Raw genomic sequence first — 246,899 nt, forward strand, 5'->3', positions numbered from 1 at the left:
ACAAGACTATCACCACAGGTTCAGGAACTCCATGAAACAAAAATTGTTAGATGCTAGGAAAATGCCCTTTAAAAAGCACAATATATTTACAAGCTTCTCAATACTCTTCCTTGATATCTGGATTCTAGATTAGATGAAACTATTGTTTGAAATGGTAGCGCTGTTCTTGGGGTTTACATTCCCAAAAGAGTATTGCCTTACTTTGCATTCAGGTACTTTATAACAGAGAATTTGAATCTTGGGCAGTTTGCTCTGAACTCAGTTCTTGCCAATAAATGTATGATGAAAATTGGCTAAATCAGGGTTTACTCAGGCTTTACTGCTAGCCAGTGCCAGCTGTAGCCATAGTATCAAGATACTTCATGCTGGCAGTGATGGAACATGTGGAATAGCCTGAACTGAGCAAGAAAGTTTTCCTTCAGGAATCTAATCAGAAAGATCCCAGAGGAGCTGGAATATATAACTTTCCCAGATTATCAAGAAGGTTCCTCAATGGAGGGATTATGTGCATGTTAGGTAATGATGTGATTGATATCAAGAAGAAAAATACTCTCTATCAGCTTGTGATTAGTTAATTGCCTTCTGGTGGAAAAGGAGTAGCTGGCTCCTCCAAGGACAGAGGCTGGAGCTGAGGACAGGAGGCAGGAAGAATTAGGGGACAGATTAGAATGGCTGGCAGAGAACAGGAACAAGCAAATGAATGAAGATGGACAGGTTCATGTAAACAATCCTGCTGAGCAGGAGACTTGTGTACTGAGATCCTGAGGTAAACAGTAACGAGCAGTACAGCTCCAGCATTTGGCCTGCTCTGAAAAGAGATGGAATTCTGAAAAAGAAAGAGCTTGATGGGGCCTTGACTCAACAAGAGATGGAAAGTGGATCATAATAAATGATCAACCTAGAGTAAATTCCCCCTCCAAGACTACAAAGATTTTAAGTAGGAAAAAACAGGCACTGTCAGAACACAGGTTAGAATAATTATCCTTTCCAAAAAAAGGGAAATATTAAAATATTTAGGTAAAACAGAGTAAAATTAAAAGCATCTCTAAAATGTCCTCCTGCCCACAAATGAGTCCTTTCTTCCAGGACTGGTCTCAGACCAGCAACATGGTGGTTTTCTGAGATGCAGCAAATGATACACAGTCCCTCCTAACTCCCCTGGAATGTTTATTTCCATCATCTCTCAGGCTTGGCTGTGTGTCTGTTCCCTCCTTCTCTCTGCAATGTGCTATTTTCACCTCTTGCTGAGCTCTCCCACTCCATGCGCCCCACTCCACATACTGAAAACTTCTCTGCCTAAGCACATTCAGCTACTCCTTGGGGAGAAGTCATCTTCCTGCCTTTCTCCAAAGGTTCCTGACCCCATCAATCTCTTTTTAAAGAAACATGACGTATAAACTCAAACAAATAAAGCGAATGTGACCCATTGCATGGGGTTTACAAGGCAAAAAGATTTAGGAAATGGAAAGTTGCATGTGCCCTGAGGGTAAGATCAACAGATGAGATGCCAAGAGAGCAACTCTCAGGAACTCTGAAAAAATTACCAAAAACCTGGCCATAAAATCTGAAAAACCTATTCTCCTGACTTGATTTATCCTGGTAAATTTTGTTATGTCTGTATTCAGTAGATGTCCTAAAGGATGAGTTTATTCTATCTCTACCACAAAATGGAGTTTACAGTACATTAAAAGAAATAACACTGCTTTTCTAGACAGGGTAGATATGGGGAGAATTTTTGGAACCATCTCAGCAAAGTATAGTTTGTTCCAAGGGACTGTAAGGAAATCATAAGCAGCACTCATCTCTATCACTGTTGTTGGTTGCAGCAGTCTATGCTAGATTCAGCGCTATATATATATATCATTGCCTGTTTGGAAGTTACCATAAATTTGACTATTAACTGGCTTGTGCATTGCTGTAGACAGACTGTTTCAGAATTCTCAGCTCCTGAGATAAAATCCAAATTTTAATTTTCAGCATTGACTATTGTTCTTATTCCACAGTTCTTGGGACTCTTTTGTAGACCCAATCTTGTACTCTGGTTTAGTACCTATTTGAATTGAAGGCACTGGGAGGTACACAGGGCCAGGCCAGGAAGAAACACCACTTTACAGTTCAGTGGGTTCCTGACTTATAAAATAAGCACAAGGTGAGGTCCACACTACTGACCTAGGGTCAGCTGGAACTTCTATCTGAGGACACAACAAATGCATATTCCTGAGACTACCACTAAAATCCCCGTGAAACCAATTTGCCCACCCACACACAACCTACCTTCCTCACGCACTGAAAAATCCTGTTTGAGCTGTAACAGGGTTCATAGCCAAGTGCATCAGAGATGTTGATTGACTTGTCCTTATAGCCATCCTGGAGATCCATCAGTGCTTCCAGCAGTGATTTTCAGGCAGTCTTTTCCATACCTCTTTTTCGATTCTACCTTAAGATCACATATTCTCAAGGTATCCAAAAGTAGACTAGAATAAACTTACTGTTTTCGCTTGTGAAGGAGCCTGTAGTGTATTGTCTTCCATCATGAGAGCTCTATTGTCAGAGGATGCAGCTCAAGCTGAAGTCTCCATTAGCAGCTGTAGACTGGTACCTCCTTCAAAAGCAACGAAGAGATGCCTCATTACTTTGGGGCAGTGCACTAGGCCATAACACCATGCTACAGGACACCAATACAAGACTGCCCCAATTAATGCTGATCCCCATACAAAATTTCCAGTAGCTCTGAAATACCTTTCTTCCATACCTATTGACTTGAGGGAGAATTCTATAACCATTCTTTAGGAAAGATGAGTTGAAACAAACTCATACAAAGTTTGCATATACATTTCTACTTTTTAAAGCTTTTTAAAGGCACCTGCAGTAAGTTTTCTTCTTTTTGTGATATTTAGTACAATGGAATCCCAGCTCCTAAGTAGTTTAGTAATGTAAACCCCATATAATAGGATGTTCCTGGCATTTTTTTTTACTGTCAATTCCTAAGACTATTTATTATTCTTTCTGTAACTCTTTATTATAAAGTGCCAGCAAAATTCCATCATGTTCTCTCTGGAGTACCTGTGACTTCAACTAAGCACTGACCTTAAAAAACATTTTAAAATTTAATGTAACTGCTTTGCTTTCACCATGTTGAGTGGAAGCTGCAGATGGAAATAAAAAACATTGGAAATAAACATCACTAAGAAAATTATAAAAGCAAAGTAAATGTACAATATTTTAGAAGTTACAGTGTATATAGGGGACACATATAACAAGTTTCTTAAAATTATTTTTACTTCTTCAAAAAAATCTGGAAAAACCCAGTATCTTAGAGTTGAAGCAGCTCTTTGTTCCACTGCAAGGTAAAAATACCAGCCAACATACATGACATCAAACGAACAAAAAAACCAAACCAAAGCAAAATGGATTTGTACTTGAAATTTGACTCCCAGAAGCAGTGGGAAGATTTTGAAAATAATAGTTCATTTGGGTAGTGGTTTTTTCTGACTCTTTAGAACCACTTGAAAACATGTTCATACTCACACATTACCAACTACAAATTCATCTTAGGGAAAATGGTGTAAGAAATCCAAGCAGGTCTGGAATTAATGAAGCCAGGTTTCCTATGGCTCTGTGCCTTACAATGGAACTGCAATATTCTGTGGCTGATGTCACTGCCAGAATTTGGGTTTTTTTGATAATGGGGTGGTCTACATGGTAAGTATGGCATTGGATGGGATTCATCTTTCTCAAAGGGGGAAGAGGGTCTTTGCTTGTGAGCTAGCGGGGATGATTGACAGAACTTTAAACTAGACTTGAAGGAGGAAGGGGATAATATTGGCCTCACCTGTGACAAGCCATGGGATGACACACCAAGGTTTGAGGGACAGGGTGCTAGCAAGGGCCCTCAGTCTGTTGCTCTGAGGCATGCTGGGTACGCTAGAACACACCTGAAATCTTACAGAGATGAGCCAGCTTGTCCTGAGGTAATAGGAGCCAACAAGGAAACACCAGTGAAATATCTCAAAGGAATTAAGGTGACACCTCTAAAAATCAAGAAATGGATAGAATGTAAAGAGTTGTCTCTGAAGAATAGCCATGAGCAGGTTGAAAGCCTATGGGTAAGAATTAGAGACTAAGACAACAAAGGGAACCTTGTGGTTGGTATCTACTACAGGCTGCCGGATTAAGGGCAGCCTATTGATGAAGCCTTCTTACTCCAGCTACAGGAGGCATTGTGCTTACAGGCTCTCATCTTGCTGGGGGACTTCAACCACCCCAACACCTGCTGGAAAAAATCTAGGAGACTTTTGGAATTAATTGAGAATAACTTCTTAAACCAGGTAATAGACAGTCCTAATAGAGGGAATGCATTAGTTGACCTGTTGGCCACCAATGCAAGTGAGCTAATCAGAGACATCAAGATAGGAGGCAGCCTGGGCTGCAGTGATCATGCACTGGTGGAGTTTGCAGTCCTGAGGGACATGGTCAAGCAAAGAGTAAAGTCAGGACCCTGAATTCTAGGAAAGCAAAATTCTAGCTGTTCAAGGAGTTAGTCAATAGGACTCTCTGGGAAACTGCCATCAGGGACAAGGGAGCAGAACAGAGCTGGCAGATCTCTAAGGACACTTTCCATAGAGCGCAAGAGCTCTCAATCCCCATGTGTAAGAAATCGGGAGGGGAAGGCAAGAGACTGGCATGGATAAGCCAAGACCTGCTGGTCAAACTACAGAGCAAGAAGAAAATGGACAGGCAGTGGAAGCAGGGACAGGTATCCTGGAAAGAGTACAGGGATGTTGCCCAGTTGTGTAGGGATGGGGTCAGGAAGAGCAAGGTGCAGCTGGAACTGAACTTGGCAAGGGATGCAAAATAAAATAAGAAGGGCTTCTACAAGTATGTTAGCTAGAAAAGGAAGGTCAAAGAAACTGTACCTCCCTGATGAACACAACTGGCAAACTGGTAACAACAGACAAGGAGAAGGCTAGGTACTCAACAACTTTTTTGCCTCAGTCTTCACTGACAGCCTCTCTTCCCCCACCTCTCGAGTAGATGGACAGCAAGACAGGGACTGGGGGAGAAAAGTCCCTCCCACTATAAGAGAAGATCAGGTTTGTGACCACCTGAGGAACCTAAACATATGTAAGTCTGAGGGACAAGATGCATCCCGGAGTCCTGAGGGAATTGGCTGATGTAGATGCCAAGACACTCTCCATGATATTTGAAAAGTCATCACAGTCAGGTGAAGTCCCCAATGATTGGAAAAAGGAAAACATTACACCCATTTTTAATGAGGGTAGAAAGGAGGACCCTGGGAACTATCAACCTGTCAGCCTTACCTCTGGGTGCCTGGGAAGATCATGGAGCAGATCCTCCTAGAAGCTATGCTAAGGCATGTGAAGGAGAGGGACATGATTTGAGACATCCAGCATGGCTTCACCAAAGGAAAGTCTTGCCTGACCAACCAAGTGGCCTTCTATGATGGAGAGACAACATCAGTGGACAAGCTATGGATTGTCATCTATCTGGACTTCTGTAAAGCCTCTGACATGGTCCCCCACAACATACTTCCCTCAAAATTGGAGAGATATGGATTTGATGGATGGATTCGGTGGATGAGGAATTGGTTGGATGATCGCATCCAGGGGGTAGTGGTCAATGGCTCGATGTCCAGATGGAGATCAGTGACAAGTGGTGCCCCTCAGGGGTCCATATCGGGACCGGTACTGTTTAATAACTTCATGAATTACATGGACAGTGGGATCGAGTGCACCCTCAGCAAATTTGCAGACAACACCAAGCTGTGTGGTGCAGTTGACACACCTGAGGGACAGGATGCCATTCAGAGGGACGTGGACAAGCTCCAGAAGTGGGCCCATGTGAACATCATGAAGCTCAACAAGGCCAAGTGCAAGGTCCTGCACATGGGTCAAGGCAATCCCATGTACAAATAGAGGCTGGGTGATGAATGGATTGAGAGCAGCCCTGTGGAGAAGGACTTGATATTAGTGGACGGAAAACTGAATGTGAGTCAGCAGTGTACACCTGCACCACGGAAAGCCAACTGCAACCTGGGCTGCATCAAAAGAAGCGTGGCCAGCAGGTTGAGGGAGCTAATTCTGTTCCTCTGCTCTGCTCTGGTGAGACCTAACCTGGAGTACTGTGTCCAGCTCTGATGCTCTCAGCACAGGAAAGATATGGACCTGTTGGAGCAAGTCCAGAGGAGGCCATGAAAATGATCAGAGGTCTGGAGCACCTCTCCTGTGAGGACAGGCTGAGAGAGATGGGGTTGTTCAGCCTGGAGAAGACTCTGGGGAGACCTTATAGCAGCCTTCCAGTACCTAAAGGGGGCTACAGGAAAGATGGGGAGGGACTTTTTAGTAGGGCCTGTAACAATAGGATGAGGGGTAATGGTTTTAAACTGAAAGAGGATACATTCAGACTAGATATAAGGAAGAAATTTTTTACAATAAGGGCAGTAAAACACTGTAACATGTTGCCCAGAGGGATGGTAGATGCCTCATCCCTGGAAACATTCAAGGTCAGGCTGGACGGGGCTCTGAGAAACCTGATCTAGCTGAAGATGTCCCTGCTCATTGCAGGGGAGGGTTGGACTATCACAGAATCACACAGAATCATCTAGGTTGGAAAAGACCTTGAAGATCATCTAGGCCAACCATTAACCTAACACTGACCATTCTCAACTACACCATATCCCTCAGCGCTATGTCAACCCTCTTAAACACCTCCAGGGATGGTGACTCCACCACCTCCCTGGGCAGCCCATTCCTAATGGGCTTCCTAATATCCAATCTAAACCTTCCCTGGCACAACTTGAGGCCATTACCTCTTGTCCTATCACTTGTTACTTGGTTGAAGAGACTCATCCCCAGCTCTCTGCAACCTCCCTTCAGGTAGTTGTAGAGGGCGATGAGATCTCCCCTCAGCCTCCTCTTCTCCAGACTAAACAACCCCAGTTCCCTCAGCCGCTCCTCGTACGACATGTGCTCCAGACCCTTCACCAGCTTCGTTGCCCTTCTCTGGACACGCTCAAGTAATTCAATGTCCTTTTTGTAGTGAGGGGCCCAAAACTGAACACAGTAATCGAGGTGCGGCCTCACCAGTGCCGAGTACAGGGATAAGATCACTTCCCTGTCCCTGCTGGCCACGCTATTTCTGACACAAGCCAGGATGCCATTGGCCTTCTTGGCCACCTGGGCACACTGCTGACTCATGTTCAGCCGGCTGTCAATCAACACCCCCAGGTCCCTCTCTGACTGGCAGCTCTCCAGCCACTCCTCCCCCAGCCTGTAGCGCTGCTGGGGGTTGTTGTGGCCAAAGTGCAGCACCCGGCATTTGGCCTTATTGAAACTCCTACAGTTGGCCTTGGCCCATTGCTCCAGCCTGTCCAGGTCTCTCTGCAGAGCCTCCCCGTCTCGAGCAGATCAACACTCCCACCCAACTTGGTGTCATCTGCAAACTTACTGAGGGTGCACTTGATCCCCTCGTCTAGATCATCAATAAAGATGTTAAACAGGAGTGGCCCCAAAACCGAGCCCTGGGGGACACCACTTGTGACCAGCCTCCAACCGGATTTAACTCCGCTCACCACAACTCTTTGGGCCTGGCCATCCAGCCAGTTTTTTACCCAGCAAAGCCTGTGCCCATCCAAGGCACGAGCAGCCAGTTTCACCAGGAGAATGTTGAGGGAAATGGTGTCAAAGGCCTTACTAAAGTCAAGGTAAACAACATCCACAGCCTTTCCCTCATCCAATAAGCGGGTCACCCTGTCGTAGAAGGAGATCAGTTCTGTCAGGCAGGACCTGCCTTTCATAAACCCATGCCGACTAGGCCTGATCCTCTGGTTATCCATTATATGACTTGTAATGGCACCTGAGATGACCTGCTCCATGACCTTCCCTGGCACCAAGGTCAGACTGACAGGTCTATAGTTTCCTGGATCATCCTTTCTGCCTTTCTTGTAGATGGGTGTCACATTTGCCACCCTCCAGTCCAATGGGACCTCCCCAGTTAGCCATGATTTCAGGTAAGTCATGGAAAGCGGCTTGGCGAGCACATCTGCCAACTCTTTCAGCACCCTTGGGTGTAACCCATCCGGTCCCACAGACTTGTGTGCATCCAAGTGGTGTAGCAGGTCTCTGACCACCTCCTCTTCAACTGTGCTGACCTCAACCTGCTTCCCCTCCCCATCTCCCAGCTCAAGAGACTGGGTGTCTAGGGAACAGCCAGTTCCACTGCTAAAGACTGAGGCAAAGTAGGCATTGAGCACCTCAGCCTTTTCCTCATCCTTAGTTACCATGTTTCCCTCTGCATCCAGTAAAGGAGGGAGATTTTCCCTAATCCTCCTTTTGCTGTTAACAAATTTATAGAAACATTTTTTATTATCCTTAACAGCTGTAGCCAAGTTGAGCTCTAGCTGCGCTTTGGCTCTCCTAATGCTCTCCCTGCATAACTTCACTACATCTTTACAGTCTTCATGAGAGACCTGGCCCCTCTTCCAAAGGCAATAGATTCTCCTTTTGTTCTTGAGATCCAGCCAAAGGTCCCTGTTTAGCCAGGCCGGTCTCCTTCCCCGCCTGCTTGTTTTTTGACATGCGGGAACAGCCTGCTCCTGTGCCTTTACGACTTCTCTCTTGAAGTATGTCCAGCCTTCCTGGACTCCCATATCCTTCAAGGCAGCCTCACAAGGGATTTTGTTAATCAGTCTTTTGAACAGGTCAAAGTTTGCCCTCCAGAAGTCTAAGGTGGCAGTTTTACTAACCCCTCTCTTTGTTTCTCCAAGGATCGAAAACTCAATCATCTCATGATCACTGCACCCTAGACAGTCTCCAACCTTTACTTCCCCCACAAGCTCTTCCCTGTTCACCAGAAGCAGGTCCAGGAGGGCACCTTCCCTGGTCAGCTCACTCACCAGCTGTGTGAGGAAGTTATCCTCCACACATTCCAGGAAACTCCTGGATTGTTCCCTCTCTGCTGTGCTGTGATCCCAGCAGATACCCGGGAGGTTAAATTCCCCACAAGAACAATGGCAAGTGACCGTGAGATTTCTCCCAACTGTTTATAGAAAGCTTCATACTGCGTGCATTGGTATAGATGCACTTGAGATGAGCTAATGAATCCAACACCTTTTTGTGAGTGTGGGCCCTATTTCCTACCAGACCCTTCTCAGGTGCTTCCACGGTTCCTGAACATCTTTCCCTTCCCTCAAATGAAGTGGCAGAGGGAGAACCCTCACCAGTCCACCATCCTTCAAGCTTTGGCATGCTTCCCTCGAGCTTGTTCCTAACAGGCCCAGTTATCACTCCCTCCCCCCTCATATCTAGTTTAAAGCCCTGTCAATAAGCCCTGCTAACTCCTGCCCCAGAATCCTTTCCCCCCTCTGGGACAGCTGCATCCCACCTGTCTCATTTGTCACCAGCAGACCAGGTGCCTTATAAACCTTGCTGTGATCAAAGAACCCAAAATTCTGACAGTGGCACATGTTAATCAGATATGTTTTCCACCCTCTTTCAGTGGTTTTCCCTTCCACTTGAGGGATTGATGAAAACACAACCTGAGCTCCTGAGCCTTCAAGTAGCCACCCCAGTGCCTTGAAGTCCTTTTTGAATGACTTAAGACTTCTCTCTACCACCTCATCGTTACCTGCCTGGATAACTACCAAGGGGTAGTAATCAGAGGGCCGCACCAGAGCAGTGACCTTCCTTTTAATATCTCTAACCCAAGCCCCAGGGAGGCAGGAGACCTCTCTATGGTATGGGTCTGGTCAACATGTGGGCCTCTCCGTACCCCTCAGAACAGAGTCACCCACTACAATTACTCTCCTTCTTACTTGAAGAAGTCGCAAGTCGTGGGGCTGAGGGACAAGCTCACCAGATGGGTCCTCATTTCCACCTTCGTTTGGCTGACTGTCTAGTTCCAAAGCCTCATACCAATTGTATAATGACAACTGGGAAGGTGAGGGGGGCCAAGAAGGTTTTCGCTTGCCTTTCCAAGGAAGGACCTGACTCCATTACCCCCTGTCCCCCACATGCCCTCCTTCTGCCTGGTGAGAGGAGGGGAGGGAGTCATGTATTTCTTGTGTGGCCTCTATCTGCTGCCTTTGTCTCTGAGTGTGGCTCCACCAGTCAATCTCGTTTTCACACTGATTGTTCTCAACCTTTCTACCTCCTCCCTCAGTTCAACCACCTGCCTGAGCAGATCGTTTACTTGATAATCCCGCACACAAACGGTGTCTCTGACTCCCTCTGGTTCCAGTGCCAGGCTCAGGCACTCTCGGCAGGCAGAGACCTGCACGGCCGCCTGTTTGTGTGGGACCTCTCTCTAGGTTCCCACATGCCTCACCACTCTGCCTCTCAGCCATGTTGTGACCATGCTCTTCTCTCTGGCCAGAGGGGAACCAATCCCTGTGTGCTGTTTCCCGCACGCTGTGCTCTCACGTCCCTGCAGTGCTGTTCCTTCCCTCCCCTCTCTCCAGCACTTGGGCTTGAAGGGACCGAACGTACCTTGTGCCGTGGCAGAGGCTCAGCCCTGCCCTTCAAACTGCCTCGGGGCACCCACAGCCCAGTACTACCCGACCACCCTGAGCTCTGTGAGCAGTCGCTGCCCTCCCACAGGGTTCTTATCACCTGACCAAGGGTGGGTGGTGCTGGTTCCGCCCACGCTATCCCGGCAGAGCCCACCCCGCTCGTTACCGAGGGCGGGTGTGAGCTGGGCTCCTCGGCAGTGACCGCCGGTGTGGTGACAGCTCGTTCAGAACTGGCGCCACCGGCCCTTCGCTCCACCCTCCGCCCCGCCGCCTCAGCTGCCCCCACCGGCCTGCCAGCCTCCTTAGAGCCGGCTGGCTGCCTTCTTGGCTCCAAAAGATTCAAAAGCCCCCCAGAAAAGCTCCTTGCCGGTCCCATTTGCCGCGATTCCCCCCCAGTGCGGGCTTACCTACACTGGAGCTGACTGGATGACCTTTAAAGGTCCCTTCCAACCCAAACTCTTTTATGATTCCATGAATACCCTCAAGCTCCTTCTCCACATTGTTATCTCTGTTAAGACCATATAATTTATACATAAGCAATGTTATTTAAAAATGTGGACCAAAAGATACAATTATAGATTTTGAGATTGTGTATATTATATTGTTATATTAAAATTATAGATTTACAAGCACATCAAGAGCCCTGTGCTTCAGAAATCAGTTCTGAGAGACACAGGAAAGTTACATTCCTATGTCAGGTGTATAGACTGTAGGACAGCTGTAAATTCATATCGCTCAGGTTCCCTGCTGCATTTCCCTGCCCTGATCACTTTTGGACTAATTTATCCTTCCTCCCACAGAGAACAGTTGTGCAAAAAATGCAACACTGATATGAAGAAAAAATTCCATATTCCAGTGAAATGACAGAGGGTAGAAAAAGTGTATGTAACAAATTAAATTGGAATTTGGCCAGAACTTCCAGGTTAAATCATGGAAGCTGGCAAAAACTTCTGAGAAGTTATCAAGAAAAGTGATGGCCAAAACCCTTATGCTTTTTTTTTTTTTTTTTTTAAATAATCCCTGCTGAGAGCTATTACTTACTAAAACTTAATATATTTTAGACCACCCTTAAAAGCCCAGAAAATGGGAATACCAGTGGGCTAGCAGTAGCTGGAGCCAAAGATCACTTTTTTATATCCAATGAAAAGATATAATTAGTTAATGTCAGTTACTAAATGTTCCTTTCAAATGTCTTTAATGCAAGAACATATTCAAAATATATTTCTGTAAAATATCTGCTCCAATAAAATATAAAACATTCACAGTAAAATTTGTCCCCGATGCTGTGGGATCAGTGACTACTCATATTCACGTACTGCTTGTGCGTATGAAAATTTCTAAGTTCATGATTTCTGTTGACATAGCTACAGGATACTGTCAGGTATCAGCTGTTTTTTCAACCTTACTGACCTTAGTTTTACAGTTAAAATTAGAACCAACATACTGATGTGCATTGGGTTTGCATGGCAAGGTTTTGGTAGCGAGGGTGCCACAGGGGTGGCTCCTGTAAGAAACTGCTAGAAGCTTCCCCCACATCCCATAGAGCCAATGTGAGCTGGCTCCAAGATGGACCCACTGCTGGCCAAGGCTGAGCCCATCAGCGATGGTGGTAGTGTCTCTGGGATAACATATTTAAGAAAGGGAAAAAACTGCTGAGCAACAGCAGCTGGAAGAGAGGAGTGAGAATATGTGAGAGAAACAACTCTGCAGACACTAAGGTCAGGGAAAAAGTGGTCTGAGAAGGGAAAAAGATGCTTGCCATAAAACAACTGCAGATCACAAAACTATGTAAGAGATGTGCAAAACTTCTTAATGCCAAAAGGCAAGGGAATACATAATTGAGGAGAACTGAATTAGTAGAATTATTACATTATTATTTCTCAGAATAGAAAGAAACTGTAGTTTGGCCATCTCGTCGTGAGAAACCAGAAGAAAACTTCTTTATATGGAGCAATGCAATGCATATTATTTTATTTTTTTATCACTTTGTATTTTAAAAAATAGTGCAAGGCTTTTCTTTTCCATGAAATGCTTCCACAGAAGTTTAGCTCTGTTGAACTTTCCAGCAACAATGATTTTTGTTCCATTAAATACTGTGATGGCTCAATCTCTTTGCATGTTTAACTGCATCCTGTTCCACAGACTCCAGTGGTGTCTTTTATTTAAGGTCATAAAGAACTTACCCTGGAATCCAGATGATGCAGACATGGACAGACCCCACCCTGCGGGTGGACATGGTGAACTCCACCTGAGTTGTGCCTATAATGCTGGCATATGCATCTAAGGTAGCTGTCTGGTTTCCCATTTTAGTCAGTGGAGATCTAGTCAATATAGTTAGAGTGGTTTGCTGTAATTCATTTGATGAAACTCTGGGTGTTTGCTTTGGGGTGAGATGAATAATGCCACAGATCCCAGGTACTCTGTTGACTACAGAGGAAGGTTCATTTAGATGGAGGCATGTGTTCTGTCCAAACCCAAGTTCAGACAAATGAATCTCGTTCACACCCTATAAAAGGCTATAGGCACAACAGCCTTATCCCATTGAAGGACACCTCTGGAAACACTCAGTGATGTATAGCCAATGTAAAGACCCACCCCTATATTTTAACACTACAGTACCTTGCCAGATTTAAACACACATTTTCAAAGATAATTACTGATTCTCACCACAAAACTATCGTCTTAATTTTTAAAGAAACTTTATAGTAGAAGAAAGAAAACAAAGAAAAAATCTGAGATCATATTGTTGTTCTTAGAGGCAAGTTACAAGCAAAATTGGACAACATAAATCCACATCACACATCTATATTTCACACAAAACAAAAAGATCAATTACATAAAACAGGTCTTTACAAAAGTTTGGCAGTGTTAGACAAATGAATACAGATGCTATTCACTGCTTGGAAAAATAATTTATTTTGTTAGCTTACAAAAATGACAACGTTTCAAGTTACACTTTAAATTATGAGTACAGCTAGCAACTTTGATCCTGCAAAGCTACTGTCTCCTGAGATGTGATAAACACTTGAGACCTTGCTTTCAGGAATAGCTTGGAGTAAGTCCCAAGCCAGCAAAAAATAATGAAGTTTGATATTTTGGTACTGCCTCATTGGCTAACATTTTATGTTCTGATTACAGAAAGTTGGTACAAATGTTGACATTAAATTAACATACGAACTTTCCAGGTAGACCCTTAACCAGACTTAAACATACCTGCTGATTCTGTGTGAAGCTATCAGTTTGCAGCAACATACTCATAGCACAACAGACAGCTTTCATACACTTTGGCACGATCTCAGTACTTCATATTCTGATTGGTACTTATGCTTAATACATGAGATTTGATTCTGGCTTCATACTGGTATAAATCAGGCATAGGCATTCTGAAGTCAATGCAGCCATACAACAATAAAACTGGTGTGCTGGTGTGACGCATGAGTGAGACCTTATGTGTGTAAGTGAGTTCCACAGACTTCACAGGTTGATGAGGATCTGTGCTTTGGAATAACATGGTAACAAGCTGTTTCTGTTATACTTCTACAATGCTTTGTTCCTAAACCTGCAAGAGGTGTTCTGAAAATGCAAACTGGAGACTTAGTTTTATGTGCATCCATGCAATTCACAGTAAGTAATAAGTCAAGCAGTAGTTTGGTTGAACTTGATGATCTTAAGGGTCTTTTCCAACCTAAATGATTTTATGATTCTGTATTTTTTTTAATTCATTATGTAATTCTCAAGATGGCTAAGTTGGGTTTTTCCCCCCCACAGATAACGGAAAAACTGGAAAGCAAACACCTTGGGAAGCTATCTTGGAACAAAAAATATCATAGGACAAAAATAAGGATTTATCAGAGAATGGCTAACATATAGTCAAAACTGGTTTTATTTTGTGAGGTTTTTGGGTTTTTTAAAAAAAATTATTAATAGTGATGGTATTTAGATGTAAGGTATAATTAGCTTCTGCCTACACATAAGAAAATTCCCATTTTATGTACTTAATGACTTGCTAGATTTTGCTGAAAAACTGATGTGAAACAAAACATTTAGTGGTGAGTGTGAAACACAATTGATACACTTTAACAGATGAAGTATCTCTCCTTTGAGAAGGTTTAATTATTTTGAAAAAGCCATAATAGCCCACATTAGAGTGGAACAAAGAGCTGTAATATTTCCAAATTTTGCAAATTTCCTAAGCTTGTATTGATGGCATTTAGAAGTACAGTGGTTTTCATTATATAACTAAATTTATTTTAGTCTTTTTGAAAAATAAAAGTACTTATACAAGAGTCCAAATGAACTCAAAATCCTGAAATAGAAAAATGCCATAGTCCCAAATTATTCCAAATGTTTACAGTTTGCTATGAAATTATTTTTATAAGATCATGGATTTTTCAGTATTACTTGCTTACCAGACCAGCACATATTGTAGACTTGCAGACCTCCAAAATGCAATGAAAAAGTAGGTTGAGAAAATACTTCTCTCTCCTTTTCTCAAATTCATCATGAAATTGTAACTCCACCAATATCAGAGACAAGGCTTCTGTTAGCTTTAGCATAGTCAGAATTTCCAAGCACAAAGGATTAATTTTCTTTTTGACCAGTGAAGTTTTACAGTGGACGAACATGTTTATGCACATCTATGTCTACAAGAAAGATATGTAATTATGTGAACAGGACTATACATGACATCTACATATCTATTAAAAGTCTGAACACACCTTTACATTTCAGAAATCAAGTTTGAAGGAAATTTCAATAGTTTTGGTTACTACAGCAATGTCAGCTTCAACACGCTGCCTTCCCTGGTGCATTTTACAGGAATGAAAAGTAACAGCATGTCTATACCTAGACACAGAATCAAACTCGTGAGAAAGGATAAATAAGATGAAAATGTAACAAAGAAAAGACACACATTTTTTCACACAGATGTCCCTAATAACCTGCTGAGAGTTGAGCTTATATGGGAATGTGGTCAGGCAGCCTTTTATATTAAATCAGGAGCTGGACTCCTTCTTAACTACTGGCAAAGGTCTTTCAAGGACTTTATGTCAGGAAATAATTGCACATTGAGGAATTTCATTCCAGTATGGCTATTTCCATTACATTAACAGGTACAACAAGGTTTACAGGTATTAAACCGACATTTCAGACTTCACACCAGTGCAGAGACATCCTGCATCTGTGTAATTCATTGAAATTCTGCAGATTCTTTAAGGTCACTTTACAATGTACTGCAGTGGCAATAGTTGACCAGGAAATGTTATGTAATATGTTCAGTGTCACACAGATAAGACACCTGGGCAATCTTAGTTTTAGAATTTCCCAACCTAAATGCTAGATCTCAAGACTGACTTTGTTCCAGTTTTAGAATACTAAATGTAAAAACCACTGTATTTTATTCAAATTACATGAAAACAAAAGTTCTGGAGGCAAATGACTTATTCATCAACTAACTAAATTAGGAGTGCTTGTAATGAGTTATCAGAATTAGCTGCTTTTTTAGTTATCCCCGAATTAAATAGAAACTGGCAGCATAAATGACAAAACATGTGCCAGAACTCAAGTGTGACTAACATATTTTTTCTCACACTCTCCAGGGAAAGAAAAATTTTTAAAAAAATCAGCATTTGCTGATAATTGCATATAGAAATTTCAGCTTCAGAAGTGATTCACCTGCAAAATCACAGTAATACACTGAATGGACACTCTTACCTACAGTCTAAATACTTATCTACTTGTCACTTTCTTCTAATAATGTGATAGCAAGGGTGAAATTTGAACATCTGATCTATTTGTTAAAATACATTGTACCAGCCAGCACTCCATACGTAGCACATCAGCTATCACCAGTGGAAGTATTACAAGTCTGAGATTCAGTGCACATAACAGAATTTCCCAAAGTATGGGACACAGTTAAGTCAAATCAAAGCAAGCAAGTCTCTCACAATAAGAGATGACATGAAGTGGGATTGATGTCTGTTGATTAATATATTCAGGGCCTTCAAAAACAGTCTATAAGAGGCTGTCACTCTAGTGAAGTTTAAGAAATTACTTGTATTCTGGAAAAATGAAGTTTTTCATTACTCTGATACTTAATTTTTCCATTTTCACAGAGATTTTTTGTCTACCAAATAAGATTAATTTGTCCCACTTTTTAAAAACTTTGTTGATTAGTCTTTTGTTAACTTACAGACCTCTAATCAATCAATGGACAACAGGCTAACATTCACATTGTGTGGCTAGTGAGCCTCACTGCTGATATAACTCACTGACTAAGGTTTCTGCATTCTCTAGCTTTTTGACTGCACTGGAGACCTCTCTAGTGAAAACAAAACAAAAACCTCCATGGTTTCTGATGGACTTACTGACATTCTATGTAACAAAAATTCTGCCAGCTACATGATGTCTTCATGGTTGCAGCTGTTTGGATGAGATTGTGTTGTCAGTGGTGCACCCAGCAGTGAAAGCCTCATTAGAAACGGTGCACTCATTGAGCTCCATACACAAAATAGCTTATGCCACAGATGCAAACTGTTCTCTTAGCCAGCAGTAAAACACAGCTCATCTTCATCGTTTTCCACACTAAGTACAAAACTGGGTCACTGGTGGTTTCTGTGAAGAGCCTAATGCCAGAACGTAAATTGGGCTGACTTCCCAGTTCAATGCTTCTTTAATAATGAGTGACACAGAAATCCGCATTTGCAGAATGATACTGTGTGATTGGTTGGACTTGATGATCTTAAAGTTCTTTTCCAAACTAAATGATTCTATGATTCCATGATTTTCTTTAGCAAATTTCAATATCGCTTCCCAGAAATATTTTAGATGTCAGCAACTGTTTCTACTGAGGGCAACTGGATATTGACATACTGAAGAAATATACTTTGCAATACGAGGTGTTTTAGGTTCTAGACTAAGCACTTACTTATATCTCCTAAATTAGTTGTAGTCTCTTTTTCTGTCTGGAATCAATAATATTTCAGGGTTATTACAGCAAAGTCTATCCTTTACTATTTTCCTCTACAAACTGATAGTAGAATGAATGGTAGCATTTAGAAAATCTAGACAAATGTAGTAAGACACATTTACTTTTGCCTGTGGGATAACCTTTAAAATTAGGCAGCATGTGTTCTGATATTAGTCAGTTTACCAAGTAGGTTTTATTTTAGTAAGCAAATAAGAGTGGCAGAATTTATATGAAAAGAGATTATGTTACAAGAAAGAACTGCCTTCAAAATTAATGTCATTCCCTAGGCATATCAACTACCAAAATTATTAACATTGCTAAGTGAAGAAATGATGGTATGGCTTCTGACATACTACAGCACTGTAGATGCCAGATGAGAAAAGCAGTCTAAGAGCAAAACAACTCTGGTCTGAAGACAGATGAAAATAACAGACAACTCAGCAACAATTGCTGTACTTATTCAAGCAAAACACCTATTAAGGAGCCATGTCCCTAAATAATGATAGCAGAATTATCCTAAAAGAGATCTTTATGCAGCTCTTGTATTTAAATGTAATACTTTAATGAAAACATGTTAACAATCAGGTTCCAAAAATATTTAGTTCCAAATAGCACCAAGTAGGTACCTAATTAAAATTACTAGAAATTTTAAAAATACCATCACTGCATATTTTCTTAAGGCTCATGATATTGCAGATTTTGCCACTATCAAGGCAAGAGAAAACAAAATCTCATCCTTATAGCCTGAGAAATGGCAGATGTGCAACTTTAGCTTTAGCAACATGAGAGCTATTGTTGTTAGCACAAATGATAAACGTTGGATGCTGCTGTATTTTAACCACCGCAATCTCATTTTTGTTGTCAACATTGTTGTCAACAGAGGCATTGGTTTACAGATTTCTGAAAGACTGAGGTTATCAGATCTGCTCTGCTGTACTTCTGTATACAGCACTAAAATGTTCTTCAGATCTAAAATCTAATTTAGTTCTTTACATAGAAAAACAAAACCGTTCATACAACAGCCTAGGCATGCTTACAGCAAAGAGTTGAGATGAGTTGTGCTAGAGTAGAAAGTATGTTAACATGTGAAAAAAAAAATTATCCAAGATGGAATCTTATTTAGGGATCACTTTTATTAGATGTAAATACTAGCTCTAAAGCAGTTTTTAAATTAAGACACCAAGAATAAAAGTGGTTTGGAATTTTAATTTAAGCATGAGCAGATTTCCATTCCTTCTAGTTTTTCTCTACATCTGCTTCTAAACTCTACAACTAGATCAAAAATACAGGATTTTGTGTGATGTCCTCCTGCACATCCATTTTTGACAAGGCTGCATCCCCAGATATTGGCGTGCAGCTCACATTAACTTCAGTATCAATTACTTCTGTGAGGTGAAGACAGGGTTTAGAGAGTGATAAATATATTACTAACACTTTGAACAAGAAGAGTTTAACAGAGCCATGGTAAAATTCGACTGTAACAAGCAGTGAGTGCCACATAAACTCATTAATAAATTTTTCTGCATGTTGTAGATATGAGAATGTATTCAGGTTTCATACTACTAATTTTTAGCCATAAAAACGGTATCAGTGTTACAAAAATACCTACTTGTTTACTTTCGGGGTAATATTGGCACTTTCATTCATGAAAAATCCATTCAGTGCACAGAATATGCCTTGTAAGCCAGAGATGAACCGATATGCAGATTCCTTAGCTCAAAGGTGGATTTTTAAATAGTATTTTCTTTGTTCTAAGGAATTTTAATATATCTTCTTTATTTATTTTGGTGGGATAGCTAGTAAAAATGTGGCTGAGGTTTGAATATCCAAGAAGTACTTTCACCATCACTGAAAACTGGCTTCCATCAAAAATTAGAGAAGTAAATGTAAGAAAATTGCTTTGTTTTACACTGTAAAATTTATTTTTTTATCCTGGACTAAGTTTTATTTTTATTTTGACGTTTCTTCTTAGGTTGACATAATTACATAATAAAAATAAATTATTTTGAATATTTAGTAAATACCATCTCAAAAGTCATTAAAAATAAGTACTCTTAAGTCTGCTGTAAAACATTAAGGAACTGAAGGGCAATATAATTTAAAGGTTATTCAAGTGACAATTATTCGATGCTGAAATAAAGGGCCAGTGCATTTCTGAAAACACAATATTGAATGACTATTTCAGGACAGCATTAAAAAAACATGGACACCTGATATTAGCTTGTTAAATGTGTACGCACTTAGTACATACATACAAAGTTGCCTGATTTACCAAATGCTGAACAGAACAAAGAAACAAACCACCATTTTCAGGTGTGATACCACATTTTTTGGTTATTGAAAACTACTGCTTTGGGCAAGAATTGAAGAACAGGTCATTAAAGAGTTAAAGTATTAAAAAAATCTGATTGCCAGAAGGGACAGCAATTTTTAAGATCTGAAATATACAAAATGTTTTATTAAAAAATTATCTGTTTTTCTACTTTAAAAACTGAAACTGGTCAGAGGAATATTATTTCAGGCCAATATGGAAAAAATATTATTTCTTTAACCACAAAGGGACAGTTTCACATAATGTCATGAACGGAACTTTAGCCCTCAGTAAAAACGAAATAAAATTCACTTTGTAATATGAACCTCTATCAAAGGTGGAAGACAGACAAATATTACATGCTATCTGGACTGCCATGCCAAGAGGGTAAATTTAAGAAAGAATTTCCTGGCTTTGGAGTCTGTAAGCCTACTCATTAAAAATTCCTCTCTTTTTTTGTGGTTTGACTTCTTCCCTTCTGTTCTTCCAGCCTTTTTAGAAAATTTTTAAAAAGGATATAAAACTCTGCTGAAACCTCAGTCACATGGCCAAAGGCAAATATACTAAGCACTGAGCATATTTAAAGACTTAAAGCCAAAATTATTCATCTAGTAGACGTTTCTGTCCTGCATTGTACAAAAATGGATTCAATACTTGATGTAATAATGAGGGAGTTCAGACTGCTTATCCTTAGCTTTCTAACACTATAAAGCAGTAGGGATGCTGTTTTAAGGAAACATACCAGATTTCTGATTTTTACAAATTCCTTACGAAAAAGAGAGGATATTATTTTTCTGTGTATTACTTCTCAGCTGAGATTCTTAAAGCTCCATTCATTTACCAACAGGCACTTTATCTCAAAAATGGTTTTAACTTCAGTAAAGTGGGTTGGGCATATATTTATCCATCAGCAATCCATGCATCAGACCTCATTACAACATGAGGTGTTTTGGGAGCATGATTTACCGATTTGTAATATATTTTAAAATGACATTTCCATACTTTTAGCCATAATTTGTAGGTACCATAAAGTCTGCAAGCTGTTGACATTTTATTTTCCAATTTTTTAATGTTTCACCAGGCAAACTAGCTAAAATATTTTAAACACCATATTTCCAGCTGTGCTCTGATCTAATTAAAAAAATAAATTACAAATGTTGGATACACTTAAAGTAAGTTTAGTTTATAATAACTGTGGCTTGAGCTAAACACTGCTTCATGACATCCACACTCTTTGTAGACCATGAAACAAACAGGTTTCTATTTGTCCTGCCTTCTCCAGAGTAGAAGTTAATTTGTTTTTGTCTTGGCCCTGTCACTGCTGTTGAGATCACGAGATGGATGTGCCTGTTTTGCTTTCTTGACCTTCTGAATGAGTAGATGTGCCAGAAGTCTGCAAAAAGCCAATGCCAGTACTACAATGCATAGCATTATACATATACAAAAGGTAAAGAAAACTTTTTAAACCAAATTAGAAATTTTTACAATTTTAAGTAATATAAGTGTATAGAAAATGAAAGAAAAATGAATTCAAAATTTTTCTCATTTCCTTGTCTGATTTTGATGTTCTCAGAAAGAAGTATTGTTTGAAACAGGATGAATACAAGGGCATTGTCAAGTAGGTCCAGAGAACCTACTGGGACTGCAGAACACTTCAGAAAATTTAAAAAATGAAGAAAAAAATTAAAAAGAAAAGGTCCCATTTTCAGGTGGCACATAGTGACTTGCAAATTATGCCTGAGACACCTAGAGTGATAAAAAAGGACTGTTTCGGAGAAGTAGGCTTCCTAAATATGAAAGGAGCCTACAAAACAAAATGGTTTCAATGGTGTTCATGTTGCTACAGTACTCTGATAGATTTGGCAGGTTTTTTTAAGGCACGTTACTAGTGATTCAACCAGAAGCACTAGAGAGGAGAACAAAACAAGAACCAGAAACACTTGTATTTCTTTTGACAGCAGAAAATTCTGCTGTGATGTGCTGTTTGAGACCACAGTAACACAGAATTGTATCCAATTTGTTTAGAATACAGATACCTGAACAAATATACCTGTGCAATATTGTATTTCCATAACATTTTAAAATCAATATGACACATCTCTTCTAATAGAGAACAAAACAGAATAAATAAATGATCATGAAACTCTGCTATTAAACTTTTCACAGCCACATAGCAGTGCCCTTCAACATGCTTAATAGAGATGGGTGAGATTCAGGTGCCATTAAGGGCCTTACCAGAGGTCATCTGATAAAACTTTCTGGCCAGAAGAATAATTCTGAACAGCTTATAACAGATATATACTGAACCTGAAATCATTATATGAATTTCCACTAATTTTGAGGAAATTTGGTTTTGTTTAATATTTATCACTTTTTTCTTAAAAGATTGTTGCAAACTGAAGAACCTAAAATCACAAATGTGCCTGCACAACACTGTATAATGACTCTCATAATAAATATTAATACAAAGGTAATTTCTGAATACTTTTTCATTATTAATAATGTTACTAAATGTTATAAAAACCCAAATGTTAGAACAATTCCTGTACACGGGTAAATATACTCATAGCAAAGATTAATGTCATTGGTTTTTCATTTCGTAATATTTCAGGAATACCATAAAATTAGTTTAGGAGGACTGCAGAAACCAATACAAGAGAACGGCATAATGCCAGAAAACCTTTGGTGTACTGATTACAGAAATTATCACAAGAGTTCATTAGACTCACTCTTGGTGCTCTTTCATTTACGTGTTTGGCAATAGCTGAATCACTAAGGTTGCATCACTCCTATAGTAGATGGAATTACTACTGTTCAAACCCGAAAAGGAGGGGAATGGAATTTACCACAGAGAAAACTGGTGTGTTTTTGTAAAATGTTACTGCTTCCCACTTTCTGCTTGCAGCTTCATTTCACTAATGGAATCTTCCTTGATGGCACTTGTATCAAAAGGAACCATTCTTTTCGTAAGTGCTAGAAATAAGTCAGACAAAAAAAGTAATTAAACACCTTCAGAGAAACACATACATTTTGCTGACTGACCATCAATGTTTATGAACAATGTTTATCAATGAAACATAATTTACACAGGAAGCAATATGATATTAACAAATATTCAATATTCATAACGCTATGAATTGAAAAACTGACTTATTTTTCTAAAGAAACAAATTTTAATACTATATAATACAGGCATAGTCAAGACCTTTCTTATACAGAAGAAATGCAAACTGCATTTTAAAAAATTTGATAATTCCACTAACATTTATTTTCCATTTTTTTCCATAGTTTCCCAGTATTTTTGTTTAAGTAAGACAAAACAAACCACTCAGAAAATTCCCCAAGGAATATCTTTACCAATAGCATGGACTAAAGTCAACAAGTGACACTGAACAGGTGTTCATAGGATGCCATACTGTGTATATATCTTCACAGCAGGGTGCATACATAACACTAATTTCTAAATGCATTATATTGCATCAAAATCTAGACAATATGAATTGACAGAACATCTTATGACAAAGTGCTGGAGGAAAAAAATCTAAATATCCAAACATCTAGCAATTAATCAACAAAAGGCAGAAATTAAGGGGAAGAAAGTGGATATCGGCTTATACAACACACCCTTCTTCTAATGGTCTTCCTTATATATTATGTGTGTAAGAAAAGTGGTCCTTCCTGATTGTTTGTAATAAATACCCAGAGTGCAATTTTTTAATAGTCTACTAAAATTGTGGCAGTATACAATCAAAAGTTATTTAATAGGAAGCAAGTCTTCACAGTCTGATTAGGAGAAGTGAGATGTTTTCACTTTCAGAAGGAGAATGAAATCACTGCGTTTGGGACATTAGTAAAACAGTGAGTTATCATTTTTTCAGCATAAAGTTTGGTCCAAAACTATGCCATTGTATGCTATTTCAGTAGTACCTCCTGTGGTCAGTATTCAAAGTAAAGTGAAAAATCATAAAGAAAATTCATTGCTAAACTAAATCAATTTGCATTTTTCAAAGTGATGATGTCAAGTTTCCAATCATTCCATGGTCCTATCCCTGAGCAGCCTTAGAAGGTTTTGTTCTAGAATGGTGTCCCACAGCATCATGATGTTACAATGTCTTTTTACTTTTAATTATTTATAAATGTCAATACAAACAGTCTTAGAACTTATGAAAAACTATACATAGAGGGATAAAGACAGACATCAGCATACATTGCAGGAGTTAATTGTTATGACAATAAAATCAACATTCAGGACAACTTGTTTTTATTTAACTGTTATATCATTCCTACTGTATACCATGTTGACACAAGAGTGTTGTGTATCACCAGAGACAAACAGCCGGGGAAGACTGTGATCCTAGCTACAGAAGTTGCAAAAAATGGTGGCTATTTTCTTCTCCGTAAAGTCACAGTTTATGAAGCCCTGGAACATAAATTCCCAACAACAATAGAAAGCCTGAAAGCCATATGGCTTCTGGGACCCCATCCACGTTAAATCCTTGAAGTGATGAACTGTACAAAGAGAAAGGCAAGACCCGATTCACAAAGCTAATGCAAAGCATGTGTAACTCTAGGGACCTTTGTAATACAGAATTAAAGAAAAATACAGTCACCATGAAAAACAATTTCTGAGGATTATTCTTTAGATAACAACCAGTAGTGACTTTTTAGACCAACTGTTTTGGTCTGATAATAATACAGACTGGAAACCATGTCTAATGAATGCTTTCTCATATATATTTTCTCACTTAAACTTCTTCTTTCTAAGAAAATGGGTACCGAAATAAAAGCTAATTCCTACAGCATCTTTAAAATAGTTTGCTATGGAAAAGCTAATTGTAGAAATTATATCAGAAGCATGAAGACCAGACATAAAAGAATAATGTTAATATTAATTACCTTTCCTTTTAACTGACCGCTGCAATTGGCAACTTTTTACTAAAAATATATATATTGAAACAGACTGTTGTTCCCTTATTTATTTTTTTCATAATTTTTTCTCCTCTTTCTTCAACTAATTTTAAACTTGAATCCCAGGATCCCCCTTGCAGATAAATTAAATTATTTGATAAAATTTGTGATATAATAACATGTCTGCTCTCCACCCTGGTGCTCTCTACAAGTCTAAGATCCCCATATTGGGAAGAGACCTTCTAGTACTACTTATTGACTCTATAATCTATAAAGTTTTGGGAATTTAAGAGTGATGGAATGGGGAAACATTAAATCACAAAGGCTTGCAAATTGCTCAAAAGATAAATGAAAAAGAAAGTCCATTCTTCTGTTTTTGAAGAAGTAATGAGATAAATTAATCACACAAAATAGGTGATGACATTTATAGGTAGATTTATTAAAAGCTACAGGAGATTTGGGAGCAAAAGACCTCAAATCATACCTTGCTGTCAAAGTCTCAAATTATAACTAATTGATATCACTACTGAAATTAAAAGTTCATGGCATTTATGTGACTAACATGACTGAAGTCGCTGATCTGCCACTCACTGGCAATTACAAGAAAAACTCCTTACTGTTAATACCGCTGCAGAATTTTTACTGTCCTCGAGAACTATAGCAACAACTTCAAAATACACATTTGACCGGTGGAGATTAAGTTCAACATAAGAGTAAAACATTCAGTCACTAACCAAGGTCTATGGAGTAATTCACACGCCTTAGTGCCATAAGCTACCACAGACATCTGCAAAGGGCTGTGAAAGATGTGATAGGACCAATGGGAGACCTGTGCCTTCCTGGAATGACAGCTAGAAGCATATTCTAGGCCATCTAAAATGACATCAGGCATCTTCAACAGGCACCTGACTTGCTCTCGTACTTGCTTACTAAGCATAAAGAACATATAATAGCACTAACTCTTAGGGGAAAAGAAACAGCAAAGTGAGAAATTAAGAACACCACCTTCATTCTATCAGAGTCAAATCAAAGCAAGGATTGGAAAAATATTCTTTGCCTACTTCTCTGTTTTAGCCTCAGAAAACTTAACTAATGGATTTTCATAGAATACAAGTAAGAAACTAAAACTCTAAAGACTTTTGTATCCAGTTCCTTTCCCTTAAAAACAAATAGGAAAAAGTGAAAAAAATTCACTGTTTTCTTATTTTTTTGCCTTTTTAAAAAAAATATTTTTAAAAATAGCTCTTTACCATCTGGGCAAAAGAACAAAACTAAAAAAACCCTCAGAACCATTCTGGGATTTGGAAAATATGAAGATCAGCTTAATTTATGATGTGGAAAATACCTTTCTAAAAGTTTTAAGCAAGAAAAACAAAAGAAGCCCGTCAGCCATGCCTGAACATGATTTCAAAAGGAGCCTTCCTCAAATGCTGAAAACTTTGCAAATATTTCATAATTATCAACAGTGAATCAACATCTTTCATTCATCACTTATTTTTTTTACCTCCAGAAAGCTTAGTGCTGGTAAAAACCGGTTGAATCAGAGAATAAATACCCAGAACTAGTTCATCAGATTGGTATTCAGATTACATGGATCCTATTTCTCTGACAACTGCCTAAAATTGATTAAAAAGTACTAAAGTAACAAAGTCCTAGCAAGTTCCATTCAGGCTAAGCAATATAAATATATTGTAATATTTTAGGAACATTTATGCTGCATCTTTAAATTTCAGCAAGTTTTTGCAGTGGAATCACAGAGTTGTTGAGGTTGGAAGGGACCACTGGAGGTCATGTAGTCCAACATGCCTCCAAGGTATAGGTTATTTCTTTTCTATACCCCAACAGGCTGAGCCGTACTTTGACTTGAAAGACACTGACAGGGATGAGGTTAGGGAAAATGGAAAAACAACTCTGAGTCAGGGGAAACTGTTCCTGAAGTACAGATGAGATGGGGGCATTTGCTCTTATGCTTTATTCCCACTATTGTTATTCAGTATGCTCTGCAAAAAGATGTTAATCACAACCCACAGATTCTGAAGGAAAAAGAAACCAATTATCTTTAACCTCATCAGATCAGCTCAGGACTTACCGGTGAGCAGTAATGTACTGCAGCACTCATTCTAAGATGCAAAGGTTTGAAAGTGCAATGAAGCCTGAAATAGGACTTTCCATTACACAGAATGCAACTTACTGAATATGTTCCTAGTACACAAACTGGCTATTGAAAAGAAATGGAAGGTGATATTCTTCTGAAGAAAAGTATTCTGATACCCACCTGCTGATATGCTAAAAAAAAACCCTTAAAAAACTTCGTTAGTTTTGACACTCATGCAAAGGTGTGACTGTACCAGATAAAGATCTAATATGTCCTATCCTTTACTGAGCAGTTCCTAGCTGTATCAGAAATCCTGTGACTTTGCATGACCACAAGTTATATATGCACTAAGGGATAGAAAGAATAATTAAAAACAACTATTGAAGTAAAAGCAGAATTAGTGAATTCAACTTCCACTGTTGAACTGCTACACAAGCATGAGACTAATTGGTACAAATAAAAGATCTGGGAAAGAATCCTTGACTGAGGACGTCTCTCTGGTCCCTGGAAAGATACACAGCTTTTACACAGCTCAGATTCTTCATGCAGAGACTCAGAATCCAAGTGCAGCACTTTCTTTTTGGCGTAAGTTTGGATGACAAACAGAATATATTTTATGTCCCAGTTAAAAAAACCCAAACAACTATCAGTGGGATGTAATGAAGTACTTCCTAGACAAAGGCATCCATCCAGTATCTAAAACTAAAACACAGGAGGACTCTTAAGATGGTTCTAGCATTGTTTTTGTCAAAAAGTAGTGTCTTGCTCTCCCAAGTAAAACAGCTTTGAAAGAGGAAAATACATTACTGGTAGATTTTTTCTGTGAAACAATACTTACAACCTGAATCTGAGAGCAGTGAGCTGGACAGAAAGCTGTTCTGAGTTCGCCAACTAGAAGAGGGAACAGTCAATTCTATATCAGAAATTTCAGTATCCATTTTCACATCCTATGGCAGACAAATAAAAATAATGTGTATCTGTTAATATCAAGCAGCTGTAAACTTTAACACAAAACATACAGTAGCACACATACAGGTATATGCTGTCATTTCACACATGCTGAAAAATACTGATTTGAGTTCTCAGAATTCTCACTGTTGCAGTTAGATTCAAATTAATTTACTTATGAATTTCATGCCCATTTCATCATTACAAAATCTCTGCAAAATCTGCTTTTCCTTCAGAAAAGCACTGGGAGATTTGCAAGTTTCTGTCACTACAATAAGTTGTAAAAATGCTCCCTTTCTTGTTTCCATCACATCCATAGTTCAGGATAAAGCATAGTGGCAGGGCAGATATCAGTGAATGATGAATTCCTCATCAATGAATGGTCCACATTAATTCACTGAATCTCCACAAGTAAGTAGTAATAAAAAAAATCCACTTTCCCTGCCACTGAGGAAACTCAAACTTCATTGATTCACATATCAAAATACCTGAAGTTGCTTTTCCATTTTTTTTTGTTAAACCATTAAATAAAGTCTGAAGTACAATGTTACTATTTATGGCTAGACCCATACAGTGTAGCTTTTGGGTGAGTAAAGTCATTTGGTCTATAAGTTAAAAAAGGATAATAATTTTAAAAAGGCTTGATGAAAAAGGCCATTTAAAAATCTCGATAAATTTTTATTAGCACTGCAGCAAGTAGTCCCCAGTTGCAATACCTTCTAAAATAAGATTAAAAGCTTGGCTTGGTATCCAAATTACTCAGTTTCTTGAAATGATAAGACATAATAATGCACAAATGCATCAGTTCATAAAACACTAAATTTTGCTCCTGAATTCTTATCATAAACATCCCCAGTGAATTTTGTTAAAACATTGTGCAATTTATCATTCATGCTGATACTAAGATTTGGAAACTAAACAGAAAACAAAAATTCAACATTCATTTTGAGATACAATGAGCTTTTGTCCCATCAATGAAGAGGGATTTACTTCTATTAAGACTAATGGGAATTATACATATCAATCCCTTTATGTGATGATGAGAGACTTAATATAGAAAGTGTACATAGCACAATAACAACTTCTAAAGAATAAAAAAAGTTTTAGCCTTTTCAGTCTGCTTTCAGAAATGCGCCCTTAGAACAGAGCTTTTAAACAAGCAAGGTGCTTCTACAAGCATCTGCAATACAAAATTATTTTCACTTTACAGGAATTTTAACTTTTCTCATGTGCATCATTTACAATCACATCTGTATGCTGTGTTTGATTAGATGGTCCGTTGTTTGTGGCAGGGAAACTGTCCTAAAATATTTGTATCTATCCGTCATAATATTTATCATTAATTTTCCTCTAGCTTTCTCTCTTGGTTTTGCTTTGGTTGGTATTTATCTGTTATTTATTTTACTTTTATACATTATATTTACCTTCTTTTCCCCAATTTCTTCTTTATCTACTATGCCTCACCCCTTTCTTAGTTGAAAAATTGCAATTGTTGTACTTGATGGTATTCTGCCAGCCTCTGGCCTCCTTCATTACCGGAAATCTTACATTTTAGCACATACAAATAGCAAGTATGATTTTCCAGGACTTCTAAGCAACAGGTATTTTACAGTCATCTTGCAAGACTACAGAGGAGTAGGAAGATTCAGTGGGGACAAATGAAATCATAAGAAAGGAAGAAAATTAACTGTTTCTAGGGGAACATTCAACTGTTATTTCAGTTTTGCTCCTTAAAATGAAAAGAGGCTAGGACACAGGATTAGATAATGCCTGTCTGAGATTAATGTTGGCAAGCAAACTGAAAAAAAGTCTATTACAAGAAAGGCTAGAAAGAAGAGCATAACAGAGGAGAAAGACTAATTCCAAAAGTAATTTTATCTAAAATGATCTTTGTAAAAAATTTACCAGAACTCCCTTTTTTAAAACATGCATTTGCTTATCACCTACCAAATATCTGTCTACTTTGTATAGAAGAAGCACTATGTTGTGTACAGAGCAAGAATCAAAACTATCATAAAGAATGGACTTTGATGTCCTCAAGCCTACGCTCTTCCAGCCATCAATTTAGAGATTCCCAATTGACAAATAGTAAAATAAAAAAAAATTAAACAACAATGCATTTGAGTTAGTTCCAAGGGAGGGTAAGAAAGGCAAGCATTAGAAAAGTTTTTTTTAGACTAAGCTAGCCTGATCACTGAAATCAGATTAGCACCCGTCTGTTACTTGTTTTCGAACATTCTGTTCTATTTGTAACAGCTGTGACAGAAAAAAGTACTGTATGTCATGCAAAAACCCAATTAGGCCTGACTAAATGGAAGCCATTAAATGCTCTCTGTTGTCTAAAGAAAGAGGAAATATTGTTTTGGAATCAGCTTTATACTGGATTCTGAATATAGAGTTCAAATCATGCGAGCTCTGTAAGTTCAGTCAGCTTAGTGCAATATTATATTCTACTGTCAGCTGATTGCATTCCACTTAGCTTTTCAATGTTTTCCAAATTTCTATGGCTACTGAATTAGTAACTCTTGTATGAAGGCCAGAGAAATTCAAAAAACTGAAGACTATCGTTAGCAACAGACTGAAAGTGAACCTGCCCTGTTTCTTCCTTTCAATTCTTTCTTACAGAAGAGCAAGATAGCTTTTTAAGTAGTTTAATGCTGCCTACTTACAACAGCAACTTACTAAGCTAAAATACTCTATTTATTTTACTTTTTCCACTTTTTAAAAGACCTACTGGTAAGCATGTCCTCATTTTACAGGAGGAATACCTCTGTGGAGGAGGTGGGGAACACAAACAGCTTAAAGTATTTTGATACATGGTATACGATCCTAGATTTTGAGCTCAACTGCTTAGAGACACTGGTAAGATTCAGTGCCAAAGAATCTTGATTTGATTGTGATAAGTAGCAGAATTTTTCAGTTCTGATCATTTATTTCACTTACTTCAACCACATCCATAAGAAATTGTAGTTCTGCCAAAATAAGCTGCTATCACAATGACATGTGCAGTGAGAAGTGAAATGACAATGAACAAGTTAATATGAAGAGAAAGTAAGTGTGTTAACAATTGGAAAAGTGAACTCATTACAGGCAATGTTTCTAAACAAGAGCATTGTATTTGTATTGCAGGGAGTTAGGAAATTATGCTTAGCACTGCTATCAGTCTGCTGAGTGACCTTTAGCAAATCACTTCCCCTCTGTTTGCTTGGATTTCGTTTATGTATGAAATAGACATCATACAGTATCTTTTGTAAAGAATGCAAAGATCAACTACTGAAAAATCACTATATACCATCTACAAATTAATCATCCTTTTAACAGAAGAAACAGGTTTCTATATTTATCTTTTACATGAAAGGACAAGGGAAAATTGAGCAAAGCAATCAAAAAAATGCTGTAGACAGCAATTTGACAAAACTGGTAAACACTTCAGAGTAGTAAGACATGGTTAGACACTTTTCTGTGAAATTTTAAAGATTTTTGGAAAGTATCCATGGCAGTTTATAATGAAGACAATACTTCTGTCATCAAATTTTACATCAGCCATGGCAGCTACATAAAACAGAACCATTCATGTGTGATTTTAGTCTGTGGTTGTACTAAGAGTTAATACATCAAACAAGCTCATGTTGCTGACTGAAAGTAATCAGGAAACAAAAGTGCAGTACACACACATACCTTGAATTGTTGGACTCTTTGTTTTGAATCTTCCAGCTGTTGCTGTAGAGAACTCACTATTTCTTTATACTTTGTATACCTTTCCTCAATCATCTCCCTTCGGCAATGGGACTCCTAGAAATGCATTGAAAGATCTAAACGATTTCGTAATGTGAAAATCAGTTAATAAATGTTGGCTGGCTATTGTAAACACAGCTATCATCACATCAAGGATTTTCAGTACAGCAAGAATGAATAATCACTAACTTTCAGAGGTTGAAATACAAGGGCCATATGAAAGTAGAATATTCTGTACAGAAAAGTAATGTTAAAATGACAATAGGTTAAAATGTGAATGGTCTCATCCTTAACTGATGAACGATTTCTTCTAACTCTTTCCAAAATTCAGTGATATCATACCTTCTAACAAAGAAACTCTGTAATGATGAAAAATTAATTACAATACTGTAGAAACAAGCACTTGGAAAAAAAAGTGTTCTAAGGATATGGACTAAACAATATTTTCAAATAAGAAAATGTAACACTTCTCACTGAACTAGCTAATGATTCACTTGAATGAATACAACTATGAGACAACTTGTGAGGCATTATCAAAGATTTACTTTCTCTTTCCTTCTCCCTTCCTATGAAAACATTGAGGATAGAACTTGCTAGCAGTGGAAAGCAATGAAAGGCTTTGAAATACTTCATTCATGCATACCACTTGAGAGTAAATTATGCTGGAGTACAAAAAATTCCAATGTATTATTTTCAAATAGAAGAATTAATGAAACTCCAAACTGACATCATTCTCACAACTAAGGTATAAAGCTCAGCTGTCTTGAATAATAAATTATTTACTGAACAACACACAGTTGTTGGTAGGGACTCATCTTAAGAAAACAGTCTTTAAAAAACAAAGCATCAGGGAGAAGGACACAGCTCAAATTAAACCAAAAAATTTGGGTTCCAATCTCACAAATGCTGGCTAAGTGATAACTACAGCAAAGCAGAAAATGGCAATGTCATTTCATAGCAATATTAAGGGAGAGACTGCAAGTGTAAAGGTGATTATAGAAACCCCACATTCAAGCTTCTGCTTTCCCTAGCTGAGAGCAGAATTTTTCCTTTAGCAGTGCAGAATCATCAGAAACAGAAGGCAAATGTCAACCATTGTCAGAGCAAAAAGCTCTTCTGGGGATACTTCGAATGTGAAATTAAAACTATACATCTCAACAACATTTTTCTTTAAAAAACCGAAACATTTCAATCAGCGTTTGTGTGCCTAACTCTGTTGATGATGACAGCAATAAAACAGTATACAATTATTAACACATGATGTCATGCAAGAACACTTAAGAATAAATAATGTCCCAAACAAGTATGCTTTGAAATGTTTATGATTACCTCAGGATGAGAAATCCTATATAGCAAATAAAATGCAAATCATTACGCATATGTTGAGCTGTGATTTAATACTGATTTAAAATTTATATTGTGCAATGAGGTTCAAAATTCTTTTTTAGTAAATCACCAACTTCACGTATGGAAAGTAATAACAACATAGTGGTTTAGCTACTTATCCACTGAAGATTTTGATAAGATAATTTGAGGTTTATCACTCTTGACAGTACTCCACCACTACTGTCAATATGTCACTCTAAGTCCAAACAAACACACCTTGATTTCATAGTGATACTGGGAAAATAAGTGACAATTATTGGCATTCTGTCAAAACAACAACAAAAAGCTGTAAAGCACACTTATTTTCACTCATTACTTTAAATATTAAAATAACTGGCCTAATTTATTTCATTACAAAAATTTCATTTTTTAACAAGTAATATCAGAATACACCACTCAATACAAATATACCGAACCAGTAATTAGGACTTGACCTATTATGCCCAGTTATCAATGTTTGTTTACATTATGGAGGACCTCAGCAGTGTTACTAATTAGGACTAAATTTATAACCTTAAAAAAAAAACTGTATAAACATGAAATCAAACTTCTGTATGTTTTTGTCTGTATAATATGTACACGTGTAATTTTAAATATCTCATTAACGAATTTATCTATACATATGGAGAGGACAGTAGTTAACCAAAATATTTTAGAACTACTGAAAGAGTCAAATGAAATCTTTCTCACTCCAGTATCTTTGAAATCTTCTAAAAGGCCCAGTTTCTCAGGAACAGACTCCAGATGGTCTAAAGCTACTCGAGTACTCTAAAGAACAGAACACAAGATAAAACATAATCAATTCTTTCAGCCCCCTCAAACATTAAAAACCTATTACATCTATGGAAACAGGTTTAGAGGTATGTATGTGTTTGTAAATTAAACAGGTCAACAGTAAACAGGCTGTTCAGGAAAAAGGAGGATAAAATAAAACACACAGCACAGTTTCCTTAATTTGAATCTCCATGAATAGTTACCAATCTATTGAGCAGAACAGTACTTATTTACAATTTTAGAGTTTATGTAGCCTTCAGAATGAAATTTTCCTTTATTGCACTTCAGAGAGTAAAGTGCATTTAACAAAAACATAAATCTGTACTCAATGTTTATATCTTTGTAGTTAAACACATAACAGAAACATCCTTTTTTTTTTTTTTAAATACAAATATGTGCAGTTAGTACTTAGTTAAATATAGAGCAATCAAATTTCATATTTTTGGCTTAGACATATGGTATGTACTGCTGAAAAAATGAATTACCACTCTAGGGAGAGTTAGGGTTGGAGTCAACAACAAGATTTCAGATCCACACCCATGACACAAAAAATGTAGTCTATAGCAAGATGCAAAGAACAGAAGAAAATAGGTATCATGCTTGGGGTTTTGTGCACAGGTGAAGTTGGTTGGTTATGCACAAAGAGTAGTCACGCCCCATAAGCCAGATGCCTCTGTAGCTTCTCAAATGCTGCCCTTCTATTATTTGCTGAAGAGCAAGCAGAAACAGTACTGTTTGTACTTTCTGAACAGTTGGTATTCCTTCCACAATTCTATAAATCACACTTCCTTGGATAAGATGCTGTTAGCCTAATTATGCAATCTACCAATGATGGCTTCATTAACCATATTACTGCCCTGGCACTTTAAAGAAAAAATCTATACAACAAATAAAATTAATCAATCCTGAAGTCAAATATTGTTATGCTGTAAAATCTGTGCAAACTGAGTTAACTTGCCCTTAACGAGAAAAGCTCTGTTTCTAGTCTTGGAAAGTCTCGATCTGACCAACATGAAAAACATCCCATTTAGATCCCAGACTTAAGACCTGAGGAGACTAAAACTCAATCACTCCAGGATAAGAAAAAATCAGTGGGAACCTCTCAGCACAAGGGCAGTCTACTCCGAAAAGCTGTGTTTTGTATCACATAAAACTCCCTGACAATCTTCAAAAGCAACCCAATGAGTCAAGACTATAATGGTATACTATGCTGGGTATAATAAACCATGAAACATCATTAGTATTCACAAACTACAAAAATACTTTACCAATGATTAGCACTGAAGGAACTGTCTACAGGCTTCATTGTTATAAAACAAGCGTATATCCATGTAAGCTCATTCTTTAGAGAAAAATGCGATTCTTTAACAGTGTAGCTCATAAGTATACTTCTTTAGTTAAAAATCAATCACATAAAAATTTATTAAAAAATTAAATGGGAGAGACAGCAATGAAATAAACACTCATGTGAGCAGGCAGCTTAGATAATATCAATATTGTTATATTAATATTTTTAAATAATATTGATCACATTACAAATAGAATGGATATTATATATTGTATATCAATGCACTAGGTACATTAACTTAGAAATATATTAAACAGCATTATAGGAAATATATATTGTACATAAAGATTACATATTTATATATTATCATACATTAACAGCAGTATTATTAAAATTACTGTTTATATGGCTACAACTATCTAGTGACCACAGATCTTTTTTCCTACATGCTGCTATTAATTATATAGACAAGCAGTTACCTGCCCAATGAACTAAACAAGCCATTGCTCCTATAATTTATAAGCAATATTGCAAATTACAATAATATATGAAAAGATTACAGTAACATAATATATGAAAAGCTGTGAACGAACCACTTCCTAACTTAATTACATGCTCTCTCATTGTTTTACTATAAGAGAGAGTGTACAACCAATCTCTATTCATCTTCTCTCTGCAACTTCTCATTTTACAGACCTCTTGCAATCTTTCCCATTCAGATCTTTTTCAGGATGAAGAGTCTTAGTGTATTTAGTTGTTCCTCACATGGAAGAACTTTCATGCTTTTGATCATTCTCATGTCTTGTGTAGCCTCTCTAGTTCTGTGTTTCTTAAAATGGAGAAGTGAGGAGTGGAGAACCAGAACTGAACAGAGTAGCTTAAGTGCAGACACACCACTAATTTAGAAGTAATGATGTCTGTTCTTGTTGTCTGCTTCTTTCCTAGCAGTTCCAAACATTCAGTTTTTAAGACTGTAACAAATATGCTTTCCCTAACAAATGAAGGTCAAGTTTCATAAATAATGGGATTCATTTGCATCTCACAGGACTGAACTTGTAACCAATATTCAGTCCCAATAAAATAAATTAGGTAGTGGATGTGAGACTGTTTTTTCTGTTTCTGTAATGATATGTATACAAAAATATTATGTATGTAAAAGTATTTCTCTAATCAGGAAAAATTTGTACTGACAGTTAATATGCTGATGATATCAGGACCTATTTCTATAAAACAACCACCTGGTTAAATCAGTTTTCCAGATATTTGCGTTCTTTTTCCTTCTGAGACTAATGAGGTTCAAACAATATCTCCCACCCTCTAGGAATAAACTTTTACCCTTAGAGTACATGCTTAGCTAAAAAAGGGCATGCTCATCCCACTGTTACATTCTGTAGTAGGAATGCAAGATGCAGTAGGGGAAAAATATTCTGGAATTCCTAATCTGACCCTTTTTTCCAGGATAATTTCTACTCTTCACACAGCAGAGAACATCACAGTCAAAGGTGCTAGAACAGTAACAACTCCATCATCACAGGTAGGGGGAAAGAATTTTATGGGAGGGTTGGATGAATTGTTGCTTCAAGAACAACAAAAAGAGTAAGAAGACTATAAAATGGGGTAAAAGGATTGACCAGCAAGGAAGGATATTTTAGATTTCAAGAAGTACAGGAAGAACTGTCAAAAGCGAAATAGAGTAAAACAAAGAATTTTGTTTGGATTTCTTAAAATGTACAGGAATTATACAAGACTAAATATATGAAGTTATGTCTGAAAGACAGGTAAATCATTTCCTGAAATGGGCAGCACTGAGGACACCCAGTATAAAAAAGTCCTTAACTGCGATGTTGACAACTGACCACAGCAAATGCTGGAAAAAGCCTGGAAGGGCAGAAAGGTGCATACTTGTGCTGTCTTCCAGTGAATAAAGTAGGGCAAATCAGATTTGCAAACCTCAAAATAAGAATTAACAGAGGTTATTTCTTCTAACAAGAATACAGTACTTCTTTATTTCTCACCTGTTGCATGAGAAAGGAATTTAAGTAGGCTTCACACTTAGCTAGCTGTGTTTGAACCAAAACTAAAATTTATTGTATTATCTTCATAAGAAGTCTCGTATTTTAATGTATAACTTAATTGCAAGCAGGTTTTTTTACTTTCAAAATTCACCTAAAAAGATTTTATAAGGAGAAAAAAAAATTATTCTTCCTAACATATCTGGTTCTTTACCAGAAAAGAATTCTAGAACCTGCAGTCATATATTAATAATGAACGTGTAAAATGGATTCTTCTTCATACTTTCAGGATTCAATCAGGCAGGAAACCTACATATTGCGTTTAAAGCTTTTTTCACAGATCATAATATAGAAATGTTTTTATAGCTATAAAATACCTTCTTTTTCTTTTTCAAATGGTACTATACATCTCCACTGGAAAGTAAAATTGCCTAGAGGTATCTATCAATCTCTAATATTTTCCTCTTGTAAGAATCAACCATTTCACTTTTACCACAATAAAGCAGTATTCATTCATATTTCAGGCTTCATTTACAATGGCCTTATGTTCATCAAAGCATTGATTTTCCACTCCATTAATTTATGATGCGATGCAGTGTTTCCTGCTTCTTCCCAGAGTAGCCCTTGGTACTAGCCTGCATGTGCATTTCTAAGGCTGGGAAATATATTCTAAGGCTGGGAAATGAGACAAGAGACCCTAAGCAATCCAAATTTGACTATATGTGAAATAAAATACTAAATCCTAATGTTGAGCAGTCATCCTAATATCACACAGATCTGATGGACATGTCCACGAAGTTTTTTACTTTGAACACCAACAACTCCCCTACTCCTTCAGAAATAAAATCCTTCCTCACAGGAAATAACCCCAAAATTGTAACAGCCCTCAATCTCTCTTCTTGGTCCACCACCAAATTAAACCATAAATATTTTAAGCTTATATTATATATTACCTAACAAATTTTGCTAAGGTATTCTACTTATGAACTGCAGAAAAATGTACATTTGAGATGTCACACAGAGTTGAAATAAAGTTGCCTGGGTTACAGGACACATTTAATGTAGTGGTTCTTCAGCATGCTGTAAAGTATATTTAACTTAACAGCATTTTTTTTTTCCAACTACAAAGATTTCTGCTTTTCTTTTCCTCATTTTAATAAAGACTACCTGTGATCTGTTCTCAGTATAAAAGGAACTCAGGCCCTAAGTGTAAGCCCATGCTTTAAGCCATTCCATTTTTCAATTCTTTCTCTAAATTTCAGTGCCAAGACCTTATGTCATCACTGTCTGTAAATGGTGTAAAGGAAGATGCTCATCATCTGTTCTCCTCAAGGGTCAGGTTATACACATACTCAGCCTTTGGCTTTTTGGTTTCACTGAGAATCATGTGGATAAAGGATGATATAGGCTACTTGGATTTCTGAAATTTAAACCTAACTTCACACACAAAATGATGGGCTCTAAGCTAACCATTACTGCTCAGGAAGTAGACCATAGGGTAATGATACATATTTCCAAGAACTTGCTAACTCAGTGCTCAATATCAATCAGAAAAGCAAAATCAAGGCTGGATATAATCAGCAAAGGAAAAAAAAAGCCAGAGAACATAATTATTCCCAAGTATGAATTCACAGCATGCTTGCATCTTGACTACTGAGTGCAGCTGTGGACCTCTTTCAGAACAGAAACAGGGAAAGGTCAGAGAAGAGCAAGAAGAATGATTTAAGTCATGGAGCGCTGTTTCCACGTGAGAAATTATTAAATACAGTGACTCGAAAAAAACAGGACTCTTCAGCTAGGAAGACAGATGCCTGAGGGAAGAAATGACCAGTTTACACAAAATCAGAAGTCACAAAGACAGAAAATTTTATATGGGTTTAAGCAGGAAACTGTGCAAGTTTATGAATGAGAAAGACCATGGAAGGGTTCCAAATTTGTAGAAACTACATCTAAGTCTGGAAGTTTCAGAGATTTGAATAGCTGGAATCAGAATGAATGAGTGGGAAACAAAATATACGTCAGTCCCGTTCATACACTCTTCCCAAAGCATTTTATTTTGGCCATTGTTGTGATGTCTATAGCCAGGCTAGATTGACCTTTGGTCTTAACCAGAACGGTTCCTTTTATATTCTAAAATTCTCACAGCCTTCTGAGCAGTCTGTGAGGTCATTTGAATAGGATAACTCACACGCTAACATTTTCAGGGACAGAAATGTATGCCTTTTTCATAAAACCAATGAAAAGAATGGTAGTGATGTGCAAATAAAAACAGGAAAAGAAAAAAGCCAAGTTTGTTAGGGGAAATTCCATAAAGAAGGCAGCAACAAAAGAATAGGTTGAAGAATGGGAGGGAAAGGTGATGGCCCACAGAATTGGTCTGGTAATTTAATGAAATGTACAGCAACTTCCTCAGTGTTGATCAAATGTTATACTTGTATCATTAATGACTACACTCTATTCTATTAAAAGAGATGGATTTAGCTGCACAGATAAAACGTGAAAAAGGATGATAGAAGCACCTGACATAGAGGGCAATTAAGTACTGTTAACTTTTTTCCCAGAAATCAGAAAGCTGTATGCCATAATGCATACAAATAATCCTAAAAAGAGCAATCACATCTGTCTGCTCATTGTTTAACAGGGAACAGAAGGTACTGATACAGTGCACTGATGGTACTGATAAGGAGAAGCACCATTAACACTGCTTCAGTCAGTACAACTGGTATTTTACTTAACAGCAGTCTCTTCCATAGAGTGAGTGCTATTAATCTTTCTGTTTTTAAAATAAAGATTATTTACTTTGAAAAGGGGTGTTCTATGTTTTCACAAAGAATGATAAAACAAATTACTCATTTTCCATGACTTCATACAAACACTTTGATGTTTAAACTGCATGTGAACAGTTAATCTTCCTATATTGATCTATTCTTGGTGATAGGCAGTTTCACACTTATCTCAAGGGACAGATCCAAATCAAAATCAGATACACATTTTATTTTTAGTCTAAAAGCTGCAATGCTAAATGCAAATAAATCAAAGCAGGTTTGTATATAGTCCTCCTAACATTTGCCTTTATAGTTGATATACTGAAAACACATAAACATAAACCAGAAACCAAACTTAATTGACTTTCAAGTACAGTGCTCCTTTCTTTTCTGAGGTAGGTAAAAACAAATGGCTACCTATATTGCACAGATATTTTTGAAAATTAGAGCTGACTTAAGTAACAGTTAGCTAATCCCCAAAGAATACCCATAAAAAGATTAAATGCAACTGTAGTTTTAACTCACTGCAATGCATGTCAGCAGGCAGTTACTCACAATTCAGATGAAAGATGTAATGATAAAGGTGACCTATGATGACTTATTTTTAAATGGCCTTAGCATGTTGAATACTTAAATAGCAAGAATAGGATGCACCCAGCATATATAAAGGTATCCTTTGCTTTCCCTGTTAACATCGGTAAAACTATGCATTGTCCACTTCTACCACCAGCACTAGATTAACACATCATATGCTCTTCTTTTACACAGGGTGTGGTTCTACTTAAGAGGCCTGAGGTTCTTTGTTGACTTTCATCTGCCAGGCAAATTCCATGATAGCCAGGACATTCTGTGACCTAGAACGTTGTATGTATAGAGGGAACTTTAAGAGAAAACAAAGAATGTATTTTGTATCTTTGTATTCCATGTATACCATTACTACAACTACACCATTGTTTGATTTCAGCACATCAAAAATCAATTTACCTTTACAAAGATAGGCGACACATATAAATTTATCAAGCTACACAACATGCAAGTTCAATTGCCTTTTTTTCTATACTACATTGTTTCAACAAAGTTTTAACTAGTAAGACAGTTTTTTGAGCACAAACTACACTTATACTAACAAAAAACAAAAGACCTTTGTTAATAAAACATTGCAAATATCAAAATAATTGAACTTTTAATTTAGACTCCAGACATTTTTGCATGGGGTGGACCACATTTTACTTGAGAGCTTCATTGATGCTTCCTTTCCTGTTTGCAATGACATGGACCATCTCTTCTCTCATTCATGAACACGTAACATCCCTGTGGTAACTACGGTAACTGACACGGAAAAATATTAGGAAAGTATTTAATGAATGTTTAGTTGTTTGATTCATACTAGCAGCTGGAAATGTGGAGGAGACAGTGCGGTCTTTTGACAAGCCAGCTCTCTGTGAATCATCAGCTAGTGGCCCGAGTACTATTGGGGGTCCACGGGACTAGTTTTTGAGAGTCTATATTGCTCACTAAGATTTTGATCAAAAACATCCAGACATAATTACTGAAAAATAAAAAAAAATAAGAGGCAGAGTGTGTACAGTACAGCAATGTCAGTGGGCACACATTCTTAAAAGGTATAAAGACTTCCTTGTCATTCATTCATGAATGCTATCTACAACTTTCTGGAGCTTTGCTGGCTAAAAGTCTTGACATGTAATTTATGTTAATGTTTTGTATGCTAACAGTATTTCATCAAGACTTCCAGAAAGCATTACGAAAATTCAATTAACCCAGCCTTCACATGGGAAAGAAAAAATATTATTCAGTTTTACAGCTGAGAAAAATTTAAATACAAAGAGATGTGATTTAACCAAGGATTCACAGCAAATCAGTGTCGGAGTAGGAAAAAAATTAGGAACTTGGCCTACAGATTTCCCCATTTTAATCAAAAGATGCACAACTATGAGAGGAAAGGAAGTAATCTATGGTAGCATCAATAGGTGTAACTGATGTCTGTGTTCCTAAGGTTATAATCTGATCAAATATAAAATATTTAAATATAATGAAGGTCCTAGCAGCACAGTAGAAACATTTTAGTCAATAGTCTGCCGTCAAACATAATTTTAACTTGTTTTGTGATATATAAAGCAAACAAGAAAAGCGTGCTATACCACATGTATCTATGTCTTACTTATCAAGTTATAAGCATCATCTGTTCTGTGGAAGAACTCATAAATACACATTCCACAGATGAAAGGCCAACATTTCTAACGAGAATCTTGTGGCTGGAACACATAGGATCTCTCTTTAAAATCATATTTACATACATATACATACTATGTTCAAAAAAATGAAAGTGAAGACCACTGTATATTACTACTTCTAGTTAAACTAAGAGCAATAACTTAAGATATCTAAAGAGTTACAGTGTTTTGTAATAAAGATTTATCCTGAGATTTTTACTTTCTCTAATGGAAAACTGAGAGGATTTTGGTTTATTAAAATCTGGCAAAAATGTTCAATATTTGCAACATGTGGAACACATCTTCACAATATTGAAAGGAGCTTTCTACTTAGCTAATGTAAGGGTTGCATTAGAAGGAGTGTTGCCAGCAGGTCAAGGGAGGTGATCCTTCTCCCCTAGTCAGCCCTGGTGAGACACATCTGGAGTCCTGGGTCCAGTTCTGGGTTCCCCAGCACAAGAGACACATATGGGATACAGTCCAGCAAAGGGCAACTAACATTCTTTAAAGGACTGGAGCATCTGTCCCGTGAGGAAAGACTGAGAGAGCTGGGATTGTTTAGCCTGAAGGCAAGAAGGCTCAAGGAGATCTCATCAATGTGTAAAAATACCTGAAGAGCGTAAAGAAGAGGGAGCCAGGCTCTTTCCAGTGGTGCTCAGTGCCAGGACAAGTGGCAATGCACCGACTGAAACACTGGAGGTTCCATCTGAACATAGGAAACACTTTTTCACTGTGAGGGTGACTAGGCACTGGCACAGGTTGCCCAAGGAGGTTGTGGAATTCTGGTCCTTTGAAATATCCAAAAGCCCTCTGGACACAGTCCTGGGCAACTGGCTCTAGGTGACCCTGCTTGAGCCAGGGGGGTTGGACCAGATGACCTGTAGAGGTCCCTTCCAACCTCAACCATTTTGTCATTCTGTAATGTATCATATTACTGATATCACTGTTGGAGAAACTATGAGGTTATTAGACCAAGTCATTAGACATGGATCATGATTCTTTGTCAAAAAATAAATATAAACTGCCATCCTGACCGCCAAACAAAGAGCAGGTTAATAAAGTTTACAGAGTTACCTACATTTTGTAACCTGTCATTTACAGGCAATAAATTCTCAGGCCAATATTTTAAATATGCTTTAACAAATACACAATAAGATATTCTTGATCACGCTTATCTGCAAATTTAGTATTCGAAGTCTCAACGCAAGTATAAATTTTCTTGTAACAATATGTTATTTTATTTCTTACATTAATTTAGTAACTCATTTTTACAAAATAGTGAAGAACATTTTTAATAGAGAGTAATTTAAAAATAATGTTATATAACAGTTTTTATGGGAAGGGGGATTAAAGAGGTGACATTAGAAATATACATGTATGTTTAGTTTGTGGACTTTGTGCAAGTACAAAGCCTTAAATGAAATCCATAAATTAGAAAAGTTGTGTAGAATCTTATAAATCTGTTTATTTCAGAATTTTTGGTTCCCACTCTAAACCCCACAATTAGCCAGGAAGTGAGAAATAAGCATGAATGGGAGAGAAAGGCAATTGTTTAAAAAAAAAAAATCATTCTCTTAACAGAGAAAAACATCAAAATGTTGGTGGAAGAAAACTAGAAGTGGCTGTAGTAACAAAAAACTAAAAGTAGTAGTAAAGCACCAAATAGTAGGGGGCAGAGGATGTATAAGTAGCAGGGTATTCAACAAGAGCAATATATATGTAGAGGCAGAAGACAACATCAAGGAAGAAGTGAAGAGGAGGTGAGCTTCATGAGAAAACAAAACAGCTGGCTGCAAGCACCGTCAGGTGGCAGAAGTTACTTGGTGGGATTGAGCAGAGAAAGGACTTGGAGAACCTTGGGAAAGTTCTCCACCCCCAGTGAAGGGAAGTGACACACTGGCTCACGGATGAAAGGAAAGGAAAGGGCGAGGCAGGCAGGACAGAGGATCTCAGACTGCTGCTCCTCTCCCGGTCATTTTTAGAAGATCAAAGAATGGCTGTGTTCTGGGAGGACCAGAAGGCCTTTGATGTAATGGTAGTTTTGGCAAGATACTACAGAAGCAAACCAAGGGTAGAAGAAAGCATTAACCCTTAGATTCAGGATTTCCTAAACATTCAAACATACAAAGTATGACAATCATTAAATAATCTCAAAAGCTAACAGCAAAATTTACTTATTGATAGAAAGCACATTGGGAGACACAGACAGCGAGCGCACCCTAAAATGGATGCACATAATCTTTCTCTGAAATGCATGGGGCATTGTCACCCTTCCAATTCTTCCTTTAAAATGGGTGACAAATCATAAAATTTATGCAAATTTGAGCCTGCTACTACAGTAGAAGAATCTAACAGCTTTTACATTGTTGACTGTGTGCAGACAGGTATTTGTTTTACTGGTATTCAGAACCTTACTTTCATTAACATAAAATATGAGTTACAAGAAAATACTTAAGTGTTCATAGTGGAAAGGAAATTCATATTAAATAACAATTTTGCAGAATACTTACAGCATTACTGGAGTTAACCTAGATTTATGACATTGTAACAAAAAGTTGAATCATGTCCAGAAAAGTCTGATCCAAGTATTCTAAACAAGTGCTAACCTCAATTCTGGGTTCTCTACTGAAAGCAGCAAGCTGTCTTATTGATCAAAGGATAGAGAATGCATATGTTCACTAGAACAGCTTCAGGACGTGGCTGATTTCAAATTAAAATTCCCAGCCTTTTATGTCAATCTAGTACTACTAAAGCAGAGGAATCTGACTTGCGGTTTATGCTCACAAAGAATGTGATGTAGTTTATAGAAGCCCACTAAAGTCACAAGCACGGCATCATAGCAGTGTACGCTTATAAATGCACCCTGACATCTTCATGAGAATTGGGTACACTTCCCCCTGTAGCTATATCTGAGAATGATAGACTTTTTCCCAAGAAAATCATACACCTTTCTCTAAATAATATAAAGTCAAATCCTGTATGTAAGAACTAAGCTACACTCAAGTATAAACTAACTCACCTTATTTATAGATAAATTGTATTCATTCTGGCAAAACTTCAGACTACATAATTGATTAATAAAGTAATCGGGAAAACTACTTGTTAATAGCTATATAATAATTAAATTCACTTTATTAAACAGTATTAAACCAAAAACAGAGCCAAACAAAACACATAATCTCTAGGCACTCAAAACCTTAGTTTTGCCTGTACTTGTTACTCCCCTGGCACTTCCCACGAGTTGAAGGATTATTCCAGAATACACCTTGGTTCTTCAGCTCCTTTTAAGGAGAAGGAGCTAATAGGGCTCAAAGATGATGCAAGAGACCTCCCTAGTTTGCTGAAACTCACAAATCACTGAGCTAGATTAAGCTAGGCCTGGAAAGTTTATTTACTCAGAGCTCTGAAAAGAATATGCTAGGTTCCTGTAACATTTCTTTCCCAATTTTTTTTTTTTTTTGCCTAAGTTCCCAAGTTCATCACATGGCTACTACAATTTTACTGGCAAGTGCAGGAGGCAGAAGTTAGTAGATTATAGAGAAAGGGAGGAGAGTGGGCTACCAAATATATCTCTCAAATATATACATGTACACATTTTTCAGGTCATTGCATAAAATGGTTTGTTTAGGTCGAAATCTTAATCTAAAAATTTTAAAAATGCATTTACTGTTAGATGTACATGTCTTTTCTGTTGCTTAAAAAGGTATGTGCAGGGTAGAAACAATTTAAAAAGTGGCTGCAAGAGGCTTCACACCTGTGTTAAATCTCAGACAGTTCTGCACTAAACTTCACCTATTCCTGTGCAGAGCAATTTCTTCCTAGTATTAAGCAGAATAAGAATGCTGTGGAAGAAAATGCAGATGAGATTCCTAACCCAGCCATCCCATGGTCTCACAGTTTAAAAACAGCTCTGGAGACTTGATGCTTTCCTATGTATTTTGTATAGCTTGTATATGTTTGTGTTCTGGCTTTTCCTTCTCTTGCCCCTTTCTGTATCTTGCCCTTTGCAAATCTCATGAAATGACACCTTTCTTCCAATATTCTCCTAAGAAAATGATTTTTCTACACAACTGACATTTTTTTTTCTCTAAGGATTCTGTTTGAATTTGAATTTAATACCTTATGTCTCTATTCCATTTCCATTCTCTATAACCTGACACAAATCACAAACTGGTTGTACTTTCCTGATGTTGCACTCTGAGCACTCAAATAACAGATGATGAATGTACAAATATATGAGTACCATAACTATTATGTCCTCATTGTTACAAAAGCTGCATAGATATACAGCTATCTAGACATACACTCTATAAATATAAGGATTCTTAAGGATCCCTTAAACAGCAAGCCTTATTCATTCTTTTCCTCAAGGGCTTTTCTATCATCCTGACATATTCACACCGTGTATTACTCTGTGCGTATTTTCTTTTTAAGAAGAGGAGGAGGAGAAAGAACACTACCATCCTCAGAACTGGAGCAGAGATATAAAGGTCAAAACTATTCACTATCAGCTACCTAACATCGGACTTTTGACTATACTTAGCAATATATATAGCTGGAGCTTCCACTGAATTTAGCTATTACTAAAACTTTGCATTTCTGAAAATCAGGCCTCAAAAGTCACAAATTCAGATACCCAGAAAGTGAGGAACGCAAAGTTACTAACAGTATGTGAAAAAATTAGTTTAAGTGATTTGCCTGACATTGTAGAGGAACTTTATGGCAAAAGTAAAATGAGCACCTTGGGAGCATTTGACAGCCTTAGTGATGACTATACTTTTCTCGCCTGCAACCTCAGGGCTTAACATTACACATATTCCAATGTCAGCAATAACAAAAGCAGTGATTGATTTCAAGCTCTAGGATTTGGCATCACAAATTTGCTTTCAGGTGTTACCTCCCAACTTGCATTAAGAAAGAAAATTGTATTTTATTGATGATAATAATCATCTTCCTCTTCTACCTGAACAACTTGCAAATCTTCCTTCTTAAAGTAGAAAAGATTAAAAATATAAAGGCTCCAGAAAAGCTGGACACAAACATTGTCCCAAAATATGGATTGAATTTGCATGACGTGCTATTTGCAAGCAATTACCCTCTGCCTGTGTCAAATGGCTCTGGGAGCATAAAGGACAAGGCATTTGCAGGCAGTTTAACACATGGTTTGTGAGAAACCGATGGCAGTGGATACATGCCTGACTGGTTGTCATGCAAGCAAACCATGAATAAGAGATGCTCCTGAACAGAACTAATGTTCTGGCAACATTTTACACTCACACAGCACTATGGGAAGTGCCAGGACACTGAATTTGAGCATTAGCTCCCTACTCCCACAAGGCAGGAGTTCCAACACTGCACTCTGATCTATAAAGGGCCTTTTATATGTGAATGCAAGCTTTTTAAAACATATTGAATATATTTTAAATATATTTTTTGAAAGCGGAAGCTGTTTTCAGAGATGCACAGACAATCAGGAAGGATAAAATAATAATTTGCACAAGCAAATTTAAAAAAAATTTATTTGAGGCCTTGATATTGTCTCAGTATTGGTTTCTTTAGGTGAAATTTTCTGGATTTCCAGTGAATAGAAACCATGGGCCTGATACATACTATTGTGTGATGTGCTACTGGACATTCTTACATAAAAGGAAAGAAGCGTGGTTCAGAAATGCTAGGGCAAGTTGAGACCCATCCCAGCCATTCCACCTGATACATCTACTAGCTTGGGACATCTGGATAATCCAGCTGCATTCATGGCATGTACATGCATGAAGGCTTTCATCCTTCCAACTTCGTATCTTATTAAATGATGTATAATTAATCATTAAAATGGTATTCCTTCATGCTTTTAGTTGCAGTGTTGATGTAGGCAGATGAACTGATTCTGTCTGCACCTCCCTGTGTAAGCATGTAAAAAGCACATGTAACAGTCACTGAAATGATTAGATCTAGCATGTGGAACTCGACCATTAGAAGTGTTAGCAGTAGAAAAATAACATCCTTTGTATGGCTCAAATTTACAACATTTCTCTTCCCAGGGATAGGATGAGGATTGAACTGTCCAGAAAAACTCCAACATCACACTGTATTTCATATAACTGGTGATCAAATACTGTAGCAAAAAACTACACAGAAAGTGCAGTGTAAAATTATCACATCTTCTCTTAAAAGTAAAACGACAGTTAAAAATCCAGAACTACAACCTTTTTTATAAAAACACATAAAAATAATATTTTTCATAATTTAGAAAAATTATCAGCAGTGTCATTGTGATTCGTTTGGAAAATAATTTAAGAAACTTACCACTTCTAAGGCCATAATACGTTCCTAAAAATAAGATACAAGATGCCATTAGAAAGTAAAGAATATAAATGCAGCGTAAGTTGAACAATGATGAAAAGGATTAATTTTGGCTTTTTTTGGTCGTACGTATGGTATTTTGTAAAAATCTCACTGAATAAGAACTGCTGTACTTAATTGGACCTCTGACCCATTTATCATACTGTCTCACTTAGAAATTTGTTCCAAAGAAAAGAAACTTCCCAGTAACAAGGTAAGAAAGGATTTGAAAAAATTTACTCCCTGATTTTTTTTCAAATAATACCATTAGATTTCAATATTGTTGATTTTACCTCTATGTATCCCAAAGTTCTTTGGTTTTTGTTTTGATCATCTGTGCCTGTAAATTTAGCAAGTTTTGGAGTTCGTGTCACATTAGCATCTGGTTTAGTTTTCTTTTAGGTATTAGACAACTAAAAAGTAAATTCCATATCATTCTTCTGTTATCCAGAAATAGCTCTGAAGAATGTTTTATTAATAACAAGATGACATCAAAGTCTAATGTCAGACAAAAATAAAATGCAAATAAAATTAGCCTGTATCAGTTTTAATCCAGTACAAAATAGAGAACCCAGAATTTATAAACTTAGTGTATATATTTTAACATTCCATTTCCATTTAAAAGTATCTTTAAGAAAAATATTAAGCTAGTAAAATAAAGATCATGTACACTCTGGCACTATGTCTTGACTAGGTATGATAATTTTAAGTAATCTGAGAAAACACACATTTAAGTGTTTAGGTGAGCCCACATTTAGAGTACCTGACCATTAAGACACTACAGGAACTTTTACCTTGCTCAGATACTATGTTTTTAAAAGTATGGGAGAGAGGTGGTATGTTTGTTGTTGATTGTTTGGGGTTTTTTTTCCCTAAGAATCCTTATACTTTTCCAGTTCTATCCCCTCCAACAGGTAAAAATGATTGTAATAATCTGGATTTATTCCTGTAGCATCCAAAGACAGTTAGACAAATCTGAACTGACTTCACTATTTTTGAAGCAACAGGTACAACAAAAATTTCTTAGACCAATGGAAGAATTTGGGAGCCAGAAACAGCTCTTGCCATTTGCAAGAATGCAAAAGTATTTTTCTTTTTTTTTTTTAAGACCAGGGAGAAATGAGTTACAAAGACTCTTCTAGACTTATTACAGTCTTAAAAAAACTTTAAAATTATGGTTATGTTTACTGACTGAACAGGTGTTTGTATCTGTGTAAAACCAGTATTTACATAGTGTGTGTATTTACATATTTGTGAAAACCAGTGTCCCTTGGATTACTAAAGGGCTAACTTTTATTCGTATAACCTTTTGAAGAAAATACAGTTCACCCTAGGGAAATGTTTAAAGCTCATTCACTGAGTGATGTTTGGGGTGCAAATGTTAGCTTTCATCAGTTGCTTACAATAGTTGCACCTTTGATTACAATTCTAAACCACTGGCAGAAAGTGAGACAATATACTGTAGGAAAAATAACTATATCAATTGAAGCTAAAAAAAATAAATAAAATAGCATCTGGAACAGACTAATTGGTTTTGAAGATGTACAGAATGGAACAGACTAATTGGTTTTGAAGATGTACAGAAAAACCAAGCAAGATTGTTCAGGAAAGTATGTACAAGGAAATATTCAAAGTGAAATCAGGAATGCACACATAAACAAGTCTGATGTAAATCTAGTACACTATCAAAATACAACTGTTTAAAAAAATGCTAATATACTGCCAGTAGTGGATGTCACTAAACTGGCTGATGTTGGAACTGCACACACAGTGGTTCAAAACTTCCTGTGTATAAACCAATGAAAAATAATAAAACAAATGTATAGAGAGGAAAAAAAATGCACTCATCACTTTCATTTACAGGACTCTTTCAAAGTAGAGGTTTTTTTAAAAAAATAGACAAAAATGTAAACTTTTTTTTTTTTAAATGGAGGATGATTTTATCCCTGAGTGGGGAATCAAGAAACTCAGATACATGTCTCAGATTTCCTATAGATTTATTTCATCTGTTTTAGTTTCTTATCAGTAAATCTAGAATATGAGGTTCTAGAAAATTTAACATTGACTTGTCTATGAAGATAAGCTTGCTTAGTGCCCATCACAATGCATGGTAGTTGGAGATTCCAACTACAACATTGCAAAAGCAAGAGTTTACTGAATTTCACTAAAACTTTTTTCTCAGAAAGGTAGTGTATTAAATACTGTAGTATTCTTTCTTGGAAGCAGGTCTGAGATACAGACTAAGTATTTTAGTACTTCAGAACAAACTTATGACAAAAAATGAAAAACTCAAAAATATTTCTTTTGAGATGCTTGTTCCTCCACAAAATTGCAGTGGCTGTTACAAACACTCATATTTATGTAGAGATTCTGCAACAAACCCCAAACTCATTACTATAAAAAAAGATGGGATTTACACATCTCAAATGTGTGGTGATAGTGAACAGCAATTCAGATATAAATTTCTTCAAAATGACTCATGTATTAAAGAAGGCACATGATCTAGTTGTCAAATTCTAAACTCTGAATAAGCTTTTACAGTCTCAGCACATAATTTTCTGAAGACTAGCATGTAATGTATTAGGAAATTTACCATGGATAATTTATACATTGTCAATATATTTATACTTTCAAATTAAGATTCTGTATTTTATACTTAATTTTTAAATTTATATTAGCATGTCACTAATTTCAAAGCAAAGGAAAATGGCTTGCAAATGTTTTCCCAGAGAACATCCATACAGTTGAATATTGCAATTATCATGCATAGCATATTATTTTCATGAATGGAATCTTTTGTACCATGGAACAGTTTTCACAAAAGGCAAGGTGAAAACCTTATAATCAGAGCCTTTTTTCTTCCAAAGGATTAAGAAGTGAGGTTATATATATATATATATATATGTGATCTAGACTCCGCACAAGCTAAAATTGTCTTACAATGAGTATGAGCGCACATGTAACAACCAAAAACAAGTGTATGTGTAATGAGAACATAGATATTATCTAGAACATATATAAAACTTTCATATATAAATTTATGTGTAACATAGAAACTCTAGTCAAAAGTATGCAACAAGTTCAAAATGAAAAACCAAGAATACAGTGATGTCACCCAAAGCATCAGCCTCCTAGCTCCCAAAACACCCTGTATCAAGGAACTGCGTATAGTACATACAGTTTCCATCCTGAGTCAGATTCACATAGAACGATGTAGCTATAAAGATGCCCACTGTCTACTTAAAGTATTATTTTGTCTTTGTCATGCTAGTTGCAGTCCAACACATTCCCTGACCAGAGGAACACATGAAAACTACTAGCCCAGTATTTCCAGGAACAATCCTCATAAAACTGTTTTTTTCTTTCTGTCCTTTGTGGTTTTCAGCTGACAGCATTGTAGAAGCACTAATTGTACTTCATTCAAATTATTTTTAACAAAAGGTGCTCTTTGTCTCCCCTCAAAAAATGAGAAAACTAAAAGCATAATAAAACATACATCCTTAGCTCTGGGGAATATTCTTGTTACCTGATGCAGAGACATGGCAAAGAACCTCATGGTATCCCCAGTCATCATTTGCCCACAGCAGTACACTGATTTCTCACAGAAGATTTCTTCATGTCTCCAGCTTTTCTAAGACTATGGTTAGTGTTCACGGCTCAAGTAACAAGAAATAACTCTTTCAGCCATAACAACTTGATTGCTTTCAATTGTCTGTCCATAGTCTAAAACGTACAATATTTCTATCTGCTTGTTTGCTGAATATACTTTACACATACAGTGTGTTTAGACTGCAAACAAAACGCATCAAAGGTTGACTTACCACACATAATTTTCTGTATATATAAAGATACTTACCAAAACAGGACCCCAGGAATTGTAGACAAAAAGTAACAACAATCAACATGACCTATTGTCTACTGAACCAAGGACTGAGTAGGACAATATCAGAGGAATCCTATCCAAGGACTGTAGGCTATTTGCTAGTGATCCTTAATTTGACAAACAATTACCTTCTAGGAATCTACTTCAACAAAAGTATTCATACTTTAACCAACTATACACATGCTTTGCTGAACTGGGGCTGAGAAGAAACAAATATTCCATGTCACCTGGTTAACAAAAGGATAGGAGTGCCAGTTTCAGCTCTGGGAAATGTCATATTTAAAGGAACTCACTTTCCTCTTACTTCCTATGCTTTATATGTTGAGATGCAACAGCTTAGGGAGATTCAGTCATGATAGACACGAGTTTGTTTTTATAACTATTTGCTAGCAAAGCTGTACATATTCAGCCACTGCAAGTTTGGAATACAATGTTACAAGAACAGAGGATCCCAGACTGGGAACATTTTGAAACATTGACTTACTGACTAAGCTGGACATAATACTATCTAGAAAAATAATAGATGTTTTTGCTGAGTACTTCGACTGAAGCCATGGGCATCTGAAGGAGCAAAAAACTGCTATCAAGCATTTGAATACAAAAATAACAGTCACAGCACTACAAGTCACACACTTGATCAGAACCACCACTTAGGGAAGGGCATAAAGCATTTCAGTCAGGAACTCGACAGATCATCAGAAATACAGGCAAGCACATATGTACACAAGACACCATTATGATGCAACTTTCTGCAGTACAAAACCACTCCTCATTCAATCAGAAGTAACATCGTTACAACAATTTGTCAACTACAGAGCTTCACATGAAAGCAGATGCAGAATTGCTTCACATGAAAGGAGATCTTTTTACATTGATGTAACTAGATATGCACCTGTGTAAACTGCTTGCGCAGACAAGCTCTCAGCCTTGTTGAACTTGAGCTGCCAGAAAGCTAGGCCAAGATTTTTGTTTGAACAGGAAACAGCTGGATTGGTGTGTTGTGTAACTTTTGGGTCTTGTAATTTGTCTATCCTTAATGGATCAAACTGTTTCTACACTAACTCTTTGATACCTCTAGCCCTCAAAATGCCTTCTATTTACTATATGAAAAGAGAAGGCTTATCTTCAAACTCCTATGGTCAAAACTCAGGTCAATACATAATCTTATTTTCCTTAACAGCCTTATCTTCATTAATTCACAGAATCATAGAACGGTTTGGGTTGGAAGGGACCTTAAAGATCATCTAGCTCCAACCCCCCTGCTATGGGCAGGGACATCTTCCACTAGACCAGGTTGCTCAAACCCCTGTCCAACCTGGCCTTGAACACTTCCAGGGAGGGGACATCCACAACCTCTCTGGGCAACCTGTTCCAGTGTGTCACCACCTTCACAGTGAAGAAATTCTTCCCTATATCTAAGCTAAATCTACCCTCTTTCAGTTTAAAACCATTGCCCCTCGTCCTATCACTACACTCCCTGATAAAGTGTCCCTCCCCATCTTTCCTGTAGGCCCCTTTAAGTACTGGAAGGCCACTATAAGGTCTCCCCAGAGCCTTCTCTTCTCTAGGCTGAACAACCCCAACTCTCTCAGACTGTTCTCATGAGGGAGGTGCTCCAGCCCCCGATCATCTTCGTGGCCCTTCTCTGGACCCGCTCCAACAGGTCCATGTCCTTCTTATGTTGGGAGCCCCAGAGCTGAACACAGCACTGCAGGTGGGGTCTCACGAGAGCAGAGTAGAGGGGAAGAATCACTTCCCTTGTCCTGCTGGCCACACTTCTCTTGGTGCAGCCCAGGATACAGTTGGCTTTCTGGACTGGCACACATTGCCAGCTTATATTCAGTTTTCCATCCACTACTAATCCCAAGTTCTTCTCCGCAGGGCTGCTCTCAATCCACTCTTCGCCCAGCCTGTATTTGTACATGGGATTGCCCTGACCCATGTGCAGGACCTTGCACTTGGCCTTGTTGAACTTCATGAGGTTTGCACAGGCCCACCTCTCCAGCCTGTCAGGGTCCCTCTGGATGGCACATCCCTTCCCTCCAGTGTGTCAACTGCACCACACACTTTGGTGTCATCAGCAAACTTGCCAAAAGCGCATTCAATCCCACTGCCCATGTCACCAATAAAGATGTTAAACAGCGTCGGTCCCAACACCAACCCCTGAGGAACACCACTCATCACTGCTCTCCACTTCAACATTGAGCTGTTGACCACAACTCTTTGAGTGTGACCATCCAGCCAATTCCTTATCCACTGAGTGGTCCATGTGTCAAATCCTTGTCTCTTCAATTTAGAGACAAGGATGTCACGCAGGACAGTGTCAAAAGCTTTGCTCACGTCCAGGTAGATGATGTCAGTTGCTCCTTCCTTATTCACCAGTGTTATAACCCCATTGCAGAAGGCCACCAAATTTGTCAGGCATGATTTGTCCTTAGTGAAGCCATGTTGGCTGTCACCAATCACCTCCTTATTTTCCATGTACCTTATCACAGTTTCCAGAAGGAATTCCCTCATAAATGTTCTGATTCCAGTACACTTATAGAATGTCGCTTCACTGATACACTCTTCATATTGTATAAACTTTTTTATATTCATGTTTGGTATTGTTTGAAGTAATTTATAGATAAAATTTTCTTTTTTTCCCTTTTGTATTCTAAAGAATACATACACTATCCGCCCTAATAAACTCTCAAGCCTTACAATTTAGACATTCCCGCTTGGTTTTGCTTTCCTATCCATTTTCTTTTCAAAGGAGTATGTTTTCTTTGACTGTAATGCTTAAATACTATTCCAGAATTGAGCCTAGGGTAAATCTTACTTTCTAAGTGCAAATTTAAAGTGCTTAGCACAAACAGCTTTACTGCTAGATGACATACAATGAGGATTTACTGTATTGTATCGAGTCCTAGCATACATCAACTGGTCTCTTCTTCTTCAGGAAGGTGATTACGGACATTTAATGTTTCAGAGATTTAAAATACATACTTAAAATATTTTACTTTTAGTTTTATTCGGAGATACAGAAGAAAGCAACACAGCCCAGAAAAATCTATCCCAACCAATGAAGTAGAATATAAAACATTTTTGCAGTTCTGAGTGCAGATTTGCCCTGCCCCTATTCACATACTGTTACAGTGAAGCCAGCAGTATAACATAACAGAACAACTTCAGTATATAGTGTGACTTAAAAGCAGCATTCTTTTCACTGATGGACTCATATGAGAACACTGACTACTTTAATCTTCTCTAATGTGCAACTTAATTGGTGGGCAGAAACTCAACAGTGAATATTACTAGCTAGCAGATCTGTATTTGGCTGTATTTCCAAAGCTGAATTTAAGATACCAGGGAATTCAGAAAACTGTAATGTTGTAATACAATTTAGTAATTTTAAGGGTGACAAAAAGTGTATCTAGTTAATTAAATAGAAAGTATACCTGGAGAGCTCCCATTTCTTCCTCTCTTCTGAGGGTCTTCTCTAGTAGCTCTGTAAAATGAAAAATGGAACTTGTAAATTCAACTTCCTGTCTCATGGTCTGATGGAAGTAGTACTGTATAAAACAGTCAAGTGAGTTTTTTGTTTTACAGCTTTCACAACATTCCTTTTCAGCTGATTAAAGTAATTGATGAAATTTGTCAGTGATATGATTGTTTCCAAGCATGGGCTGTTGAGGTGACTGAAGAACAGCCACAAGGAAACAGTTTGAATGAAGGGAAAAAAAGCATTCAAATTTACAGAAAAACTTGCCCATGCTTAAAATCAATCTTTTTGTGCATTTTTAGAATTAAATGAAAAAAAAAGTGTTTCACTCTGAAAATTGATTAAAACAGAGGTAGATCATCAAAGCTATGCAATTATATATGAAAAGTTACTGTAGGTTATTTTTTTAACAACCTAGTAACCTGGGGAAATGAATGCAGAGAATTTTGACTATTATCACAAGAACTGCCTTCTGTCACTATAATTGAACCATTTTGGTAACAGAAATAGCCAGTTCATTGTAACAAATACATTAGAAAAGATTTTTTATAGTCTTTACACCATAAAATCCTAATATATTGTATTCACTTGTGTGACAATTATATACATTGGCACATACATGCACATATGTAACATTTCATGTTAGAAATTAATTTCTATTTGAGTTCTCTGGACTATGTCACATGAGTTGCTTTTAAATTTTATTTCATTCACATATTTTAATGATTAAAATTATGGTTTTGATCAATTGCATCATATTTAGAATTCTGTAAAACCTTAAAGTTATAACCTCACAGAGAGCAGGAAAAACAGAACACATGCTGCAGTCTTATTACCATTTTAACTATCAGGACTTCACTCATGAGTTTTGCATGAGAAAAGCACTGCTTTAACTAAGCCAGAGACCAACTTTGAATCCAGATATGCTCCAGATTGCTAGCAATTAGGAGAGTTATGAGATTATGAAGTTGCCTTGACAACCTCACAGGACTGAATTCTGACTGTTAATTCTCTCAACATCCAAGTACAGCACAGCTAACTAAAAGTACCTTAAGAAATAAAGATTACTGATAAATGCATAGTTCAGTGATTAAAGATTAGCTTCAGTGATTTACAATAGAAACTACTTAAAATAATCTACTGATAGGAATTTGCCTTCTTTCCTTTATTTCTCTAATCCTTTACTTTTCTTTCTCTACTTATGAAGCCTCCTTGTGAGCACCCTAACCTGTTACCTCTTTTCTCATAGTTCATTATCTATTTCTGACTGCATGGAGACTATTTGAGACTTATTTTCAGGAACCAGTCCTTTAAAATTGATGTAGGTAACATGTACAAAATTTTACTTATTTCTTTCATAAGCAAAGAGATTGACTTGCTGTTCTTTCTTCCTATCTTCTATGCAGTTTTTCAAATCCTTTCTTAAAATTAATAAAATGACTGTTTCTTCATTTTCTTTTGGCACATTCATGTTTTTCAGGACTATTCTTTCGTATACTTTCCAGTATGTTGACTCAACTGCCACATAAATTATGGTAGCTAAATATGCTGCCATCAACATTAGTTAGTGTAAGAATTTAGGTTTGGAAAGTGGCTGCCCTGTATGTTTTCTTTGGGTATATTCCACTATTGTAACTGAGTTGGTAAAAATTTGTATTGTAATCCTAGCTTATATAAAAAAAAAAACAAAAAAACAAAAAAACAAAAAACAACTAGGAAAGAGGAATAAATCTATGAGAAAGGGATGGGAAATGAAAGATTCTTCCCCATGTTCCATCTGACAAAAAATGATTCTTATACTTCACTCTATTTTCATTCTAATGCAATATTTGAGATTCGGTTGTAGACATGATTGGTCTAAGTGAAAAGGAAGTTGTTACAAGGTTCTATTCAAAGGCCTTTTATAAATGTAAGGTAAGTTGAGCTAATTTCTGCTTACAGTCTTCAGATTTGAAAGTTCTGCATCTGAAATTAGGAATATCTAGAATCCATTTACTTTATTGTAGCACTGCCTAAATTGGCTGTCCTGCAGGATGCTTCATAAAACTGTGTCCGCAGAAGGGCAGGTAGGTATTGCTGTTATTTAACTGACAATATATACCTACTTTACAGAGACATCCTCTATGATCATATTTTAAAGAAAGAAGTTCTGCATTTAAACTGATGATTCCATTTAGTACTCCATCTATAAATAATAGCATGTTTTCTCAAAAAAAAAAAGAATATTAAAGCAATACATACTAAACAGCTATACAAGAAGTCCCATAAAAATACAGCATATTGCATTATTCTTTTAAACATTGCTATTTATAATGCCAGAATAACTTTGCTTACTTGGTCCAAAAAGTTCTGTTGATTTGTTTTATAATTTGTAAAACACTTCCCATATTTAAGTTCTTGTGCAAGCATGCTTTATATATTCAGTGCCAGAAAATAATGTTATAATAAATTTAAGATAGAGAATGCATTGTGTCTGTAACACAGTAAAGATGATCACTAGGCCTAGTGGAGGCTCCTTTCATCCTGTAAACAGCGTCCGAGTTTCTCTGATTATAACTTTTCTTTCCAAAAGGAAGTTGCACAGTGGCATGAGTTTCTACATTTGTGAACAATCCTGCTATGATCATCTTTCAGGCCTAATGTAACCACAGGGTTCTTGGTTTTTTTTTCAAAGTAATATATCATTATTCTCATGGGGTACAGAACACATCAATTTACACATTGTCTAGAAGAATCAGCATTAATGAAAAAACACCATAAAGGCACCTTCAGGCATTGATGGCTCTTCCCAAAAGATGAATAATACATAGAAAAAGACAAGAGAAATGACTTTTAGAAATATATTCATCAACATATTTCCTTTTTTTATTTTTAGCTCCATATGAAGCTTGCAATCCTATAATGAGCTATAAGTTAAAACTATTCAAAAAAAATCAAATATGTTTGAGTTGTTTAATACCATTCAAAATAAACAGCAAGTTCAGAATGTCTGCAAAACTAGGGATCATACTTTTGTGTAGTTTAAAAAAAATAATTTATTTACAGTGGTTAAACTCCAAATCGTCTAAGGTTTATATCTTATTTAGCTATGCATCAATGAACACCAACTGAGTGTCCTTGCAGTTATACCACAGTGGCTTAGACTTATCTGATCAAACTTCCAGGGTCTATACAGGTTATGATTTAAAATATTCCATAAGAATCATTATCTTTTGGAGTTTGCCCGAAACTGAAACAACATAGTATGTTGAAAAATAGTGAAATATTAACCTGGAGATGAAGATTTTCTATTCCATCAAACTCTCAGATAAGTCAGGAAAAAATGTATGCAGTTATTCACATAGACTTTCTACACACACAAACACCAGTTGTAATTTTCACTGCTGGTGAAAAGTATCAGAAAAGAGATTTAGGAGCTGATATTTATTGATTGGAATGAGTAAAACACAACTGTACTACCTTATTCATCCTAGCTGATCTATTAACGTAACAACAGCTAGAATGTTAAAAAGCAGTCCAAATCCTTTACCTCTGTGCTGGGAGTAACAAAGCTGGGAAACAGGACACTGACTTTATATTACCTGGAGCAAGGAAGTTCCCCGGAATTTGAATTAAAAATCAAGATTTATTTCAGAAAGAACACTGAATAACCTTCATTCATTATTAAGTAGGAACTGGATTTTAAACACTGCATGACCTCCCATTTTAAGACACTGAAGATAATGATAGACCACGATCTGCTTCACATTCTCTGGGAAGACTGAAGTGCCAGAGAAAAGGCAACAAATTGGATCAATACCAGATTTGTATGTTCACCACTAAGAATTTAAATTTGATACCTGCTAATTCACAACTTCTAGCATAGGGGAATGCACAAATACAGAACTCTACACAAAATCAGTTCTTATAGTCACAGATACCTAGTCATGTAGTCAAAACCCCTAAAATGTGATTCAGATTACTCTGAAGTTGACATTTGCACTTCAATTCAGTTCTGCATACATAGCTAATATGCTGTAAACTATCCAAGATACCTGTAAACTGCCAGCAGATTTGACTCAAGACTCTCGCCCCTCCAAAGCAGCTGCTGATCACACAGGAAACTATGTAGCAACTCGCACAGCACACAAAATACTGCTACTATGTGGCATTAAAACAAGAAATCCAGGTTATTAAACGCCAAAAAAGAATGACAGTTTGGAGGAAAGTGTCAACATATTTTTTGCATCAAGCTAAGAACAGTTCTTCTCCAAAACACAAGTCAGGTCTTTCAGTTCTACATTAGTAAAACTATTTCTGATTTCCCAAAGTTTGCAACCCTAGAAATTTAGTTTTTATGTTACACAAGTATCTGGCAAACTCTTGAGAAATCACTTAATTGGACACCCTGATCATCTTATCTTTAAATTTCCTTTGATCAAAACTTGCAGTATATTTATTTCAAGTCTTTCCTATCATTCTCACTTCAAATACTCATCCCACGGCTTTCAATCACCATTTGGATGTGTTTCCCACAAAGCTGCTGAACAGATACTGCAGCATTCCTTTAAATGCACAGGGCAGCCAAGCCAGTTTCCATCAAGTCTGAAGGAATTTTCAAGCAGCTGAATAAACTAGTTTCAGCTAGAAATTACTTATCTTGCACATGCCTACAAAGCAAAGTTTGATCACGTTATACCACTTAGAAGTTTTTCCCTTCATGCAATGAATCTGACATGAAGGCCCTATTTTGGGGCGTGAATTAAGCTGTTTCTAACTGAACCAGTTTAAGCAAAATGTTTCAGAATAGATATATTCCTGGCTAGTAAAGACAGAACAACTGCGATTTCAGCCTGTACCTGTATTAGCATGATTTTGGTGAATGGCCTCACAGTACTGTGACAGCAGTCACAGTCCAGAAACAGTCAATACTAAAAGATGTTTCAATGAGGCTGGACCTTTGTACAGTCAGGCCAGACACCACAAATCACCCTGGCACTAAAACAATTGAGATGCAAAACAGTACAGGGACCGGATTCAAACTACTCTAATTGAAAAAGTACTTGCCACACATGTAAACTATTAAGGGAATTTCTACATAAACATGTTATTATCTTAAAAGAGCTCTAGAGAAATAGGTATTTCTTATAACCTTAATTTTTGCTAGTGCAGAACAAGACCCATAAACTATGAGCATTTCAGAATGTGTTTATGTAATACCAAGCAAAAAAAAAAAATCAATAAATCTCTGAAGACAAAGGTGATACTGTTTGACTTGAACACAACATGTAGTATCTCTAAGATATAGAATATTTCTATCCTGCTAGTTCTCCTCCCCACCCTATTCATAGGTTTAGTGATAGATAAAGCCAGGAGAAATCTCAAAAGTTGGGGGTTTTTTGGAATTGTATTCAGATGGTTAGTAGTTTTCATGGCCAAACTCAATAGCCACTACTTTTTAATTATTATTATTATTATTATTATTATTATTATTATTATTTGAAGCTTCTGCTAAACATAAAAAGTCTCAGGTGATTTTTAATACTGATTATAGCTTTCTAGTCCATTAGCAAATGACTATATTAACATTGAGCACATTCCACTATCTTTAAAGCTTCCACTACTGCAGTCAATGCAGTGCTCATCACCACCAAGACTGAAACAGCTGTTTATCTGTATCTAAATCAATAGTTTTCTCATCCACATGTAAAAAGACATCCAAACTCAAAGGAATACCATTTAAAAAGAGATTCCCTTTTACCGTATTCTTTGCCTTTATGAATTCAGGCAATTTATTAGTTAGTAACATAGTCAATATTTCAAAAGAATATACTTTACATAAAATTTTGATTTTTTTAGAATGAATTAATTCTCTTGATACTTCAAAGCAGATTCTTAAACCCAGGGTGGTGCATTTATTTGCATTAACCTGAAGCAGCACCCACAATCATAACAGAGAATAGAAAAAAGGCATCTGAAGCTAAGAGAGAAGGAAAGAGTTCACTGTTCAGATTCCATAAGAGACTTATTGCTATGCAGGAAACAGAACATACTGTGTCTTCTTTCAATTCCGTGAGGCTTAGGTAGGTTTGATGTTTTGTAGCACAATTTTTAAATGTTCACATTTCCAGTGCTGGCCTGATCTGTATTTCCTTATTTGCAAAGAAGTTAATCACTTCTGGGAAAAGGATAATATATAGAAGGGAAATGTACTTCTTTGGGGGTGTGAGGGATGACAGATAAGTGCAACTTAAGATTCGCAGATAATTTTCTATTCAAGTCATGCTCATGCTCATGACTTTTACAAATTAGCGGCATCTTACTGGGTGAGACCTAAAAATCATCGGGTACTACATCCCGCTTCAGACAGTAAGCATGAGTGGATATTAAGACACGAGGATAGAAAAAAGGTAGTGTTATTTACTCTAATGGTAGCTTACAGCATTGAGCAGCTGAGGCAATTCCTAAAAAACCCCAAAAAAAAACAAAAAAACAAGGACTGCATCTGGAGCATCCATGATCCATCAGAATTCCATGAACTTAATTATTTCTTCATTGAACCTATTTGTTGTTTCGGATGCCAGAACATTTTGCAACAATGAGTTTCTATAATTGAAGCATATACTGTGTAAAAAAAAATGCTTCCTTTTGTTTTAAACATGTCTGGACTGTCAGACTTCCTTAAATGTATAAGTCTTGCTTCTAATTTACTTACTTCAATAATTCTTCCTTATGTTTCACACCATTATTTCTCTTATTTCCTTTTCACTTCAATTTGTATGTGATGCAGATACACAGAAGTGAACTATCTCCCACACTTCATTTAGAAAACCTTTTCTAACTTTTCATTTTTCCTAAGAAGCTGTCCTAAATTCTCATCATCAGTTCTATAACCCCCTCTGTACCTACCATTACCTGAACTCACAGAATCATCTAGGTTGGAAAAGACCTTGGAGATCATCTAGTCCAACCATTAACCTAACACTGACCATTCTCAACTACACCATATCCCCAAGTGCTATGTCAATAGGACTCAAACACCTCCAGGGATGGGGACTCCACAACTTCCCTGGGCAGCCCATTCCAACGCCTGATAAGCTGTTCTGTAAACCTATTACAGTATCTACCTTACACTGAATTCAAAAGTGCAAGACTGGATACGTGTATATTTCACATACACAGTTTAAGAATACAAGATACTATGCAGAGTTGCTATAACCCCTTCTACAGTCCAAATATGCTTGAGGAATAGTTTGTCTGAATATGAGATTAAACACAAGATTACCAAACAAAAAATTATTAGGTTCCAATATGCTGCTTACACATTTTAAAGAGAGACCTTTATCAAAAGAATGAGATTTTTTTTTTTTCCAAAAAGACTTTTTAGTTCTACTCCTGGCTCTGCCACCCACGATAGTATCTTCTGAGGAAATTTTCTGTGCTTCATTTAAAAATGGCTAAAGAAAATATTTCCACATCTTCACAGAGCTGATGTGAGGCTTAAAGTGCACTGAAATCCATGCAGAAGATATTATTATGAACGCAAAAGTGATAACAGCACAAAATTTCATTATGTTTTAGTAGTTGCCTAACTTATGAGCTGGGAGAGAGATGTTAAACTATATCTGCCATATTTGGACCGTATTGGTTCTCAATTGAAAGCTACTGTAGGAGGAGTAGGAGGGAGGGTTGTGAATATATACATAGTTAACATATCTTTAAGAACAGCTATAAGTAACCAATCCGTTGCTTTTCTTTGAATGTTCTTGTGTACCAGCAGACACGCTGTAGAGGATTACAAACAGCTGAGGGTTTCTAGTTAAATAATGACTGAAGAACAACTTCCTAAATGCTTTAGTAAGTTCCTGTAAGTTTCAGTAAGAAACACTTAGTGACATGGACATATCAGAAGGCTAACCTTGAAGTGATATAAAAACATTGTCTTATTCTGAATCAAAGATGGTTCCACTATGAATATGTGACAAGGCACAGAATAATGGTCTTGTAGCTCAGTAGGGTGGCACTCCAAAAGGTGTGTATATTTATTTATTATCAATATATATGTATATTTATTATATGTGTATTTATTATCAATCAATAAATACACATATTAGGGGTGCATGCCCCAAATTTTTTTATTGATAGGGGTATGTGATCAAAAAAGTTTGGAGACTAGTGCTCTATATTAAGAGCCACAGAACAATCTCACTTCTGGAATGAGCAGACTATGGCTGACAGCATTCAGAATTTGAATTTTTTCAATACAGGCATTCAATTTTCTTAAATCTGAAATGTTTTATTGTCCTCTGTTACTCCAAAATTCTTTCTCCTTTTATGTCAAGCTGCACACTTCATGGCATATAAATTGAGAGAAAAAACCACAAAGTTCAAGTAAAAGCAAGGTCAAATGAGAAGGATATTTATAAGAAGAGAAACAGGGTGGGAAGAATGAGGAAGAGGAGAAAGGGCTAGATGAATTTACAGTAGAGGGACATGAGTATGTATGGCATATTATTTGAAGAGAGGCTCTCCTAGGAGCAGTGGATCATATCCAGAGACCTTACTGTGGCACTTCAGGCATTAGTGATGCGTACTAGCTTATCTTTATGAAGACTTCCTAACACATCTTTGTATCTGGAAGAGGAACTGTCTGTATGGCAAAGCAAATCTTAATGGAGACTTGTCATCTAGAGCTATGAATGTCTTCTCTACACAGCTGCCACTATTATAAATTTAGAGATGGTATCCCAGGTATTGTTTGTTCTCTGAAGTAGTGTCCAAATAAGTAAGATGAATTCCAGCCACAACAGAATCAAGGGTCTCCTCTAGAATCTAATGAGATGGTACATCAAAATCAACACAGCTAGGACAGCAGCATGTAGCTATTAACTCACAGAAGCACTAAGAAATTGGTGAGGCACAACTGCAGAGCTACAGAAAACCTGTTTGCCAAACATTATTTGCTCAACTCTTCCCTGAAGAGTAAAAACGTATAAAGTCAGACCACCTGTATTTCTGGTTTTGGCAGCCTCATTAATCAACCAACTTGTCTTGATCCTGAGCAGTCACTTTTCCTCAACAGGAAGCATTAAATCTCCTATGTGAGAGAGTGTCCTTGCAGTATGGACTTCAATCTGCTTCATCTGTAGGATGACACCACCATAGCTTTTCTTATTTGAAGCCTTTACTAAACCATGATTCTACTGACAGAGAAAACCACTATGGGCTAAAGTTCTCTATATGCCTCTAACTAATGATTTCTTAAAATTTTGCTTTAATACGTATATTTCACAATAAATTAATAATTTAATCAGAAAGAACTTTCTTATCTGAAAACAAGAACTATGGATGTAAAGAATGGCATAATAAAAAAACAAACAAACAAAACCTTAACAAAAACATGGAAAATTAATCCAGTAAAGCAAAAGTTTATCTGAAAGGCATGGCTTCTGCCATGAAAACTGTAATGGGACGCACCAGATACCAAGAATGCAGTTGCCAGAATTTAATTTTTTTTCAATTATTTTTAATTAAAGTCTTGGCTGTTTTGAAAACAGTTTTAAGTTTCAGAATGCTGTCATTTCCTGATTAAAAATTAAATATCTTCTTATAAAAACTACATCCATAAATCCACAGTAACTAGAAGGTTGCTGTGAAGATTAGAAACAAGTCGTACAGTCATTGGTTGAATCTATCCTCAAATCAATGATTTAAACAACACAAAAAAAACCCCCTAAGAATTGTGAGACACTTGTATCTTGAAACCTTTATGTCCTGTGTAAAATTATATATGTCAAAATAAAGATGCTAGTGATTAAATAAACCAGAAGGCTAAAGTGTCAATATCGTATTTTTTTTCCATTTAACATGCTCAAATTAAAGACGAAAAACTGACAGAATATAGTGGGAAAAGCCAGCATTGTTACTGCCTACATCCTCCTCCTATGTAAGCTAAGGAACATTGTCCTGTAACTGCACTTCAACAGTTTCAATCAACACAAAATCCAAACATCAAACAATAACAACTGTAAAATTCTTCTAGTCATTGTTGCTTCTGGATCACAGTACTTTTAAGACAGAAATTTTTTTAAGTGCAAGATGAACTTTCTTCATAGCAAACAAATTTCTTAGTACCATTAAATGAAGTAATTAAAACATTATTTGAATTTCAGTACCAGAGAAAGGGGTTTCAAACTTCATCTTGCTTATTATCAAAGATGCATATTCCAAAGAGAACTCATTAACACACATATACTTGGTATTTGAAAAGAAATACTTGATTTGGAGCACATTGCCATGCTTTTCTTTTGGCTACTATTTGCTGAATTATCTATCAAAATATAAAGACTCCAACTCTTCTTTTACACTATCCTTAGACTGGCACAGCTTGACTACAATCACAGAAGTCTTTTCAGTTATAACTATGCAGTTTCTTATGAGGAAAAAATAAGATTAAAACCCCTAAAAATAAAGATAATTGAGGAGATCATTGAGATTCACTGAATTTAGAAATTATTTTGACATTCAAGAAACTCAAAGAAAACACAAGTCAAAATGAAAATGGTGGTGTGAATGGGAAGCAACCTGCTTCATTGGCAACTGAAATATACAAATAAGTCATTGGCTGCAATAATTGAACAAAAGGCCAAATAGAACACATTGTGCTAAAAGAGAGACCTTTGACAATGGTCTACCAGGTTTACTGCATAGGAGAGAAGAATAGTAACTTGCAACAGTAAACAGCAGTTACTAGTCATTTTGGGTTCTGTGGCTTTTTCAACTTTTTTAAACAACATTTTTTGGGTCAGCATACAGTTGGTTCATGGAAGTCTGATCTCACTCATGATTTCTGTTCCTGCAAAGGTTTAAAAAGAATATGTTCATTGTTTCAAAAGTGTGATAGCTGAAAATGCTGTAAATCCAGTTAGTAAATAATTATTAGAAACCATATTGACATCATCTCTAAAACAGTCTGATAGGTAACTGGTTTTATTCTACAGGTTTGCATGAACGTGAATTTGACAGCATGTGAGAAGCAGAATCTCCCCTAGATGAAAAATATCAGTCAAGATAAACAACAGCACTTCAAAGGAAGTCCATATCTTATACTTGGGTTTGGTACTATCTTGAAGAGCATCAATCATAATGATTTCACACTTCTCTTTGGGTAGATGTAGCCACTCTTATTTAAATAGATTTAATCACAGTTTGTACAGAATTCTATCATCTGTGACAGGGTAAATATGATCTTCTATACACCACATAAAGGTCCAGACCAGGGGATGTGAATAAACGTATTTCAAGCTTTTGCCTTGCCATCTAGCAACCTGTTGTTGACCTGTGAATCACTCAGTTGTAAGTAGGTGCAGATACCATATCCTTGCTGAATTACTACCTCTAAGCATGCTTCTAAGGCCTTAAATGGTGTTTCAATAATGACTTGATTGTACTACCAGATGCAACTGTTATCATGTATATAGGTGTTGACTACTCATGCATCAGTAACATTGACAACTAGTGCTGAAATGCACACAAAAATGTTCCTATTACAAATCTTGAGAAGAGATTTTTTTTTTCCCTTTTTAGAAAAGTCTAACCTACACTGCTAGTGAATAAACACTTCAAATTTTACAAGAGGCTGAGAAGCCAGCAAACTTTTACCCTAACAGTACATCTATACTACACTGAAGTTCTTTACTTAAAGGAGTTAGCTTTAAATAAGTTAGTTTGGGTACTAATGACTGTGCAACTACTCCTACTTCATGTACTTCATGCACATGCAGAAGCTAGTGCAACCCCAGCTGAAATTGTGCTAGCACTAAGTGCTCCAGTTCCACCAGATGTCAGATCACATCATAGGCTGCATTTGCAGATTGCATTTGTTAAAAGGCATGGAGGTATCTCTGCTCCCTGCTTCCGGTTGTGCACTTGTCCTGGCAAAAATGTTGGCCCTGGACCTCCACAAGGGACAATTTAGTTCATTACAATGAGAACCTGGCAAACACAGATAGTCCTATGTGGCTAATACTGAGTAAAATTTGGTTATAGAGGGGTGCAACAAGGAGCAGACATGAAACAAGGGAAGGAGCACATATAGGAGAGAAATAGAACCAAGAATTTAGCCTTTTGTCTGCAGTGACATTAATTGGCTCCATTGAATGGGAAACTGTAGTCTGACCCACTAACTCAGTATTTTAGATTTGTGTGATGGAGCTATAATCACACCTCTATAGCACAGATCTACCCAAGCTAACTGACCAATGGCTTTTTCTCCCAGTTTTGATTAGAGGCCCCATTAAATAACCTGGAAAGAGAAAAAAAAATAAAGATCAGCATTATATAAAACAAATTATAGTAAGAAATGTTCTCAAAGTGAGGTCTTCAGAATAGTTGACATTTTAGACAAAAAAATACAGTTGAACATTCTGTCTTGTCACTGCATACAATATATAATTGTTACAATTCTCTCCTGAATGGGGAAACATTTCCTTTCTGATGATAAATACAATCTTCCAGGAGTACACAGAAAGAAATTGAAACTTAATTTGTTTTCATTCACCAAGTACAAGCTCGAAAAGATAATTTGTCATTTCTTGTTTTAGAAAATTATGTTGATATGTTTATGGGCATAGCAGCTATGTAAAAATTATGGTACGGCATATATAAATGACAAAACAGGAAATTGAATGCCACTTTCTTCAGTGAGTTCTCTGTCTTAATATCCTAGGCTTTTCTTTTTTTGATGTTTATCATCCCAACCATACTTATGCATATCAGCAAATTTCCTTTTGGCTACATCTGAAAGGCAGCTGCGTATCTTAATACAAAAATACACAGAACTGATCTTGGACCTAACAGCTAAGGAAGGGTCAAAGATTAAGGGTACCAAGTTTTTTGAAGCAGCTAGTACAACTCATTTTGAATTGAAGTAACTGGGCAAACAGAAGGGGGCCATCAGCTGCAAAAGAGAAAGCTTTTCTAGCCAAGGACACTTGTTACTTGAGATAATTAATTCTTTGGAGCTTAGAAGTGTATTTCCTAATTGGGCTGTTTGAAGATCAGAGCTAAACAATCCATTTGCAAAGTCTGCAGCAAAGGACAGCAGCTAACATATGAAGCTAAAAGATACTAGTCCTGAAATTAAGTTTCCCTACCAATCTCAGAAAAAAGGGATCTTTTAGCAGCTTGGCCATTTTAATAAACTGTCAGAAGAGTAAATCACACAAAACAGTTATAGCTCTGTGGGATTCAGTCCTTGATAAATGCTGTAAGAGAGCTTTTAATTCTACTAGGCAGCCCTATGGATCACCAAGACCCAAAGAGCTTCCAAAAAAACCATTTACTTCAAGCATACACGCACACAGAAGTCCGTGTGTCTCATTGCAAAACAGAGAACTTCCCCAAATTTACAGAAGTTCCTTCTTTGTAACTAGACAAGTATTAGAAACCACAATATAATGCAACTAGCAGTTATATAGCACCTCATGTCCCCACGCATGCTTTAGAGGAATATGCAAGAAACAGTAAGCTGGCAATTATGAAAAAAGCTATAATAGTAACTCTTATTTCTAATTTTCTCAGCTGTAGTTTGGCTTTGAGTTTCTTCTTTGGTGGGACAGTCCTGTTGTTGTACTGTCCCATGGTAACTGATGATATACAAATGAGACTTACCAACTTTAACTTTCCGTGGCTGGCAACATTTCACTTAACATCTAAAACTCTGTTCTGAAAATTCTAATATCTAAATGCAATAACTTATTATTCCTTCTCTGTAGCCATGTGCAAAAATCTACAGTATAATGATCCTAGTAATTTTTTCAGAGAAAAACATTTTTTTTGAGGAAAAAGTATCTCCTATAGTTTAAAATAGAAAAGAATATTAAGAGGAGAGTGATATTAAACATTTAAGTTAGCCATTGCTTCTAATGCACGTGGGATATAAGCATAAATTGTGATTTATTTTCCCTAATTTAACAAATTGAATAGCAACACCGGAGCTCTCTTGTGCAGTGGTGTATATGTCATTTTGAACTGACACTTGACTTTTTATTTCTGATCAATCTAATTCCTAGAGACTGATCACAACAAAACCAAATTTACACTGTTGTTTTCACTGAGTAAAAAGGTAAGAGGGTATTAGTCTCAAAATGGAGATTACATGAAGAAATTAATATCCAGTATGACCAGTATAATAAATGTATTACAAAATTTTATTTGTTACAGACAGACATTGTCAACATCGTAATAAGATTTACAAGAGCTGCAAATGAGTTATGTTTATTATAGAATTGCTTATCCTATTCCCCCAACACTACATAATTTCTACAGGTAGGGACATTCAGTTAATGTTTAGCAAAGAAATGGCAAAATGACTCTGTCAATCCCACAGAAATGCCACTGTGAATGGGAGAATACATTGTATATCCTACACACCTAATTCTTGTACCTATCTACATCATAGTTGCATGTCTGTTTAGTCAATGAAATATTAGGAACGAACTGAAGTTTGCAAAGCTGATAAAATGTTGGATATGATTTTTATGATAAATGCCTCTTATAGCACACTTATCAAGTATATTGACAAACAGAAACCCAGAAAGTGTTTTTAATGGCTGGGGCATCATCTCCTAGGTTGGAAATGAATTCTCAACAGTGTCAGAGAGGTACCAAGCAAATAGATGCGCTTCACTGAATATGCCCCTGAAGGGTATAACTTTTATGAGACATAGGTTAAAATGTGCATTGATCTGCTCATGCCTCTTGAGAACTGTCTATAGAAAATGAGTCTCAGAATGTATGCTCAGTGTTGAAAATTCATACTATTTATGTAAGATTTTAATACGCTTTAGCAATCTTAATAAATGGCTAAATTTCTCTTCCCTTGTGTTTATGTTGCATAAGACAAAACACAATGACAGCAAACTAAAGGTCCTGAGCCTACAAGTAAAGGTTTAAGCCCTAGTGCTAAAATAATGTTTTGCACTGTGAAAATATGGTTCTAAACTTTTTTCAGAAAACAAGAAATAACCGAAGATTTGGTTTTGCTTTTCAGAAACTGTTGGATGCCTCTTACTCAAAAGTTTGTATCCTTTTCTGTGGATTCTGTAATTTTTTCCCCTTTGTCTAGTATAATTTCACTTTGCTGCAGCATTGTATTTTTGCTGCTGGCATATTTATTTCAAAAGGTCTTTTAGTCAACATAAGACCAGATTTTTTTCTGTATGACAATCTACAGAATTAACAATGAAAATAAAATATAAATCATAGACAACTTTCAGTTTCAAATTAATCTTTGAAATTAATCATGCTAAATTTCTCTTGACTATACCCAGCTTTCTAACACCATCTCTTCCAACCCTATTCTTTACACATAGTATAATGTCACAGTGCAACACACAACTGTGCTTCTCCTATACACATTTGAATCCCAAAGTTCATTTCTCCCAAAGGACTAACTCTATCAATTATTGAGATTTTTTCTCATTGAAAAAGAAATTCTATTGTATCTTGTAAATATCTCTCCTGCTGCTGTCTTGATGTGTATTTTATATACTAACAAACTGATATACTTAGGCTGAAGGACAACAGTATTAGAACTTCTTCTGGAATAAACTGTTTCAGCTGGATCTTGTTTGCTCTGCTGAAACAGTGCAAACAAAGTCTATAAACTAATTTACTTAATTCAAGAAAACAGAGTTGTCTCTTACAGGCCCCAGACTATGAGCAAGGCTCAGGAAAAAGAATAATGTCAGATGTGCAACTTGCGGACAGTCTACAAATGCACTATATCAGAAGAGAACAGAACACACGCAACAAAGTTTAAAGTACATGAGACCTGACACTGCTTTGTCTTGACCTGGAGACAAAATTGTGCAGTCATAGTGGTGATTTAGATGGATGAAGAAGCTACACAGCTTCTGATGACCACACACTTCTTATACAGCTCTGTAAAAATGCCCTGATTATAGCTGGTACCTGTATCAGTGAACTAACACTATGATTAATGACATTTCTTCCAAACCCAGATGTAGCATGAGTGGTTCCTGGATCTGTCCATTACTGTAATGGTATTACTCATGTAAGTTTTATTATTACAAGCTAGCAAATATTATTAACTTGCAGTATTTAATTCCTAATCAACAAAGAGAAATTAATTTCAAAAACTATACAAGATGAGCAACAACAAATAAAATGTTCAAATTAAATCATATTTCCATAGAGTATTGTTTAAGGAAATAAGAAATTCTAACTTTGTGAACGAAAAATATTTTACAGTAACTCCCATTCTTATGATAATAACAACAGGTTAGCATGTGAAAAATGCATAATCGTATAGCTGAATGACCTCTACAGTCATACCATTGATTCTTAATCACAGTAAGGATGAAGATTTTCATCATTACTAATAAGACTGGTTTTATTGTAAACAACTCTTTGGAAATCAAAACTTCTTTCCATATAACATGCACAATCTGTTGATTACAACAAGACTGTAAAGGAATTATTTTTATTTAATCAAGCTATTTTAGAAATCAGAATCTGAAGTGTTTTAAGACCACATCAAAAGAAGAGTTCCAGTTGCAGTGTATGGTAAACCTACCAGATTTTAAAATACAGCCATTTTTAAAACAGCCCAAAAAGAAATCTTAGGAGGCTTCCAGTTTTTATTCCTCTCACAATGAAATCTTCCACAATGTCAGAAGTCAGCTGGGAGATGTTATGCTATATACATACTGTATACAAAATACATATATAGGGAAGGATATATTTTGATCCTTTCAAACTTGAAATTTTTTTGCAATAAGCTAGAAACATTCCAACCTTAAAGGTCAGATCTTAATCCTACTCTGTTGTTTCCTAGCAGCATGTGTTTCACTGCAATACATGAGAAGTCATTGGTAGAATATCACTAGTTTGTGTACATAAGTCTAACTGTCCAAGAATGAAGTATTAATATTTCTCCAACTTTTAAGAAGAATGAGAATGCATATAGTAGAATACTTACATTCCACTCTTACTTGAGAAACCACCTTAGTAATAAAACATAGCCCAACATACTTATAATCCCTTTAATATACTTGAAAAGCATCAGCTCAACAGCCTTGGAGAAGGAAGTTCCTTCTTCCTCAAAAACAAGGATGACATGAAGCTATGCAACACAAACTTCCTTCAAGTTCCATCACACATCTCATGCATTGACAGAAGCAAGGCATTTAAAAAACTAAGTTCTCTGTCAATTTAAATATGCTCCTGGTAAAACCAGCAATTTGTAGTATTCATTAGGAACTTGATAGGGAAACTGTGGATCACCAAAAAGCTGTAAGATCACGACAGAACCCACTTCCTTCCTTAAGCTTGATCTGGGCATGTATTCAAGGACTTGAAAGGCAAAAGACTTTCTTAGCCTCTGACAGTGAGTTTTATAGACTTTTTACTATTTCTCCTCTTGATAAATTGTAAACCAGTGATAATTATGAAAAAGTTTCTTTGGGCAATAAGATTATTTTTTGAAGGAAATATTCTTTTCTCCTACTTATGTCAAAATTTCCCCAATCTCTTCTCTTAATTAACTAACACTATTACCACTATGCCTTTTTCTTAGATTCTGTGGATGTATTTGGTAACGTACCCTTGGTAGTGTTCAAAAACTCAAAATAGAAGGACAGAGACCTAAATGAAACTATTCAGTTTAACAGTTCTTCATGAAATTAAGTGCTTGTATTGATTCACAGCAGACTGATAGACAAATTCAATAATAAAGTCTACATATTCTAAAGTATTACCTACATTTTTTCCTGTAAACTGAGTGTTAAGCTTGCTTCTGTAAACAAAAAAAGTAAAGGTAGATTTTTTTCCTTCAAAATTGTTTGAATTTTAGAATTACTCTTTTAGATTATTTCCACTTCTTAACAATCTCAATCAACAGAAGAAATTAATATGGAATGATATTGTAAAGTGGTAATGAACTCAGGCACAAACTCTTTAAATTGATAATCTCACTTTTCAACATGGAATAAATCTTTATAATGCCTCAAAACAAAAGGAAAAATCAACCTAAGGGAAGAAGATAGATGGGCAAAAATCAGAATAATGATTCTATTCCACTGAATTCTATTCAGACTAAGCAGTACAGTCTTTGGATCTTAAAGTTTCACATTCATGGGATACTACTTCAGACATCTCATCACTAAGCAATAGTTAAAAAGTATAAAGCATAATTTTACTGACAGCATCCTTGCCATGGAGTTCTTTACAGAACAGTGCTTCCACTCAAGATCTCTGGAAACCATCGTTGTTGAGCTAAAAGCCGCCACAGTGCCTTCCCCAAGAAGTGAATCAAAATTAAGCTTTTATTTGCAAACTATATAGTTGACTGTCCATGATAATGCCTACTTAGTTTTGTCCCACCTCAAGATGGATATAAGAGAAACATTCTAAATTCAACCTCCTTGAAAGTCACAGCATTTCTTAACAAGGTAATGGGAGCCAAAATACTGTGCTGAAGAATGTGTTTCAAAGGCATAACTACAACTGTACAAAGTGCTACTGTTGTTCATAGCATACATTACTACAGAGGGACAAAAAGTTTCCATTTTTTAAAATGTCAACTCCTTCAGTTTCTGATTCTGAAACAATATTTTGACAACTTTACAATCTTTGCGTTATATCTTTGCATTATTGGGCTAAGCTAATTCTGTCCTTTGAACTCTTCTGTAATAAAAATGCGTTCCATGGATTCTAAGCACATTGCATTAGAATAAAATGCTTTCATTGAGATTTTCCAGTTGATTTAGTATATTGCAAGAAATGTCATACTGTCTGGTCATTTGAGTTTGCAAACCTGGAAATATTTTTCCATACATACAACATTGAAACATTCTTTTCAGAAAATGCTGTTCCTAGAGCTACAAATTAATCAAGAAAGTACATGTTTTATGGCCGAGTCATCAACTGTAATTAAAATCAGAAAGACAAACTTTTTGTCCAGGCAGCAGTATATACGTATGCATTAATATACATTTCCATGAATGTGTTTTCTTGGTTTTGTACTTTGTTTCTTCCTCTAGTGGTAGGTATCTCAATTTACCAGATATACTAAAACCAAACAAAAAAACCCATAACAAAATCATACTTAAAAGTGTTAGAATTGTGAAACAAGAATTAACACAATGAATAAATTTTTCATTTAAATATTTTTTCTTAAACAGATTTACATACTAGCTGTATACAGTATTGCACAAAGGTTCTGGTCAAATACTGGAAAATAAGTACTGCAGTATGAATGTATTTGAAAAAAAAATACCTCAGAATAGAAAGCTAGTCTAGAATTAAGAAATTAGACCGAGAAATAGGAGACACACCTTTATCCTTAGGTCACTTTTTAAAATTTTTTTTGTAATTTTTACATAACCAGGAGCAAGCACATTATCTCTATGACTCATATATTGTGTCTGTCCAGCAAGAAAACAATATTTTACAGCAACAGTGTTTAATAACAATACTTAACAACCGGCAACTGAAGTCCTTTATAAAATAGGCAAAAATATCCAAATCATGCCCAAGACTATGTTATGGCCTTATATTAAAGACATAATAGACCCAGACAAGAAAGATACTGTGACTCTCTTTGCCCACAATAAAGAAGATTCAAATATACGTGTCCATTATTATAAGTGGATTTTTAATAAATTAGAGACAGATTTGTCATTTGGAAAAAACAATTTATAGGTTATTGTTCTAAATCACAGATACTGTATGAACTATATAGTTAATTTGCTTGCCTTGCTTGACTCAAAAGGCAAAATCCTTAAAAATGTTTTTAATTACAAAACCTCTAGAGCACTTGAAAGTACCAATCACAGTTCCTGTTTTGTAAAAGTAAAACCAAGGAGACTCAAAGTAGTAAAGGAAACAAAAGCTGAATTTCAGATACAGACAGTTGTTACCCTGAATATGCTAATCAGAATAGTATGTTTATTACATTTGTTAGAACCTTGTAATTTGTTATATTTAAACCATTAAAAGGAAAACAATGCAAACAGATTAACCATTTAGTTAATTTAATCTTTATATAGAAAAAACCAACAGCTTGTTTTCCTTTTCTCAAGGATTCACTTGCAATGGCTATTATATATTTAAAACTATTTTGTTGTATACAGTCAACATTAAGAGTTGGTTTTACTGGTGACTGAAGGTCTTCTCAAAGTGAGAAATTTTTTGATAGTGAAATAGAACTTAAATTTCAATTCTCCAAACACAATATCAGTAGCACTCACTTTAGAAAAAAAAAGTTTAAATAGCATGTCAGCCGAAAGGATATAAAAGTTGTTAACATATCAGTGAACTACACTGAAATACATATTCTAATACAGCCTGACAAATCTTAGTCAAAAACATAACATTAGCTCTAATTTAAAAAAAATACTGAATATATAATATAGCAATATGCAAGATTTCTAATTTCAAGAGCTTTATTAAAAATCTTAGATAGTAGGTTTCTTTTCAATTCTGCTTAAATTCCCAATATGATTCCTCTGTATTTTAGACTAAAATGAGTTTGACTATGGCAATAGGTGGGAGGACCATAGACCCCTTGGTTCAATTTCATTTCTTCTAAGACAGCATATTATTTAATTACACAGGCATCTTAAATTAAAACATTAAAGGTTTCCTGGGAATGTTATTTCTACCTAATGAAGACTGAGTGACAGATAGCATGTGTCTTTTATGTACTTCTAGGGAAAGTATTACATTCAGGACACAAGCTTTAAAGTGCTTGTATTGGTTTGGATTTTTTTGTTGTTTGGGGTTCTTTAATAGCTGTAAATCAGTGATACTAATTTGGTATGGAAACACTATATAACACTATATAACCTGAAAGCACGACAACGCCTTCCATGATAAGTCAAGGAGTTCTGATAAAGTTGTACAGATGCTTACAAGATTCTCTTTATTATGTAGTGTTAGAGCTTTGTTAAGGTACAACTGTGATTATATACACACTCCTATGCCATCACTTCAACAGCTGTAAAAAAACCAGAACCCAATAGTTCCTAGATAAACCAAGCTAAAGAGCTGGTATAAGAAAAAAAGTCCTAATTCACAACAGGAAGAAAAGATTAAATAATAGATTCTAAGTATTTAACATACTTTAAATCCCCATCCCTCAAGTTACTTTTATTAATTTTGATTTAGTTTCTAGTATGTGTAGGTAAACCAAGAGGTAAAACTAATAAATTTAGTCTCTTACTGTTAGTGTGCACCATAAACTCAGCAATTTAATATTTAAAGGACACATCATGCTTTCTAAACTATAAATCTGTCCATAAGTTTCAGATAAGCATTTAAAGTATGTGATTCAGAAAGAAAGAAAAAATAAAAATCAAAGGAAGTCTTAAAAACATCTTAGCTACATTTTATTCCCATCTCTTACCTTCACTTTTTCACAATGGAAGCCATATTTTTATGAGTGCATAAGAAGATAATGGCAAACAAAAATAGTTGCATAAAATACTAGATAATTAGAGCAATGCATGTCCAGACTGATATTTCCAGTTTTCCAACACAAAAAAAAAAAAACCACAGGGTAAGATTTCCAAATGATTTAGGCTTATTTCCATTCCTCCAAGACTCTGAATGCAGGTTCATTTTGGCAAAGTTTAAAATAACATAGAAGTCCTCCCTCCTCCTTCCCCCATCACATTAAAAAAACCAGACACTATTTAAAGGGCAAGAACACTCTTAAGAAGAAATTAATTATCTGAATAGTAATTATATTTCAGCTTTATGCATTTTGGAGTTCACCATCAAAAACAAGTATTATGGAGAGTTTCTTTCAAACCCTTCAGATTCCTTGCTTTATGTATGCTTAAAAAGAATTTACTCTACTTGATGTTCCCATTCACTGTTCAATAAGAGATGACCTTAAAATACCTTGGGATGTTCCTTGCTGCCACAGAAAGGACTGTGTGGTCATTCAAAGACAATATGAGGTAATATACGAAAAAAGAAAACAAATGGGAAAGAAAGTAACAAAGCTGAAAGGGCAGAAAAAAACTTAAAGTTATATTCAAAAAAGTACATATACTTTACTTAAACATAATAGTTCATAATAGAAAGATTTTGCAATATTTTTATTTTCACTGGTTCCCAATTTTCTACTTCCTTTTTTCCTCAATTTAAGCAACAGAGATTGCTCAGTGTCAGTGTATTTGCACTCAACGTACTGCACTGTCTCTGTATTTTGAACTTTTACACTTTCTGCTTTAGTGCTCCTAGCTCAAACGAAAATTAGACTTACTGGCTTTACAAAAAAAAAGAAAAGGAATATAATTTGGAAGATAGAATTTGCTTTGCCAAAATCTTATCTACATTTCAAATCTACTTCAATATAACAGGCTCTTTGAATCTACATTTTCCACAGCAGTTAAACAAATAATCCTGATTGAACCTAACACAAAAAAATCCCCCCAAATTAAAATAAGTGGATGTCTTGTTCCAGAGATCACTTAACAAAATCTTTGTAAAAATATCCTTGATCTACCTTCACATGTGATGAAACCATATGATTAACAGAGATGACAACATCATTAAAAACAACTAAAAATCCAAGTGTTCTAAAATTCAATTTTCTATCCTCAAATCTAAAATAATGCACAAAAAATATTTTTCTCTTCTGACTCCTGATTACAATGAATGTAATTAGAATGAGAACAGAATGCATGACAAACTTAATGCATAAAGCATAACACCACAGACTTGCCCAGCACAGCTTTGTGATTGTGACAAAAGCATCTATTGTAGATCAGGACTAGAATCATTACCTTCTAAAGCCTTACTTAGTAGTACAATCTACATCAGAGCAATTCTAACAATTTAATAATTTAAGTGTGATTATAGCATGTACACGCTGAGAAGTGGTACAGAATATGGCTTGCATCACCCAGGACTTTACGTAAAACAGTGTTTGCAGAATATTATATCTTTGAGATAAATGAAATCAGTGTAAGGTCTGTATATCAGAGCAACGCACCTGCTCTTCTTACATCACTGTAGCCTTACTAACATAGCTTTATAAAAAAAGAATAGATGTGGCCTTGACAAACACATCAGGTCTTATTTTGCTAAACAACATTTCTTTGTTGACTATCCATGTCTTCTCTGAAGTAGCAGTATATTATCCTGAAACAAAAAAACTGTGCAGACTCCATGTCTCACTGCTAAACCACACCATGTCTAACTTCTATACATTTCAATATATTCCAGGAAAGGTTTCCTTGGAAGAGCTATGTTCCAGAGTCTATTTATACTAAGTTTCCTCTTTCTACTCATTTCCAGAGTATAAGTGAGCCTTAACGTAAAAGAAAAAAATATACTTTTGTATAGAAGATAAATATTAAAGCATTTAGTATCTGTTACCTAAAACCACACTCTTGACACCTTCAACTAAAAAGTATAACAAAATTACAGTACCTGTAATATTATAAAAGGGATTTAACCAAAACCAACCAAATAAACAAGATTGTTACAGCTTAATGTTGCTTTTTCTTTTAACCCACTACTCTAACTGCACTATATATACACAGAATTAGCTGTCTTCACAACTAAATTCAAGATTATAAATACCCTGGCACACTGATAAATACCGCCAAAGCTAGTGAAATCTCACAAATACAAAGATGGAAAGATCAAGAAAGGAACACGGAGATAAATAAGGCCAGGGCCTGAGCTCAACAGTCAATGCTATTCACCTAGTTAATGTATATTTTTGAAATAAACATGGTATGTCTCAAGGTAATAGCTCCCAAGTAGTTTAATCTATCCTCCTGAGTTAAGGCTGGCAAAATAAAATGCTAAAAACATTTGTGATTAGAAATTAAGAACTCAGACGTATAGCAAAGAGAAAACAAATTACTATTATTTATGCATGAGAAACAGTTTGATTACAAAATGTAGAGGGAGTCGACATGGTAAGAGATTTAAGGGATTTGGATAGGAATGGAAATTTTTTCCTTGTGAAAAAGAAAAAAATAATGAAATTGTAGCAAGCATCTTGACCAATGTTTTCCAAAACTGCTGATGTTCTACTCTTGATGAAGAGACAGAGCTGATACTTTGTTTTGACCTAACCAAACAGCAACTAAAGCAAACCTAGGTCTGTAAGGCCAATGGGTGCTCCCAGGATCAAATATAGACTTTCACTGATTTGCGTAATAAGCTTTTCAGGCTACCCAATCTAGCTAGACCATACAAAATTGGATAAATGAAAGAAATTTAGGCCAGGTTTTGGGTGCAATTCAGGAAGATGTATTTTTCCTACCTTCAAACATTTCTCTGTAACAACAACAACAACAACAACAATATCCTTGTGATCCAAACTAATTTGGAAAGAGATCTGTAAGAACACCTTGGCATGCTCAGTGATTCCAGAATGCAGATTCCAGATGGAATCTACACCTTTTATTTCACAGAATCACAGAATCATCTAGGTTGGAAAGGACCTTGAAGATCATCTAGTCCAACCTTTAACCTAACATTGACAGTTACCAACTACACCATATCCCTAAGTGCTATGTCAATGTGACTCTTAAACACCTCCAGGGATGGGGACTCCACCACTGCCCTGGGCAGCCCATTCCAACACCTAACAACCCGTTCCTAATATCTAGTCTAAACCTTCCCTGGCACAACTTGAGGCCATTACCTCTTGCCCTATCGCTTGTTACTTGGTTAAAGAGACTCATCCCCAGCTCTCTGCAACCTCCCTTCAGGTAGTTGTAGAGGGTGATGAGGTCTCCCCTCAGCCTCCTCTTCTCCAGACTAAACAACCCCAGTTCCCTCAGCCGCTCCTCGTACGACATGTGCTCCAGACCCTTCACCAGCTTCGTTGCCCTTCTTTGGACACGCTCGAGTAATTCAATGTCGTTTTTGTAGTGAGGGGCCCAAAACTGAACACAGTAATCGAGGTGCAGCCTCACCAGTGCCGAGTACAGGGGTAAGATCACTTCCCTGTCCCTGCTGGCCACGCTATTTCTGATACAAGCCAGGATGCCATTGGCCTTCTTGGCCATCTGGGCTCACTGCTGGCTCATGTTCAGCCGGCTGTCAATCAACACCCCCAGGTCCCTCTCTGACTGGCAGCTCTCCAGCCACTCCTCCCCCAGCCTGTAGCGCTGCTGGGGGTTGTTGTGGCCAAAGTGCAGCACCCGGCATTTGGCCTTATTGAAGCTCCTACAGTTGGCCTTGGCCCATCGTTCCAGCCTGTCCAGGTCTCTCTGCAGAGCCTCCCTACCCTCGAGCAGATCAACACTCCCACCCAACTTGGTGTCATATGCAAACTTACTGAGGGTGCACTCGATCCTCGTCTAGATCATCAATAAAGATGTTAAACAGGAGTGGCCCCAAAACCGAGCCCTGGGGGACACCACTTGTGACTGGCCACCAACTGGATTTAACTCCGTTCACCACAACTCTTTGGGCCCGGCCATCCAGACAGTTTTTTACCCAGCAAAGTGTGTGCCCATCCAAGCCACAAGCAGCCAGTTTCACCAGGAGAATGCTGTGGGAAATGGTGTCAAAGGCCTTACTAAAGTCAAGGTAGACAACATCCACAGCCTCTCCCTCATCCAATAAGCAGGTCACCCTGTCGTACAAGGAGATCAGGTTTGTCAAGCAGGACCTGCCTTTCATAAACCCATGCTGACTGGGCCTGATCATCTGGTTGTCCCATATGTGTTGTATGATGGTACTCAGGATGAGCTGCTCCATCAGCTTCCTGGGCACCGAAGTCAAGCTGACAGGCCTGTAATTTCCTGGATCATCCTTCCGACCCTTCCTATAGATGGGCATCACATTGGCCAATTTCCAATCTGTCGGGACCTCCCCGGTCAGCCAGGACTGCTGGTAAATGATGGAAAGCGGCTTGGCGAGCACCCCAGCCAGCTCCTTCAGCACCCTCGGGTTTATCCCATCCGGTCCCATAGACTTGTGTGTGTCTATGTGATGCAGCAGGTCACTGACTATCTCCTCCTGGATTGTGGGGGGCATCGTTCTCCCAGTCTCTGTCTTCTGGCTGAGGAGGCTGGATTCCCTCAGTACAACTAGTCTTGTTATTAAAGACTGAGGCAAAGAAGGCATTAAGCACCTCAGCCTTTTCCTCATCACTCGTTGCCATGTTTCCTCCTGTGTCTAGCAGGGAATGGAGGCTCTCCCTGGTCTTTCTTTTGCTGCTCACATACTTATAGAAACATTTCTTGTTATCTTTGACTGCTGAAGCCAGATTAATTTCTAGCTGGGCTTTAGACCTCCTGATTTCTGCCCTGCATAGCCTCACAGCATCTTTGTAATCATTGTGAGTGGCTAGCCCCTCTTCCAAAGGCCATAAACTCTTCTTTTCTATGTGAGTTGCAGCCAAAGCTCCCTGTTTAGCCAGGGTGGCCTTCTCTGCTGCCGGCTTCTCTTACAGCACCTGGGGACTGCCTGTTCCTGAGCCATTAAGACTTCCTTCTTGAAGAGTGCCCAGCCTTCCTGGACCCCTATACCCTTCAGGATCGTCTCCCAAGGGATCCTTTCAAGCAGGTGCCTAAACAAGACAAAGTCAGCCCTTTTGAAGTCCAGGATGTCAGTTCTGCTTAGCCCTCTCCTGGCCTGTCTAAGAATAGAGAACTCTATTATTTCATGATCGCTGTGCCCTAGTTGTCCTCCGATCGCCACATCATCCACCAGTCCTTCTCTGTTCACAAAGAGGAGATCCAGCAGGGCACCTTCTCTGGTCGGTTCACTCACCAGCTGTGTCAGGAAGTTATCTCCCACACATTCCAGGAATCTCCAGGACTGGTCTCGCTCTGCTGTGCTGTATTTCCAGCAGATGTCTGGGAAGTTAAAGTCTCCCACAAGAACAAGGGCAAGCGATCGTGAAATTTCTCCTAAATACCTATAAAATATTTCATCCACCCCTCTGTGCTGGGTGGGTGGCCTATAGTAGACTCCTACTACAACATCTGCCCTGTTGGCCTTCCCCCTGATTCTAACGCAAAGACACTCTACCCTGTCTTCGCTACACTTGTGCTCAAGGCAATCATAACAGTCCCTAACATACAGCACCACCCCACCACCTCTCCTTCCTTGTCTGTCCCTTCTAAAGAGCTTGTAGCCCTCAACAGGCGCACTCCAGTCATGGGAGACATCCCACCATGTTTCTGTAATAGCCACAACATCATAATTTTCCTGTTTCATCATGGTTTCAAGGTCCTCCTGTTTGTTACCCATGCTGTGTGCATTGGTATACATGCACTTCAGATGGGCTGGTGTTTTCCCCCCTTCTCCCTCCAAATCTAGTTTAAAGCTCTCTCAATGAGCCCAGCTAACTCCTGCCCCAAGATCCTCTTCCCCCTCTGGGACAGGTGCATTCCATCTAATGCCAAAAGGTCTGGTGCCCTGTATACCAACCCATGATTGAAAAAGCCAAAGCCCTGACGGTAACACCAGTCTTGGAGCCACAAGTTCATCTGTTGACTTCTCCTGTATTCTTTTTCATCCATTCCCCCAACTGAAGGGATGGAGGAGAACACAATTTGTGCCCCCGACCCCTTAATCACTTTCCCCAAGGACCTGAAATCTCTCTTCATTGCTTTAGGACTTCTCCTAGTAATGTCATCACTACCTACTTGAAAAAACAGGAGAGGGTAGTAGTCCTTGGGTCTCACTAGAGCGGGGAGTCTTGCCTTGAGGTCCTTGATGCGGGCCCCAGGGAGGCAGCAGACTTCCCTATGAAGAGGGTCCGGTCTGCATATGGGGCCTTCGGTACCCCTCAGAATGAAGTCACCCACTACAATGACTCTTCTGGGGTTCTTTTTAGAACTGGTTTTAATACCTGGTCTAGAATGACTGGACCTTGGTATTCCTCCTTGTTTGTCTTATTTCCTTCCTCCTTCTCTTCCTCACTCAAAAGTTCCAGGGCCCCGAATCTATTGTGAAGGGACACCATGGAGGGTGAGGGAGGTTGGGAGAGGATTTTCCTGCCTCCCCGAGCAGGGACCTGTTTCCAGCCTCCCCCATCTCTTAGGTCCCCTCCTTCTGCCTGGTAGCAAGAGGTTGAGCGATTACCTACCTCGTTTGGAGCCTCCATTTGCTCCTGTTACTTTAGGGGTACTAGGGTGTTACTCCACCAATCAAGTTCCCTTTCACACTCCCTAATACTTCTTAATCTCTCAACTTCTTTGAGTTCCACCACCAGGCTGAGCAGGTCATCCAGCTGATCACAGTGCACACAGGTGTTATCACTGGTGCCTTCTGACAGGACTGACAGTCTCAGGCACTCCCTGCAGCCCTGAACCTGGACCGCTGCATGTTTGTGTGGCAGTTCCGTCTGGGTTGCCACATTCTTTCTGGTGGTGGTTTTGACCCGAGTGGAGACCATGGTTCAGTCTACTTGTGGAGGACGGTAAGAGAAACTAGCTCAGATAGGCTCTAGAGCCTGGAGATAGACTTTCCTCAGGTCTTTGTTCACTGTGTTAAAATACTGAATACTTACTGCAATGCTGTTAAAAATCAATTAGATTATGAGATCAAAAATCATTTCAAGAGGAGAAATCTAAGAAATTTTTATCTAAGTTTTTACTTACTGAAATATCCCATTTGGTGGCATGATAGATAAATAACTTGTTAAGTAGAGAACTGTATCTAAAGTACAAATCTGCAAACCTGAAATCAGAACCCACATCCTCTTCAGTTCTTCTTAGGTATTTATAAATATTACTAGACTTCTATATTTCTCAACTTATCAAGAAGGGAAGACAACCGCAGCCAATCTTGATGCATCACCAGAGAGCTATGAAACTTCTGCTATGCTATAAACAATCCTGAAACTCTATACCACACTACCATATTTTCCTTCTTGCACTATTCTCTCATCCATGAATCTTTATGTTAGCTTACTTGTATTTGTCAGGATTATACCACATAGACAGCCAGTTTACCACCACAGGTGGGACTGTGATAATGTTAACACATCTACAGAAATTCATAAGGAGGATCCAAAAGCCTACAATATCCTAGATATTTACAAAAGCTTCAGTGAAGAAGGGAAAAGACAAAAAACCTACATAGTTAAGAGTTTTAGTAGACCTATTTAAGCCTATAAAAATTCCTGAAACATGTTCATCAATAAAGCTGTTTAAATATTTATTCTATGTACTTTCAGCATATCTACCATAAGTCTCTATTTTTATTCTTTCCCAAAAAACCCCATGAACTATAATATCAGATCCATTGAAGTGAAATCAACAAATTGATTTATTGAGAAAAGAATTTCTCTGTTTTGTTTTTATAATTCCTGATTTATGCGAACTTAAATTAACAGGGTATCTTTAGACTATACTAAGTACTCAGACAAGTGGTTTGTGTTGGTGGGGACAGTCAACCACATCCATGCATATTCACAGAATCAGTCTTTCTGATAAAATGTTCCATCTAAAATCTGCATCATTCCAAATGCAACAGAAAATACTTTCATCCATTGGCATCAAATTTGACTGAAAATCCATTTTATTAAGTAATATTGTCAAGTATACTTTGGCATTAAAAAAATAAAAGAGTGAAGGGTCTCTTTACCAATTACAGTAAATCCATTCTGCCTTCATTTGTTTTATTCCTGGGTTTTGTCGATAATTTCATTACTGAGTGTCATAGTATTCTGTAAGTACTTCTTCCATTTTTTACATTTAAGTAACAAAAGCCAACCACCATTCTGTCTCCTTAAATTTTCGATCACTTTGATACATTGCTTTCTCCTTTTGGCTTAACACCTCTTTTATGCTATTAGCCATGTTTTCTTTTTTCCTTTGGGAAAGTAGCTTTTCCAGTTTTCATGTCCAAGTCATTTATACATTGAAGTATTTACATTTTTACATTCTACTAGTTACATCATAATTAAATCTGGGGTATTCATTCAGTATGTAAGAGTATTTGTCCAAGAACTGTAAATATCCATAATTTGTCTTGTAATATTTTTTTTTAATAAAAAACCCCTTTATAAATATTTAAATATATCATTTCATGAATAATAGTACTCAGAACTCACATTAACAGACATGTAGTCTATTACTCCTCTACCTTTTACCAGCTTACAAAAAATAACTGATTTGGTGTAATGAATGTCATACTTTTCAAACTAAAAAACAATCTATGTTGACATGACTGTGAAACAAACCAATTAAATTCACAGGTAGATTTTAAGTCCATTATTCTTGCATATACTGTCACATGCACTGTCATTTAAATCAGTGGCACGAGAGAATGGTATTGAATTCCAAGCCAACCTGACTATTTCTTAGTGCATTAATAAAAAGATCTCAAAATTTTGTTTGCTGTTTGTGAACATTATTATGAATTTCTATTCTGGCTTGAAATTATAAATTGGTATTAAAAGTGCTAAAAATAAATAATACATAAAATTCCCTTCCTTGGCATCAAGTAAATTAAATTAAATGATCACAAGGCTATTTCACTTCCTCTGTGCACCAAAGTAGCCACCAAATTTTCTAAGTATGAATATCATATTCATACTCTTCATACTAAGTTCATTCATGAAGAAAAGTGAGTCTACAGACCAACATCTATGAAACAGTACTATCCCTTTCAATATCTACCCCTTTGTCACTCAGAGTAGCACATTCCTTACTCTAATTTATAGTTCTTACATTTAATCATCATGTTTACATTAGTCATTTCCTACATAGTCCCGTGTTGGTTGCTATACGGATGACAGCTGTATTATGTGTTTTGTTACATCCTTCAGTTATTTGGTAACTACCAGCTATCTTACCAAATGAAGTACCAGGAAGTTGGGCTCAGATCACCTGTGGTAATTATCAGTTGTATTTTATTTCCCTCTTTCTAATTACTCGATCAGTAAATGCTTGTTCTAAAGTCTTGAATACTATTAAGAGTAGAGGACCTCCTGCTGGAAGGCCTCTGACACCACAGCAGCTAAAGCTAAATACACACATTGGTACTAGGCCAAATCATAACTTCAATCTGTATCCACAAAATCTGTTGACTATCAGATCTAATCAAATTAGAATGTGATGAAGTGAATCATAAATTTGCACACACAAAGACTACTCTTAATTATGTACATAATTAATTGGCTTTGTAAATGGAAGTATCTGCTTCTCTCCTCCAACACTGTTTTAGTGGCAGTGTCCAAAAATCCAAGAAGAAAAAAAAACCCCAAACCCCACCACCTTACATGACTGGGTTTCAAATTATATCTCATTAAACAAAAGGTGGAGTGTAAATAGCCAATAAGGTGCTTGATAGTTACCTATGAACACTCCTGACTCCCTATTTCCCTATAAAACAGTAAAGTCCATTACCATTAATAGTTTACATCAGAAAAAAATTTAAAATTCATCTTTTATGAATACTTGTAAGTGAAGACAGCAAGGAGGATATTTTGGGAAAATCCACCAACAGCAGTAAGTTACCTATCTTCATCTGCTGCTATATTCACACTTATGTGGCTCTGGATCCTCAGCATGTGCGTTTTTCCTGACCTCAGGCCTTAAACATAACACTGTCAGCATCCTGTCATCTTTTTGTAAGTCCTATTTCTCATCCTGTATTTGGTGGAATTTTAAAGCATGTTTACTGTTTTGTGTTACAATACAAAACTTCAGCAACTATTTAACTGTTATTTCCTTTTTCTTACCTACTTTTAACAAGCATCTGCCTCTAGAAATAGACAGAAGAGAATACAATTTACTTAGAATTACAGAAATTGTAGTATGTCGAGTAACAAATGGAACTGAGCATATTTATAGGGAACAAAAGAATGGCTCTTATAAATAGAAGGTATGAGATTACATACTACTTTTTGTGCTCAGTGAATAGCATTAATTTTTACCACTCTTTACAGTTTAATAATCTCCCATGATAACATCGCCTATAGCTTTAAATTTAAAATGCAGGCTGTGAATTTTTCCACAAAGCCTAAACCAAATTAGGTACAATAGAACTAAAAACTAAATAAGGTTTGCTTTATTCCTAAGCACTTAAATTGAAAAAGGCAAATAAGGCCTCAGGGAGATCATCTTAACAGATAATTATTCAAATATAAGAACACTAAACCACTACTAATATTATATCAGGGTCTTGGCTCTATCATTTTAAACAAATGAAGGCTAACAATAGAAACATTCAAGCTTGAAAGATCAAAGCATATTCTCTTTCAAAGTTAAGTGGAGTAAGAAAATCTTGACAGGATCTTACTATTCTTGTAAAGCAAATAACCTGCATTGTTCTATAAAATATTTACAAGAACACTTTTGTTTGTTATTGTTGTTTTGCTATTATTTTTGTTACAATATTTCACAAACCATTTTCAACAGTAATTAACTCATCTACCAGAATCTATAACTACACTTACTTAAAAGTTTGCTCTCATCTAATCAGAGCCTATATCAATCTAAATACAAAATGATTGCTAACAAAATAATTAAAGAGAGTACTTGTTCTGTCTGACAAAAAAATTAGCTCCTCATTATCAGTATTGAGTCCTGAATGAAGGCCAGAACAAAGTTTTTAAAGAAAACACATGAAAAGAAAATGGGTGAGGTGACACCTTCCTTTGGAAACTGAGGTAATAGAATAAAACAAAAGATCATACCAATGCACAGTGAGGTATGCAAATAGTAGTCTAACATATTACATAAAAAGATGCAAACCAGGTGATAAGTCAGCCCTATTTATAAGACTACATCAACCCACAAGGCATGTTAATAGTTCTCAAGGTTTACCTACATTCAAACTTTCAGTAGAAGCACTTTATTCTCCTCCATAGGTCAGGTTAGCATCAGTCGTTTATAGATGTCAAAATACAATCTCCTCACCACACAGCCTTGCATTTTTTCAGGCTTAGTTAGATACTCCAACAAAATTTTATATGAAAGTTGGAAACAAAGAATCTATTTCAATATGGAAATTCTGATTCCTGGACCCTGTGTCAATCAGTCTGTTTTCTCAGTGATCATTCTCATGCACTGGCTTCATCTCTTTTCCCTTTGATCACAGTCCTTCTAGCTCTACCTCAATGATTCCCAGCTATCCACATTTTCCTGATGTGTTCAGAAACTTGCTCATTTGCTGGGACAGTACCTTAGAGGGAGAGTACAAGCAAGCATACACATGTGTGCATGCACTGGAGAAGTAACGTTCTCAAAACATTCAGTGCAGGTCTTGAGATAATGTTAAGACTTAATGTCAAGAGTTAAGCTCATACAATATTTCCTCCCTCCTCTCCTCTCATATAAAAACTTCCAGCTCCAGTTCTTTTGGTTATAGAATTCTCAACATTAGCTATATTATGCTTTTTATTCCACCATTATGCTTTTAGACAATGATACCTAGGGAGAGAAGGTTATCACCAGTTATTACAGGAATATCATAGAATGGTTTGAGTTGGAAGGGTCCTTTAAAGGTCATCTAGTCCAACCCTCCTGCAACAAGCAGGGACATCTTCAACTAGATCAGGTTGCTCAGAGCCCCGTCCAGCCTGACCTTGAATGTTTCCAGGGATGGGGCATCTACCATCTCTCCAGGCAACCTGTTCCAGTGTTTTACCACCTTCTTCATAAAAAATTTCTTCCTTGTATCTAGTCTGATTCTACCCTCTTTTAGTTTAAAACCATTACCCCTTGTCCTATAGTTACAGGCCCTACTAAAAGGCTGTCCCCATCTGTCTTATAAGCCCCTTTTAAGCATTGAAAGGCCTCAATAAGGTCTCCTGAAACCTCTTCTCCAGGATGAACAACCCCAAGTCTCTCAGCCTGTCCTCACAGGAGAGCTGTTCCAGACCTCTGATCATTTTTGTGGTCCTCCTGGACTTGCTTCAACAGATCCATGTCTTTCTTGTGCTGAGGGCTTCAGAGCTGGATGCAGTACTCCAGGTGGGGTCACACCAGAGTAGAGGGGCAGAAACAGCTCTCTCGATCTCCGGCCCACACTTCTTTTGATGCGGCCTAGGATACGATTGGCTTTCTGGGGTGCAAGAGCACATTGCTGAATCACATTCAGTTTTCTATCCATCAGTACCCCCAATCCTTCTCTGCAAGGCTGCTCTCCATCCCCTCATCCCCCAGCCTGTATTGATACTGGGGATTGCCCCAGGTGCAGGACTATATGCTTGGCCTTGTTGAACCTCATGAGGTTCACATGGGCCCACTTCTGGAGCTTGTCCAGGTCCCTCTGGATGGCATCCTGTCCCTCAGGTGTGTCAATTGCACCGCTCAGCTTGGTGTTGTCTGCAAATCTGCTGAGGGTGCACTCAATCCCACTGTCTATGTCACTGATCAAGATATTAAACAGTACTGGTCCCAATACAGACCCCTGAGGGACAGCACTCATCACTGATCTCCATCTGGACATTGAGCCATCGACCACTACTCTCTGGATGTGACCATCCAGCCAATTCCTTATACACCAAATAGTCCATCCATCAAATCCATATCTCTTGAATTTTGAGAGAAAGATGTTGTGGGGAACCATGTCAAAGGCATGCACTGATAACTCAATTCTGGTTTTGCTCAGATCCATCATGTATGGGTCAGTATACAGTGCACAATTACACTTAATAAAAAACCCCTCTCAGAAATTAAAGGAAGCTTCTAAGCATCAGAAAGGTAAAGATGCAAAGTTGTCTTCTAAAAGAAGTAATGACAGTAAATAAGAAACACCTTTGAAAATAAAACTTCACAAATAAATTATGAACTGACTGTAAGAGTTAGTGACTCGATTCAAACCAACAACATGCATGGAGTCCTCCTGACCAAGACCAAGCGTACACTTCAAAATTTTACACTTCACCTAAGTTTGGATTTAACAAGGATCCACTCTCACATTGTTTATAACAACTAAAGTAATTTTTTCTGACAGCAGAAAAAACTCTGGTTTTAAGGATGAAAATAAAGATGCACTATAAATTGTTTTTGTTCCAAGGTTGCTATAATGCTCTGGTTTTACTATAAAAACACACTTCATTGAAATAATGTTTTTAATTAAGTTACAAGTAACAGTATAAATGAGCCTGTACACAGATGAAAAGCAGAATGACGGAAGACTGAGATCTTCCTGTCTTCCAGAGACTCTAGAATAAGCTCATGATAAAAGCATGTTTCTCTATTCCTAAAAGCATTCTGCTCAAAGACAGTCTTCAAGAAACTATAAAATACTAAGCTACAAGTACCTGAGTTGAGACTAAAAAATGGCTTTTGGCTGGGGACAACGAGGGCCATTCCTACCAGAACACTTAACACCATTCAGTGAAATCTGATTAGTATTTCCCCTTCATGACAAACATGGATGGTATGAATGCTAGCACCAAGCCTGGCACATCACACACCAGAGTAAGAATTACATGTCAAGAGAGGGAGAAAACAATGCTTATGTGGTATTCCATATACAATGTCATTAATTTTAACTAGAACCAAAGCTTGTCTTACTCCATTTTGCAATACAGAAAAAGGGTTGAGAAGAAAACTCAAAGTTCTTTGCACATACAATTTAAGCAAAATGGAGTAACTGCACAGGACTTGGGACTGCTTTAGGCACTTTCATTTTGACAGAAAAAAGCAGCCATACCAGTGCTGCCTCAGACTGTTGTATAATTCCTCTTTGCCCGGGTCGTGGAATGTCTCAGATGGTACAGTTGAAAAATAACTTCTATATCCACTGCCTATGTTGCAAACTCATGTGTTATTCAGCCATTGTACTGGGTTGAAACACAGTCTATTACATTTGCCTTTTTTGACAGCAAAGGAAAACAAAAATACTTTTCTTGGTTATCACTAGCACATTACTAAATTAGAGCTTGTAATGACTAGCTGACAAAATACATCTGAATGTGCCATAGGAATTATAAATAGTAGAATTTTAAAATTCTTCCTCCGTTTGATGAACAAAAATGGAACCAGCAACATACCTCTTTTTTCTCTGTGAACTTCTTCCAGAAGTTTTTCTTGCTTTTTTATCTGTTTAAAGAGAGACTGATGTTCAGCCTCCTTCATCTGTGTAAAGTGCTTGAGCTGTTCTCGGCTCTGCAGTAAGTAGCATCGCAGCTTTTTTTCCTTACTTTCTCTCTCCTTTACTTCCTCGCACAGCCACTGAAGCTTAGTCTATGTTAAAAACAATGGAACAACAAAAAATAAAGAATTCTAATGAAAATAAGAGGACATAAATGATAACTGATCAAATTAGCTTTGGAGTCACATATTACTCATTTGTACCTATTAGTGAATAATAGTAAAAGGGGACATTCAGATATATTAAGAGGACATACATTGACCTTCAAAGAGTCTCAAAAGACAGGTATATTTTAACTGATAATTTTATGTGAAGTAGTAATACACAGATTTTATTTTTTTTTTTTAATTCAGGAGCATGAATTTGCTGGTGTAGGTATGGAAATTAGTGTATACACAGACACCAAGAGATATTCCTTCCTTTCAGCATACCTTTCTCTCTATTCTATGTTGACAGATTTGAAAGCATTTAACCATTCTAAAAAAAGTAACGTCAATCCTTTCTGGTCAGCAAAAGTTAATATTTAAGGTTCATGCAGAGGAAAAACAAAAGAGTTCATAGATAAGATTAGTCATGGTCAATACAGTAAATCTAGAAGTGATAAAAAGGATTACTTTTACATTGCATATTTAAAAGAAAAAACAGCAGGGGATTTTAAGTAGTCATTCATTCTAGACTGCCCTCTAGTAGCTAAAGAAACTTAGGTGAGAAATGTATACAAATGGTTATTAGATGCTCTTTGAATCGTCTTTTTAATAACATGCCAGTATCACTTTTTTAAATGAAGACAGTACTTCCTGCGTAACATTTCTCCTTTGATTCCAATCTTGTGTCAGCTATCTATACTGACAGTCTTTCTTGGTCTCCAAGTCTTACATAGACCATAAATCATCAATAACCTTAAATTATCTTACAGGCAAACAACTGTATCTTTTCCTTAAGTCAGTGCTGCTGTGGCTTTGACCTTTTTACATGGAGCAGGAAAAAAATGCATGTCTTCCACAGTTTCTCATGATTTACTTTGATCATGAGAAACTCCTTTTAAAAGATATTGGATGAGAAATGTGTTTATGTGCATGAGTCAGAGGAAAGCTGCAAAATGAAAGACAAGGGTTAAAAGTTACCAGTCATCACTTTGAAGATGTTTTCAAGGATGTCTGCACCTACGTTATAGGATTCAAAAGCTTCAGACAAAGGGGGAAGGAAAATAGTTCATTTTCCAAGAATCCAATCCAATATCGCTATTTAAAATAACTTCTTGCCTTGGTATAACCCTGTAAGAGAAACTTAATCTGCTGAATAAGTTCTCCTGTTTTTCTTGTCTGAAAATAATGGAACCAGATCTGAAGGCTATCACTGCAGTTACTTCAATGCATTTTTTGTAAAAACAGCATTGTTATTTATTTTGCTATGGAGACAGCTATTTCTTGTTGATAGCAAAATTTGGAAAATTATTCCATCAGTTGAAATAACAGTCTGGGAATATCAGAATTATTGCCAAAGGAATGCTTTTGTATTTTTCTTTTTCCCTTTTGTCTTTCAAATACACTTTCAACTGAATGATTATAAATGTTGCATATTAGCTTATTCAGTAAAATTTCAGTAGGTTTGACTATTACCTTTGTTTCTGCTAACCAGCGATGAGGATCATTCAGCACCATTGGTGTAAGTGATATTGCCTATGGAATAGTAGGGGAGAAAGAAATAGGCATAAAACCGGGAATAAGACACAGAAAGGAAAGTCTTTCTCACTTACTGGAAATTCATAAAATAAATATTCTTCGCTAAAAATCCAGCTTGGAAATCGTATCTGTAAATGGTTTAATTGAATTATTTAACCATAAATTAGTCACATCTAAAAGCAAAATTATGCAAACTCACTGATACAAATTTTGTTTAAAGGTGCAACTTACTTAAGTTGCAACTACAGTAAATTGGATTCTGAATCTGTATAGTTTTCTCCTAAGAATCACTAAAATGATGTGTTTCAAACATCCTCAGAACATATATCTGCATCAAGGTGCATATTGTTTGAAACGCTATGCCCTTTTTTGAAAATATCATAATATTTCCAAATAATACAATCAGACTCTACTTTAAAATTACTATTTCTTAATAAAAGGCCAATTTTATTCAACTGGTTTTTCTTCCGTTCTGCAGAACAACAGTGAATGAACATAAACCAGAATTAGCAGAACCAATTGTTACTCACTGAACTGCTATCAGCGTATCTACAGAAATGTTAGGTGTAACATGATAAATGTCTTATCAAAAAGTAAAAAATGATAAATCCCCAAAAACTTTAAATTATGTTTCACGATGATGGTCTCAGTGTTTTCATGAAAAAGACAAATCACTTGCTTTGAATATCTGATAGGCATAAAAAGACAATTGTAATCTTCACGAAGTGGATAAAAAAGATAAATTCTTGCTGAAATGCCTCATTAATACTTCATACAACGTGATATGTCTTTTTTCTGCATTTAAACTGAACTATGATAAACTTGCTTGTAATTACTTCTATACATGTTTTCTACATTGCTTATTAAAAACTTAGTGATAATGGATCTTTTTTTTCCCCCCACTTTATGAGTTGATACACAAGCAGAAGTAAAAGTCTCATACACAGCTCTCTCAACTGAAATCTATTTAAAATCAAGTAAACTATTAACCTCATGTCCAGCTCATCCTTTATCTCATAAGGTCCTATCTCATGATTACTACATTGTGCCTTTCTCTAATTTAAAGGGTTTGTGGGGCTTTGTTAGCTTGTTTGTTTTGAATTTACCACATTTTGCAATTCAGCAAGTCTTTATGTACTTTTAGTCCTGGTCCAATAATTTTTGTACCTAGCGTATTGCTTTAAGAGGTAACTATATGGGCTTTATTAATTACACTGAGACCAAAGGTGCCTAAACAGCACCATCTAATTATGTACATACATATGTTTTACATGAAAAATATGATCACGTAAGGACTCAGCTGAAAAGAAATGCTTTAGTAGGCATGTTGACCATGACTTCACAAAACAATGCATACCTGACAGTTGTGACTTCCATGGCAGAAAACGTCATTCTGTGCAACCACATTCAAAGGTGGCAGTATTCAGTTTATAGTTTAAGCATGACTAGTGTAGTTATTGCAAGCATAAGACTTCTTACAACAAAAGACTGATTGGAAAAATAAATCAGAACAATATATGTAGAATTCTGTGCTGAGAACACCAGTACACGGTGATTATAACAAATCCAGTACATCTTTCATCAGGGAAGATTAAGCCTCCTATTTAAGTTCTCTGAACACAAGTATTTGCCCATTAAATTCCTCATTGCTCACCTCCGTTGCAGCAGCAACAACTTCTTGACGTAAAGAACTTGGCTGAAACCTTTTAGAAACTTTGGAAATACCTAAAGTACTGGGCTGAGGAACAATACAACAAAGAAAAATTCTTACCTTTTTTAAAAAAAAATTCAGACCAGGCACCACAAAACTGTGTAACATTTGTTTTCACATTAGCTGTCTAGTCAAAAATTCAGATTCAAATCTGTTTTAAGTTTTCCAGTGATAAACAGTTAAAGGGGATAAATAAGGAGAATTGTGAAAACAGGGATCAGCGAAGCTTTATCCAGAAGACAAGAAGTCTTCAGGATGTGGAAAGTAAATCTAAGAAGGCATGGTTCGATGATCAAGAATCTGGCAACTATAGTAGGTCAAAGTCTTGATTAAAAAAAAAAAAGACTTATCTGTAAGGATACAGAGGAGGAAGCTTGTTTGTCAAATAGATTTTCTTAGAATTTTCATACGTTTGTGTGCTGCAACATCCCAACTCCATATCCATAGGTAAGTGGAGAAAAAGGCACAACCATACTATAAGGCTGAAACACAGTGACTTCTCTCCACACCTTCAAACAAAACAGGTGAGGAGATAAACTTAAAATAGAAAATAAAACAAAGAAAAAATATTAATGGATTTTCAGTGTCAAGGCTGAAAAATTTCTATTTCAAGAGCAGCCCAGCCCAGTTAAGTGACCAGGAACTGTAGAGTAGAAAGCAGGCTCTGTTTAAATAGCAAGACAAAAAAGGCATAATCTGAGTGTACTCTATGGTTACAGCTAAGGCTAAAAAGCCACCAGGTCAAACACTTGTGATATAAATACCCATAATGTCAGTGAGTATGGAGACAAGCTGAGTTGGACTGCCCGTTTTCTTCTCAGCTGCGTACGATGTCTATTTAAGAGGATTAGTCATGCAAAATCATCTGGAGCAAGAAAGAGAGGGTGCTGTCCCTGGGAAGCAAATGAGAATGCTCAGGAGAAAAAGCTAATGGGAGACAAGAGTTGCAGGAGTAGTAGTAAAAGAGTGGGAAAAAAAGTTACAGCAAGCTACAAGTTTCCTAAAACTGAATTTGAATTTTCTGGGTACAAGGACCTGCTCCAGAAAAGAGGAGGTTACAAACTCTTTTCACTTTTAGCATTTCCTTCTCTACTTAAAAATTTATTAAAACCTTTCTTTCATTTTTCCCCAAGTTTAAAAGCCTTTTAGGTCTTCCTTGGGGACTTCCCACCTCAAAGGCATAGGAAAACCTGCCTCAAAATTCTGGCTGATGTAAGGTCCTTTCACACAGACAAACAAGAGGAGAACTATTTCTCACAATAAAAATTGACAGAAGAAAGCAGTAACAATTAACACATGAGCAGATCTTCACAGGATCCCATTCTAATACCTAATAATGTACATCTGTACCAGCTAAATATCCATAATCCTACTGCCCATAAGTTATCTACACCAGTTAAGTGATAGGTGACAACAACGTATACAAATTCTGCTACAAACATTCATTAAGAAAATAACAAAATATGCAGCATACTTAAAACTTAGAATTACTTTGAATTTCTCCATGGAGTCCCGAGAAAAAATTTCACAAGCAGCATCAATTTCGCTTCCTATCACAGTGAGAATGGATTCCTGTTCCATTTCTAAGTGATGCAGCTGATCTTTAAACTGCAATCTGGCCTCATCCATCCTTCTCAAATTATCTTCCTCATTGCTTATCTGTTTATCCTGGAGTGAAAGATGAAAAACAAAACAAAGAGAAGTTATTGAATTAATAATATAACATACATCATTAGCAATATCTCTTTCAATTTTATAATCACGCTATACTCACTCATGCACTGAATTCAGTTCCTTGACATGGAAAATTATACCTTCTAATAGTACTCCTAAATTTCTCTCTTGCTTCTCCTTATTCTCCTGTAAATCAGTTATGAAGAAACTGCTACCAAATCCAGACCCAACAATCAAAGAGCCTATTTGCAGAGTCAAAACCAGACATTCTATTACGAACCTTTTTCATGAGTAGAGAGAGAGCCCACAACAAATACTCCCCTTATTATCTTTTCCCTGACCCAGTTACAGGCATCTGCTCTCTCATCACAAAGAGAGATCCCTGAAGGAAACCTGTATTGGCAGTCAGTGTGTTCTCAAAGGAAAAGTGTTCAAAGAATACCTCATAGGACAGTGACTAGCACTGAGGAAAGCATTTTATGTCATCCAATGTCAGAAAGATCATTAAATATGTCACGTATCCTTTTAAAATTCAGATTCTCTTCCTTTACATCTATGATCATAGAATCATTCAGGTTGGAAAAGACCCTTGGGATCATCGAGTCCAACCATCAGCCCTACTCTACAAACTTCTCCCCTATACCATATACCCCCAAATCTCATCTAAACGACCCTTAAACACATCCAGGGATAGATATAATGGAACCTGGCAGCAGTTTTGTTATACAATATATTGAACTATGCACTGTAATTAATATAACAAAACTATCTTGTTAGAAGTGAAATTGGTTCACACCTGTCTGCTGCTGAGATCAGGAGGATGCAATGCAGCAGAGCTAAACATTTTAACAGGCACATTTTAGTATGTGCAAATGCACTGAAAATGGTGAGAAAAGCAAGAATAATAATTTTGAAAATTTATTAATTATGGACCTCTGCAATGACATGGTACAACTGTTTTAATTGTATTTATTGGTAATCTTCATACACTGCTCTCATGAGACACCACTGTGGAGCTAGGTAATTTCTAACATACAAGTTCTGTGAATGGGATACATATGGAACCATAGAATCATTTAGGTTGGAAAAGACCCTTGTGATCATAGAGTCCAACCATAAACCTAACACTGCCAAGCCCACCACTAAACCATGTCCCTAAGTGCCATGTTTACACATCTTTTAAATACCTGCAGGGATGTTGATTCAACCACTTCCCTGGGCAACCTGTTCCAATGCTTGAGAACACTTTTGGTGAAGAAATTTTTCCTAATACCCAATCTAAACTCCCTGGTGCAAATTGAGGCCATTTCCTCTTGTCTTATCACTTGCTACTTGAGAGAAAAACTGACAGAAAAGTTTTCAGGAGGTTGTATACATATATATGTATAGGTGTTATATCTATTAGCAATATAGGTGTTTTTTAATATAGGTGACCTTCAAATGTGAAATAGCCATAGCTGATAAGCAGCCTGATTTTTTCATTTAATTCATACAAAAATACTTGAGTTAGACAGTAGCTATTTCAAACTGAAGGAATCACAAGAATTTTTAATATGCACAGGTTCCAGTATTTCTGCACTACTCATATAGGAGTTGAAATATCAGCTCTGATCTAGAGCAGTATTCTGAAGGTAATAAGATTGCAACATATATGCTTCCAGTGTCAGTATTCTATGCTGTCTCATTATTCACTGAACGCAATCCATCACATGCTGAAGTTCACTCCCAAAGACCATGACTAAAAGAGTATATAACTCAGTATTTTCATCTGCTTGATTTTCTATGTGCCATAATTCCTCAATATTCTACTTTCAGAGCCTACATGAGAAATTAAGTCACTAATACTCAGAAGTGCACAGAACAAAGACAAGAATCAGTAAATTTTACCATTATTCTCTGCACCTTAACATTTCATGAAAAAAAATCCAAGCTATCTCTAATACTTACATTTCTTTGAATTAGTATTTGCACTAAGGGCAGATTGACATTAAAAGTATAAAAAAACGTGGAAGAGAAACAGATAATTCTTTTGTAACACAATAGGCTTCTGCAGTATCACAATATGACAGCTAGTATGAGATTTCTCAAGATGTAATATTATCATTTCCCCCATCCTAACACCCCTTCTGACAATCTACAATAAAACCACAATAGTAAATATTCTCTTAAGTTAACTGATTAACACAATCAAGTGGAACTCTCCATCTGCATTTACCTTCAAAGCTTGAGAACACAGGATCATGTCCTTAAAAGCTTCTCCATTCTCTCTCAGCTTAGCAATAAAAGATTATCTTGGTCTAAAAACTCTGTCTTCCCAGTATTAGGTAAGGTTGGAGCTAGTTACAAGTGAGTGCAGAAGACTATGTACACTCCTACAAGCACATTTCCTTAATAAAAGATATTATAGCACTAAAATCCCAACCTAGAAAAAATGCATTTTGAATTTTCATTTCAGGTACTTTTTCTTAGTCTGACAAGTTGAGCTTTTCAAGCACTTCCTGTTAGTTTAACAAGCTAAGATAAATACCATGTTTAAGATTTTCTCAGTTCATACTTTGAAAAAAACAAAACAAAACAAAACACCCAAAAAACCCACCACAACATTCTTCTCTCAGGGCTAGGACTAAAAACATACTGACAGTATATGCTGAAAATATAAGCAATATGACAAAAGCAGCTAACAGCATTTCTAAACAATCACTTTACTTTCCTACATTCAAAATAAGGCCATTTTAAGCTCAATACTAAGTGATGTGAACTTCATTTATAACAACAAAATACAAGTTGAAAATTAAATTGAAAAACCTGAAAAGCCACAAAGGATCCACAATATCCATGGGCCTCTTATCAGATTTAAATAGCTTGAAACTACTGAGTTAATGAAAAATTATCTGATGAGTATTTAGTGGTCCATGTGAAGTGAATGAACAAACCTCTTGTATCGTGTTAATATAAATGCCTATATCAAAAATTTTCTTTACACAAGGATGAGAAATTACTAAATTGACATAGAAGAGCAAGAACCTTCCAGCTAGAGACTAGAATATCCAATATTTTAAAATGAGCATATCATGAAAAATTTATAGGCCATTTCCCACAGGATGAATAAATTCTTTTTGTTTGTTTTCTTGAATTTTAATGTAGGAAATCAAGTTTGTCAAAGATTAGAAACAAACATTTTCAATGTTAATATGAATTAAGTACTGACAGATATGTGCTTTACACTAGAGAATGTAGAACTTCACCCACATACAGAAATACTTATCTGAAATCACAATGTTGCAGGAAGATAATTTAAGATATAAAACAACCACAATGTAAAATACATTCATGTTAAGAAAAACATATTAAAAAGAAATGCTGTAGAACCAATCGTGGGAAAAGTAGAACTCAGGAAATCAGAAAGAGGAGTTACAAATAAAATTCTTCAAAAATGTAGTGATAGAGTTGTTGAAAAGAAATGCTGACAACTCCAGGTTGTGAGACTGAAAATTAATATTTGATAGTAAATATTAATAACCAGAACACCAGGCAATGAGAATGGCTGCCAGACAGCATCCATCTCTAGACATACAAAAAAGGGATGTGAATGTCTTTAAAAACTTGCCATGTTTTAAGTATACAAGCCGAAAATAGTTTTCATGAAGTTATTTAGAATTTCTTTTACTGTGCTTACATTGCTTATCTACTTCAAATTAGCTCCAAATTATTCATAACTGCACTGCAACTTTAAGAAAATGTGAAGAAAACTAGAAATGTTTGGTTAAATATTTGTTAGTTACTTATATTAGAAATAGGGCAGGCAACAGGATTTATATTTCTGCTCCTAGGTAGTATTAGCAAATCTTCGAAGGGATACAATTAATGACTCAGCCAAAGCACTTTTGCCTTCTGTGATTTATATAGAAACTGTGTTCTACAGTATGACTATGTACATTCCTTAATACGCACATATATTTTTGTATTTTAAGTTCACCATCTATTCCTATAATTCATTGTTTATTTTAGGTATTTATCAGCAAGAGACACTGATGAATCATGGTTAAGACCATGTAAGTTTACCTTTTTCTCCAGTTCTTGTTTTACAAACTCACATTTCCGCCTGAGTTTTATATTTTCTTCTTCATTTTGGGTTAATTCTTCTGTCAATTTATCACACTCAATTTTTATCTTCTCCAGTTGTCGACACTGAGTCTTGACTATGTTTTTCTCTTCTAAAAGTTCCATCTGATGGTAATGGGAAAATAGATTACAGTCACTATATGAGTTATTTTAAAACATTTCCAGACTGTAGATTTTCAAATCTGTGGAACACTATTACAGAAAGATAATTCTATTTAATTTTTTACATTTAAGTTATATTAAGTGCAATCGCTTATCTGAACATGGAAAACGTATCATGGAGTCGTAGAACCATACATTATTTTAAAAGCAGTAAATGTAAGTCTCAGATTCTGCATTTCAACTCTGCTACACTCATCAGCTTACATCACCTTAAGAAGCCTAGTATTTATGCCACTTTTCCATGACTGAAATAATTTGGAATTAGAAAGTCTAAAACTACCATTTCATTTCAGGACCTAATATTAAATTGATATCTGCAAGGAAATAACTGCAAACATTGGGTATTTTTAATTTCTACAACTATGTGGTTTTAATTATATTCACAGAAACATTGCAGAGAAAACAAAAAAAAAACCCCACATTTAAGGGCCTTGAAAGCCCTAAATAGGTGAGTGAATGAAGTACATCAGTTTCCAGTGGAAAAGATAACTGACTGAAACTGATAGATTTGAGAAATTCTCTAGAATATATAGAAAATGTAAAAAAATACACAAAGGAGGAAATCTCACACATATTACTCAAAACCAGCTTCATATTAGATGAATTCTGGGATGCAGTTACACAGAAAAATAAACCTGCAGAGTAAATTCCTTCCTCAGTAAAAGCAAAAATTCTATTATCCAAATTACACTATAAATATAACTTTTATGGGGAAGAAGGGTGAGGAGAGAAGTTTTACAAGTCAATTTAGACACCAGAGCTAACAGAGTACAAAACGCTTCCAAAGAACAATTCCAAGAAACAACTTTGGTCTAAACCCACAGGGCACTTATGGACACAAGGACAAGCTTGCAATACCTAAAACATTTTCGATGAATAAAATCAACTATTCAGTTCTATATTCTATAAAATCAACTTTTCAGTTCCTGCTAAAGGTAACTATATTATAATGTCTATGCAGATAGAGAGAGTCCAAAAACCAAATTCCTCACTTATATTACCTTTGAGACACAATGGAGAAAGTTAATTTTTATTAATTTCCAGTATGGATAAGGCAGATGTGACCATAATTTAACTGATCTGGATTGAACCCATTTTCCACATCTGATAATCTTCAGGAAAACAAGAACACCCACTTGGTATATGTATAGAAAACAATTCAAGAAGAAATATACATATATACACAATTTTATATTATAGATACATATCTATATAATCTTATATTAAAGATTAATACTTGAAAATTCTGTCAGGCACGAGGACATTTTGTGTTTAACTATTCTAAGAGAACAAGGATGTTTTTAAAGCAAATGAGAGCATGTAGTAAAATTAGGGGACAGATTCAGAGCTTCTGAATGCTTAGCTGATTAGAGACCACTAAGTGAATCACTTAATTTCCTATGCCTAGTTTATCTACCATTTTAAGTAATAACAAAAAAAAAAAAAAAAAAAAAAGACATGGAGACACTGGTTGGGAATCCTTTAGGATGTTCTAGCAGAAACAGAATTAAAAGCTTAAGCACCAGAATCTCAGTACTGAGACAGTAAGATCCTTCGCAACACTGACATCTTGTACAAAATTCTACATTCTTCTCCAGTACTACTGGAGTTCTACTGTAGCTCTACAATATTCCTATGGTACCTCCCCTACTACCTCAAAAAATCCTTAACTACCTTATAATTTTCCAATCCAGTGCAGCACTACAGAAAGCCAGACAAGAGTGAAGCAGAAAGTATCATACAGAGGAGGCAAGAGAAGGAAGAACAATAAGGATCAAAAGTAACTTTTTATAATCTATAAAGCAGTTGGTTCTGCAAACACAGGGCTCCACACCCTTGATTTCCTGAACATAATTCATCAAAATTGCTCCTCTAGTTAATTTTAAGGCTCTGGGTCTTAAGAAAATTAAAGTTAAATTTCCCTTTACTCCCTGAGTCTCTCCCAACGGATATTTTTAAGACTTTAACATTAACAGCCTTTGGACAGGGTTATGTATATTCTTTCCCAAAAGCAGTTACAAAGGTTGGACGAGGCTGAGGCATAAATAAGGTCAAGATTATTACTGTAACAGTAAAAGACAGTTGGTTACTGGGCACAAAAACTTACCAGCCTGAAAAAAAACGATAGTAGGTAAAAAAAAACACCCTTTCTGTTGGATTTCCTTAAACTCTATCCTAAAGCCACAATATTTAAATACAATTTGATAAAATGCATGCGAAGTTTACCTTAATTTGGAAGAAAAGTATGTCCATAAAAGTGAAACCCAATTGCAACGTAATGATGAGTTCAGATAAAAAGTAACCAAATCACCTGCACAATGACATGTTCTCATCAGATCTTCCTACAGATGGATACGATTATCTATTTTGTTGCACTTACAGTCTTTGAATCAAGAGAATGTTGTGTATTAGCATTCTGTGTACTTCTAAAAAAAGTTTCCTAACCTAATATCTTACAAAATTCATCTCCCTCAAGCCTTTTGCTCTTCTCTGTTTCAGAGACACAAAGCTGTAAAAAAAAGTATCTAGATTAAGGATTCTGGAAAAGTCATGGCACTGTAAATAAAAGAAGGAAGTGAATTTTGTAAATATTCTGTTTAGGTACAACAATCAGTACCAATATTGAGGCCCTTACTGTAAAATTGACCTTTCCATAGAAGGAACACAGTCACAATCAACTCATTTTTTTATTACTACCATCCAGAATACACTTTCCTCCTCACCTCTTTATGCTAAATGTACAGTCTTAATTTCAATGTCATTGTCAAAGAGAAAACACGTATTTGGACAGATCATTTAAATAATGTTAGACACATTACAAGTTAAGCCCCCATTGTTAAGCACTGCTGCCAAAATATTTTTAATGATCCTTCCACTAACAACCATCTAGATTTTTTTTATTGTTATTTTCATTAAATGCTTTCTATGTTTTCCAGTGCTTAAGAAATATTCTCAATTATTATGTCATGAATGATATATTAAATAACTAACCATCCTTTTCTAAGTAACATCAATTCATGACTGCAAGTGTGGAAAAATATGCATTTTTAACTAGTTGCATACTTGTGAGAAAAGAGGAAAAAAAGATGCTCATATTACTTATGATGAAGTACCTCATGAATCACTTGAGCTTTGATTAAGGATTTTACAGCTTTTTATGGTTAAATTGGTAGAATTTTGACATGAGCAAATTTTTAATTTGATGGGACTGAAGTAGAAAGCATATTTATAGTGCTTCAGAAGTGCACTCAAAATATGTTGGTAATTTACAGCCTAACTGGAAAACTACTGCATTCATTAATAAGAATATACAAATTAGTATTATTAGGACATACAAAATACTATCTTACATATATATTTAACCATGTAATCAAAATCACTTCAATGTAAGTGCAACGTATAGCTTATACAACTACTGACAGTTAATTGTACAATTTAGACCACTTCAACTTATCTTTTCAATTTTATTCAGGCCACTTAAAGCCACTAAAATGCTCATTTTCTTTCCAATGCAGTAGCCTTGAATCAGGAGCAAATTATGTAAACTAAAGACATTAACTTGTTTCTTCATGAATACAATGCTATTTCATCATTTACTATATGAATATAGTCACTTTTCTGGGAAATTGTACAGAAATTAGAAATTCTAAAAACTCCTTGAAATAGAAAGTACTATCAAAATGAACCTTAACAAGTGTTATACATTACCATTATTCACATTCTGAAAATGTTTCCAGATACAATGACAGTATTTCCATCATGCAATTTAACATCATGCAATTTAAACATTTAGAAAAATGCATCATCCCTGAAATACTGCAAGTTCTTTAATAGGGCTGTTGTAAAAATTGTAAAAATAACAGCTGAAGAAGAAAGGATCAAATCATATTAAAACACTACAGCCTCACAGATCTCCTTCTGTTCTGATCACAGGCATAACTATTTCACTATTTTTGAACTAAAAAAGGCTTTTGACCTAAAATTGTTACCTTTCTTACCCTGACTTTAAACTTTTATGATGACCTGCAATAAAATGTGTGTTAAATGTTTTAAAGTCCATGCATTATTACCTTCATCACACAATGGGGGGGTGGGGTGGGGGGGGCAGCAGGGGGAGGCAGGGTGGGCAGGGGAAGTCTGAGACTGAAATTCTTCAGAATAAGTACCTTCAGCATTCTAATCTGAGCCTCTGCATCATCCTTTTCTTGTTTAAGCAGTTTCATCAGCTCTTGAACATTTCGTTCATGTTTGCTTTTAACGTTTTGTAACTCTGATCTAAGATCTGCCAGCTCCTGTTGGTGAACTTCTCTTTCAATCTTCAGCTGCCTGTTAGCTGAAGTCATCTCTTCGCACTTAGATTCCTGCTGTTTCTGGAGATCTGAGAGGCTCTTATGTAATTCCTTTTTTACTTTCTCCTCTTCTGCTATTCTGTTTGTTAGTTCCGCGCGTACAGAGCTTAAGTTTTTTACATCTGCTTGCATTTCTAAGAGCCTTTCTTGGTCTTTTTTATGGATCAGGTTAATAGTTGCAAGTTCTGTCTCCAAGTGTTCTTTTTCAGCTTGCATTTGATTTTGTAGAAAGACTTGCTTTTTCAACTCATTCTCCAATTTATTTACAGTACCTTGAACTTCTTTGATCTCTTCTTCAAGAGATACCTGGTGAGACTTCATTTCATTCAGCTTTACCTCCTTGCAGTGGAGGAGTTCTTCCTGCTGGGCTCTCTTTGTAAGCACATCATTCAGCTCTTTCCGAAGGTTTTCTATTTGGTGTATAGCAGAGAGAAGTTGACTTCTGAGGTCATCCTTTTCTTTGAGGGCCTAAGGAAGAACAAAATTGTTGGAAGGATGTCCTTAGACATTCCTAATGTCTAAGGAACAATTAGCACACTTTGGCCTGTGAATACTACATTTCATTAAACTCATGTTACACACACCATTCTGGATTCTTACTTATCTCAAGTAATAATTTAATTTTTTAACATTCTGTTTAAAACAAGAAGGCCCTTACAGTACACCTATAAGTCACAGACAACTTTTACTACAGGAAAAAAACAATGATAAAGGGACAACACGAGATTTTCCTGATGTATCACATAAAATACCGGTTTCTTTAAATTGGCTTAAATAAATTTTACACTGAATTTTACTGTTTCCACTAATTCCACAGACTGTACACATTTCTTATAGATATAACAAAATTACTTGAAATAATCCAAAACAAAAAGGCAATTAAGGTTGACAGCGTGCAGGTTAAAAACAATTTAAAAAAATTGTAATTACATGAAGAAAAAGCAGTGCAAAACAGAATACAAAAATAATAAATCAAAGATATGGGGTACCCAAAAATATCAGTATTTCAACCTCCCTAAAACTGTCTTGTCATTCTAGTTGCATGATTTGGCTAAAAAAAAAAAAGTCACATCATAAGTAACTTGCTTTGAGTATAACGTGTTTTCTACATCCCATACATAGAAGAAAATAAGTTCCAAGAGACAGAAGATGTTAGAGATTCCAACTGTCAACCAATATCACGGATAACCACATAGGCAAGACTTTCACCAAGTCCAATATTCCAATAACTCCAAAAGAATGAAACCTAAGCAGTCTTTCTATAGCTCACCCAATGTCTGCAAATATTTGGAACATCTCAAAATTGCAAGCTATGATTGTAATCCAATTTTGAAAATTTGCCATCAACCCTTTAAGTCCTATAACAGAAAACAAAGACAACAGACTGCCATTTCTCCTTTTTCTTTATTTATTTTTATAGAGCTTTGTCTCAGATGTTAATTATCTGTATATTTCAAAGATGGTTAAATTATGTTCATCTAGTTCCCTTAAGCTTATCACAAATGCTGTATCTAGATTGATTATATCTTCATATGGGAACTGTCTATGACTTTATACTGAGAATGTGAAATATTGTTTGCATTATTTCTCCTCCACAACAACACACAGTTTATTTGATATCCCATGTCACTCCTGAAGAAAATCTCTTTATTGGAGGATACTTACCTCGAACTTGTTGGCAAGATGCTGATGATTTTAAAAATAAGAACAAATACTGGCACCATTTCTTAAATAGAGCTTAAACCAAAGTGACTACATTTAGCATTTTTATGCATTTCTTACATAAAAAGAAGTAAAATCCAGATCAAGGACTCTCACGTAACAGAAAAAATTTCAATGTGGACAGCACTATCAATTGCCATTACAAAGACCTGTCCAGCATTTACATGAACAGTGATTTTAGAGCCTTCTGAGGCTCCTCCTGGTTGTTATTCACAACTCACTCTCCTCTACTTTTTGCTTCTCATTTGTCTATTATGAGTCACACATGATTTCTAAATGATTCAGGTTTTCTTCCTTTCCTTAACACCTCCATTTACTTAGGCAAAAGATGACCAACGTCTTAAATGTTTGCAAAACTTACTTCCTCAGACAACTGCTAGGACTAACCAATACAAGATTATTACTATGGAATGAATTGTTAGAGCATGGATAGAGCAAATAATAATAAAAAAATAAGGAATATGCTAGGTAGGTCAGGAGAGAAACAGCAGTCCCAGAAATCACAACTTATATGTGCTAGAGTTTATTAATTTCAACTTGGTATTAGACCCATTGTGGCTTCTCCTGTGCTCTGACCATGCTCATACATTCAGCAGTGCTCCTACCAGTCTCAGAAGAGGTTACTGTATCAGGAACAACATAGGATGAATACAGATATTCCATACTTCACATCATATTCCCCTTGAAAACTACAATCTTTGAGCAGGACAAAGCACAGGATGGCATGGAGCCATCCCAAGCCCATCAGACTTAGTAATGTAAATTGGATGCACGTCACTAGGAAATAAGTGAAGAGAGGTGAGGGAAGCTCTGTAAGAACAAAAGTAGGCCATACAATATGATAGACTGTACCAGCAGACAATGCAATTTAAGATAAAAGCCAGCCACTGTAGGAGCAGGCACCTTCTTACCCAGTCACTGGAAAATACAAGGACCCACAGACTCATTACAAACAGAATGATGATTTCTACTGCTATTCCAAGATGGGAATATCAACATTACCACTGATGTGAATGCTTGTCTTTAAAGCAGTGTCGGGACTAGAAAAAGTCAAGGAATTCTCCTAAGTCAAAAAAAAAAAAAAAAAAAAAAGGCACAAAGTTTTTTCCTGAGAAACTTTATAGGAGGAGGAAGAAAGGAGTAAGTATTTTGCCACACTGACAAAGACAAATGAAAAGCCCAGAAAAGTTACATGATTAGCTTTCAAATTGTATTTTCAGAACTTTTTCTTTGAAAAAAATCAAGGAAGAGGCTGAAAAAAAAAATACATGAAAAGCATTAAAAAAGAGAAGTTACAAAAATATAAGGAACACAGATTCTCTATCCAGATGAATGGACAAACCTAGGAACTGCATGGTAGGCATTAGCAGCATGTTCATCCCAAATGCAGACGAGTGTACCTTTTTTGCTAAAATCTCCAGATTTTGCTAAAATCTCTGCACATTCTCAAATAAAAAATATCTACTTTTCTGTCTCCAAACACCAAATCCAAACTGAGTTGCAGTCCTTACAATATTTCAGAACCTGTAGTCTTTTTATTGGCAATACAAGATGGCATTACTAAGCCTAGAGTTTGAGAAAAGCTTAAATACAGAATGGAATTAAAAATACGCTAGTTATGTCAAAGTCCATATAGCATTACGGTCTGCTAGCAATCTGACATACATGGTGAAAGTAACTACCTACTTTCAAAGATGTGACCACTGTCCACTGCATGAGAGAATGCATAACTTGAACATGGGTTATTACTTAATGTGACTAAAATATTTTACAAAATTTTTTACATCATATTATTCCCTTAAAAATTAACTACAAATAAACTGAGTTGTGTTAACTGTTAATTGAAAAGATAAAGTAAAAGCAACATTCATAGAGAAACTTTCTTCCTTACAAGAAGAAAGCTTTGATTAAGTGAAGAGACTGGAATAAATGATGGATAAAGAAGAGAATGCAGAACTCTAATAGCTAAGAAATATTGCCATCTATTAGCTGTGTTATAGTTCACCAGAAAATTTGGTTCAGAACTTAAGGCAGAATGTGGTTTAAGTCACAATTTGCATAAACAAACTCCTTATCTTCATTTCCAAAACAAATTGAAAGAGTACAAAAAAACCCCACCCAGTCAATCTTACCTGACTGTTCTTGTCCATCAGTTGATTGATCGTTTCATTTTGTTTCTCCACCTCACGATCTAGTTTCTTACACTTCAGCTTCCACTGGCGGATGGCTTCCTGTGCTCTCACCTTCAAATCTTCTCTTTTTTTCTCAACCTCCAGCCTGAGTGCCTCTGAATGCTTGAATTCAGTGAGGTAGCGTTCTGCTTCCTTAGTACTCTCTTCAACCTGTTGAGCTAACTCAGCAGACTGGAGTTCAGTTTGTCTACGTCCATTCTCACAAGCCTTGTAGCAACTCTGTATCTCCTTTAGTTGGTTCAGCATTTTTTCCTGCTGCTTCTCCCTGTTTTCCAGGTCAGATGTTAACACCTGGAATCATCATAGCAAAATATGAAAATTCCAATTCTAAAGATATACAATGTGAAGCCTTATAAAACAACATACAGTGATGTTAAATCACATTTCTGTCTAAAATATTAATAGCATAAAAGATCTCCTTGACTATCAGGGAAAGCCCTGTTAGCCCAAGAGAATCTCCCCCTCTGCAGTGGTAAAGAATTTCACCACAAGATATAAAATACATGGTTACTCTATCACCTATTTTACTTTCTGCATTTGTTCCTCTTCTGGTTGTTCTTGTTATTTTTTATATTTTAAGTTTGAGGAAGAGTCATTGACCAGGATTCTCATATGTTACCCACTAAACAAATATGGAATAAAGCAAATAGGAAGATGTAAGGAGGTAAATATAAACAGGTGAGAGGAAGAAGAAAATTGGCAAGGAAAGAATAGCATTCACCATAGCAAAAGTAATCTACAGTATATGAGCTAGTTGTTACCCAGTTTTATATGCTGGTTGCTTTCATGGAAGCAACATGCTGAATAAAGGTATTCTGAAAAGCACCGATGAATATAAAGAATACAGCAGCTTGGTAGATGTTTCTAGAACAAAGTGCAAAGATATTTGAAACTATTAGAGCCAACATTAGTTAGCATTTCAATACTGAATGAAACTGAAACCATATATTTTAAAAATAGCAAGCACTGCCCATCTCAAATCTGATGATATTTCTCAGGACAGTCTCATAAGCAAGTCAGGAAAAATGTTCTCCATTTATCTTCTGCAAGGGCATATTTGGAAATCAGGTATTGAACCCTCACTAGCAAAACTGATTTTTATTAAGATCACCATGTAGAATCTTACATTAGTATTCTGTATTTCAGGCCTATTTAAGACTGATTTCATACCATTCAGTATTTTTATTAATAACTATTTTAATAGGCTTGCTCTACAGTCAAAGATATTATCAGGCTTCAAGGGATGGAAATACTTTCAAGAAGAGGATTAGATTTCAGAACAACTGAAACAAATTGGAGGTGTAGTCTGAAATAAACAGGGTGCCATTCAGAAGGGACAAGAGAAAAATACTTTGCCTATGAAAGAATAAGTGACTTTACAGATGCACATAAAATGACTGTTTAGACAAAGGTCCTTCCACAAGGTTGCAGGGAGGTGGGAGTGGGGGGTGTAGCTTGGGTTTATTGTTTGCGTTTTTCTTTGTGGGTTTGTTGTTTTTTTTTTTTCCCCTCCAAACCTGACCATTACCTCCTGGGAGTCAATAGATTGTACCAGACTTTTCAGGATAACAATTGTTGTCCTGGAAAGACAACTGCACGTGCACTCTTGCATGTAGTAAGGAACTGAGGAAAGTAATGTCTCAAACATTCATCGACACAGAAAACCCCAAGGACAAGCTGTGGCCTTTGTGATTAGTCTAAAGACCACCACCCAAGGAAGTGCTGATACCGGATGATGCCCATCCCCACTCCCTTATGGTTGTATTGTCAAACTCCTTAGATAAGCCTCAAAGGGGGGAAAACTTGGACTGAGTGAAACCAAATGTCTCTCATCAAGCACAAGGACCACTAATCTCTGACTCCATTGTGTAGCCTGACACCATGAAGGCCTTGCGAATGACTTCAGGACTTTGCCATTGAAGAGGTGATAAGGCCTGATAAAAGGTTAGCATTTCTGGGATGATTGCTCAAGAAGCAGGAAGTCAACAAAAATCTGTGGGAACTGGGGTAGAAGTGAAAGGCAGCAGGGTGAGCATAACTACCGACTCAACTGGACAAGGGGGTTGGTGCACCCCATTCCCCCTCAATGCATCCGCAGAACCCATACACCACCTCTTTCCTCATCTGTCAAGGAAAATCTACCTCTCTTTGTCTACTATGCTAATCAGCTGATGAGATGAACTTAAAAGGTGACTTTGCTGTGTGTGCACCCACCACCCAAGACCACCAGATCTGAGACAACACTGGATCCAGGGCTGGTGACCAGATTTCTTTGACTCTCTTTCTCTTCTTTCTTTTTCTTTCCTTTCCTTTCTTTCTTATAGATTTATAAAAGACCACATTGCTTATTACCCTTTTCCAGGTTTAAGCTGTTTCTATCTCAAGTAAAACATTTTAACCGGTCGTTTGGTGTCATTTCGATGTCTCTGGGAAAATTTCTACTCTGTCCATTCTAAACTTATAATTAGAACAATGACAGGGTAAGTCACTGATTTAAAAGGGTTGTGATCAAAAGAAGGAACCAGGAGATAAGGGAGTAAGTTACTCCAACTTTGTATAAACAATGCACGTCTGGTGAACCTTAAAAAGACTGATAGGAGTCATTCTGCCCCAGGAGGCACCACAAGATGGATGGCTGTCTGAGAAGAAAATCGACAGTATCTGGGGAAAAGATAAGGGCACAAAGGGGTGGGGAGACACAACCATCAACTCAATTTAAGATCAAGAAGATGTGTCCCTCCTCCTTGAGTTTGCGCAGATTAATTAAAAGACACTGCAACTTTAAATTGAGACAAGGCATGTTGTTAACCAATGAAGGGCAAAGTGTTAAGAAACTAACCAATGGTCATTACAGTAAATGTCTATTTGTGTAGTCTGAAGTGTATAAATACATTGAAGTTCTTTTGTGCAGTGTGCCAGCTTTGTGGAATTATCACCTAGCACCCCACTCTGTGCAGACATGGAATAAATAAGTACCTCTGCTCTGTGTGTATACTGGTGTATTGCACAACAGGTAAATGACTCCACTTGAGGGACAACAGTTTCACCTTAATTTAACCCAAGGCAATCACAGAACCTTTACGACTCTGGGCTCCCACGTCCAGGTTGTAACACACGTGACAGATCATGGTACTGACAGAAAATACAGACAGGAATGGACTGATGCTACAGACAAGAACAATCAGTCCAGATTGATACTTGTACCCATGACGCAAAACAGGAGTAGGGTTATCCACTGGACAATCAGTTGCTCACCTGTAGGATGAATATTCCTGCTCTAGGCACAACTGAGATATAGATAATAAAACAAAAGGTAAACACATTATGGAATAGTCGGGAGTAAATCTTAAACAGGTGGCAAAAAGAACACAGGAAAGTCTTTCTAGATTTACAGTTCTATACATTAGAAAAAACCCACATATATTCTGCTTCACTGTTATTTAAACATGCATTTTCAAGCTCATCAGGTAAAACAACCAGGACTAACCTTGTAAAAAGTTTTATTCATAAGACAAAACCAACCAAAAAACCTCACAAGCTGCAACTAGCAACATTTTATCAAAATTAGCTTAAATTCAAATGAAAACAGATTATATTACTTCTTTAAAGGTAAAGATTTAAATTCTGAATGTAACAAAAGTCAAAAATAGCCTGATAAAATACAGTGAGATGTTACATTTACCCTTCCACAGATTTTCTAAAATGGGTTATCATTTCTTCAGAGTCATGATTATACATGCTATTATGACTTCCCATTTCATGTCTTTATGGAGACACCATAGAGGATGTCAGTCTAAACTGATGTACTATTCAACTCTGCATCATTTAAAAAAATGTATAATTCCCCCAGAGAACACACTTCATTAACACAATTCCCACAGATGTTTTAATGAAACAGGAGTCTAAGCTTAAACACAGAAAACAATGTTCAAGTAATTGTAAACATTAATTTCACTTTGTAAAAGCAAATCTTAATCTCCAATTTACTGGTTTACAGTAAAATGAAAAAAATGAATATTTTAGACGTTCATCTTGAAGCATAACTAATTTATCAACATAAGCTATTAGCATGAGAAGGAAAAATGAACTCTGACATGGATGTACCAATATAAATGTGAATTTTTGTTTTATTTTTACAATTTGTGAAAATCGGAGATCTTTGCAAATAACTTGCACTTTGCTTAGAAAAGTTAAGCAAGCACAGACCCAAAACAGTTGAAGTCAGCTGGAAAACAGCAGCTCAGCATATCAACATTTCATGCAGCTTTTCCTGTAAAGCAAGGGAATAGAGAAACAATGGATCTCCATACTCTCTGTTTTTATATCATCATAACAGGGGTCCCAAGTGTACTGACCTATACTTTTGAATTCCTATTTGACATAGGATAAACATATGTGTATCTGTATGTTAACATGTATGCAGTTGTCAAAATTCTGTCTGATCTATAAGGTATTTAATACTCTACAGGTATTTAAAACATTAAATAAGCAACTTCTCAAACATGGGTTGTCATAAAAATAAAGAAATAAAAAAATCTGGTATGAAATCATATTTATCATCTACACACCTAGAGATAGGTTTCCCAGAAAGAAGAAAGTCTCTTTCTAGGTATGGCATATACATTCACGGGGGGGGAACAGACATACACAAGCACTATTTGCTAGACATTTTTTTTGCTTCAGTATCATTAAGGCCACACCTCAAACCTCCCTGTTCATGTACAAAGCTTAAGTATCTATAAAAAGCCAAAGATTACGGTCTTGCCTTTTGGTTCCTTGGAAAATCCCAACATACAATCCTAATTTCTAGGCATTCTGTGAAAAAAGGAGGCTGGCTGGTTGCTTACAATTTTTAAAATAACATTTCTAACAGAACAGTTACAGGCAAGTAATCTCTTTGCCATTTGCCATTACTTGCCTGCACACATGCCAACACTGTGGTTGATTTGAAGCAACCCTTTATAACAATGAACATCTAGAGGTCATCAGAACCATCTTAAAGGACAGTTTTCATTTAATGATTGGAAATAACAATCAGCAGGGTCAATAGACCATACTTTGCTAAATATGATACTGTCTTCAGACAAACACTGCTCAGAAAATGACTGATTACTAGTTTTTGTGGAACTGTTCTGTTAGCAGATAGTAAATAGTTAATACAACACATAAATCTCCATTAAGCAAGTTACACTACTATATATTTTTAATGCCTAATTTTGATCTTATGAGAATTAAGACTGTTTTGATAGTAAGAAATAATTATACAAATATACTGATGTCCTTGGAAGAACATTGTATTTGGCAGTGGTAGTCTGTGAAAGTATGACCCTGTGGTTTCATTTCATAATGATGATCTTATAAACTTGAGCTTTGATTTTTCTTTCTAAACAATTTTTACAACTAAAAATAATTGATAATTAAGCTAGATTCACGACACCACATTTTTCAGTTTGAGCATATTTTCAAAAAACATTAGATTTAATATATAAAATTTTCATAAATACCACGTGCCTATTGTTCATAAGTTTGTCAAGACCTCCAGTCTTGAAAGCCACTTATTTTCTCTTAAAATAACAAAGTATCTTTCATAGAATGTTTATACCTGCATCCTACTATGAATGCACATATGGTCAGTCTTGAATATTAAAAAAATGACACCTGGAGTAAGTAGGTTCCCCTGTTTCCCCATCATACTTTATATCATTTGTATACAGACATTTGTAGGAGTCTCAACACTCAGTTTTCCTTCAGCCTTTTAGTCCTCGTTTTCATCTCAGCCACAGAATCTCAGTTGTAAAGGGCATTAAATACACATGCAGACAATACATCACAAAATGTTATCATTAATGTAAGGCACATAGCTTGACTGTTTTCCTTTGCAAAGCTGTTTGTATGCACTGCAGCCATGGCCAGAACAGTACTGAATAAGAGTTCAGCACAGGCTGAAACTCAAATAAGGGTTGGGTCAGACACTGAGAGGATCTATTCTGGTATTATAATCAAGTGTTGTACCACAGGGTTTTCATGATTTTTTTTTTTGGTTGGTTGGTTGGTTTGTTTGGGAGGTTAGTTGGGTTTTCTTCATTAGCACTGAGGGTGAAATACTGTGCTACCTGTGAGAATGAAGTTGCCCTTCATTAGAATGTCATAACGAACAGAAGAAAAAGAAAATGTCACTAAAAGAAAAATAAATGAAAAACCTAACACAACACATGTAAGGTTGCTCTCGGTCTCCAGAGTTGTGGAATTTGAAAGAACTTGTCAAAGAGAAACATCAGTCCTTACCACAGACTACACCTTAATCCAGCTCCTGGGTCTGTTTAGATTTACAGTGCCCCGAGCCCTGCTAGCGCTAGAGAAGTTGGAATTATCACAGATCTCAGTCTCCATCTTTGTTTTGGGAATATGTTTAAACTTAGTGCTTAAATTTGCCAGCAGGCCCATGTCCAGTGGAATGTGTCTGAAGATATCCTCTTCAGTTCTGTAATACTGAAGCCTGGACAATGAGCTCGATGTCACAACCATGTCGGTGCACATATTGACTGGGGTTCCACCAGATACGGCTGTCTCCTGAGCCTTGCAGGTTGCCCTTTTACTATGGCAGAATTTGGCAGAGTGATTCTTATTTTAGACCTTGCAGAATATACCCCAATTTTCACATTCCTGTCTTGAAATTATCTTTCTAGGTAATTCAAAATGTAAATATTTTAAGGATTTCTATGAGACAGGAATATAGAGATGTGAGATTTAGAGATTTTTAGAGATGTGAGGCTTTTTTGTTGTTTTGTTTGTAGGTTTTTTTTCCTAAATATTCATCCAATTTTCTCCTTCTCAGCTGAGACTGTAGTAAACAAGAGTGAGATAATCTAAGAGAAAGGACAAGCAATGCCAGGAGGTTGCACTTGGGGGGGGGGGGGGGGGGAGGGCGGGAAATCACATACCTGGGACATCTGAGTCTCTCTTCCAAATAGCAAATTACTAAGTACTTGTGATTACAAGAAAATTTCTATGCAGATCAGAAATGGTGCCTTCATAGATTAAGACTCCAGATTCCAAGGAGCATCTAGTGCCTTTGGTGGCTGAAGGTCAGTCACCCAGAGTACTCAGTGAGCTGCTCTGGATGCAATAGAAGCATGATGATATTCTGTGACATACAACAGTATGGAGGTTCTCCTTACAGAAGCAACCCAGGATACTCAGAACAGTTCACTGTTAAAAATATGTTGTATATATATGTACAGCAATTGTTAGGATGTTTTGCACTGCTGTTACTATAGAAAATCTTGATTGTGGTACGTTGTCTCTTCTCAGTCTTTACATAAGACAATTCTAGGTCTCAATTTTTCTAAACTGATTTTATTGAGCATTTTCATAGTTCCACTGCTAACAGAACCAAGGGAAAGGTATCGGAATACTCATGTTGACTCATTCACCACCAACATAACATCAAATAATCTCCTTCTGGCTTTAATATCTGATGATTTTTATAGAAGATAATTATGTTTGCAGAACACTTAAAAATGTCATTTAGTTACTAAATCCTGGCGTACAGCATATTAATGCTCTAGAGATCTGAAAGCAAGTATTATTTTCAAAACTGATTAAAGTTTGTATCAACACTCAGACTGCAACACCACCACAGACATTTCAATTGACAGACTCTGCCTAGAGGTGACACAGAACAGAGGTGATTAACAAACTCAAAACCAGATGCAACATTTGCCCCAAGTAAAAACAGTTGTGCATCTAGTTTTCTACATATCCAACATCCCAATATGTAATCTAGCTTTCAACTTTCATAAAAAAATGGAGGCAGAGAAGGAGGCCAACAGTTTCCAGTTAGAGCCCAGTTATTTATCTGAAGTGTAAACTAATCACCACAAGCACTAAACACACGAGTGCCACGTAGTTCTAGTAACTCACGTAGTTTGGACTTCTAGTCCCTAGCTTGACTACACATATCATACTTTTGACCTGCATTTTCAACACCTAATTTAAAAATAAAATCACCACAAACTGTAAGCAAATTTATTCTAGGTATAGAAAACACAGTGTTTCAGTGCAACATTCTTTAAAACTTTTCTGAACATTTAAAATGCAAGTGAGGATCACTCATGTACTACAATTTACAGAACTAGTGTCTTATATCAGTTATGTGCAAACATTCTATACTGATAAGAATACAGAAAGCCACATTTCACCCCACCACACTAATTATATTAGCCACCTAAAGTGTATCTATATGTATTTTTCTCCTTCCTCTCTTTCTTCTGCACTGTGTCTCAGCAGCACAGTCACCAGATTCTAATACTGCTTGTCATTGATAATGTTTTCAACAATGCTATCCAAATTATGCACCTAATTATTTCTCTTATTAATTTTTCCTGAATGCAGACCTCAAATTTATTCATCACAATCTGATCTGCATCTCTTGCCAAAAATCTGGAATGCTTAGATTTTTCATGCAAGCATAAATTCTGTGAATTGAATAATCGAAGATGCAGTCAATCAGTCAAGAAGTGTATTCATTCAGTATAAGGTATATTGCACAAAATCAATTTCGTAAAGTGACACCTCCTCCATATTTTTCCAAAGCTTGAACTGCTACTCGTTCTGACAAGTAATGTTTTATGTAAATATAAGATACAGCAAAACACCTTTTTCTTCCCAGGTTGATATGTGATTTTAGATAGAAGCTTTATCAAAGTGAATAGCATCTGTACATTTTAAATCTATCTGTACCACTATTTCAGCATTTGAACTCTACTGACATGATGATAGGCTGGTCTGCAAAGGTATTGCTTTCTCTTATTTTGTAAGAGGATCTCTTTAAATTTAGAAAAGTGTTACTTATTGATTTTCAGATATCTTAATTGACTCATATAATGAAAATAATTGACTAACAGTTTTGTCTCTAGAGGATGAAAAACCCATAAAATTCATTTTAAGGAGGATAAGACTGAAAAACTTATATTACTGAAGAATTCTAATCTTAAATAAACAAATCAGTAACTTTCCCTCAGAAAATCTGAAATATTCTAGCAAACTGATTGTCTGCTGGTACATGCTACTGGACAGCACTGTAAGACTACTTTGACGTAATTAGAATGAGAAGTAATTAGTAAATCAAACAATTTCACAAGCATGAGTCTAAAAATGCTTATGGAGAAACTAGGGTACTGCATCTTTATGATTTGTGTACTTTGTTTATTTCTTAGCCACAATTCTCAGGTCATAATAGTCAGCCATAACAGCCCCATATCTATATAGTTCCATGCAGAAAAAGATATTTAAAGATAGTTGTATACATTTCAAGATCTTACAGAAGCATCCCAAGGTAAAGTACAGCAACCGAAATACAAATTTTCTCTATTAAATTTAAAAATTAATTTAAGGTTGAACTCAAATCTAAACATGAGTTTAAGAATGTGATCATAATCTTTTTCATCCTCTCCAATTTACATCATATTGTGAGTTTACTGCAACTGTCAGGGACTACATGTTCACCACACACAACTCAAATTGTTGAAAACAATGACATTTAAATAAATCAAAAGGAATTTCTAATATCACATGTACGCCAGAGGCATGTGCAGTTACATCCTCCCCCCTAACCAAAGATAAATTACACTGAAGTCAAACATGACTGGTCACTTCCAACTGAGAATCAGACTATCTGGTAGGAGCAGCTGTCAGAACAGGCTTGACAAAATGCTTTGTTAGTACATAAGTTTAGAAATTCACATCCTTGCATTCCTTGATGTCTCATTAAAAGAAAAACACAGTAGCTATTTTCCTGTTACTGCCTCTGTAGGAGAATGGCAGTGGGAAGCAGATAAGAAGTACAAAGTATTTTCTGTTCAGATAATCAGGGAAGTCAAAGATTTCTAATTCAGAGCAATGACAATGACCCTGGCTGAGCACTCTTCCATCAGTATTTTCACAGAGCAGGAAATTAGTAGTAGAATCATCATTCTGACCCTCAAGAAAGCATGTTCTACAAGCAGAAGCTTAAAAAAAAAAAATGGTTTTCTATGAGTTTTTATCCCATTAACTCCTGCCATCGAAGTAATTAGAATTTCTCAGGCCCCCCAAAACAAAAAATCCAGCATGTTTCACATTAGTCTGGAGTTATATTGGCCAGCTAGAACACAAATGCTGATGGGCATCAGGAAATGAGTTCTGTTTGCCTTACTCTCTGTAGAAGCACGCTAGGTCTTTTCAAACCTGTTCAAATGACCAATTTTCATAAAGCATGTAGGAACTTATTTTGAGACTTTTTTTTTTTCCAAATGTAAGTTGATGTATTTGTTTGATTTAAATCAGCACAGAAGTTGACAAGGAAAAAGGGCAGCAGAAGTAAACTGAACAGTATAGTCCTGTAAATACATGAAAAGACCAAAAAAATTCCTACTTTTGAATTTCCAAAGTGATACAAGACCATTTCAAAGAAAAGTACATTCATTAGAAAAATACATGTGAAATGCAAAACCCCTGGCTTACTGAAAACACCAATACAAGTAAAACAAGTGTTAAGTACTTGACTACTGAAATCCCACACAGGGTTTTGAAAATATCCTGATTTCTCCTGAAATTCATGAAAGACAGTAAAAACCAGTTACTGTTCAGGGATCTTACTAGCAATGACAAATCTAGACAAGATCCAAAAATACAGGAGTCTCCTGTCTTAAATAAAAAGACTACCGCCTCCTTAGATCTCATTTCATGTTCAAGGTAAAAGTCTTCTAATTAAGATTCCAGTGTCAGAGATTACTGTTATTCTTCTCAGAGAATCACTTTAAATAGTATGTGTTTACTAGAAATAAGAATACTAATACTTATTAATATAATTATTATATTGCATCGAATTGCTAAAAAAAGAGCAGTTATGATCTATTTTTGTTACTCTACTGCACTGTCTCACAGAACAAGGTATCCCAGTTTGTTTAAGAGTTAAACTTTAGTTATGAAGCATGACAGAATGGGGAATAAGGAAGTAAATACTAATTTATAGAATCAGTTCCAGAAACCATTATTAATGGTAACTGTTGATAAAATCAGATCACTTTTTCTCTGCACATGGGAAAGTAGTAATCCAAACCATGGGCAACAGTAGATATCTTTTTTGGTTTATTAAAAAGATGGGAGAGAAAAACCTCTGCAAACTCAAATCACCTTTCAAAGTTATTTATAGAATAAAGTAATAGCATGACAGTTAATCTTAGTTTTAAAGGTTACTCCTTAATCTGGCATATGACCTACCTTAAACATATGGGAAATTATTAAAAACAACACAAAACAAATAAAAACCAAAACCCCCGACTTACCTGTATGTGCATTACAAGCTGTGCTTTCTCCTTGTCCTTAGTCTCTATGCATCTCTTCAGTTCTTCTACCTCTGACATTACAGCATTATGACTCAGCTTTGCTTTAAGTTCCAAAATATGTTTCTCCAGTTCTTGCTTCTCTCTCTCATATCTTTCAGCTACTATGAAATAGTAAGAACAGAACAATAGGCCCAGTGGAAACACCAACTTGTGGTAATTATTTTATTCTTATTTCTCTTTCAGAAATTTTCTTCTCTACTTCAGACTATTCTACAACTATCGATTTTGATCAAAGTATCTGTGAAAAATGGCTATAGCTATAGCAATCTTTCACTGAATGAGACAGTATTTCTGTTTATCTAGTCATTTTACAGGGGTTTTCCCCTCTTTTTTTTGGTTGGGTTTGTTTTTTTTTTTGAGGAATCCAAAACCCAATAAAATAAAATAGGATGGATTAAACAATGAGGAAGTTCTGGTGTAAATGGAACTTGGCCACAAACTTCAAGGCCAAGATTTTATCCCACTAGAGTAATACCTCCTGATTTGGAAGTCACTATCTGAGAGTTTTATGTCTGAATCCTACAACTACAATAGAAGTTCTTGATGAGAGCAAACTGTAAATTTCCTCAGCCAGAAATTCAATGGTCTTTAGTCATAAACAACTACTAGAGGCAAAGAAAATCTCCATTTGTAATCTTCCCATGCATCTTTGAAGAAACAGAAAAAACACAATAAGGAGAAACACAACTGCATAAATTATATATGATATCTAATAATATACATGCTTATTATTATTACATATATCATAATGTGATATATAATATTATATTATAATTAAATATTATCTATAATAGCTCCAGTACATTTTTTATTTTCTTCATATTTTTACAGCAATTTTGATTTATAATTATAAAACAAATGGAAAAATTAAAATATGCTTTCATTAACATGAAAGACATTGTTTCAAATAAATTCACTTTGAAGCAGATACATTAGCATGACTGGAGAAAAAAACTATTAAAATTACTCTTTTGTGTTACATTTCTGAAGCTAAGACACATAAAAAATCTAGCCATTTTCCAGTGCTCTGTATGAGATTTGTAAAACAGGGAGTCAGAGTCCGATTTTAATAACCAAGATAATTCAGTAGCTGAAGTATGAAAATACAAAAATATGTTATTAACCAAACCAATTAAACATTCACGGAGACACTGGACTTGGAACCACTATTCCTCTATTATCTTGAGTAATACATTTCTGTGTTAATCAAAAAGGCATTAGAGAAAGTCTTTATCTTTCTCCTTATTACGTTTGAAAAGTTTAAATACAGATAGATAACTAACAACGTAGCAAAGACCTTGCTAAAGTGGTAATTTAATACGCAACTACATCTTGAAATTCTTTAAAGTATTTTTCTTCTAAATATCATTGTTACACCTCTAAAATTCTAATATGCTGCAAAAAGAAGCCCCGACTGCATCATACTGGAAAATTTTCTTAACCTCTCTGGAACTTATTGTTACTCCTTAGAAATTCTACCAGAAATTCATCAGTCTTATTAACCAGCTACGTAAATGACTTTTGCTATGATTTTCAACATGGCAGAATTTAAACTGCAAATGGAGCGAAGTGTAGTATTTCGGAAAAGTTATTATTTAAAAATATTTCAAATGTTTTTCTTCTGTAGAAACACTATCCACTTCGCTGAAATTGTCTCTAATAATCTTCAGTTGTTTTAACCATGCAAATGATGGTACTTTAAATTTTAACTCTCATTGTTATTTATTTTTTAATAAATGCCAGTACTTATTGTACTTATCAACTTAAAGCTGAGGAGTTAAATGGATGTTTTGTTGAAACAGTAGAAGAACTGGACCGAAACTCAAAGACAGAATTAATGTCCAGGCTAACTAATTTGTAGTCCTCTAGCGCAAAACATGAGAGTTGTACCTGTTCTAATTCTCCTGTCATCATCTTGTACATCCTGGTAGCTCTGGCGGTGCATAGCAACATGTGAAATTTGATGTTGCAACTCTACACGGTCTTCTTCTGCTCTCAGAAGTTGAGAACGAAGATCCTCAACCTAAAATGCATGTACAAGTATCAAATGTTTAATGAAAGAGAATGAAACAGTAAATAGCATACTTTTATTAAATGCTACAAAAAAAGAAAAAAGACTATACACAAGTAATATTTATAAATAAATCTCAAGAGCACTGCAGATGGTAAACAGAAAGACAAATTACTTCCCAACTATAGGCCACAAAGTGATTATTCAAAATTAATGGAAACATTTGTTATGTTGACCACAGACAAGCATTAATTTCTCTAGACCAAACAAAATGCTACCATTTTATATGTTGCAATTGTCTTTTTGCATTGCTAGTGAAAACATCTAAACAAATTTAATAAGCAATATATTTTATTTAAATTCTAGTCATTAAAAATACAATGTACTTATTCTTAAGAAACATAGGGGTTTTTTATGTTTTTCCTATCATATACAGTCTAGCACTTTCAAAGATGACATTATGTACAGGAAAATGAATATGACATGCTAAAATTGAATTGCATGAAAACAGCTCTAACTCCTATTACCACTATGTGATATAGCACTATATTTTATGCACAATGAGTTAAATTTGGAACAGTAATACAGACAACTCAAACTTCTACTAGATACAGAAGTCAAACAACTAATGCTAACAGGTAAGTATGCCAATTGCCTCATCCCTATTTATTTCAATCTTTTTCCCCAGCTCCTCCGAAAGAAGGAATGATTAGAAATGTTTAGGAGAAAGGACACTTTTCTAAAGCTATAATCCTAGTTCCTGCAATTTCTAGATCTAATCATATGTGCATCAATAGGTATTGTTTAGAGCACACTTCAGACAGATTTTCAGGTGTTTTTTATATATTTTTATTACATGTTAATATACAATACATCAAATACTTTGTATAACAATAATTACTAATATAGAAGTTGTTCTAAAGCATACTGTGAAGGGCAGTTACAAATAATGTGTTTATGTTCTTAAAAAGTACCATAACTACTACCACTAGTATAATTATTATATATGAACATACATACATAGACGTTTGGAAAGCAGAAGTATATCAAGGCTCGGTCCACATATTTTAGACTCTTAAACCAGTGTTTCCGTACCTCCTCCTTCCCTTCCCAAAACAGTGTTATCCAAGTATGAGATCGGAAGATTAAGCAAAAAGACTCAGACATAGCCTAATATGAAGACTTCAGGATTTATGCCACACCAAAGCAGTTACCTGATGCAAAAGAGCTTCTCTACTGCCTTCTGATTCATTCAACTTTTTCCGGGACTGCTCCAACTCCTGCTCAAGCTTTCATTACAGAAGATGATGAAGGAAGAAAAGCAATGTATGCATCATAGTACAAAAGTGTATTTTAACTATTTAGTTCTGGCACAAGTTAATCAACATAAGCATCTACTTAAAACAAGGTATAATATACACATTATTCTTATCTGTCCAAAATTCTAAAGCAAACTTTCATTTGCCCTAAATCCCTGCTATATTTGTTTAAATTACATAAAGAAAATTTAACTTACAGTCTACAAACTTTGTACAATATTCCACATCACATGAAGATACAAAGTGGTATACATAATCCAAAACAAAAAAGCACAAAAGCAAGTTTTTTCTAGGTTAAAAGGAAGATAAGACTTTTTTTAATAAGTTTCAAATGCATTGTCACTGGATTTGAAACATACTTTTAAACTCAAATTAAAATTAACAATGACTTAACATCTGAAGTCACCTTTGTTCCATACTTCATTCATAAAAGTGTTAAAGATGACATGCATTGGTAGAACTGGTAATTGGCAAATTCTACATTTTTTCTATGTTGTTTGTGCAAGAAGATGTATTTGAATTACTCTGGAAACAAGATGACTGAGAAATTTAAATGCCCAGAATTTCATACAACTAGGATTTTTCCTAAAAATATAATATTAAGGGAATTTTAAAATGTTTAATCAGAAATAGTCAGCAAACCGATGACCATTCAGAAAAAAACAGAAAACAAAAGCTACAAAATATTTTCTGACCTCTGCCATAAATAGTTCAAAGATCACAAGGATCCACATGGAAATAATTATAGTTTTTGACAGCGGAAATTGTTATTGCAGAGATAATCTCAAAGAGGATGTTGAGAGACTGGCAAATGGGCAAAGTAAACAGGACCAGCATTAATGGAATGGAGAGAGTAACATAACATAAAACACTACATAAATGGTTTAGCATAAAGGTGTATAACTTTGAAAGTATTTCCAAAAAGGCTAAACTCAATATAAAAGGGAAAAAAAGCTAGAAAGTGTAATACAGCCCTAGCATCCTGCCGGTACAGAAATGTAAGAAATCTTGGTTTTTGTGAAAAGGAAGAGAGCAACATCACAACAGATATTTCAATAAGAGCAATGAATAATTACCATGGTGCAAAAAAACTAGCATGTGTTAGTTGTAGGAATGAAGAAAAGCTGCGTCTTTGAGCTGCTGCAAATACGCAACAGCAGACTATGTATAGATTCAGAGAGAAATCGGAGAAAGAAATCAAGGATAATCCCCAAAGTTATAAGCTTGTCTGCCTGGCAGGATGGAAGAGTCATTAGAAGGAACACTACAACTAAAGAACTTTTAAGGAAAGACAGAAGTTCAACACAGCTGTATTCACACTGTCTCTGATGCAGAAAAACCACTTGTGATAACAAGAGTAAAGAAAGCTTCATCCTGCTGGTTTCTCTGAAAAGGAAGCATATACTGTAATATACGACACCACACACTTATTTAAAACCAAACAAGAAAGAAGAAAATTAAGTCTTACTTGGTTCTTTTCACTTTGATATTTCACGAGTTTATTTTTCATGAGTTCTTCTGTTTCATCTGCTTTAGCATCTTGCTTCCTTAAAGCCTTTAGAGGGGAAAGACATATTGTGAACTTCATTATAAAAGTTACAGAAGTCTTCTTTGTAAGTCTGTTAAAATGAAAGAATCTGCTGATATATTTAAGATGATCTAGACAAATGCTTTCTGTCTATGTCTAATATTCTCATGTGGAACCAATGTATATTGTTATGAAAAAATAAATATAAGTCCGCACATACATAAACACACCCATGCACAGAACAGGGCCAAATACAGTCAAAACTAGCACTAACATCCTTCCGATGTATAGAGCTCCCGACACTCAAGGCTGACTCCAAACACTTTGAGATGAAGGACTGAGAAGCTCAAGAAATCCCCTACAGATAAACTGTGAACATATCAGATGAAAAGAATATATTCTCTAATGTAAAATATGCATGATATGAAATACAGTGCACTGTAGTAAGGAAAACATTACCATAAGGTTGTGTTGGAAGCGAAAAAAGGGAAAAAGTTATTTTTATCTGAATCTGGACAGATGCTTAGAATCACAGTATTAAGACAGAATCAATTGAAATTTTCCTGATCGAAAGTTACTGACACTAATGTGCCCTGCTTTGAAAAAAAAAAGAAATCCATATGGATTTAGATACTGAAGTATCTAAAAACACACATTTTCTAAAGCATTTTACAAAAATGAAATTGCCTTGAATATTAATTCCAAAAATCTTTTCCCTCTGCAAACCAACACCATTTGCAGAATATAGCCAATCACAGGCAAAGGAATGCATTAGACATCACAGACATTAATGACACATACAATTTGCAACATACACAACCCAAGTTTGGTTATCTCAAACCATAACAATGACATTGGTTCATCTTAAATATCACTTAGAAACACCAGCTGAGAGAGATCACTAGCCATACTGATAGAATTTTTGGTTTTCATTTTGAGTAACTGTGTTAATAAATCTTGTTTCTTTGCTGCACAACATGACAAAGCGGTTTTCATACTAGCAACAAGCCAGTTAGAGACCTTAGCACACACCTTTCACCCAGTATCATGAAACATAAGTACATCTATTCCTTCCACCATTACTTGCTAAAACTACAACAGAACAGAAACACATAGCCTGTCCAGAAAGAAATGTCTTTTTCCCAGTCTTTTCTTCCTGAGCAGCATTTTCATTTTGTATTTTAAAGGAATATTTCCTTAAAAAAATATCCCTGAAATTTGCCCCTATAAATAGTGCAATTTCATTCAGTTTTTGAACATTTTTCCTTCACTGCATAATGGGGAATGATTTCACTGTATGAAAACAGAAGCAAGGTATTAATCAAGCTCAGTGAAGCCAGGCATTCAGCTTTACAAGTTTTGCTTCTAAAAGTAGCTTTGTGGAGAAAATAAATGGATTTATATACTTATCTCAGTCTTCTATTCTCAACGCAGGAAACATAATCATTTTGGTATAGCTTGGACTACTCTCCTGCTCGAACAGTTTACACTAAAAACTGAGATTGTAGAAGATATTTGTCATAACTATGCCACTGAAAATATTATGCTACCTAATGAATTACACTTTTAATCTTACTGATTCATATTCAGATACTGTAAGACCGTAACATATTTAAGATATTTCTCTAAGTATTCAGCACAGATTCAAATCCATTATTCCAGACAACTATAAAACTCACTGCACACAGACCTGACACACTCCCATTTTACTCAAAAATACTCTAGGGAGAACTCCCAAAAAGCTGTGTGAACAAAAATCAAAGATCATCACTTCAGCTAATGCCATTGCTGCACAAGTTGGGTTTTCTTTAATAACTAGAAGTACCAGTTCAGAACAGTCTACGAAGGCTATATAAGGTGTACTAACTGCAATTGAGCTGCATTTTTACTAGCAAAATTATAAGCTCTGGTATATACAGTCACCTCTATGCCAACCTTATATTTGGTACTAAATTAATAATTAATAGAGGACCAAAAATGCAAGTTTTCATGGGTAGATTTTGCTAGAGATGTCAGCATCATAAGGAAAATGTTAAAGCTAGGCTAGAATCAGAAATACTAGGAAAATTTTCAAATATTTCCCTTACTGAAAGCAAAAAGTATGTCTCTGCCTCGGTACTACATCCCTAATTCTCAGAAGAAACTACAGAAATTAATATGCCATTTCAACTTATCAGGATCACTGAATGATATTTGGGCTATTAAATACCAATAACTTCATATAAAAAGGCAGCCCTTACTATCACTAATACTACAGATAAGATGTTCCGATTTATTTTCCACATATTTTGAACATAGCCCATAACCATTTAATTTCTAAGAAAAAAACCAGTTCATATATATATATATATATCTGAGTTAAAATACTGCAAAAAGAATGCAATGTTATAATGAATTAATCATAGCTCATGAGCACTGCTTCAACTGAGAAACATGCATTTTTCCAGTAGGTGCTAGGTAGGCAATCAGTTAACCATTCAAAATGTCATTAAGTAACAGAAACATCTGGTCATCCACAGACAAACATCAGCTAGAATGTTAATTCTACATTCTCCCTCCTTCTTGTACTCCTTTTAAAATAATTCTTTCTCACTAGCTTATGCCACTCTTGGGTTTTTTTCCTCCACTAAAGGCTTCTCTAGGGAAAGGAAGGGTTAAAGGAAAATTTTAAAAAAAAGTAAAGATCTAACTGATTCTTTGATTACATTTGTTGTCTCCAAAGAAGGGGTTAGGGGAGTCAAATGTCAAAAATGGGAACTAGGAAAGGGATACTAAGGACAACAGTTCCAACACACGCTCCTCCCTCATGTCTCCCAAGCAGCAGGCAGACGCTGCCCAGGAGAGCTCTACCTGGCAATGCTGAAGCACCAAGGAACAGGAAAAGGCCTACAGTCATTAGGATTCCCCCACCAAGATCCTCCTCTTGAAAGTATTAATCCCCAGGTTGGCCAGGAGAAAGCTGACAAGGAGGCTGATGAGGCCTCGGAGGGGACAGGCATGGAGGAGGCCACAAGGAAACAGAGAACTTCCATGTAAAGAGGTGTTCACAGCACAGTTTTGGGGGGGACCAGCTAGATGTTACACTGCCTGCATAGGTGGTCAGAAACAGGCTCTGGTCCCTGACAGGTCAAACTTTTGATTTAACCCAGTAGAGCAATTCTTACAGGCCTTTTTAGAGTTCACTAGCATAAAACAGTATTAGAATACTAATATACCTGGTATACCCCGGCTCAACATACCTCATCCATATACAGTGTACTGAACCTCAGAACTTCAAATAGATAAAATAATTCACTCCCTGCTGGACAGACATTTTTTCTTATATATGGGGAAAACTATGCAGAGGCCTCTGTAACAACAGTTCTCAATCTTTCCAACTTACGAAAATCTTCCAATAGCAAATCATAACTTTTACTGCAATTTAAGCCTACTAACTTTTTGTTAGGGTTTGGGTTCTGGTGTTTGTTAGGTCTTGGTTTTTTAAATAAAACCAGATTATTTGAAAGTAAGGCACAGACCACAAACTGAAATTTGCTCTTTCAAAGTGAGACTGATCAGTGAATTATATTCATACTAGCAGAAATACACAAGTAGACCAGCCCCATGCTCTATTTTAAAACAAGGCAAAAGTGTACCACACTCTAATCTGAATGAAAAGTCTTTCCCTAACTTGCTACATTAGCAGCTAGCATGGGCCCAAGTATGCTACCTAGACACATCAGCCAGGCATTTAAAGACAGACTGCCTAGCTATTTCAGTGACAGATATGTATGAGACTTGATCATGTTCCAACACAGAGTCAAACTACAATCAAAACAGAAACCATTAGCCACAGGTGGCATAGCACAGAGCCAAGGAGCAAGTATCAACGATGCATTAAACATCCAGATGGCTCAGAGCACAGATCAAGTTTATGTTTGTCTAAAAAGATCAGAGATAAAGACATGCAAAAAGAGAATTTTCAATAATGCTTTTGACCGTCAGTCTACCCCACTCTGTTGAAAGTCCACCAGCCTCTTGCACTTCACAGCATGTGCAGTGGAATGCAAATATTCTAAGTATCCAGTTGCACAAAGGAAAAAAATGCTTCCTGGCCTACCCAAATTATTAGCTTAAGACAGAAATATAGTCATTGCCTTACCACAGTCAGTGGGTTCAAAGTGTTCTATAAAGATGATTCTGTTCACCTAAAGTGTGCAAAGCATTATCACATGGACTCATTTCAACAAAACCCAGGAAGCCAAGCACAGGAATTAGTAAAGCCATCCAGTGCATATAAAAGCTGTTTAAAGCCCATTTAAGAATGATACTTGATCTTGTTTTAGAAAATGGATGCATAAATGCAAACAAACAGTACAAGGTGATGGTGTCTTCATGTTCAAAATAAAGTACTGAGGAATCTCAAAATAGTTTTAGTTTACACAACAAATGTATTTTGTTAAAGCAACCCATATATACATGTCAGTAGCACTGGCAAGATGAGCATATTTGTTCTGCTTTCTAATTAGAAACATGTTTGTATCAGGAATATACAAGAAAGTGAAGATGTAGGATTTACATTAATTTCTGTTTGCTAATTGCAGTTTTCTAATTTGCAGTAACTGCTGTTTAAACACATGAATACACACTGTTAAAAGATACATAAAAATATAAAGAAAATAATTTTTACCCACATACATGCAGCACATACAGACTATAGACTCAAAATAATAATGCAAACTTAGATGTTAAAGATGCAAAATTTTGTATGTCAAACTTTCTTCACGGTCAGTATACAACTACATATCATCTTGGTTAATAATCAGTCTATGATTATAATAATAGTGCAATACAAAGTTTAGACATCATACAAAAGACAGACAGAAATACAAGACAGGCAAGAGAGACTGAAACAAATGTATTGTCATGTTCAGTTAGACCCTGAAAATATATAAGTTAATAATTGAGATTTAGGAAGATGATTCTCTTAAAATGGTAAAACACTGACAAGTAGTGGTCAGTTATGGGCATTGCACTTTCCTTAAAAATAAGTAGTAACATTTAAGCTTCACTAGATTTCTTAACTAAAAGCAACTACTGATCAAATCCAAAAGTCAAATTTTATTTTGTTTGATTTGAAATGTATAACAGGCAAACTAATGAAAAAAGTGTCTCATTAAATAGCCACAAATGCTTTAAATAGCATTTCTTTGTAAATCAGTCAAGACATATTAAGTGACAGGATTTCAGAACTCAGTCAAAACCTTACCCTCCATTCCAGTAACATTACTTGGGAAGCATCTTGGAGAAATATAAGAGGACAAACACTTCAGTAGAACATTACATACACACAATGATCACCACAAGACTGAGGCTACTGACAGAGCTAAGAGTCCATCTAACTCATAATTCAAATTACAAAGGACAAGAAACACAATAACAAAGTAAAAAGCTGCTCTTAAAAATTAGGTAGAAACATGCTTCACCCAAATAACAATTGCAGAAAAATACTTAGTTATTTACTTTATTCTCACTAGGGTATGCAAAAGTACACAAAGCAATTCAAGTACATTCTTTCTAACATACAACTTAAGCTACAGAGATACACACCATGCCCTAGGAACATTATACATTAAAAGACTACTTCTCAATACGTTCCTCAGTACATACTGTCCACACGCACTTCAAGCTCTCAGATGAAAAGCTTTCTCTCCTAATCAGTATCTGCAGGAGGCATTTCTACCCTTTCCTCTTGTTCAACATGTTGCATTTGTATAAATGGAGGACCATGTCCACAGTCCTCAAATCCCAGAATTATTAAAAGAAAAGGACAACAGAAGATGATGGGCAATGGAAGACAAAGGGCAACTAGGCAAATGGCTCTCACTCCTCAAAGAAATTCAGGTTAATGATAAGCAAGCAACATTTTGTTGTTAAGGGACTGCCCATATGCATATTTACATGGGTGAACCCAAGCACTCCCCTCTAAATGGAGTGGAGACCACAAAAATTACAAGACCATCACTGTTGAGGTTAGTAGTATTATTGCAGACAAGTGCCGTTAAAGAAAATTAGAAAAATCAAACCTCAATTGCTATCATCAGTTCCAAGCCTTCTCGCAGAAAAATCAGCACAGATATTTATTAGAGTTTACTGGCTCGGGTTTACCCCTTAATGTGTTTCTGCTTCACCAGTGGAGGACATCTCATTTACTGGAAAGCATCTTGTCTGCTTCTTCTGATACTCCTGATCCTTCAGGCCAAACGTAATCAATCCACCACAAGAAGAACAGCTGATTAAAAACCCAAGCTGCAGAAAAAGGCAGCTAAACTCTCCCTATGTTGCTTGTGTTCATTAAGAGTATTTTCATCTACAATGTTCCCTAAGAATCTTTGAGTGACTACACACTTGTATGGATGTACTGAATGAAGAGATCCACCTTTTTCAATAGCCAGTCCAGCATCATTCTGTATATCCCATGAGAGATCAAAGGAGGGCACTGATGAAGCTCTTGCAGACTTGACAATAGCATCTGCAACAGCTGAGTATCATGCAGCATGAAAGAACATATTTCACAATAAGGAAGAAAACCAGCAATGTCATATATTGGGTTTAGGTTGCTGTTCTTAATATACAATATAGTCACACTTCAACTGTAAAACAGTCAAGAAATAAGTAAGCTTCCACACTGGAGTCTCTGAGAATCTCTGTTCTCGAAAATTCTCTCACTTATCAAGCAATCTTTGCGACAAATGCTACCATCAAGTGATGGGTGATCAGTAAGAAAAAAAGTTAAATGACATCAGATATTTTACACAAAATCCAATTATTCTTATCAGGAATTTTATTTCTTTTCTTTTTTTAAATAATTACCTTGTAGGTTTTGCTGAAATTGCCTACTTAAAATATAGGATATTTTTTAAAAAATCATAAAAAAATGGTGTAAACTATTAAGTTTTTCTAACAACTTTGCTCAAAGACCTTTAAAGCCAGATTTAATTTTGTCTATAGTACAGAAAAAGAAAAAACACCTTGGCAAAATACATCAGTTACACTAACGCAAGTAATGAACAAATCAACAAGAAGCCAACTACTACTCAGCTTGAAAATACATTGTTGAAATAACAACCTTTTTAAACTATTCATAAATTTCAAATACTTCATAGCCATAAATTACATTATTCACTCTATTTGGTTTGCCATACTAAATCCATTCATCTGTAACACCACATACAAAGAAGAAAATATGAAAAATCAAAAATCAGGAGCTCAAAAACTTAAATCTGCCATACCCAATTCTCAGACTGTTTTGGTGTTGTCATTTTTTCCTGTTTGCTATCAATTTGAGATTAGATCCGTTCTAAACTTTTTGCCTCCTTAGATATTCTCATATTGCTATTTATTCTATAATTTATATTCCATAACAATGTAATTTTCCTCACAAAGCCTTCCCATACCGCAACCTCTCAGGATGATAGTGCACAAAGAGGCAGCGTGTACAGAATCCAGACTATTTTGTTCTCAAAAACAAGTGTTTTTCAAAAGGTAGGGCACAAGGTGATACACTTTGCCTGTGTGAGAGCTAAAGTGCTCAGCCAACTGTTCAAGAGATTTTGAACCATTCCTGATATATACAAACACCATCCAGAAGCAAGACCATTTTCTACCTAGAGAAGAAAAAAAATTAACATGAATGTTCAATGGGGAAGGAAGATGGGACAGCTGGATAGCAGCTTGTAATAAAGAATCTGAGATCTAAGGACCTTAGCAATATTAGTCTAAAAAGACATCTGGCATGTAGAAAGTTGCAACTCTGTCACAAAGATGTTCTCCAAGCTGTTAAGACAGCTATGAGAGAAGCAGAAGGAAGAGGACATACTGTTTGTTGCTACTGGGAGTGTAAGGGTGTTTCAAGGGCGATACTGTCTTCATATTCCTCTGTAATCAGTCAAAGAAAGATTGCCTAACACCTATTGAAAGAAGCTCCCTTCTACACTTGTCATCTGACACCATAAGGTTCTATTTTTCATGTTAAACGTTAGAAGCTCCTGAAAAATCCATAATTCGTTGCAATAGTGGTAATCTATGTTTTATTAGAATTTCCAAATACAGTGACAAGAGTCCAGTCCAAGAAATCCAGAGTCATGACTGAGATCAGCCACCCAGAAGGATGATTTGGAGATATGAGCCACTGCTTGAGAGAGTCAAGATAATCACCAAGAATGTGATTCTCCTCTAAGCAGCAGCAGCTATGAATGTATGGCGTGTAGAATAAGACTGTTCCAGTCAGGACTGGCTCTGAATCTCGGCTTGGGCAAATTCCTAATAGTAAAAATTTACTAAGCAGACTAACAGGTGTTCAGCTTTCCTGCAAACTAAGAATGAGGAGTTTTGAAGGTTTGAATAGTGGTGTCTAAAAATCCTTTAAATAGAAAGGGGGTCCTCAGGAAAATAATATACAAAAATATGCATGGAATAAAATAGAATTTGCAAGAGAAAGGATTAAAATGTCTTCATCTACAGCTGGACATCTTAGGGAAATGAAAGGTCAGGGATGTACTTAGTGTTTCTCATTCATTTTGCAAGAAATTCAAGAGATGAGCTAGTAGAAAAAAAGGTATCCAGCTTGAGGGCTCATGATCACATAGCTAATCATATGAAAGTCTCTGAAATACATTTGAATTAATTCAGTTTAATTCAAGTTATCCTTCTAAGGAGACCATGGCAGTGTCAATGTATCTTTACAGATCCAAGTCATTATCCCTTTAAAAGGATAAAAAAAAAAAAAAGATTGTTCCAATCTGCAGATAAGACTATCAAATGACACCAACTCATTTCATTAAGCATCCCTCTACTGGACTAATGGCACAACTGAAGAATCTAGAAATGGACGTAGGCATATTAAAGGGCAATGAAAACTGTAATAAAGCACTCTAGTTCTTTTCACCCACTCGGACATCAATAGGGGGGAAAGCAAAACACTAATTCTTTCTGAAATACTAGTGTTGTCCCACAAGTGGGGTCGTTTACCCAGCGTGCAATACACCAGTATACACACAGAGCAGAGGTACTTATTTGTTCCACGTCAGGACAGAGTGGGGTGCTAGGTGGTAATTCCACAAAGCTGGCACACTGCACAAAAGAACTTCAATGTATTTATACTCTTCAGACTACACAAATAGACATTTACTGTAATGTTAGTTTCTTAACACTTTGCCCTTCATTGATTAACATGTCTCGATTTAGAAGTTACAGTGCCTTTTAATTCTTCTGCACAAACTGAAGGAGGGGGGGAGGGCACATCATCCTCACCTTAAAATGAGTCAGTGGTCGCAGCCTTCCCCCCATCACCCCACCGCCTTCATCTTTTCCCCATTTACTGCCGATTTTCTTCTCTATCAACTATCTTGTGGCGCCTCCTGGGGTAGGATGTTCCCCTCCTACCAATCTTTTTATCATTAACCAGACGTGCGTTGTTTATACAAAGTTGGAGTAACTGACTCCCTTATCTCCTGGTTCCTTCTTTTGATCACAACATTCAAATCAGTGACTTACCCTGTCGTTTCATTTACAAGTTTAGAATGAGCAGAGCAAAAAACTTCCTAGAGACACCACTACAGAAGCACTACAAGCATTTTGATAAACATTATTTTTTATCTGTATCAAAAAAGCATTTTCTTGAATATGACTTCTTTGAAGAGTCTCTAGCCTTACATGAAGAGAGTCTCTAGCCTTACATGAAATACAAAGCGTCAATCGAAATTAAGGTTCCTCAATATCACTGCACAGTATAAAACAACTGCCTTCCAAAAAGCATGTATACTGTCACCAATATTAAAAGTGAAGAATAAGGAATTGCATGTTTCTTCTCAACTATAGTACTCTATTGCATAGTTAGAAATAACACTGCAAATCATATCTTAAAGGGAGTGAAATAAAGTGTTACACTATGTTAAGACACAGATTTCCCAAATAGCAGTAAAATCAGAAACAGAGATGTATTTGTCATACATTTCTTATAACAAGCAGAAAAAAAGCTGCTAGCTGTCTCCAATTTTAATTCATAATATAAATATTTGTATTTGTCTCCTAAACAATATTTTATACTTCATCAGATACTGTTGAATGAAACTCTTTGAAAAGGAATGAAAAGCTCTCTGGCCACTACAGTGCATTTGATTGCTTGTTGAAATAACTTAAAAATAAACTGCTCACTGAAAGCAAAGTTTACATTTTAGGAAACAAAATGTTTTAGTTGAGACAAAACAGCTAATGACTTGCTTTTGTTTGTTTGGGGTTTGAGGGAGGGCATAGGGGGTGGGTTCTTTTGAAGAATATTTGTGCCAGTTACCAAAAAGGTCTAAATATAGACAAGACAATATCATGAAGAACAGAGACTGTACTTGTTATCATCTGGTCACCAAAACAAGCAGAGCTGGACTGATATAGTTAAAACAATGTGCCAAAGATACGAGCACTTTTGCCAGTTGACAGGTACAGGGTCACAAATGCAGCACATTCCTAACTTAATCCTGAACACACAGGAAGTTTTAATTTGCATACCTCTTGTAATTGAAGAGACATATGTCCCAGTTGGTCCTGACGCCTTTCTACAAGCTGTCTTTCAGCACGCATTTCTTGTTCTATCTCCTGAAGTCTTCTCTCTACCCGTTCTGATACCTTCAAAAGGAAAAAAAACACCCTGCAGGGAATTAATCCATCTTTTACCACATATTAAGATAACAATGGCAAAAAAGGTAAATAGAGTACAGGGTAGAAAGAAGAGAGAACTTTTATTTTATTAAATAAGATGTAGAATGGTATAGAAAATAACTAGAGTTATAGCAGCAAGTACTCAAGCAGGGAATTGACTGTCTTGCTAGTAACATCTTCCCTTAGGTATATGCATATTTTTCTCTACAGTGGTGGTTCTACTCAACTGCTAAATATCTCAACATCAAGCTTGGTGCAGCCTAACCTGAAACCACAATTTTGCAATACAAAAATCTTAGCTTCTCTGCCACAGGCCTGATTAACCTCTAGAGAGTCATTTCTTTCACATCTCCAGTCTGTAAAACAGACCAACGTTTGCCGCTTCCATACTCAGAAATCTGCAAGTGAAAAGTAGTAAACAAGAGCTAAGTACATGAGAATGACTGTAATAGCAAAAAATAATCACATCACTTTAAGACTCTTCCCTAATATTTTGTAAATCCATGTACAAACTAATAAAAATAACACTAGTTATTTGTTAAAGCAATTTGGATTTTAAACACAATTCAACCTTACACTACAACATCAGAATATTTTTGCATTTCAAGCTGCTAGCAGACAGCACCCTCTTGTGGTCAGAAATTAAATTTATGTTACAGTTGGAGATTATCAAGGAAAATCATCACCTCCTCCCAATCTTAAAACTAATTGTTTTAAGCTATCACTAGAAAGCAATATATCTATTACTGAATGGTATTTAGATAAAAAGAGAAAGACTTAAAACACCATTCAACTACTAGTTTCTGATGTATGTGGAGGGAAACAAGTTCCAATCTGTATTTTCACCATTCATCATGCTTCTACTAGCACTAGGCATATGTGCAGATAGAAAATTTTAATGGAGCAACACAGTTGTGTAACAAGAGAAACATAATTAAGGTTACATTTATATTCGGGCTTCACAAGTACATCAAGTTTAAAGAATGAAACAGTCTTTTTCTTTAAGAACAGAATACATCAGTTTGAAAACACTTCTTGTTTGCACAGCCAGATGAATAGTCAGTTTACAATTTGGAATTCTGTATTTTCTCTTAAAACCATCAGGAGATGTTCCAAAAACATACTGCAAAACTTGCTCTTTCATGTAAGTTATGAAAACTCTGCAGTCATAATCCAGAATAATTACTTACTAAAAACTAATGTATAAAAAAATAAGGACCATATCACAATGCTTGTATTTGGTTTGACAACTACTACTTAGTATTACTTCTAATAATTCACAAAATACTCCAGCTAACAGAAACAACAATATTATGTAGCAGGAAAAGAAAATAACACTTTGTCATTAAACTTGTTATATCTTTGCTGAAAACTGGGAAATATCTCTCATCCCTTCCTCCAGATATATCTAAAGTACACAGGTTTGTTCTGGCCATTGTTACAAGGTGAATATTTCACAGATGAAAATTCATGCACAAATAACCAGAAATGTTCCAGAAGAAAAAAAAAGTTATTTGCTCCACAAAGTAATTAATGCACCACCTAAAAACATAGTTCCCCCAACATAACATTTACCCAGTCTACGCTGGTGTAAACATCATCTCCCACAAGAATTGTGTTCCCTGGTTTTATAGCCTTTCTGACCTTCCTCAGTTTGTCACAGAGCCTGTGACACACAACATTGGGGATTAAAAAAAAGAAAGAAAAATTATAAATAGTTAAGTGTTAACTCATTAATTAGTGCATGCAGAAGAAACTCTGAAACTCACTTCTCTTCCGTTATGATCCTGACTCAGGACAACATTTCTACCATAAGAGTATGTATCTTGTCCTCTGGATCTTATCAAAAGCCTTAGTGTAGTCAAGTGATTCACTGAAGAACAGTGCAAAGCATACGGAGGTTCTACATAATGACATGAAACGCTAGCACTAAATTATTGCATTCACAGCATATTAGAATGTGATTTCAAGGATGCATTTTGAGCAACACAGACTACCTGAATGATAATCATGACACTAAGTGCTGTGTTTCTGCATATGGCTTTCAGGTAGCAGGAAAATCTAAGAATGGATTAGGATATCAAAAAACTCCCCCCCCCACCACCACCAGTTAAACACAAAGAATAGAATGTCTTGTTTAAAACCAGGGTGAGGCTTAAATCATGCAGCTAAATATAATCTTGTGGAAGATGCTGGATGCTTAATCTACAAAAAGTAACACCCTACTTCTTGAATTTCTCTCCTGTGTTTCAGCTTTCCACAGGAGTATTAAAATCACAAAAACAGCAAACTTCTCGCAGATGCGACTTTAAATATTGCTAAACTTTTCCCTCATAACAAACAATAATCTGTGATATATATATTACAAGTCACCTGTGCAGTGCTAAAAATCCCTATATCAGATCTTCTGAAGGACAGTTCCTTATCAGACAATAACCTTAGCTCTCAGATATCGTAACCACGTTAACTCCATGTGAGACCCATTTCACTTGATACTGCTGTCTTTTTCCACAGACACAGCCTACACTAACCTTCTAATGGCACCATCTCAATTAAGCATCAACTTAATTTGAACAAATCTTGCTTCAGTGTAGTTGCTTTTTATGCATAAAGATCAGCTTCATGTGCTATTTGGAACATGCTTCTGTACCAGGAGATCACAAACTATCCAAGAGGGCTATCTTATATAACCATAAAGTAAGTAAACATTCTTTCAATTCTTTATAGGTCTGTATGGACATTCCTCTAGCAAACATCCGAACTCTTTTCAAGATAAAAGAAATCTCACAAAACATCTAGATAAAAAAAGATATTCTGATAGAGTTGTAGAACCTGCAGTCTTCATACCAAAACCACACATAGACTCTCAAGTACAAGACCATGAATTATGCTTGATTTGAAACAGGCATCCAACTGTGCCTGTGTCAGCACCTCACATGTCCTCTGGTTTTTATACTGAGGTGGAAAAGGCTCCCTTTAAAGGTAAAATTAATATGCATTGATTGTGTTGTGTGGCTCTTATTCAGATTCAGCATTAAAAAGGCTCTAAGAATCATAGCCTCTAATAAAAATAAATTCTAAACTAGTGTGTCAGAACACCTTAGTGACTAGACCTTTATCACCACACATCTATATAGAGGCAATTTTCAAACAGCACTGAATATACTGAACAGTACAGCTGTAAGAATTTAGATATATGTCCCTACAGAAACGAAGGCTTAAGGACACCGAACTGAAAAGAGTATTTCTACCGTGAACTCATCTTGTCAAATTATTAAAATTTCAAGCTCACAGTTTATCATCAAGAATCATACAATAGAATACAAATACAACGACGGCAATGTTGGAGGTGACAAACACTCCAAACAAAGTGATAAAGGCACTAAGGACAAAAGTTCCTGCACAATTGTGCATGAGAAGGTTGTGAGGGAAAAAAAGTATTTCCTCCTACCCAACTCACTTCCACCAATGAGAACTCAATTCCAAATTAAATAATCTCATTAGAAGAATTCCTAAACACAGGTACTAAAGGATCTCAAAAATTTACAATAACAGACCATAGTTTCTACATGCACTCTAATCCCATGCTTTGCTATGCTCACCATTAGAGTTATTTTTATTCTTAACATCCATACTAAATTCCCCTCTTTTGAATTTACCTTATCTCACCCATTCTGCCAGCGTCATCAGCATAACAGTAGTTCATTAGGTGTTGAACAGGGGCAAAGAATCCACACCTACTATCAGAAAGCACATGTAAAGCAGCAGTGCAGAACGTTGCTACTGCTAAGCTTTTTCAGTAGTGCAGAATTGCCTGGATACAATGCGTGATTAAGTATGTCAGAATTCTTCAGCCTGAAGAGAAAGGGAATCCTCTGAAAAGCCTCTGAAGAAACAGAACAACCTCCTCCAATGAAAATTAGGGATGAAAAAGCAACAATAAAAAAAAAGCCAACAACAAGAAAGCAACCAAGCACACCAACCAAAACATACCAAACACACACACACACACACACACCCCCCAACTGAAAATAACAAACCACCACAAAAGTGGCAGCTCCTCTCACAATATGTAATGTGGAGACCTTCTTGCTGTAGGACAAGATGTTAAAGATATGCAAATTATAACAAAGAGTTATAGTTTCAGAAAGGAAAGTTTCAGAAAAGAAATCCACAGAGGGATTACTATGTACAGAAAGTACAGAGATCAATTCCAGACCAAGAAGCTCTCAAGCCACAAGTGATTAGCCTAGTATTGTGCAGAATTATCATTAGATGCCTTTCTATTCTAATATTGTTCACTAAACATTCACTTTTTGACCATTCATCATACATGGCTAGATCTTTCCTAACTACATATTTATTCTGCAAATTGAACCCCAGCAATTGTTTTAACCTTTCAAGGAAGACTTTGAATGAGAGGCCTTTCTTTATTTTCCCCCCTTTTCTTTTTTTCCTCTCCTCTTCCCAGACTTCTCTTTATTTGGTCAATGTTCTTTCTAAAGATAATAATCAGCAATGAGCAGAATATTCCAGCTGAAGTCTTACTAGTCCTATACATGAAAACTATCTCATTGCAGCTTCCTGCAGCATTTGTGTCTTGCACTAAAAGAATGTCATTAAATACTTCAGCTTTCATAGCTTTATTGGATGATAATTTTGTCTCCCAGCTAAGAGACTTATTCTTCTGGTATTCCCCTTACCATTAACAGACTACAGAAGGCTTCCTTGTTACATTTCACATCTCCCAGTTTTTGTTTCTCTTAGGTCAAAAGTTGTAACATTCAATTTCAAATCTTGAAATCCTACTATAGGAGGTCACAGAGAGCTAGTTATTTCTTTCATTAATGAAAAGACAGTGGATGCCAGCATTTTGGAGGATTGAGGAGGAAGGTTTGTTTCTCTCATTCAAAGGCACTGAACAGTTGTAGTGTTGCCAGCTGTAGCAGCTATTTTTTTTTTTTTTTTTTTTGAGAACCATATTGGTAAAAACTTAGTGAGTTTGCTAATTTTCTGGTACATGAAAAAGGAAAAGAAATAAGTATACTGAGAAGCAGGCCACAGCAAGAAAAAAAAACAAGTTTTGCAAGTATCAAGAATTCTTTATCAGATAAACTTCCTACCAGGCTATTAGAAGGAAGCAGACCTAACTTTCTAACAAGACAGCCTGTTATATTTTTGTAGAAAGGCTGACAAGGCAAGTCTTCTTCCACTGATGGACTCTATCATATCAAGCATATAACTGGTACTGATAGATTATAGTCTCTTGAATTCCTGTCCAACTTCATCTAGAGTCAGGAACTTACACTGTCTGCTGGTGACAATGAGTTGTCTGTGCCAACAATATTGTTATTGGTGACAAACACATCACTAAAGCTCTTGACAGAGCATTTAGTACCAATTCATGCAATTTTAGAGCAAGATGAATCACCTATGGGAAAATAAGGACACATAACACCCGCTCTGAAAAGTCAGCATTGCTACTAATACCACATTAATACTTACATGAAGCATACACTCAAGTCTTATGCATCAAGAACTACCTACAGGATTTTCACCTCCTAACTAATGGGGAGATTCTCAACTTCTCTTGTTCCTACAGCAATACGCTGTTTGAATTCCATCTCAACAGCAGATCTCTTTCATATTTAAGTGTTATAGACTGTAGTTAGTCTGCTTCCAGCAGATACAGGAGGCAAAAAAAGACTACCATAGCTGTCCTGCCTCCTTTGTTACATTTGTCACAAAACCTTCAGAGAAGAGTGCAGCCCAAAGAGACTCCTCCCTTTATGCTGCACAGCTGGTAAGGACTGAAAAGCACAGGGAGGCAGGAAGGAAGAGGAAACAGTATTATTCATCATCATAACATGGGAAAACCTTTCAAAAAGTATTCAAGTATGATAGCATTCAAACCAATGTTCAAAGTTAAAAAGCAGCTTTCTCCAAGACTGAATTTTGAAACAGAAAAATTCACTACATACACACTTGTAAAACACTCATTTTTAGTTTAAACAAGTACCTGAAATAAAAACTTGTCTTGCTGATTTCACTGTGGAAGGGTAACATTATAACAACCTACAGTAGCCTAGATAAGATCATGTTCAGATATACGTACTAATATGTAGTACTGATTACCGACACACACACTAAACTAAAAACCCACATGCTGCTTAGATTACTAAATATAAATCATCTTTTCATGTTAGTCACACTCACCGTTTCTTGTCTTTGGGACTCGGTGAGCTTTTGAGACAATTCTTCTAGAGTCCTTCTTAATTCAGCATCAGTCCTTCAAAGAAAAATACAGGTAAGACAATATTCTACAGTGCAAAAACTAAATATCAACTGTGATAATTTTAACCAGAAACATTCTCCTGGATTTTTATCCTACTTCAATTTGTTCTACAGCCTCTAAATTCCTAGCATAATTAGAGACCAGCCTCAAGTGGAAAATTCATGATAAAAAGCATTTCCTTTCCTCAAGTGAAGATAACAGAGCATCTAGTTTGAAAGGCTAGGTATCAGGTCAACAAGTACAAAATTATGAACACATCTACACAGTCCTTTTGAACACTACTTGTTCCTACTAGGAATTAGCAGATTAATTCCTGCTATTGCTATTAGACAAAGCACCATACGTTGAGACAGTATGTACTTTAAAAAAACATTATGGCCTGCATGAGAGCTTGCCCTCAAGACTCCAGTACCAAGAACAAATAAGGAGCAAAGTTGTAATAAAAGAAATTCACAAGTCCTTGTCATTTTTTCCATATATTAAAAAAAGTGGGGAAAAGACACAGATACTATACAGATCAGAATTGATGGGTGTTATTTACATGTATAAATACTGCACAAGATGACATGGAACAAGACGTTCATAACACTACTTTCATCTACATGATGTGCAATCCCCCACTCTCCCCCAAAATTTTTTTTAAATACAATAAAGGAGTTTAAGAATTATTTAGAAGCATAACAATTATTTTTCACGCTATTCTTCACATGGAGTTATATTCTGTTTGTACCGATTTCTTCTTGAAAGCTCCCGACTGATGTCATCTCCTAGGCGAACTTGTTCACTACTGAGATCTCGAAGAGACTGATGGAAAGAATGCAGCTGTAAATTAAAGTACACAAATTAAGCCAAGGCTTAAGAATCCTTTTTTCTGTGATATTCCAAAAATATGTATATACATATACATACACACTTTTTAAAATAAAGCAGATAAAAATAACCTACAAAAAAATTCCATGAATTGCAGATGAGCCTGGATGAGTGGACAAGGCTTGCATGCTTCTATTTCAATCAACCCTTCACAACACTTGCTCACTGAAGTTTAATTTTCAGTATATTATTTACTAAATCAAGTTTCCCAACTATGAGTTTTTTTTCTATGATTCATAGCAATTACCTGACACTGCACCATCTTTTTAATCTAATGCAAAGCAAGCTGAAAGACCTGCACAGATGAAGTCAGGAGAGACACATTTTCTGCTAATAAATGCTAGTATAAATGAAACAAAGTTCTGCCCAGCTATATATATTACTATAAAAAGATGGCATGTGAAATTGGAAGTGACCAAGCAGAACACTATGACGTATTGAAGAACTACCAAAGCACTGAGGAAAGCTATTTTACCTTGCCCAAGACTTCACATACTCTACTAGAATGCTTTTTTCAGAGCTTGGGGAAAAAAAAAAAAAAAAACAAACAACTGAACGATCAAAAACAAAACACACATCTATTTTATTTTGTAAAACTTCCCATTTTCCCCATTCATCAGGCCCCTAATTTATAGTCAAAGTTTTTAAGGGAGCAAATAAAAAAAAGTAATAGATCATTTATTCCTCATGGGATAAAAACTGACCATTAATCCATTCTAATCCAACCTACTGCTGTCAACAGCTCAGTGGCCAGGACCATCATAATGAAAAACTCTGGTTTATAATATCCCTTTGCTCTATGCCCAAGACTTAAACCTGGATCTTCCACAGGCCAGCTGACTGCCCTCAACATTCAGACACAGACACTACCATCTCCCCTGTGTGACTAACCAGAATTTTCAACCTGACCCAAGAGACTTTGAAAACCACAGCATATTTTCAGAATGTATCAGTCTAAGGAGAGAGACTCAAGTGTGTTAAAAGCCCATTCAGCTGGAAAATTACCTTTAGCTAGAAGCAGCCAGAATGGGAATAAAGGGACTGTGGTTACAGAAAGCAGAAAAAGCCACAGCTTTAGTTAAGCAGTACTGCTTTATCTCTGCCCCAATTTCTACCTATGGTCATGATCAATGACTACTTCTAGTTCATCATTCCTCAAAGCACTACACTCTTCTTACAAAATAGTTAATGATTGAGTAAAGCCATATTTCATTCACTGAAAACCAAGAATAAGGAATAAACCAGCAATTATAATCAAATTAGGAAAAAAGCTATTTGCTTACATACTTAATATAAACTAGGAATTTTGTATGTATTGCAGAAACTCACTTGAATAAAATTTCTAACATATTTCTAGAATATTTAGAAGTAGTCTAAAATAGTTCCAAACTTTTTGGAAGCTTAGGAGGAAAGATTTCCCTATAACACTATTTCCTTCTAAGGATTATGTTCCACACTAACCTTGCGGGATGAAGGAATGGGGGGGGAGAAGTAGACCAAAAGGACAATGAAACAGGGTTAAACAGGAATTTCTGTAGCACTCAGACTTCCCAAAAAGTCAACTGAGAGAATGTATTGTGGTTAAGTTTAAAATTAATTATTTGGAAATTGGGACTGATTTAATAAAGTCAACATGAACACCTTACAATCAGCTGCTTTAATATTAGTCACTGTCCTGGACAAACTAGTCCACACAGAAGGATTCACTCAAGCAGGTCTAGCCACTCTGAAAGATCAAAAACAGGTACTGAAATCTCCTCTCTATCTGTAAGATATAGAAAGCCTATGATCTTATCCATTGAAGTAATTTATTTTTTCTGAAGAGTCTACAAGTAGACACAAGTTAAAGGGTATGAAAATTACCAGTGCCATACACATCCTCTCCTCCTCACATCATCTGCCTGAGGTATGGGGTCAAATTATCCCACTCACAGGTCAGACCTAGAATTAAGATGGAGAACTAGCTGACTCAAAATCAAGCCAGGCTACACTGAAGTAAACAGCAAAACCACTAACACCCCGTGCCATTAACTAAAGCAGAACAATCCCCTTTATAGCCACACTGGATTCCATCACGTAGGTGAACATTAATCACCTATTCAGAGATTATTTTTCTCATACACAGCCTAAAAAGTACTGAGATTATTTTCATACATTCCTTTTGATATCACTACATCTTTTTCTCTATAATGACAGATTTGCGTAAAATTTCGTGACACTGAGGTGACTGCCTAATGAAGAATGGCACATAATACCGAAAGCACACTTCATAGCTGAAACATTCTTAGCTGCATCATCAGAATAACCTTATTTGATATTAAAGCGAAGAGCCTGGTGACCACATATTGCCTATTTGGGGAAGCAACTCCCATTAGTGATCTGTACCTGGTCCAAATTATCTGCCTCATTGACAAATCGAACACTTGCAGATCTAGACCTTCGATGTTTATTGCCCTGTGAGTCTCCATAATCCCTGAGAGGAGAAGTAGGCAGGAAGTGGCGGTTCCCTTTATGAGATAAGAGATAAAAAAATAAGTAGGAAGACAAAACTTCGTATGGGAAATTTTTCATTTTGCTTCATGAAAAGCAAGTGTTTCATCTTGCCGATATCCTTATAGGCCACATTACAGACAAAACAATTACTAAAGTTACATAAAATGCACAGGTATACTTCTTGTTTAGCTCTTCCCAGGGTTGTTCGTCAATTTAAATATTTCTGGAATACACGTATGTGACGGGTAAGAAAGAGGTTCCCTTTGTTCCTCCAAGGAATAGGTAGTTTTTTCCTCAAATTTTATTTGCCCAAGCAACAGTTTTTCCTCCACCTGGATCTATTATAGCTTCAAACTACTGTACTTCACAGCTTTTACATTAGAAAAATCAAAGTTTTGGAGTTTTCTACTAAAATACATTAACTGGTACTTGTAGGAGGAATACTCCTTCCAAATACACTTTTTCCCAAAATATAATGAATTTTCAGAGAGATGTACAAGAGAAAACTACTTTTCCGTAGGTTATACATTGGTTCAGTTTTTCCTTTTCCACTAAACCTTACATAATTTCATCCACACACACATAACCTTATGCATTTAAAATTTAACTTTCCTTTTTGCTGTAAAGCAAGCTTCAGAAGCTACAATATCTTTTGGATTTAGCTTTAACTTGTATGTGCCTACAACTCATGTAGTGGACAAGGAATTTTCTCTACTGAAAGAATCCATGTTTCCTTTAGATGTCTCAGTATATCAGCAGAAAAGACTATGTAACAGAAGGCTGTAAGAATTTACCAAATAAACAACCGCATAACTTAACGCAGGTCTCCCAAATTTCTAAATTTAATTTATTTTAAATAATCAGTGCCAACTTTTCACACCACTCTCTTTACACATTTTTCTTCTTAATTTCCTTTTTCTGTACAACAGCTCTATAATATAATTTAAGCATACTCAGGCACCTTAAGTATTTTACCTGACACTCCTTCACCATCCAGATCACTAGGGTATAAGCTGGAGAGAGAAGCACTTCTTATTCCAGAGTTTCGGGTTAATCGTTGGCTCCTTAACTGACCTATAGATTGTTCCAGTGTTTCTTTTAACTGCAGAAAAATTACAGTTTACTGAAATATGAACACAGACTGATTAAAAAAATACGTGCATGTAAAATATTTTTTTTAAAAAGTCATTAAGAAAATCAAAACTATTTTTAAACCAAGTATAGCTATGAATTAATAACAGTTTTTCCTCAATAACTTGTATGTCGTATTCCCATAACTATAGTAAAACATGTTTCCAACATTGGCAGCTTCAAATATCAAGTCTCTTGAAACTGTGGTGCAACAAAGCAGGAAAACTCAAAAGAAAAGTATGTCTCCTACAGCCAAAATAAGATCTATTTGCCAGCAATGGTCAATAACAGCTCTGCAAAATCCAGAAAACAAACTTGAAATATTTTTTTAATTGGAATTTCTCTACCAGCCCTACTTGGACTCAATTTGACATACAGCTATCATATTTCACTAAGCAGCTTTACATCAAGCCCTACCTTTAGTAGTAGATTGCATTTGCTAACTTTGGTTCTTAGCCACATGCTTTTCTCAAATCTTTATTTGACAATCCACAAAACATAAGTTTCTAAAGGTTGACCTTTCCTCTCCCTAACAGAAGTTTGTACACAATGATTAAATTGCTGCTTTATTCTTGCAGAATTATACACACTGTATTGGATCTTTGGGCAGCATTTTCTTCTCAAAGCAGAAAACACTACTTTAAATCTTTTATGAATCTTTCAATGCTTGTTTAGTTTCTTTTTAAAGTATTATGTTTTCATTATATGGTATTATTAAAACAACTTCATTATCACTAAGAAACTCTCAAACCAAAAACCTTAAGGATTTCTTAATGCTTTCTCAAAAAGACAGAGGCTACTTGAAGGAAAAAGATACAATAACGCATGTATGTAACAAAATATCACTTTTGTATTAAAAAAGCTAAGACTTAAAAAAAATAATGAAAATGCCAGTGGATCAAAGAAAGAAGAGCAATAACTCAATTTTCAAATCTAACTTGACTCTGTCAAAGACTTATCTTGCATCTTTAATAGGGCAAGAAAAGCCAAACCAAGCTACACAGCACACATTTTCATCTTTTCTACATGAAACCAGACAACTGGGTTGGTTTTTTTGTTTTTTTTAAACAAAGAACCATGACAGTGTCCAGAATTAACAACCTTACACTTCAGTCTGTTTCTTTAGAACAGAACAATGGCCAAAATGTTGTTTAAAAATTTTGAGTTATAATGTACATTATCAACATTTTTATATTTTAAGGTATTTGTATTCTCTTAAAAAACAATTCAGTTATTAAAAGAATGAAGAAAGGCTAGTGACACTAGAACAGAGATATTAAAAAACACAGCTTTGAATAGAATACCCTTAATATTCACCAATCTGAATTCCATTCCTCAACATCTCATCTATAAGGTGTTTAAATCCCATCAGAACAGTGCCTAGTGTTTTGGTGCTTTCCCATTTCTTCTTTCTTTTGTTTTTATTTTTATTTTTTAATTTATTTAAAGAGAAAAATATCAGTGCCATCAGAAAAAAATAAATTAAAAACCCCTCTCTCAAAGGCTAATTACTTTTAAACCTCTCCAAAGACTCACATGAGCAAAAAAACCACACCAAAACATTCTCGCCTCCCTCTCTCTCCCTTCTCCCCACACCAAAATGCAGAATGGAACCCTTTCTCTACTATTCTTGTCCTCCAGGAGGAGAAAAAAAACAAACAAACAAACAAACAAAAAAACCAACAAAAAAACCCACCACGCAGCCCAATCATTAAGTCAGAAAAACCACACAGCCCAATCATGAAGTCAGCAGCAGAACAGGAGAATAACCTTGGTCTGGAGCACAAAGAGAGTACAATGTTCCCACCACTAGCAACAGTGAAAATGTTCTGAGTAGCAAAACTTTCTCACCCTGTAAGTTATGTAGCAAGTTTTGCACTAATTCTCAAGCAGACACCAGGCACCTCAAAGTGCGGTAGTGAGACTAATTTATAAATTAGAGTGGAAAACAGCTCCTCAGCAGTCCAATAGTCACCAATTAATAAATGCAAATATGTTATACAATGGTCTGAAGAAAGACTTTAAGGAAAAGATCACAAAGAATTCAAGTTGGATGTTACAATATTCAGCATAACTGACAGAACCTAAACACATGTCCCATTTGGAGCAAAATATTCTTAGATAAACAATCTTTAATATGGTAGAAACACTTGACTATCATTGTGAAAAAAACACCATCACATCACCATCCAAATGAGAAATGTATTCAAGTTTTTCTTAAATATTATAGAAGGAAAACAGATTCACTACTTCCTGATCCCAGCTGCTTCTTCCCACATACCAAATACATACAACATGTATTCTATGCAAGTGTAAACTTCTGCTTCAGAAAGGGAACAGGAACTCAGAAAAACATGCTATCTTTACTAATAAGACGGACTTTACTACTTAAAGCTCAAGCAGGAGATGGTTAGTCTCTAGATTTCTTCTCCACTTGAACCATAATCAAAAGCCACCTAGCATGACTAAAAATGGACATTAAGTCAAAACTAAATTTGAGTAATGTCTCACTCACCTTGATGTTTCCTAATAGAAAATCTTTCCAGAACAATGATGTTGAACTACTATCAGCATTTGTTAAAAACAGACAACCTTAAATGGTTCCACAAATTCAATACCTAAGTAGAGCTTATAAAGACAGAAACAGCATTCAAACAGAAAAAAAAAAATAATTGAGGCATATAACATCCCCAATTACTTCCACACAGAGCTTGTGCATACTGTTTTAGAAAGCAAGCTGCCTGAAGAAAACAAGCCTGCTACATATTTGTTTTACCTCTTTCTCTCTACCCTCACATGCAATATTCCTACATCTCAAATGCATGTTTCAAGGCAGCACTGACTGCAGTTTGTTTGTTACCAAGTTATAAACCTCTCTTGTCCTACCAGCACTAATTTGTTTTACTTTCTCTGTCTAGTGACCTGTTTTCAAACTTGTAGAAGCTTGATATTTATGAGAATTTCACCCTTTCTGTAATTTAGAGAAAGCTGGTCAACAGATTCAGAAACTGTTATAGAATGACAAGAAAAAAACCCTACACCAATATGATTAGTCTCATTCCCTGCTGTAATTCAGCTTTTATCTTATCGCTTAATTCATGCAAAAGGAACATGTTCCCCAATACTCTGTTTCAGCTATGCACCTTGTACTTGGCATAGTATCATAATACAACAATCTATTTGATGCTTATAAACAATATAAAGTAACAAAGTTACAAAACCTGACAGAGTTTCATTATATAACATATTACTATAGTTCGATTTAGATTGCTCAAATAAATACAAAAAGTTTCTGTTGACATCTAGTTAACTCTTGATATATTCAGTCGATTACTACCAAGTTTTCAGCTATGAATGCTATTAGCAGAAAAGATTTAAGAAGTTAAGATAAACTGAAAGTTGCTCACAGTTGTTATCGCTTCGGTTTGTTCCTTGTTGTACTCTCTGTATTGTCCTAGCAAGTGGTCAACATGTCTTAGATTTCTGTTGGTATCCTTAAAAAAAATTTTGAGAAGAAGAAAAGTCAAAACAGAAACCTCCCCTAATGAAACGTTACTCTTGTCTTTATTATTCTTGGTTTGTAAGAGCAAATTGATAACACAAGTGCTTTTTAAAGCATCTAAGTATTCAAAATCGTATTCAAGTAGCCAGAATCTGAAGAGGTATAGGGAAGGAGAAAAAAAAAAAGCAAACACAAAAACACATGCTATCATTTACAGTACAACAGTAAGGCCTCAGCTTCAAATAAAAAGTTTTAGAAGTTTCTGCCACTCTGCAGAAAATTGTTTTTAATCCAAAAATCTTATCATTACCTTCCTGTTAAACAGAATTAAGTTAACTGAGGAATAACAAATTTTTGAAGATCAATACATCAGGTCAGATCTCCGCACGAGCACTCTCTGACCAGATGAAGAGCTGGATCAGATGGCAGAGCTGCTGAAAAGCAGTCCGCCAAAAGAAATTAGTTTAAAATCAGAATTTCAGAAGAGCAACTAGGAAGAGGTTAGACAGAAACAGGACAATACCAAGGAACCCCTTTTAAAAAATAATCAGATTACATTCTTAACTCATCTCTTTTCTAGCTTGATGACTATTTTCCAGCTGAGAAGTTTTGAAGCTTAAATTCAGCTTTCCATATAGATTTTTCTCTTCTCACATATTAAAAAGAAAAAAATAATATTGCTGGCCAAACAATACTTCAACACAAATGATAATGTGTAAACCCACCCACTCTAGGCATTCAGAACTGTCAGCTAGAGAAGAATGGGAATGACTTCTCAAGGAATAAATGGTGTCAGGATAGCTAAATGTCTCCTCTCACTTGCAAAACAGATTCAGAGATTTCCTCCACTGCCTCCACTGAGGCAGCAGGAATTAGATGAACACTTCTTCCTGCTTGGGTATGGATGTCTTACAAGTTTACAAATACTGCTTCTCACTGTACTGTTTCACACCTAGAAAATATCTTAATTGTAAGTTCTATCATGAGAGAATTGACTGCCTACATATTTACTTTATCAGGAATTAGGAAATTTTACACAGTACAAAACAACAAAGATGGGGCTGGAACTTTGTGCTACAAAATGTAATGCCTCTTGTGAGAATCTGACAATGTTTATTTGTCATTATTCAGTTTGCTAACTTTATAAACAGTATTACCAAACACATAATTGTTTCTAACAACATTATATTACTGTCTGAAGTAATGGCTGTATAAAAGTGTAACAAGCCACATACTTTCAGATCAAAGGTAATATGATCAATTTCACAAAACCTTTTTGGTTTGCACAGAAAGCAATGTTTCCCATCAGTACAGTGTTTTCCACAACTTCAGAAATGAAAATTTGACCCCATGTTACAGAAATGCAGAGTCTATAAATACTTTAAAACCATATTTTGTAAACAACCTGTAAAGTGCTTGCTAAAGTATGGATCTTCTCTGTAACTTCTTCAGCACCATAGTTCCAAGCTCTGTTGTGGGATGCTCTCAAAGGTGGCCGCCTTCCTATTTGACCCCTAAGAAAGTTGTCTGAATCACTGGATGTATCTGCCATTAGTATCTTGAAACCTAGGCAGGAAGACCAGAAAAAGTAATGAATGTTAAATCCTAATTGCAACTGAACAGTCTCTGACTTCCACCACATTCCCAAAGCAACTTCATGGACTCAGACTAGGTTTACATTAGCCTTCCTGGTTCAGGTCAGCAGGATGTACTTTTGAAGCAGATCTTCCAGGTGCTCCTCAGTTACTATGTTTGTTCACATGAAGCAGTGCCAAGACACGAGAGGCAAAGCCCATTACGAGAGAACTAATCAAAAGATGCACACTCACTACTTCTAAATGTTCAGGACCATAACCCAGAGCAAAGTCTCCCCCCTCCAAAACAGCAGGGACATCAGAGCTTTATCAAGTGTTCTGGTCTGCAAACCATTCCCCTTTGCCTCACGCCAGCTGCTAAGCTATATTCAGTTTGGCCAGGGCCAACTATGACAAATAACCCAAGAATACTTAACTGTCTGAAGCAAGTCTAAGAATCAGTATCTTAATGATTCAAGGAGAATTGAAGATATTATGGAAGATGGTAAATACAGTGTCTTTAAAAGAAGAGAAAGGAAAGAAAGCTGTGGCCAAGACATTATAGACTAATCAATTTAAATATGTGGAAAAAAATGAAATAGACTATTTGAAGTTTCCAACAAAAGATCTGTTCTCAAAAAAAAAAGCAAGCAATGTATTCATTGATATCAAATCAATTGACCTGGTAATGAGCAACTAAATATTTTAGATAGATAAATTTGTCCACAGAAGCAGTAAAGGTCACTTTTTTTTTTTTTAACCTTGCACACACAACATTCACAAAAGTAATCTAAAGGAACATTAACTATATTAAGCTTTCCTAAAATGGAAGCAAAACTGAGTATCAGAACTCATAGAGCCATTAACAGAAATTGTGTCAAATTGGAGAGAGGTATCAAGTGAGAACCTAGAGTGAATCCACTGTATATTTTCATTAAATGACCTGATAACATAATATAATATGTTTATTAAGCTCGCAGCTGACACTGTTGGTCCAACTGGACAAATACAGCAAGGAAAACAGAAGTTGTTAAGAGAAAGAATATGATTCAACAATGTCATGTTCTAGAAAGAAAAAGCTAACACCATACAAGGTGTAAAAATAAGGGTAATATTGTAAATTGTGAAATATTATTTCTTTTATCATCATAACCCAAATGACTATGTCGATGCTGGGGCAATTCACTTGACTAGATTTCAAAAATTACTTGAGGCAGAAGAAATAGGACTTGCAAGAAAAAAAAATGGGGATTGCTGAGTCTCAAGAATGGCAAGGTAGAAGAGGGAAAAATAGGGTAACAATTATCAGACATGGGAAAAGAAATTATTAAAAGCTACAGACAGCTATGACCAGTGTAGTAAAGTCACACAGTCACTGACTAAAATTACAACCCTCTAAGGTTAGATAGAAATTTTTTCTTAAACTATTGCACACTGCAGCAGTTTGCCTAAAAGTCACAGAATCACCACATTAAGATCTGTGTTAACAGCACCTGTTGGGAGAGACAGTCTGAGCCTGCTATGGGGAAGAGGAAATAGATTGGCAAACTCTTGAAGTCCCTTTGGTCCTGTAGTCAACACAAAAAAAGCCACAGTAAAGCTGTCATTCTTCTAGCCATTAGAGCTGAAGTTTCCCAAAGAAACCATGGATGATGTTCAATTCTTATATTGTATTTTACAGAGAGGAAACTTGATGTTTTTCCAGAACCTTACATTTAATTTTTAAAAGGTTGTAAATTTGCATCCCCCAGACTTGGATAGAAACCTTTCAAACACGAAAGAAGAACAAATCAACATACCCAGTCTGTGCTCAAGTGCACCAATATTCTTTACATTTTCTGAAGTGATCAGAATCCCCTTATCTCACTAAAACATATTTTTATTGCCAGGACCAGAATTCACTATTCCAGTGCCCCTCACTCTAGTCAGCTGAAATGAAGTCTAAATGAGACTGAGAAAGCATAAACACTGCGCACTGGGAAACAGGAAATATAGGATATTTTCAAAGGCAGAGAAAAATAAAATAAATAAAACACCGGTAGAAACAGCAACATGGAATAATATTCATTTTTGCCATAATTCAGTACAAAAAAACCCACCAAAAAACAAACAACTTACTCTGTCCTGCACATTACTACATCAAGCTGTATTTTCCCCTTGATCTTTACTAGAACCTCATATGGACATCAGCAACATCCATATTCCAGCACACAGACTACAGGTGTCACTGATAAGCATGAAATGAGACTTCTCAAACAAGTTTGGCACCACCTGTTCTAGAGTAATTTTAAATTCCTTCTATAACTGCAGTGTCAGTTCTCTGAGCTAAGACGTTTCTGATCTTACCAAGCAAGACAAGAAGCACAGTCACTCAAAACCCAATATGCAACTGATTCAGTGATCAATTTCCTCCAAGCTTAACAAGGGTTTTCAGTTTCAAAGCATTTTGTGAAAATACCTTTAAGACACTAAGTAAAGGGAACACCCTATTAATGGCCATACTAAGAATTAAGCACAAGATCAGCCTTATTAGGGATCAGAAACTCAGCCCTAAGATGATAATCCACAGGAATCTAGTCCTCATCTAATCATGGACCAGCATATTTTGTCTGTTGTTTACTGTGCATTGTGACTGTAAGAATGACAATCACAAGTCATAGTAAATGTTGCTCTGACAATTTAGATTCTTCAGAACTCCATTCACAGTTTCATAGGAAGAGAATTACCTCTTCCTTCCAAACTGGGCAGAAAAATATATGTTAGATTTACTCTATATGTAGAATACTGCACAGAAGTACCCAATGAGAGCTAGAAAACTAACCTTACATTATGCAATTCATATAGCTTGTCTGAGAGTCAAACAGCTCCAAGTGAAAGATTAGGATTAACTCTTAATTCTTAATTCACATTTCTTTCTAGAAGTTGAGAGCCTAAAAATAACATCACGACATTATCAGTTTCACATTAGTGAAAGAGGGCTTTCTGAGGATGCATGAGTAGACAGAGAAATTAAGAACAATAAGACATGTAAGAACATTCAAATAGAAAGTGTTTTAACTCATTTCCAGACAAAATGGCATAAACCAGCAGAATTCCAAAGGTTAGTTATTGCATCTAAGCTGCTGGGAACTAAATTCTTAAAAAATTCTCAAACTCTTTTGAGAGTGGGCCCCTGAATATGGCCCTACATATACCTCTAATTAGACAAGTACGGCAACTTGTAATGTCACAAAAAGAGATAGGCACTGATAGAAATTAATGAAAAACGGCAGTTGACTTATGTGCTGAAAACATTGTCTTGAGAAGTGTCTCAATCCAAACTACTGAAAAGCTATGGCACTGGAGAAAACAAAAGGGAAATTAAGATTTTCAGCAGAAAAGATTAATGAGTTTTGTTTTCAGCTCTCCAAAAATAGACTTATTAAGATAAATATTGGCCAAAGCACTGAAGAAAGGCTCATAACAAGGTAAGCATAAAAGAAAATGCTAGACAAAAGGAGGGCATTTTGACTGAAGAAACCCTTCTATTTATGGCTAAGTAGTTCCTCTTTGTTCTCAGGAGCTGCCTAAGAGAAACCATAAGCACTTTTAAGTTGAAGTTTTGTTTCATATAAAGCAACATCCTCATCTTTAAAGGAATTACAGAAGTTTCACTTTAGATTAATAAAAAAAACCCACAAACAAGAAGAAATTTGTACAAATATTCTGTATGCACATTTGCCTATTAATTTAAACAAAAAGAAAAGCTACTATCACTTTTTCCAAAAACTTAGTCTGATTTCTGCACATGATCACACAACCTACTTGACAGTGAGAATCATTTGTCTTTTACTGCTTTTTAGTCTACCTAAACAGATTATAACCTTTCTTGCACTGAGGAAAGACATTAATGCTCCGTATTTTCCTTCCCTGTAGAAAACAGGGCATTTCAGTTTCACTGATGACTATCCTGTTAAGAGATCTGCAGAGTAAAGCAAACATGAAGTACAGCTGACAGTGTCAACAGCAAGTTCTCCAGCTCAAGTAAGCAAAAGATGAATTCAGTATACACAAGCTGGTTACTTCTCAAGTATTTTTATTTGTTTAGCTCCATGCAGACTGATCCATCACTAGGTAACTAACTTAGTGCTAAAGGCACGTTTGAAGCCTTTCAGTTATGGCTGTGCATGATAAAAAAATTCTATAGCCATTCCAGAAAGGAACAACATGACACCTGAAAGGCCCTTTCCTTCAGTGCTTCTAATTTTCAAAAAGCCAGGAAGGTGATCCAACACGGTGACGTTTCACCATCATGCTTTCAGGCACCAGTACTACATTTTATTGTCAACTTGTGACACCGTGTTCCCAGCACTCTTCAGCACCACGACACAGAAAACGGTCCTTCCTACTGTTCGCAGCAAGTAAGCTCAACTCATGCCCTCTGCGAATCCTCCTCCCGCCGCGCACGTATCGACGCTTACTAACACCTCTCAGGGCCTCCGGGATCTTTTGTCCAGGACAGGACCCTGAAAGCCCCGGGGCAGCGGGACAACCCCCGAAATGGGCCGAGCACGCCGACGGCCGGGCCTCCGCCAGGCCCGCGGGCCGCCCCGGCTGCCGCCGCGGTTCGCGAGGAGCCCCGCGGCCGCCGCAGCCCGCGCCGCCCAGCGCCGCTCACCTCAGCGCCCGCCCTCCCGCGGCGCCCCGCACCCAGCCAGCTCCGAGCGGCAGCGCAGCCCCTTCCCGCACGCCGCTCCGGCCGCAGCCCTCCCCGCAGAGCAGCCGCGGGAGGACGCCCCACCTCCCCGGGGCGAAGCCGACCCCCTCCCCGGGCACGCCCAACAGCCCCCCGCGCTCCTCACCCCGCCGCTATGGCAACTTGAACTAGCCGCCCTGCCACCAGCTGCCCCAGCCGCCTTCCGGGCGCCGGGCTCCCCCGCAAGGCTCTGCGGGACAGGTAGTCCGCCGGCGGCAGGCCCGCCGCGGGAAAGCACGCAGGAGGACTTCAACTCCCAAGAGACTTTGCGGCAGCGAGGCCGAGCCGAGTCGAGCCGAGCCGAGCCCCGTGCGCGCCCGCCCGCAGGATCGGTAACGGCAAACCCCGCCCCGCCCCGCCCCGCAGCCGTTGGTCTGGCGGAGGCCACGGCGGCGGGGGGTGAGTTGCCTACTTACGCTGCTCTTTATAAAAGCTTGTAAAAGGTAAACCCTCACAAAATACACGTTGGCGTTTATAAACACTACAGCTAAGTAAACGTGAAGAGCAGAAACAAAAGCGGTTGCCCTGGCAAAGCACGTGTTCTGAGGAGACGGGGCACCGGGCAGATCCGCTGGGAAAAGGAGTGTGTGAGGCGCTTTAAGCAGTTGTTTCTTACAAGGGAGACATCTCCATTCCTGTTTCACAACTGTATCTGTTGCCTTTGTGTGCAGTGAAAACGTCCAGATATTACAGTCTGCTACACTGACTGGCCATGAAGAGAGAAAAGGGATGAAGAGTGCCGTCAGCAAGCGCAGGAAATGTCACCTGCGCCTCTGAAACTTGGGCAGAACTTGCAGTAGTCCTAAAACCACTGGAATACTTGACAATCACCTGTCAGTGAGCACTCAAGCCCAAGGTTAACACAGCAGGTTGTATTTTTTAATACAGATATGTCTGTATCGCCTCTGGGGTCCACTCCAGGGAGTGGTCATTGGCCTTTGAGCGCAGTAATAAAGCATGGCTCACAATCCATACCGCCTACTTCGTTCCAAACCCGCAGGCCTGTTTCACTTATTCACCCACAAGTCTCTAGTGCAGCAGGCATGCTTGCATGCCATAGGACCACACCACACTTTAGGAGCGAGCCAGGCCCCCGTACTGGCAGCATTCAGCAACAGCCCAGGCAATGGCTGCTAGCCTCTGCTGCTGTCTTTGATTTGTGGTCGTGCTCAAGAGGCATTACCCCCATCTGAGCTGAAGGCAGGTGAGGCACAGAACAGGAATGTAATGATATCATTTACGTCACTGTGAGCTGAAGCATTAGTGAATAATTAGCGAATAAATAATTCTTCCTTGTCTTCCAATGGATGACCATTGCCCCAGCCTTTCCTCTGCAAACTGCAGCATGGGTAGGTTGTGCTGGCAGGTCTAAATGCAGGGTGAGAGTCAGGGCTTCTGCTCAGTCTCATAAGGCTGCTTATGGTGATCTCTGGGAGACAAGCCCTGAATCTTCCTGAGCTCTCTGAGGGATTTCCTCTCCTCCTCTGTAGACTCCCAGAATTCATCCATGAGCAGATTTCTCTTCCTGCCCTAGCAGCCTTTCTCAGGCCATCACAGAAGGAATGAAGAGTAACGAGTGTGTCCTGGATGTGGCTGGTGCATATACGAGAAGTGTATTTGCATCTATGCTGACTGTGAGCACATCTGGCTTGCTATCAACACAATGTTCCAGTGGAAACTGGTGCCAAAGCCTGCAACTGCCAAACCGGGCACAACGGCTGGTCCTAAAGACCATGCTAACCATGCATATATCGAGTGTGAAAGTAGCTAGTCAGCAAACAGTACTTGCTATTTATGTATATATTGGCCTAATGTTGTAACAGAAGGAACCGGACGCTTCCAGAGCTTCATACAGCAATTTTTGCACACAGCTACATTGTCAGCTGCAGCATTACCACAGTCATTGTAACTTTCACATATGCATATGAAATAAGGGTTATGCCACTGACTAATACATAGTTTTCCCATCCTCATCAAGCTGAGGCTTGCTCGGTATAAAAAGTGAAATACTGAACACTGTTACAGAAAACATGTAGGCAGGCATGTACGCCAAGACTCCTGGACTGTGTATACCTTTGTTGAAAAAGATCCAAACCATCAAGATCCCACCGCTTCCAACAGAGAATAAAGCAGCAGGCCAGTGATGTTTTCAGACTCAGTTGATTCAGTGAACACCCATGTAAGGTAACAAATTACTTGAAGCTCACTGGGGTTTGCACAATATATTTAGTGCAAACTTCTGGTGTCCTCTGTTCCCTTCAAAATTCAAGGAATGAGAGAGGGAACATGTAAGTCTGATAAGGTTGTCGATGTGTGTTGCTAATTTACCAGTGTGACAAACTGTCACCTCAGTAAAGTCTGTTCCTGGTACTTGTGCATGTTGATTTTCAGACTAGATGGATGCATTCGGGTTTTTTAGCTGCACCTTTCATTTTGAGCAGGAAGAGGGCTAAGATTTGCATGCATGTATTTGTCACTATGTTTAGATAGGAACATAAAAAATGCGCTGCTGGTCCATTTGGCACAGCATACCGTATTCAACAGTGACAGCAGGAGATGATATTTAGAGAGAGCACGTGAACCTGGCTACTTTCTGTGATCTAACCCTTTCTGTAGTTTCCTCCAGCATCCACATTTGTCATGTCAGAGAACATTTGTGAGAGGACTATTCCCTTTGATATCTGTTTACAAGCCTGTAGGCCCTAAATTTGTATAATCCTGTCTGCCTCCCAAACCTCCTGGCAATAATTTCTGGAAGTTTACTCTGGATGTGTGAAAAATTGCTTGCTTTCTACTCTATGGCTGCATAATGTAGGGGGCTTTGCTGAAGGCTGTGCTAAAGGCTGATTGAGAATCTAAGTAAACTGTATCTAAAGTTCTGTTGACGGCTTCAGAAGACTTCCAAAATATATGAGGAACATCTGAGTTTCAAAAAAGCTGGTTTGACTCTTCCTCCAAAGACCTTATTTATACATGCATCCATTAATTTTATTCTTTATTATAGTTTCTACTAATGTACCCACTACAGCTGTCAGAGCTGAAATTGTATTCTTTGATTCTGGATTATATCATTCTGTGTTCTGGATTCTATAATCTGTAATCTGTATTCTCTGAATCTGAAATTCCTTTATTTTTCTTAGAACCTCTGTTAAAAATTAGCATAATATTAATTAGTCTTCTGGTACAAAAAGGGTGTTGGTTGAGAAGTACACCACAGTCACTAGTTCTGCTATTCCAACATCCAAGTAAATAAGATTTTGACTGGTTATTTTTCTGAAGTTGAATTTATCAGTCCACAAAGAAATATCAGACTGAGAATTTCTCTGAGCTCTTCTGCAGTAAGCATAGAAACAAAACATCATTCCATTTTCGGTTATGGATTTATGTCCTCTACATACTCCTTTTATATGTTAATTAATCTACCAGTCTTATAGACTCTAGCAGCATTCCTTATTTTGTTGTATTTGAAAAGGGATTATCAGGTTTTGTTTTTCACAAGTTGTCCCTCAACTGCTTTTAAGCTCATTTTACTGTATTTTACATTTAGCCTGCTAGCATTTGAAAGAAAACTTTGTGTTCTACCCTAAAACATGACATTAACTTTTTGAAGGATGATTTCTTGCTTTTAATAACTGACCTTACATACCATAAGAATGCTGTCTTTCTTATGCCCTTCCTGAAGCCTTGTTTACTAGGTATGCACTTGCAGTTTGGTGTCCTTAAATAGTCACCATGAGGCATGCAAAGTAACTCCCTTGTCTGCCTCTTTTAGCATTTTTAATAAGTATCTTCATATTTCTATAATTCTCTTTTTTGAAGCTGAACAGTATTGTGATGAATTCTTTATGTGTATTTTTGTCATAAGGTTATTAAACGTAAGTGCATAGGATTGCTACAGAACATCTCTTCAGTTTGGAATGAGTATGCATGAGAAATCAATGATTTAACTATGCATAATAAACTGCTATACTGGACATACTTCTAAAGAAGTTGTTTAACTTTACAAACACTTTCATGTTATTATATGAAATCAAAAATATATACCCCAGCATTCTGTTATCTAATGTGCTGTGTTGACACAATCACTTGACAGTGCTTGCATTTAGAGAGGCCAACATGGTCTTTCTACTTGAGGCTAATGCTGCTTGATTAATGCTATTGTATCCCTTGACTCATACACTTAAGGAAGATCATTGTTTTTTTAAAAATAGGAAATATTATTATGAGCCATTACATTACTATATATATAAATAATTGTCTAGGGAGCCTGAGGACACAGACCTTAAGGGTGGAAAATCCAGAAGGACTATAACATTTTTTTTAAATATTTCCTTTTTTTAGGTTTAAATTGAAATTTTTTAATTCTTGGATTTGTCACTAGTGGTATCTTTTCATGCCATCCATGACAAGTCATCATTCTTGTGGCTTTCAGGAGATTGGTTAGGTATTTCTATCAGAAAGCTATCAAAAAGAAAAGATAAGACAACCCTAAATAAATAACTGGCTTAAAGATTCTTTTATGAACAGGTATCATAAACGCACAAGAAGGAGAAGCACTGTGGGCTAGATGACTTGTCATCTAAGTCAGTGAGCTTAAAAGCCAGTTTTGATTTATGAGTTGTAATAAACAGTCAAGCTCCTCTACTAAACATACTGGTCTCCATATCAAAGCAGGTATGTGCCATGACCCAAGTCAAAGAAAAGTGCAAGATGTGTCTGAAATCTGAATTATGAGGGCAGATAAGTTTTTGCTGGATGTCATTTCTGAGCATAGATGCCTATGCAAGAGGTGCAGGCAGAGCAGAATGAAATCATACAAAGATAACTAGAAAGCTGCCTTTAGATGAAGAGGCACAGGCCTGAGGGAAAAAGAAAAAAACAAAACCTGAGAGCTTTTTTAGGATAAATGTAGACAGGAAGAAAAGGTCTTGTAGTTATAAATAAAGGAGCTATCTTCTATTCTGTGCCCCAATCTGGCAAGGGATGTCAATGGCAATAAGAAGGACTTCTATAGGGACTTATATGTAAGTATAAGTCTATAAGGACTTATACATAAATAGCAAAAGGAAGACTGGCAAAAATGTGGACCCACTGCTTAAATGGGAGCAGAGGGTCTGGTGACAGAGGGCGTGCAAAAGTCTGAAGTACTGAATGCCTTCTCTGCCTCAGTCTTTGCTTGCAAGAGTGGCCTTTAGGAATCCAAAGCCTCACAGATCAGGGGGAGAGTCTGAAGCAAGAAAACCCCAGAGGAAGTCTGAGGAAAGGAAGACACCCTTAGTGAAAGGGATTGGTTTAGAGAATACTTAAATAAACTGAACGTGCATAAGTCTGTGGGCCCTGGTGGGATGCATGCTGAGGGAGCTACTAACATGCTGAGGGGCACTAAGATGATTAAGGGACTGGTGAATCTCTCCCATGAGGAAAAGCTGAGACAGCTGGGGCTGTCTAGCCTGGAGAAGAAAAGGCTTGGGGCATCTCATCAACATATATAAATACCTGAAGGGAGGGTTTAAAGAAGATGGTGTCCAGTGACAGAACAAGAGGCAGTGAGCACAAGCTGAACAGGAACTTTGATCTGAACATAGGAAACACTTTTTAGTTGTGAGGGTGACCAAGCACTGGCACAGGTTGCACAAAAATATTGTGGAATCTCCATCCTTGGAAACAATCAAAAGCCATCTGGACACAGTCCTGGGCAACTGGCTTTAGGTGACCCTGCTTGATCAAGAGCTTGGGCCAGATGAATTCCAGGGGTCCCTTCCATTCTCAACAATTCTGTGACTCGGTGATTCTGTAATCCTTTCTGGGTACAAACATACCTGCCTGAAAACAGCTTTCATAGTTCTTAACTAATTGCTTAAGTCCAAGGCATAGTTTCATCTTCTGTTCTCCCTGAGCACAGGGAGAATTGACAGCCTCGGGCTTTACAAGGCTTTACTCAGCAGTACCACCTACTTAGTCTTCAGCCAACTGAGTATTTCAATTTTCACAGCTTTTTCATGGCTTTTTCATGAAATAGAGCAAAAGGAGAAGCACAAGAGTTCCTTAAGATCCCATAACCATAAAACTCCATAACTACCTATTCTCGAAGTCAAAGATAAATTGGTTATATAGACATGAATCTTCAATAACCAAGAATAACATTCTTTCATGTAACTATTTAAACACTTGGTTTGATGAGTGGTACTGTGTCAAAACAGCATGTCTAATGTATTTTTTTTCTGACAGACCGGAGATTATTTCATATACTGAAATAGAAACAGGTAGGAACTGGCATATTTTACCAGTGTCTAGGATGGCTAAACATGTTGATTAACCAGAAAAAAACCCAAGTATTTATTCTACTCTTCAGTGAATTGTTTTTCCCAGTTTGAACACCTCCTCATACAGCTATTACAAGATTTAACTGTTGATATCTAGTAATCCCTTGAGGAGTTTATGTGGAACATCAATTAGAGCTAATTGCTTCTTTGTTAGAACCTGTTGTGGTTTATTTGATTTGTGTATAAACCATATAAGCGTTGCAAAGGTACCCGAGATACCATATCAAATCTGGCAGATGAGAATAATGCTACTTTTTAAAAAACCTCCCCAAAACAATGGAATTCTGAGCCTTGCTGTGCTTGAGATGATAGGTACTAAATGAGTGACCATGGCTGTCGCTAGAGGGAGTGTCTGTAACAGTGGAAAAATATGCTTGCCAATTTTTGCCGTGTTTAAATTAATAGGAACCTGCAGGGGTCTTTGACAAAACATCAAGGGAAAAAAAAATCTTCAATATACTGCAGATTTATGAGTGATTTTTCTTTCCTATTTATTACGATCAGAGCATAAGCCATATTAATTGATTAAAACTGCTTCATTTCTCTATCCTCGGCATACAGGATTTTGAATGTCTGTTCTTAGGATTATGTTTATAATTGTGGATGTACATGTTGGTGATACTTTTAATGCATTAACATTTTTTAGTATATAAAAAAGGAACATTTATTAATATTCTACATGGGATACAAAGTTGCCAGTCATCTAAGCTGCTAGATGCCATCACTTTTCAGAATGATGTAGTCAGAACTACTGATTATTCTTTTTTTACAGCCTAAAATACTTGTGGTCTTGACTAAGCTAAGCAACTGTGTTCCATTGTTCCTTCAATACGGGTCATGTTTCTAAAGCTCCTGTTTTCCTTACTATTCTGTGATTAATCCTCAGTTTGTCTACTTTCTTGACAGATAAAGTAGTCCAGACAACTCTAGAAATGCAAAGTAAAGTGGCATAATTGCACAATATTCCCATTTTTCTGCTGTGCAGGGTGTGTCTTTTTGCATGTAGCTACTTGTATTTTTCTCTTCTGAATTCAAATTCTGATCTAGAGTTCACGGACCTCCCTAGCCTGGGGTTATCTGCAGCTTTACAAACGTACTTTTTGTTCCACCATCTGCCTGCCTGTTCCAGAAAATGTTGAACAGAAGGACCAGAAGGTGTCTAGGAGAAGCCAGAGCATGGCACCAAAGGCTAGCGGCTCCCTCAGAGCCAGGCACATGGAGCCACAGGGGATCTCTCTGGAGCAGCAGGCAGGGCCTGGCAGCCCATTCCATCCTGCCAGCCCAGCCAGGAGCCAGGCAGGCAGGAGGCTCTGGGGCAACCCTACCTCCAGGGCACCTCCCAGGGGATTGTGACCAACCAAGACTGAGCCAGGATGTCTGCCTGGATGTCAGGTCTGGCTTAGCAGGCCCCATGGCCAGGCAGGGCAGGGTTGTGGAGAGCTGGAGACCAGCCCCAGTGTGACAGCGCTGGGGCATGGACTGATGGCCCTGGGGGCTGACCTGGGGTCCTGGGCTGTGGGCAGGGTGGGAGACATCCTAGAGGAGGCCAGGCAGGGGCAGTCAGGCTCATCAGTGCCCTCAGCCCTGACAGGCTGCTCTAGGAGGAACACCAAGCTGGGAGCCAAGCACGGCCACAGCACAGACAGTGACCTTGCCAACAGCACAGTCCTGCAGCATCGCAGCAGGATTGGGTTGGTGATATTGACAGTTCCAGCAAGGCAAGGTATCAAATCAGGTCCAGGGTCCAGACAGGAAGAGCAAGGGACACATGGAGACAAGACTACACTGTAGGTCCAAGGTCTATCAAGAAGGCAGGACTGGAAAGACCAGAGACATGCTATCTTCCACGTAGGTCCAGAGTCTACCCAGGAAAACCAGTTGGCAAGACAGGGCTGCAGGAATCAGGCTGGGAATGGATTCAACTTTTAAATAGCTCAGGATGGGTTTGGGTGCTCAGGCCTGAGCTGACCCAGAGCCACAGAGCTGTGGCAGAGGATGCATGGTGCTGGGGTGGGCAGGTTGGCCAGGACAGACTGAAACAACTAAACTATGATTGCAGACTTCTAGCCAGCAAATTCCTTAATCATGCTAGAAACTACAATGTAAACAGCATCATCTTGCTTAGAGCGTAACTTTTCAGAGTGAAGCCGGTGCCGCCATGGATTAGCAAGACTCCTTCTCCCCAAACTCTTTCTGTTGATGTTCCTGGCTCAGAACATGCAAGCCAAGTCTCAAAGCCCAGGAGGCAGTGCATCCAGACCTGGAGCTCTTCCCAGGCTGAAGTCACATGTTCTGTCCTGTTTACTTCAAGGCTATCAGGCCTTGAATGAGAGGAGTCCCTTGCTTCTCTCATTAAGAGTTCAAGCCCAGAAACCATATATTGAGCAGTTCTTATTTATTTTTAATTCTGCTCAGAACATCTGCAAATTCAGTATCAGCCTTGCCATTTCTTCAGTCTTCAATCTTTTATAGTTGCCATTTTTGATCCCTTAGAAATAGCTGGGAAGGTATTTATTCCTTCCATTAACACTTTCTAGACTACCATTGCTGCCACAAAGCAGTTGACATGCCAAAGCTAATGCAAATATCTACGTGCATGTTCTTTTTCCTACCAAATAAAAGGTAATTCAAAATGCTTTGCCCTCAGTAAAAGAGCAATGAAACAAATTACCCTTCCTCTAGTTTAAGAGCCTGAAACACAATTACTATGGAGTAGCTAATGCAGGTAGTCTATTAGTAAAGTAACATAAGGATACCTTTAGTACACCACAAGAATGCATATAATTTGATTTATGAAAACCCACTGAAATGCCTCAAATCTTGGGACTACTTATCAGCCCATCAATAAAACTATTATTCCTTTGCTTAGTCCACACACAGTGATACATAAAAAGTAATGCTGAAGTTGGAATACAAGTAGAGGAGAGGGACATTGCAAGAGAGTACACACAAGAGGTTGCAACAAGTCACCCCAGCAGCACTGTTGTTAAAAAAGAGATCCCTAGTCTCTTCCTGCTAACCAGGCCATGTCGTGAAAAGTAAAAACTCCTCTGTTGTGCTCCCGAGTCGTATTATGTCATCAAGACTGGTTGTCAGAAAACTGAGATTAAGCTGGAAGAGAATTTTAATGCTGCTGCTCAAAGTTGACAAACTGCCTCTGGACAGTGTCAGGCAATGTTGTTTGCTGGATGAAACAAGTATGGCTTGTACCCATTGCCTGGAAATCAGGTGTAGAATAGACTCATGACAGCTAAGAGTCTTGATCCAAAAGAAGACAGAGATTCCTTTGGTGAGACATTTGTTTTGCTAGATGGCTTTGTATGTCTCTGTGTCAGCCTGTATCAACCAAAATATTTCTTTGCCACTGAGATTTTAATGTCCTATTGCTGATACAACATACAGTGTCCCCAGGACAAACTGGAAACTTTGACAGTAAGAACAAGAAAACCAGTGGAGAATTTTGATATCCTGGGAAAACCCTGTAGGCAGCGGTAGCACTGTCTGAATTTTGTAACACATAGGACATTAGGTGAAGTTCATTATGTGGCTGATTACTCCCTTTGGGCAAGCCTATGTCCACTAAACTTTTGTTTTTGTTTGGTCTCTGATGTATCTGCATTTGATTTTTAAAAATTATGGCCATGTGGCTATAGCCATATAAATCATGGAAACCAAAACAGCATGAGAGGAAATAAGGAGGCAAGTCCTGAAGAACGTGGCAAGTGCCTCCCTGCAGGATGGGTGGGCATTGAGGTGTTGTTTCCAGATCTGGGAAGAATCAGTGGGATTGTATGGAGCATACAGTAAGGAACCCTGAGCTTGCACCACAACCTTGGCCCCCATTCTTATGAGTTGCCCTCAGAGATTAATAAGAGTATTATGAAATGATACAGTTGTGTCCCACAACTGATATGATGGATGGATGAGAATGTGTGTCTTGTCTATGGTCCCCAAAACAGGAAGACAGACCATACCTCATGAATGCCAGGAAATATTACCCTGGATGTCTTGGACAGCAGTGAGGGGGTAGACTAACCAATAGGTTGTTTTCTGGATTGTAGCAACTGTGATAAAGTTGCACTTGCTGACCCTGACTGCCACACAGGTTATAGTGTGACTAGCTTCCACAGGGGACAGGATGGGACTGGACAGGACAGCATGGGATAGCAGCCCAGAAATAGGTGTGCTTCCACCCTCAGAACCTGCACTAGTGTGTGGCTTTCTTCTTCATGAAATTTGTCATTAGTCCTTGGCTGGGAAAGAATATGATCCCACCTCTCAGAGAAGGCAAGCCTGAACACATTGGGAGCAGCCTCCAGCAACTTGGTCTGGTTTACACGGTACTGGAGTCTCCCTTAGCACTGACCAAAGGGTGAACAGTTACAGAGCTCCATGTCTGACTTAACAACACTGAGTCACACCTTTTCCCATGCCTGTGACTCAGTGGAGTGTGCAAGTCCTTTGCTCATTGGCCTTGAAATTCAGTGATCTGCCTAGAGCTTCATTTTTATTTAGTCAGATTGGTATGGACACCAGAAAGTGGTGGTGGGTGGTGGCTCTTAGGGCTGCCACAGATGCTTACAGATATGAGCAGTGTGCCAGAAGGACATGACTGACTGGGGCACAGGACAGCCAGCATTCCCGAGGGAATTCCATGCAATGCAGTGTGGTGTTACCTAGGGCACTCTGTGGTAGGTGCTTCAGCTTGTCCCCTCATTGGGACACCCCTAAGGATACCCCTATCCTAAACAGGATAAATGTTTCTGGTGGGATTCCTCACTTACTTATGCAAGATCTAACCACTAACCCATGTCTGCAAGATCAGGATTTGTATTGTATTTATAGACATAGTATTATTTGCTCATCTTAAAAAGATATGTTGAGGGCATTAATTATATTTCGGAAACACATACTAATGAGCTGACTTAAGTTACTTTTAAAGAGTTATATCAAAATAATATCTCATGTGTTGCACTCATAACTTTTGGATAACTTTGATCTAGCTAGAGGGGAACTGTATCCAATGTTTTACTGTGATAGTCCATTTTTTTACTGTGAGAAGATTACTTTTTCAAGTTTCCTCCTCCCAAGGTTACAAACATTTTTGCTGACATTTTGTTGACATTTTTTTTTTGTTGTGTACCTACACCTGCACAAAATCTACATGAAGGAGAAAACATTTAGTTGGGGAAAAAAAAAAAAAAGAGCTAAAGGAACTGAGGCAAAGAACTTTCTTTACTGCCTCATTGAATTAAACACTAATATATCATTTTTTTCTCTCACTACTTTAAATATTTGTTTTTAGCAAGAGTCTCTCTTGTTTATGAAGAAACCCAGAATTAAATGAGCACTAACCAGATTTTTTCAGCTTTTAGTATGTCTGTCAGACACAGATATGGCTGCTTCAGTGTGAGAACCCATGTCCATTGTAAACCTATGTTCCTAACAGTGACCGGAGTAGATTGCTACTTCAAGTGACAATAATTCCACCTTATTACTCTCAAGGTTAGATTTTTTTTTCTCCGTTTTATCTTTGGCGAAAGGATTTTATCTTTTCTGATAACGTGGAAAATGTTACTATTCCTCTTCATTTTGCTCTCTTTTATCATGTGATTTTCAAAATCACTCTTTTGATTTCTCTTTCAAACTGCTTTACATTTAGTGCGCATCTGCTTTGCAGTCAGTGAGTTTTTACTCGGTGTATATATCTGTTGTACCTTCACTGCCTTTACAGGTGAGTTAGTACCGCGCTTACACAGCCCCCACCCTCCTCTCTCCTGCAAAGGTGCTCGAAGAAATGTTGGCGGTAGGACGTCGCGCCGCCGCGTTTGAAGGCGGCTCAGCGGGCTCGTCCCGCGGCCGGCACGGAGCCGGAGCCCAGCTCCGCACCTGGCAGCTCTCGCCCGGCCGCCCGCCGCGGCTGGGCTGAGCTGGCCGCCCGCTGGCCCCGCGCAGTCCCGGCCGCCCTCGGCAGGTGGCCCCGGCGCCCCGCGGCTGCGCTGGGACCCGCCGGCTGCGGAGGGGAGCGCGGGGAGCGGCGGTGGCGGGGTCCCGGGCGGCGCGGCCGGGCTCGGCGCTGCCCCGGTGAGCGCCGGGGCACGGGCGCTGCAGGGGGACAGTCCCAGGGGACCCTGCGGGAGGGGTGCCGAGCAGCGGGGGGCCAGATCCGCGTGGGACCGGGCGAGGAGACGGAGCCTGCCCGGAGGAGAGGGCGCGCAGGGTTTGCTGAGCCCTCTCCTGTCCGCGCTTAGGGAGGAGGCGGCGTTGTCCAGCCAAGTGCCGCCTTTCCCGAGCGGCTTCTCCGGGCGCGGCGGCGGCGGCGGCCGTCCCTGCAGCTCTGGTGTCTCCTCCCTTCGCCGCCGGAGCGAGCGGCAGAGCGGCAGCGGGCGGCGGAAGATGCTGTGCCTCCCGGCAGCCTTCCAGCTGCTGCTGGTGCTGTGCAGCCAGGGCACAGAGAGGTGCCCTTCAGCCTTCTGCGAGTGCTCCGACTGGGATGACTACAAAATCACTTGCAGGGACATCCACTTCATTCCCAGCCTGCCGGAGGACACCCAGACCCTGTGAGTACATGGGGATGTTTTAGGGGAGGCTCTAGCCGGTTGTGAGCGTTCGTATTTTGCAAGGAGGAGATGCTCTGAGCTAGTGCCCTGTGAGATGAGGGAGAAAAGCGGTGCCGGGGCGAGTGCTGTAATCTACCCGGGCAGTACAGCGTAGCGGGAACGGCAGCGTGCGGACTTGGTGCGTGTCAGGGAGACGTAGGGAAAGAGACTCGCAAACCTTACAGAGATGTGAAGAGATGATGTCCGTTGAGCCTTAAAAGTTCTGGCTAGGATAGGGGAAAATTAGTCGCAGGGCTCTTTGTGGGAAAACTGAGCAGAAGGCTGGATTCTGTGTGGCATGTGCCCAGGGGTGAGGGGAAGGAAGGATAGATCAAACCCAGTTTTGTAATTAAAAAGAATAGGAATTAGGTGTGCCACCTCACAAACAGTTCAACGAAAGCTTCTGTGCACTTTCAGCTTCTTTGCCAAAACCCGACAAAAAGAATCCATGGGAACTGAGAATCCCAGTATACCATCCAGGAGACAAAGTACTTTGGATAAACAAAAGTGTGGAGTATGGGATACGGCAGCAAATTTGGAGCTTGCCAAAATGATAGAGCAATTCAAGTACCTAAGCCTAAGTGTTTAGTACCATTACAGGCACCATAGCATATCTTGTCTGGCTTTCTGTTGCCAGTCCAAAGGAGTGTCCTGTGTAGTATCTGTCAGCCCCATGGAGATATATCAGATAAATGCTCTAGGGAAACCGAAATGACACCAGTCAGCTGTAACTAAGCAGGTGAATCACTCCTGGCTTTTACTATGTCTCATAAGGCACAAAATGTTTCTAGTCTCCAAGGGGAGGTTCATTTGTAAGTAATTACTTTCTGATAAACATACTCAAACTCAGTTAACTGCAAGATGAAACAATAACAGGTGGATTGGTTTATGTCTTGATAATGATTCTCGGGATTTTATTTGAAAATATGAGCCATGAAGTTATTTGAACTTATTTGAATGGACTTGTCAAGATTTTTTAACACCTGAAAGTAAAGGTTCAGCAGATTGATCACTTACCTGAAAAGGCAGAGAAAAAATTATGTTATTTCCATTATATAAGCATGGCTTTTTTAATTATTATTAGACTGCAGTATTTTAATTGATAAGATTTTAAATTATACAGGTTTTGGTTATATGCTTTTGTATATGCTGCTTATTTAGTTTGAAATTGCAGTAATGTTACTGTACGTAACATGTAGCATGGTCTTTGAAATCTACCATGACAAGCTAGAAAATAAAGCAGTTTCAGTTTATAGGAGAAATATGCTTTCATACAGGCATTTAATTACTAGAAACAATGAGATCACATCATGGAATTGGATACTTCCCTTGAAAAATGCTAGTATGATGGCTAGAGGTACCTCTCTAAATACAGCTTCAGAAATAAAGCACTTTGGCTGCTGGAGTTCTAAACACCTGTTGTAATGGGGGCTCTAAGATCATACGCCACTGTTTTTAAGAGCCAAAAACACCCAGTGAAAATCTTATTTCATGGAAAAAGTAAGTAACAAAACCAACTGAGAAATACTTTTCTGTTTATTTTGAATGCATTTTAATCATCTGTACCAACTGAGGTGACCGTTGCAAACTTCTCAAGAAGTGTACCATAGTCATTATAAGAAAAAAATCCAGGTAATGACAATTGTGATTTTATAATGTATGGTAGAAAAGGTAGAACATGTGCTGTATAGTCTGTTTGATTTGAAAATAAATGGGAAAATTCTCTAAGGAAATAAGGAAAACAGAGCTCTTCACAAAAAAAAAAAATCAGCATTTTTACTTCAGTTTGCAGTTTTCTCTCTGGATAAGGTGTATATGTTTTCTTTCTGTGTTATTATATGAATTGCTGAAGTCTGGTGGACTGAATCTAATTCTGTGGTCCCTGGCTCTCAGCAAATGACTTACTTAATCTTTCTTTCCTTCCATATGTTAACGAGTTACTTGATTCTGTTTTTCATTCAGAGTGCTTTCAGATGCTTCAGACTGACTGACTTAGTTGCACATGGAGGATAAAATAATACAGAGTTTTCCTGAGAGGTTGTAAGGTGTGTGGCACTGCTTCTGTCATGTTTTGCATCCTTGGGCCTTACAACTGGCAAGAGATCTGAATTAAAGACAATTCCAAAATTCTGAAGTAGTTGAAGGTTCTGTTAACTTTAAGAACAAATGAACACTTCTTTGAAGGGTGCAGCTGTGCATATCTGCACATTATAAGTTGAAACCCTCTACAATTTTTCCCACATCCAGCAACTTTGTTACTTTAGATAAAGTAATTTTGCTTCTTGGTGGTTATGTGTGAACCTCAAGATTGCCGATTTTAAAACTTTTTGATGTGGCTATTCAGTTTTGTAGGTTTTGTAATACTAAGAGACTGGTGAGTCTAGGAACACTTTGCCAACTTTTGGAGATGATGAGCTCTTTTCAGTGCACAGGATCTTGAAACTCCAATTAAAGTTTCATTCTGATTATTCAGTCTGGACTGTTCTCATTTCTCTACCCTACTTTAAGAGAGTGGTGTAAGCCTTTTTTTAACAAGCCATGCTTATAAGAAATTGCAAAAAATGTTTATTTCCAAACCCATTTAGTGGAAAAGTGTCATGACCTTCAGTCAGTAAAGTGTGTTTGTTTCAAACCATTTTTAATGTATTTGTCCAAATATAGTTAATGCAGGTGCTTATCCAGAATGACTGAGTGTACAGATATTGTCCTTGGAGATGGTTTTTTTTCAGTACAAGATTTTTCTTTTTTTTTTTTTTTTCTGTGGAGTAAATAAAATAAGTAGAAAGAAGGTTTTGTGTATTACAGGCAAATCTCATCTTGTTGCCTGAAGTTAAGGTTTATATACCCGTACCATGAGTATACATTTTCTACTATGGTAGTAAAGCAGCTCTAAGTGGTATTGAAATACAGTACTAAAAATATGATATTAGGTATCAATAATTTTGTCACATCTATAATATTTTTCATGCCGCTCTCTGCACAGCTGACACCCTGGCCTGGTCTGCCACCACTTCACCCCTGCCTGGCCCTCCTTCGCTTCTGTCTCTGCCTGTCCTTGACTCCACTCCTCCTTCATGCTCCGACAGTGGCACTACATGCACAGTACTGAGCAGATGCCTCTCGCAACCCCTCGGCTGGCAGTGCTTTTGTTTTTCACCAGCACAGTGCTGGAGCAGAGCAGTGGTTGGTGCTATAACCTCCTCTGTGTTTGGTGGAATATGCCAGGGGAGATCCTGGCCTTTCAGTGCAAGCAAATCAACTAGAAAGCAGGGGTTAATGACTGCAAAGAATTACTTACGCTTGCAGATCACCAAAACCTCACTGAACCTTTGTCAAATATATAATTGCATCATAATGCTCTAATTATTGAAATACCTTTCTTGGCATCATTATGAGGAAATATTCAGAAATATCCGCTATCCCAGCATCATCTCAGCACAGTACCCAATGCTTTTCATTTTATGAATCTATTATTAGTTGCTTTTAATTGTTTTTCCTTTGGCAATAAAACTAACAATGTTTTGCTTCTTATTCATTTGTGTTCTACATTACCTGTATTTGCTTACTAAAATAACTTCAGCTCTCCTTCCCATTCCCAATATCCTCAATGCCCTCTCTTAAGTTTTCCACCACTTAAGAACAGCCATAGCAAATCAGTCCAATGCCTCTCATCTAATGCAGTATCCCATCTCCAGGATTTCCCTTCTCTTAACTTTCCTCAGGTATCTGCATATAGAAGTTGTATGTACTCTCCATGAATAGTGTTTTAGCTTTCAATTATTTTTACCTGCAGGAATTTTCTAAACTCAGTGTGGTTTTGTCATCATAGTAACTCTCAAATGATTGCTCTTCTGTGTCTCTTAGCTTTGTGTTTGTGCCTCATTCAGTTGTCTCTTGAGCCCATTTTAACATACGTAATATCCTTTGGTAATGAGTTCCAGAAGTTTAATAGAAGTTGCAAGAACTTGTTGTGAAAATGCCACCTTGTCCTCCCATCAGCAGCTACATACACATTTTCAGGTCCATGCTATGCCCCTTAAGCCTGCTGACAATATTCTCATCTCCTTCCTATACCTTCTATAGCAAGCCCACAGTAGTGTCCTGTGTTCCCTCCCATAAATGTTATTCAAAGCAGTCTCATTGGCTGGCTAAAACCCATATATATATATATATATATGACTGGACAAAAGGCAGCATCTCCTGAGGTCAGAGCTGTGTGAGTGCTGAATGATTGTTCCCCACAGAAGGGATAAGGAAGAGCTGAGCCCTCCCTGCTCTTTTTCCTTTTTTCTTTTCTTTTTTTTTTTTTTTTCAGAAGGGATACTAATCATGTTTCTATTCCGTACACAGGTGCTATTTTCATATCACCATAATCAAATTTGGTTGAAATTGGACAAGAGGGAATTAAGGGGGGGGGGGGGGGGGCAGTGGAACTGACAGATAAATAGACACAAAAACAGTACAGTCTTTACTAACATGCTCTTTATATGAGGTATGAAGCTACAATTCTGCATCTGCTCCAGGATATTAGCTGTAGGTTGGATACTGCTTTTTGAACAATCCAAGGTAGCTCACCCTTCAGGGGCAAGGAGCCCTGACATACATCATGTTTACTATGTTGGTAAGGGTGAGCACGTGGATACCAGGATAACAAGGTGTAGTGAATCAGTTGGTCTGTTTAGTTCCCCATGCAGTTGTCAGCTTTTGATAAAAGAGATGTGGAAACAGTGTAACAGATTTTACACATTTACAATGTGATATTTAGAACTAGCAATGTCATGTTTAATATTCATAAATACTTACAATAAAACTGTTTTTTTTGAACGGGAGAACAAAACACATAAGCACTTAACAGTTTAACCTGTAATAACCACATCATTGGCAACTATATTTTTTATATGTTTAATAAGTAGTTTAGAGCATTTTGAGTTCACAGAAGCTACAAGTAAAACTGAAGAGGATATCTCTACTTTATAGTGAAAATAAATTAAACTGATTTAAAATAATTACCTCCAAATCTTAGTGTTAGGAATTATCTGAAATTGAGAGATATTCTGACTTCAGGGAATTCTATCAGGATCTTTTTATAGACTTAATTAATTCAGAATTAAGTATGGAGCCTCATAAATACATCTTCATAAATAACCTCGCAACATAAGCACATAATTATTATCCCTATTTTAATGATGAAGTACCGAGAGTCTAAAAGAACAGGAAAAACACTGACATCGTTAAACAGACAACTGATGGAAGCTATTAGGGCATCCTTCAGAAAATGGAAGTCATGTCTAAATGAGGAAATCTTTGGAAACTTGAAGTAACACGGTACAAAGATATTTTGAAGAGAAACTTGTAATATCATAAAAACTCAGTATAGTCTTTAAACACAAAAGAGGGTAGGTCTGAACAACTTCTATCAAACTGAAGTCAGTATGAAGCTTGTTTGAAACAAATTGGAAAATCAAATAGAATTAAATTCCCTGAGCCAGATAATACTTGTGTAAGAGTTCCAAAGACATTAAAATACAAATTTCTGCATTACCTACTGTTGTATGTAATTTACCATTTAAATCAGCCATGGTGACAGAGGAATGGAAGGTCGCAAGTATAACATAATTCTTTAAAAAAAGTGCTTTAGGGAATACCTTGGGAACTAAATGCTGGTAGGTCTGTCTTCTTTGGAAGACTGTGAAAAATAGGAAGGAATCAATCTGGTTTTCATAAAGGAAAAGCTCACCTCACAAATATATATGCTAATTCTTTGAAGGAATCAGAAACATGTGAATGCATTGATTTTCGAACTCGCATTTTCAAAGAAAATCAGCAAGGACCTTAGGAAAGGCTTGAGACAAATTAGCTGTTAGAGATAGGAAAGAAAGCTGGTTTATGGATTGATAGCAGGTTTAAGCAAGGAGAAAAAAAAGGTGGTAATAAACTTAATTTTCAGAATACAGGGAATTTATCAAAGGACCTTTACTTGGAACTATGACATCGAATAGTCTGGGTGTAGGCTGCTCTTTGTTTAGGCTGTTCCCAGTTTCTTTTAATCTGGGTGTTGTAGTAAACTGCACATAAATATGCTGTGATCTTGATGAGTGAGCTGCCATCAATATATGCCATTTTTATATCTTGCTATTTCTCCTCAATAGCCTGCCACCAGCTATTATTGGTAGCTGAAAAGACAAAAATCTTATTGTTCCCTTTGAGTGAGACTAATTGCCCTTAGACTGAGCCGGAATCACACAGATACGTTGCAGGGAGACTAAAACCTAAAGTTTACTGTTTTAGCTTCATAAAGGTTGATAACGTGGCTTCTTGCCCGCATCTTTTAGAAACTGGCCTCATAAGATTTCAGTAAGATGTAATCTTAATTACATTGCAAAAAAACATTTGGATTCTGAATGGCTTATGATCTGCCATTTAACTGTAGCAAAAAGAGCGTGTTTGCTTTCTAACAACTGTTTAAGTAAAACTCACCATCTGAGCAGTCACATGGTAAAATACATTATAATAAAATGCTAGGTGCTTCTTTGTGAACTTCATTTGTTTTCCCTTCTTAGTAACTTGTAGAAGCACAGATTTTAAGGCCAAGAGGGCTCATGGGAACATCTAGTCTGACATTCTGGATGATAAAAAGCATAAAACTTCCCAACAGGTACAGTTAAGTAGAGCTCCTTCTCCTTTTTTATTTTTTTGGGGTAAGCAAATCATATATTGCTGGTTTAAAAATAGTATTTAAAAAAATAATATTAAAAAGAATCCCATACAACTATTAACAATTTGTTCAAATGCTCAATCATCCTTATTTTTTGTCTGTGTTTGTGACTACTGCTGTGCAGTACAAAGTAGGGAAGTGTATTTAGGCATTGAATTCATGCACTTTGAATTTCCACTCTGTAGTGAATTGCCACTCTCTGCATTGACTCCAACAAATTCAGGCTTCTATTTTTGATCCTCTGATCCATAAGAAAAGTGCCAGAACTATCCTGGAGTAAATGGTTGGGATAAATCCTTTCTCTCCCAAGGTGAAATCTGGGTGATTTGTAGCTTTATTCCACTAGATTTTGTGGGGTCCTTACATGTCAGATGAAAGAGCCCCACATTCTCACAGTTAACATGATCAAATTGCTCCTTTTTATTTTGATAAATTGATCAAGTTATGATTCACTGTAAGGCATATTTTTCAATACTTTATTTAAACCTGTGATTCCTTTCTGAACTGTCTCCAGCATTTCGACCTCCTCCCTAAACTATAAGCATTAGAATTGAACTACCCATATGCTTTATTAAACATTTTTGGTCATAGAGCTCAAATCAGTTATCCATTGAGCATAACTCTTTAAGTCATTCCAACCTGCCCAACCTGTAAGAAAAATTTGTGTTTTATTGTTCTTACAAACATTTTTTTTCTGCTCATCTATTTCAATGCACATTGTCTGCTTTACTCAATTCACCAAATGTTCCAGCTCTCTGTTTATCTGTGACTTGTCATCTTCATTATTTACAGTTCTCACAGAATTTGTTCTCTGTTTGAATTTTGTAATTCAGCACCTTCATCGGTCTCATCAAAAAGTCTGTTTTCCTTTTTTGTTGAATCTGGCAATGTCTGTGTTCATATAAGGATCATAAGCAATTTATTCCCCTTGCCTTCTTTCTCTCTCAGACTGTTGTAGTGCAAACAGCTCTTCAGCTGAAAGATTTCTCTTATCATCTTAATAAAAACAAGATGGCGCCATTATTTAAGAACCATTTCTAGAGTTGAGCATCAGTCATTTATTTATATTATCTATCATTTAAAATAAATATTTAATACTTATTTTAAAACAGAACCTTTCACATAAAGATCTAATAATCAGTGCAGGACCAAGTTTGCTGAAACTTTCAAATCTTCCTAACTTTGGAGTACTTTTGTCATCTTGCAAAGGTAACTGTTCCCATCACTGCAAAAACAGAAGATCAGCATAATGACATTGTCGCTGAAAGGCATTTTCATGTAAGAGTTGATTGCATTTTTCCTTTTTCTCTCTCCCTAGATTTTCTCATTTCCTGGTCCACCTTCCTCTTGTAACTGTATTATTTTAGAAGTAGCCTATGATATCATTAACCCATGGAAAAATATTATCAAAAAGTACCTCAGAAGGGAATCCTGTTAAGAGAAGAGGAATGATTGTACTTGGTCAGACCAAACGTCCACCTAGTCCACTATCCTGTTTCTGGTAGAGTCCATGAGCAGATGCTGAGAGAAAAGTGTAAGAGAAGTGAATATTATACATTCACCTAATATCCTCCTAACCTTTAACAATAAGGGAATTCATGAGTTAGATGTTCTTCTTGTCCCTATGCAGAATCAACTATTTTCATGTTGTTTCTGAAAGATATTTTGTCTTTTAAAGCTTTCAGAGAGGAAGTCTTCACAAGTTCCCCTCAGCAGTCTTTTCCACTGCTTCACTCTCTTCCTGATGCTTTTCTTTGGATTCTTTCCAACTAATCCACAACTTTCCTGAAATGTGCTGTTCCAAAATGCATCATTATCAGTGCTGACTAGGTACTACACATAGAATTGGTGTTCCTAGATGTAAAATGATGCATGTGGGGAGGTCAGGAAGAGATGGAGTTTTTTTCCTGAAAAACCATTGAATTATTTCTAGCTGCTGAAGAATGGAATTAGCAAAAATTCCACCACTTAATTCAACAGATTTAACTGAGGTATAGAAGTGAAGTGAGTCTTCATCTAAATAAGAAACAATGATTTTATTAGGCTACAGCAGTGACATTAAGAACATAATTGTGCAGATTGACATGAAGAACCCATTTTGCCAAGTACTTTATATCTGAGAGGGACCACAGACAGACTGGAAGGGTAAGAACAGGCCAAGCACATGTGATACTCCCTTAATATTTTTCCAGCTTCTCACCATTTTCAGCTGAAGGAATTTCCTGGGACTGTTCATGAATATATTTTTTTTCCCATTTTTTAATTACCAGTGGATCTCTCTTTCAGTTGCACATCTAGTTTTGCCTTGAGCTTATATCCACAATGTCTTTTGACAAGGAATTTCACAGGTCCACTTCCTGTTGCATGAAGAAGCACTTCTCTTCTGGTTTTGGTGGGTTTGTGTGGGGTTTTTTTAACTTCCTGAACTTGTCTCCCTCTAGCTTCATATATATGTCATTTTGTTCTTGTTTTTGAAGAAGGAGCAAACAGTCAATCCCATCTTCTGCCTTTCCTGATGTGTAGACCTCTATTATGTCTCAATTCAGCCATTTCTCAGACAGATTGAAGGGTTCTGGGCTACCCAGTATCTTTTGTGGAAACCATTGCATACATTTGATCATCCTTCTTGCTTTCTTTGTATTTCTTACATTTCTAAGTAAATATTCTACTCCAAGTGACAATACCAGTGCTCTACAAAGTATTCAAGGTACAGACAAACCCTAAATTTGATACAGTGGCAAAAGTACATTATCTATTCCTTTACCAGTATTTTCTAATATTTGATTTGTTTGGTTTGGGGTTTTTTTTGACTGTTCCTAAGCACTCCATATTTTCATGGAACTAATGCCAAGATCTAACACAGTGCCAAAATCTACTCCTGAGTGAAAATGAAGAGCTCAGAAACTGTAATTTTTAATAAATGTATCTATGTAAGGTTTCCCCCCTTACATCGATTGGCACCAGATTTCATTTACCATTTTGTTTTCTAGCCACTCAGTCCTATAAGAGCCTTCTGAAATTCTTCAGTCAGCTCTTAGCATTACTACCTTAATAACTTCCTAGCATGAGTAAACATTGTTATCTTACTGTTCACCCCCTTTTTCCAGGTCATTTATGAATGTATATTAAACAGCCTAAGTTCTTACCCGGATCCCTGGGGAACCTCATTTACTCTTCTCCTTTGTTTCCTATTTTTAACCAATAATTTATTTGAGGTGTATTATACAAACTGTCACAATCTTGGAAATGAATTAGACTTTTTTTTTTCCCCCCTAAGGAAGAACTAAATTTTCCTTGTATATTGAAATGTCTCCCTTGGGAGGAGATAATTGCATAAACTTATTTTTAATATGTAAAATCCTTACATAAATATTTATACATGCTGGAAAGTAACAGTGAAAACTATTTCTTAAGGAAGGTCCAAGTAAAGATACAAATAAACGTATTACCTTAAAAACTTCTGAATGTGTTCTAAAAACTTAAATCTATTTACTTGTATATTATCAGCCTTATCACAGTATTGCAGTACCATGTGCACTGTCTTTGGCAATTTATCTAAGATTCTAGACCCGAAGTGTTGTACAGTCTGAAATACCAGCTGATACACCATAGCTTTTGTTACTGTTAATAAAAATATCATGGATGCTGAACAGGTTTCTATACCAGCATTTGTTAGTTTCTCTCATCCTTCACGGATGATTTTAGAAAATCTGACGGGCAGAAGAAAAGTCTTTGAAAGGCTGCCACTGGATTTTTAGTACCGTTCTGGATCCCCTCTAAGAGGTTACGTTTTGAACATCCATTTGCATACCAGTTGCGCTTCTCATACTTACCTGTGTTTAACCCTCATTGTCATCATCACAAGTCAACACCAGCTCATTCCTTACATTCCTCAAATAGGAAAAATCAACCAAATTACATTCATTATTTCATTCATTGTCTGTATTACTGTCATTTGTGGACCAAACCCCTACAACTGTGGGCATTGTACAAGGACAGGACATAGATTGTTCTTGCCTCTACAAGTAATGTAGGACTGCAGATAGACACAGACAAACATGGGTATCTGTAGGACAGTAGAAAGCTGTGCATATAATATATATAATATATGCACATTTCTGGAACAAGGTTGTGTTTTTCCTAAGGTAGAGCTCTGTCACTATTGTAATTTATAAATGAAAGACATTTAAGCTAATCAAATATGAAACCAAAATTACTGTTTCTGTGTGTTTTCAGTAGAAATTCGAGCAGTTTTGAAGTAACTTCCTGTATAATTTTATTTCTTAAAGACCTTTGGTGAATCTTAATGTATTGTGATGAATGTTTCTTTAATGTTTGTCATATGTACAAAAAAATTAGGTTTCAAAGATCTTTTTGAATTTTAAAGTATCTCTGGCTGTTTATAAGACCTCTGAGATTTTTAAAGCCTGTTTCCTTTCTGTCACATATGATCTCAGACTTTCTTTGTCTCATAAAACCAGATGTTACTTTTTTGTTCAAATGGAATAGCAGGAAATTTCTTAATTTACATTCAAAATGTAAAGAAAATTATTAACTAAATCGTGCTGATCTATAGTCACTGCTCAGCTAGTCAGATTCCAATCAAATTCCCTCCTTACTCCAAATAAACATACAAAGATTTATTTAAAGGGACATGGTTCAAGTGGTCTGTTGTGCGAATAGGATCTACTGAAACATTTTCACAGTCTGGGAGAATGGCCTCTGGGCTGCAACAACTTTTTAATCCGTATGTCTGACTCATACAGAAATCAAGAAAATTAACACAAAAAAGTTGAAAAAATGCTGTAATCGTATGCATATGGCAAAAAAGAAAGGCTAGGTAGAAAAAGAAGACATAATTTTGTTGGAAAGGGTGAAGATTCTCCTCTTATGAATCTATGGTACAAATTTTCTTCCTGACCACCAGAAAAAATGTAATGTTGCTCAGAGTTGTGATTTTGCAATCAGTATAGATAAATGTGTTCAGAATTATATCAGGAGAAAACCTTTTCTTCTGGGCTACATGAATTTCAAAATTGCCATCAGGACTGCCACAGCCTTGGTTGAATGCATGCAGGCGTGTTCAGGTATGACAAAACATTGTAATGGAGATAGCTTCTGAAGAAGTCCTTGAATAATTTTTTTTCTTTTAACTGAATTTACTTACCAAGAAGGAATAGAATTATGTTTCAAATAGCTATGTTAAAGTTTCATTTTTTAAACCTCTGTTCACCTCTCTTGTTGTGACAGAGACTTCCCCTTTGCCCGAATTGCATCAATCCTTGTGGAGGAAGGGAGAGGAATTTCACCACTCAGAGAAGTTCTGCAGGAAAATTATATTTCATATAGTCCTAGTTTATATTACCATTTGTGGAAACTCCCTAATTAAATGGGTAAGGAGAAAACTGCATTTTTAAACATGAAGTCTTTTAAACTATTTTGGTGGGCATTTCCTTTGTGACTAATGGGTCTGAGTTGAAAGCAGCTTACTTCATTAGTTCCTGGGGGACAAGTGTGTGTACTAACTCTTTGGAATGTCCTGGAGCATAAAAACTTGATAATTATTGTACTGGGTCATAAAGAAAGCTCCATCTCACCCAAGATCCTGTCCTGAACATCGACCAAAAGCAGATACCCAGGCACAGGATATGAATAGTCTTATACACAGGTATCAAATTAGGAGAGCCAAAGTTCAGCTGGAGCTGAAACTAGCAAGGGATGTGAAGGGTAACAAAAGGGACTTCTGAAAGTGCATGGTCAGCAAAAGGAAAACCAAGGAAACTGTTGACCCACTGCTCAGGGAGGCAAGGAACCTAGTGACAAAGGATATGAAAAAGGCCTCAGTGCCTTCTGTGCACTGGTTGGTTTTTTTTTCATCTGCTCTCAGGCCTCCCAGGTCACTTTGCCTTGTAGTAAAGCCTGAGGGAATGGAGTCTTACCTGCAGTAGAAGATAGACTAAAGAAACACTAAAGTGTATTGGACTTACAGAAATATATGGGACCAAATGGGATGCACCTAAGGGTGATGAGGGAGCTGGTCGATGTCACTGTGAGGCCACTCTATCACCTTTGAAAGGTCATGGTGACCAAGGGAGGTTGATGTCTGAAAAAGGCAAACATCATGCGCATCTTCCGTTAAGGCAAAAAGGAGGATCTGGTGAAACACAGGCTGGTGGCTGCTAGTTAGTTATTTTTTGTAGGCAAGTCATTCTGTACCTTTGAACATACTTTTGCAGGTGCTATATACACGACCAGTGGTAAAACATTTTTCTTTATTCTGTTCTATATTCCTTTCTTAATAATTACTAACATTCAGTTTGCCTTTTTGACCTCTGCTGAGCAGCTGGCAGCAATTATAGGCACTTAGTGGTCCTCTGCTTAGAAACAATAGTAGCCAGCAATTACAGCCTGTTCTTACTCTCTTTCTCTGTAGGAAGTGCACCTCTTCAGACTGCTGTTTTCTGAAATTTCACAGTCCCGTTGGAACTTTCTTTGCAGTCGTTTATAGACCCTTAGCTTGGTATTTCAGAAACACAGCCTCTATCATATGCGGAGTATGTGCTCCTCTAGTGCAGATGGAGCCAGGGGGTGGGCTGTTTGGAAGGGTGGCTGGCAAAGGCACCACATACTGCCAGGTAGATTTGCCCAGAATTAGTTAACCAGAATAAATCATTAGGATCTTTCAAGAACATTTAGGTGTGAGCTGAGACTGATAAGACCTTTAGAATCAATCATACTGAAAGTATGCCAGTGTTTTTAGGAAAGTATTATTTTTATTAGTAGTTGTCAGAAAAATACCTAGACATGAAATATTCTTTCACCCATGGGACTCTCTCTTGGATACCAGGGCTAAGGGGCAAAACCAGAAGAGAAATCTGCACTATTTCTATAGAAAAATAGAAGATTGCAATGCTAACGACATTAAACAGGGAAATCTAGCAATCCACTGAAAGGTATAGAAGAAAGAAATAAAAGGAGTAAGAGGCAGAAGAGATCAGAGCAGAGACAATCTCTTTATGGTCTGTCTTACTACCTGTGGCTGAAAGACAGCATGAAAAGTTTTCATATTGTGCCATAGAGGTAGTTCAACTCTTTCCTGAATGATACATAATTATACAGTTAACATGCTAGGTTGTAGTGATAGGCTTCATTTCAGTTACCTCTACTGGGTCTTCAATCTACATTTATCTCTATCTCCTTATCTGTGAGAGGAAAATAGCTCAAACTTTCTGTGTTGTGTGACACAACACTTCTTAAAGATTGCCATTTAAAACATTGGGTTTTGTCAAATGGGGATATACTAGAGGTAATTGTTGTATGGTTTGGTACCTTTGTTTTTATTTCAAAACAAGTTGAAAATATTTCTGTAGAATTGCTCTATAATGCTTTCTTTGGATCCAGACAGATCACACTCACTTTCTTGAGATCAAAAGACAACTAGTATTATTTCAGCATGTGTCAGCAGCTCATTATCTATGTTGAGGTTTAAACTGTAATGAATTTACTGTAGGTGTTATCATTGCTTCTGCCTGAGTCGGTAGCATTGGATTTTGCAAAATTCTGGGTATCATTGTTTCCCATTGCCTTGGATAAGGTATTAGGGCACTGTCTGTATTGCAGAATCTTGAACAGAATTGAAGTTGTTTGCCACAAAATGGACCGTTTGCAAATGGGACCATTTTAATTCTTGAGTAAAACAAGATACTTTTTCTATTCTCTAAAATTTTGGCTACTGTTTAAGAGACGCCTAAGTGTGGCTAACAAGCTGCTATACTATTAGCAGCTTCACAACTATATCAGTTAGTTTTTTCGAGGTTCTTTAATATGTTTCCTGTGAACATGAGAATGTGCAAGGGCTAAGCCCAGCAGAATACAAAGGCATGTTTGAAATTTTTGAGGAACTGAGATTATACTGCATACAACCCATCCCTGTTTTGGCAGATCAGTGTTTGACAATAGTCTATCTACATGTGAAATTATTCCATCACAGCTGATGATGAAGGTAGATTTTTTTAAACCACTTCCTGAAATGGTCCAATTTTCCAAATATAATCACCTTTTTTAGACTCTTTTGAGATTCTGTAAACCCATGTTATGAAAAATATCAAACATTTATTGATTTTGCAAATACATAAAAAGACTTCTTAACTGATACCAACAGAAAACAGACTTTTTGCAATATACACTGTAAACAATTGCTTAGTAGTTACAGTATTTTGTAATATTTAAGCTTTTTCTTTCCTTTTCTAGTTATATCAGTAAGCTCTCTCAATTCAGGAGAAGGCTGTTGTGTGCTTCTGAAGTGTAATGGGTTGGAAATTTAATGTCAAAAAAAACAATGTAATGAAAACTGACTGCAGTAGCAATTCAAGATTCAGTGGGCTGTAACACTTACAGAATCAGTCTTTTAAACAACTGTCAAAATACTCTTCTAAAATAGAGGCTTGTAGCTCTGGTGTAAAACACTTTTTTGTTATTAAGGTGGTCATAACTAGTCATGTCCCCAGACAAGGAAAAGATACAAATTAGTTTCTACTGCCATATCACCAGTGTCTTTTATGACAATGTGTGGTTTTCTCATTGAAGTGAACCTTTTCTTATCATCTACAGAAGAACTACTTGCAGTCCCTCTGCTTTTCTGTTGAGCAAGCTATGTGTGTAGTTAAAGCATACTCAAGTAAGGCTTGCTTCTACTGGGAATGGGAATGGCTTTCTGGGTTGTGCTTGTACAGTTCCCAGTGCTGGCTGGGTTTCAGTGCCATGGCACAAGAATTTTAGATGTTACAAATGTACAAGAAATGCTACTGATACAATGACTGGTAAGCAATGAAGAAAATTGTATCCAGTGTTCAAAAAATAATATTTTGATCTTCAGTAGTCTCTCTGGTCCCATACTGTCACTCTTGCCTGTTTTTCATCTGGTCACTTCAGTGGGTTGTTTTGTGTGTGTACAATAAAGCAGTGCATATTTTGTAAATAACTCCAAGAACGCTTAGAACAGTTTTTTCTATGACTCAGCATTGTGGTTATGAACAAATAATTTCACTTTAACATTTCACTTTAACTGAGAGGATAACACACTAGTTTCTTGGAGCGAGTGTATGTCAACATGCAGGATTTTGTATGTCAACAGCAGGATTACAGAAGTAATACCATGCTTTTTCAAGCAAAATATGTAGGTAAATATAATAACATGCATGAGGTTTGAAAGGAAATTTTAAAAGTACACTTTTTTGTAAAATGCAGTATTTTGGAAGCATTTTATGTTGCAGCATGTGCATAAAATTATTTAAATGATTACCTGAAAGACAACTGATAACATATTTTAAGGGATTTGGTAAGTATAATGGTGTTTGGTAGAAAAGTAATTAATTATTTTAAGAAAGCTCAAATCTCGTTTTGGCTTCAGAAATAGTTAAATACTTTTACAAATTAAAACAACTCAGTGTTGTTTGGAAAATTAACTAATTGCAATGAAAACTCTTTTTTTTTTTTTTTTTTTTAAAGTGTAGGCATTTCTTATGATAACCTACAGAATATTCAGGTATTGCCAAAGGTCAAGGAACAATCTTCCAGTTGTGAGAAATGTGGCCAATGAATAGGCTGCATGTCTGTGTTTGATATTTGCATGTGATGTCTCATCATGGATTTGACTTCTACTCTCTTTATTTGATGAGAAACAGCAGTTATACACTGGGTTTGCAGGTACCCTGTGTACCGCAAAGTGTATTAACAATTTTCTTTGAGGAATGTGAGTGATATCTGAAACTGATATGAAATGAAAATTTCAAAGGTAGTTCCCAGTTTTGTTCAGAACTCATTTTATGGGTATGTTTGTAGGGCTTGGAAACATATTTCCCAAAACAAAAAAGTTACTTATTTTTAGAGGTGGGTTTTTTTTAGTTCAATATTTCACTTAGTAATTTGGCGGCTTTTCACTTTAGTGTCTATTCAATTTTGCCTTGAATAAGGAGAAAATATTTAAAACAGTTGACCTATAATAGTCTTAATGTTTATACATCAAGGCAAACATCAATGGAGAAAATAATTTGTATCCTTCAAATGTTAAACAGAAAGGCTTTAAAAAGACCTTACCACTATGCAGGGCAGTTGTGTATGATATTTAGAAAAAACAGTTTTAATTTGTTGTAAGTTGAAGTGTGACTTGTCACCATTTAAATCCCAATATTTTCCTTTAGATTCTTTAAACTATATTGGCCTTTGCTGCTTTTTCTGAGAGAATATTTTGTATTTGAAAAACAAATTTGGAAAACAGAGGGCAAGTGATTTAGTGACATATCCAGTTCAGGATTTTACTGAGTCACATATTTAAAATGCAACTTTAAAATTAGGACTTATCTCTTGCCATTTCTTGGGCTATACAACTGTGTCATTGTAAGGGTATTATTTTAATTAAATCTTCCACAGAAATTTACAAATGCATATTTAAGTGTTACCTTCATTGTGATCATCTTATTCTGACCCCCTAGAAATACTTCTTGCTATTTGCATTTTGTATGGCCACCTTTCTTTAGCATTGAAATGTATGCTAAGCAAAACATTAAGCCACTATTTTTGTATTTGTTTTTTCTTTAGATTTTAGTGGTACTGATTTTGTTTTTACCTTCTCAGCCAGTGTCTTTCAGCAGTTCTCTGTATTAGTGATGTTCCTCACAGGATCCTTCCTTACCTTTTTTTTTGCAGTTCTCTGTATCTCAGCTGTTTAGGGTTAAATACCTCTGCCTTGTAGGTATTTAAATGGCATACTTTCTTCAGCACTAACAGTTCTGAAAATCTATTAAAGACACTAGCTGGTTTGCTGGTAATTAGCTGTTTTGCTGGTAAATGGAAGGCAACATTCAGTAGAGCCAGTGTCTCCTGTAAAGTCTTCATTTTTTACTCAAATTCAGCAAGAAGCAGTGGGTGATCACAAATTGAGCAAGAATAAGCTCCAGCATTATGGATTGGTGTTTTCTGTTTGTGATATGTTAGCAAGTAACCAAACTGAATTCTTGCCTGTCAGTCTGACAGTGTCCATATGCACCTCAGTACGTAGGAAGAGGATATGTTATAACGCACCAAGAACTTACTTTCAATAAAGCATTGTCCAAATGCCGACCTGCACGCTTTCATTTTGAAACGCTCTAGTATTTCTTTAATTTCTTAGGGTTAGGCAAGTTTTGACATATGCTTTGTGTTATTCTTTTGGACTGCTGGTTAATTGTGGGAAAGTAGCTATGTAGTCTTCTAGCAAATTCAGAAGTGATTTTCTACTTTTAGAGTTAGCTTGCTGTGCTTGTCTTTCCCTCGCTCCTACCATGTTGGTAATACTAGCATTAGACACTAGGTGGTAATCGTCTTCTGGTAAGCTCAGCATGCATTTCGTTATGTGAAATGCCTTTTTATAGCTATTTTTGCACCACTGAAAGACTACAGTGCATTTATTTCAGAATAATTTTTTTAAAGTAATATTTTTAAATTTGTTTAGTTTGTGTTGGGTTTAGTTGAATATAAAAAACCAGAAGTTAATAGTTGTTTACCTGGTCATTATCTTAGCTGTCATAGTTATTCTCCTATATAAAAGCTGAAAGGTCATTGTTATAACTTTCTCAGAAAGATGAAATTAATATGTAAAATTTCTTACTTTGTTTCACATATGGTCAATTTCTTTTCCCTGTCTTTGTGGAGAATAGTTCATTAAAATACTTGTAGATATTGTTGCCATGATTCAAATTATAACTCATGTAATTTTAATCTGAAATTCTTTGGATGGTCCCCATTTATTATGCTTTGTAGAGAGACATTTAAATAATGTTTTAAAATGAAGAGACTAAGTATGTAAAATATATATTTACTTCCCTAATATATCTTACTGAAGTAATATCACAGATACTCCTGAGGATGTTTTTAAAATCATGCATATATGGTTAGACATATATTTATATATTAATATAAAAATGTGAAACTGTTCATATTTGAGGAGAATGTTGGTTTCACTTGGGTTTTTCACTGACTATTTGCCTTCAACTCCTGCTAAAAGATAATGCCCTCTCAGTGCTGGCATGGTCAACTAGATGCTTTTTGCTTCCTTATTTAGGGCTTTGAAGTGGCTGCAGAGATTACTGCGGACAGGCTGCAATTGAGCGAGAAGGGTTTCCTTCTCTGCTGTTTACTGGAGCATGAGGTCAGGTCCCTTGTTACAGACGATTTCTGCGAGCCTGGTCACAGCAGTGGTCTGTGAGAAGGGATGATGCAACCATCGAGATCCAAGGAGTAGATTCAAAGTCCAAGAGATAGTAAAGGGGAAGAACCATCAAGCCTTGAATTCATCCAAGAGAAGAGACTAGTTTTCCAAATTGTATGTGAGGTGGAGTTCTTTAGTAGGCTGTTATGCACTGAAATCATCAAGTGTAAAGAAAAAGTGTAAGACTCTGGGATAAAATCTAGTGTATATAATAATTGGTACTTTAAACTAAGTGCTGCATACTTTATATAGCTTTCTTCCCAAAGCAGATTTAGGAAATCTAATGCAGCATGAATGTTGAAATAATCTAATAGACATTGGAATAAATAGCTTAAGTGAACGGTTTAATATTTATAGCTAGGCAAATGTATCCATTTGCATTACAATATGTATTTTTGGGGAGGGGGGGGGGAATGGGGGGTGTAATTGCTTGGTGAAATAAAGGAGCTTGAAAACCAGGGGTTCTTTTTTGTTTGAGGGATTCAGACATGCAAAGTTTAAAAGTATTTTAAAAATCATTCTGTGTTGTTATATTATGCAGAGCAATCACACAAGTTACCTGTAAGAGTTTGTGGAAAGAGTGTGTCTGCTCTCCTAAGATTATCTGATCAATGACTTTGTCAAATGGAATACTAAGGAAAAGGGAGGCAATAAATAAAGCATCCAGAGATACAGAGCTCACAGAGAAACAAGAATGACAAGAATGGCAAAATAACAAGAAACCAACCTGGTCAGTCACACTAACTGATGGGCTATCAAGAAACTGCAGGCATCACTTCAAAGAGACACCAACCTGGACTTCGCAACTGATAAGGATGCAGACCTGGGGGCCTGGATTAGGTCGGGGGATTGGTGGAATTATGCATACTGATGAGGCAATGTGCAGGGGAAGGGAATCACAGGGAACAAAGGAAGAAAAAATAGAAACAGGTGTAAAAGGGGTTGTTTACATAAGAAATGGGGCTGGTCAGTATGTTTGACCAGCCCTGTGCCTGATCACTGCAGTCTGTACTACCTTCTTACTAAATCCTCATAACATATCTATTATGCGTAGTCACAGTTGAAGTTATATTAGATTTTGCTGAAACACAACATTTACATATAATATGAAGGTCATATTTATATATGGTATGAACCTTAATGAAAAGAAAGCATAGGTGAAATCAGAGGAGGGGAAGGAAGACAGCAAATAAAAGGCTCAGTTTACTGGAATTGATGTCAAAGCTCTGCAAAACTGCTGCTGTTAAGATGGAGGAAAACCAGAAAGGGGAAAAAAGGAAAACTCCCACAAGTAATCATTACAGTGTGTCTGTTTAGAAATGTTTAACACCCACCACCTGTACATTTCATAGGATTAATTAAGAATGAACTGGGATAAGAGTTCTTTAACACTGAACCTTGCAATGCTTACAGAGCTCCCTGTGCCCAGTTGGTTGCATATATAAGTACAGAGGAGTGGCTGTGGGGGATCATGCCAAAGCTCCATCTGTCCCAGTCTCCTGCCTGCAGCTGTGACCAGTAAAGTATGCCCCATGAAGAGTATATGAGTAAGACAAACATGCAGTGACACTGTCCTGGAATACTCTCCCAATAATAGTTTGTGGTTCATGCACTTTCTGAACGTGAGAATCTGTATTTTGTATGCCCAGATGCGTTTTTATTCCATTAATCTGTCCAGTCACTTTAGAATCTATTTTTACCATTTCTTCTGGTACTGTTCTGTCAGAAAAGGCTGAAAGGAATGTGTTTCACTTTTCCATCACCCTGACCAGTTTACCAATATAAGTCACTGTTGATTTAATTTCATATTAATCTACTGGGCTGTACATGAAGAAGACCTAAGAAGTGAACACCCAAAGTGTCCAGCCACTTCTGCCAACATCTAGCAAATGAACAAGGTCTGACTATGCCAGTTAAATCTACCATCAGAGTCCTCATGCAGTTGTGCCCATCTCTGCAACACTGCAGCTAAGCGTTTAGCTTCTTCATTTAGCGCACTGTTCTGGTTTTTTTTTCTGCTCTGAGAACTCAGGTGATAGACATGGCTGTTTAGCCTGATCTGGGCTTGGTATAGGGTACCAGAGAATGACAGGGAGAAGTAGTCATGGTCAGTGTTGTTCAGAGAAGGAATGCTCCCTCCCACCAATCTCTCACAGGTGACAGATAGGAAGGACACCTTTCTGCTGCTGCCCTGTCTTGATGAACAGTCTCATGCTTGGGAAACAAACCAACACCCAAGAAGCCCACAACAGACCCCAAACTCTTGACAGGCTTGTAGCTAAATGCAGTTGTAAAAATCTTTTTAAAAGGCCAGTGCTTTTTATAAATGTGTTTAGTGTAAGGTGTTAGATAATATATTACATATGCCTTCAGGCTATTGTAAGAACATCAGCATTGAGTCAGGATTCATCAGCAATGAGAAATAAAGCTTCCACGTTATTTACCCAGTAAGGCAGAGAGCAATAGAAATGATTTATCCTTAGATTTCCGCGTACTCTGTCACAACTATGTCTGTAAGTTCTCACTCTAATAGTATTTTGGCTACATAGTGCACACTCTTAGTGCTAGTTATCAGATGAATAGGTTGATTGAAGTGGATGTATACGTCTCCTACATTTTCCCCTGGATTTTTTTTTTGCTCTAACACAAGACTAATAGAAATGAAACAGTCAACTGCAAGTAGGCAGAGGCTGTGGCAGTTACATGTACACACAGATTGCCTGTAGCTCTCAAATGGAAAATCCCTTGATGTTTCTAGATGCTAGGTACTTCTGATATTCACTAATTTTAAATGTTTGAAAATGGTCACATGTAAGAAATGAAATGCCTATCAAAGATTTCAGTTTAACCTCCTTATACACTGAAAACTGACTTTTGTAAGTCATAGGCCAGATTCTATTGTACATATGTGCAGTGGAAAGAGAACAACAATTATAAACAGTTTTATTTGAATTTTGATGTAACTCCTCGGTACTAGTCTATCTCTAACTGTATTTAACATTCAAAGAAATAAATCAGCTATGCTGCAATTCTGACTTAAATGCACAAATGGAAGTGAGGAACTCCTGGCTTCTGAGGTGTAATTATGGCTTTGCTTAACATTAAAATAGAGGGCTGTTAAATGGATAGTCAAGAACTATAATCCGTATGAAGAGTTAGTAGTGCTTCATATGTAAGAGCAAAACTTTTCTCCTATTTTTCTAATTTTATTAGTGGAATATTTTTGTGAAATTGTTTTTTACTTCTATTATTATTACTTTTACCTTGTGTCGTGGTTTAACCCCAGCCATCAGCTAAGCAACCACGCAGTCACTCACACACACACCCCCAGTGGGATGGGGTGGGGGGGTAAAAAATCTTAACATTTTGACTCAGGATAGAAGTTTTAAGAATTTCTACAACTATTTTTATTTCTTGTATGCAAGTTCCAGAAGCTTGATAAATCTTAAGGTGATTTTTGTCTGTGTAAATCAAATATAATTATTGTGATCAGATACTTCACATTATGAAACAGAAAACAGAATTAGTAAATCATTTTAATTTGTTTATTTCTTTTCTATTGAACTGTTCTTAAACAGCAGCTATGGGAAAAGTTTATCATTTGTTCTTGATTATTCTTCAGACTATTCATTGACTATAAATTATGTAAGTGTATTCCAGGTATACTGGAAAACTAAAGACTAGTTCATCCAGCAATTACAGGTTGTAACTGTAAGTTTAACAGACATTATAGACTAATTTTCCAAAGCATTTACTCCTTTTTTGGAGGAGTCAGCCTGCTAGAGATTCATTGTGTTAATAACTTGACTGTTGATAAGTATCTCCCTTAGATATTGCCTGTTTTTCTGAAACCTCCTGCAGATGGGTAAGATACATAATTATATTCTCTCCTGAAGTGCAGCTTTAATTGGGCTGAAGCTAAAAAATAACGATGTACATGCCATCCCCACATCAGAGGTTTAGGGAGGAAGAATGTTATATTTATTAAAATGTATATGGAGAATTCTGTGGAGGTAGTATGCAATTGTTCTAATTCAATTTTGGCTGGTATACTTGAATTTCTTGCTTGGAATAAGACATGGCATATCTTTGTGGAGCCTGAAATGATTAAAAGAATGCTTATACCCTTAATACTTTGTTTACTTCAATGGGCAAATATGTTTGCTGGTTATGCTCTGGAGTTTTAGAAGGCCCATCATCACCACTGAATGCTGAGTTCCTAGGAGAGACAATGCAGAAGGCTGTATTTTAGATTGAGGGAGCACACCAAGCAAACCAAGCCACATAATGAAACAGGAATAGAAATAAGGTAAAGATGGAAATGTTGGGAAAAGGGAAGATAAGAATAGAAATACTGAAGCAGAGATGGAGCTGTGTAGGACTTTTTAATGTTAACTGGTACTTACCAAAGGGTATTAACTGCCAAACTTTTATTTCTACAGGAGGTTTATGGAGACTCATCTAAGAACAATTCCAAGTGACGCTTTTTCCAATCTCCCCAACATCTCTAGGATGTAAGTTCTGTTTCTGATATTATACTTTTAGCTCTTTTATTCAAAAATCACTTTCCTTCTCCAAAATTCTGTCTTTGTGTGTAAAATCTTCTGAAAGTAAAATATTCTTGTACCTTTGCTACCTTACCACTTATATTTTAGAACTGCAGGTAATCATCACATTGTTTATATATAACCTGAACCAGCTATAAGAAGGCATACTAGGCATTTTTGGATAAAAGCACAACTTTATTGAGGTAGATGTGATAAATAAGGCTATAAAACTTTTTTGGTTTTTTGAAGTTCACAAAATATGAGAAATGGTTTCATTCATAACAAATGAACATATCCTATTGCTGGTCCTGGCTAAAAATCTGTTTCCAGCTCCCAGCATGATTTGTAACTCATTTCACTGGAGACCCTGTGGCGTTTCTAGACTAGGGATGGACTTGCACCAAAGCTTTACTATTTGTGTAATGTGAGAGGGACTTCCATTGTGTAAACAGATGCATGGATACAATCCGTAAATGCACAACCAGCAGCCTCTACCTATTTGCCTCACATCATTTGTCCCATTGAAAGTGGCTACCCTTGCACTGCACTGCTCATTGATGTCAGCAGTCTTGAGATGAAGTTGTCCCAGCTTTTCTCCTTCTTCTTGCTGGCTGGCTCACTGTGTTGGGTTTGTGTGTGGCGAGGAGGGCTACGGAGGTGACTCCTGGGAGAAGCTTCTAGAAACTCCCCTGGCTCCAAGTCAGACCCACTTCTGGCCAAGGCTGAGCCAGTTAGTGATGTTTAAGAAGGGCAACCTGAGAGGAAGAGTGGTTGTGAGGGTGAAACCTCTGCAAACACTGAGGTCAGTTGAAGAAGAGGAGGAGGAGGGCGGAGGTGTGCTGGAGCAGACTCCCCTGCAGCCTGTGGTGAGAGGGCAGGCTGTACTCCTGCAGCCCATGGAGGTCAACAGTGGAGTAGATGCTGACCTGCAGCCCGTGGAGCAGATGGCTGTACCCGAAGAAGGCCAGAACTCTGAGGGAAGCTTGCACTGGAGCAGTTTGGAGGACTGCAACATGTGGGAAGGACCCACTCTGGAGCAGTTTGTGAAGAGCTGCAGCCCATGTGAAGGACTCACGTTGAAGAAAGCTCGTGGAGGACTGTCTCCTGTGAGAGGGACCCCACACTGGAGCAGAGGAAGAGTGTGAGGAGTCCTCCCCCTGAGAAGGAAGGAACGACAGAGACAACGGGTGATGAACTGACCACAACCTCCACCCCTGCCCCTCTGTGCTGCTGGAAGGAAGGAGGCAGAGAAATCAGGAGCAAAACTTAGCCCAGGAAGAAGGGAGGCATGGGGGGAGGGTGTTTTTAAGGTGTGGCTGTATTTCTCACTGTCCTACTCTGTTTGACTGGTAAATTAGTGGTGGTGGTGGTGTTCAAATTAAATTGGTGTTCTTTCTTCCATAATGGAGTCTGTCTTTTGCCCGTGAGTATAATGGGTGAAACATCCCTGCCTGTCCTTGTCTCAATCGCGGAGCCTTTTGTTGTATTTTCTCCTCCACATTCCTGCGGGAGGAGTGAGTGAGAGACTGCATGGTGCTCAGTTTCCCTCTGGGCTTGAACCATGACACCCATAATCTATCATCCTGTGCATGGCTATTTGATGAAGGGAACTTCTCTTCCATCTCCCAATTCATTCCCTAGAATGAGGGAGTCACGTAATTTAGAAGGGACCTCAGGAGGCCTCTAAACCATCACCTGCTCAAAGTTGAGCCAAATATAAGGTCCAACCAGATTGCTCTGGGCTTTATCCAGCCTGGTGTTCAGCTTTGTCTGTGTCCACTGTTAACTAAATAAACCACCTCATTCAGCAAGAGGCCCACATTTTTCTTGTTCAGCCTTTTCTTACTAATGTAGCAACGGGAGATCTTCTTGTTTCAACTCCAGCTGAGCTTTGGCTGAATGGCTGAGATGGACTACTGTTTAAGAATTCATGAAACAGTATTTTGAGGGGACATGGAGGTCTGCCTAATTATATTTTATAATTTCATCCAGATGTATTGAAGTAATGACTTTCTAAAATTCTTATAAGTAATTCTTCTTGAATATCTGCATGCTCCCTCATTTACCATCTCAGTTTAATCAGATAGATCGTGTACTGTTGGGGGTGGGGGTGGGGAGGTGGGATGTCCCTCATATGATGTATAGTATCATATATAAACCTGATAAACTTTATCAAATATTATTAAATTTTTATTAAAATTTTATTAAATGTAGAAGGATGTCAACTCTTCTGTGGCTTTGTGACACATAATCCATTGCTTAGATGCTTTTCAGATTTTAAAATTATCACATTGTAATATTTATGAATTTGTAAAACCACAGGTGTTCATCTGAAGAATTCAGTGAACCCTTCTCTAAAGATGCCTAGCCTCCAAAAACTTCTAGTGGCCAAAAGGCTGTTACACCAAATCTTCCTAACTGCCATGTCAGCAGAGGTCAGGAGGGGGTATTCACACTGCCTGTCTGTAGATCCCTTGGTGACCTTGTAGGTTAAGGACACTTAGCCACCTAGTCACTCTCCATGGGCATTACTGAGACAATGACAATCTTTTGCCTGTGCTGTTTGGTAGTAACACTCTGTTGCATGCTTTGATCACATTTCAGTTGAAGAGGAAGGTCAACATTACAATGAACTTATGGCCTTGAATGAGATGAATAGGTGCTTTTGACACATCTCAAGATAATATGTTGGCATCCATGTCAGTTTATTTGGTTCGTGATTTCAAGGCTACCTGGGAAAACAAATGTCAACATCTCCCCCAAATTATTCTTTAAAGAAAATATCTGAATATGTGTTACTTTCCCCCTACTCCACATTTATGTGTAGAAAAATAGCATAAATACAGTTGAATATAGCCGTAACCTACTTAAAATCATGATCTGATGTGGTAGTGTTACACTCTCCTGCTGTGTAATGCCTTCTGGATTACCACATTTCTCTTGTTAATTTTAAAAAGCCTGTGAAGACTAGACAGTGGTTTAACTTTCAATAGTGTCAATGCCTTTCTGGATTTTTCTTATAGCATTACTACTACTACTACAAATCATGAACTCCCACCTTCTTGATATAAATTTTGGGTTAAGGAACCAGTACCCGTATTTTAACTGCTCTAGTGCGTATGTCTTGGCCTCTAATGTACCATTTGCCTCTCCCAGCCCAGAATTTCCAACAGTAATGAAAATTACCAGATCATTCCTTGCTTTGTAAATTCATCTAGAAAATGTTCTGAAGTTTCAGTAGGGTGATAGAGACTGTGTTTACTGTTCCACTTTGTTTTGCTGTGTGGTTTCTACTATATAATTTCCACAAATAAACCTTTTTTTCCTCTGTACTGAATAGAAAATTTAGTTGTCCTCTTTATGAACCTTGTTTGAACAAAAATTTTAGAACTACTGTTTCTCTTAAATGAATGCATATCTATGTACTCTTGATAGCTAGAAGTAGAGATTGTTTCCCTGTGCTGCTTTGTCACAGGAATGAAACAAAAAGCAATTCAATGAAATGCTCAAGTGCAAAGGTAATTCCTGTCAGAAATGCATCAGTGCACTGAAAAGAAAAAAAAAAAAAAAGGCTTTATAAGGTATGCAGATGCAAGAGAAATATCTGGTTTACATCCTTCAAGTTGCAAATACATTAGATCTTGATAGAAGGGCTTCACCTGGTATTTCCTACTGACTTAAGACAGGTTGAACATTCAGTATTTTTAAGGTCAAGGATAAGGAACCTTTTTCCCAGGCTCAGAATGATGCTTTGGGGTCACATTCATGAATACCTCACACCTGACCTGTAGCTCTCTGAGCAGTTTTCTCCCCAGCTTCTCCATGCAAAGTGGCATTCCTGCATTGTGCAGCAGCCCCTCTGTGCACTGTTTTCCTCTGTACAACACAGTGCCTTTTCACACTGGTGCACACTGCTGTCCCACAGCCAGTGCCACCACACAACTCCCTGCACCTAGTGCGCATCTGCGCTGCAGTGCTCCCACACCTCCCCTCTCCCCTGTGCTCGCCCAACTCAGGGCTTCGATTGCCTTAGATGCTCCTGGTTTTCCTCTTGTGAAATACCCCATACGTCACAGAGCTGCCCTCCATCAGCAGCAGAGAACAAAGGCAGCCAGTGGGCAGCAGTACAGCAACACAGGGGATGCTGAGGCTGGAAAGAAGTGAAGAAAGGTAGACAGAGGGAGAAGGAAGAAAATAAGGGCAGGGAGAGGGCCTTATGGCTACTGCCACGTGACAATCTGTTTTAAATCCTGCGTTCTCAGGCTCTTTCTGAATGGGCAATGGTGATTAAAGCGTTATCTTCAAACAGACTTTCTCCGAAGCTGTGCATTTGTTGTTTAAGCTATGACTGTACCCGTGATGGGTGTTGAAGGCATTTTGAAATCCTGCAGATCAAACACAGCTGGTAGGGAGAGGAGGTGCTAAATTGTAACACACCTTCAAAACAGGAATTTAAAGAGCTTTCCCTCTTCTTCTGATGCGACTCCTCCCAGTTCTGATAGCTATTATTTTTATTTCTTGCATTTAACGTGTTGTAGTATGTGTTCATTAGCCAGAGCCCAAAGGTTTTTGGAGGCACTCTCAACACTTGGAAGCAAATGTTTATGCACCATTAATGTATGTTTCTGTTTGACATTCCTGTCAGAGGAGATTTTGAATGTGTTTGTGTGGGTTTTCAGTGTTTATCTAGGTGACACTAAAGCAAATAAAACTACTCATTTCCCTCTGGTTTAATTAATGTAGACAAATACAGATGCTTATGAAGCAGAAAAGTGTAGGTCAACATGCAAAGAAAATAAGCTGTTTCCTTCCCACTTCTGTCCCACAGTGGAAAGATATAAAACTGTAACTCAATCAGCTCCAAGCCAGGCAGTATAGTGAATGCGACATGCAGCATGGTGGGAAGGGAGATGGTGGCTGTAGGGGTGAGGGAGGGGAGGAGGCATCCCTGTTGCTGCTCTTCTGCCTCTTCTCGTATGTGAGAGAAAAGCACTTGCCTGCCTGATATGAGGTGACCCATTTTGATCATGGAGCACACAAAAAGTATTCTCTAATTCCTAGTCCCAGCATGAGGATGCAATGTTTGTTCGTGTTTAATTTCATTTTCTGTCAAGCTCATCTGTATATAGCTGTTTCCTACATAGAATAACTTTTTTTTTTTAATGTGCTACTGGCATAACCTATGTTTTGGTATTTTAAAATGTAGGGTCTGTTAAAATTGAATAATTAATTTTCTTTTACTGAAGCTTCAATTTCCTGGGCAATAGACATTTATTGCTTACAGGAAAACAAAATTAAAGCATCTCACATAAACATCTAACTCTGCAATACTCAGTCACAGAGGTACAGACTGGAAATACTTTCTTCATTGTATTCCTCTTTTACTACCTTCCTTCCTTTTGGAAGAGGCAAGTAGATTTGTAAAAGCAATATTACTGTAGAAAAAGATCTGTTGGTCATACAACCTCTACTAGTTACTTTTCTGGTATGTTTTCAAACACTGTTGAATTCATCTCCAAAGTGACCAATAAAAGTAAATCTCATAAAACTCTTGGAAGAGTTAAAATTAGTTCAGGTAATATGCTTTTAGCTCCAGTCTGGAGAGGACATAAATTCCCTTGGAACAGTTAGTGGTATTAGTCATCCGCTGATTGTTAGAGCATGCGCTGGTCACAATGTATTCTTTCAAATGTTTTAAAACATTTAAAATATTTTTTAATATCCATTGAAAGATATAAAGATTTATCTTCTTTAAAATTTCCACAAAAAATAAAAATCTGATCCATAATTGATTGTATTAAAAAGCCCTCCTGGGTTAAATGATCATATTTTAATTTGTTATTTACTATTATTACTTTTAACACTGTCATTGGAAAAAAATGAAAGAATGTTTAAAATCTTCCCTGTTTTGTTTAAGGAACAGAACACAATTAGAATTGATGTAAAATACCAACTGGATATTTCTTAAGCATGATTCTAGGTCTTTGCAGGTCTACTGATTAAAAAAGAGGAAAGGCATATGATACAGTCTCCTTATTATTACATTTTATTTGATTTTAACATCTAAAATTGATGTCTAAGACCCTTCTAGTCAATTTAATTTTGTGCATTTAAAACAATGATCAAGTTGCTCAGGGTATGTGTAACCATGTAGAATATTAAAAACTGAGTCAGTAACTTTGATCAAGAGTATCTAAAGATAGTACTTAAATATTCTTATATTAATAATAAAGAATATACAAGGCATTCCAATTATATTAAAAGATCTATAGGTTAGAAATATGATATAAAATATAATTAGAAAAGTAAATAAAATACAGGAATACATCTTTTAAATGCTATTCCAGCATTAATAAATGTTAAAACTAAGAGATATTTTGAAAGACAGAAGCAGGTAACTTAACCCAAATAGCAGTAAGTCAGTTAGTTACTTTGAAAATCAGCACTAGTTAGTTGTACTGCAACTTTATTCACACTTCAAAGCCTTTAACAGTAGTTCCAGTATTATCATCCTCCTAATGATGGTGGAGAGACTCTACAGAGCTCACGCTCTCATCACGCTCAGTAGATCACTAGCAGTACAAATGCTACTCAGTCTAAACTGTGTGCAAATATTTCTTAAGTTTGCTGTGTGGTGTTGAGTCTGACCCACATTGCTCCTTACATCCTTTACAACATTCACTGTATGGTTACAGTTTCCCTCTAAATTCATGTTACACCAAGTTTTTTTCCTCAGCAATATCAAAGCATCAGTTGCTCTGATGTTCTGTTTCTCTCTACAGAAATTGCAACAGTTGTTGCAGTGATGGCCCAAGGACCATCTTTGTTTCTTTCCTTCCTTTTTAATTCTTCAATATAGAGAAATATGCTAATTTACCTGCAGGCTACATCCTCTTAGAGAACTCCAAGGTGATCTTAAGTGGGGAAAAGGGAAGAAATATGATTCTGAAATGTGAAATATGGATGTTTGCTTTCATTGCTTAATAGCACTACTGTGTTTTTTTGATTTAACTGTATACTGCAGTGTAGTTTGCATCTAAGGCACCAGTCAAAATCAAAATCCTGTTAAAAGTTCCTCCCTCAGACACTGTCTGTGTGTCTGGCAGTGTCATGGCAGCTGGATGAGAAAAAAAATGAGAGGAAAAATAAAGTGGCATGACGGGCAGTAGCCATGACTTGCCAAGGTCTGAGACTTGTTTCTTTTTCTGTTTGCTCGTGTTTAGCTACATCTCCATAGATGAAACACTTCAGAGTTTGGAGGCCCATTCCTTCAACAGTTTAAGTAAAGTCACTCATATGTAAGTACTGTAATTAAATAAATGAATATGGTGATAAAATAAATTTGGGGATGTGTGGAAAAAACATACATGTTGATGTTTGAGTTGTCATTCTTGTCTCCTTTGTAGCTAAATATTCTTTTTCCCATTTCCTTTCTCTCTAATGTGGATTCAGTCTCTTTTTTGGCTTGTGCTTTCTTTCCCTTCATCTTTTTGGTTCCCTTGCTCTTCTGTATCCTTCCATGAAGTGTAAGAAACCATAGCGAAAAATATGTGGGACTATATTGTGAGCTTGATGGCAAGTTGAAATAAACTGGCAACTAAGAATTACTTCTGTCAAATTACTGAAGGTAAGTGTGAAACAGTAATATAAGCACCAGGAATAAAGTAAAACAGAGTAAAATGGCACTAGCAGCAGACGTGAAGAATAATAAGTAATCATTCTGGATGTGCGCTAGTAAAATGAAGAGGGTTTATCTGGTTATTAAACGGAATGAGAATGTTATGGACAAAGACTCGTGAGAAGTGTTTTTATACCTTTTTGTTCTGACCAGTCCTCACCAAATGATGCACTAGGGCAGTTACAAAAGGCACTCATTCTTGTGATGTGCTCTGTAGCACTGCCTAATTTGCATTACTTTCTACTATCTAAAGGATTGGAGAGGATTATGAGTAGAAGCCTTTTCTCTTGTCCTCCTCCAGTCTCTAACCACCCCCAAAGCACATTTCTATTCCTACCTGGGAGGACAGCCAGTGCCTCTTGCCATAAGTATGTCTCTGTCACGGCCCCCCCTGAAGTCAGGCCAGAGCACACCAGCAAGGTCTGAAATCTGCATTATCACACCCGTGCCGGATCCCAGGTCTGGATGTGCTGTCCATGACTGGAAAGCTGCAGGCCTGGGCAGGAATCAGCAGAGCTCACGGGTACCTACACTCACATCACCTATGGTGCAGGCTGGAGGGCAGGCAGGGTGGGGAGGTGCTTTCCTGATCTGCTATATAAGGGTTGTGGGAATGTGAGACCCCTTATATTTCTCATAAGGCACTACCAAAAAAGAAACTGTACAAAGATATACAAGATATACTTTTTTTTTTTTTTTTCTGTGCAAGAGCCAAAAGTACTACTCAGGACAAGACACTAGAACTCTACTCACAAAAGCTATAGGCAAACCCCAAACCTTTGCAGATATCCCACTAAGAAGGGCTACCTCTACCACTCAAAAGTGCTTACCAAGTTTTTAAAATCTGTTTGGAAGTAAGGCACATGTATTATTTAATCAGGGAGTATCCAGGCATCTGGCAAATTAGGCAGCTGAATATAAGCTGTAAAAGAAAGCAATTTATAAATCTGACCTTTTTTCTGAATTGCTTCCAGAACTCCTCTGATTTGTTAACACTTACTGTTGTTGGGTTTGATTTACTTTCCAAACAACAAGATTATTCAGGGACAAATGTATATGTTGTGCTATGCATTTGTTTAAAGTTCTCCACTTGCATAGTATTTTCAAAGTATTATTGCTAAAATAATACTGGGTAAAGATTATCATAGGGTATTTTAAAGGAGGTTGAAGTTACTCTAATGGTCATTTCTCAGTGTTTCATATTCACAGGTTGTTTTTCATGGACTTTTCATAAAGTGCAGTTTTATGTAAATAATCTTTTTACCCTAATTTAAACTTATACTCACAGTTTCATTTTAAAAACATTTTTTTTTTAAACATAAGAACTTCTTAGGGGAAAATTTAGTGTTTGTGGAAAGGAAGAACTAATTGCCTTGGCTTGAATCAAGTGTTATGTGAATAGGCATCCTGTGTTCTTCATCATTCCTGTCTGCCAAGCCTGTTACTGTGCTTCAGATTTGATCTTCAGCATTCTGTTTTCTTGGTCCTTATTCAGTTCATGCACCTCTGTCCTGACTTTCTGTTCCTTCCAGACCCCAGTTCTCTTTAAGCATAGGTCATATTTTTATGAACCTGTGCCTGTCAAGTGCCGAGCAACTTCTGCAAACTAAGGATACTGATCACCTGCCATATTTTACTGAGCCAGATCTCATTTTCATTGTAATTAATGGCAAAATTCCCACTCTATGAAGATGAAAATCAGGTCCAAGACTTTGTGCTTTTTTTTTTTTTCCCCAATTGTGTTAAATTGGTCTCACAATGGTTTCTTGTTCCTTCTTTTTGTCTTTACTTTTTTTTAAGTATGTCTGTGAGACAAACTTAACATGTTTACAAATTCAGAACTGTCTCTCCCATACAATGGCATAAGTGTTTATTTTTTTCTAGATATAATTGTGAAAATGTCTAATTAGCAGTCAGTGTTTCTGTGTAGTTGTCTTACTAGTAGAGCTGTAGCTTGGTAGCATTACACTGAATAAAAAGCTTTTGTAATTAGTTTCTCAGGAAAACATTCCTGTAGAAGGAACCCCAGAAAAATTCACTCTTTCTTTTCCTCTTCTCTCTGTCTCTGCTCACTCTCCTCTGATCTCTCCTCCTCACTCCAAAAGCTCTTTTCTCTTATACAACCACATGAAAAGCCCTCTCAGCATTTGGGAACAGTGCCAAAGGTTATGGTTCAAGTGGCTTGTTCTCTTATATGTGACACCATTTGGATAGCTGGTGGGAGACTGCTCTCCATCTCTGCAGTGAGCTGTGGTGAGCTGGAGCCAAGGGCCAGGGCAGCTCCACCAGCACTGGGACAGCGCTGCACTTTTCCTGGACAGCTCATGGAGCCAGGTCGTGGGATATGGCACTGCAGAAAGGAGAGGTGGTTTGATGGAAATATCTGAGAAGCAACTGGAGAGGGAGATTGAAGAGATCTGGGGGGACTGCTGTATACCTGCAGTGAATTTCAGGGCACTGGGACGAGTGCTGTGCAGAAAAAAACCTTGTTAAAAGCTGTAGTCTGGAGGTAGGGAATAGACTGTTGGGAGCTCGAGCCAGCAGTGCAAAGGCTTGACAAGTGCATGCAGATGAAATTACATGGATAGTTTGGCTGTAGGTGGACAATAAAACATGGAAGTATATATATCAAGTGAGAGAAGCCAAGGAAGCTATAGGCAAAGTAAGTCTAAGAAGGTAGAGAGGGGTCTCAAGTTATTACAAGAGAAAAAAAGGGCTGATTTAAAACGTTTCAGAACTGCTGATCTGGATATCCTAAGTCTTCATTGGTGTCTCAGCATAACACGATTATATTGAGACTCTATGGCCAGATTTGCAATTTATGGATTCTGGTCTTGAACAAACTCAAGGTCGTGTCAATATTGCAAGGCAGGTATGAAAGATGTTTCAAATGAAATTTAGAAGCCACTTAAATATGCAAAAGTTTGTGCTTTTCTTTAATGTTACTAAATTCATATAGGATGTTAAGTAGCTTATTAATCTTTCTAGAAGTTATCTCATGAATTTATGTCTCGATTAATTCATTAGACTAATATTTGAATAGTTCTTATTAATCATTTCATCTTTAGATTAATTTGGATTTGGAACTAAATATTTATATCTTTGTAACAGAACTAAGTTCATAGTTATTTGTAAGTCTTGACACAGGACTTTATATCAGTAAGTGACTTCCTCTGCACATCTGCAACTTCATTCCCAGAAGATCTCTGAATTGTTACATTGCTGTTGGGTGCAGAATTTAAGCACTGTATGCTGAGATTAATTTGTATTTATAGAGTCTGTCAAAGTTCCATTTCAAAAGTGACTTAAAATCAGCTCTCATAGACACTTAGATACCTGGTAACTAGACTACTAGACATTTTTAAGTATATTCTTTGGCTTTATCTGCATTTTAGGCAGCTAAAACTAATAGTTTTCCTAGAGCTCCTTTTCAAAGGAAACTAACTTTCTAAATCAGTGGGTTTCAATCTTTTCAATTCACTAATTCAGAAAAGCTTGCTGATAAAAGGGCAAACCCTGTCTAATGAATCTATCAATAATCAACTTGCTTTTCCTAGTTTTTTTGATCCTTTGGAAGTAATTCTTATACCACAGCACTCTTGATTACAATTTGGAAATTATTATCATATAACATTTAGGTAACTGTGAGTATATTACTCATGACTGATTAAAAGAAATTGTGAAATCCAGTTTGTTTATCACTATCCTGTTAACTGATGAGATCAGAACTATTCAAGTACCTTTTCTCCTTAGGGGCTTAACTTCATAGGCTCTAATATTGATGGAGCTATTGACACCCTTTAAATCTGTGATTTTAGGGGGGGATTCCTTCCAGTACTCTTGAGATAATGATGTTTGAGTGTGCAAAACAAGGACAGCAGCACAGTTCATGAATGGAACCGAATTTGAAGATCTTTCTCTTTTTCATGCATATGAAATGAGAGGCCACATATTCAGCCAGTCAAGTGCAAGAGGCACATTAGAAGTAGGGAAATTTGGATTTTTCTCCTGATTTTTTTCTTAAGCATAGCATTCACTTTGGTCAAATCACCTTTTACCTTTTTATATCTCTCTCATCTTCTTTCTCATCTCTTTTGACTCAACACTTCTAAGCAACTGGCTGTCTGCTGTTAATTTCTGTAGTACCTGCCACAATGGGCCGTTTTCTTCCTTTTGGGCTTAAGAAACCTCTGTAATACAAAGTACAGGATGAAATGCAAATATAAATACAGTATATATTAAAACATAAGTCTTTCCTAATCACAGCATTACCAATTCAAGGAAATCAAACAGCAGGGACATAAACCTTTCCCCAGTGTTCAGTTGAATCATAATGATTTCCTCATTCATATTATTTAAGTTTTTCTCTGATTACTGTGCCAACTGTCTCATCTGGCAATTTTAAATCTTTTATTCCCAGATTAATTAGTTTTTCTTTTGCCTTTGTTAAACAGCACATGTCCTCTCATGGCCCAGTTACTTAATAAATCAAAATCTGATTGAATCTCATTGCATTATTTTGTGCTTTCAATTTTAGTACCATCTGCAGATTTTGAATTCTTACTTTCAGTACCCTCATCCAAATCATTTATGCAGAATACTATGAATAGCAAATAGCAAAAACGTGATGAGTCTATGGTACTCCAATGCACTACCCATTTTCCAGGCAGAAGGTTGATCTGAACACTGTCTTTCCCTGGAATATGTTTGGTCCACAACAAAAGAATATCTGGCCAGGAAGCTCATGAGTCCAGCATTTTAAATGTAGTCAGTGATGGAAAAAACATGTCAGTTAAAGTTTATGGACAAAATTCCACTGTTGGGAGTGTGATAGCTACATAACTAACAAAATAATTTGAGAGAAGCAAGAGACTGACACTGAGATTTCTTTTAAATACAGAAACCATACTGTTCAAATTAGCTAACAGACATGAATATTTGAATACAGCACTGTGAATATAGCAGTAGTATAGCTATTAATTACATCAGTTTAACACACAAGTAAAAGGTGAATCCTTGTCTCCCTGCAATGCTGGAGTAAACAGAGTAAAAACCAAAGACTTGAAAGGTAGGAACAGAACTGTGTTGTCAGTACAACAGTATATAGAGAGACTGAAGTCTTGGTACCTGTATCTACATACTGATTTATCTACTGTCTTATGTCTCTTTTCCCACTTTTATTTCTCAGAGAACTTGGCTGGGTTGATTTTATCCTGTAAACATTATTCCAGTGGCAGAGGTATCCTTAAAACTGAACTTCCTGATACCTATATTGTGTAGGTTACTTGGCACTGTTAGGGCATGGTAAATTAAATACTACTGGTTTCTTCCCATCAAGTCTCTGCCCAGTAGCACCACTTTTTGGACTGACTTCAGACCAGAACATCACCCACAAAACCTGCACCACCATGCCATCTATACCTGTCATCTTCATCAAATTTCTCTATATAAGTAGCAAGAAGTGCTTCCCCCAGCCCACTGCTCCACAGCTAGTCTCAGGAGGAAGACAGGCACTTTTCTTTCTATATAAGAAAGGCTGAGAATTGTTCCCGCAGAGTAATAAGACCAGTGTCTGGAGCTGGTTTAGGGTAAAGAAACAGAAGCAAACATGCAAAAAGGGCTGTCCCCTTCTGGCAACAGTAAAGAGGCCAGGCAAGGAAAAGTGTGCATGTGATGGGGGTGGGTATGGCTGGGTTCTTTCATAGAAGATTAAATTTTGGTAGGTCTACTGAGTCTAGACAGGGAATTTTGGCACAGTGTGATTGGTGCAGCCAGACTGCCGACTGTTGTTAGAAGAGAAAGAAATCTGCTGAAAAAAAAAAAAAAGAGGAATGACAAAGATTGAGGAAAACTGCATTAAGGGCAGAGAAAACATTTCAGAAAAATGAGGCAGAGTCATGATGCCAGGCAATGATCATGATGGCTGGAGGGGCAACAGCCTCACCAACACACCTACTTCAGAAAGCACCCAGCATGGCCATTGTCATGATCAGTGTCAGGCTGGTTCTTCAACATGTGCAGCCTAAAAAGCCACCTGCAGACCAAGCTGTCACGCAGGTAGAAGTACTTAAAGACATAACTGTGGACAGAAAATGTAAGGAATGAAGTCTGTTATATTTTGCATCAGTATAAAGCAAAGACATACACTATCCTCTATACTGCTGGACATGGCTATACAGTGAATGGTGTCTCCATTTAACATCTCAGAAGGGAGTTACTTTAAGTGACCTGAGCTATCTTTTGGATTTACTGATGAGTTCTGTATAAGTGACAGGAAAAAAAATACAAAATACTGTTAGAGACAAGAAGGAAGTAACAAAAAAAATAGGACATAAAATTATAAGCTAAATAGATGGTTATAAATTGATAGGATAATTATACAAAAATCACAGAATCATCTAGGTTGGAAAAGACCTTGAAGATCATCTAGTCCAACCATTAACCTAACACTGACAGTTACCAACTACATCATATCCCTAAGTGCTATGTCAATGTGACTCTTAAACACCTCCAGGGATGGGGACTCCACCACTGCCCTGGGCAGCCCATTCCAACACCTAACAACCCGTTCTGTAAAGAAATGCTTCCTAATATCCAGTCTGAACCTTCCCTGGTGCAACTTGAGGCCATTACCTCTTGGCCTATCACTTGTTACTTGGTTAAAGAGGCTCATCCCCAGCTCTCTGCAACCTCCTTTCAGGTAGCTGTAGAGGGTGATGAGGTCTCCCCTCAGCCTCCTCTTCTCCAGACTAAATAACCCCAGTTCCCTTGGCCACTCCTCGTACGACATGTGCTTCAGGCCCTTCACCAGCTTCGTTGCCCTTCTCTGGACACGCTCGAGTAATTCAATGTCCTTTTTGTAGTGAGGGGCCCAAAACTGAACACAGTAATCGAGGTGCGGCCTCACCAGTGCCGAGTACAGGGGTAAGATCACTTCCCTGTCCCTGCTGGCCACGCTATTTCTGATACAAGCCAGGATGCCATTGGCCTTCTTGGCCACCTGGGCACACTGCTGGCTCATGTTCAGCCGGCTGTCAATCAACACCCCCAGGTCCCTCTCTGACTGGCAGCTCTCCAGCCACTCCTCCCCCAGCCTGTAGCGCTGCTGGGGGTTGTTGTGGCCAAAGTGCAGCACCCGGCATTTGGCCTTATTGAAGCTCCTACAGTTGGCCTTGGCCCATTGCTCCAGCCTGTCCAGGTCTCTCTGCAGAGCCTCCCTACCCTCGAGCCGATCAACACTCTCACCCAACTTGGTGTCATCTGCAAACTTACTGAGGGTGCACTCGATCCTCGTCTAGATCATCAATAAAGATGTTAAACAGGAGTGGCCCCAAAACCAAGCCCTGGGGGACACCACTCGTGACTGGCCACCAACTGGATTTAACTCCGTTCACCACAACTCTTTGGGCCCGGCCATCCAGCCAGTTTTTTACCCAGCGAAGCATGTGCCCATCAGTACTGAAAGTTTTGTTTAACTTTTCTTCTTTTTAGTCAACTTTGCAGACACAAAACTCTCACCATGTTCAAAGTAATAGCCATTACCACAGGCTATTGCTCTGATTTTAGGACCATGCAGACAAAGGATCCATAATCAAATCTCAGGTGCTTCTTCCACCATTGCTTAAAATAGCCAGTCTCCAGGACTGCATCTATCCAGATTATAACTCATCATTTTAAGATTGCTCAGAATGCATAGCAGTCTTGAGCTAGTGCTAGCTAATACAAAAGCTCATTGCAGGAATTGGATCCCCGGAATTTCATTTTAACATTGCTGATTTCTGTTATGATAAATAATTAAATATTAATGATCGATGTAGTAATGTTCCTCCTTTTTTTACAGTGAAATTCGAAATCTTAGAAACTTGGATTACATAGATCCAGATGCCTTTAAGAACCTCCCACTTTTGAAATACCTGTAAGTATTTAGCACCTGTAACAAGTTGGCACTTATGCCTCACAGATGACTCTTTACACTATAGCAGTTTTGTTTCTTTGCATTTCATTTTGGAACTGATTGCAATGTTTTTCCCTGTTGCTCTATTTTAATGTCAGAAAGCCAGCTAGAGTAGGGGTTGAAACTTTGACTACTTTTGCGAGAAAGGAAAACATGTTCACAAATTCATCAGTAATTTTGCTATTATTCTTATCCATTAAATCCCTGGAAAACACTAACGTTTCCTTGGCAAAATTCCACAGTTAGTTTTCTTCTTATGACAAGTGCTGTCTTACAATATTTTTGTAGGGAATAGTGGGAAGAAGAGACACCCCAGAAATACACACATCTTTCATATTTACTAGAGAGTTATGCAGGGTTTTAAACCATACTTGTCAGCTAAATGTGACAAGCCCATCTACAGACATGTGATTTCACATGACCTCTATGGAAAAAAGAAATCCTGAAGAATTCTCTGTATTCCTATGAAGTTTCTAAAGAGCAGCAGAGAGTAACCAAACCATGAAATTCTAGAATTATATCATAGGAAAGAGAGATGAGAAAGAGAATAACTTCTGTGATTTTGAGTAATGTTTGGAAGACTCTAGAAAGGCGTGTGTGTTTGTGTGTGTGTGTAAAAGAAAGTAGTCCAAAAAATTTTATTTCAAAAGTTGAGAACTATATTTTCTTAAGTTATTTCCACTAGGATTTCAGAAATAAGGAGCATTAACTGCATTCATATTTGAAGGCAGTTTTCCTTTTTAGGGCTATTTGAACAGCTCTTAGCCTCAATGAAAGATAGAGGATTTGGGGGTCCAGACTTGCCTGAAGCAGCCTTAATCTATCAAGTGAATCCAGAGTTATAATTTTTTTTCTCCCTATCCACTTCACAGGCTACTTCCCTTTGCAGATCTGCTTAGCTGTCTTATTATTCTGTGTTCCCATTTTTTAGATTCTATAATTTATCCTAAATCTGGTACTTTGATTTTTTTAATTGTTCTTACATCCGTATATTTTCAACAGTTGATTATAAATGAATTGATTGACAATAAAGAGGATGAAATAACTGTCCTGTGCTATTGAATTATACAAATACATTGTTTGTTGTTGTTCAGTGATCCAGTACATGTAATTCTTTCTGTTTCTTCTCTCTTTCAGTGGTATTTTTAATACCGGACTCAAAGCATTTCCAGACCTCACCAAAATCAACTCCTCTGATGTGAACTTTTTACTGTAAGTGTCCTCACAGCTAGTTAGAATACTGCCATCCTCAGACCCCAAGAAAACCTATAGTGAAGGTTTCTGGCTTGGAGAAAAATATCAAATAAGTTTGACAAAGCACTTTTCCTCAAGCTATATTTCAATGATTATTAGTACCAAATCTAGAAAATGCCAGGTCACCTAGCACTATACATTTGACCTGTATGAGAAACATGGACACAGAAGCACAATTCTCTTGAATTAGCCAAAGCACATGATACACAAACTTCTACAGGCCTTTTGCTTTTATTTTGGTTTTCTAATGGCAGTGCAATACCTGAATTAGTCTGAAGTCAGAATAGTGTGACACACAAGACCTAATCTGACATACAGCCTGCTAATATGAAGTCATCCCATCAACATTCTTCTAACAAATTTGTGCTGACATGGTGAGCTTATATTGCACATTTTCTGATACTACTCTTTGCTGAGATCCTATATTGTTGAATCATAGCCTCTGTTGGCTATCTGCCTTCTTTCTTCTGACCCCCACCCTGAGCACAGAAGGCTCAAGAGCAGTAGAACTGGACAATCTTGAGAGCAACTGTTCATCATTACACCTTTAAAAAGCTCAACATTGGCTGAGCTCACATTTTTAGGAAGATTTTGATGAAGACTTATTTTCTCCAAAATACGTTGCTTCATTTATTAATGTTTTAATAAAGAAAACAGAAAAGGAGCTTAAAAAGCAAATCACCAAAGCTGAGAAATAAATTAGACCTCTTAAGTCACTAAACCAGGAGCACCTTAGTTTCATGACAGCCTTAGTAGTGAGATCAGTTCAGGCTGGCACAGCATGTCTTTAAGAAGGAGGACTACCCATCTCCCTTCTGTCACTCACCCTTTTTTCATAGTACTTGAATGAGTTGCATGCTCTTTTAGACTGACAACATAAGCTTCTATGAACGCACACTTTGCCTAAATGCCCTTGCGGAACCTTACCTGTAAGGTCACATTTCAAGTACAAGTCTATAGTCCCACTGAAGGACCAAAGCACCAAGACTGACACTTGCTGCCTTTTGAGCTAGACCTTCTAGGTGGAGTCATCTGCCATTAACTAAAGTCCTCAGCTGGAAAGAATTGTCCTACTAGCAAGCTTTGCTAATTTAGTTGGGTTTGTTCAGATGAGGCTCTCCTACATAAGACTAAGACCTTCTTCCTTTCTCACACCTTAAAACCCATTTACTTTAACTGACTTAAAGACACACCCCACCCCTTTTTTTTTTTTAATATGGCTTGAAGCAAATTACAGAACAATTTCTTGAAGAGAATAGGAACACAAAGGGGGGCAGGGAGGTTTCCCATTATTATACTTAAAGGTGTTTCAGAAACAAAGAGTTCTGCTGTAAAAAAATCAGGTGTTTCTTAGTATCCAGAAAGCAAAGATGACATCCATCTTTGTGCCCTAATCTGCAATTTAAGTTCAAATTCTCGGTTGTAATCAAGCCAAGGAGGAAGAACAGCTCAGATGAAGACTTGCAGGCTGACACAAGGTAAAAGTATCTTGGTCCCTATTTAGTCCTAGAGAGGAATTAATAATCTTATATTGTAGCAGTGTTCAGCTGGAAGAGGCTTGACTGCTGGATGGGCTAGGTAAAAGGCTATAAAAATTGTAAGTATTATGCCAGAAGATGACTTGCAAAGACATGATTGATGGTCTACTCCAGACATTGTGTCAGTGCTGCTAAGGCACATTCTTAGTCAAGAATGGTCAGTCCCCACTGCATTCATGGTCTGCAAGATGAACCTCAGAGCAATGTAGAAATGCTGGTTGTTTTGCTAAAAAGTCTAGACCTGTAGTGAGCAATGAGATCTTCCCTCCCAAGGATCTTCTGAGACTAGAGGTAAGCCTTGTGCTAACTCATGCTCCATAACCTGGAGCTGCTATGTTTGCTTTGGCTGTAGGCCTCTGAGATTGAAAACTGAGTTAGTCAGAGCTCTCAGTGGGATACACCTACATCTTAAGAGCTACTAGGGAGTTCCTCAAAGACCAAAAGGGCTTTAGCTTAGATTAAGCTCTATGAGATTGTAAATTAAACACTACATTTACTAAGTAGAGAGAACCAAGAATTAAATAGGCTAGATGAAACAAGCAGTTTATACAACCATCTGTATCCTTGCTTCCAACCAACTCAGTGACTTTCAAAGTGGCAGAGAGCAAAAAATTATTTTACTGCTACCTTGAAAATTTTTTATAAAGATCACTAACAAAAAATAAACATGGGACTTATATGCTAAAGACTTTTTAAAGAGTAGACCTGCACTTTCAAGGGAGGTATTTCTAAACATTGTTATTTGATGAAAGATAGCCTTTTTGTTTCTTTCATCAGGAAAAAAACCCCTGCTCTTGAAGAATAATAGGTTTCTAAATTATGAATAAGGTATACCTGGGAAAAAAAACATTCATTATATCACTATTGGCCTTTGAGGTCAAACAACTTACAAATAAATATTTGTTTAGAAAAGTGAACCAATCTGAAAAATGTCTAACCAAAATAACAAAATAGGAAACCACCTACCAGTGAAAACTACTTGGATTGAAAATGGTTGTAGTACAGTTCAGTGTTAGCACATATATATGCACATATCTAGCACAGAAAAGGAATTAAATTGTTCCTGTCACATGGGCAATTGTTAGGACTTCTAGGCACATGGACGTTACGGTGTGGCCTTACTGGACCACATCTAATCCACAAACTGAAGAAAAAAAAAAATTTGCAGACCATTTTGGTTTCCAGACTCTAATACGATTCAGGAAAAAGCAGAAAAAGGACAATCAGACATTTTGCCCTTTGTTTCTACCAGCTTTTTCCTCTCTCTTTTCTCCAGTTTAGTCATAGTAAATCTCTTTAGTTTGTCCCTTTTGTCACAACAGAGTTTTGTTCTGAAGATATATAGCATTTATTAAGACTGCAGAGTGGGAGTAAAAAAGTATTTAAGAAATGACAGCTAGCAAAACACTCATTTGGACAAGACTTGAGAAGAATCCTTAGGTTAGATCACATAAGTTATTTCACTTGTGCTAGATGCAGTTCTGTAACGTGAAATGCCTCTGTCCTGAATAACATATTATCTGATGTTTTATCTGAGCCTAGCTAGAGAGCAGGATCTCAGCTTTAAAGTCACTTGGGCTGGCTCAGTCGATACTGCAGCACTATTTACTTTGCTAATTCTCTGGCTTAGAGACAAGGGACCTGTCTGTGCTGTTAACTACAGTAAACACACATGCTGACACACTTCACCAGGACTATAAAACCCATCTACCTCACAGCTCACTTCCTGGATGCTGGAACATGTTTGATTCTTAATCATCCCACATGTATCTTCTGGCCTTAGATATAACTAAACAAGTTATTCTACACTTTTATTTATTATCAAGGCAGAGAACAATTAATAATAAAACTGTTCTGGAGAAGCTCTGTTGGGCATATGTTTGATTGTGATGTTTTGTCTCCTTTTTCAGCGAAATTGCAGACAATCCTTTCATGACTTCAGTGCCTGCAAATGCTTTCCATGGGCTTTGTAATGAATCTCTAACTCTGTAAGTTCTTTGAATTTAAGTCACAGGCAATTACCTCTCTCAAGCATATGGTATAATGTTAAAAAATAAATTAAAAAATCTCTGTTCTACTCTCTAGTAGTTTGTAAGAGAGAAAAATACAGACAGGTAGTATCCATAATCTAGTTTGCATAAATTTACTTTGTCAGTGATTTGAATAAGGCCTGCTGCCTTTTCTTTAAACTGGCTTGACCAAAGTGGTTTTGCTTTTGTATAACCCTAATGCCAGTGAATGGTTATATTGGAGAAAATTAAAGGGAAAAGTTGGCAGAGTTCTCCTTCCGTAAAGTGACAGCATGGTTAGAACTGTGTCTAACTTTTTTGTAGCCTAAGTGGCACATACCATGAAAACTAATGGGTGAGAAACATCAGAAGAGTCATATTTGAAGGGAAACTGTTAAATAAAATTCAGTTATGCAAGTCAGACTCAGTGTGAGCCACAAGAAAGGGCTGAGGGAAGTGAAAATTATTGTAATGAGTTATGACCTGAAGTAGGAAGAAGAGCAGTAGAATGCAAAAGAATGAATTCTAAAGAAATTCTTTTTAAAAAATCCTTTTACTCTAAGGCAGCAAAAGAATTAATTCTAAAAATTCAGGCAGGCCTGATAGTGAAATCATACCTATTTTGCTAGGTATTAGTTCCTTTAGCCTTCCTTAATCAGTCCTAGCAGAATTTTATTTCTTTTAGTTTGAAGGTGGGAAAGTTATAGCAAAATGTTTTAGTCTAGTTCTATCTTTGCTGTAAAAAGAAGTAAAAGATGGCACACCTGCCACATGGTATTCTTGATTCAACTACACTCAAGAATGCTGCTGGGCACCTGTTTGACCTTGCACTATAATTGCTGCTTCAAGAGATTAAAATTAACCCATCCATAAATGTGCTCTTGACATGAAAATGATACATAAGATGTTAGATATTCAGGTATTGAAGCAACCCAAAAGACCCTTTTTTTTTTTTTTTCCTTGCAGCAAACTCTACAATAATGGTTTTACTAGCATCCAAGGCCATGCTTTTAATGGGACGAATCTGGATGCTATGTAAGTACCAGATCATTCTCTTCTTTCAGTAAAAAAAATACATAAATACTCTATGCTTGTTGGAGGCTCTCAATTACATATCTTACTGTAATTATTTTTAAGGAGCAAAGAGAAGGTATTAATTTCAGCCAGCAATAAAAATATCAGCAGTTAATGTCTTTTGCAGTGAGCTTTCACTTGGTATGTATATTTATAGTTCAGAAATAAAATCATGGCAGGTTAATTCCAATATGAATTTTGTTCTGGTTTGAAGCTACAATAAAATTTCTTTCGATCAGTAACATTTCTAAGACGATTTGGAAGATAATTATGCTTTTTTTTTACTTATAAGTAAAGTTTTACTTTTGTTTTACTTATAAGAGAGTTTATTTTAGGAAGTGTAGTACTGATAATGGTAGCAGCCCTTTCACAAAAATCTCTTACCTGCAAAAAAAAAGAGTGGCATAAGGTGTTGGAAGCAATTCAGAGTAAGTCACTTGCACTAGAAATGAGAGATGGGCATCTCAAAAGAATGAAGCAACCATTTCAGCTTTCCCTTCACCTTCTTATTGTAGTTTCCGGAAAACTAATACTTAGTGAGGGAAAATCCTTTTTACACCATACCCAAAATTATCTGCCTCAATCATTAACACAGAACAAATCTCAATTCCAGAGGCCCCATTCACTTTGGCAGAGCTTACTCTGGTCCTACAGAGGCCTGACTGAAGAATCTGCCTGGCAGTCTCACGAGTAAAGAGATTTTTTCATCATGAGCTCTTAAATTTGACCAGAGAGGCATGAGGATAGATATGATTATTCTCAGTATTTTAAATTGGTCTTGAATTCTGTAAGAGCATCCTTCACATGGTCTTAATCTTTCCAAACTGCCTTTTTTTTCCTTAACAGCTAGCTAGAATTCTTAAATTTTGAAAGGTTGTAGTTAAATTAAAGGTCTGGGATAGGTCTTATTTTATTCACATTAGTTCAGTTACTTTGAACGTTCATATGAGAAAGAAAGTTTTTCATGATGCCACAGAGTTTGCACTAGTGTCCACAGAAATCGCAAGATGTAAAATAGGGCAAAATAAATCCAGTGTCTTGACTGAATCCCTCTAAGCTGTACATGCAATACTTAAAACCTTTCTAAGTCTTAGCTAATACATGAACTGTGATGGCTCTTCCATTTCTTACAGTTTGATGAAACCAGATTGGAGATTATTTTGTAGGAATTTTTTGCTTCTCTGATAGTGTGCCAGTGCAATTGCTTCTGGCCTCTTTGGAATTTTCCTTATTATTAAAGAATAAAGTGAAATGTAGTTTTAGAAGATCCGGAGTCCTAACCATTTTCTTTATTGGGCTGAGTGGACGTAGAGAAACAGAAAAGACATGGTAGTCTGCAAATACTGCTTGCTTACTTTCAGAAGAAGTTTGTAATTAGTGTTCTTTAAAGGTATTTCAGTATTCTTTAAAGCCTCAAGCGTGGAGGGCCTTACAGAGAGATCTGGATAGACTCGAGAGCTGGACAATCACCAACCATATGAAATTTAACAGGAGCAAGTGCTGGGTTCTCCACCTGGGACAGGGTAATCCTGGTTATACATACAAATTGGAGGATGAGAGGCTGAAGAGCAGCCCCACAGAAAGAGATCTGGGGGCTTGGGTTGATGGCAAGTTGATTACGAGTCACCAGTGTGCCCTGGCAGCCAAAAAGGCCAACCGTGTCCTGAGGTGCATCAAGCACATCATAGATAGCCCGTCAAGGGAGGTGATTGTCCCACTCTAAGCTGCACTGGTGCAGCCCCACCTCGAGTACTGCATGCAGCTTTGGGTGCACCTTAAGAAAGACATCAAACTATTACAGTGTGTTCAGAGGAGGGCGACCAAGATGGTGAAAGGCCTCAAAGGCAAGACTTACAAGGAGCAGCTGAGATCACTTGGTTTGTTCAGCTTGGAGAAGGCTGAGGGGTGACCTCATCACAGTCTACAACTTCCTCGAGGGGGGCAGAGGAGGGGGAGGTGCTGATCTCCTCTCTCTGGTGACCAGCCATAGGACATGAGAAAATGCAATGAAGCTGCATCGGGTGAAGTTCAGATTGGACATTAGGAGAAGGTTCTTCACTGAGAGGGTGGTTGGTCACTGAAACAGGCTTCCCAGGGAAGCAGTCATGGCACCAAGCCTGTCAGAGTTCAAGGAGCATATGGATGATGCTCTTAGTCACATGGTTTAGTTTCAGGTAGTCCTGTGAGGAGCTGGGAGTTGGACTTGATGATCCTTACAGGTCCTTTCCAACCTGATATTCCATGATTCTATGATTCTAAGTGAAATCTTTCTAGAAACTGGCTATGATGCAGTAGTTAAGCAAATTAAAAAAAAAAAAAAAAAACCAAAAAACCAAAACTAAACCCAGGCTTACTTTCAGGGCTTTATCTACCAGCAGTAAAAATGAGCTATTACAACAAACAGTTTTCTCCTAATTAAATCATATGACATTTACTTGGAGCAAAGCACCACTCTAGATTTACAAGGCAAACTAAGGAGCTGAACATCAGTGGTAAAGCCTTTATCTATTTGATAATCTGCACTGAAATTTCTAAACTAATTTTCTGAAGTAGTTTGGTTACCATATGTCAAGATAAGGTATAATTTTCCTAATTGCAAGCTTGGAGATTCGTTGTTTCTAGCAGCAGCATTAAGTTAATGCAAAAGACAAACATTTCATTTTCTGTATTCTGACATTTCTAATTTGAACTCCTGTTTATCTACCACTGTACAGCAAAGAAAGTACCTGTTTTCCTCTGGGTCTGATCCAAGGTCCTTTGGACATGATGAAACTAGGAAGGAGCAAAAAGAAACTAAGATAAAATGAGTGAAGGAAAGAAATTTTAATGGGTTTTGAATGATGACCTCGAGGAAGAAAACAAGTTAAAAACGAAACCAGTCAAAAACAATAATTCATTTTTGACAAATCATTCAAAGACTTCATGTTCCATTCACAAATCAGAAGACATTTTGGGAATCTCAGAGGCTACCTTCTACCATGCAGTGTGCCTTTCTACCACTCTTGCAGTATTAAAAGACCTATGTAGTTCAAGGAGGTCAAAACAATCAATGCAGATCTAGGTGTTGAATCATACATAAATGCTTTCCGTTATCATACTGAATAATGGCACTACCTAATAATTCTTCTCATCCAACAAGGATCTGTGTTTTATAGCAAACCACAATATCGCTGTATATGTTTTATAAAGGCAGGGAAGTAAAGAACCAGGAATGAAGGGCCGAATGACACTTATACTGAACAGCGTTCATCTGAAACTTGAATCCCTCGTTCTAACACATCATTAAGGTCCATGAACTGTGTCACTCCTGAAGACTTCTGCAAAGTGGTGTTCCTGCACCAATATTTATTTCTCTAAGGAAACTGGTGAGGAAAGAAGATTTTTTTAAAATGTATGCCAGTGAATGGCAAAATATATTTGTGATGAGCTTTTACAGAGCTGTCTAAATTACTGAAATGGAAAGTGTGCAATCTCAAAATCTAATTACAGAAATAAACTCCAAAAGAATATATTTACTTTGGTATACACTCTGAGGGATCACTTATAATGCCTGTGTTAGCTCAGAGTCAAGATAAACAATGCTGTAGAAAAAACATATGATGAATCCTTAATACTGTTCATTTACCAAAGCATCTCTTTTGCCTGTTCTCCCTCTCTTTAACCTTAATTTCATAATACAACATAGATACATTAACATGTTACATGTCCAGGGCTCATTTAATACTGTAGTGGTGATACTTAGATGTGTGGCCAACATATTATTTTTCACCTTGTTTGTTAAACTCTGCTGCCTCATTTTAAAATCAGAAGCTGAAAGCAAGCAAGCAGATACTATCAAATAATACAAAATTCCATAAGCAAGTAATGCATTCCAACTAGGAACTTTGGTAACTTGGTTTTTAACTAAGTGATCCTTTGAAAGAAAATTTTGCAAAACCCTTTTTCCCTAATCTGGCTGTTCATTCTTATTCCATCACTCCCTGTGCTGATAAAATTGGGTTGAGGGACTGCACTAAAACCTTGTCAGTGAAATAATCCAGTTTAAAACAAAAAATACCGAGAAAGGTGTGTCCAGCTACAATATGGGGGATGGCATGAATGACCTTGGACTATGGAAGAAGACAAATAGCAATATTCTACACTGAAAAAAAGAAAGGTATGTGGAACTATATGTTAGTTGAAGTAGCTGGTCAGCATTTTTCATTCATATCCTTTACACCTAGAAGAAAATACACTTTTGGTAAAAATATTTTGTAAAAATGTCTTAGACCTTTCAGCATTTTTCAGTTTTTCATCTCAGTTGAAGATTTTGAATATTCAGGATTTTGTTTTTCTTTTGCCATCTCATGCTTTTCACATTTGCTCTGTATCTCCAAAATGGTGTCCCTAAAGAGCTCCAAGAATGCCCTCAAAAATTTAACTTTCACGCTTTTGTTTATTTTTACGGAAGTTTTCTCATATATATGTATATCGTCTCCTTTCTGAAGACTACAGCTGTGGTGTACTTTTTGGCTTTTTTGGTCCTACAGAGTTGGTGAATATCAGTACCTGGTGGTTGCTCTTATAAAACAGACTTTATAACATTTTGAAACAGAGCATGCATGCCATTCAAGCAGAGATCAAAAGTTGCTTTTCCTCATGTGGACTCTCTAACCTGTTGCTTTATGAAGCATGCATCGATGATGCCTGAATACTCAGTATCTCTGTCATGCCCTGACATGACATTGTCCTGTTTTACCTAGCTGCTGAAATGCCTTTTTACTGTTTCACGTCCTCAGAAGATCCTGCTCAGCATACTGCAGTCATGTTATTTTTTGGTGGGGGTGACACTTAATGCACTATTTTCCCCACATACCCCTTGATCTTCAGTCCATAGATACTCTGTATTAGTTACTAGCATAGTGAGTTTACTGATCTGATTTGATTAAAAAAAGAAAAAAATAGCCTTCCTTTACTTATAATAGCACTGTGAAACCACCAGCATATCCTGGTGCAGATTCAGCATTTACTACTCCAGTTTCCTGCATACTTTGCACTGTGGTATTCATGTCTATCTGATTGCCTTCCCCCAGCTTTCCAAAATGACTATTATTCTAGTGTCTCGACTGATGATAGATATTCTACTTCACCCATGTGATTTCTAAGACTTCCAACATTTGTTTAGACACATGGGTACCACTGTTGTGGTGTTCTTTCTGCAGTGTTTTTAAATTACATTCTATACCATTTAGCTGTCATTAACAACAGGATTAAAAATACTCTCAGAAGGAGCTATACTGGCTACACATAAAATTTCTTTGTCAAAGTATATATTTACCAAAGTCTTATTCTTTCCATTTAAAAGAGGTACCTATCAAGTTAAAAGGGCTTAAACAAATGAAATCAATTAGCATCAGGAAATTTTACATTTTGATGGGCCTGACTCATCTATGTGAAAACTGGCAGCTGAAACTGCAGCCCCTCCTTGGTAGCAGATGTTATGAACTTCCCCAAAGTCCCTAGCTGGCTGTTTCTATTTGTAAGTTTGAAGATTTTTAACGCATATATAAACTATTATATTTCAGGTTTATGAACACACTATGGTGTTCAAATATCAGGGGAAAATATTTCAAAATTGGACAAGCACTTATCTGGCTATATAATAATGCCTAGGTACTAAAGCAGACAGGTTTTACTAGGTCAGGCAGGTTTTTGTGTCCTTCAAAACTACAACCAAGATGTTGAAATCTTGGATTAATTCTTAGCTCTTGTTCTGGTTTTAATTTTTGTATTAGATTTGCAGGCAAAATCATGAGGAAATTTGCAAACTGAAAAGCTCACAACAAAAGTGACTAGATTATCATTTACAGAATACAAAAATCAGTTCTCAGAATTCTAAGACAAATGTGAGGTGATATTAGAATGCCATCTACTTCTAAAGAATGAAAGCTTATTTCAAACAACAATAGCTGAGAAGATGAAGTAAGCTATTTTCCTCTGTAAGAAACAAGGCTTTAGGCATGGGTAATGTCCAATGAATAACATGCCAGAAGTGTTATTCTGGCTTGGCTCCCTAAGACTTTGTGTTGTGTAACTCAGCTGAGGTGCATTTATTTCTCATTTCTCACTATGGCAATGAATACGAGCTTATATCCAGTGAATGTTATGGCAAATTTGCCAATGACTTCAATCAGGACAGGATTAAAATCTTTACTTGATTTTTTTCTACACCAAGAAACAATTTTACAGCTAAGCCCTACTTCAGTGATCTGAATTTGAAAGATTCTTCCAGCACAAAGATAAAATAGTGGCCTTTTGCACTTTTCTGAGTCAATTCAATTACCTCCACAGCCACCACCTCAAATAGTGTTTTTGTTGCAGAACTTAACAATTACAAAAGGTTTGACCTTTGTATCTTTGCCTCTAACTGGCACAATGGGCACAGCTCACAGCAACTTCATGGACACCCTCTGAAATCTGTTGTGACAACCTTTCTATCGTATTTTTTGCCTTCCTAGCTACATCACAAGCTAGCTTTAAAATGTTTATAACAGTTATAGTACCAAACATCCCTCTCTGCTTAAGGTATTACTATCTGCATCAGTAGTATCAAATTCTTTCTCCTTTCATTTCATTTAATTTCCTTAATAGGACTGGCCTGGGCATCTTATCATTTCTGTGCCAGCTACACTCTGAAATTTTATGAAATTCCTCTTTTTAAGATAATTATGTTTAAATTCTGAGCAATGTGACCTGACTTCACTTGGGCAATATTGTTGGTTTTCTTCCATTTCTTCTTCTGATGACCTCATCATCTCTGCTTTTGTCTACCCTGTGAAACACGACCTCCATAAGGTAGTCTAGTCTGTCTGCAATCCTTGCAAAGTTTCAGTCCCTTAGTTCAACTGAGGACTACATCATCTTCTCTTGAGCAATGCTATACACTCATCATCTGCAGTCATCTTTATTTTCCTTCTTGCATTACAAGGCCTCCACCAGCCCTGCGCCCTTGTTGGTGAAATGTCAAGCAATCCTGATGCTTGTAGTTGTTGGGCCTGGGTCACCCACTGTTTTCATACTTATGTCACTATGAGTTCCTGTTCTTGCTTCTGCTGGACCTGAACTACCTATAATATTGCAGTGTATGGACCCTGTTGTTGCTCCTAGACTGCAGCCTCATGCTTTAATCTGTGGTTTACTACTGGGGCCATTAGACTTTACCTTTTCCACTATACAGAAATTAATAAAATTTATAAATGGGATAGTTACAGGCGCCACAAGTCTCTTCTGCCTAGGCACCATGGTCCTTCAGGGCCTTTATAGCATTGATCATTTTGCCATCATTTCATCAAGGGGAACATACCTTGACAACTTCCCGTGGCAATTTTCTGTGTTCTCCTCCTTAATGGGTTGCATTGCATTTCTGTCCTGAAGCACAGTCCTGCAGCTGTCCCATCTCCTTTGCTGCCTTGGTTCAAACTTCTGTCAGAGGATCCTTCTCATCATAATACAGAAACAAAATGCTTGGACAGTTTTGTCTCCTTGCTTATGTAGTGCCCCCTCAGCCAAGAGAGCTAGATGGTCCTCCTTCCTCCTCCAGGGACTACTATATTTGGTAAATGAGTCTTAATCTCACCACAAGATTTCAATTTCCATTTAAATTAAGTTAAAAGGCATGACTAGGTTTGATGCCTGCAAGCTATTTCTCTTGTAAACTTTGTGACAGAAGTTGATTGAACTAAGTAAAAACACCACCTAGGGTTTAATTGCAGGCTTAGGGAAAGAATTATCACAGTAGTATCCTTGTATACATATACATACACCCACACATATATATGTACATATGTATATATCACAACCAAATCTTCAGTCTCTTTTCATTGCTCAGCTAATTCAGCATACTCCTGTCTATGTGTTTAGGAGATCCAGCTGCTTATAACCACAGTCCTCATCCTTCTCCCTACTGGCTAACCAGGAGGAACCACCTCGTCAAGGAAGTTAACATACCTGTTATGTTTAAGTACTTTTTAGCTGGACAATTGTTCCAAAACCACATTTTTAAACTAACTCTGCGTCAAATAGACCCAACTAATACACACAAGCTGGCACTGCATGCATAAAAATAATGCTTATTTTTCCATTTCATCACATTCTGTGTATATCTGCTCCTCACAGAATGTCAGAAAATGTGCTCAGTGCCATACATCCACTGTGACACTGGCAGAAAAGCTGGATACTTGTGTTTCTTCTGCTCCTGCAGGTTTTTTTAATTTAAGCTCTTTGTACATCTGCAATTGTGGAACTACTGAAGCCGATTATTTCTCCCAAGTCTTTCCACAAAAACCATAAATTCTATTAGGCCATTGAGAACAAGAGTCTTGGACAGAAATGCATAGTCTCTCTAAAGCAATTTGACTGAACAACCTGCAATAATAATTCATGTATTTATAAGTTTCTCAAACAACAGTTGCAGACCATGGTAAACAGGAATCCAGCTACAAAAAAAAAAAAAAAAAAATCAAGATTCATTCTAGATCATTTATTTTAAAACTAAAACCACAGAACTGAATTTAACATTGATAGTTCCAGTTGGGTCATGTTAATACTTAAAGAGTGTTCAGTAGCCTTGCACTGCCTGTCTTTAATCACGCACCTTTAACTCAACTCTGTAACTTCCCTACTTCCTGAATCCACACTTTCATATATGTCAGTTTCCAGAGTGATGGGAATTAATGTTGGTCCTTGATTACATCAATCATGTAATGATAGGAGAAATTTGCAACAATCCATATTTCAGGAAAGTGTTCAAGGTTCTCCCAAGACTTTAGAATTTTTAAATTTTTTTGTTTACGTAAGTTTTATATTATTTTTTCCTTCAGATTTATCCTCCTTCTCACTCCCTCTCTTGCTCTTCTTATAACAAAACTTCTTAACTGTTGACCTGTATGTAGGAGCCTCTACTTGGCTATGAAGATTTTAAAGCATTTAGAACTTTTATTATTGAACTCAAGGAGGGAATTGTTTTTATGTTTGTTCATGATGTGTTCCTGTAAGTATCATGTAATTCCCCATACCTCATTCTGATGAAAGCAAAACAATCTGTTTCACCTTATCCTCACACATATTTACCTGAAGATACAGTGTGTATGCATCTTTATGTGCATGACAGAGAGAAAAAGAATTTGGAGCAAAGATAATGTATTTTGCTAATTTATTTATTATTTGCTGAGAAATTTATTTTCAAAACAGCAAGCCCTTATTTTGTTCCTTGGGTACACAGAAAATGAAGTAACTGATTATGCTTCAATATGTTGTTGGGACAGGATGGCCCTTATCCATATTGCTTTTGTAAATCTGTTCAGGCAAGTAAACTGAAGATCGTCGTCTTTAACCTATGGATAACTATTTCCAAATCACTGTGTTTTGTTTGTTTCTGCAGCTATCTGCACAAGAACAAATACCTGGAAGTTATCAATGATGATGCATTTCTGGGAGTGAACAGTGGGCCAACTCTACTGTGAGTAGAAGAAAATAAAGTAGAGAAAGCTTTAAAAGTAATACTATTTTAGGGTGCACTTTCTTTCCAACCGTTATTAGCAGCAGAGCAGCAGGGATGGGAATGGCATGTTTACAAAAAGAATATCAGCAACAAAAGCTGTGCTTTAGGGAACTGATTTAAGAAATGCTTGCATCTTACATTAGAAATACTGATCCTACCAATTTTTCTTCTGAAAGACACTGTATTACAATCTGTCCTATGACTGTACAATTGTAGTGTAATTGTAATACAAACTAAGGATGCTGGTAGCACACGTGTAAAGGAAATTGAAACAGAGATGAAAAAATAATTTTAGACAGAATAAAGTTCCTTCTGGTGCTGTCCTTTCTTCTTTCTCATGTAATGTGGCTTCCAGTCTGATCTTATAGTCCTCCAAAGAACCTTCACTAAAATTAGGAATAGCAATACAGAATGAAACAAAAAACTTTAAGAAGAATCATATACCCTGACTCAAATCATCTAGCATGTAACAGTGCATAGGACTGATCACAGGAAGAACTGAAGTGTTGAAAGTGGGATTCCTTCCTCCACTGCAAAACCAGATGGTGCCAGCAGTGCTCACTCCATGTAAGAATCAGTTTTAGTTTCTGCTGTTCAGAAAAACAGCATTTATATCAGAATAATGGTGTACTGTTCACGGAAGGAATCCTAGTATCTAGCCACAATAACAAGAAGGTGCAGAAGACATTATTTTTCTCCCAGAATCTTTCCAACTCCAGAAAATCAGGCTGGCTACCAGCAACGTAGAAGTTGTATTGGTCATAACCACTTCACGCAAAGAGTTGTGTCCCTGCTGTGCAAAGCTGCAACAGACCTTTGATGGCAAGGTCATCATCAAATCCCTGGTTCTCTCTGTCCCCTGCATCTCAAGTTACATGCATTGCAAGGCCTGTGTGTGAATAGTAGCTTGTCTTCGGCTCAGTCATCTAAATTACTGTGTTTTGTGGGGTGAAGAGGAAGATCTGGCTGAGACTCCATCTTTCAAGGCCACATCATTCCTCCACATCACTACCACAAGGTCTACTGAAGTTATTATCAGAGTCTTTGGAACAGGGTCCAAGATCAGCTCTGGGGAGTATCAGGTTTTCTTTCACCAGCTTGAGGGGAGAGGCACAGACCATTCATGGAGTCATACTTCTGAAGCAGATACCTTAAGTGACATTGGAGGAGTCCATAACACTCAGTCATTTCAACAGCAAATCATGCCAAAATGCTCCTGTCACACTGGGGTAACTTTCTGTCTGTTTCCTAAAGTCATCCTCACTTTCCCAGTGACACCTGATGCAGCAGCTACCCCATTTCGGAGCAGCTCAGAAAGAGGGAGTTGGGAAGCAGCAATGTCATCCTCCCAAGGACATGCAGGCCAGCTCTTCCTCCCCTTCACTCACTGCTTTCACTCCCCTTCCCTCTGCAAAAGGCTGCTGCAGGACTACATAGGTCAATAGGGATGTTATGACCTTCTCACCTCAAGTCTGGCCACAATAGCTGCCAGCTGGTGGGTCATCCCACCCAATGCTTCTCTCCAGAGGGTCTGTAAAGGGAGGAAATTAGTCCAGGCCTCTTCATTTGAAGTTGCAAAGTCCTTGGGATGCAGGCATGTACGAGAAGAATAGGTAAAGGCAGTAATACACCGCACTGTGTCCCTCAAGATACTGTCACAGACTAACATGCTTGTTTTCTTTTTCTTCTTATCACTGAATCACCTGAAGGATAAACCTCAGTTGCCATGAGTGGCCAGATCCTGAAATAGCAGTGTTTTCTGACCATATCTCAAAAAAGTTATACATTCTGGGTAAGAAGAACACAGTCAAGGCCCTGATCCACAACCAAGAGGAGAACTGGCCATCTATGCAGAGCAGAAGAGGGTGTTCTGGAGGGAAACCTGAAAAAGCTCACAAAGGGGCTGTTAAACCTCCCGCTCAGGGACCCTTTGTGGTGCCTGTTGCTCCTCTTCCTCCTGGCTAGCTGGATTGCCTTCATTTTCACTGCTTCTGCTTTCAGGAGGGCTCAGGCCACCCATCCCTGAACTAAGATGGTCACTGTTGGAGAACTGAAACAGAGGCTGAGTTGGTGCTGAGTAAGCCTTTTTTATTAGTATTTCGCTAATAAGGCCTTTTTCTCAGTATTCTACATGGCACCAGCGAAGCCCTTTCTCATTTTGTTCCTGGCCATAAAGACATTTTTCAACTGACGTAACTTTACCTGGACACCGTATTTCCATTAGGATACTACTTTGTCACAATAAGTGCACAGTCTCAAAGCAAAGAGCACTTTCCTGTTATGTTTGGGGTCTTGTACAGCTCACTGCACATCTTCCCTCTGAAGCTACAGGTAGCAAGATGGTTCTTGATGGCAGAAGACAAAACACTTGTGATCTTAAGTGTAAGGGAGGTGAGAGCTTGCAGCAGCACAGGTTTTGACTCTTGGGAATTATTGTGGGAATGTAAAGCATTAGTGTTGTTGTTATACTAGACAGGTGAACAAGTAATGACATGCTGCAAAGGGCTGTGGGGTAATCATATGCTATAATATTGCTGCCAGGTAAGCTCACTCTGCAAGGACTAGCTTTAAGGTGTGTGAGCTACACGAAACCTCTTGGTTTAGGGGCTAGAGATAACTTCCTAGGCCATGTATATGTAAACTGTAAAGAACTTCCTTCTCATTCTGTGTTTTCAAGTTAGATTTCTCAAATGACTCGAAATTTTTCTAATCTTCTATAATCATTGTGCTAGCCCAGATGCCACTGATTCTCGATCTCAGGATGTGTTTTACATTTGCAGTCTAAACAGCCAGTTATCCATCTCCCATTGGAATGATATAAACCCATGGCTAACAATAGTCCTAGCAGTATTTATAATTAAAGGAAGATGTGGTACTATAGTAACATTACAGAGAGAGGTATTGCTTCTCAAAGGCAGAAGGCATAAAACAGCATGTAAACAACAGTAAATCAACAGTGATTTAAAAAGTCATAGTATTTCACATCATGATCCCTTGATTTGCTAGTCCTGAGCTAAAGGTCTTAGGAAGGTGTTTTGGTTTAACCTTGGCCTGCAGCTCTGCTCCATGCAAGCTGCTTGCTCACCCCCACGCCCAGTGGGATGGGGTAGAGAATTGGAAGGGTAGAAGTGAGAAAACTCATGGGTTAAGATAAAGACAATTCAATAATTAAAAAAAGGATGGGGGGAAAAAGCGCAACAAAGAGGGGGGGAAAAACAAAACAAACCCAAGAAAAACAAGTGATGCAACAAAAACGATTGCTCACCACCAACCAACTGATGCCCAGCCAGTCCCTGAGCAATGGCAGCCCTGGCAAACTTCCACCCAGTTATTATTGCTGAGCATGATGTGATATGGTCTGGTTGGGGTCAGCTGTCCTGGTTGTGTCCCCTTCCAACTCCTTGTGCATACCCAACCTACTTGCTGGTGGGGTGGTGTGAGAAGCAGAAAAGGCCTGTATAAGCACTGTGTAAGCACTGCTCAGCAGGAACTAAAACGTCCCTGTGTCATCAGCACTGTTTTCATTCACAAATCCAAAACATAGCCCCATACAAGCTACCATGAAGAAATTTAACTCTGTGTCAGTCAAAACCAGTACAGAAGGGTGCAACATATTATTAATTTTGAATTTAATTTTCATGTAATTTTAATAGCAGCTTTAGGGACTTCTGTTACACATGGATAACAAGGAATTATTCTGCATTTGTGATGTAGGAAAGGTTTGTTATAAAACGAGGTTATCTTCCAGCAACAATTTATAGCAGAAACCTTCCACCTGAACAGATCTCAGTTGACCTTCAGGAGCTAGAATTATTTTAACAGGAACAAAATCGTTTCTGAAACTCCCATCTATGCACTACCTTAAGAAAGCTGAAGTCAAAATGAATGAAAATTGAGTGGAACCCTACGATTTATTGTTATGTCACATCAATGACCATTATCATCTCCCACAGGACAGAGAAATGTGTTTGTGATTGGTGCTTTATTACACACCCACTGCTGTATCATCAAGACTAAAATTATAAAGAGACCAGAGATTTGTTAACTTGCATAATAGGCTAAGAAGTCTGAGCAATACAGCCCTTCCATATCCCCCTTGGGTAGTGTAAACAACTTGGCTTATTTTAATAAATAATTTGTTAAGTCATTTTTAGTTCAGGCATCTAGCTGTTGTTAGCTGGCACAGGAATTTGTGGACATTGGGTCTTCCTCAAAAGGAAAGTTCTACTTACAATACTGTTTCCTCTTGAAAATTAACTCTATGGAAAACTATTGCCAGAAGATAAATGTGCCTCTTTCTGGGGCAACGAATGGCATTGCTTACAGTAGGAGCAGTATGAAGGAAAAAAAAAAAGAAAAAAAGAAAAAAGGAACATTTATGAAGTATTTTTTCCAATCAGGATTTCAGCAGCAACAGCAACTTAAAGGCTGAAACACCAACCTTGAATCTACCCTAATGGGCTAATTTTCTTCCATTTTGGTTTTAAAGGAAAGCAATGAGAAAGATTTAACTACAAAGAATTGTGCCTGGCTATATGTATGTTGTGTGAGTTTGGCCACGCTCTCAGATCACCTCATTAGATGGTATATGTAAGTAGGTATTAAAAAATGAGTTTTTTTTTTTTTTAATTTGCAGTGTACAATTGCAGAGGCAGCAGGGAGTTGTGATCACTGAATAGAGGAGAACAGATGCCAATAATTCTGACTCCTTTGTCACTGCTGGCTATTCAGATGTATGTGGGTGTATACATAGACTGTTCTCTTTAGAAAACTATTTTAACAATATAATGACAGTACATCGCTCTTCACCTGAAAATGAGATCTTGGCTAGGATTCAGCAACTCAGTGGGTTTGATTTACTAAATGCACCTAGAGGACAAGTTCAACAGAGTGCAACAAAAATACAATCAGGCTCATTATTCAATTAGGTTTTGCGAAACATACAGTCCAAATTAAAAACATTACTAACTGTCGCACAAGATACATATGAGTAATTAATTATCTTTAGAAAGCAGAAGTGCTCTTTAAAGCATCATTTCCCAATCTAAGAATGGCTCCTACCTTAGGAGGTTCCATTCTGTTCCTGCCACTGGGCACAAGCAAGTCTTTGAGCAACAGGAGCACTCTGCATTCTGCTAATCAAACAATGCAGATTTGCAGATTTAAAATAATCTTTCAGTAGGTATAAATAATATCTGTAGTCTAAGCCCATCTATTATATATTTTATGCTTTTTTAACTATTGTAGTATTGCAGTACTCAGTAATCTGTATATAATTAGGTAAAAATTCCCAATGGTACTATGATGCACTCAATCTCATTTTCTCAACTATCTGTCTTTTAAATTCTCATTATTGCTAGATTTCATATAATTGTGTGTTTCCAGCTGTGAAAAAAGATTACTAACAAAAGCTATTATCCCTTATATCTAGTTCTGAACTTCTAACTTCGTAAAAACAGCAAAGAATTAGACCAAAAATAACCCAGAAAAAAAAAATCGTATCTGAGCAGCTAAATACCCATTTAACACTTGTATCATATATACAGTTGATTCAGAAAACAACATCTCTTAAATCATAAGCTATGTTTTACTTCTACATTCATTTGAAGCTCTCCAATGTCTCTACAACATTCAATCTAACATGTATATTTCATGTAAGGTAAGCAACAGCCTAGAAATGTCATGAGATTTGTAAGAAAGCATGTGAGGAAAAAACAAAACAGCTAACAAGCCACAATGTTAAAATTGGTTGAGTGCACTTTGGTTGCTGTTACGCTCCACAGCATAGAGCTCTATGCTACCGCAGACAGACCACTTCCAGTCCATGAGTGAGCTCTAGACCATGGCTACTTAAATGCTAAAGTCTGGTCTGGATCTAGCCTAGAAGTGAATTTTACTATAACTTTACCATAACCCCAAACATTTGATGTCTCCCATAAGGACTGTGGCTGCCTGGTTTCCATATCAACCTTTGTGGGGGTTTGTCAAAGGCCTTGTGGAAGTCCCACGAGACTCTCAGCAGATCTTAATCACAACACTCAGAGAGGTTTATAAGGTAGGACTTATTTTTTACAAAAGCCCTTTAACATGCTGACTTCCCCCAGGTATATCATATTAGTTGGTGGCTCATTTGCTGCCTTCCTGCACAGGTCTAAGTGGGAGGTTACACACCTCTTTTACCAATTCAACTACTTCCTCCTTGAGCTGCTTTAGAACTCTTTGGTGAAAACCATCCAGTCCTTGTGATTCATTATCATTCATTTTATCAATTTCCTGCCTAACCTCTTTTATAGTCACTTCGAGACAGATCCTCTTAACAAGTGTACCAGACCACTTGCCCATTCTCTTGTGTTTAAATGTGCCAGCTATAGCTTAGCAGTAATAGCAAGACGCTCTTCTGCGCAATGTAAACACTGCTGTGTTTAAACAACATCTTAGTTATCAATTTATTAGATATTAATGAGGCTGACATAACTGCAGTCAGTTCCCATTTTTCTGAGCAGCCCAAAATCAAGACTGATCGTACAATGACAAAGAAATCATTTAGGAAAATGTGTCTTCTGTATGAATGCAGACACAGATACTACAGTCTGGCAAACTCCAACTACTTGGACTCACATTGCTCTGAAGATTATTAATTATTATTTAAAGACTTTTCAATCCTACGCTTTCTAGTTTGAAGACAGCTGCTATGCTGCTTGAAGTAGATTGTGAATCTGAATAGATAATCATCAAGACTGGATTTGTAAGGTAAAAAAGAATTCCTGTCAATCCCACTTTCCTCTGGCTAACAAAGCGTGGGCCCTGGTAGGGTAACTAAGAAGTTATCTTCCGCTGAGAGACAAATTCACCAGACTCCCAGGAGGCTTTTCCATTTACAATAGCAGCAGTACAGAGAGGTCACAAGATCTCTTGGTGGAAGACACCATACCAGCAGTTTAGGGACTTCCCAAACAGGGGATTTTGGAACTTCCAAACTTCTGAGCCATTGTGCTTAATATGCCCATGGATGGGACCAACCACCTATTGTTAGCCCTGCAACAGGAATAATCCTAAATCAACTAGAACTTTAAGGCAGCTGTGCCGATATCTTCTCCCCAACCCGCCAGTTTAAAACAGAGTTTCTGAAAATAAAAACTGCAATACCTAACTGCTTAAATACACATCCATATACACACGCATCAAAGACTTCAAAGGATTTAGTAAGATAGAACAGAAATGACGTAGTCTTATAACTAACTCTTCCAAGCCCTTTCTTCTCACTGAACAGATCTTTCCTCCAGACTTTTTAATGTCACTTGGTAACACTCTTTGAGTTGCCACTGACTTTGCACACCCCCTCTGCTGTGTGAGAAATTATTTCCACCACCTGAGGCCTGGGCTGGCTGCTCTCTTCTGCTTGCAGCTCTCCAGGAGCCTCAGCTCCCTCCCCTGCACACCCAGGGCCCTGGAGAGGCTCCTCTCTGTGGCTGTTTCCAAGGCACAAGCCCTTGTCCCCCAGGATGTTCCTCCTGACCCAGTCATTTCTGATGGGAACAGGACACAACTGTGAATAAAACCAAAACGCAAAGGGGTATTGTCCTTGTTACCTTGTTATTTGGCCTGCACAATGAACCATGGCACTGACTTTCACAATTTAATGATGCAATTTTGTGAAAAGATTATACCTTTTCTCACTTTTAAGTCTCTTGACTTGCGTTCTTAGCTGTTCCAAAACTCGTCTCACAAGAGTGAATAACCATTCCCAATCACCTTCTTTACAGTATGCATAGTGTTTATAGTCTACTACTTCTTCCAGTCCTAGCTTTTCCCAAGAGAAAAGTCCTTACCTACTCCTTATTACTTCATATATAAAAAATGTGATAATTTTAATTATCCTTGCTGTAGCTTTCCGTGCTCTTTATAAAACTGTATGTAGTATTTAAGATGCAGTCAGATTTATAAAGTGAAGTTTTTCTGTTCTATTTTCTATTTCTTTCCTAGACATTCTTAGCATTCTATTTCCCTTCAACATTACTAAATAGCACTGACCTGACATTTGCAGAGAGGACTCCAAGATCTTTCCAGAATGCTAGGTAAATTAAATCCCCTGTCATCCATGTACAGTTAAGACTGCTCTTTCCTAAATGCACTTTACATTCATCAGTATTGAATCATGTCAACTATTTTACCGCTCAGTCATTTATTATTGCAGGATCCTTCTGCTTCTTTAGACAGTCAAGATATAGCTTTCATTACCTTGTATTATTTTGTGTCAGAAACAAGCTTTGTGGCAGCTACTTTCATTCTCTTTCCAGACTCTTTGTGAGTATTTCAGTACTATCAGTGCTAGCCTAGCCTCCATGGGACTCTGCTGCAATGAAGTGTATATTCAGATGCCAGTTCATGTCCCATTCTTCCTCTGGCATGAAAACTTAACATCCATTCCCAGGCTATTCCCGCACTCTTTTTAAATTAATCCAGGAGAGCCATTCCCCTTGTCACATAACAGATTAGTTATCTCAACGGCCTTTGATATCTGATTTTGTCAAGGCTTTTCAGAAATCCCAATTCACTGTACAACCAGGATCATCTTTCTCCATATGCTTGTGCCAGAACATCTTCAAAGAATTCCCAAGAGTTTGTAAGGTGCCACTTCCCTTCCAAAAAGTCTTAGCAGCTCCCATCACACAGCATTTAACCATGTTCCCTTCCTGCAGGTAGCTGCCACCACCATGAGGACTTGATGGAGACCCATGGGGGTTGCTGAAAGGCCAGCCTTGTCTTGGTAAGATCTAGTCCAAGATCTAGTTTACCAAGATGTTTTGCTTCAGAAGGAGAGCTCTGTAAAATGAGGAAATTAGTGAAAAACAAAAAGGAGCAGGCCACTAAATTGAATAAGGGACTGGAGCATCTGTCATAGTAGAATAGGCTGAGAAAGTTGGGAATGTTTAGTCTGGAGAAGAGCCAAGGGAATCTCTTCAATGTGTATAAATACTTGAAGGGGGGGGAGGGAACTAGATGGTGCCAGGGCCTCCTCAGTGGTGTCCAGTGACAGGATAAGAGGCAACAGGCACAAACTGAAATACAGAAAAGTCCATTTCAACATAAGAAAAAACTTCTTTACTGTGAGGGTGGTCAAATGCTGAAACATGTTGCCTAGAGAGGCTGTGGAGTCTCCAAAACTGGAGATACTGAGAAGTCAACAGGACACAGTCCTGATCAACCTGCTCCAGGTGACCCTGTGAGGTCAAACTGGATGATCTCGAAGCTCAACTATTCTGTGATTCTTTAAAAGATAAAATTATAGCAGGCAGCATTCAGACTCTTCTAAGAGCCAATTCAGGGGCTAGGTAGAAACATATACTACCTATCAAAAAAGACTCCAGAAGAACAAAAAGGTTTATATGGTTGAAATCAACTAATTGTGACATATTCAAATATGTATGATAGCAAAAAAGCTATCAGAAGTAAAAAATTCCGCTTACAGAAAGGGGAGACAATTTCTAACTCAACTTAAAAACAAATACAAGCATATCAAAATTTTAAAAAAGGCAGAGCAAAACCAAGTGTTTTAGAAGCAATTTGTTTAAAGCATTAAATTAGTAAAAATTTTCTTTTAGGTGCAAGAAACCAGCCAGTGGGTGAGACTTGTAGAGGGATAAGAACAGCACTCTTGGGAAACAATGCATAGAAAAAGTTTAATTATCTATTATTTATTATTAGGGTGTTCACGATGAAAGTGCTTAAACAATGTTCCTACACTAGAACCTTTTTTACAGGTTCATTCTTTACAGAGTATAACTCTGAGAAAACATCTTGACTTCAAATGTCAGTAGAAGAGGTTTGGGGACAAAGCAAAGCAAAGCAAAAAAAAAAAAAAAAAAAAGAGTGGAAAACACTAGCAGGACCAGATGACATTCACCCAGCAGTTCTAAAGGAAATACACCTATTCCACAAACTGTGCAACATATCTGCTGAGGTAGACTCAGTACCAGAGAAATAGAAAGCAGCAAACATACACTAAATTTTCTGAGAGTTTCAGGATGGACTGAGATAGAAGATTTTAATTTCAGTTTATGAAGAACATTGTTTTAGTAATTACAATGCTTTCTTTTGAAGTATCCCGATAGATTAAGACAAGTCTAAAGAGGTCTAAAGAAAAATAGTTCTTTCAATGGAAGATGTGATTTCTTTAAAGAATTTTTAAAACTTTGTGTTTGCATATGCATTTGTATCTAGTTGGCTTTAAAGGTGTAATTTTAAAAGTCCTGGTGTTTCTTAATCATTCATATTCTGCACTACGAGACATTAAAGAGCTTTAAAACAGAGAAAAATCACAGGAGGAAATCATATCCTACTTGAATTTGAATGATATCAGAACCTAGCAAAGTGATATGAAATCCCCACCTCCTCTGGATTTGATTTTTGCTGTAGAATTATATGAAACTCCTAAATTACTGCAAGAACCTGAAAAAATTATGATCCAGTTGCTGGGTATTCTGACATTGGTCTTTTTCTTCCTTTACCTAGTGATGTCTCCAGAACAGCCATTGCTAACCTTCCAGCCAAAGGACTGGAAAGCCTTAAAGAACTAATGGCCAAAAATACATGGACTTTAAAGAAATTACCAGCTGTAAAGATATTTCTTCAGCTAATGCGAGCTGACCTATCATATCCAAGTCACTGCTGTGCTTTCAAGAGCTGGAAAAAAACGAGCGGGTGAGTTTCACTAACTTACATTCAATTTTAAAGTATGTAAGTGAAAACAATGTTTTACTATTAACATAAAATTACATCTAATGACACTTTCGTGACATTCTTTCTAGGTAGAGAGGACATTCTTTGAATTAGACATTACAATATCAAACTGACAAAAAAGAATTTTTGTCATAACAATTTGTAGGACCTTTTGCAACAGCTCCTCCTTTTGTTGAGCCCAGAATTAAGGGCAAAAAAAAGGGTAATGTGCTGTAAGACAGAATGTGCTGTAGCAAGGCCTGGAAAAAGAAGTTTTGGAGGGGTTACAGTCTCATGTATCATATGTTTTCTAACTGAAAAGCTCAGAATAAATGATTCTGTAATAACCTTGTAGACCGTTTATTTCAAAATCCATTTTAGCAGGATTTCCAGCCTCCCATCAGAACAGATGTGGATAGCTTTTGGAAAGAAAAAAATACATTTATAGATGTCCTGATGCAACACAGAGACTCATCTGCTGGGGAGAGGTAGAGAGGGAGGATGACTGACTTTTATAAGCAGCAAAATTTTACTGCAGAGTGCAAATCCACTGTAAATTTCTCCAAAGTTTAATAAGGTTTAGAGAATTCTTATCCAGACCAGTCCCTGATTAAGGAAGGCAACCCCAGTCTTCAGTATTGCAGTATTTGTGGTTGGAATGCATAGTATATTAAAAATATGCTATGATAAGTATTTGAATTATTCAATAATAAACTCACAAAGCAGTAACATTCACAATTGCAATAAACTGGGAAAGTGAGGACAGAAATAAAACAGAGCGGACAGATTCAAAACCTGGACAGGAAGAATGTGCAGAAAGAACCCAGCACAACCTAATGACTGAAAGAAACAAGTATTTGCATTTCTATTAGTAGAGATGAGAATTTCTCAGACTGAATTGTATGCAATCTCAAATTGTAAGCAATCTCTAATTCTACACACCTGAAAATGAGAAATGCTAAAGGTTATGTGACAGTGGATCACAGTGATCAAAAAATTGGATGCTAAATTGCAATTTTTTCCTACTAAAAAGTATGAACAATTTTCAACTAAAAATACAGATACATCACACCATGAGGTATAGGATTCCCAACCACTACACTGCTAGTTAGCTGTAAAGCACCCACAGAAAATACAGAGCAGAAATTAAAATGATGGAAGTTCAGGGAGAAATTGATTTGTGAGCAAAAATGAAAAGGAAAGTAATACTGTGTGTATTACCTAAGAAATTATAAACAGTAGATAAAAGTCTTGTTACCTACTAAGAATGTAGATTTCCAAGAAGGAAAAGGGATTATGGATGTTGAACAAGCCAAATTATTACTGGGGATAGCTAATAGCAACAGAGAAGGGAAAAATATAGTTTTAAAAAAAGCCCAGAAATGCTCAAGCTTATTGTTCACTATATGTTCTGTTAACAGAAATACATCCTATCACCTTTTTATAGCTACATTTTCATTCACGGTGATTTGCTTTTGAAGTGTTTTCTTTACTTGCTACACTCTGGTTGGACTGTAAATGCCAGCAGTGATTTCACCCTCTACTCTTTCAGAATCCTGGAGTACCTGACATGTAACCAGAGTGGCAGTCACAGCTTTCGTAAGAGAAGATCAGTCAAAGCTCTCAGAGGTCCACTTTACAAAGATTATGCAGAAGAATACACAGACTATACAGATACTGTGTATGATAAAAACACCAAGTTCATGAATTCTCATGAAAATTCCCATTATTACATTTTTTTGGAAGAGCACGGAGAAGGAAATCTTGGGTTTGGCCAAGAGCTCAAGAACCCTCAAATGGAAGACATCCAGACCTTTGACAGTCATTATGACTATCCTGTCTGCGGAGGTAATGAAGACGTAATATGCACTCCAGAGCCTGATGAGTTTAATCCTTGTGAGGATATAATGGGATATCAATTTCTGAGGATTGTGGTGTGGTTTGTGAACCTGCTGGCCATCCTAGGTAACGTTTTCGTCCTTTTCATCCTTCTCACCAGCCATTATAAACTGACTGTACCACGCTTTCTGATGTGTAACTTGGCCTTTGCTGATTTTTGCATGGGGTTATACCTCCTCCTGATTGCTTCAGTGGATCTCTACACCAGGTCAGAGTACTATAACCACGCTATAGAGTGGCAGACTGGGCCTGGCTGCAACACAGCTGGCTTTTTCACGGTCTTTGCTAGTGAACTTTCTGTGTACACACTGACTGTGATCACGCTGGAGCGCTGGTATGCCATCACTTTTGCCATGCGCCCAGATCGAAAGATTCGCCTCCGGCATGCCCTGGTTATCATGCTGGGAGGGTGGCTCTCGTGCTTTCTTCTTGCCCTTTTGCCACTGGTTGGCGTCAGCAGCTATAGCAAAGTCAGCATCTGCTTGCCCATGGACACTGAAACACCGGTGGCTGAAGCCTACGTTGTCTTTGTTTTAATATGTAACATTATTGCTTTTGTCATCATTTGTGCCTGCTACATAAAAATCTATGTAACTGTGCGAAACCCTCAGTACAAGTCAGGGGACAAAGACACCAAAATTGCCAAGCGGATGGCTGTGTTGATTTTCACTGACTTTCTGTGCATGGCTCCCATCGCTTTCCATGCTTTATCTGCCATTATGAACAAACCTTTGATAACTGTCACCAATTCCAAGATTTTGCTGGTACTCTTCTACCCACTCAATTCTTGTGCCAACCCCTTTCTTTACGCTATTTTCACCAAAGCTTTCCGAAGAGATGTGTTTATCCTGCTAAGCAAGTTTGGTATATGTGAGCATCAGGCTCAAGTCTACAGAGGTCAGACAATCTCAGCCAAAACCAGCAGTGGCTCTTACGGGCAGAGAATCAGCCGAGGGATAGGTCAGATCCTTACAAGTATTCAAGACCCAGCCAATGATTACCTTCCTGCCGTGACAATGCAGAACCAAATTCTCGTGGAAGAATACAAGCAAACCGAACTATAACATCTCAAAGTATCACAGCCACAATCTGGACAAGAGGCGGTTGTGCATACAGTGAATCGAGTGAGAAGATAACATATTCTTCATATCCTTCTTCCCTTAGCCTTTGTGATGTCTGAAAGTACCTTTGGTGGTCTTCTTTTAGCCAAGTCACTCATCTGAACCTCTTGTCTCACGGTCGCAATCAGTGCAGGACAAAAGATACTGTTCTGATGGTAATGCTGGAAGTAGATGTGAATGCTCTATCTAAATAGGAAAATTAATACATACAAACTCAGAAAATATGAAATATACTCTCCTCTAAAAAATCTAAGGAAGCAGGAGACCAAGCATAAAACTTGGGGGTACCTGTATGACTAAAAAAAGGACACAAAGTTTTATCATTAAAACGAAGTTTAAAAAAAAAAAAAAAAAATCAAAGGCTGGAGTTCTCAAATGCCAACTGCCTATGTGGCAAAAGGTTCAATTGGTTTTCTAATTGCAAATTTCTAAAACATCCATCAGGGCCTAAAACGCAACAAATCCCTTCTGTTTCTGCCATCCTGACCTAAAACAAAGCTAGTCTTTTGTTTGCAGTTCTTGGTTTAGTTGGGTGAGGTAGGAAAAGAAGCCTCTTCTTATTGCCTTTATAGAGGTAAAAGGCAAATGTCACTGATTTTGTGGCTGTTCATAAAGTAACAGGTAAGAAACATTAGGGCATTTGTCTTTGTGTGCTGCAAAATTTCCCTATCACTCTCTCAGTTTTTGATAAACCTACTTAGAAGATGGTTTAGTTTGAATTTGTTTTGAAGACCATTCTACCCAGTCAAGTTAATGATGTTTATATTTTTTTGACAGCTGAAACTTAATATTGTACTAAATTTTCTCCCAATTATCCATTCTTTACCTGACTCCAGTACTGTTTAATGTTTATTACTTTGAACACCCTGTCACTACTGGTTCCTCACCACTACTGCTAGTCCTACTTACCCCTCTCTTACAGGGCTAGAGTGACTCCTTTCAGCACCTGCTATGTTGAGCTGCCTTAAATCTACACTTAAGACAAAGGGAGTGGATTGTGACTTCAGATTACTGCAAGTCCTTCCCTTACTGAATTGAAGGCTAACTGCTAGCTCCTCCAACACGTTTTAAGAACATCTCTCCATCTTGTAGTGAGATCTGTTATCTGACTTTTGTAATGTCTGCAGTACAACTACATAAACCACACAGTTAGCTTCTGGTTGGGCGTAGTCTGTCTGTAGCTTAGACACACTCTCCACACTGTGCTTAAGGAAATCCAAGGTCAGATACAAGGAACAACCCGCAGTCTTTTGCTCCAGTGAACCACTAAAGCATTCTTCTGACACACCTGCTGCTAGATGGGGCCAGATCAAGATCAAGTTTGGCTGTACTCAGTTCATCCATACACCACAAAGAATTGAACCAGAAAAAACGTAATTGTAGAGCCCTTCAAACTGCTGGAAATTGCATAATTGCAAATACCATGTACATACTCCAATTCAAACTCAATCTGATTCCGTATTCCTGATTATAAATGAAGGCTGCTTCAGTGAGCAGGAACAAGGGCCTAGATTCACCAACTCTATGAGATGATCTCATAAAACAAAAAAAAAAAGACGATTCTGTCATTGTTAATGCCATTAAAAATCTAAAATATTGCATTATAGATTAATTTAGCTGGTTATTTTGAGGAGGGGCATACATCCATTTTTGATTGTCACCAAACTTTGAAACCAAAACTGCTGAAAAACATGCATATAAAAATTTATGACCTCCTCTTCTGTGATCTGGACTCACCCAGTGTTAATCAGAAACATAAAGGTAGCTTCTTAAGTGTGCAGATCAGCAAAATTTCCTATTCTTGAAATGGCTGCATTTGGAATGCTCTGGCCATGTCTGAGAGTTCCACACAAAATGTGTTATGTTGAGATGCAACCTCCGCCCCCAGGTTCTGTCACCCTTCTGATACTGGAATAATCATTAGAGGGAGAAAAAGTTTCCTGAGTGCCTTTATTTAGTATCTCAGTAGCAGCTAAGACAATCAAGTTCTAATGGACAAACTGTACATTTATGTTACAGACTTCATAGATACTAGTGTACCCATGGAAAAGAAAATCCAAGCTTGACTCATATTCTTTTTCAGAAAGAGAGGAAAGACTAAATCAACATTTATTTTAAAAGTGCTTTTAAAAGTAACATGGATCACTTATTTCAGACCTCTTTTTACCTTAAAACAAACCAGAATATTTGTTCCATGGAAACCAGTAGGACACTGAAAAGATGTGGTGTGTTGGACTGACTGCAGTATGCTTTTGAATTAATATAGCTGTTTGCTGTCACTAATGGATGACAGAGATATTTACACATTAGTAAAATTTTATCTCCCATCACTGCATAGATTTTTTGTCTCTTAAAAGAATTCTGTGATACTGTCTTTATGAACAAAGTTTGATATTTCTGGTTTATGTCTTGCATATTCCTTCTTGTGTAAAAAATATTTAAAAAGCTATTGGAAAGATCCAGACAAAAGACTTCAAATAATTTATTTGCCAGTCTTTTTCTTGTAAATGTTTGTATTCTAAAGATATTCTCTTCCATTTCTGCTCTGATCAATCCCTTCAGCCATTTTTAGTTTTGTGTATACCCTTACATAATACTTGCTATTTTAAATATGCCTCAGCAAGATGTATTATTTCTGGCATTCAGTACATATTTTCTCTCTAGAATACTTCAGAAATAATGCAGAACATTGGAATAAAATGTTTTGTTTGAAATTGTAAGAGGCTCACCGCAAGTTTTTTCTGAATGTTTTAAAATATTTTTCCTATAAAAGAAGTTAATATTATTTCTCTTGCACTCAACTTCATCGTTCTCCTTGGCTGGCCCACAGCCAAAAAGACTGACCACACCACACAGTTTGACAGAGGTTTTGGGTTTTTCCCCACCACTATCTCAGAAAGGGATGTCCTAAATAACCATCTCGGACAGTGCAGCAAGGATAGAAAGGAACAGTAATAGTACTGCTGAGCTCTGGGGTTCCAAAACCATCATTAATTACATCCAAGATAATCTGAAGAATCACCTAAGAGCCACCAGGTCCTCTTCAAAAGACTGAATCTGAAATCTGATCTTCTCCATTCTCCTCTCTAAACCTAACGCATATGTGACAGCCACAGTGACTAAGAATTGAATACAAAAAAACACTTGCACAGTAAGAAGTTTGTGTGGTGGAGAGACTCTGCTGCAGGAATTCTCAGAATTAATCTGCCCATATGCAACCTTACAGAATATCCCTCCCTCCCTCGTACTAGGTCTTCCCTCAGACCAAATGCCTTGTCCCACATTTGCCAAAATTTATTCTGCCAAATTTTATGTTCAGTAATTCTCATCAGTGGGGGGAAAAAAAGTTGTTATCTTTGCTATATGGATCTTTGCATTACCTGGAAAAAAACACGTGAGGGACACTCCCACTGCTGAAAACTATCAAAGTGCTCAAATATCAGTTAACTCTTGACATACTCTCCCTGTCCCAGAAAACTCAGCTGACTTCAGTATCTCTGCACCTTGCCACTGCCTGTAATTCTGCTTCCCTCCCACATGAAGCTTTAGGGTGCAAGGAAAGCTCTTCGCAGTTGTAGATGCTAACTGGCATCAGCTAGGACAATTAAGCTTAAAGGCAAGAAGAAAATCCAACAGGCCAACAAGTGACAAGGAATAAACAGGTCTTTCTAGGAGGCCTATGCTGTTCAGTATGTGCACAAGGGACCTAGAAAAAGGAGTGAACAGTAAGATAATGAAGTATGCCGTAATATTAAGATATTCAGAGCATATGAATATGAAGGCTATGAAGAACTGTAGGAAGACTTCTTAAGACTGAATGACTGGCAAGAGGAATTCAGTGTAGATAAAGTGATACATGTGGTAGAAAAGACAAACTGACATCTTAAATGATGTGCTCTGAGCTGACAACCCCAATTCACAAACAAGATCTTAGGAGTACAGTAGATAAGTCTGTGAAGATACTAGCTTATGCTTCCTGGACATCAAAAAAGCAGATCAAATTATATTATTGGGAAAGGATCAGAACATAAAACCAGTAATTATTAGATCACTGTATAAATCTGCACCTTGAATAATGTAGCTCTTATCTCTGCAACAGAAAAACAATATAATAGAATTAGTAAAGATCCTGACTAAAGCAGCAAGGAGAATGAAAGGATTGGAGTTACAGCTAAGGAATCACTAAGTAGAATCCCTCAGACTGGAAGGAAGATGTCAAAGCTCGATAAAGTCATGCGCAGGCTGGAGTAGCTGAGTTACTTAACTTCTTGTCAAAGGCTGCTGTGGGTAATAAAGCTTACATGGGTTTATGGAAAGACTGAGAATCCATGGAAGGGAAATCTGCAGAAAGATAAAAAACGCACAAAACCTTTCTGTCTCAGGATGCTTCTGAGCTGCGAATTCATGGCAGATGGCATGGAGTACTTGGGAAGTGTATCACACACGCTTGCCTATTCTTTTATGCTTCACTCACCACACACTGTTAGCAGCTATCACAGTCAGTATTCTGGCACAGATCGACTTTCGGTCTGTGCCATGGCAGCCACTCTTCTTGTGTTCAAGCAGTTCCCCTATTCAGACTGCAAAGACAGCTTCAACTGCACCTTCCTTCCGTAGGCCTGACCACAGAGCCCGTGTAGATAAAAAAATCCAGCTGAGTGAAGAGGAGCATATCCCCTGTTCACAGCAGTACCTCAATGGATTTGACTGCATGGCTCAAGTGAAAGGGCAGAGGCTAGCTGCCTTCTCTCAAAACCCTGCAGAGAAATGGAAAGAGCCAATGTAACCACTCTTCAGAGCTTCAGGTAGCTCTGAGATTTCAGATTGGAGAATAGAAAATCCTGTTTCGGGGTGGCAGAGAATGCCATTATTTTCTCTACATAAACTTCTGTGATTCTATTTGCATAATTTGGTGGTAATATATATGCTATGAAGGACTTTTTCATTCTTGGACACTGTAGAAAAAAGCTGCAAAGTCAAGCTGGAGCCTTCGTTATGAGGACTTGGGACTTTCTCTCAGCAATTTATTTTAAACTGGCTATAGATGACCTCTGCTAGTCCTCTCTCTCTCTGCCTACAGAGAGATGTGGGGTTTTTCTGACTGAGTAGGCATCTGTTCTAGATGACAACATCTGCAACAGGTTAGCTATAGTCAAAATGAAGCACACACTGCTATGGTATCCTGGAATCTGAAAATAGCATGAGTAATAAAAAGTAAATTTCAAATCACTACCATAGCATTTTAGTTTATTAACATAAAATAAATGTACTTTTGTTTCCTTTCTTGCTAGATAATTTAAATATTAATGCTCACAGTATAACCTTTGGAAAATCTGTACCAAAAAAATTCCCTAAAAAATGAAGTTTGATTTCAGCAGACCTCCTATGTTTATGTGTTAAAATTAACCAATCCCTTCCTTCCAGGCTGTTTGGGCAGGCTGATGAGTAACAGCAGCATAATCTGTATTGTATTTCTAAGAGATGCCAGGCATCCTTACTCTAAAACCACTCAGTAATCAAATGGCTTCTGCGTTGCAGTTAAAATTGGACAGGGTCAGACACAAAATTAGTTAGATATCATGCCTTTCTGTTATGTACTCCCCTCCTCCTCGGTAGGGATTCTGAAAACACATGACATTATACTGCACTTTGATGTAGGTTTTGTGGGCTAAGGCACAAGGTGTTGAAGGGCCATCATCATGCCCCGGAACAGAAGATGGTTAAGAGGTCTTAGTGACGCACACGGAGAGATTCTGACAGCATCATCAACTTAGAATTCACACTGGTTCAATAACACATCTGCATAAAGCTGAAATACTTTTGATCTGTTTAGTCACTTCCATCTGACCTGACTTATTTTTGTGTGACTAGAAACCATGATGTGAAAGTGAACAAATGGAGGGTCTATGAGGTCAATACGCAGAGAGTTCATCAGCAGAACCTGTCAGTTCTAACTTCCTAACCCATCCCACACCTGCCCTCCCATGCACACACACTGGTATGAATTACCACACTACGTCAAATTACCAGGTTCTCAGACAGGATACCAATCCTGTGGAAATTTGTGATTTTTGTAACTGTCTGTCCTTATTTTCCACCCTGAAAATACTGCGTAACTATTCTAAAACATGGAAAAGTCTCATCAACTGTAGCCCAGGACTTGGACCCCATCGGGCCATCCTGGACTTACTCCTTCCAAGAGCTTAACTTCTGCAGGATTAATATGAATCAACTTGAATCCTACCCTACTGTTTTGGGTAGGAGCTTTCTGTGCTGTTCTGATTACATACAATGCCAAACCTTGTATGTATGGTTATCTGAGGTTGTATCTTTACTGTTGCACATCTGTGCAGTTCAGTTGAATTAATTCAGTTGAATTAATCAAAGCTCATGAAGCTTTATTAATTATTTAGAAGAGGAGCCGCCACTCATTTTGGTTCTCAGCTATTCACTACATAGCTGTGATGACGAGTCTCCTCTAGGTTCTCTATTTTTCTTCTTTTAAGGAATTAAATCTGTTGTGAACGTAAGCTTCATTCACAACACATATCTAAGAGCTCAGTCATTATGAAGTGATTGGAATTGTTGGATTGTTACTTACATATATACTGTGATACTTTTTATAAGACCTACTTTGCTAGCAAGAAGAGACTCTCTGTTGCAAACACTGAGACTGGTAACTGGCTAGACTGCCAAACCCATGCTGGCTGTCTTACAGCAGAACAGTTTCAGCTGAAATGACAGCGGCTTTTCTTTGAGAAGTGAAGAAAAAATAACAGCACTCCCTGTCTTCTGTGAAGGCAAAGCTGCAACAAATCAAATCCAAGCAGTAACATGGGTTGTAACAAACTTCTCACTGCAAATTCTGAGACACTGTCTGAATGTCTGTCTTCTCCACAGCTTGTTGCTGACTGGCATATGCACAATAGCACCAAAATACCAAGCAGCATAAAGGCTGTGTTTGGGCTGCATGTACAATGCTACTTTCAGTTTGACTGGAGTGAAAGAATTCCCTAAATCATATGTGGATTACTGCTGCTGCCTAGAGGGAGCTGTGGAAACAACAGATCAACTCTTTTTTCAGCCAGCTACAGATTTGCAATTAAACCCAGCAATAGTATGTCAGTATGAAGTAGCAAGACATGTATTTTGGTAAAAGGCAATTAGGTAGGGTGGCCAACGCACTGACAGATGCACCTTCCCATGAAAAGTCCAGGAAAAAAAAATATCAGGGTTTTTTTTTATTCCTTACATACACTTCTTTTCTGGCGACTTAAATATGTTTGCACTCTTTTTTTTTTTTTAAATGCTGGATACCTTATCTTTATCCTCTGTGCTCTCTCAGTTTCCTCCTTCCAGATTCTCTTGACATCTCCTTTCTCTCCTATGGAAGAAATCCCATGCTCTGTTTGATGAAGTACTTTACATTTTCCACCTATTATCTAAAGTTATTTAAGCTACATGGCAGCATATATACAGCAATCTCAGGGATAAATTACAAAACTGTTTAAGGATATGACAATGATTTAGAAGAGAAAATGAAAGCCAAAAGACATTGTGAATAAACATTGACAGCAACTTGATCTGCTAAAATTAAGAACTGCTCCACTTCCCCTCTTTCCCCTCCCAAAACAAACTTAAGTGATATGTGCAGAAGTGTCTGTGCTGTGAATACATTTCTTCTTTAGCTAATGAATTTTTAACATTGGTATTACCATCACACTTACCAAGCCATTTGTCAACTCTCTACACAAACACAGAATTTTCCTAGATGCTGCTTTAATGTTTTAAGATTAAAACTACTTATTAAAATCGACAGACACATTTAGTCCACAAAAAATAGTATGTCAGAAATATTATTCCCAGCACTAATGCTTTGTCTTTGTTAAAAGCTCGAACAAGGTAAACTCAGAAGAGTTTCCATCCTGCAAAAATTCAGGTTTTCTGGAAAAAAAGGCAAGACAGAACAAAACCTACAAGCAGATTTTCCACAGGGTAAATTGTGTGATACATCCTTTTTAGACATGCTGTACTCCCCAGAACACTATATGTTCCCCAGAATACGTTACCTGTTGAATCCGGACAGCGCACCTGAAGTTAGTCAGTTGCTCCTCCAAGGGCAAAGGTCTGTTCAAAATCCTCAGCTGTTGGTATAGCAGGACGCAGGAGGAGCCCTATCTGCAGGGACCTTGCAGCAGGATTCCTAGGAGAAATGGGAATAAGCCTTTGGAAATATCAGGAAGCCGGGTGGTTTGGCAGAAAAGACTGCCTTCCTTGTTATGCTAGTACAAACCATTTTCTCCATCACCAGCTAGAAAGGGGTTTTCTTTACCTTGGCATTAAATCCTGCCAACTCTGGCACTTGTAAAGCAGCATCCCAACTCTCTTGGGATTCAAACGTAGCTTCTGTTCCACACATCTAGAGGGCTTGGCTGCAGCGCAGTTCTGCTTCATTTGGTACCTCTAGCAAAGGAAAAGCATTTCGACCTTGACAGAATCACACATCCACAAAGAACAAATTTTTTGCATTACAAAGATTTTTTTTTTCTTTTATAATTTAATGATAATCTTTGTTTAGGATTTGTTACAGAAATATACTTACAAAAATTAAACACTTGCTGTTTTCAATTTCGGTAACTTTTTGTTTACAAAACAACTAAAAAATGAAAATAAAAACAACAAAGTGTAAACCAAATACATCCAGCTATGTGTCTTAGGCATTTTAAAATACCAGCTCACCAATATCCATCTTCGGAGAGAGGCTTTTGACTTATGGACGTGAATAGGCAATTCAGTATCATTTGTAATGCAAAGTGCTATTTGCA

The 246,899-nt window shown here is 37.3% G+C and overlaps 2 protein-coding genes across 4 annotated transcripts; one reads left to right on the forward strand and one right to left on the reverse strand.

Annotated features, from left to right (window-relative positions):
• Positions 1 to 13,210: 13,210 nt before the first annotated feature.
• Positions 13,211 to 157,080, reverse strand: CEP128 (centrosomal protein 128). The gene is made up of 24 exons (XM_074868532.1): positions 156,969 to 157,080; positions 151,959 to 152,119; positions 150,459 to 150,545; positions 146,896 to 147,022; positions 145,813 to 145,934; positions 143,288 to 143,379; positions 142,479 to 142,551; positions 136,113 to 136,229; positions 125,511 to 125,597; positions 123,938 to 124,012; positions 122,603 to 122,735; positions 120,653 to 120,813; positions 109,266 to 109,616; positions 105,229 to 105,879; positions 100,841 to 101,005; positions 96,596 to 96,772; positions 93,331 to 93,390; positions 91,611 to 91,803; positions 55,611 to 55,660; positions 48,252 to 48,275; positions 33,569 to 33,646; positions 31,436 to 31,549; positions 27,648 to 27,756; positions 13,211 to 22,779 (listed from the first exon to the last, which is right to left on the reverse strand). Exons 2-24 carry the CDS (start codon positions 152,103 to 152,105, stop codon positions 22,685 to 22,687), a joined length of 3,288 nt encoding a protein of 1,095 aa, XP_074724633.1. The 5' UTR covers positions 152,106 to 152,119; positions 156,969 to 157,080; the 3' UTR covers positions 13,211 to 22,684.
• A 12,501-nt stretch (positions 157,081 to 169,581) lies between these two features.
• TSHR (thyroid stimulating hormone receptor) lies at positions 169,582 to 238,196 on the forward strand. Of its 3 annotated transcripts, XM_074868541.1 has the most exons (10): positions 169,582 to 169,745; positions 193,186 to 193,257; positions 200,514 to 200,588; positions 208,809 to 208,883; positions 210,060 to 210,134; positions 213,625 to 213,702; positions 214,690 to 214,758; positions 224,216 to 224,293; positions 234,848 to 235,036; positions 236,607 to 238,196. In XM_074868541.1, the coding sequence occupies exons 1-10, from the start codon at positions 169,582 to 169,584 to the stop codon at positions 238,015 to 238,017; spliced, it is 2,286 nt and encodes a 761-aa protein (XP_074724642.1). In that variant the 3' UTR covers positions 238,018 to 238,196. The 3 variants fall into 3 exon arrangements, with proteins under 3 accessions (XP_074724642.1, XP_074724643.1, XP_074724644.1); XM_074868542.1 differs by lacking the exon at positions 200,514 to 200,588; XM_074868543.1 differs by lacking the exons at positions 193,186 to 193,257; positions 200,514 to 200,588.
• Positions 238,197 to 246,899: the final 8,703 nt, after the last annotated feature.

Source organism: Strix uralensis, chromosome 4 (genome assembly GCF_047716275.1).
Source record: "Strix uralensis isolate ZFMK-TIS-50842 chromosome 4, bStrUra1, whole genome shotgun sequence".
In the NCBI taxonomy this organism is placed as follows: Eukaryota; Metazoa; Chordata; class Aves; order Strigiformes; family Strigidae; genus Strix; species Strix uralensis.

Excerpts from the sequence above, each read along its gene's own strand:
- CEP128 (XM_074868532.1), bottom strand. The coding sequence starts at position 152,105 with ATGGCAGATACATCCAGTGATTCAGACAACTTTCTTAGGGGTCAAATA. Across the intron at positions 27,757-31,435 it reads AAAGAGTCCAACAATTCAAG|GATGTGAAAATGGATACTGA; the intron begins GTATGTGTGTGT and ends TGTCTGCCATAG. Across the intron at positions 22,780-27,647 it reads ACTGCTCTCAGATTCAGGTT|CACTTACGAAAAGAATGGTT; the intron begins GTAAGTATTGTT and ends ACTTATTTCTAG.
- TSHR (XM_074868541.1), top strand. The coding sequence starts at position 169,582 with ATGCTGTGCCTCCCGGCAGCCTTCCAGCTGCTGCTGGTGCTGTGCAGC. Across the intron at positions 193,258-200,513 it reads CTCCCCAACATCTCTAGGAT|CTACATCTCCATAGATGAAA; the intron begins GTAAGTTCTGTT and ends GCTCGTGTTTAG. Across the intron at positions 213,703-214,689 it reads TGTAATGAATCTCTAACTCT|CAAACTCTACAATAATGGTT; the intron begins GTAAGTTCTTTG and ends TTTTCCTTGCAG.